This window comes from Coloeus monedula, assembly GCF_965178545.1.
Source record: "Coloeus monedula genome assembly, chromosome: 10".
Lineage (NCBI taxonomy): Eukaryota > Metazoa > Chordata > Aves > Passeriformes > Corvidae > Coloeus > Coloeus monedula.
Genome location: NC_138790.1, coordinates 10,070,471 through 10,312,507, shown reverse-complemented (window position 1 = coordinate 10,312,507; position 242,037 = coordinate 10,070,471). Strand labels below are relative to the sequence as shown.

Below are 242,037 nucleotides of genomic sequence, written 5' to 3'. Positions count from 1 at the left end.
ACAAAACACCTATGGTGTCAGTTTATGGTCAATATACAGAAGACTCAAAACAATACAAGATCTCCTTCAGCTACTTATCTGGAATTTGACAAGCATAAAATTAGTGAACACAGACTAAAGAGGTGTGCTTGTGCATAGTAAAAGTTGCATTTTATCCGCATTTAACTCCGTTATGAAAAATGGTATTCCACTACTTCTACGGCATATTCTAAACTACGTGCCTTGCATACCTCAATCAATTTCAGTATCTCAGAGGTAATATTTGGATTAGAACTATTTCTACAGATGCTGATCTCATTAGCCCTTGCCCAAAGCCTAATTTCCACCAATATAAGTGAAGAGGGCACAGAATTGTTGCTCTTGTGCACTGCTCATCTCATTGACAAGGTATCTCTTTGATTTGGTCCAGTTCTCTGCACTAAACATTTTTAAGTGTTCCAAAAGCCCTGCTGAACCCTTGCAGCTGCCCACTCTACTGCATTTACCTGTTACTATCTGGAACAGCCAAGGTTGGTAAACAGGGAAAAATTACCAATATTTACACTGGGCTAAAATACAGTGGTGAGAGTAATTGCGCCACTAATACCCTGCAAACCTCCAGTTGCTGGGGATTTGTTTAGTGAATTCCCCAGAGAATGTTGGGAACTAAACTGTACACCACACTCTGTCCAGCAGTCTCCATCAGACACAAAAGAGAGACTTCAAGTCTATTTTAAATATGCCAACAGGACAAAAACAGACATTTAAGTATGGAAAGCTGCTACAGGCAGCTTGTTTTATGAGCTGCCTGTATCCTGCTTGGGATCTCCAAAGTTAAAAAAACAAAAACAAACAAACAAACAGAAATTACAACCCCTGTAGGCAGTCAACAGAAGTCAAAAGTATTAGCATAAATGTTTTTACAAGCAGAGGTCAAGCCTTTTAGATGCCCTAGAAAAACCTATCTAACATTCATGCAGTCAATTACAAGTGAAATGTCTTACCTTGAAGAATTTTTGTGTTTATCTCAAATGGACTTGCACATCCTTTTTCAAAAAAAAAAAAAAAAAAAAAAAAAAAAAAAAAATCAATCTCACCTTATTTATCCCTGTTATCCTGAAAACTGTTAGAATTTTATTCTCCAGCTGGTCACAAACCTTTAAGCTTGCAGTTTATGTATTCACAATATACTTACATTATTTGCTTAATTCCAGTATTACACTTCAACTTTTCCCAAATTATCTCTATTTAAAACACCATAACCAATTACTTTGATCCAGTTATATTTTTCTTGAACCTTAGTACTGTTACAGAGAAGACAAGCCAGACATTTTTCCCTCTACAAATTTCACTCTAGTATGGCAGGAAATATTTCTGTAAATTAAAAAAAAAAAAAAAAAAAAAAAAAGACAAACCTAATATTCCACAAGAGCTCTTACTGATATGTATCAGTTTTTAATAAAGAGAGTGCTATTACATCTGTGATACCTTGGCCTGCTCTTACACATTCTGTTCAGACCATAACTAAGGCTTGTTCATTAGTCATTCAGCCTGTCATTAGTTACCCATAATAAGGTGTCTTTTGCTGCAAACCTTCTCTCCAGTAACTACCCTCCACAGTTCTTCCAGTGCCCTTCATGACAGATACTCTATCCAAATAATCCAAACCCTGCCTAACACACTGTGTGACAGGTCCCTTCACTTGAGCTAGAACAGCAAGCTTCATCACAATGACACAAAGAAACATATCCAAGTGAGGCATGTGAAAATTTTAAGCTTAACTCACCTTCAAACGCATTGCTTTGGACACCTCATCTGTGTACAAGACACAGTGTGTACGTTTTCATCCAATAAATGTTACTGCACAGAAATAATGCTACACAGTTGTTTTTTCTAATATTTATTTTTTCACCTGCAAACTGTAGCAAAACATGATCAGCTTTATTATGCAGACAGGTATCCCTCTAACATTAGAGATTTAGGCATGTATAAATAGAAGAGCTCTTAGGAAAGGAAAACATTTTGAGAAATGAACAAACCTTCAATTTAACTTCGTGACTTCCAATACCAATGGTTAAAATGATGCAGCTCATTCATTCCAAGAGATACAACAGCACCTTAAAGTGGCTGATCTATTCCCCAGTAACATTTTTCACATAACAATGTGTTAAAGTTACAAATACTGATATGCACAAATAGCTATTTTCTAAGAAAAATATGTACAGTACTGCAGCATAATGAGTGTGGTATCTGCAATAACTTATTAGCCAATTTTAATATACATGATACCGCTACTTTTTACCTGCCACTTCACAGGTTCAAGGATGTTACCACAGCCCTCTGTTTTGCACATTATTACCTGGTGGGGGGTTGGTTTTCTTGTTTTTTGTGTTGGGTGTTTTTTTTTTCTTTTTAAAACTTTTTAAAGGTACACAATGCAGGCTTTTATTTTTACTTCTTAAAGATTTCTTTTGTGTTTAAAGCTAATATCAGTGAAACAAGACAACAGTGCAAGAGGCGCAGAGATGTTATGTGACCACATAAGAGTTCTTTTGGGTAAAGTGTCTATAAGGCTATAAGAAAGGATTGGTTGATGAGCTTCCTGTTGGAAATTGTCCTGTTGGTGCACCAGCCTGGGGGAAAAGCAACAAAGAAAAATAAGGCAAGTATTTAAGATTTTTTTTCCCATATTGTAAATCATAAATGCAGAATATATAAAAAAGAAAACAACCTGCTGGGGAATACTTCTGTTTTATATTACAGTCTGTTTTTTGGTGCTTCTCTAGAATTACACTACTGTGAGAACATGTATAAAAGTCCCTCTGCTTTGATCTGAACATCCTTACAAATGGCATATCATCACAATAGTGAGCTGCAGTTAGGAGAGTTACATGCTGCCTTCCCTTATTAAAAGCAAGAAAACCCCCAAATCTTTGTGTATCTCTAAATTAAGTGTTACAGACTATCCTTTGGACATACAGAAGTCATTGACATACAACAACTCACCATAAAAGGGTTACTAGATACCCCAACAGCTGCAACTTGTCCAAAAGGAGTTACTACAGGCTTTGCTTGCCCAAATGCAGCAAAACCTGCTCCTTGGAAAGAAAAGTAAAAAATATTAATACCAGTAAACAATGTTCAAATAATTCTTTGCTGCAGCTCCCAGCCAAAATTAAGTGGAATTTTGAACTGCAGAATCAGCAGGACTGATCCTACTTAAACATTATCAAGAATGTAAGCGTAAAACACCATGGTTGAGCTTTTCAACTGTTCGTAACTCATCAATCTCCAATTTCTACATATGCACTTTCTTCAATGTTATGGTATCATATAAATTCAGGGAGAAAATACTTTCAATTTTCTCTTCCCTGCATTCTATGAAGTTCGAGAAAGTGTAATAATGAGTTGCACACATTCCAAAACAGCCCTTCTTGCCTAAAACCCCTTTAAGCCTGGGAACACGTACCATTTTAGTATGACATTTTGGTCAAATTTCAGTTTTGTCATTAGACAGTGGCACACAGCCAAGTCAAGAGGCTTAACTACAGAGCCAAAACAGTGTGGGAACCCTTCATCAACATTACTATCAAGGTCATGTAGAATTAAATATCCACCCATTATTGCCAACTTATAGACAGACCATTTTCTCCATGTTTCTGATTTAGACAAGATTATCTAAAACATGCAGACCTACCATTTGGCTGCTGAGCAAAAGCAGTCTGTTGAGGGAAAGCTGCCTGGGCTGGGAACGTGGGCTGCTGGAAGTTGCCACTATAACTAGTAGGAAGACTGTAGGAGGCAGGAGTTCCAAATCCTGCCGGCATGCTCATGGATGCAGTACCAAATGTTGCTGCTGACAGACAAAAAATAACATTCAATTATTTGTAAGAAATCACTTTTTCCACAGAACAAATTACTATAAGGCCATGTTAAAAGTCTTCTAATGCCCTCTGTGACCAGACAAAAGTTTCGTTCAACTTCTACAGCCACTGAACTGATTTGTTCACTCAGATCACCACCAACTGGGTGCGTAATTTACTTTTCCACTTTAAAAATGAATGGAGTTATTTAAAATTTAGTAGATCCAGCACAATCAGATATTCTTTCGGAAGAGGAAATTATTTTTTGTTCTCAATGTTATCATATATTTTCCCCAGTTTTTCTGGTAGAAGTCTGTACACATAAGAAGCAAGCAGGTTCAGGCAGCCCAAGCCCCCCTCTGTTTTTCTCCTTCTGAGAAAAGCATGAAAGGATTTTCCTACTTCAAGCTGCACTACAGGAGGTCATAAAAAAAAATTTCAAAGGGATACATGCATCCCCTTTTTTCATCCCATTTTTAATGTCTTTAAGGAAATTCTCACCATGCACATTATTGGCACACAAAGTTCCTGCAGCAAACCCTCTTACTGTTGAGGTAGAACTTAAAACAAAAAGAACCCAAAACTTTTCATCTGATTCTCTGCTGAACATTTCAAGTAAAGAACACACAGCTCATAGGCATTTCCCCATGCCTTCAGCAAATAAATAGAAGCACACTAGGTGCAAAAGTACAGTAACAAAACCATTATTCAGTCTTTTGGGAGTTATTCTCAAAAAGAGAAGTACATAGGAGGATTTTTGGTACAAATACAGACAGCAGGTATTCTATGCTAGTTAAACAGGACTTCTCTTTTGAAATATTACAAGCTACATTTTATGCAAGCTCAACTGTTTAAAAAAGCTAATAAAATTAATTTATTGAATATAGCTTAATTATCAGTTGAAAAATTTACCCCAAAGGTATTCAAGGGCAAGACATTATACAGACAAACTGTTGACAAGGTGCACACAAAACTGATCACTAACACTGTTCTCAAGCTACAGTGAGCAGAGAAGCTACTCGACAGCAAACTTGGCTAAAACAGCAAACAGAAACACAACAAAATCACCAGGGGACTTTGGATATCCCAAAAGGCATCAAACTATTGTTGGCAGAAACTTCAACAGTCACTCATTAGCACTATATGGTGACAATGGAGGATATCAATAATGGTTTTGTTTCGGTTGCTCGACAGGAAGTCTATGTATGCTCTTCTCTCCCTCAGCCCAGTTGCCAAATACCCACACCCACTCCATTTTTAAGAAGTCAAGTCTTCCACAATTCTTCGTGCAGAGAACCAGATAGCTGTCAATAAGCTTTTACAAGCAAGAACAATTAGCCACAAGAAACTTGATACCAAATGTGGCCACCTACCAAAATGAGCCTGAGGAAATATGTGAGAGTGCATTGCTCCCGAGAGGCCTTATGGAAGCCACAAAGAGACCAGATAATGTCAAATCATTTATACACTCTTGAACAGACATTTCTTAGTTATATATATATATATAAAGAGAGAGAGAGAGAGAAATAGATACACATATATGTACCAAACAGTTCATCAATAGCATGACCAGCAACAGCTTAGTATAAAAAAACCATCAGAAATAAGCGCTACAAAACAGATCTCCCATGTACTAAATAGCAAAGTTTATGCAGGAGGAAAACATAGAAGGACAAGCCATAAGTTTACACCTCACAATGAAAGGGGCTGAACCTTATTTTACTTATAGACATTATCTCTGTCACCTAGTATGGAATCAGGATGGCTGCCAAAGGCTTGGAACCTCAGCAAGCCAGGGACAGCTGTACAGAAGGTGGAAGGATAGAGTTGCCATATACAAAGAAATTTATCTAAAGATGCTACAAATTCTTAATGATGATCCAAATAGCCCACTCAGGAATGAGATTAAAATAATTCGGGCATTAAATATCTGAACAAGTTTAGCTGCATAGTATCTCAAAAGGGACTGCAAACAGAATGAATTTCAGCAGAAGACACAAATTTATCAATTCAGTTTTTAACTCAGCCTACCTAGATCATTGAGCAAACCACAGCTCAATGTCAAAACGCACATATCAGCAGATTTTTATCTGTTGAAGTCCAGCTAACAGATAGAAGTGTCAAAATTTAGCTCTGGAGAGGAAAATCAGCATAACCTATCAGCCATCTAAATCCAAGTTCATAGTTTTAAAGTGCAAGTTTGCCTTTTTGAAAAGTGATTAAGTTTTGCCCATGGAATTATGATTCTACAGAATCCTCCCACAGAAAATTAATATAAAAAATTAGTGTAAAGATTAAACATATGCTTTAAAAAAGAGACACCAATGTACTGAGTAAGTGTACTGGTGAGGAGCTAACATCCCAAGAGCCTTGTCTTTACTGGTTCTGGCTCCAGCTCTTTGGTTTTGAGAGCTTTCAGCACTTTGAAATAAAGAAAGAAATTAAAAAGAAGGGCTTTCAAGATCCCTGATTTCAGGGCTACCTGCTATAAAGCATGCTCTAAAGCCAAGGTTATAGTCTTGGAAGAAACTCAGCTGGTGATACACAGACTACAAACAGGTAGAGCACTAACAGATCATTTCAACATTTTTCATGGCCACCATTTGAAATCCTAGAATTGCACCTCAACACTGAGCAACCACGCAACATGTCAAATAGACGAGGGACAGATAATACAGAAAATCTTTAAGAAACAAATTATACAGATACAGGAAAAAAGAATCAATGCAATTCTTTAAAGCAAATTTCTCAAACACTCAATGGGTTTTTTCCTAACCTGTTGCTCCTCGGCTATTGGTCTGGAATGGATTTGTTGAAGGTGCCACTGGGGCAACAGGGGCAGCTACAAATGGATTTGTGGAAGGTGTTGCTGAAAGATTAAAGACATTTTATTACATAAGTGTTTCTCTAACAGCCAATCTGACTCACACGAAGTCTACACAGCTTTTATACAAAGATACATAAATACCTAAAATTACATGAAAGATCAGGAATTTGTAAGAAAATACATTAAAAACAGTTATTTGGATAGCAGTATTTTTTTGTTAATAGTACCTTTCTTAACTTCAGTATTAGTGGTATCAAAGTACAGCATTATCAACTAAAAATCAGTAGATTGCTTGCTTACAGTCCCCAAGGGGTGTTAGTAACACATACCTCCAAATGGAGCAGGCACGCTTGAAGATGCAGGCTGTGTCTGTGCAGTAGCAGCCACAGGTACTGTTCCAAAAGCATTGCTGGAAATAATTTATACAATTCATTCAGTGAAGTCAGAATTGCTTGTTTAATAACTAAATACAATTTACAGTTACTCCTGGCATGTAAAAGAAAGGGGATGAACACTTATGTGCAGTTTGCAGAATGCAATGTACCTCCCTGATGCCAGGGTCAGACACTCTCACTAGTGCTGAGCATCTCCACCAACAGCAGGAGAAGGAATACTGAGCTAATGCCAACAGTATAAAGGTTGCAAAGCATAAGCCTTAGGGGCACTTGCAATACCAAGCCACTAACAGGCATTTGGTATTTGTTACTTCAGTGATCTAGAAAATAAACGGGTGGCACCATTTGCACTAAAAGTATCTGAAATTTTTTCATGCACGATCCTATGATTTTGAGTATGTACGCAAGTACTCTGCATAGCAAAGTGCTACCATCTAACAGGTTTAGCATATCACAACTAGAAAGGTGCAGAGAACATTCTGCTGACAGTACTCTGAGAATATGCTATCCCTCAGTACTGCCATTATTTAAAACAAGAGATGCAGTTTCAGTAGTACCTCTAAACTCATTCAACGCTTTCTCATTTAGATAACAGATCTGAGAAATGACTTCAAGCTACTTCTGTGCTGTTGCTGCAGTCAGTGTGAGGACTCAGCAGCCCCTGGCAGCATACCTGCTGACGTTACTGGTGGCAGTGTACGCGTTACTGGAGGTGGCCGTGGAGCTGAACACGCTGTCCAGCTCTGCCAGAGCCGCGTACTTGTCTGAAGATGCACTTGACTGATTGGGGGCTGACAACACAGGGCCTGCTGATGACACTGCTGTGCTGAAGCCACTTCCCTGCTCACTCCCACCTAGAAAGAAAGAAAGCAGATTCAAAGTACTGAAGATTGTTTCAGTTTCTGCCCTGCCAACACAGAGAACTAAATGAAAGTTCACAGATGGTTGTAGACTTAAAAATTAAATATGAACTAGGGCATAGAAAAAAAAGTGTTTAATAAGCCATTAGCTATTAGCAAAATGTCCTGCTTCTGTAGGTACTCTGCAGCCCCAGAGAGCTTTTGTTTTCCTAGAAAAATAATCCATTCAACTTCAACTAGAAAAGTAACAAAACACCTAACATCAAATAATCCATTTCAGAACAAAGCCCTACAGTACAAACGAAAATAAGTTTTTACACACCATTTGAGAAGAAATACATTTGAGTAATAGAATAACTAGCTTTTTCTCCTTAATTAACTATCAACTAAATCCAAGTATCACTGCTACTATTTTATGAAAAACTAAAGCCAAATCTTTTTGTGGCAGAGAGGTAAGAAAGTTGCTCTGGCAGCTCTTTGCAACAACTGCAGCTCTCCATTCCAGAGCATCCACTATAGGTTTTAGTACAAATATAAAAGATATATTTGTATTTTTATACATTTTCATTACTGCAGTAATGATTATTTAGATATTTTAATTCAGAGTTCTTCATCTTCATGGGAAATAGGTTCCCAAAAAGCAGTCTTGTAATGACACCCTTTTGGAATGATGTCTTAAAACTTACATCTTGCACATTATTAAGGGTACATTGACACAAAACTCTACTGATCACTTAGAGAAGGGAAATTTTGAAATACAGTTACAGTACTTTGACAAGCACAGCCATCCTTGTGGTAACTATACACATAGAGAATAATCATGGCAAATAATAAAGTTTAATACCTTGCCCTGCACTGAAGATATTATCTAAATTAGCAAGAGCAGCATATTTGTCAGCTGACTGAAGATTCAGTTTATTCACTGCAGCTTTACTGGCTGCAGTTGCTGTGGCGTTGCTCTGAGAAGCATTGAAGGCTCCAAAATCAGCACTGGAGGATTTGGGGAAGTTATCAAAGTGGGCAAAATTAGCATTCACTGATCCAGCACTTCCACCTGTAACAAATTAAGTTAAACATGATCAATGCTCCAAAGTTAGAAAGTCCCTCCAACTGTAACTGAAGACACAATAACCCTCCCTTTGCGGTTACGTGAGGCAATGTGTTTGCCTGCCCCATCCTACACATTTAAGACTCCTTCCCATTTCCTTCAAAGTTCAGTGGGTCATCAGAAAAAAATTACAATATATTTTTTGGACTGCACATCAGGGATACACACCCCAAACTTCAACACTTTAAATCACAGTCATAATTTGATCTTGAAAACTATATGCTATTTCTAAGTAATTTCAATACTAAAATCTTACTAGAAAAAGATGTATTTGTCTTAATCTTTAATATTCAAAACACAGAAGCTTCATTTCCCTACCATATGTGGCTATTAAATAGCAACTATTTCCATTTACTTAGTGGTTCAATGTTTAGTCATTTCAGATGTCAGCCATCATCCTAAGTAAGAAACAGTGCCTGGAAGTCCAAAAGTTGTATGATTTCATGCCCAGATTTAGAGAGAGTTTTAGACTGCATCCAATCAGCAAAGAGGTGAGGGGGAAGACACAACACAGCTCTTTTATAACAAGTCTCCACTGACATGAGAGATACATAAATCAATTTTAGAAATCTGATATGGGTCCACACAACTGAACTTCAGATCAAGCATGATACCATGAGCTTCCATCTCTTCATTGTCCAGACAATTTAATCTAGGCAGGTCATGTACTTAAATTTAAATGAGTTGCTTCATTAAGTGTATCATATTTTGTAACGGTTGATGATTCCACTCACACTACAGTACTTTCTAAAACAGAAACACGACTTTCTAAAAGCATAATCAACAAGTTGAAACATATGCAACAGTAGGAATGGAAGTGCTATACTACAATGGCATAAAATGAAGCAAGCTGAGTTTTCCACTGCGTGGAACTTACTGTGTACAGCCTGGAGAGGAAAAGCTGAAGTAAATTCACCAAAACTGCAGCTAGATGAAAGCGTTCTGAACGCTGGACAGCCAGAAATTGTGTGTGGGTTAAAGTTAACATAAGAAGGGAAAAAGAAAATTTGAAAAAAAAGTTTAAAACAACACACACTCAAAAGAAAAAAAAAAGGAAAAGAAAGTCAGTCAGCCAAAGATCTAGACAAACAGCAAGTGTAAACTCAAGCAGAAGTTCTAAAGCATGATCAAATTAAAGGAAAGCAAAATAAATCTTAGCAATAGGCTCTACACATGAAGTCAAACATACTGAAGTGTGTGCATATGCTATACATATGCATAGGCACACACTTTTTTGGTACTGTGACATCCTTTTGGATCTACCACAGTGCTTCTCTTAGAAGACAGAAGCAATTCAATACTTATTAAAAGCAGTAGAGTTCATTCTTTTCATAATTATTTCAGGTGTAGAGCTAACAAACACAGTGCCATAAATCAGACTTCTGAGCAGCATTAGGGGAAAAAAAAATCAACACCAAACACAAACATTTTGAGTTTCCCCAGAGCTTCAGATGGCTTGATCTCATTAAAGCAGGCAGACGCAAGAAAAACTCAACTTCAATACCTTCCAACATAAAGGTAAGGATTATTTCAATTAAGTATTAATCAAAAGTGCTAGGAGTTCTACCTGTATTTTGGGGCTGAAAAGGAGACTGACTTGCTGTGGGGAAACCTCCAAAATTACTCGAGCCACTAGACTGTCCAAATGCATCAAAGTTTGCAAAACCTGCATTGGCAGAGTTCTGCGCTGTAAATCGCAAAGGAACAAAACATGTTAATGGATATGGGAAATAAACACAAAAACAGATGTATTAACTGAATTCATGGTCATGACAGCCTCCAAGAGTTATGTCCTACCACGTACTTCTTTTTACATGAAGAAAATTGTATGTTATTGTATGATTGGAAGTTGTCTTGAACAAGCTTTTACAAACCACCTTCACAGAGCTGTACCTGTTAATGCTACTTCTGTCCTTCTTACACAAGCTGCTACTCACAACTGCATGACCTGATGGAGTCCACTTCAGCTTAACCCTAAGTGATTGCAGTGCTGGCTGCTCAGGAAAAAACAGCCATAAAGAACAGAATACCAGATAGTTTCCAAATCCAGAACTTGTGGGCTAACTGAACATTTCTTTGGGAATAAAATTTAGAAGGTATTCTTGTAACATATTGGCAATTCAAATTCCTCATACACAAAGTGCTTCTTCCTCAGGTGAACTTTGGTTGGCACCACTTGAATAGTTTTGGCTAGGTTTATAAATTCATTTAACTGGAAAATTCAGTCTTTAAAAAAACTAAATCAGAGTACAGAAATATGGAAAATCAATACCAATGTCAAGAAGATAGCATTCATAGAGTGTATCCACAAAATAAAATCTAAGGAAATTTCAAACAGAATTTCAGTTTTCGCCTTCCTTTTGTGCCATACTATAGGAGAAAATAGAAGTTAACACTAATCTAATTTTGAACAGCTGGACATTCAAGCATCTATAGATTCAACAGGAATTGCATGCCTAGCTGATAAACTCCACAGAAGCCCTTAAACTCTATTATAAGCAAGAAAGGAAAAAATGTTTTTAATCAAATGCAAACCAAACCTTTTTATATAGATAACTTGAATTACTATCTAAAGAAAGCTCATGAAACAACCTTCTGGAATAACAGATGGCAATACATTATATTTTTAGGTTACAATTTGTTTATTCTGGAGAGATTTTGCAGATTAAGTATATACAAAGAGAATAAATTATGCTGATTGCTTAAGTACTGTAACTTAATAGTCTGATAGTGCTAGTTAAAAGTTGTATTATTTCACTTAATTTCTATTCAAAAGCATCTGTACTACAGATTTATAACCTAAAAGGACATTTTAATACAAACTACTGTATTCCACAATGCTGCTAATATAAATGGAAGTGCATGCATTTCCTTCCCAGGGTAGACTGGGAGAGAGGGTGAGGTCTGGCTGGACTCGATACCACATTTAATAAACTGTGTGCATGAGCATTAGGTTTACAGGGCACGGTTTTGGTAGCAGGGAGCAGTCAGGGTGGTCCCTGTGAGGAGAGAACAGAAGCTGCCCCCATTTCTGCACAGCTGCCACAGCTCCAAAACTGCCCCCACCACTGCACAAAGCTGAGCCCACCAGCAGTGCTGGTGGCACCTCTGAGGCACTGTGTTTAAAAAAGGTTAAAAACCAGTGTGCAGCAGCTGTGGCAGAGAGAGGAGAGAGGAAAATCAAGAGAAAACACTGCAGACACCAAGGTCAGCTAAGAGGGAGGAAAGGACATGCTCCAGGCCTATGGAGAAGACCATGGTGAGGAAGGCTGCCCCACTGCAGCCCATGAAGGACCATGGTATAACACATTCACACTGCAGTCTGTGGAGGAGCCACGGCAGAGCAGGTAGGGAGGGCATGAGGAGGCTGGAGCTCATGGAAAGCCCCGGCTGGAGCAGGGTCCTGGCAGGAGCTCTGGCTAATGAAGAGGAGCCCACACTGGAGCAAGTTTTCTGGCAGGAGCTGTGACCCTGCCTGAAGGACAGCACTCCATGGAAAAGACCCCTGCTGGAGCAGTTCTCGAAGAACTGACACCCACAGAGAGGGTTCATGCTCCAAGAAGTTTGAGAAGGACCATATCCCACTGCAGGGGAGGGACCCTACAATGGAGCAGGGGAACAGCGTAAGAAGTAGTGACAGAGATGAAATCTTGTGAACTAACTGCAATCCCCATTCCCCAGCCCCCTCATGAAGAGGAGCTAAAATATTCAGGAGTGAAATTACATTTCACAAGAAGGGATGAAGATAGGTTTGGTTTTATTTTTTACTATTCTACTCTATTATTAAGTGTCAATAAACTAAGTCAAGTCTGGTTTGCCCAGGACAGTAACTTTCTCTTGACTCATCACCTTTTTGTGTTTTCTCCCCCCACCCTGCTGAACGGAGAGTGAACACACAGCCCCCGTGGGCACCTAGAATCAGGCGAGGTCCACCCACCACAGCATGAAAGTCAACAAGGAGAAAAAAAATATTAACATGAAAGCAAGATCTTGGTGAAGTTATTTTCACCTCTGTGCCAACTTTTTCCCCTGGCACACTTCAAACAGACAAAAAATTACTTCTATTATATCCTCTGTATTGGTTCAAATAGCATTTTATGGACTCTAACTCCTAATTCTGAAGTTCGAGTTGTTTTGGTTTTTAAACCAGTAACTTTTTAATAGGAATAGATTAAGAATTCGTTTTAAAATGAAAGTGATACTTTCACCCTAATGCATCAATTGGATAGACAAGAGACTGATGTTTAGTTGACCAAACAGGATTAAGTACATAAATGTCACTCCTGGAGTAAGGGCAAGATTATTCATTTTAACCACTCACACAAACAGAAAACTATGTCAAGAATCTTAAATGAAATACCTTTTGGGTCCAAATTAAAAACTGGAGTGTGTTACATTACAAAACACTCAATTTTACTCCATCAGCTGACACACACAGTATGACTTTCAAGTGAGCCCATTTCAAACAGTATTGCTGTAAAGACTCTTCAGTAGAGTATTCTGATACTAATCTTGCTTTATTTTATGTACTAAAGTTTCAATGTTCATAAATGTGGCATAAAGGTTAAGACCAGGTAATATTTGTACTCTGCTGCACCTGGACAACATGTAGATTGCCAATTCCAAAATTCAGTTCTCCACACAAAAACCCAAAAACAACCCTAAGCAAGCTCAGGGACTGCCAGGGATTGCAGATTGCCATGGACTTACAGCTGCTCTTGACACTGCAAACCAAGGGGGCAGTGTCAGGGATGGGGCTAAAGCCAGGGATGACATCACCAGTCATGGCAATGCCAGCTGCCCCTACAGTCTTTGCACAGTTTGTTCTGTGAGGTTTGCACTACCTGGTGTGCAATAAAGGCATGAAACACTGCAAAACAGAAAAAACTAAAATAAAATCCACATATATCTAAAGTAAAAAGTAAAATAAGTATGTCAAACTATTTTGCTTTTTCTAGATAAAGCCTCTTCTCCCACTTTATCTGTGATAGAGCTGTGCTGTGTCACTACACCTTTCTAAAATCTTTTGTGCAGGTCTTCTATTCCATTAGTTTGTAAGAAATCTACATGCCAAAAATTTTGATCCTTGTTGCTATTACCAATCTATAAACTAAAGACATATCAGTCATGTACCATCTTCAAAATCTCAGTTCTGCACAAATTACAGAACTTTGTAAATTAAATACAGACAGTAAACATAAGGTTAGTTTGTTTCCCCTTCCATAAGCAACAGTACCCTCAACCAGCTTAACACAGTAAAGAACTTGGAAAGCAGAAACATCATAAATTGCAGTTCCTGAATAATTTTCAAGATTTACACCTACACTTCATAGATTACAGCAGAAGTTTGTTAATATTTTCCTATCAGCTGATGCACTCAGTAACTTATACTGAAGGATCTTAAGTTTGCTGGTCTCTTCAGTGATTTCTTTAGTTAGTATTGTGTACATGAAGGGGAAGAAGTCCATCCCCTATACACATAGCAAAAACCAAGCCCTAAATCAAGAACACCAGACCATAAACTTTGAGAAAGTAGTGCCAAACTAAGTGCAAATTCTCCCATCCTCCGCTGCAGTGTGTAATTGCTAACAAAAATTACATGTTTATACAGCTCCTTAATGAGCATTTCAAACTCATTTTTGCCAAAGCTGACAGACTGATCAACCCTCCTTGTGTTCTAAAGGAAGTCTGTGACATTTTATTCATTTCACTAACACTACCCTGTACTTACTGCACACAAGACAAGCCTTACAAGCATTTTACTATAGCAAGTCAGAAAACACCCTCAGGTAACAAGTCTGCAATCCAAGTTCAGCTATCACACGTTCACAATCAGGTTTGTCTTTCAGAAACCGATTTACAAGCCCTGAAACTGCTCAGGGCTCTTAAACTTACGGAAAGAAGTCATGGGAATGACCACAATGGTTAGTTTGTGACCAGAAATTAACAGACTCTTTCCTCAGATCGTATTTATTCTGGAGTGTTCCAATAGCTTTTTATCCTTTTAAAAATTACCCAACAGAGATGCAATGGAATTTTACCTAGACTTCGAACACAGTATTAAAATACTGCTTTAATGGAATTTTCATCTCCCTAAAAAAGCACAAGGAATAATAAAGTGTATATAAATAAAGAATTATACAGCAACAACTTTGGAAAGAAATTATTAGAAAAATTAACCATCTGCAGCCTTTTCAGTAACACAATACAGCACTAGCCAGTCAGCACAAGTTCTCCCAGTTAAACACACCTCCAAAAATTAATTTGGAGAAATCCTTGGTATTTTGCCCAGGTCCTCAGGTGTGAATCTAAAGTCCTGTCCATGACACTATCTTGGCTGCTAACAGTTTCAGGACTGATTTGCAATAAATCTCTCTTATTCTGGGCAGCATAGCAGCATTACAGCTTCCCTCAGAAAAACTACATAAAAAGCCCATTCAGACCAGACAGGCAAAGGTACTTTCCCACAACTACAATGCAAGTTAGCAACAACAAACTTCAGTGACCACAGAATCGACTTTTTCTTTAGGATAGACTTCTATTACTCTTGGTCTTTGGCTGGAAAAAAACCAAACCCCGAGGGTTCAATATATTTTACTGAAGTCATCCTCTAAGAATTCAAGGCCTATCCCCCTTCCTCAGTCAATACATATGCTCAAGGCTTGTTTATTCTTTCTGAACCTACAGAATACTACCCACATGGGCAGTACTCAGCTTTCAAATAGACACACACACAGAAGAGGTCACTCTTTAAACTGGGCAAGCCTTGGTTTTTCTTTTGACAAACTGGCAGTTATTATCAATGCATTCGAACTCCTTTAAAGTCTCTGTATCTGCTTGCTTTTCATGAACGCTTTTCCTAATAATTTTCAGAAAGAAAATTAAACGTCTAATATCAGCTTCTCCCAACATTTTGTTACTCATCCTCTCACTCTCTCCCCTGAAGAATTTAAAGTCTAGCAGTAGGCAGAACCAGTGTAATCATACATATTGTAGGAAATAGCTGTAGCAATTCCCACTTTCAAAAGCAGAATTATCAGTCTTTGTCTTCAGCTATAAAGACCTGAAAGAAATCTCAAGCAATACAACATTCCTAAGGCACAGAGATTACATACACCTCATGAAGTTTAGTCAAAAGTCATCAAAATTAAGGCTACATTTTATTCATTTAAAAGAGATACACTGGTCCAATACCTACCTGTATGACTGTTGAAGTGTGCAAAATTAGCAAAATTCGCTGTAGCAGTTGACTGAGGAGGAGCAGCAGCAAAGATATCTGAGCCAAGGTCACTGAGGAGGTCAAATTGTTTCTTTTCTTGTTGCTGCTGTCCTTGAGATCGAACTACAACAGGAGACTACAAACAACATTTCAATTAGCTAGTACGAAAAGGTGATATTTTACCGAACTGACATTTACAAAATATTAGAGGGCTAGACAAAGCTTATTTCTTTAACAAGACATTTATTCCTGAAGTTTAAGATGCTATATGTAGCACACACCCTCCTCCTATAGTATGAGGAAGACTATCTATGCTATTAGTCTGGCTTTTAAAGGAACTCTGCAGCAGATTTACATGGTCTAGTAACACCCAGAAGAAAAGAGTAGTGATGTATTATTAGCAACTTCAGATTTTGTAATTGAAACTGCGAATACTGTACAAATACAAGCAATAAAACTTAGTTTTACAAGACGGAAAACAGTTATTCGCTACATTCTGAAAAAATCTTTATAATTCAGTATAAGTAGAGAAAAATTGAAGAATTTCATAGCAAGGCTTGAAGTTGCAATTTTCTACTGTTTGAGTTCCAAGAGGTACATTCAAGAGGTGCATGTATCCTGATGGCATTTTTCAAAAAAACTGTCTTCCCTCCAAAAATCTAAGTACACAGTGTTGTTTGACTTTACATTACAGCATACAGACACCCCCTGAAAGCCACTTAAGACAGTTTCAGAATGCAAAGGAAGCAATAATAAACATGGCATGCTTTCATCCACATATTCACTACTAATCTCATGGTTAACAGCATAAGTCATTTTCTTGTTTTCAAATAGAACAAAGATGAAAATATAACACATTAGGTCCAAACTTTAGAGATACTCATGCAAAAGATAATCAATTAATCCTATCACACTGGAAAACTCTGCTTATTAAAAATAACCACCAAAATTTCAATTTGGTCAATAGAAACAAACTTCATTTAGTACCTGATCTGCAAATGTGTATATACTTCAATAAAATATATGAAATACAGAGATCGTATTAGTTCCTACAGATCAGAGCAGTTGTTATTGCAAGAATTTTTGTGCCACTGAAGAGAGTGCCAAGGACTGCAGAGCAGTTCTGTGCTCCTCAGCTGTCATTACTCACTTGGCTAGGTGTCCCCTTGTTTAAGTGCAGTGCGGGTGTAGCTTCTCCCAAGAGAGATTTGAGTGGCTTCACCTCAGGTGTGCTGCTTGTACTACTGGCAGAAGACCCCGATATGGATGCATGGACTGATGCCACCACCTTTGCTTGCTCTGGAGGAACATACCTACATTCAAGAAGAGCAATGGTTTTTACAAGTTTCATATGAGAAGTTCCACTCAATGCTCCTAAGTCTGAAGTGTGAGAACTGGCAGATCTCAGCTTTGCTACTGAACCCCTGATCCTGCAATAGATTCTGTCAGTAGTTTGCAAAATACCCATTCTTTAAATATAGCAGAGATTTTTTTAAAAATGGACTAGAATTTAAAGTCATCAATATTTTTAGCACTTATTCAATACAAAACATAAACAGGATGGGAAATAATAGTCCGCAAAACCGTTACTTTACATTGTTGTTGACATGCTCTTAAGCCATTTCTGTTCCATCAATATGAACATTGAGAAACTTCTTTAGTTTGTCTTCTCTGCTTCCTATAGGAGCTCTGAATAAAGTTCAGAAATCATTTCACTTTACAGAACTATGCAATCTAGTCTGAAGAGTACATAAGAAGGAAAGCACATTCCAAATGACAGCAAACAGTCCATCTTCATTTCTCATCATAGAGGCAATCTTTAAAATTGTAAAGGTATCTTACCATCTTTTCTTTTCATATTTTTCCTGTAGAAATTCCTTTACTTTCTGTGGATCCCTGAAGTCTGGAATTGCTGATGATCTATCATCAAATAGGCCTAGCCAAATCTGTTTGCACACCTTAATAAAAAAACCACAACAATACAGATTGATCAGACAAAATAACTTAATTCAAAGTTAAACTATTTAAGTTTGTCATTATTAATACACTAGACCATTAAAGTGTGTGGCTACATAATTTATATTCCAGACTGAGCTGCTGTAACAACTGACTGGTGCACCACGTACTGGTCTAAACCTAGAGTTGAGAGACCATCTGTCACAGCAGGGCAAGCAAATCCCAGCATCCAATTTCACCATCCAACACAAATGTTTTTACAAAACATTTGTAGAATGTACTCATGAAATGCAAAGCACCTGATTTCTACTTGTAATCTTTAAGACTCTTCTCCTTCACCTAATTCTGTACATTCCCTTACTGTATTTCAGGGCTTAAACTGTTTCAACAGATTCCATATGTTCTAAGCCCCAGATGGTAGATTTTAAAGGATCCAAGGTTTATTTATACTTTTAATTACTGTTTGAGAACAGGAGCTGTTTTTCCAACAGCCTTTGTTATCATGATGTAGTTTCTACAATACCATATACATTTGAGTGATGGTATGAGAGAAGGGGTAAAAGTACTCTTGCTCCAATATAATTTTCTAACTGGAGTTGTGAGTGAGCAAAAGCTATCCACTTGCAAAATTCTCAGTATGTTCAAGCTTCAATTCTTGAACAAAACAAGAGGAAAGGCAATCTCAAAACTAAACAAGACGTAGCAGTTTTAACTTGAAATATTTTAAGCCTTTCAGACGATTCTGCAAGTAACCTGAATATGCACCCAAACAATAACACCAAATATTATCTGCCCTCAAAAATCTGAGTGCCCTCTTAGAACAGGTTTCTTCCAGAGAAGCAGTCAAAAAAACTTTGTTTTTAAGATGCATACTCTTTCTTCCCACACCCTTTCTGAAATAGCCCTGACCATCCTTCTTACATGCCTACTACAAACATGCCCTCTATCCCTAAAAGTGTCAGGTTTTCAACATTGTCCCCAGTGACCTTCAGGAGAAGCACAGGCTCTGACAACCAAGAGCTGCAAAACAGATTGCTCTGAAAGCCGGTAAATCAAGGTAGAAGCTGTGATACTTCCACTTCAGCATCTTCCCCAAACAGGTTTTCCTCTTCACCTGGCCAGGGAGAGCTAGCTGACAAACATGATAAAACTTACGGGTCATTTCAGAGATTGCTCAGGATTAGAGAGATTAGGCAGACATCATAGCTACATATTTCATACTTGATGTTTCAGTTCTAAATAGCCTGATTGCATATTCAACACCTAACAGTCCTTATTACCAACATTATTATCATCTACTGGATTGAGACAAACAACAACAGGAAAGAGACCTAATGATCAAGATATATTTTTAAATTAGTATTTAAATAGCTAATTTAGAACTAAGATAAGTAGTTCCTACCTCAAACTCAGCTCTTCTACATTCATTCTGCAACTGTACTCCACAAAAGGGTCAAGTTCAATGCACTGATTTGAGTTCCAAAATTAAAGTCACTTGCAGTATAATAATAGATATAATGAAACTTAATATAATTGTTTAATACGTCATACAAACTTAGAAGATAAATGTAGTCAAAAAAGTCACAAGTCTGTTCTAAAGTAAAAGTTAATAGCATGAATCACTGTTTTAGTAGTACCAATCTTTCACTACTTTTTGCTGACAAAATATATAAAGTCAGAATATTTACGTGTGTAGCTTTAAACTTGCAGTGCATAGCCTGAGGTGGGCCAGGAGTAGTATTTCCATACTTAGATTTGTGAGTATAACTATACAAGCAGCAGTCATATGATTGCTAAGAGGAAGAGAAGTCCTGCTTGTGGCTATTTACAGAATCTCTAGCAGGAGGAGTTGGTGGTGTTCAACTCTACACAGTCCCCTCCCAACCCCAACTCAGTATTGGAAAGAACATCAGAAAACATGGAAGAAAAGAAAAATTGTGCTTAATTTCAGACAAGCAGAAAGACAAATGTTACAACAGCCCCTACTTGATTCTGCACCCAGCACTGTTAACACTTGGGGCTGTACCATGATAATCAGTTTGCATCCAGCCTGAGATGTGCGGGCAAATGAAAGAGGAGGTCCCCTTCCCCACCCATGTCAGGCCATCCAATTACTCCTCCTTCTCCTGCAACCCAAAACAAGTGAGATCACAGAAACTCATCACAATTACCATGTCACTGGTACCATTGAAACCTGGAGGAGATCAACTCACAGCAACAAACCACAGCCCAGTTTTTCACATTTCTCCCTCCCAGTTTTCTGCTTCATCTTCACCCTGAAGTGCCTAAGCATTTGGAGTGAGGGGAAAAGAAAACAAACAAGAAACCTCCAAAACAAACAAACAAAAAACCCCACCAACAAACAATCCAAACCAAAAAACCCCACCACAGCTCCATGTCAAAGTCTCAGGCCATCGTGACCAATGATTTCTGTAAGGACTCAGAAAACAATGTGCTGTGTGACTTTAGATCATTACCAGCTACAGAGCTATAGTAGATACAGTTCTATGAATATGCAAACAGGAACGGAGGAGGACTGTGCTGAACAAACACCTGTTATTTTAAAATGATGCAAGCTTCTTAAAGGCATCAGCCCTTGCCATTACATTGCAATTTTTACAAACATTCAGAAAGCAGGCTTCCAAAAGTGCTTCCTGGAGCAACTAATTCCTGCTAAATACCTAACCACAAAAAGAAGTAACAAGTGAAATATGTCTTAAGTCACTACTGCAATTAATTTAAACAAACTGCCAGGCACTCTGTGTTTTTCTGTTGCTGGTAACAGAGAGAACAGTTTTACTAATGGGCAACACACAACCACCAAGCCAAAGAACCTACTTAGTCATACACACTTCAGCAAGAAGTTCTCACTGTACCAGAGTCTGACTGCAGGAGATGTACAAACACAGTGTAAAACATTTACCACACCAGGTGGTAATAATAAATTTCACGTAAGTTTCTTTACCTAAAGAGCTATCAGAGAATGTACAATTTCTTAAAAGTTCATAAATATGGACAAGTCTTAAACCAAAACCAGACACCCACAATAGGTAAGAGTAGTTTGGATTTGGATAGTGGGAATGATGGAAAGGGACCGTAGGACTAAGTGGGTGTACAACATGACTGGAATACAAAGGGTAAATCACATCCTCATAAGGGCATTTCAGACCATGATTAAGCCAAAAAAAGGCTGTTTTGTCTTCCTACTACAGCTGGGCTTGATAATCTTGAAGGTTTTTTCCAACCTACACAATTTTGACTTAAGTTCTTTAGAAAGCCATATTTTAAAAAGCTTTAGAATCACACAAGAAACCATGAAAAGGCACATATTTCTGTCTGAAGTAGCACGCAATGCTTTGAACATCAGCAGCCATTCCAAGCAGGCATTCAGAACCCAATAAAAGGCCCATTGTCTTCCCTTGTTTGCTGGTGACCTGTGTGCTCTGTCTAGCTATACTTCTGCTACTATCATCTGACTTGACAGGGATCCACAACACTGCATTGATTATGCTTCAAGTGAGCCACAAAACACAATTTTCAGCCATCTAAAAAAACACAAATGGCAGAGAGCTGTGCAATACCACAGGATGAATAAAAAAATAAAATTTAAAAAATACTGTTGTCAGAGGCAGAATTCACATGTGTAATTGTGGTCTTTTGAAGTAATCTTTCCATAGTCATTTTAAAGTAAGTCACCAGCAGTCCTGAATCATGTGCAAAGAAATAAGTTTGATGTGAGAAATCTTTATTTTTGCTGTATTTTTATGGATTGAATGTTTTATTATTTCAAAACTATTCAAAAGTTACTCTTGTGATAAATATCAAGGAAATTTATGCCATGGAACTTGCTGTTTATGGTGGGGAATGATTACTCAGTTTGGTACTCTGATTACTCCCACTAATTCACTAGGAATTGGACAGATACTGAAAGATTAATTACAATGAAAAAAAAAAGCACAAGTATAGAAAAATCAGACTGGCATCTTTAGCTGGCAACACTTCATCATGAGCTTCAGTGCTATGTTCTGTCTGGCCCGACGGCTGCCCAGGCAGGACACCTGTACAGCACAGTTACTCCCACAGTTATTCACAGCATGTGCTGACTCTTGCAGGGCATTACTTGCAGGGAGGGGGAGCAGGGAGGAACTGCAAAAAGGCATTAAAGGAAACCTGCACAAACCCAACCCTTAAGCAAGCAGTTGCTCTACTAAACACAGTTTTCTTCTTATTTAATACAAACAAACCATTTGAAAAAAATCCAAGGAAGTAATTGTTCTCAATTTTTGGTTATTTTGAAAGCATATGCTTTGAGAAATTCAAATTTGATATCCCAAAGAGCATGTATTTCAAACCACCTCTTTAACTGCTCCATATATAAATCACACTTGCAGAGCTCATTCAGAAAATGCTACTGCTCAAGTTTCATGACACATCTTCAGTCCCATTTTAACAGAATTACTCATTCCTTTGCTTTTACAGATAATACATGAAGCATCATCCCAACTCACCACACAATTACACAACACTACACTATTAAGGTATCAGCCCTAAAAATTCTATGGCTTTCTGAAATCCTTCTACATTGCACCATCTCCTTGGGAATACTCTGGTTCAGCCATTTAACATTAATATTGTTCTTTCTGCAACAACAGCACGAATAAGCCTCTGCTCAAAAGCTCTGTTTATTCGCCCAAAGCTTTGCTATACTCCTCCTTTTGATAACCACAGCTCTACCAAACAAAATGCTCTGCCTTAGAGAAGAGCCTGACAATCTGGAGCCAAGAGTAAACATTCAAGTTATGTGGAAGCCCCTAGAAACAGTGGAACATATCCAACAATCCATAATCGTTGTCCACTGTCCCTGAAAAGTGTAATTAGTCCATGTCCCACTGGTTCACCAACGGAGCAGGGGAAAAAAAAGGAGAGCATTGAAGTCAGAATGACTAAGCGTATGCAGCACTTGAAAGTCTACTTTTGTTGAAGAGTTGACAGAAACAGCACTTTGAAGTTTTGCCCCTACTACACTTGTCAGGTAAAAATAAGTAGATAAGATTCAGCAGTTGTCTTCATGAAGTTTAAAATTTCATGAGAATCCCTCTACAACTGCTTTGGGAAGGATAGTACCTGTCCTCTGCCAACAAGCTTCAGTCCTGTGAGGGATGTCATTAGACACTTGGCAACCAGATACTGGGACGTTCAGAATTAGATCAGTAAGTACAGCATGAAGTAAAGAGGGAAAGAGAATCACTACCAGCACCAACCTACTCGCCCTGACCTAGATAAAAACCCCGGAGGTAGCAAGACAGAAACTGTGAGTTACCGTAACTTAAATATATCATTGAAAGGAGAAACTGGGCCAAGTGCATATTGTACGTTATAATAAAACCTTTACCTATATTTCTCTTCATACCATTGGTTTCCCTGAATTTGCACTCCACAGCTATTCCACCTGAGGGAGAACTGTTTTTCCCAGAGTAATTATATTTACCAGACATTAGGTTTTCCAAACACTATTTACATTTGTAGTCCTACACTTTCAGTCATTACCCTTGTTTTCAGCTTTGACAGAAAGCAACAAAGAACACCTCCCATTCGGTGCACATCTGGCACACCACAAAAAGTTAATCAGAAAGGCTTCTGGTTTAAAACTCAGCCACCAGTAACATTTAATGCTTTCAGGAGTTCCAAGCAGGGCTCAAAGACTAAGAGAAAAATACATGTACCTGTTTTCCACAAAAGTTTAGCTTTCGTTTTGTTTTGGGTTTTTTTTTCCATGTGTGTTTTTACAGAGCCGGGCAAGTAGGGAAGAACAGGCACACTAAAAAACTGTTAATCAAGGAAAGAGTCATCATTATCCATCAAATTTTACAGAAACACTGAGAATCTGAGATTCCACTTCTTTCTCTTCCAGTGCTATGTATTTCAACTACCAAATAATGCTTTGCTGTGTCATAACTATTTCACTGATAGAGATCTCCAGTGTGTGTGGGAAGGCGGATATAGGAGAGACAAAGGCCTTCTGCTTACACAACACATTGAGCCACCACACTTTAGAAACTCCTGCTAGCATAGTTGTGCTAGTTAGGAATAATAAAAATTCAGTCAGGCCAGCAAAGCTCAGTTCTCTCTCATGAAACCTCCTGCTCTTGTATGCAGTGAAGGGAACAAGGCAAGGAAAAACTCTAGCAGGACACATCCTTCTGGTGATAGAAACTGCACTTCAACTAGGAAAAGCACATTACTTGACCTACAACCCTTCTTGAGACCCAGATACACCACTGCATAGGAAGATTACACGTCAGTCTAGTTTAAAAAGCTCTAATGAGATATTACCTTTCAGGAGGCTTGTAAATGCCATATTAGATTTCTTCTTCTCCCCCTCCCTGCCAATAAAATATCCTCAGTTATGCACCAAATGTAATGCTGACAGTGCACAGAACTGCACAGTATCACACAACAAAACTATGTTCCAAAACATAACACCCTACAGGAAGGAAGATTTGGAAACAGTTTCTTTATGTAAGCAAGTTATAGCTTTGTTTAGTAATTCTGAACTTCTGATGTCAATATTATTACTCTCTGTAGGTTAAAATCATTTTATACTGCCAGCATACTGATTCCAAAGGCAGTTTGGGTCCAGAAGTTATAGTTGTTTCATAAGCAGAGTCAAGCCAGTAAATCCTGCTAACAAAGACATTGTTCTACACACAATCAGCTCATGTATCTCTATATCGTATTAGCAGAACCAGCAATGTACTACAAGGACACCTGACTGCACAGCTCGTGCTGTCAGGACTCATCAGCTCCAGCTTAGAGACTGCTCCTTCCACTCCAGGGTTTCTTGGCCACATTCCATAGTAATGCTTCTAGGGAAGCATTCTGGTCTGGCCTAACACCAGCTCTGAACCAGACTCACACTGTTGCCAGCCCTACAAGAGTACAGAGAAGAGGGACTTGCACAGGTGCTATTGGGAGTTGGGAAGATTGGCACCAAACCAAAATTCAACACTATTAAAATAACCCCAAACAGCTGAGCACATCTGCATGTATTCTACTCATTAGGTCAGGTAAACATGGTCTTTCCCCCAGAGTAACACAGATTTTCTAAATAGAAGACCATCAAGATCCTTTTCTTCAACCACATGCATTTCAGAATGGGCTATTTGGAAAGGCTATAAAATACCTGTCCTTTTTCAAAAGGGTAGGAGAAAAATTAACTCTGTAACCGGTTTGCCTCCTAATACTATTCTTCAGCTTAAGGGAAAAGTTTCTGAATAAATATTCACAGCTATAATGGCAACAGGAGATTAGCACCACCTCCACTTTCTGCAAACAGCGGGTTCACTTCCTACTACCACCGCACAACTGAATCAGAGGCCAAATCAGCGCTAGCATCATTTGAGGATGATTATTCAAGCAGAAACATCTCTGTATCAAACTCTTCTGGTTATTCCTAACACGAAAATACACTGTTCTTCATGTAGAGAGCAAGGAGACGACAAACCCTACCCAATGAGTCAGAATTACCTTTATCCTTGAAAAGGATTTCAGAAGGCACTTGAGGAATGTCAGCTGGAAGATGCCTCCAGTCTTGCTGCAGTGACCTAATCCCAACATTACCAAAGCTGGAGTCTGGACATCTGTTTATACCTACAGATGAGTAAGCAACACCAAAATATAGGTGTCTTCTAATACAGTAAAAGGATTTAAAACTGTTTGAAGCAGTAAAAACTCATTTAAAATAAAGTTCAAGCTGCCTGTGCCAGAATGACATTTCTTAGAACATGTACATACAGGGAAGAAGATGGTGTCTCACTTAAAGAAAAGCTGCTGTGAATTGGCTCTCCCCAAAGCAGTTGCTTTGCAGAAGCCTTTCAGTAACTGAATATTTCACCCATGTATGCCACAAAGAGGGTAATTTACAACAACTGGGGAGAAGTTAGTATTTTAAATATAAGGAAGTGTTTTGGGTTTTTTTCTTTGTTTGGTTGGAGTGGTTGGGTTTTTTTGTTTTGTTTGTTTTCTGGGTTTAGAGAACTTCAACCTCATACAATACACTGACCTTATAAATACCCTTTGAAGGAGAGTGGAAAACTACTTCCTCTAAGAACAACTCAGCACCCTAACTACTTTATCTCATGGAAGTTTTCTTGCTATTTTACTTTGTATTCAGAGCAAGATCCCTATTATACAATCATGATCTACTCATCTGGAAGCAAAAAAAGTTATCACAGAGGCCTTGGCCATGTTGGAGAAAGACTAGAGCAAAAAAGTGGGAATGAAAGTATTTTAGAAGTTACAGAAAAATGGATGTTAAACACGATAGATTGTAAAAAAGGTTAGCTTCTTTTTATATTAATCGCTGCAGAATTGTTTTAATTGTTGATATTACAACATTGGACAATTCCATGTTTGAAAAGTCTTATTTTAGGAAATTTAATTTCTTCCTATACACACAAGAGCCTCCTATGCTGAACAGCAAGCTAAGCAAAACAGTGGTTTTTTGTGAGGTCAGATGAATTTCATCTGTCCAATACATTAGCTTATCTGCAGATAAGTATTCCAAAGTCCAATACCAACAAGAGAAAGCAAAATGCCTGTTTAACTACTGCAATATAATAAAGTGAAAACATGTTTAACTAGGTTTTAAACTTCTAACAGTGTTTAAAACAATAATCATTTCTGTTCAATATTTAAGCACTCCTTAAATCTACCATCTGCACTTGCAAGTGTCTACTCAGTTCTACTTCAGAATTAAAGCAATAATCAACAACCTAAAACTAAACTCAGGAATACATCTTCATTTTTGAGGCAGCTCATTTAAATCATTGCAATTCTCTAATTAGAATACTGCAAGTGCAAAGACCCCTGCTTTTGAAACAGAATAGCACTGCAGAGATCTGTGAACTTTTTTTATGTCAATAATAAATTACGTATCAACTAAATCATTATGACTGGCCGACTAGTCATGGCTATAATGAAAAGGACAACCACACTAATCAGTTGAGAAAGGATCACTTAAGGTTCCAGATCAGTGAAGACAAACTCAAAGCACTCTCTAGACATCGCAGATTTAGTAAAAAAATGAAATTAAAACAAATGCAGGGAGGGAGCTACAAACACATGTTTTCCTTTACTTTGTGAAGCTTAAAGCTAGCTGAAGTTTACAATCCAATCTTATGGAAAGAGACTCCAACACACTCTATGTGAGTCCACAGAAGATTCTTTATTAAATTTCCCTATGCAAGAAGTCAGCAGTATGCTCCACATATATACACATATATATGCAATTCTCTACAGTTTTAAAAAAAAACAAGCAACCTAAGCCATCAAGAGTATTTTATAAAGTCTGGGAGAGTTCAGGCCTCGTTCCAGCTCTGTCTAGAGGAATCATCCACTAACGGTCATTTCAACAAATAACACATGTTTACCAGGACAGAAAAAGAAATTGCTACTTCTATTTTCATTCTTCAACCTGACAGTTATGAATGGGCCAACTTTAAGAGAGCTGAGTACCAGCATTTTAGTGAATGATGGGATTTATCCCCACAAAGCTTCACAAGAGGACACTAATAAAACACTCTCTAGCCTACAATCAATAGTTCTACTAAACAGGATACAGATGCAATCAATGTGAAGCAGAACTTTATCTAGTTCCAACAGAGGCAAAATCTGCCTCTAAAATCCTCAACGCTACAGTATGGTATTAAAACACAAACTTCACTCTCAAATTGAAGAGAGCAATAGCCACATCCAGGGCTTAAGTGCTCTGTGTGTTCCCATAGAGCCAATCCAACATTTACCTCAGATGTTTTCTTCTATTAAAAAGAACAAAAAGTCAGTATGCTAGAACTTGTCGTCTTCAAAGCTGCCACAAGGCACACACTAGATAACAATTTCTCCCTTTCCTTCCTCTCTCCAAGAACATTCAACACGGATATACTTTTATTAAGTAAAGAGGCTATTAAAACTACTAGAAGACTTTCTGACACCTACTGTGAAGAAATACAGCTACAAGCTGTATTTTTTGTATTTATTTTTGTCACAGTACACTCTTTCAGGAAACACTGCTGCAGTCAGTTTCAAGTTCTGAGCTTGCAAGAAAAAAAAAAAATGGCTGCATCTTGCCTTATGCAAAATCAAAAGAAAACCCAATTCAGAAATACTGATCATGTGAATCTGGACTGTCTGGGTTGGACTATAACATTATGATGATCAGCTACCCAATGAAACAAGCACTTCAGAAACCTCATTTCAAATGATGTTGGCTTCCAAAGACTTCTGTCTAGCTTTTGCTAAAAAAAAAAAAAACAAAACAACCAACTAAGCTTTTCTTAAATATTAAAGTCTAAAACATTACTTAAGTGCCAAACCCACTTTATTCTCCAAGTAATACTTACTTCATTTCCATGTTTCTGCAGAAATTCTATTTCCTGTTGTGTGAATGTAGTCATTGAAATCGACTTCACTCTGTGGGGTGGATTCAAGCCCCGCCTGAAAGAAGCAAGAAGTATTCAGCATTTGGGAAATTTGTCATCATACAATTACGTTTAACACTACAGCTAGAAGTCAGTCCGTTTTAAAATAGGAGCCATCTCTGTAAAACATACTCATTCTTGGTACGGCCATACAACTTAAGGCTGTGTAAGCTCTTCTCAAAGTAACGCTCAGTATACTAAGTTGAGTAACAGAACTTGGGGGGAAACCAATGTTCACAATCGCTCATGCAAACTCACTCCAGCACTTTCTATGCAAATTTAAGAAAACAAAATTAGACTTTTTTTTTTTAATCCTAATCTGCTACACCCTTGCCTCAACCTTTTGTCTCTCACTCTTGGGTCCCCCCTTGGCTGCATTTTCCTTTCCCTCCAACTCCTCCCTCACTTTGATCTCTTACTACAGCTTCTACCCAATAACTGGATTTCTTCAAGCTAAACTCTCCAGCTCAGTCTTTTTCTCCTGCTTTAACCTACATTTCCTGTTTCCTCACAGCATCTTTTTCTAGTTTACTTTTTGCCCGTGCACTCACAGGGGCTTCTTCCTCTTCCTGAACACTACAGAAGTAACCACAACAAAAGTAAAAAGACACTGGTTTTAGTGTGCTCTCACATGAGAGATACCATTGCTAATGCCACAGCTCCAAATGTGAGCAGCTCTGCATCAAGCCCAGATTGGCACCACTCTCACATCCACGCCAGGCTGCTGCAGAAACAGTGTGCCAGCAGAAACACTAGGCACTTCTGTTGCCACAGCCTGACATTGTTAAACCTGGTTAAGTCACAACCTGCAAGCACAGAGAGAAAACCTGCTGAGCAACAGCACCACGGTAAGAAGAAACTTGCTTTCTTTTCAAGCTCTTTCTTTAAATACATGCTAACTACTGCTTTTGCCTACCAACAAATTGCCCACAATCAAAACCAAGCTGTGCTTTGCTCAATGGTGGCCAGAACATTACATCCCACATGTTCCAAGCAGTGAGACACTCAGGCAACACCACGGGGCCAGTTTAACACTCACGTTAACCAGGCCTGGATTTCTGAAATACCATCTTAAAAACCAATTCATATACATTAACCATGAGATATCAAAGCACACAAAAAGCTTTCCAGGGATGCAATACAGGCCTAACAAATCACTAAGAAAATCAACTGATAGCTCTATTGCTTGTATTTGTTCCTATGCTTTTAATTCTAAATTTGGTTCAGACTGCTTTTAAGAATGAAAAAAAAAAATCACTGACATGTAATTTAGGACAACCAGTGGTTTTCTTTAAGTTCCATGATTATCCCAATAATATTAACTATAAATTAAATTGTTACCCATCAGAACAGCCTATGACAAAAATCTGATATTCCAAATATTAACATTATATTCAACTTTTACAGAAAAATTTTAGCACTTCAAGTTTTCCAAGTAAGTCTAATGGGAAAAATATTGCTGTGCATTTAGCTTGCAAATTCACCTTCACACCTAAATTCAAGTGTACCTGTAAGAATTCTGATCCTGTGTTAAAAGATTTTCACATTTTTAATCAAAAGTTGAATAGTGGTTAGAACACTCAGCAGTAACATTTTAGCCTAAGTTTCATGAGAAACTAAATTTGAGATAGTCACTGCTTGAAACACTTAGATAAACAATTTTATTTTGCTAAGAAATGCTGGGATTTTGAATACCTTAAAAGCAGAAGTCATATACAAACCTACAAGCATGTCAAAATTAGTTTTACAGAATACTATTTGCTTCAGCAAATTTTTGAAATCAGAGCAGCTGACATTAGACTCCACAGTTCAGCATCTTGACAAGAAGGTAGACATTTCATTGAAGTTGGTGAGAGAGGTTTTAAGATAGTTGATTAAACTATCTTCTCTCAAAACGTTCAAATTTCTTGGTAAATTAAAATTATCAATTTAACATCCTTCATCTAGCTGTATCATCTACATCACAAATGAATTACACTTATTAAAATACTATACGATTATCTAAGATTTTTTTAAAGTACATACTCATTTTAAGATTATGTAATTTAAAAGAAATCTGTAAGAGTTCTATGCAGTTGAAATTCATTGTTTCCAAGCTGGTGCTAGGATTAGGTTTGGTTGTTTAGGTTTGTTTATTTTTGGGTTTTAAAAAAACACCTTCTAGGTGTGTGTAAGCAATTACAATTCACTAAATGACACTGTAGCATCACATACTCAGTGACAGCATAGAAACAAAGTTGGCATCCACCCGGCATTTCACATAAATATGCTCCATCAAATGTTACATGAGAATTACCATCCCTTGCTTTTGCAGTAAGTATAAAAGCAGTTCTGTCTGCCTTAGTCTGTTCATTCACTCTCCTTCTAGTAATTACAATAGCAGCACAGTTAGATAGTTGTAAACTATTTAATGACTAAAAGCCAGAGCTATTCACTAACACTTTTACATGTTTCCCAGCACAGGCAGTATATCTCAACTTTCCAGCTCCTGCTGGAAATTCCTTTTTGCAGTAAGTATAGTTTAAGTGCTCTGCTGTACCTGTGTTTGCAATTTAAAGGCACTGAACAAGTTAACATGTACCTACTCTACAGTCATCTACCAGGGCTCTTCAGAGCACTTACATCAGCAAACACTGATATCTTCAGTATCTTCAGCTCTATTAAGCAGCAATACTGAATGTGGTTGAGGCCTAGATAAGATTTTGTTAAATCTCACCAGAAACTTCCTCCATGCCTCTCTCTCCAGTGACAAATTCAGATTATAAAGTTCCCTGATATACACATTATATCCACATGGGACAAGATGAATTCACATTTCTATTACACCATCCTGCTAAGAGATGGAAGACATTCCCCCCTAAAGGTCAGATCACCACACAGAGGTGTCAGATGTCTGGCATGATGAAAGAGAGCACGACACCACATCAGTGGTCCAGGAGGACTGGAAATTCTGAACAAAAAGAGCCTTAATGTAAACTATCAGGGTGCAATACTGTACATACAAGTATTTATGTCCATTGAATATGGCAAAGAGTGGAGGGAACCTATGTAAAGCTTCCTTTTATGCTAAAGCAGCCTAAAAAGCCAGCCCAGAACAAGGAATTCCAGACAAGAAGCTGCACATAAACACAGCCCAAACATATGCGTTACCTTTCTTAGATAAATTACTTTTGTTCTACCATTAGAACAGCAAACACTCTATTTTTTTATGATTTCTAATCCATAATCTACATCCATGAATTGCCTGGAATTTCCCTAAAACAGAGCCGTTGTGGGATTTTTGAAGCAGAATTCAAGGACCAACCCTTCCTTACCTACAGAGATTATTTAATGACCCAAATGATTCACGAACAGCTCATCTACATATGGGGGAAGCTTACTGGTAGACAGCCAAGTACAATTATCCCTTATGAGGAATTTAAAAAAACTCCATTTTCATAGGAAAAATGTTTTTTTCCTTGTATTTGACAAGTGTTTCACACAGTTCTAATGCTTTACAGTACTCCCTATTTAACAAGGGACAGAATGGATTACAGTCCCTTAGTGGAAATTATCCATACCTAAATTTAAATTGACCCTGAACAAATATTTGCAACCTGCCCCTGTGCAGTGGTACCAGTTACTCCCTTCCCTACAACAGAGCTTCTGGGGAAGGCAGCAACCAAATGCTACCTCAGCACTTAAACCAGACTGCAGCCCTCTCCCAAGAGGCCCTGGGGAAAGATGACAGAGTAAGACAATTCTGCCATCTGCGCTTATCCAGCACACCAGAGCTAGAACATCCCACACAGAGATCCCACTCATCACTGCCAACTTCTTCACACTCAGCAATGGTTATTTCTGTGGAAGAGCACTGTGACCAGAGCTTCCAGCCTGGAGACTCTCCTCCACTGACCCTCACTGAGTCACAGCCTAGCATAGGGGCAGCTTCAGAGAACATGAGACCTCTGTTCTCCAGAAGGCATTGTTAAACTGGTGCTCTCACAAACAAAGGAAGCTTTAAGGCCACTGACACAGGATTCTGCACTCTGGCAATTGAAACATTAAACATTCAAAACACAGTCAACAAGCAGTGGATATTTGTTACTAAAACAATTTAGCAGCAAATTATAGTTGAACTTGTGATTGTTGGCAGAGCAGCCATTCCTGCATTAATCTCAAATAAGAGTTGGCAAAGTTGTCTGCAAAGGCCAGGGCTGGGAGGCGAAAAAAATTTAAAGAGTAAGCTCTGGCAGAACAGAGGGTCCCTTTTGTGGGAGGAATGGTGGTCAGACGGCTGCTCAACACTGCTAACATCCCCTGGATCATATTTTAACACCGTCTTGAGTCTAAGCCAGCAAAATCTGATCCCCTAAAAAGCATGAAGTTAATGAGGCAAGTCAAATACCAAGCCATCACAGAGCACCCCACATCCCCAGGTGTCCAGAAAACAAGCGCCAGAAAATCCAATGTCACAGCATTTGTTATTATTTCTGTGGTACTGTAATTAGCAAAAGAGAATATAAGCAGCACTGGCCATTCCTGATACTTGCAGACCTCCCAGGAGACCCTCCGCCATCTCACAAGCTCATTTATTTTTAATAGCAGAAGACTCATACACACGTTTTGAAGCAGAGTCAAGGTTAATTTAAGTTTTTTCTTAAAAAAAACCCCAAACATTCTTTCTGAACTGCAGTGTTCACTGTGGTATACAGACATTTCCTTTGCTCTCCTGCCCTGAAACTGAAAACAAGAAATATAGTAATATAGAAAATACCGTTAAAAATCTATATATACACACACAGAGACACAGAACACACGGAGTAATTTTCCAAACATGCTCCAAAGGAAAAAAAGGATGGAAAAGTCATGCTAACACAATCACCTTCACTCTAGCACTGTTTGTTTAGACTATTTTAGTTTCTGCTAAACTTCTTCTAGGGAAAGGACAATAATTCACCACCACTGCATAGAGATGTTAATAGTCTGTTACTAATCTATCCGCCATCAAATACTTCCATCTGGCTGACACAGAACTCCCCTACCCATGAAAATTTTAAATTTAAAATTTCAACTAGAAGCATTACAAGCAGCCAGAAGGTGGCCAATAATTGTGAAAAATAGCATAAAAGGGCTTTAGCATTTCTCAAAGTACCTGTATGCTCTAAACATTCCTTGTTGCTCAACAAGAGACTTCCTTAGTAAGTCGGGAGGGAGGGAGGGAATTGAGAGGGCAGTGAGAGAAAGGAGTGCCTTAATTATCACATTAGCAGATATTTAAAAAGTATCAAGATTAAACAAAAAAATTATATATTAAAAAACATGTGCAAGTGGACTCTTAATCAAACAGGGATATTTTCCATTGGTGAACTGAAAAACATGTTCTTTTTATCAAAGTTGGGAGCGGGCTGACTGCAAGTGCTACAGAAGTGCTCGAAAGCAGATACGCACAGACAGCTGAGATACAAGGCCAAGAGGCATTTGATAAGACAGAGGGAAAGATGTCACTGTCAGCAGGCCACATGGGAGCATCCAGGAAAACAACAGTCATAGCTACCAACATAATCCTTTGAATCAAAGGACTTCTTTCAAACCAAAAGAATCTCCCTGCCAACATTTCCTGAGATGCGGGTTTGCTGTAATAAAGAGAAGTCTCCCCGTGGTGTGTGACTGTAATCCTTCACCTGAGCACACTGCTCCTCCACAGCATCTCCTCCCGCTCTCAGGGCAGAAATGACTGTGTGTGTAGTTCCAGATATCCTATATTCTTGTACAAAAAGCTGCATTAGCTTGTGTGATGCTAGCACACTTTTTTCCCACATGAAGAATTTAAACACAGGGGACAAGTGGAAGTATTTTAAGAGGAAGCAAATTCACATCACTGTGCATGAACTTTCTCCTGCATGCACCATTTTGCACAGCAAAACTTCTGCTCTGGTAAACCTGATCAGATAAGGTCATTTAAATCCCAGGTATTACGAGAAAAACCTCCTGTAATTTTTACTTGACATATTTTTACTTGACAAGACTCACTTTCAACATTTAAGTCAGAAGCAGATCTTTTCAGCAAAGCCACTAGTCCTGTCATTGTTTTTGGCAGCTTATGAACAGGCTAGACATACTATTTGGGAAACAGTAGAGGGAACAAAGCTTTTTAAAGCTTAATCTAGAGATACATAGCATCACTCTTTTGATACACATGAAACACTTAAAGGAAGTTCAGGATGAATCCAGAATTAAGGTTTTAGATCTGAATAGACAGTCCTTCCCAGGACAATGCATAAACACTTCAGAAAACTTGTAAAAAAAGGTTATACTACAGTTTTAAAAAGTTTAGAGTTAACAGTACCTAGAATAACGTGCCTATTTAAGATCATACTGATATTAGCAGTCACTTTTAATTAATTGAGAAACCTTTCTGAAGGAGACTTTTTAATCTACTAGTATTTTAATCTTGCATTGGGCACTTCATACTTGAAAAAACTAGTCTACTTGACTCCCAAGAATACTTCCTGTACCAGATTAGAAAAAATTAATTAAAACAAGAAGCAATGCAAGTTGTTCACACAGCACATAAACAAGATAAAGTACTAAGATTATTAAAGCCTTACAGTAAAGCAAGTATTACGAGGCAGAACGCAAACAACCATTAAGAACTATAGAAGCAGCTATACTTTTATACTTATTTGCCATTATGTGGTTTGTTCCCCCCTCATTTCTCTACACTGTGGAATTCTACAGTGAAAAGCATCTGGAAATAAACAACTTGTATGAAGGACCATTCTGACAGAAGTGTTAAAAATAAGTTTCTAGTTATGAAACAGACATGACCTACACCAAGTCTCATCACTAACAAAAATACCCTACTGGCTAGGTCCTAAGCTGTTAACCAATGCATATGATCCTGCACACACAATTTATGGAAGCTTTTCCAAGTTAACATGAAAGAATGAGTCGAAATTTATTTTAGAGGGAAGCTTTAAGTCCTCTTAACAGTCCTTTACTCCAGCTGTAAGTGTAGGTGTTACTAGCTGTAAGAACCAAACATGTTGTTTGTGGTTGCTTTTTTATAGCAAGACAAAAACACTGCATATTTAGAAAGAAAGAACTATTTGCATTTTATTGGAATACCAATACATTAACCACGTTTTTGCTAACAGTATTCCTCCTTTAAGCATGGTAACATCCAAATGATGGTCAACTTAACATCAAGTGGCAGCTGTCCCCTGCTTATGAGCTGTTTCACTGCCTGTACATCCTTTTGGTTGCTGTAAATTGGACTATGCACTTTAGTAGTCCATACCTCCCAGCCAACAGATAAAAGGAACAGACCCTTCTGAACCCACATTGAACATCTCAGCAGCATTCACAATGTATTTGTCTATTAAGGTTAAGAAGCCTGAAAAATAAAGACAAACATTCTGATGGTGCAGCTTTATTATGCTGTCAGTTTAACCCAGTAAGAACATGATCAACCATTAAATAAGCTCAGTGCAGTAGCTTAAAATAGTTTCACATGCCAGCACAAATAACAGTTTGCAAAGAGAGCAAACAATAGCCAGAGCTGGCTGATTGAGTGGCATGTATGTGTGAAAAAACACAGTCTCTTTTCAATTTCACAACTTAAATGTATTTTCTGTATTTGTGTCAAGTCTGTACAAAAGTCTACACAAAGTAGAAGAACCCCAAGTCTAATCAGCTATTAGTATAAAAGGCAGTTTATTCCATGTAAATTCAGCAAAGAACTAACATACTTGCTTTGTTTTGCATTTCAGTGTAATTACCAACTTTGTTCTAAAACACCGGACCTTACTTGGAAGGCCTGTTTGGGGTAGTAAGGGGACAGAAATTAGTTCAGGCTCCTAAATGCCTTTTATGAACTCAAACCCTTACAAACACCAATCTGTATCCTTTGATACTATTTATTACTTCTTTGGTTACTCTTCGAATCTGCTCCATTCCATTAGCACAATGCTACAGAATCATATAAAAGCAAACAGATATAGCTAAGGAGAAAGTAGCACTGAAGACAGCAGGGTCTTTCCCCCAAATTATGGATATGTGACTGAAATTCACAACTGACTGACCTCAGCTCTTAGTTTCATACACATTATCTTTGGGGAGGATGGGTGGAAAAGGGAGGAGTAGTGGGGAGGCCCATACAGGAATGAGGAACAGGAAAAAGTGCAACCACGTTATCAGAGCCAATCCCTTTGCAAGGTTTATATATATAGTTTATAGGAAATAATCGATGTAAGAGCAAAAAAACCGAACCACCTTCTACTAGATCAAGTCTCTCAAACCATTTGGGCTAGAGTTTATCGACTGAGAGCTTAAAGAGTTGTCTTACAAACTATCGCCGAGCATAACTTGATACACATAAAGCTATACTGGTGGTTTAACTTAACGTTAAAGTAGTATCTGTAAACATATTCACGACAGGATTAGTATCCCGGCATCTTCAAGGCTGTCATGACAGTGAACTGCTCAGCCACGTGCCCCTTCCCTTTCCACAAGTATTCTCGCACACTTGTTTATTAACCACCCCTCCGACACGTCCGTGGGGTGGTGGTGCTCCCACTCCCCGTGCGCGCTCCCCCTACGTGCCGAAGGAACCTCCTCAGGATCAGCTCCGGGCCGCGGGGCTGCCGTGCGCCCCAGCCCTGCACACCCCGCCAGTGGCCGCCACCTCCGCACCGGGGGCTCCGACGGGGACTTCCAGCGAACGCGCCCAGTAAAGCCTCCCGATGGCCTCCTTCCCTTTCCCGGGAGAGCCCCCCGCCCGCTGCCCCCCGACGTGGCCAAGCCGGCAGCAGGAAGGGCGAGCGCAGGGGGAGCGGCGGCGCAGCGAGACCCGCGGCGCAGCGAGACCCGCGGCGGGGCTGCACCGCCCAGCCGCCGCCGCCCTGCGGACGCGTCCCCCGGCGGCCGGGGGCGGAGGTCACCCGTGCCGGCGGAATGGAGCCGGCGGTCCCCGCCCGCACTCACTCACAGGATGCCGGAGCAGGAGGTGCACACGAAGCTGCCCACGGTCATGTCGGTGTAGGTGGGGCCCCGCTGGTCACAGTCGAAGCACTTGCGGTTGGGCGGGAGGCTGCTCATCTCCCGCAGCAGCTTCAGGTGCTTCTCCTCCTGCTTCCGCTTGGCGCTCGCGGCCATGGCCCCGCCGGCGAGGGACGGCCCGGCACGGCGCCGGGCCCCGCTCACACCCCGGCGGCGGTGGCGCTCCGGGGCCCGGCCGGCGGGAGAGGGGGCGGGCGGGAAGGGGGGTGAGGGGAAGAGAGGGGAGGAAGGGGCGGGGAGGGCACAACCAGCGCCCGCCGGCGGGCCGGTGCGGGAGCGCGGTGGCCGCTGACGCGGACCGGCGGCCCGCGAGGGAGAGAGCGGGCGGGGGCCGCGGCGCGGGGGAGGCGGCGGCGGCGGTACCGGGCCCGGGGCGGCGGAATGACGAGCCCGGGCGGAACCTGCGCGACACCTTTATGAGCTCAGCGAGGAGATGGCGGCCGCGGCGGAGCCCTGCGCGCCCGCCGGCTGCAGCGCCCCCTGTCGCCTAGGAGGACGCGCTACACCCCCCCACCCCCCCACCCCCCCCCCACGCCGCAACCCCGGCCCGGGGCGGCGCCTCCGGCGGGGCCGAGTCACCCCGCGTGACCCGGCGGGGCGGGGGGAGAGAGCCGGGGGGTCAGTTCTGTGGAGAGTCCCGATGGAAAAATACCAATGAAAAGTGCAGTTAGCCTTTTCTCGGAGAGGAGGGGATCGCCCGCCCGCTCCGCAGGGTGCTCGGGGCGGACTGTTTCCCTCACACCGCGGTGTGAGGTGGGCGAGCGGTGGGCTCAGGCCGGTTGGGGAGAGCGGGAGGTGCTCTGTGAAAGAGCGACCACCCGCCTCGCCCCCGCCCCAGCGCTGCCGGTGTCCCGCTGTGTTCCTAAAGTCGGGAAATTCAGTCACGGAGCGTGGCGAGAGCGGAGGCGCTCCCGGTCCCGTCGGGGCCTTTCCTCCCGCTCCCAGAGAGGGTGCCCGGGGGTCCTGGCGGCGGACATGACCCAGGGCACGGGCTGGTGGCAGCGAGGTGGCCCAGGTTCCGTGAGGATCGTCAGTGCCGATTGCAGCAAGCAGCGGGATTTGTGAGAACACCCTCACGGGTGGCTTTCTCGGGACGGAGGCGAGAAATGCACTGTTTCCCTTTGGGAATTTGGTGCCAGGCTGGCCGCTCCCCCATCAGGGGTGAAAGCAGAGCTAGGAGTCACGTCCATCTGGTACCCGAGAGGAAACCCCAATCAGCCCCTGATCCACAAAATACGTGGTTTTCCACACAAAGGTGCCTAAAGGAATACTTCTCAACAGTGTGCAAAATCAATGTGAAAAAAAAAAAAAAGTCAATGTGCTTTATATTTTAGTGATTTCATTTACAAAATGCCCCAGCAATACTATGTATGATTAAAATCTTTTAAGGTTTAATGATTCCCAATGCAATGTATTTAGGGTCAAGTTTTGTGCCCCTGACATCAGTACACATAGGAGCAAGATCTGATCCACTGTATTTTCCTCATAGTTTTAGTTTAAAAATCTAGGACTAGGTGTTCAGCATCAGTAATCTGTCCTTCCTCTTCTGATTTCCCTGGATGTGCTAATTCACATGAGCTGATCAACCAGTTCTGAGTTTTAAACACAGAAGGCAATACTCTAATTTTTTTCCTAGTATGGGTGGCAGGAGCTGTTAATAGTGAAACATAAACATCACTAAATAATCACCAATGCTTAAATAACATTCTTAAGAGTAAACAGGAAATATTTCCTGTCTTATAAGGACCAAATTCTCACTGCTTCCTCTAATTTTTCACTTCTCTATGAAATGCTGATATTCTTGTTATTCAGAAGGTTTCATTTATTTTGCCTTTATGGAACATGCTAACATTGTACCTTTGCCAATGACCTAAATGACCTAAAGCAGATGACCTAAATTTAGAAAAAAACCCTGAAGGTTAAAAAACAAGTTTGTTTTTTGTCCTGGAAAATCCTTTGCAGAGCAGTGATTGGCCACACACCTGCTGCAGCAGAGAGTTGCTACATGCAGTCAGGTTTTGTTTCAACCAGAGTCAAAGGTGGTTTGTAACTGAAACAGGAACATGCAGCTTCGACTGCTCGTGTCACGACTGTACTCACGTGAATGTCACACAGGAACAGCTGCTAATAAAAACGACATCACTGTCATTGACATTGTCATTGTCAGTAAAATGTAGAACTGAGCTCCCAGGGAAAATCCTAGCACTGTTTAAGTCAATCAAAAAGTTCAGTAGGAACCTTAAGGCTCCAATTTTTTTTGTGAAGAAACAGTTCTGCCATTATTCTGGCGTTTGATAAGCCTATAGGCTATCTTATAACCAAGACAGGCTTACACTAGTGGATAAATTACCTATGTTAACATTGATGTGGTTTAGAAACCCCTTTTTGTAAACACCAAGCCTCCCCATTCTGTATATCATAAAGCAAATTTACCCCAAGAAACTACAGAACGAGACTTCAGGAGTGTGTGGGGAAGCACCATGTTACAAATGAGATCTGTGGGATTTGGGTTCTTCCAGAGTCTGTGGGCACACCTGCTCCAAACCTTGGGTTCCTACAATCAAGTACCTAAATCTTACCCTCCTGTTTCCCATAGGAATCAGTGCATAAGGAATCCAAGGACCTATGTATACCTGTATGTGTAACACTGTTGACATATACAGATCTAAAAACCGGCTACAGTAACTTCCAGCCCTGTTTCACCTCCCCTCAAACAATAACATAACTTGTGCTCCTCTTCCGCTCCTGCTTTTTTAAATTTTTTGCTGCTCACAGCTAGCAGCTGGCCTGTGTTTTCTCTAAATCACTAAAGGAAAAATCCACAAATAATACACATGAACAAAAACTCTACTCTTCAATTTTACTCCTTGATTTTCTTTTTCATTATATAATTTTCTGTTTCTCTACCCTAGAACCCAAATTTCCTTTCCTGCAGCTTCTCTGTCCAAATTTGTTCTTCATTCTCTCCTTCTAATGACCAGACTTCTGCAGTTGGAAATATACTGGCCAGCTGTTTATTCCAAAAGTGCTTAATCCCTGCTGCACCTGCTACAGCTTTTAACATTAAAATTAATTTCTTAACAAGAGGTAAAACATTTTTTTATGCTTGCAACATTTCTCTTTACATAAGAAACAGAATTTAATATTCCAATCGTGGTTAATAATATCTGAGAGGTGTTGCTTCGGTATGTTCTTAAATATGGGCCAATAGGGTATAAATTATAATATACAAACACAAAATCTAAGGCATTTATTGTCAGGACCAAAAGAAACAAGAGTCTAAGAATGTACATTTGGGAGATGAATAAGATGTTCTCTGTTTTCTACTAAGATTGAGGTCAATAATATCCACTTTAAAGCAATTAACCCAGCAGGATAAGTGACGTGAAAATTATCATTCTGAAAGGCTAATGGGCTATTAAATCCATCTTGCTTCACCACTGATGGGCATACAGAATTAATCCTGGGATTAGGTATATCGGCTCAATGGTAAACTGCTACCTCAATGTTTGTATAGGAAGGGTTTTCTGAAAATACTAGGAAAGAACACAGCCAGAACGTTCACTGATATGTGCTATTCAATCCTCTGAGCATAAATTAGTGTGTCTGTGCCTGGCCTTATTCAAGCAGTAGCTTTTTATTAATGAATAGATACATTTTGGTAAGAGATCAGAACAGGAGAAAGTCATAGTAATGATTATATAAATCATACTGCCTGTTGACAGTTATTTAAATCTGGACAATTTAATGCAAGAAAATTGTCAGACAAATATGATTGACTTACAACATTATCTTTACTTGCAATGCCATTTCCCTTGGACATTTCCCACCCACTGCTATGACATTAACACAGTAAAAAAAGGTAAATGATGGAAAGCCCTGCTCTTACCCTTAATAGCTGTGAATAAGAAACTGGCCTCACAATAAAGAGAAAGGCACAGTCACATAATCTTGGGATTTTTGTAATGAACAAGTTAGTGGTCTGTATTTTTTTAATGTCATGTTTTATTTGTGTGACACACACCTAATTCATTTGGAGTAATATGGGGTAGGAAATGATTTTCAGTCACCGTATGATTCTCTTCCTGCTTTCTAGATTGGCCAGTGATGTTGAAAGATTATCAGTATTTCAACCTTGCCCCTTTATTTGACACAGTTCTTGAATTTCCATCATGCCTTAAGTGTACAAGATCATAGTCCAGTTTGTAATCACAGACTAGGTAGTAAAGAACATGCTTATATTTGCATGTTGCAGTGAAGGCAAAATATCTGGGAATAGAAATATCTTGGAATAGGAATATCTTGTATGCAAGGTGAAGGCATTTAATTTTTAAGTTCATCTTTGCAGTACATTTATTTTTAGAGTTTGTGCCGATGTTTCTATTACTGATTTTTTTGTATTGGTTTATCATTAATCGATAAGACCTTGTAGTTGAATGATGCTTTGTAAACTGTCACAGAAGTTTTGGTCAAATGATTGTTTCATGCATCCTTTCAGAGGAACATGCTAGAGGAGAGTGGAACCCTTTAAACCACAGAGTGAATATATTCATATTTGGTCCTATAACAGCAATGGAAATATAGTGGTAAGTCATATAATATTTTACTTTTGCTGGAACATCCCACAGGAATGTTAGCAATACACAAGGCAGCCTAGAGTCCATGGGTAGAAGAAAGAAGTTGTGGAACTGATATGAACAAACTGAGAAGGATGCAAAAACCCCCAACTTTAGGAGACAAACATGTGAAAGACATAACTCGATGGTGAAAAGATAGTTCAACTCTTAACTTTTGGTTCTAAATTAGAAGAGGGAGATAGAGAATCTAAACAGACATCTAAACCCCAACAGCTTCTGTAGTATTTGGCTACATAAAGTACTGAACCAGGAAATGCTCTCTGAGCAGGAACAACTTCATTTTCACATTAAAGTTTAAAAACTTAAGATATTTCTTGATGTATAAGTGAGATTTTTATTTAAAGCCCAGTGTATTTTGAAGTTCGATTCTTCAGTACCTTTTCCACTTGATGATGAGCATTTCCTGCCTGTTTTCTCTAAAGCTCCCATGGGAGTGAAGAGAAGCCTTTGTTCCTTTACACTAATGAATCTAAATTATTGATTAGTCAGTCTCATTTGTGGAAACTGCTATTGGTTAGTGCTGTCTTAGAAGTGCCTTAGATTGGGCAAAAAGAATTACAGGTAATTTCACAAGTATCTTCAGTGATGGAAAGAATATTAGATAGGAGAAATAGCATATTCAGCCAGTGTTCTTTTATTTTCCCACACTTTATAAAACTCACATATACTCCTTCATACTTCCCTAGAATTTTATTTATTTTTATAAACATCACTTGAGGGCTGATTTGGAGAACACTAGAGTAGAACTAACTGTTTTGAGCAGACATCTTTCAGTGCTTGTGGTAATCCTGAAGGAGTGTCTACAACTGGAATCGAGAAAACAGGTCCATAACTTTCTAATTCTCTAAGGCAACCTGATTATATAAAGAATGAAAAAGGACAAAAAGAAAGAAAAAAGGTGTAATGAGTCACAGTTGCCAAGACAAGTTATGAAATACCTGTAATGCACTGCATGATCTGAAACACTGACATTGTAAATCAGTGACTCCAATGTAGTAATGTTTGAATCTTGCCTGATGAACAAGGTTTTGTACACTCCACTGCACAAATCAATGAATATAACAAGTGTCAGAATAGCTAAACATCAAGGAAACATTCATTTGGACTCAAAATGGGATGAAGAAGAACAGTATCTTTGAGGAAAGCAATGGAGATGGACATAACAAAAGAGGGAAATTTAGGAAATAGAGCTTTTAGATGTTAGACATTCAAATGGAAGAATACAGAAGATATTCTATGTCATGTGAATATAGGAAAATTAAGTTTTTCAGTCACCCTGTTTCTGAAAGAAAATATTTCAGTGGACAACTACCAAAAGAAACCAGATTCTATGACCTTTAGTGTAATGTTTCTCACTATTGTAATTTTAAAATCTGAGATGTTGTCACCAAGATTTTTTCCATTAATCTTTGAGAATTTGTCTTGTTCAAACTGCAGTGAGAAGGGCTTTAGGATTGGGAGCATTAACAGATAAAAGTAAAAGCACTAACAAGATTCACAACAGACAGAAAGATCCCCCAGAGAATGTAGCACTGGCTCCTGCAGTTGCAGTGAGTGGATATGGATAATCCCTGGTAGCTACAAATACCCTCTTGGGGGAGGTTTTCTTCAGGAGAAGCCTAATCTCAATCCATACATGGGAAAAATAATGCTAAACCTAGAAATGGTTTAGCACATTCTCTCCATGTCATTTTCTTCCGAAGTACAAAAAGAAACCTTCAAATTGTTTAGAATAACTAGTTTAAGAAGAAAAATGAATCCCCTGACATTCAGGCCTCTTGTACCTTCTCCTGTACAGCAAGAGCATCTGCAGTGTCTTGCCTTGAACTGTTTTTAACACTGCAAGCCATACTTGTAGTTACAAACAGCTGGTACAAAATGAAGATTTCTTTCAAGAATGCATTCTCTGGTGAAGTGGCAATGACAGACATGTCTCTTGGATACAATGTGTGAGAATTTCACTGAGAAGGTTGATTTTGAAAGCATTTGTCAATTAGAAAAACTCTTTTTTAAATAGGAGATAAAAAAGAGAAATGTGTATCTTCATGTGACTTAACCAAAATGACTTGACATGAAAAAGAAGCATTTTTCATTATATGACCGGAGTATTTAATATTTACTAGTTACATGGTTAAAAATTTTTTTAAAAAGATCCAAAAAACAACACAACAAAAATCCAACAACAAAACAACCACCAGAAACAAATGAATAAATAAAGCATGTTGTGCACAGTAATATTCCGTGTACTGTGTTTTGGAAAGGGGAAAAGAGTAAGCGTTCAGAACACCATTGCAGCCTGAACAGAACAAAACCTTGTTTTGGTTTGTGGACGAGCAAGAGAATTAATAAATACTCTGAAACAGCACAGTGAATGAAAAATTTGGGATAACAGCAGCAGAAATAGCAGTGTCTTACTGACATAAACACAGGAATTTGAGAAATACACCCCTGATGTGCAAGAGATTTTATACAAATGGAAAAAAACCCCACTAACAAGGTCCTCTAGGCTACCATAGATAAGGAAAATTGATAGGGAGAAGGAACCTGACAGTTAATAAATCATCACAAATATGGATACAGAAGTATTACAGAAGCTGTTAGGGAAGCATATTATTTCTTACAAAGTAGGATTTTTAATCAAGTCTCTTGTAATTGTTAGAGTTTGTAACCCTGTTAGTATCATGCTTTTAGATCTCTCTTCTCAGTTCACCCCAGCTTTCCTAAATTATCAAGATCCACTTTATGAATACACAGAGGTTTCACATCCTGCTCCTCTTTGTATGTGGTTGTTTCAGACCCCCCAGTGATTTATTAATTAAGGTCCAGCTTTCCAATTGTTCTGGTTTGATGTATTCATAGCTTACAAATACTGCTCTGAAACCTTCAGGTTCTTGTCCCCTCCCTGCACATCCCTCTATGCCCACAGATATTTGCCCAGCTGCCATGGGGACACGTGCAGGAAGGAGATAGAGGAGATGGAGGAGCTTTGTGCATGGCTGCACACTACAACTTTGCTGATTAGGAGTGTAATCATTCAAAACCAAACCAATTTAAGCAAAGGAACAATTAACACAGAAAGGTTTCATAGTAATTACTGAAAAGTTTCCACTAATACTGACCTAAGCATTTGCCAGGGTAAACTCATTTTACACTCCTGGACAGAGATCACAGTTCAAACCCACCTGCCAAAAGGCTTAGTTCTTTCTGTATTTTCTCATTATAAACAGTCAGTGAATGTTCAGAGTACTCTCTGCAGTCTCAGCTTTGCTCTGAAGCACCACGTGTTTCGTTTCTTTGCTGCAGTCTCTCAGCATTGCCAGGCAACGCCCACAATTGCCCTCGGTCCTCTCGACAGCCAGTGTCATCCCCTTGTATAATGAAATCCAAATAAGCATTTGTCACAGCTCTTTGGAATGACATCTTCATGTTAAATGATGTATTGTTAGGCTTCAAAACTGGAAATTATCTTGAAGCATAAAATTATTCCTTGCAGGTTTCAAAAACTATCTAGTAAGAGTTGGATAACTCAGCGGTGTATACTGTCACTAGCAACAAATCATTTCTGCAACAAGGGGAGTTTTTCTCTAAAGGAAAATTTTGAAGCTTATTCCAAATTTTATCAAATTTTATTATTTTTGTTGTTATCATCTAATCCCTGATGTTTTTGGTTACTAGGAAATGATGAGTATAGTACTCCAATCAACAACAACAAAAAAGTTCAAACTTATTTTTAAATAGCCTGGTTTTATATATGAGATCAACCAAATTCAACCTGATCCATGATCCTAAACACCTGATCTTACAGCCAAGCTTGCAGTGGGCAGTTGAAATAAACAATTAGGAACTAATAAATTCAACAAGAAACTTTCAAAGAAATAAACCATGAAATAAATGGCCTAATTCTGAAACCTGGGAATAATCAACAGTTTGTTACTGGTCTAGATTTCCATAAACTTCAGCAGTCTGCCTGCTGATCTGGGGGGATCAGCTAAGTGTCAATATGAATGTCATCCTTTTTTTTTCTTCTCCAATTGTTTTCTCATTGCTTGGTGGCCACAGGTTGTTGAAAACTGCCATGAAAATATGCTGAAATAGCATCACATGATATTTGAGACAGAAATGAAATATTTAACATATATTTCTACTGCAAAAGAAACATGAAAGAAAACTGAACTGTACTCTGATATTATAAACAGAAAATGACAGGGGAATCATTCAAATCTAAACCCATCATCTCCCTAGTAATGAAAGCCTAATCAAATTATCAAAGTAGCTCTCCCAAGCTCACTGCCACCATCATTACTCAATCAGAAGGTCGGTGTAATGGAATAGGAAACCTTCAGACACACTTTTAGATTAGGCAACAGTATTTTTACTGATGGACTATAAAAAAAAAAAATTATAAACATTTCCAGTCCCCATCACTTGAAATTAAAGAGAATAATTTCCATTAACATTCAACAATCTCAACTAATGAAGCTATTTTCTCTCTGGATTCCTTTCCTTCTTAAACATTCTCTGATGTTGGAATTATTTTCACAAATTGTTTTGTTATGTTGTCATCCTAAGCACCGACACTTTTGCCAGTAACTTAGAGGATAAAGCTGTGCCTCCTAGTTCTACTGAAATAACCACTAAAGTAACTGAATTCTTTTTATAACCAAGCCAGAACTTTTAGACAAATCCTTGCCCTCTGGTGGTGGGAATGCTTCCCCTGGTTAATCCTCCTCTTACATGACTAACCCTATGACACTTCCTTAGTTTCAACAGTATTTTCTTAACTTTGCAGAACTGTCTCTGTGAAGGAGATACTCCACCAGAACAGGTTTCAGAATGCTATCTTTGAACTCCAATTACTCTGAATTTTCTCTCATAGCTTTAGGTCTAATGTAGGGCAGTGGTGTTCCACCCATATGTTTCCTTCAGCCTCGAGGAAAGCACACTGATTTTTTATTCCACTTGGCTTAATTGTTTGACCTGGCAATATCCCCTGCATTACTTCAGAGATCAACGTGGCAGTGGGTCTATCCTCCTTTACTACCTGCTATGCGGCATCATTCTCTAGAAATGGTCAAATAAGCGAGAGTCTAACATTTTAAAACTTCCAAACTTAATAATTTCAGAAAGTGATCTCCTGTACCAGTCAAAAGTATTTATTTTCTCCCTTCTCTAAGGCTGAAAAATTGCCAGGGGCACTTTTCCTCCCCACCCAAGTGCACAGTACAGCCTACAAAAAGCCACAAATACACTGGCATTGACAAACTGACGATTTGATTCAATATTTGGCAAAATATGTGGGAATCATGAAACTATGGAATCTCTTGCCAGGAGCAAAGGACTACAGCTCACCATTGTCTACTGAAACAACTTGCATTAAACAGTGTCAAGTTTGAAGGCAGATATCAAAACATTTTTTAGAACCTTTTTCTGCAAGTTGCATATTTTTAGTATTCAGAAATGCTATGTAAACATTGGCCAGGTTATTTAAATTACTATGGAAAATTACAGTTTTAATAGACCTGCCTACCTTCTGATGCATTAATTTTGGTTTCCTATATAAAGTAACAAAATTTGGTGCTTTAAACCAAAAGAGTGCTTTCAGGACTAAACTAAAAAGGTCAGGTAACACTTAATCTAAAAATGTTACTCAAGTTAGAGAAACAAATGTTGCTCTGATTTATGTAAGCATCCCAGACTAATTAAGGGAAAACACAGGACTGCAGAGCTATTGAGATGCCCCTTAAAGGGGAGCTCTCAAGCATGTTCAAAACTCAATGAAATTTTAATCTCATTGGAATTAAATGCAAAATTCCTCTACATCAATAAAATAAAAATTTCTTCTGATAAAGCACAAGTGAGCATGACTGGCAATGAAAACTTCCAGAGGTAAAGCATAAATTTTAATTTCCATATCAGAAAAGTGAGGTTCTGTAATTGTCCCCAGCTGGAGCAACAGGAGCAAAAGATTTAATGTGTCCAAAATTAACATGTTTTAATATAAACCTGTACGTTCAAGAGCACGGCCCCCAGCACAGCTGCCACAGACTGGCGAAACATCACACTTATTACACAAAAGCAGAAAAGGATGATGATGTTTACCTTCTCCCTAGAGTTACCCTTTTCCAAAGAAGAGCAGCCCAGTTTTTATGTGCACCACGAAGAGCTACATTGCAGTGTGCCTGTGATTTAGGAATCACCAAGGGCCTTCAATAATGCTCTGACTCTGTCACACAGAGCAGCTGTTCCCACTCTGCAGCCTCATACTACAACAGGGGCTATTTACTGACCAACTGGTGGGCACTGGATCTTTAATTTCTTAGGCAAGCTGAAACGGGAAACATGCAAAACTAGTGCTATTACATCTGGGGAATCGATTTGGAAAGATAAAACTGATCTGTCCTTGTTGAGAAGTGTTTGCTTCTCGACACTAAATGCATCTCTCAATATTAAACTTCAAAGCTCTGATGTAAGAGAACCCAAATAGTTCAGAGCCTCTTTCAAGTTACTACAGCACTCAGTGAAGTTAAGGACAAGGAAAAAGTAGGGCTCTTCTAATGTCTGTACTGCATCATCCCCTCCCTCTGCCCTGCAAAACACGACAACACATCTTTTGATGTTTTGAATTCTTCATGGCTTTGTATAGCAGCATAACACCAGAGCATCTCATTTGAGTTTTTGATTTATGATAAAACACAAGAGATTATTATAAGAAATAAAAAATAAATGTCATAAACCAGTAAAAGCTTTGACTTTTCACCAGCAATTTCAAACTCTGAATTACCACAGAGGTAACTATGAAATAATTGTGTTTTCATCTCCTGCCTTTAAGTCACAGTAAGAATTAAGAATTATTCCTGAACTTTTTTTTGTTAAGAGAAAATTGTAACAAAATATTTGGTTACTGAAACCAGAAGCTGCAGTTGGAAGCAAGGAGATAGGACTGGGTGCTCAGTCACATCACTGAACTGCTGAGACACAGGAGCAGAGGCACAAACTGAGAATAGAAGCAACTTAACAGCAGTGTATGAAACCATATTAAGAATTTTTTCACCAATTACTTAGCTGGGACCAATGGCATAGGACTTCTCTTATCTTTCTCAAAATAAAATTACTTCTACAGCACTTAAAAAAAAAAAAAAAAGACAAAGGATGTACACGACAGAGTAATCCAAGACCATTCACATATTGGATTTATCTAACATTTGGAGAAAAAGCAAGTTTAGGTTACTAGCCTTTCCTACTGTTTAGCGAGTTTACAAACGTAGTTTTTGTAACAATAATCACTGAGCTCTTCAATGGGTTGGAAGAATAAACTGTCCTGATTCCTTTCTGTCAGTCATTATTGACACTCTGCTCAATCTACTGTCTCTCTGAAAGATAAATAAAATGTGACTGTGAAAGGAACAACCGCTGAGAGACATAAATGCATTTGTACTCAGCACCAATGCAAGCAGCTCAAAAAGCACTTTTCAGACAAAACTGCCATGGAATTTCATGAACAATGTTTCTGAGCTGCCATTTTCACCACATGTTGTAGATACTGATTTCTGTAGATCTTACAAATCTTTTAACATCACTTAGATATGATTTATGGCTACTGATTCAAAAAACAAGGAAAAAAGTTAGTAATCTGAAGTATGTAAATGATCCCACTAGTACAGCTGTAAATCCTGAAATATATGTTGAGTGTCTGAAATTAAAGCACAGATACCATATGAAATACTTTTCTGACCTTTAGAAACTTGAATATAGGACACATTTTCTTATAAAAACTCCTTTTTCAGTCACACCTCTATAAAAACCCAGTCCTTTCTTTCCATGTCCCCAAACTCTTTCCATTTGATCTCAATACATTCCACACATGCCACACAGTAAATTGATTTATCTTGTATCACTCAGCTTTTACCAGCACAGCATTCAGTAATCTACTTCTCCTAGTACTTATGCCCACATTCCAAACTATAAAGACACAGTAAACAGATCTCAATTATTTTTAAAGGTAAACTGACTGAAATTTACTTCTCTATCTCAAAATACATAAATATGTATATAAAAATAGTAGGCAACTTTGGCTGTAAAAAACCCCACCTTCACTATTGTCCTTTTAAAATAGGTAAAGAGCAATAACCTCATCTGAAAACTAAAAATAGCATGAGTAATTTTACCATCTTTTCACATTTTGCTATTATTCCCCTGGAATCTAGTGACCTTATTGGCTTTGCTTATGTAAGTGGTAATAGATTGCCTAGCTGGAATTTTTCACTTAACACAAGGAATTTTATGCATATTTTATGCTGGGCTGATCTTTCTGCCCTCCTTTTTGTATTCCAGTTCTCACTTGTGTGACCTCCCATGCCACAGGCAGCAGGAAGGCCTCGCTGCTCTCCAGCCACATCAGCGTTTTACACTGGGTAAGATGCAGGGCACTGAGTGCTGGAGACTCCTTTTGCTTGAGAACACCAATAAATCTGTTTCCATTGGGTTGACAGAGCCAGCACTCACTGTCACAGCACAGACCTACCCAGCAGCCACAGCTGCAGTCAGGACCTTTAGCTGCCAAGTGTGCTTCCCTAAATCCATCTTGTGGGCCAAAGGCAAAGGATGTGTTGCAATGGACAGCAGTAATGAATGGCCACCTGCCTGATTTTCTCCCACCTATTAGTGAAGGCACATTTATTTACCTGGTGTCTTTTACAATCAGTGCTCACGATGGGATGAAGCAGGAGACACTTCCTGAACAACTGTCCTACGTCCAGCTTCTTCCTTGCAGGGCTCAATCCAGTTTGTAATAGACTCTCACTCACTTTTAAAGAAAATTGTTCCAAAAGAGCCACAGTTCTCATACATCTGTTTCCCTCTAGTAGACATGCTGAGTTTCTATGACATTTAACAGGAATATCATGCAGGTACCTGAGTTATTCATGTTTTTCCATTCATTTGGAATTACATTAAAACAGCTACAGATGCTGCAAACAAAACAAACACTGATTTCACTGAATCCAGTACTTCAGTCATGTGACTGCTTAACTGAAAGTATATGGACTGAACAGGATAAGTACCAAAAAGAGAAAAAGGAGGAAAAAAGAAAAGGCTTATCTTCCAGCCTATCATTAAATCATGTTCTCCATTTTTTTTACATTCAGGCCTTCATGATCCTTATTTTCACTTATTTCTCATTTTGCAATAGAGGCATTTTTAGAAATGTTAAAAATCTCTGAGTGTGCTCCAACAATAGAAACCAATGTGCATGGCAAATAAAATTTCTGGGAAAGCAGTGAGACCTCAGAAGTTTGGATCCCCAACAGTGTCAGGATCATCATCACACTTGATGTTTTCACAAGGTTAAGGACACACAAATCCAGATGCAATCCAAAGGCTGATGTTGCATATGTTAATTCAACTCAGCTTATTAACAGTCCTCTCCAAACAACCTCTAAGGAAGCACTCATGAAACCTCTTTCTGTACAGTGAGATTTTGTCACACATTATTAAACATCACTAAAAATGATCTCCTGTGATGTACAGAAAAACTTCTCAGCCAAAAGGCAAAAATTCAGAATAAGGGCACTTCCGTTACATTTAGAAAAATGCGCAAATGTTAAACATTGTGCAAAAGGAAAAGACTTTATTTAACACCATATTTGATTTGGAAGTTTCAAGCATTGAAGACCAGAAAAACAAACAGTATTTTGCTTTTCCAAATACACCTATATTCAGCATGGAAGCCATCAATTTTTAAGATAAATCAGAAATGTCTTTTAGCATCTAGTTACTGCTGATTGCCTTTTCAGCTGCCAATCCTTGTCTGGGTTTCGAGTAATCCCATGGTCTCCTGTTCTCTGTGTATCCATAGAGCTTCCGCAGTGCCACGCGCGCAGCCTCCTCCTCTGCAGCCAGCAGTGTTTCACCAGGGCCTTCAGCTAAGATCTTCTTATCACTTGGGGAAAGAAACCAAAATTACAACCACTTCCATCATGAAACCCTGAGGACTGCTGTGTACCGTGAATAAAACAGACTGGTTTATTCTCCAGCATCTGTGAAAACCGATTTCTATATACACACAATGGAAACATTTCTGTTGGTCTTTCCTGCAAAGGTGATTATATATTCAATAATGGAAACAGATCAGAAATGTGTCCATTTCCTGGAAGAACAACACTGTTCATTTAGGTTCCTAACACAGCACTGACTCTTTAAAGCATTCCATTTGTTAGCCCTGATAAAAATATGCCAACTCATTACTCTGGTTAGCTTAAGCAGGAACTGAAATGCTTTTGTCTTTTCTCCCCCCCGATAAGGAAGCATTTCCAACTGCTTCAAAAGGACTGACAGAGAAGCTCTCTCTGTTATGAATTACATGCTCAGCTCTGTTTAACAAACACCTATGGGCAATAAATAAGAGCAGAGAAGGGACATCACACATGGCAAAAGAGAAATAATCAAAGTTCCTTTCCTTTTTATAAAAAACATCTTAGAAGGTATAGAAACCAAAGCAGGGTAAAGGAGAGCAAGTTAAGGCAGCCTTCCCACGTGTTTACCTGCAGCTCCTTTAGGAAAGGAGCAGTGATGTGGGTTCTGTTCTGCCCCTCAGGAGTGATGTCACTCCTGGGAAAGAGACCAGGACAAGCACTGACCACACCTGACACAAGCCCACCAGGGACAACTGGCACTTCCTAAATCTTGCCTGGACACAGACACTCCTGTGGCCCAGTTTACAGTGCTGCTGATTTGAAAATGAAAAGGCTTCTCTGGAACTTAAATGATTCTCTCTGTCATCTCACCTCCCCTGATGTCTCTTTATGCTTGCCTAAGCCCTGGATACAGCTGTCATCCCTCCAAAGCCACCTGGTTAGGCTGTTCCCAAAATTCCTGTGTCAGGTCACCCAAAGCACATCCAGGCTCTTTAGTACACCCCATTTAGCCTTTGGAGCCCTTAATCAGAGACTGTTTATGTGTCACCACATACAGCGAGCTGTGGCCAATGCTTAAAAGGCTCATTTTATATGGCAGTTACTATCAGGTTTCTTTTCTGGAACAACTTGACTGAAAAGCACGAGTAGAAAAGACCATCTTCCCTCCTCCCCTCTCCTCCAATTAAACACATTTAACTTTAAATTAATATTGCACTAACCAGTACAACCCAACAAAGTAGACTGGCAGAACCGTGCTGACTCCCAGCTGCCTGGTAATTCTTGGTTCTGGAGCAGAGATATTCCTCTTGGTCAGTTCTTCCAGCAGTAAGCCCATAGGATTTACAACTTCCCAGATCTCGAACAGGTCTTTTCCAATCAGCTGGGGAATCAAAAAGTCCTAAACAAGAATACTTAGAAGTTACAATTAATGGCTTGAGTTTTTGGTGTCTCCTAATAAAAACACAGTATGAAGAGGCCATGAATTGCTGAAATGAATGATAAAGCTGCCTCAGTGCCCCATCCCAGTGCTTGAGTCTCTGATTGTGGTTTAGCCACTGACAGATGTGTGCCCAGGGCAAAGTCAGCCCCAGACCCAGGGAAGGGACAGCTCCAGCCTGAGAGAGGAGCTGTGACAACAGAAATTGTGACAATACAAGGGAACGTGCAAACCTATGAGTCTTTTACCTGCCTGGATCACTCTCTTGTCTGTAAACTGCTCCTTGCTCTTAGACACCTCTCAATGGTTTTGTATCAGAAAGAATATTTTAAAAAACACTTCTCCATTGCAAAACTAAAATAAGTGAAAAGGATGACTGAAACAACAATAGCTGCTAGAACTACTTTGTCACACTGAATTTTAATAGAAATATTTCTGTATGAAATATCTTCAGGGGTTTGCACTTCTACATGCAAAACTATGAACTCATCCCTGTTTATATACAACAGGGTTTTTTTAAATTGAAGACATACAAAATCTCACATGGAATAATTTCATTATCTGATAGTATAGTGCATGGAATATAATGCTTTCCCTTAGCAACTTTCAGCAAATATAAATATCACCATCATAAACCAAAAGTGCATGATTTTATGTACTTTATCAGCCTTCTTGATGAAAAAATCCCCCACTAAAATCCCCAACCCCCAAAACCCCAGCTGACCACCACCAAAAACCAACAGATCTCATTGTTAAATTGTCTTCTTACAGGTATTGTCAAACTCCTCCCAGCCTCCCTGGATCTCTCACCATCCGAGTACAAACCACCATTTAATGAACCTACCCTGACAAAGATCCCGGTTCTCTCGGGCCCACTGCTTTCCAGCAGGGCTCCTATCACGGCGAGGAACGTCCTCTGCAGCACGTCTGGTGGGGCAGGAAAATCCCTGCAAAGCGCCAGGTCCTGTACGGACAGGTTTTGAGCCACATAAGAGACAAGTTCCTGACTGGTAAGAAAATTAACAAGTGCTTCTATGCCCCTTGCAGGTAACTCTGGGTAGGCGCCTTCAAAGCACTGCGCCAGGTAAGCGCGGGCGAAGCGCAGCCCTCGCTCCGCAAGTCCGGTGTTGTCCTGGAGCTGAAGAGCGATCGCGTCCTTGTCCAGGCCCAGCTGCCGGCGCCTCGTCTCTTCGCTTTCGATGTAACAGGGATTAACAAACGCAGTCTTGAGAAGGTCCAGAGCGAAGTTTTCCTGTAGCCGGTGGCTGAAGGCCTGGATCTCCGCATGGTAATCCCAGTTGGGCTTCTCGGACCTGCGGGCGCGGAAAGGGAACCAGCTCAGGAACAGAACGCGTTACCCGCCCCGCGCCTTTCGAAGGGGAACGAGAAATGAAATTGAGCTTGAATATCAAACCCAGTATTTAAATCCCTGGGGTCAGACTCTGTCGGTTCCGCATCACCGTCTGCGTGCCCCGTTCTGCTACGCCAACCTGCGGAGCTCAACCTATTCTGCTCCACAGCGTAACCAGACGGGGCCAAACCATTTTGATTTACCCCCTTTCTGGGGCCGTCGCACCCCTTCCCCGAGCCCCGCCCGACCGTTCTCGCCGCTTACCGCCGCTGCGGAGGTGTCTGCAGCCGCTGCAGCTCCAGGTACGCCCGGAGCCACCGCTTCTTTTCGGGGGGTGGCGCGGTGCTGGGCGCGGTGCTGAGCCCGGTGCCGAGCCCGGTGCCGAGCCCGGCGCCCCGCCCGGCCCCGGCCAGGAGCGGCCCCACCGCCCGCAGGAGCAGCCGCGCGGCCATGGCGGGTGCGGGCAGAGGCGGCTCCGCCCCTCGGCTTCCGGGCGGAAACGCTCCCGGCCGGGGCAGCGGAACCGGGGCCGGGCTCTGCGGCCGCCGGACAGCCCCGGCGACATGAGCGAGGACAGGAGCGGGGCAGCTGCACTGCCGGGACTGCGGCTTGGGCCGCTGGGGTGTTTCGGGTGGGACCCTCAGGCTGGGCGCCCGTCAGCGCTCAGGCCGCGGCAGCGCCGTGGTGTGAGCGAGCAGCTGGCAGCGGGTCCCGGGGCAGCGGCACTCGCCGAACGTGCCCCACGGGCGGCTCCTCAGGTGGCGGCGTTCTAAAATCTTTGAGTTCCATTCCCACGTGCAAGACAAAAGTCCGGTTTTGTGCACTTAAAAGAAGCTTTATTTATGACTGTCGCCTATACAATTCTTTGTACAATCGCTCAGCCCTCATTTGCACCCTCAGAGTTCTTACAATACACCCTCAGTGCAAAGGTCATGATATAAAATGGAAAATGCAGAAAACGTGCAAAGCAGGCCTGGCCCTTTTTATCGTCTTTACTGAAAGACAAAGGCACACACTTGAACATTCACGGTAAGAAAACATGCACACCAAACAACCCTATGGAATCACAGAACACAGTAAACAAAGCTCAGAAAAAATATATGCCACAGTCCCATGGGAGAAGCCAAGGAAGCAGGTACAGCAGCCTGTACAGCAGTGCAACAGCCACACACTGAGCCCAGTCTGACTCCACATCACAGGAAGGGGTGAGAGCAGCATTCCTCTTGGCATCTGCAGCACTTGTATCTAAATCCTCAGGCCTTCTCACGCTGCTGCTCCCGGAATCCACTGTCCAGGGCACTGCGGCACTGCCCCCGAGCCCCGTGTGCAAGCCCCAGCAGCGCCCTGGGTCCCACCGTGCAGGGGCAGCCCGGGCACTGTGCTGCGGCCTCAGTGCTGCGGGGTGAGCGAGGACAGCGCTGAAACAGACTCCGGCTCCTTCTCCTCTGCAGCCGCTGTGCATCATCCATCCTTCACCCCGCTGTGCCCTGCTACAGCACAAAAAGGGTCCTGCACAGGGGGCTAGGTCCAGCTGTGCATGGAAGGTTCCCTCCGAGCAGCGTTGCGGCGTCACTGCCGGTCACCGGCACACTGGCACGAGTGGTTCCCTGCTCCGCGGGGAAGGGGCTGCGGCTGCTGCAGCCGTTCAGGGGCCTGAAGCCACCAGCCTGCAGGGAGCTCCCTCAGCACCCCTGTGCCCGTATCTACCAAATAAGGTGGATCACGAGGCTGAGCAGGGGATGTTTGAACTGACCCTGGTACCAGGGCACTCCAGGCTGGCTCCCCATTTCTGACACCTGACACCAGCACCACAACCCGCAGGGGATGGCAGCCTGCACTGGGCTGTCACACGCCCCCCTGCTGCTTTAGAGCTGTTCAGGCCACTGCCACTACTTACTTCAAAGACTAATAGCTTAGATAAAATCTCAGATAAATTCTCTTAAAATGATATTAAACAATGGTTTGGAGCTGGGCTTTTTTTGAGAGAGTTTTATTAAAGATACTACATCAAAATCTTGTACTCCATAATATGTTGATCACTCACAGACTGACTTGTTTAAAAATGTATTTTATAGAAAAACATCTGCAAAATTAAACCTAAAAAAAATACATATTACACACCTCTGGACAATCTGCATGTTAGCAAAGAATTCCTTTTATTATTCAACCTGAACATGTACTTAAACAAGGAACATACTCATGAAACAGGACACACTTCTTGATTATGGCCCACCTCAAACTACTTGGACTAAAGGAAAACTAGTGCAATTGTTTAATTGCATCTAACAACAGAACAATAAAAATGACTTTTTATTCCTTTTTGTTTTTTTTTTTTTTTCCCAAACCCATTTCATTTGTTCTCTTCGTTCCACAACAAAACCTCCAGTGGCTAGTCCTGGCGACTGCTGTCACACTGCATAAAGCAGACTCCCCATGGGCTGGTCCATGTTTACACAGAAGCATGCAAAGGAGGATACTGCAGCATTTGCAATGCAAATCTATTAAATACATTATATAACTGAACAAGGTGTCCCTTTAATACTGCAATTCTAGAGCCTTTATCTGTGGTAGAAGTTTCCAGTGTATTCATTATAAAACAGCATACAATTCCGAAACAAAAACAAGGAATTTTGCAAATTGTTTGTGTTTTCAACTAGTAAATCTTTCCGAGAGCTGTGTCTAGCGCCGAAACCAAAGCCAGCTATTGAGTAGCCAGAAAGCTACAGTAATGGAATACATGATCATTTCCCTCTTAGCACGCTCTTTGTTCTCTTCTTCCAGGAGCTGGAGACGGCGATTAAGTTTGATTATCTAAAAACAAATACAGGCTTTTGATATTTCATTGAAAGTTGCCACACCTTCTAGAAGCTTCCAAATAACCACGTAAAATTAGTATCTCAAACAGATGGATGTTAAACAGTTGATAATTTGACTTTCTGTCTTCAGTCAGTAGTGACTAAATCTTACAGTCCCTCATATTTAGGAACAGAAACGGAGTCAGATTCTCCAGATTTCCAGAACAATACATGATATGTGAGGGCAGTCCAGCAGGGGCACAGAGAGGAGCCCTTGCCCTGCCTGCTGTGGATACCTTTGTAGTCATAGAGAAAACCTCTTTCCCCATTTTACCACTACAGCTTTGTCCTAATACTGTCAACTACCGTGCTTTACATACCTGTCTTCGTAAGGAGGCAGCATCTACAACTGTCATGTCATCTGGTGTTCCCTCGAGCGTCGTATCAAAGTTGGAGAGACCATATCTATCAGAGAAAGGAGAAGGTTCAGCTGTCTCAGCCATCCAGATCATGCCATATTTTATCAACATTCTAGCAGGTGAATATTTTGGTGGTGATGGAAAGAAGAATTAAATTTTTTTTTGCAGCTGTTACAGAGCTGCATTTCAATAGGATCCTAACTGTGTAAAGCACATATGAAGTGGGTAAGTGCTTGACTAAATTCGGGTTGGTTGCTCTCCACACTTAAATATCTTTGAAGATTCTCTACACAGACAAACTTCCTGCTGACACACAGTTCCTCAAAAGACTGTTTCCAGTTATTTAACTGATTCATGAAACCTGAACATTGCCTGACCTACAGTGCCAAAGTTGCAAGAGACCTGGCAAGAGTAGAAATAACCAGGGACTTGCGAAGTGTCTTCTTTAAGTACCTACTTAAATGTCCCAAGGGGACACTTACTGAGATTAAGAACTTCAGTCACATTAATTTCTGTATTTTAGGCAGAGAATCTGGCAAACAGAACCCAGTGCAGAGTTACTCACTGCTTGCTGAACTGTGTGCATTAGAAAGTTTGTTCCTAGGGCACTCTGAGTTTTCTTAATGCAGCAATTCAGAAAGAGCATTATTGCAACTCCAGGACAAGTTAAATAAATACAGAACATTTATTATCAGTTAAAAAGTGGCAGAAAGTCTACATAGGTATGTATTTTCATCATCCAAGTGCTATCTCTTAACCAGATTAATTTCCAACAACTAACAGGTAAAAACAGTTCCTGATCCCCCACCTACCCCTGAGCTTCTCACTTTCTATCTTAAAACCTTTGTTTCCAATATTAGCTCCCGTTGACTTCCTTTCTCATTAGGACCCGTGAACAACTGCTGCAAACAGCTTAGGAAATGGAACAAAATGATGCCAAGGCTACCAAATTGACAATGAATACACCTAAAAGAATGTTTAGCATTTAATGACAGTTAATGGTCAACTTGAACTAACGAGAATATGAGCAGAATTCCTGGAGCTTGCAGAATGCACTTAAGTGCAGAAACTAATTTTGCACTGCAGATTCTTCCATCACGTTCAAGAAACTGCTCTTAAATGCCCTCAGCTCAAGCAGCCTCTCTTACCCCAACAGACAAATTGTCACGTTTCCATGTATCACTGCTCATCAATACTTTGTTTCTCAATAATAACTGCTATTGCTACATGAGAGTTGCACTAGTCTGGACTTCAATAACAGTGAAATCCTTCAGATCTGCAAAAATATAAATCAAGTTTTCCTTACTCTACAGGTCCTCTGAAAGCCAAAGAAATTTCTGATAAGGGTCTTTTTGTAGTTATTTTTTTATTAGTAGTAGATGCACCTACGGCTCTACAGCACAGTTGTCCCTCACCCTCCCCTGTGAGAGGCAGGAAGGGTCAGCATTTCAGTGAGATGCACATGCCTCCCTCCCAGCTCACATCACAGTGTATCATTGCTGCTCTACAATTTCCAAACCATTCCAAGGGTTAAATCAAGAGGGTTACCAGCAAGAAACCCCTTGAGATGTCTCTTGGGCCATTAAAAAAACTGAATTCCTGAGTTAGAGAAGAATCACCTGCTTGAATTCAATTTCTACTTAAGCACAAATCTAAACCTCCATTTTAATGAAAGCACTGAAGTCTAAATGGCAAATGGGAAAAATGGATGTGAAGGGACTATTTTTTTTCCATTATCCTGATGATGGGATTATGTGTCAATCTTTTACCCAGTTCCACTGACACGATGTCAATCTGCCAAGACAATGAATGGCAGGGAAAAGGCATCCAGCTACACCCAACAAACAATCACAGGCATGTTACTGAGAGCACCTCCAAATTAGGTGAGGTAAGGCCAAATTTTCTAGCAAGCTCCCTCTTAATAGCAAATACTGGAACTATATAGCTCATATAATGTAAGAGCCTCCTGTCACGCATTAACCTGAGTCAGAGATCTGCAGCACAGTGTATCTCAGACAACTGAGATCTGGGCAGGTGACTTGGATGGGGAAGGAATAAAGGCCTGAAATATCTCAAGAGTTGAGACGCAGCATAAAAATGAGCACTGTGTTTTAAAATAACATCACTGGAAAGAGGGGAACAGAAATCTGAATTTTAGAATTAGTGGATCATGACTTAACAAAAAAATGCTCTTTACCTGGTGTTGTCATGATGAGGGTTAGAGGAAGTGGTAGCAGCTGACCCACCACGTAACATTGGCCTACAGCAGGATTTTGTAGATTGAAAGCACAAGACAGAACCAGGAAATGACAAACAGAGATAAGAGGTAAAACACACAGAACAAAGGAACATCAAAATACTTCCAGATATACTCTATAATGTTTCAATATACCTTCTATAATTTATTTTCTGGTAAATTGCACTTTCATATTTCTCTCATTCAAATTTAATCAACACTGAATGTTTTTGCAGCTAAGATATGTAAGCAAATTTTTCATGAAGCAGCTTCATTTACAGAAGACAAACTATTGGAATAGAAATTTAGGTGACTATTATCAGCCTTATAAGCTAATCATGGGAAACTTCAGGTTAAAAAATAAAAATTTTACCCCCCAAATCTAAAACCTTACCCAACAATAACAGGAAAACAATAAATGTACTACACATACTTATAAAAACACTTTTAATCATCCTCTCCTCCCTGTAGGGAAAGGGGAGATTTGTCTTTCCTGTATTCATCTATGTTAGATGTAATTCAAAAAACTTGGGCTGGTATCCTAAGGGCCACAAATAGTCTGAAGAGAAGTAGATCTCTCCAGGGAGAAGTGACTACAGGCTTCAGGCAGATGTCTGAACATCCTTACAAATGTTGCTCTTTTCCTTTTTCTTTCTGGGCAGAGAGGAAGAAAAGGTAGAGCTTTTTAAACTGCTGCAACTTTCTAATATACATGAAGTTTGCAAAGAGAAGTTACTGTACTACAGTTCACAGCAGATGAGAGGACCAGCAGTACCCTCTGACAAGCTGGCACCTCGAGTTTCCACTGCCTCTGGTAACGAGGCATTAATGTTCCACATCACAGATGTGCAACAAACTCTGCAGGAGCCTGAAATCTTTTTTCAATCTCTTTCATTTTCCCAATGCCAACTGGAGATACTTGTACCATGCATTTAACCTACATATACTGCAGGCTATAAAACTGAAGACAAAGAGAATCTGGGTATGAAGATCTTTCCAGCAGGTCTGTGTAGGAGGCAGAGCTTTGGTACCAAGGTGGCCGGGAGAATGCTGTGGCCTGGCCTGAAAGCCAGTCAGAACCATGCAAAAATATCACAACCACCAGCCTCACTTCAAAAGATCAGGATCTAGGAGCCTTGGCAAACTCTGCTACCTGAGGCACTATTTACTGGGACTAGGTCCTACTCTAGTTAGCACCATAAGTACACACCACAATGTTCTCCTCTCTAGTACTTAAGCCAGCATGACGTGCTTGACAAAACAGCAAGCCCCAATTCTAATACATAAAGAATGTTCTTACCTAAACATACAAGATGTATCAAAAAAGTTATCAAAATAAAAGGTATTCCTAATCAGAGAAAGAATTCAGCTGGTCAAAGTCTTGTCTGACAGATGCTACAACTAAATACTTTGAGACAGAGTAAGAAATCAAGCACACAAGCTATGGAAAAGGTCACAGAATTTCTCTGAGAACTTAAGTCACCTGTAACTAACTGGCAGATATGTGAATGCCAGGGCCACTATCCAGCAGGCATTTCCCACACCATCTGACAAAGGACAACATTTGGATTCTGTGTAATGAGAATAATAGTCTCAAGTGCTCTCTAAATTCAGCCTCTGTGCCATCTTTTGGGAAACAAAGTTTCACAGCTGTTGTAGAATTAATCAATACTAATTTACAACTACCTTTCCCAAGGAAAGTCACAGGCTGGGAGACAGCTGAGGGCTACAGCAAGGCACAAACCCAGAGCACTCTGGGATCTGTGGGAGTCTGGACTTTAAATTAAAGACCAGTCTTTAATCCCACTTCCCAACACAGCCAGGCTGTTAAGAAGCTGCATGTTGTTCCTTCCTTTTCTTTACAGTTCACATTTTATTTCATTACAGGTGGGCCCAAAAGTAATACCACAATATTCCCCCACCTCTTCTACACTTCTACCTGCTTGGTTTTTTATATCAACAGAAAATTGATTACATAGATCACAGTGGCCTCGTAACTGAGATCCTTACCCCAAAATTAGCAGCAAGTTTTTTGGTAAATAGAGAATGCACAATATAGGCAAGCTATTAAATGCATGGCCTTCTTTAAAAAAGTAAGTGTACATTAAAAAAATAGGTGTACATTAGAACTTTGAAGTTTCTGGCTACTTCTGTCAATTCCATCCTAAACACTAGTGTCTGATCAGAAGAAGCCATAACTCCAAGGTCATGTGTACTCCCTGCAAATACAGCAACAACCTCAGACTTGAAGGGAATGCACAGGAATACAATTTAATACCAGTGGGCAAACAGGAAGTAAGGCAAGGAGCAACTGAATCTGGTCTGTCTTCTTCTGGTTCTACAGTGATGATGCAACCCTAAACACATGGTCTGGGAGGGAAACAACAAGGGGTGGACAATCCAAGAACCTGGTCCAGCTTCCACCATTTCTGTGCCTGTGGCGGGGACTGGGGCCAGCACACACTCTTTGCTCAGCAGAGGCAGCAGCTGTGTTCACCTCTGGCTGTCCTTTAAAATACCTCTGCAAGTCTCAGCAAGGCTGCAAGAATGGGCAGTAGGATAAAGGGATGTGTTCTGGACATGAACTGGGCGAGCTTCTGAAGTACAGACAGGGCAGTGGCTGGCTCAAACTGCTACCCCTGCTTGTCTCAGTGCTGCCAGCAGTTGCCCCATAAAGTACAGCAATAGCTGCTGCCTTTCCCAGCCTCCTTCACATCTGCACACCCATCTCATTTCCGTCTGAACTATTATTACCCCAGGCCAGAGTCAAGTGTAGCCCTCTTTGATGGTCCTAACTCGCTTCCCATTTTATTTCTACAATGAAAAATATCATTAACTTTCTCAAGATAAAAAATGATCTTATAAAACCTCAGGTTATGATTATGTGGGTGAAGTTTGGCATTTTAAAAGGACAGTGGCTTTTTAGAAAGGGCTATCCTAAAGAAAGGAAATAATAAATTGCCATGCTCTTTCCTCCTAAATAAAATGTACTGAGACCCAAGAGACAAAGAACAGTTTAGACAAAGTACAGATTTCAACACAGCTCTATACAGGTATGAAATTGTCTGTTTTTCCTGCATTTACACATCACTAAAGTCTCCTTAAATGCATGGAGCTTTTTTGGGCCTTGTCTGTTTGGCTGGTTTGTTTTCAGATTTTTTTCTGCTGTCTAGAGCATAAAAAATCAGTCTTTAAAGGACACTAGGGGTAGGCCCTACAGTCATTCCACAGAAACTGAAACAGAAAAATGGTTAGAACTAGAAACCAAAACTGACCTATTGTCCTTGTCCAAGCTGAAGGAAATGCAAGAGTAAACAGTGATCATTAAATTTGTGCTCATTTAAATAACCCTTTATGTGAGCAGTGCTGGCTGAGCTAGGCATAACTCATTATCTGCAGCAGTACCATCAGCACCTACCGTTAGCAGTTTTAGTAGATTAGAAAATGTTTGGAAAAAAGACAAGCTATAAAACAAGTTAAAAATATTTTCAGTGAGTAACATACAGTCAGATCTTGTTAATTTTAGAAGACCTCTTCAAGTATTAAGCATAAAATGTTAAAATAGGTAAGGCTTTGAGATAGAAAGCACATTACACAGAGCAAAAGAACAGAGTGCAGCTTTGGAGCAATTTAAGATGAACAATATTTTGCAACCATGCAAGTGGATCATCCAAATTTCACATTCCCACGCCAGCTGTAATGGTGGGTGTCTAAACACCCAGCCACAAAGAATACACTTTCACCTTATTGAAAAGTTCATTATTTTGGCACCTGTGGCTAGAAACAGGTTTCCCATTCCTTCTAGGAAGGTTAGCAAGAACACCTTAAAAATTAACTCCAACCAGCATGAGTAATGCAGCTTTTGAAGTATTCAGAATCCTAGAAATTTTCTGATAATTGAAGTAAGTTGAAAGTGTATGTATGTATATGCATCTGTTTTCCAGAATCCAAGAAAACGCAGGCAAGAACATGCATAAGAGAAGCCAGGAATAAAACCTGTTAGCTTCACTGCAGGCTGGAAAAAGGGCTACAGCTCCAAACTATATTTTAAGAAGGACTCTTGGCACAGGATCCATAAGTACTACTGCTCATAGTATAGTTTCTTCTTATCTGGGAGCTTTAATTTGGCAAAACAAATTTATCATTCCATACAATTTTAATATTGTTAAGGAAAAAACCCCAGTATTGATGCCCAACTGTTGACAGGCATCAAAATTAACAGCTACAGCCTGGCATTTCATAGGATTAAATAATTCATTAGTTAAGCACTCAACTCACAGTATTTCAAGGGACTCTATGCAGCTGATTTTGTTTGTTTTTCTGCATCCCAGTTTAAGAATACAATGGCCAGCAAGACTGGAGTTCTTTACAATTCAGGAATGTTAATATGGGCATTTATGTATTGTCAGGTCGGCAAACACAGTGAGCTACAGGAGGTGCCAGTTTGGAAAGTGACTGCAAACACACAGACATTCACAGTAAGATTGGCTTGATAGTCACATTTCGTTACCCAAACAACTAGAAAGCAAATAATTTAAACTTCACACTACAAATAATAAGTGTGCTGCTGGGATATTAGCAGAGGCAGATGGCAAATTTCAGAGAACTTGCTAGCACAGGCCACACTGAAGGGCTGCAGGAAAAAGAACAGTTCCTCCCAGTGTTCTTACCAATTATTTCCCCTAATTCAACCTCCTGGCAGAGGTCTGAGCTAGCCCTACACTAGAGACTGTGTGCAATTGTTACCTGAACTTCTGTGCTGGCATACAGCTAAACTGAAAATTGCTTTTGGTAAATGAACATTGCCATTGTTAATCCTTATGAATGTTTCTATAGTGTTAAACATGCCGTTCCTGGAACGCTTCCAAATCCCAAATCCAAACAGTGCAAGGATACACCAAGCGGGCAAAACCCACTGAAGAGAATGGAAATAACTATACAGGGATTGCCATGAGGCTTGTTCTGGCTCATTACTCTCCAAGTGTCAGCTTATCCATAAAATCAGAGACAGCAATAATCAGAGCAGCAACTAACTCCTCAGTGTCCCCTGCCTTTCTTGCTCTCAGCATCCAGCATGGCCACCAGAGAGAACCATTCCCAATATAAACCATAACAGTTTCAAGTCTTGACACATTATCAAAAGTAGTCTACAATGCCTTGTAATATTCTACCCTGTTTCTGCACATTTGTTTTAATGATTTATGACATCATCAACCCAATCTTATTGATTTGCACCACTGCTCACCAAAAGAAAAACAGAGACAAGGCCTTTAAATTTGCAGGTTTGGGGTCGAGTATTAATTGCAGAAAACACTGATAATCTCAAAACAGCAAAACCCCTTGCAGCCACAGGCTAACCCTTCCTATTTAGATTTTTATTTGGAAGGAAACCAAAACAATCCTATATTTGAAACAGAAGCATTTTGAAATGTGAATTTTGGACATTTAAATTGCTTATGAATAGTGAAAGCAAAGGAAAGCAAAAGCAAATAATTTCATCTCATCATTTTGTAAACAGAAACCAAACTCCACTAAAAAGGAGAAAAGAAAAACAAAGCAGCAGAAGCTGGCAGAATCAGTGACAACCAATCACCTGCGGTTTTCATCCAGCACATCCAAGACCTGCTGGTAAGCCCTACGAGTGGAAGACTGGATAAACGACAAAATGCCACGAGCAGAGTAAAGATTAATTCCATCTTCAGGTAACATATTGGGAGGACAGACACGAGCCTGTTGCAGTGATGGGGTCACACTGTTCATACAAGCACAGTAAACGAAGAGAGAAATACTAAAGTCAGATTTTAAATTAAAAAAAAGCTTTTCAGATAGACCCCATTCCAAAATGCTTATTGCTTGCTTTTGGTTTACCCTTCTCCCACCACTGTAAGGTAACACTCCCAAATTCTAGCAGTGTGGGGATTATGAGCTACATTTACATACGTTCATCAGAGGCAAACACAAGTAGTAATAAGGACACAGTTTTGATCTGTTATACAAGTTAGTTCTTACAGAGTGCATGTACAGCTAAATCTGTACCTGTTGAAGTCAGTGTTCAAGTCCCCACTGACATCAATGAGAGGAGTGTTTATACAAGCACTGGCATTTTAAGAAAATCCTACACATCATGTCTTTTCAAAAACAAGCCTTTTTCAATAAGGACATCTCACACAGAACACTTTCAATAAAATTTTTTGGAAGCTGTGATCAAGATAGTATTTTGATTTGCACATGAACAAGTTTAAAGGCAAACTGCAACAAATTCCAAAAATAATAAAAAATTCACATCCCAGTGACAACAAATTACATGATCTAACTTGTTGACTATGATGCAAAAAATATTATTTAAAATATGCAGGACTGGAATTCAAACATGGCCATTTGGATTATACAAAACTTTTCTATCAGAAAGAAAATAGTTTTGATAAACTGCCTATGATTTGCTTATGTTTCTTTACATTCAAAGTGACTTTATTCACATTTCCTGCACACATCAAGACTTAATCTTGATTTAATCTGGAAACTTTAATTAAAGATGAGATGCTTTTTTAATAGGAATTAATTTGTGTTAACTTAATTGTAAATATTAACACACATGCAAACCAAGTGAGAGCCACTGTACTCGTTAAATCTTGGGTTAGCTTTTATTCCTAGATTAGCACCTATATTTCAACATATTTCCTTGCCACTTGTGCTTTGCTACACAGCTTTGGATTTAGAATGTCAATCTTTTTGACCTTGGCATTTTAATAAAACACTAATGCTGAGTACTTGGAAGATGGTTTGGTATTTGGCTAATCTCTAGCTGGGTCAGAATTCTGTGGATACTCTTACTTTGAATAGAGCTGCTCTGCAAGTGGCTGGCAGCAAGATCAGAGAGCTGAGTAAGAAAGGAAGTTCCATTGAACAGACTGAATCAAAGAATGTTACATGAATGTCACCTCACCCACAGAGGAGTTCAGCCATCCTGGGCCTCAAAGAACATTCAAAGACTGCAGCAGCTGGTGCTTGGCTGATACTGGTCACTGTTTATTACCTAAAGGGTAGGTATCTTTTCATGCTCCCATAGGCTACATTTCAATAAATATCTGGTTGCTTCCTTACAGCTTTTATTGTTCTCCAACACTTGTAGAACCCACCTTTCTTCTATATTTATGATGACTTCTACTGTGTAATCAATGGTAGTTGTCACACCCACGTATTTTACTCTGGAATTACTCTAGAAATGCCAATATTCAGTAGAAAAATAGCAAGCAGCAGGGGCAAGTTCAAAATATTGCCACTAAAATGAATTTATCAGAATTTTTAATCCTTGAGGATTTGCTGGATTGAGGCAAATGAGGGAAGAGTTAAGGCTTGAACTCACAGTTATGTTTTACATTAAAAGTAATTTCTCCCGTTCATCACTTCAGAGATTTACAGAATAGGGCGAAAGACAACTTAAAAAAAAAACCAGGTAGCAAATAATATTTAGACATATTGCAAAACAGAAGACATTGTGGAATTCCTGCTGTCCAGAATGGTATTACTGTAAATACTATAGCAATGATATTTGCATACAAAGACTTCTGTATATACTAAAAAAAATTCTAAAAAATTAAAAAGCAAATGCAAAAAAACCCCAGTTTAACTAAGACTGTACGGTTCCAGAATTAAGTTACATGTGCTGATTAAATTCAAAGTGTATATAGTAAGGAAAAATCACAAAATGAGAATAATTCTGTGAAGGGCACAAAGGCCATGACTGAGGGGTGGAGAGAGAAGCAAAATTTTTCTTCTATTTCCCTTTTTCAGGATTTGAAATTACTGTCCTGTAAACATACGGTAGTCCTCTGGACTATGTCAGAGACCATGAAGACGAAATATAAAGCAATTACCTAACACACAAATCAGCCCAGATAACATAAGAAAAAAAAATCTCTGCCATAACGACAACTCTCTAATATGTAGTATGAGCACTTATCATTACACATGGTGGCTATCCTCATTTCCTCCTCCATTTCTAGTTAAATGGTCTTCTCGCAAGTATAAATTTGTTTCTCATTTCTGAAAAGAATTCTTAAATACAGCTCCAGCCACTTACTTTATTATTCCCTGATTACAGACACCAGTCAATTCCAGGGCTTGGAACCAAACCAAACAACATGAAATTACAGACATTACTATAAAGAGCACAGTAGCCTTTTGCCATATGCAGAGGTTTTAGTTTAGCAGTAATCTCCCCTAAACCTTCTCAAAGCATTTATGATGTACACAGGTTTTATTTCAGATATTTCTCTGACTTGCAGTTCTGGCAGTATCCAATGAGAAGTAAACAGATTCAACTTATTAAGGTTACTTTAAATTCAAGCACATAGACAGACATGCACACCATCACCTTCTCCTCCATGACTTGCATGAAGAACAGAATTTCTCAAACTGTGAAACTGAACTCTCTAGAAAGATGTGTTATTCTAAGGAAAAGGCTGGAGCAGAATGAAAATTTAGTGCTGCTCACTTTTCCATGCACTTTTGGTAGTTTGGTGACCTCCAATACAGAAGGGGAATCCTTGCCTTCAGCATTGGCTGGCAATGACCAATGAAAAGCTTTGTTTCTCCAGCTATTCAAAACCAGCCAAAGAACAATGAGTCAAACAAACTAAAGTTATTTTGAAATTTAACTGTCCCTTTCATTAGCTGTCAGGTGTTTTTCCCTATGCTCTTTACAGAGGGAAACAATTTGGCCAAGTTTGAGAAACCCTGAAGCAAAATTAGAAACCACACATTCAGTGTAGCTGTTTCAAATTTTATATTCTAAACTACAGCTACTTAGTCAGAATATTAGTACTGCAGAGAGCTACAGAATTAAACACACTCTTGATTTTCATCATTTCAGGTAACATTCAGGCTTACGTGCAATCCTTAGTCGTAAGAGGTGACTGGAACCGTGGCATTTTATTTCTTGGGACAGTATCTGATCTGTGCCACCTTGAATAATAATTGTAATCTCTTAAGTAAGCATCCTTAGAAATAGAGGGATTGTAATTTAGAGAGCTGTCATTATTGCTGCACAGACAGTTATTGTACCAGCAGGTACTTGTTAGTCCCAGGATTTCTAAGAGCATTAGAGAATTACTGACTTTAGTGAAGCCCAGCTGCCAAAAAATCCTCAGAACTGTCTCTGCATGCAACTGGATGAGAAGAAGAGAAAGACAATGGAAGAGAAACAACTACTTGTGCCATGTCAAGAACACTGTGATAGGGAGCCCAGCCAACTCTCAGCTGCACCTGACAATCTATTCCAGAATGTTTAATTTTGTCACTTTGTAAGTCAAGCACTGGAATTTCACACAGTACATCTGCATATTTTGTCCAAGGAGGACAACAGTGTGCTAGATTAAAACTTGAGAACTATAGCCATATTTTGACAACAAAGGTTTTAAAAGGCAGTGCTCCAAGTGCCTCTTCACTGGAGTCCTCATCACAGCATCTGAGCAGCCCATCACGTGGACTTCCTTTTTTATTTGAAGATGCGAACCAGATTTCACACAAGCAAAGAAAGAAGAGCTGATTTTTGCCAAGGTAGAGCACCACAGCATTTGTTAGTGCAGAAGTAAACCATTTTTTCAGCCAACAACACCACATATAAGAACTTTAGGAGCAGCTAGTTTATTGTATTTTTGTATCACTGGAAAAATTAGTATTTCCAGATGGTAAAGGAATTTCAAGGTGATATAAATGAGGCAACAGGTGCACAATCACATTTTCTGTTGTGCAAAGAATAGATTTACATGAAATTTGTATTTTCTTTTGCAGTTTACACTCTATGTCCGGTGGGCTTAAATTGTGAGGAAACAAGAGCCAAGAGGTTATTTTTTCACCAAGTACAGAATGCCTGGCTTTTCTGCATTTTTGGGAGCCACACAGGTTCCACTGTGAACGTGGGTGTTTTTACAGTCTGAATCCACAGAACATTCTCCTGAGAATTAGCCAGGTACAAAGTCACATCCTCCACTTGGAAACTGACAAAACCCAGATGAGGGAGGAATGTCAGACTCAGCATCACAGAGTGCCATAGCATGTTCGAAGTGATTTCTTTTTTTTTTTTGATCATATTGTACCAGAAGAAGCAATTATGACAAAGAAAAACGCCATTTCTAGGAACCACTGTGATTTCAAAGCAGATGATCTAACACTAGACTCAGTATAACTTCTGTCATAAGAAAACAAGTGCTTGGGAGGACAAGAGAAAAATGAAGTGCTATTAAAATACATTATCTGCAGGTCAGCAAGTGCAGAATACTGCAATGAAGAAGGATATCTTCCACATGGGCAGCAGAGAATACAGATCAGAAGGCTCAATATAATCTAGCTATTATTTTTCATACAAGCAAGAGAAGAGATCCTGGATCAATCAAAAAGATACAATGGAAAGTGCTTGGCATTGGAATTTTGATTCATTTGACAGACCTTATCAAGACTAGCGTGGGCATCAAGAGAAGAAAACTAATCTCCAGGTGTGTCATAATTTCCTGGCTTTTGTAAATGATAAACTGAGTCATGCCAGCTGCCAGTTATATGTTCCTTGATCACAGACTTTTTAAATTTACAGGGTTCCAGGTAGCTTATTGTATTGCTAAGCCTCTGAAGGATTGAAAGTAGATTTAAAAACTGTGACAGCAAATAACATGCAGACCATGTAAACCCAGTAATTCTATATATAACTATAGAGTGACAGCAATGCACATGGGTGAATTTTACAGATTTAGGATTTTCAGATTCAAGAAGCCCAGACAAGTGTGAGAAATCTGACAGCAACTATAGGCAGAGCTGATCTTACTATTTTCTCAGATGGCTGGCATGGCCCATGACTTCTGGAAGACTAAACTAACACGGGAAGCAAGTGAAAAGCAATTTCAAGAAATTGCAAGAATTTCTTTACCATCTGTTTTTCCTTTTAAGTGCAATACATCAAAGACTGGCAAAGCAGAGCTGGCAGCATCAAAGGGAGGAAAGTTTCCCAGGAAGCTCCCATCACATGAAGACCATCTACTCCAGCATGTACCATGTCCAAGCTACCAGATGGGCAAGAGAAAGCCATTCTGAAGTGACATTCCAGCGTGTCCAGTCCAATGGGACATAACTGGGTAAGTGACACCTGGACACCAAGGAGGCTGAAAGAACACCCAGAGACTGAGCTGATCAGGAGCTTAAAGATGGGAATCTAAGTTTTGCCAGCTCAGTAAATATGTGTGACTCTGCAGACCTGAGCACCTAGACATGTGCAATCTATAAACTTGTATGAACTGAAAGTCTGATTAAATAAGAAGGGCAAGATATGAAACAATATTTCCATAAATATCTGGAAGAGAAGGAGAACTGTATCATGTGTGGAACATGCATCAGGATACATTTCACCTGTTTTAGCCAAACTAACAGGTGGTCAGATTTGTAGCACACAAAGTATCTCCTAGTGCCCCTGCTGTAAATAGAAGAAAACAGGCATTTCTAGGACATAATTCACTTGTTCTACTTTAGACTAAAAATAGGTAGACCCTAACTAGGTTATGCACTTATTTCCCTCTAGTCACTGAAAATTAAGTTTTATGGTGATTTAGCGACAGTGTTATTCAGTCTACATCGGGACAGATGAATCCCATCTTTTAAATTTTAAATCTGAAGCCTTTTCTTAGGCAAGTATTCCTTATGGCAGCCATATTAAAATTCATATATAAAAGATTTCCAAGTGTTACATTGCAAAACCAGTTATTTCCATGTGGAAAGATGCTGCCACCCAGAATAAACCATGATTAATCCAAGACTATAATGTCTAATAAAAATTTACAGACATATGTCTTCAGAAAGTGCCCTAAGAACTGCTACCTTGGATGGTAACAATAGATGAAGTTTCCAATTCTAAATGTTCCTTGCCATTTTGGTCAGAGAAGATTAGTATATATATACTCACAGATTCCAATATATGAAGCACAGTGACACCAAAGAAAAATTACTTATTCTAATATTTATGAGGAAATAAAAATATTTCTTCTTCTATGAATGAAAATCATTGTAATATCAACAGTGAGAGAACCGGGAACATTTTGAAGCACAAAAACCTCAATTTCCTGAAAATCCAGGGGAAAAAAATATTACACCAACTCAGAAACTGAAAAATATCCTGAAATAACAATTCATGGTAACTGGTGAAACCAACTGCGAGCCCACAAACACTTCCACCCATTCACTGCAAGAAGCCACCTCATTAAACAAAACCCATCGAAATGAAGAAAAGTGCTGGCATTATAATAGTTAAAATTATGTACTTGCCACAACATACAAAACATTAGTTGGGAAAAGCAAAGAGAAGGTAAGGAAAAAAGGCAGTGTGTCCCAAAGCTGCAGCAGTGCCCGTGCAGGTGGGGCTGCACTCACATGGAATCATTGCGGGCCAGTTGCCCATTCTGCCGCGTGGCGTTTTCGCTCATGGAACGCTCTCTCTTCAGCCTTCCCACCGAGCGCACCTGCAGCAAAGGAGGAAAAGAGACATAAAAGCCAGAGAGTTCCAGCACACAACACTGTGCACTGGAGCTTTGTCAGTCAGATGTGCCCTCAGATACAAAGCCACATTTCCATGAGTTTCACAGTGGTTAGGAAGAAAACAACTGATGACAGGATCTGATGCTGGTACATGTAAAATCAGGCTCCAAACTTACTGCAACCCTGTTGTTACCTATCCATTTGATCTGATGTCAAAACTATGAACCAACAGAATTTTGAATATTCTCTGGAGATACTCAAAACCCTCTGGACACAACCGTGAGTAACATGGTCTAGGATGATCCTGCTTGAGGGAAGCTGGACAAGATGACCTCCAGTGGTCCCTTCCAGCCTTAACCATTCTGGAATTACCTCCTATCACCAGAGATAAACATATTTCTATTGTATTTTATAAGTCTATAAAATACGCAGTTTCATAAATAATTATCCATGTTTTGTCAATTGCCATTATTCACTTGGATGCCAATGTTATACCATTCTTTGAAGCTGGTTTTCAGGGTTTTGTTAAAACTCATTAATTCTGTGTGGTGTTATATCATCTAGCTATGAAGTCCAGAGTTCAACTATATACATTACAATGTCTAACTATATACAATTGCAAGAATCTTACCTTTTTTCTGATACTCTGTAAATAAACCTTGCAGCCTTCTCTTCAGCGCAAGGATTTTTTTGTTAGAAGTATTCTGGGTAGTTCTAATTATGATTTTATTTTTGTAAGTAGTGAGTAAGCTTGCTGAGCATGGCAATCCCAGGCCATCTGCCACTTCAAAGTCTAATCAGAACAACTATAGTGCTAATAACAATATTTTTCTATTTTCCCAACATATGTCAGCACCAAGTTGATCTGCACGACAGTAGAGAAATCATTGGTCATTTCACTTTCTTTAGTAGAATGCTTCTCATCTAAGGAAAAAGCAAAATAAATACTGGCCTCTTCACTTTGAGGTGTCTGCTGTGGAGGTTTTTCTAGGTCCAAAAAATCTAGCGGTTGATCACTAAGAGAAATAACACGGGGAGGAGTTTTCAATGCCAGTGGTTTGAATGGAGTAGACTGAAGAATGTCAAGGTCTGCTGGTCTGGAAAATGGAATGTCTTCACTATTACCTGCAAGAACATCAGTTGTCAATAGAAAGCAAACTGTTCTGAGGCCTGAGGGCCAGTGCTACAGTTCAAAAGAACATCACAGCAGTTACCTCCTCTGCCTATGCCAAATGATCAAGTATAATCTTGTTTAATAGGTCTTTTATGTTAAAAACTACTATTAAAGTGCTCATAAAGACCACATTATTTGACACTTATTTGAGCAGTTTCTCTGAGAACAATGATCCTGAGTAACCCTGAACCACATCAACTGTTACTGCAAGTGAGGGCACTCAAGACACAGTCCTGTCAGTGGTGTACTTGATTGGGAACATCAAAGCATAAAATATATGCATGTCACACATTTTGCAAACTGTAAGACCTTCAGCAGTTCTGGATCTGTCACTGTAAAGCCCATGACCACAAATACTAAAGTAATGTTGACAGAGTCTACTCAACAGACAGATTCTTAACAAAATTAGCATTCTGATTAAAATCAAACACATTACAGATGACAAATATAGAGCACATCCCCAAAACTTGTTCTAGTTACTTCAGCTTACAGTTATTTGCTAAAAATTAGGTGTAAATCAATAAACATTAATTTTTTTCATCCAAAAATAGCATAGTAAGATGAAACATCAGCAATTAAACCTTCTGTTCATAATTAATTCATCAGCTGTCTCCATTATAAGCTACTCCAAAACTATTCGCGAAAACATTTTCAGAGCTTAAGAAACTTCCCAAGTTAAAGAGCTTTAACTGTTTGAACATCAGAAAGCATTCTACAGGTTGTTCTTTTAAAAATGACATATCAATATATATTTTTTCCATCCAGAAATCTGGGGAACTAATTTAAGGTTTCACCTGCACTGCAATGCAGACATACCTGCCACTACAATCCGCTCTGGAACCTGCATAGTTACACTGGCATTTGGAAATCCTTCCTGGCTGCCCTTCTCCAGGTCAGCATTCTGAGGAGCCACTTTGAGCTTCTCCGGGACTCTCATGCGCTGGCTGATGCCCTCGGTGTATTCCATCTCGTACTGCAGCCGGTTCATCTCTGCCATCTCGGCAGCCGGGGAGGGGAATGCGGCCCCACTCATTCTGCCAAAGGGAAACCAAAACTCTCAGAGCAGTACAGGAACCCAGCAGGAAGTATGGAAAGGAAACACTTTCTTCTGATTACCAGGGAAGTAGGAGATCCTAACTGAAGAGTCTTATTTACAGGAAGAAATTATGCAATAAAATTCATAGGAAGTGTAGTAACAAAGTGCTCAGAGGTGCAGGCAATGAAAGAAGAACAAAGTGATGCTGTAGGCAACGCTCAAATTGAGGGTCCTCAAATTGAGCCATAACAAATAAAAAAAAGGCAAAACAAACCAACCTAGAAATTCTGCAGATAAGGTACTATTCCTGCACCGGCTGGCAGAAATAGAAACATAAACAAACACATCAAAGAATTGGCAGGGTTGATAGGAAATCTATTCAGGATTGGTGAGAGATCTAAATTATTGATTTGCATTTACACAAATCCAGTATACTGGTAGTTGAGAAAACGGCTGAAGTCTCAAAAAACTGCATCTTGAGGCAGGGGAATGACAAAAAAGACTCAGTCTGGGCAGCAGCCCCCTGCTCACTGTCAGTCACCCAGATCTTACCCCACCCTACAAGGACAAAGTTCCTTATCAACAGCCTGTCAAATCAGCTTAAAACTGAGAATATTAATAACCCTTCCCAAATGCAGCAATTCTTAAAATTCTCACATTTTTCTGTAAATTAAAATCTTACTTTTGCGGAACTGATACAAGATGGGGAGGAGAGAGAACAAGACTTTATTTAAACTTGAAAGAGTTTGCCAATACTTTATATATACATTTTCCGAGGAGTGGGATCTCATATGAAGCAGTGGAGGAGCTTCCTAGAAACTGGGCTGTGAGAAACTGACGAATGCAATTGCTGGGAGCTGTGTCAAAGACCAAGGTAACTGGGGGTTTGAAGTTAGATTTAAGGCCAAGAGAAAAAGAAATCCTAGAGCTGCACTGGGGGGGGTGGCTGGAAGGGAACCTCAGCTGGGAGAAGTTGATCACATGCAGTGGCCCTTGCTGATGACTTAGATCCAGATAATGGTTATGGGCTCAGTTAAAGAGACCCAGAAGCTGCATCTGGAGTAGGGCTGGAAAGGGGATCCCAGAGGAAACAGTGAGCTGCAAGAACTGGTTGTGGGAAACTTTTCATCCAGGCAATGGCTGGGGCCTTGTCAACAGCTCACACTGAGGTGATGGTTATTTTTAGGGTGAGGATAAGAAGACAAAGTTTCTAGACATATATATACATACACAATATGCAAATACAGCTTTCCTGGCAAACCTGCCTATGTGAAGCATGAAATCTTTTAGTGGTGTTGCTTAAGTAGGTCCCTAAATGAAGTAACCCATCCTGGCAAAAAGGCAGGGTTTGCCACTAAAATTGCAACTACATTCCTTTACTATTTTTGGCAGCAAGGCCACGTCTGCTGCTGTGTGTGCACTTTGCTGAGCTGAACGTGCAGAACTCTGAGAGCAAAAGGCCTCAGTGCAGAGCAGCCACAAGGCAGGTGAGACAGCCCACAAGCCCTCCCTCCCACCATCTCACACAAGCAGTACTTCCACATTTATCAATAAAACCTTGAATAATAACCTTCAGACAATGGAGAGAAGCACAGAGAAGGATCTGGATCGTGTAACACACAAATACACACAGAGTATATCCAAGATGTGATGCACCTGGCAGTCCATCCTGGGAGCCTCAGGGTTATTTGCAAGACTTACTATCACCACAGATCAAATAAAGTATCTCATTAATCTAAAGTGTCACTGTAGCACAGTAGGAGAAGGGGTGATCAGGGAGCAGGCAAAAAGACCACTGTACAACCTTAAAAAAAGGTCTATATAAACTTTAAAAAAATTAGTTTTAAAGGAGATACTTGAAGTGCTGCAGATTTACTCCACCTGTATTAATTCTCACTGTTTGTATCAAGTGAAAGAAAGTGAAACAAACCATTTCACTAGAATAAACACTTTATAGCAGTTCAAGAGGTGCTTAAGCATGTCACTTCAAAATTTTTAACCTTTTCATATGGAGTTTTTTCATCCATGGCCTTTGCTTTCACAAACTAGATTTGTCCCTCTTGCAACATGTGTGCTAGATCAGCCAGTGACATGAACAAAATATGCAGCCTTCTGAGATTTCCACATTCTAAAAGGTGCTTTTCATTTTAAACATTGTCTGTGATCAGTAAAGCATTTCCAGATCTAATAAAAATCACAATGTCAAGAGAGAGACCAAATTTTAAGAACTTACAGTACCCAGAGTACTGACTGGCAACAGCTTTAAGCACATTTATTGCTCACACAACTTCACAAAAGGTGTCTCCCTGCTTGCTCACTTTCTCATTTTGAAATACCTGGACGGTTTTAGGGAGCAAGCATCCCTGCCCTGCAGCAGTGTTTGCACCACAGCTTCCCTACAGCTTGGCGTGGCTTTTGGACACAAGTCTGCACAACAACTGCTTTCCAGCTGCAAGGTAAAACCTACACAAAATCAGACAGCAGCAGAAGAGTCACTTTATAAAGTATTTATAAACTAAATGACACTGTTTAGCAGTATTTGCCAAGGACCTACAGATACAATACCTCGATATCTTCCTACTCTTGTCTACTTCATGTCACTGAGAACTGGATTTGCTGTCAAAGCGATTTCAATTTTTACTCCTTTTCACAAGAGAACAGCAAAACAAGAACCAGTGAGATCTCAGCAACAAACACTTTAATGAAGCTTCTGAACAAAACAAAGTTATGTTTTCTACAATGTTCTTGTTACACAAAGCATTTTACAGAAAGTATTAATAATAAATCAGGGAGATTGAGGATTTTAAAATTGATATTTACAGGACTAAGTATCTCATAAAGAGGTATGATAATTGAGAATGATAAGACAATAAAAATCCAAACACAAGATAAATAGAGAGAGAACAGCTGAAGTGCAAATGAGCATCAGCAGCATTAACTGAAAGAGATAAAGGAAGGAAGAAATCCAGAGGAGAAGGCAAGAGAGAAAAAGAGGTTATAGAAAGTGAGTTATATGTTCAGAAAGACACAGGAGTATCTCCTTCTCCCTCTCCTGAACAAGAACATCAATGGAAGAGTTGAGGACAAAGCAATGCATACAAATGTGAGGGATGACTGTTTGGCAGCATTCTGGCCATAATCAGACATGGCCATATCTGTGCTGCAACGGGGAATGCTCTGCACAGTGTGGAGCCCCAGATACAAGATGAGCTCTGGTAACAGTACAGCTCTGCCAACACTGAGATCAGAAGAGGTTTTACAACCCACACCAAACTGTAGTTTCTCCAGCTCCATTACTGTTTGTTCCTGATGTGGCTACTTCAAGGTCTTCTGTTCCTGTGCACGTAAGCTACAAAGTGTTCCCTTGGCAAGAGTGCAGATATCCTTGGACAAATAAAAAGGGGAAGAGGAAGACCCAGAGCAAAGTTAAGGATATGAATTAAGGACCCAAAGGACTCTATTCTGGAGCCCTACAGCTGTAAGAATATAGATCAGAGAGGCTGTAAACTAACAAAGCACAAACAGAACAATCTGAAGGAAAGGAGCACCAGGTGTAGGCTAAACGTTGAAAGCTGTTCTGCAAAGTACAGTTACAGGTGCTGAACTTAACACAATACACTGGTCCCTTTCTCTAGCACTGGGATGACATCAACAAAATGTACCTATTACAGACGAGCAAGGCTACACAATCACAAAACACTAAAGGCTGCATTTTTTCAAGTTTGCTTTACTCCAGCAGAAGGTTTTAACACAAAACAGGCTTTTTTAAGTAAGAAAAAAAATTACTGGAGAACGTTAGCAGAAAAACGTCACTCTGACAACCATTTTTCTGAAACACCCAAATATTCACTGTGCTGTGGCGGCATTTAAGAGCATTCGGCAATAGAGGGGGGTGTAGGTGCTTCCTTCCCCTTTATAGAGGGGTCATCTCGGCGGGTCAGCCGGTAATGTCCGAGGGAATGGGGGACCCCGCGGGCTCGGCGCTTCGTCCCCTGAGCGTCCCCGGGCGGGTCGAGTCCCCGGGACAGGCCCTTGTCCCGCTGCTGAAACGCTCCCGCGACACCCGGCAGCGCCCCCGGCCGCGGGGCGAAGCCCGAGGGGCCCCAGATCGGGGCGAGGGGCAGTGCTGGCAGCGGGGAGACGGGGCGGGACAGGCCCTGAGGGGGCCGGGGCTGAGCGGACACACGGCTGCAGGCAGCGGGGGCACACGGGCTGAAGGGGCTCCGGCTGCGAGAGCGGGGAAGGGCCAGCTGCGGCCCCGCGGACAGGCCGAGCTCCCCAGGCGGAACTGGGGCCGCTGCCGCGAGGCCCCGGCGGTCCGTACTCACCCCGAAAGGCAGGAAAAGACAGGGGAGCGCTGCCAGCCCGGCCCGGCCGGGAGCGCGTCAGGCACCGCGGCACCGTGCCCGCACCGCGCTCCGCTGCTCAGCCGCCAAACGCGACCTGCGCGCCGCCATCGGGCTTCCGTAAGGGCCGCGCTCACGTGACTGGAGGCGGGCGGAAGCGGCTCCGCCGGTGCCTCACGTGCGAGGGAGCCGGGGGCAGCCATGTTTAGTGAGGGCAGGTCTGGCCGCGCAGGCGCGCTGGGCTCCCCGGCAAGGTGACCTGCGGCGGGCGCTGAGCGGAGCGGGCTGGCTGTGCTTTGTCCGGGGTTGTGCTGCGGCCGGTGAGCCGCGCTCCGTGCGGATACACGGAGGGGTAGCGTGTGCTGCGTGCGGGGAGAGCGTGTCTGGGTGTGTGCTGAGCCCTCGGCACGGGCAGGAGCCGGCGCACTGCAGGGCACGTCTGCCCTGTCACAGCCCGTTGTGCCCTGAGCCGCTGCTCCGGGGCAGCCGCGCTGAAACAACCCCGCTGCTCGCTCAGCCTCGCGTCTGGCCGGCTCTCGGCTCCCGAGGCCCTGCCTGGGCCACACCAATCGCCGCCGCGTTACCATTACAGAACGTTTGTCACCAAGCGTGGGTGACAGCCATCCACCGCTGACAGCCAGCGCACACGCCAGCTCGGACCCGCAGAGCACTGGCTCCCGACGCCGCTAAAACGCTTCCGAGGGCACCACTAGCTGACCTTCCTGAAACTGACTCTCAGAGAACCTAGGAGCAGCTGCTGCTTCGTGGTGTAACTCAACCTTCCAATTCCATACAGGAAAATACAATGAAAGATGCTAGTGTGTATATATATATATATACATATAGTGTATATATATATATACATATATATACATATATGTGTATATATATACACATATAGTGTGTATATATATACATATAGTGTGTATATATATATATATATATATATATATATCAGGTATTTTTTTTAAAGAGAAGAAAGTAGCCTCAGAGCTTTCCCTGTATTTGGATTTATGGTTACAGTGTTTTGGAGGTCAGAAGGTGTAGCAGTTCCAGAAGCACTGAAGCATATATTGATCCAAGGCTTGTAACTTGCTAATTCAGCTCTTCACAAATGTCAACAGTACTGTTTTAAAGAGGCTAGTGGTTAGAAATATGATCTCCTACTAAATAAAAGTTGTCTAACATTGAGAATGATACAGTAGTTGCCTTAAGATATATGATCTTACATCTGGCCTCCTTGAAACACAAGCTGTGCCCTGAGCACATCTTACCAGGCAATCCTCATCGTTCTGCATGTAGAGTCCTCAAATTTACCTCCTCTTTAACATTTTATAAACTATCAAGAGGATTTCATCTTTAAAATAAAAACAATCAAACAAGAAAATCCCAAAGCAATTACAGTCTAAAAACTGGTTCTTCAAGCATACTAGAAATACGGTCCATCTTCTGTAATTCCCCATATATAATTTTATGTTGAGATCAGCTATGCAGCTGTTTTCATTCCATTGAATAAATGACTGTTGTTAATAAATTCAGTGGTCACAGGCAGCTCACTTGAGTTGTTCTGAGTCACAGGAAATCCTCCAGAAGAACACCAGTGGGGAGTTCTAGTGAATTATCACATTATGAATTACCATTAGTGGGTCATGACTGCCCATGCCCCTTGTCTTCTGTCCCATCTCAAAAAGAATTGCATCAGGCTGTATCCCTTCCCCTCTGAGGATGTTCTTCCCATTTTTTGCTTTGTGTACAGGTCCTTGCACAAGTAACTTCCATTGACAGTTTGCAGATTTTTCTGCAGATATCCTTGATTTTCAGATCTGTGATTTAAAAGGCCATCCTTAACAATGTTGCATACAACACAGTTTTCGTGGTTTGTCTTCCTTATTTTCATGCTGAACCCTTGATAATAATTTTAGGTGTGCCTTTTTCTTTCTGCTGCTCACAGTCTGATTATACTAAGCACTCACTTTCCACATCCCACCTCACCATGGGATGGGGAGGAGAATCAAGAAAGTAAATAAAATAGAACTTGTGTTGAGGTCAGAATGGTTTGATAATTGAAACAAAGTATTATTATCTGTAATAAAAAGGAGAAGGAGAGGAGATAAAACCCAAGTAAGACAAGTGATGACAGCACAATTGCTCACCCCCTGCTGACCAATGCCAGGCTGGTCCCTGATCCACTATCAGCCTCCTCTTTCCAGGTAATTTCCCTAGTTCATATACTGGGCAGGATGTTCTGTGGTGTGGAATTGCCCTTTGGCCAGTTCAGGGCACGTGTCCCAGACATAATTCCTCCCAGCTTTCTGTGCATCTTCTCACTGGCAGACCATGAGACACTAAAAAGTCCTCGTCTTAGAGTAAACACTACTGAGCAACAACCTAAACATCAGCATGTTAGCAGTATAAACTATCAGTTAGCAATATAAATTCTCATACTGAATCCAGAACAGCCCTGAACCAGCTGGTAAGAAAAACCACCCCAGCTCATCACAGCATCCTGTGCAGGAATATATCTAGGAAGAAAGCTGGCATGCAGAGACCCAGCTTGGGTATTTACACTCAAGTACTAAACTTGGAGTGTAGTCCAGGTCAGAGCGAGTGTCTTTCTGAGGACAAACTCTACCCACTGTGTTTTAATCAGATAACTTTTTTTTTGGTATGCACGGGTAGTGAACAGGATCATTAGCACTGGAAAGGGGAAAAAAAAAAAGCCAGTACGGAAAAGGATCTTTTATTTAGTCAAAATATTTTTATTTGGCTATATTTAGCAGAATACAGCCCCCACTGTTTGCTCATTATTCCCAATTTCTCATGCGTCCATTCTTTCAGTACAATATATTAACAGCTTGCACCTCATCAGCACTTTCCAGTTAAGGCTCCCAAAGCATTCACAGACATCAGTTAACTAATCCTCACAACAGCTGTTAGCAGTAGGGAAGTAACATGATCTGCAGCTGCAGTGAGAAGTTAACATCAACTTTTTTCAAGCTTTTCTTTGATTCCCAGTGTCTAGCTTGTATTATGCCAGGCTTGACGAACATGTGTCCCTGCAGTTGTATTTCATGCTTTTGAAAGAAAGACTCAGTTTGAGCACTCAAAATCTAAAGCTATTTATCAACATCTTTCTTTCGTAACTTGTTGAAGGCCACACAAAAAGTGAGCATCGGAATCCAAAACTGGGGACAAGGCATAACTTCCAGTTATATGCTATACCATGAGACATAACTCTCTGTAACTTACCTTTGGACTTTAAAGCCACAATCCATTCCCTTCTCCTTACATATTATCCTCTACTGGACACATTTCCAGCAGACTTCAGCCTCAGGTACTCACATTTGCATTTTACTAGCAAGTTTTACATGAGACTCTCCACAGTCATCGATTCTGTATTGTATGCAATGCCTTTGGATTACTGCAATGAGCTTTAATGAAAAAAAAAACCACTAGCACCCCAACAACCTCCCAAGCAACAGGTGTGGTCTTCATCTTTGAGTATTTAAAGCAAACTTCAGAGTTTATGGAAAAATCTAGTATGTGATTGTTTTAAGGAAAACAACATCAACCCCAGGCTCGATTCAAACGAAACACTAAGTATTAACTTGACATTAATACCTTCTTATCAGTAGTGCATCTGCAAAGAGATTCTTCATAAAATCCTGTAAATTCACAATTATACCTTGCAAACAGAAGTACTATGACTGTTCAAGCAAACAATAATTTTAAAATAGCCATTCAGTTCATGTAAATGGTATCTTCACGTTAGCTTCATCGTAAGATACTGGCATGGAACACAGACAAAACCTTTTCTTAGTTAGGTTAACACTGAAAATTCAAACAGTCAGACAAACACAATGCAAGTATTTTAACAGAAACAATATAAAATTTCACTGGCTTAAAAAAACATCTAAATGAGAAATCCTGGCTATTTCACTGAATTGCTAGACCCTACATTTAAAATGGTGCATTTACAGAACTATTCAGATGAATTAGGCTTCTTTTGTAACACTAAATACTGGAATTCTGATAGATTGTGCAAGTATTAAAAAATATTAACATTTTAACTGTCAATATTACAATTTTAAATAGCCTTGCAAGTGCAATGTTATAAATATTAAAAAAAACCTCAGAGCTACAATTTTATATGATTTATATGAGCAAATGAAAGTGCTTTTCAAGTATTTATGTTCATTTACAGTTGGATTCTCTTGTATAAGTCAGTGCTTAGATGGTACAATTTAAATATCAGTCTTTTAAAAAATTCTGGATGCATACATTTATCTGGATGGAATAAATGGTTTCATTTGCAGATATGCATGCTAAATATTTAAATACAGAATAAAATTTGTGATAAATATTTAAATATGAAATATTGTAAAATGGAAATATAGATTTTGTTAGGAATCACATCCTGATGGGTGTGATAACCTGATAATGCCATGGGAGCCCTTCAGCCATACAGTAATTGTTAATTCTAACAAAATCCCAAATTATATGGTAAATAGTTTTCCTTCAGGAGAGACAAAAGCATGTGATCATAATAGAGGCCCAATACTGTCAACTTTGAAGAACTCAAAGATAGCATGATCTGTGTCAAAAGCAATGGAATCTATCGAAAACTTTCCGACACTTTCAATTAGTCAGCCCTTAGCCACAGTCACTCTGCAGCACACAGCTAGTGCCTGTCGCCAGTCCTGCCTGCCCAGTGCTTGGTGTCATTCCCTCTCTGGCCAGTCAAGCACCATTAGCACCGCAGTGATATAAGAAACATTGTATTCTTGTTTGCCAGCCAGAGGAACGGTGAGGTACATGGGGAGATACTTGTTTATTAGACAAGAAAACCAAACCAAAACAACTCTCAGTGAATCACTATATAGTTAAAAGTGCACTGAAAATATTGGCTATTGAACCCTATCTGTCATAAATATCAGATTGTCATCTTAAATGATACCCACTTGGAACACTGAACATATGTAAGCTGATACAGGAGCGTTTAGTTTGTCCTGCCGTTTGAAAAGCACATGACACAAGGCAGCATTAACATCTTTCACTAGAGATCTGGTGATGCTGTAGTTTTATGGTGAAGATGCAGCTCAGAAATGACAAGGTTCAGCAGAAGCTCCTGCAGATGCCATTACAAGCTTTCTCCAACAAAGTGCTTTGTCATTTGCGAAAGACAAAAGTCAAACTGTTGCCCTACCTCACCACAGTGCTGCATTGGCAATTTATAATTGTCTTTCCAGACGCAGCTGGACTTTAATAAATTATAGCTCTTTAGAGTTAGACAATTCTTTGTAATGAAAGCAGAGTTTCATGTTCTGTGAAGAGTGGCCACTGTTTAGATTGGTCTCTTCATGCAGACCTGACAACGACTGATGATATTTTCTAGTTGTCCTGCTTTCAAAGTCTGTGACACAGGTCTCCTAAAAGAAAAAACCCAAACATTCAATTTTTTTCTTTAAAAACCAGGGAGAGACAATGAGACTTTGGATATGGAATTACTGACAACAACCTTGAAATCCTTGGCTCATTGAAAACATCTGTGTGCTACAGAATAATCCTGAACCTAACAAAGAGGGGTGTCTAACCTCAGGGGAATTACAAAGGAATCCCCCACAGGTTTTGCAGTTTACCTGAACATTCTTCTTGGATTTAATGATGCCAACCAGAAGCTGTAGGAATTTGTGTAGTAGTTGCATGTCCCCCTGCCATGGCACTCTATGAATGGGACGGCCCGAAATTCTTCCAGACAAGATCCAGGAGATGCCAATGCTTGGCCAGAAGCTTCTGAGCCAGCACTTGTGTACTGTAACCACCAAAACAATTTTTATGAGAACTTGTCTGTCAGCTTTTAGCAAACTGCAGACAAAAAACCCATCTCTTTCTAAAACATACCATATGTTCTGTGGTATATCTTGCACAAAACAAAATGAATGCAGATTCATTTGATAAAATTTATAATGAAGCACAGAAGCCTTCTGAAAATTCAAGCTGTTATGGCATTTCTTAAGTCCCTGCAAAGGCCTTTTTCAGGTTCATGAAATGCATGAAACTAACTAGTACAAAGACTAGAAAGCTAGCTTCTGTCCAGCCAAGGACAACAGTAACTACATTCCAAATAAACCAAATTGGTGGGTGTGTGTTTTTATATTTTTTGTTGCATTGATTGCTTCTCCAAACACAAAAAGCAGAAAAGTAATTTTCCTTCTCTGACGTTGGTAAATGCTTGTAGAAGTAGCTCTTAAATAATTCACAACAGTATAAAATTGGCTAGAAAATACTATCTAACTTTGCTGATGTTGGAAACATGCAAGTTGTTTCAACCAAGTGCTAAATAAATTCTTTCATTCTTTTCCAAGTTTATTACTGTAACTTGGTGCCAAATTGCAGGAGAAACAAGAATTTCACACTAGACCTAAAAGGACTTTACATTATGCAAAAAAAGAGGGATTTAAAATTCTTTTACCTTCAGTCGCTGGCATCCCTATGACATCCCACAAACACGGGTAACAAAGATTAAATGCTACATCCCCTCTATTATAAATACACTGTTATTCCCATAAGCAGTTCTCAATTTGCAGTTACATTATGAATTTTATTCACTCATATCTAATTATGGCATCAAAATTGCTGAGGCAGTCTTTTGTAGACAGTGTTCTGCATTTATTTTGATTTTAACTCCCTGTGCAGTTCCACCCCAAGATCTGATTTTTAAAAGAACTTGCTGGCACGGAAGTTGGTCACTTATTTCTACGTTTTTGTGTTCAGGACCAGTTTAACCACTCCACTCCCCAGATCTGTTTCCTAGATCTTAGCATAACATGTGAAAGTGAATGCATGCAGTTATTTTTGTCAGACTAAAATCCTTTAGTACTTCTCTCATCTTTTCTGCTTTTCCTTCTGCTGCCTATTCTTGTGAACAGATCAAAATAGTTGTTTCTATGCTTTTGGAATTGAATAAGAAATAATAGAATTATTTTCTACTTCTTGGCAGAGGCAAAAAAAAAATTAACACTTCTTAAGAAACAAATGAGCTATGAACAGCTGAAAACACCAGTGAAAATGAGAGGACATAAAATTAATAATTCAAGTTGTTATATTCTTACCATAACAAAAGAAAAACCCTTCCAGAGAGACATCCAGCCATCTGGACATGCAGGAACTACAGTTGTTTGGCTGTGAACTGCTATTACCATTGCAGCTCCTTCACAGACGACACACCTGTGAAGGAAAGCACATACACTCAGTGCAGACATGAGGGAAAACATGAAAGCAGAACAAGCTTCTACCTTCTAGGATGGTAGCTACCTCATGGCAGGGCTTGCTATAAATGCTACTACTCACACAGGTTTCTGTGTTTAATGAGGAGATAAGTAAATTGAAGGTAACCCACATACCTTATTTTGCAATTCCTTTGCAATCTCTACTAGCAACACCAGACAAAAACTGTTTTAAGATGGGAAGTAATTCCAGAACATCTGAGGTTCTGAATTCTGCCTTTAATGAAGTAACAAGCAAAATTTTACCTTTTTCACGTGCTCACTACTTTATGTTGTTCTGGTTTAGATCAAAGTTCTGTACTTCTCTACCTTCATTTGCTAAGATTAGAAAAAGTAATCTTTATTTCCTAAAAGAGGAAACTGAAGCTGAGCTACTGGATTGCAACAACTGGGTAGGGCAGGACAGAAGATAAGAGTACAAAGCCTGCCTTCCCATCTTGGATTTTGCTGCTCTAGGTCTTTCATGCTTTTAGAATTTTTCTCTTAAGTTGATCTTCATACTTCTCAGCTGTTCTAAGCAACTAGAAAGGGCCACACTTGCACAAGGGTGTTTAATAGCTGAGAACCTTCAGCCCAGATTACAATGTTCTTTACCAACTACAGTAAACGTATCATCCGGAATTGAAACCAGAACTTGATTTGTGCTGTATTCTAAATAACAAAGCTGTCTTTATTTAATTTTAGTCTGTCTCTGATATACACAGTGATAGGGTCTTTTAAAAAAAAAATCCCTGCCATCAGCAGGACTGTTTGCCATTTTCTTATGTTGGCTCTGCAGCAATAGGTCCTGTGGTGGGACCCTACCTTTATTCTAACTTTTCTTGAGAGTATCACTGAATATTTGACATACTTAGGTGAGTAATCAAAAACCAGGCTGTTGAAGTCAGTGCTTGTACTGGCTGAGATGGGCAGGTCTTTGCCTCAGATTTGCCACTCAAAACAATTTATGATGCCTCTGTGGTTCCAGGGCAGAAGAGCTAAAATTCCAGTCTTCTTACCTGCTTATGTGGGGCTCTAGTGCCCTGCCAGAAATGGGTGCCATGTCTGGTGGCATTACCACTGCAGTGGACAGCCAGTATGAGTAGTCATTGCGAGAAGCAAAGCTACAAACATCATTGGTGCTACAGAACAAGAATGGCATGGTGCTGAATCTCTGCAAGCAGCTACCAGCTGTTCCTAGAGGACAAAAGAGGAGGGGTTTGTGACAGATAGATTATATTTAGTGCAGTGACCAGAAGAGACACACGATGGCACCCAACCTACTACAGTAAGAATTAAAACAGTTGGTAACTGTAAGAAGTGTCTGTACAGTAAAATTATCTGAAAGCAAAATGCTTCTGGTTTATACAAAAATATCTATATAATAAACAAGGGGTAAGAACAAAGTCTGTTAAAATAATACAATCTTCTTGAATGGTATCAGTCCTTGACACAGTGTCAGGGATTCAGCTGCTTAAACAAAAGCTTCCGGCGACATTGTTCACACCCTAAGGCATCCCATCTAGGCTCCAAAACCCACAAGATTCTCCTTAACATCCTGTGGTACTACTGTCAGCCCTGTGCAAATGTTGTGAAGGTTTATACTAGACATCTATCCATAAGTAACTGAATTCCTCCTCAAAAACTCTAAGGATATCACCAAGGGAGTATAGGAGTGCAAGAAAGAAAGGTGCCTTTTAAATCACGGCTCCTGATTTGACTCCAGGCCACTCTGGAGATGGATGGTTGAAACCCATGTTTATCTCAGACACTTACTGTAAATTTGGTTTCATGACAACTTAGCATTACTGGACTCTAGGAAAACAATCTGAAATTTTTTACCAATACAGTACCAAGATCTTGTCCATGTGCTCGTTCATTTCCTTGTACGAAAAGCAGAGAGTAGCCAACATAGATCTGGGATGTCCCATGTGGGCACGAAGGAATCTTTGTTGTCTGACTATGCCGGGTAAAGATAAACCCTCTTCTTGCTGGGCCAGCAGCGATAGTACCTGGTGATCCAGGTAACCCCTGCAAACCTGGAAAGCCAATCAGTCCAGGTTGTCCTGGGGAGGTGAAATAAATATGTGTGCAAATATTATAATTTTGTTTGAATTTTCATTTCTTTTAAATAAGTGAAACTGCTAGAAAACTAACAAAAAAATTACCACTAAGAAGATACAACTTAAAAATTGGTATTATTTGTTGCAGATATAGGAACTCCTTCAGACCTAGCTCAGGTAATTTTACACTGCATAGCTTCATGGAATAGTGAGGTATTTTAAAGAAACATGGCCATTTTTACCAACAAAAACTTAAAGTAAAAACATTTTGTGGTGCCTAAATAAAAATATTTAGTTCTATTTTGATGTAATGAAAAGGCACCCTGGTACCTAGAGATTTCAGGTGACTAAACAGAAGTGAGTAATAGCAGAAGAGCACAGTCAAGGCATATTTCTGTAAATTATTATTTCATTTGTGAATATGCATCTGTCAAAAGCTAAGAATGTGCTTACAGGGGTCCCTAAAGCTACTGTAAATGTTACAGAATCTTAGTATGTGAGAGAGGAAGGATTTACAGAAATCAGCAGTACAGTTTATCTGTAAATTGAGTAGTACCAGTCAAACAAAGATGTCCACTTTCCTGTACCTCTTTGTCCTGGAAATCCCCTGTCTCCTTTTGGACCAGGCAGTCCTGGATGACCTGGATGACCAAAACTTCCTGGTAGACCTTTTACTCCTTTAGGTCCTAAATTGCAATCAACAAAAAAAGCAGAAACTTACAGCAGTAGTTATTCTAGATTTTATTAACTGTTAAAAAATAAAGTTAAAATCCCCACATAAATCTAGCTGTGTTAGAACAAAAGCCTGAACTTACTTAGTTTTCAGACTAAGTTTTCAGACTTTCAAATGCCTTCTAGCAAGCCTTCCCTGCTGAGGAGCTCCCTTCCTGGGGTGCAAAGCTGTGGTACTGGAAAGGGTGGCCAGATACCCATTGCATATTCACGTCATCCTACCTGCTCCTTCTTTCCCCATTTCTCACAGCTGTGGCAAGCTTCACTTCTGGTGCCAATGGAGAAGAAGCCAGCCTCTCCTTTCCTTCCCACCCTCAGACTAGGACAGATACAATCCTACTGGAGCACATCTACAGTACTTCTATTACAAGTGGTAATTCCCTCCCCCCAACAAATGACAAACACCTTGAGCATGGTTCTGGTTATATGAAAATGGGGAATGTTTTCATCCCCTATGTTGCTTAGGCTTATTTGGAGGGATGTACTCACTCACTGCAAGGGTGGAGGGCAGGTGGAATGGGACAGGTTATAAATATTAGGGTGTTAACAAGGTACAAAGAGCTATTTTTAAATACTGTGAGGTTTTTTTAAAGACATGTCAATTTTCTACGCAGAAGTTTTCCCACCAAACCAAAATGTTCTACTAAGCAGCACACACAGACATGCATAGAGGTAAAAATAAAAATCACCTTGTAGTCCAGGAATCCCTTGAATTCCTTGATCACCTGGTGTTCCTGGGGTTCCTGGCAGTCCTGGAGGACCCTTGCTTCCTGGGATGGAGTATATTTTCCCAGAGACTCCAGGTGGGCCTAGCAGCAAAAATATAATGAACATCTATTGCTTTGCATTAAAAGAAAGAAAACAAGCTACAAAACAAAACAAACAAATCAGCCTAAGTCAGCTGGTATTGGAAGGAGAAAGGTTGCTTACCATGCTGACCCTTTGGTCCCCTTGGCCCTTCTGCACCTTGTGGTCCTGGAGGTCCTTGATTACCCTTTTCTCCTAAAAGAGAAGATTGAAGACATATCTGTCTGGTTTAAAATGTCAAAACAACTGTCAAAGTTTCAGAGGCTTATTGAAGAGTCCTGCACAATCCATGCAAAGTTCCCAACGGGTAACATAGCGTATAGACTCATTTCAAATGTGAAAGGGCGTTTCTGCACCTCTGCTGCAACTGTACAATTTATAGGTTGAATGCACTCAATTGATAAGATGATACTGTCATGCCTGTCTATATAAAGGTTGGTGCACAAACCTAGTTTAAATTCTCAGCTTTAGACTATGTCCTTTCTATCTTACATGTTTTTGTCACTGGATTTCGCACCTTTAAGTGCTGCCTTCAAGTGTAGTTCAGCTCCCTTTAACCCTACTGTCAGTTATGCCAAAGGCTTTAAGAGAGTTGTAGAGTTTTTGATGAGACATTTGATAAGCGATTCTTTTCACTGTGCAAAATATGAGGTTATGTTCAGACTATGCTCCACAGTTCTGCTTGAAACAAAAAACTTAATTAAAAAGTATTTTTAATATTACCTCAGGAGATTTGATGTACGTGAAATGAGAGTTTGTTGTTTAAGGAAGTAAGATTACTGTCTGTGTGGTGACTTTGCCAATAACAAATTTAAAATGCACAATAGTCAGCATGGATCACAAACAGGTAGGTTGAACAAGTAATGATATTCTGTGTCACTGTAAATTGTGCAATTGCAAAATGAGAATACAGGAGTAATGCAGGCCTATTTTATTTAAACCATATTTAAATCACTAGAAAATCATCTAAATTTAAAGGATTTGTAGCCAGCTACTGATTCAACTAACCCGCAGGAATATGAAATTACTGAAGCCAATATATTTAACAGTTCATCTGCTGATAAACTGTAAATTAGATTATAATTGGGACTATTCTTACAGTAAACAGAGGACCCAGTGCTGTAATTATGATTAAATGCTCTTGAGTTCTGTAGCTAAGAGGCTGTCGAAAAGCCACATTTTCTAGCAGTGGTGGGGTATTTCCAATTAGCAGACTCAGTGCCAAAGTCCTTACACACCTCGTCACTCACTAAAGACAAAACTGTTCTGAATTTGTCTGAAGTGGAGGTTGTTGATGTGTCAGCCCTTCCTCACTTAAATGTCAGTTTGGACACACCCAGAGCATGTACCTCAGTGAAAACTCTCTTAGTGAATGCTTTCATTTAGACCTGATCTTCATGGCAAAACCCTGTGTCTCTAGAACCCCTCATACACAAATACTATTATAACTCAACAAGTAAAAGATTGTATTTGGCACACAGGAGTGTACATGATAAATTTATGAATACCTTTTACACCTGGGAATCCAAGAAATCCAGGGTGCCCTCTAGCACCAGGATAGCCTGATCGACCTTCTATTCCCTGCAAATCAGAAAACATCAGTAATAAATGGAGCAGCATCTCCACACTATGAAACACATTTTATTTTTTTCAGAATATTCAAAGCTTTATGTTCACAGAATATGCTGCAACTAGAATTATCTGCTCTACTTTCAAGCATGTTAGAAATAGTCATATTATTGTTCATATTATCCTGTAATACAGAACAGCCAAGGAAATGACATACCAGGAATTAAAAAAACCAATTCTTATTGATCCACTTAAGTCCATAAAACCTGTTTCTCATATCCATTTTGGTATTTCCTCTATTACAAGGTGTTTTTGTGAAAATGGTGGGGAGGGGATGCTTGTCTGGGTTTGTTGTTTGTTTTGAGATTTTGGAGGGGTTTTTAATGTGTATTATTTTCATGGTAAGAGCAGATTATCAAAGCAGTAAGAAGCAATATTCCTTTCACTGACTTTGGGACCAGGAGGGCCAACGTCACCAGCTGGGCCCCTCGGCCCTGGTATGCCATCCGCCCCTCTGACACCTTTGCTTCCTTTCACACTGAGAGTGGAAAGACCAGGAAGGCCTGGAAAACCAGGAGCACCTATACAGAAACATCAGAGTTAGTAAAGACTGCTTTTCACATAGATTACACACAGCTCAGTGCAACGTTCAGTGGCTCCATAATGATACTCATGTTTACTACCGCAGTGATTCCCAAGGAAATACACACACTTTAAAAAAAAAAAATCAATGAATTTTTCTTAGCCCGCTAATTTAATCTGAGATCAGAATTTACAGTAGTCTTTAACACTATAGGTTTTTGAATATCCTCCAGTTGTAGCTAAGCCTGGAATCACAGCATCATTTATGTTGGAAAAGACCTTTAAGATCAAGTCCAACTGTAAACCTAACACTGCCACATCCTCCACTAAACCATGTCCCGAAGTGCCACTCAAGCTATCTCAGTTAAAGATGGATCTCAGCTGCCCCACAGACCACATGGGAAAAAAGCAAAATAATGCAGTCCAGTGGACTGGAAAGCGTAGACTTATTTTTATTTAAATGCCACTGCAGAGATCATGTTGTTTGCAATGGTAATATTGCATTAACTGCTAAAGGGCCTGTTTAAATATGAAACTCTCTTGGGGGAATACCCCTTTCAACCTTGAATTCTGGATATCAGTATGTCATTTCAAATAAGTAAGGAGTTCTAAAAACACACCTGGTCTTCCATGTGCACCAGGAATACCTCTGTTCCCTTTTTGGCCAGTGATTGCCATGCCTGTGGCACCTTGAAATCCAGGTAACCCCACTAAGCCAGGAGGTCCAACAGGTCCTTGATCTCCCTGATGACCTTTCACACCTGGAGGCCCAGGAAAACCAGGCAGTCCCATGTCCCCTTTGATTCCTGCGAAGTGTGAATATTACATGTAGGGAAGGCTGTCAAGACAGTAAGGTGATGTAACGACTCAGAATATGCGTTTCCTATACCACAAAGGTGGAATTCAGCCCTTGTTTTTAGTACAGAGAAGTCCTCAAAGCCACCTTGCTACCCTAAAGCAAAATAGTTGTGAGAAGACAGGACTCACTGCAAGGTACACAACACTTTTTTAAATTAAAAAACCCACACAAATAAAAAACCTCCACTCCACTTCAAAGATTGTTCATCCCAAGAAATAAACTTGTGAGAAGGATAAACAGACTATAGAAGGGAATATTTATTGATGCATAAGTAAAAGAAGTGCTTCTTTCTTCATCAGAACTAACAAATCCTTTTAAACTAAATCCCAGCTGGAAGCATCAATATGAATGAAACAAAATGAGAGACTATTCCAAAAGGATATTGTTCTGAAGTTGATCTTAGAGTGCTTTATTTTACTTTTTAAAAGTAAAGCAAATCAATGGATTTCTACCAGCACCAGAAATACAATGTAAAATCTCAAAAGTTGAAAGAGTCCCTTCTGTTTATCAATATAAAAAGGAAGATGAACAAAATTAAAATGCAACCACTGCAGCTTTTTAAAAGTATGCTTAGTATTCAGCAAGATCTTGTTTTCACAAGAGCTCTAAGCTCTAAGAGCATAAGACTAACATACTCTGTTAGTCAAATTATGTATTACCATAAAATTTCAAAAGCTCTAAAATGTGTATGTCACCTTCACAAGACCACAGAAGTCTGCTTCTTTATTTCCCTTTTACAATAGTCTAAACTCTACAAGCAACAACTGTTGACATTTAATATTTAGGACCAAACCATTGATCAAAAGCACGGAATCACTCCTGATTTCCTCTGACACTCTTAGTGCCATTTCAAGTATCTGAAAGCAGCAGGGCACTTGATGATGATTCTGGGATTTAAAAATTTAGCTTTTTGAAAAGACAACTCACCTCTACGTCCAGGAATGCCTCGAAGGCCAGGGATCCCTCTCCCTGGTGGTCCTATAAAACATTAGGTCACATTAACTCAAAGTCCTAAATAATTTCTAGGAAACATCACAGTTTTGTAATATTTCATATATTTCTTCAGAATTCACTGAATCAAAATGCAGAGTTTAGTTATATGTAAAATAAAATTTATTATTTCCATTTCTTCTATACAAAAACACAAATTAAATTTTAAAGTTTTGATTTATAGGAGGAACTCTTATTGGTCAATCGTATTTGAGGTACCTTCTACTAAAATAAGCTTTTTTAAGAGAAAAAAAACAGAAGAAAAAAATCTTCATTTAATTTCATTATTAGGAAAAACAGAAAAATAAATGTAAATACTTCCAAAAGAAAATATGTTCAGAGTGATTACTTCAAAGTTAATACGAAAAACTTTCTAAATACCACGGATGCTTTCTCAGTATCTTCTTGATACCAATATGCAAAGAAATATTTTCAGTGTAAAATTCTGTCTGAATACTGGTAACAATAGGAGTGACATTTAAATGAAAGGTTTCACAACCCAAGGTCTAGGTCATGGAAACTTTCACTATTCATGCAGGGAAACACTGTGATTCCTTTTATTTTATATTCACATAAAACAGAAGACTCCTTGGAAAGGATTTTGGTTCTTTTTATCTCTGAGATTAAAACCATAAGAACTGTTAACAGCAATACTTCAACTCTTGCAGACATTACGACAAATCACACGTAGAATAGAGCATTTATAATGCACTTGGGTTGCTGACAGCATGTACAAATATTGCAAAGAAAATCATGTATAATCTTCTACTTATAAACTTAGCTTTGGCTCTACAGAAGCTCCTTAGTAATCCTTTCTAAATAGTCCTTGTCAGTATATTACAGAAAAAAACAATTGTAAAGTAGAATGAAAATATTTCACTTGTGTTACCTGGTTCTCCCTTTACTCCTGGGGGACCAGGCATACCATCCTGACCTTGAGTACCCCTTTCACCAACAAGTCCATGTTTTCCAGGGACTCCAACAGCACCTGTGAATTACCACAATATAATTTTTACTTCCATAATTTTGCAGTGAGAAGATTTGACTCTCCTTTATTAAAATTTAATTAACTCAGCTACTTCAAAGATAGGTGTAGCTTTGTTGGTATAGAGCAGCATATAGCTTGTATTGAACTCACTGGACTTCACACTTTAACACACCCACTATTTTTACAGACATAATAAAGCCTGCAATGCATGCCTCTCTGTTGCTGCATATTTACACACTGCCCCTGAGATATATTTTTAGTTCTTTTGTTTTAGCAAAAGACAACTACAACTCTGTCTCCTCTTTCAATTCCAGTTAATTTTCTTCTCTTCATCTACATATGTCTTAGTGTATCATTCTCTTTTAGGAGGTAGAATCTAAAGAACCTAAGCCTTTCTTATAATTGCGTGGATATCACATCTTGAGACCCTTGGATATGTACTTATAAAAAAAAAAGCGCAAAAAGCTTTCCAGTAGTGAAACAAAATTAGAACTTTTTGCCTCAGCTGAACCGATAACATTAAAAAGTGGCTGTTAAAAGGAGGTAGACAAAGCCTCAATGAAATGAAATCCCAAACCCAGGCCAGTGATACAGGAGAGATGCTATATACCATACCAGGAGGGCCTGGGACTCCCTGCTGTCCTGGGTGGCCCCGACATCCTTTAACACCAATATCTCCAGGGGGTCCACACTCTCCTGTAAGAAGAAAGAGTGTGGCAGAGGGTAAAAGGCATCATCCCTAGGTCCAGACTCAGTTTAAGAGCTTTGCTATTGTTTCTGCTTTGGCCACCTGCAAAAGTTCTCCAGGTGATGCAAGCTGGCCTGGCTGCCCTGACCACAAAGGAGCTGTTGAGGCTTACAGCAGTCAATATAAATTGATGTGCCCCACACAGGCACCCTGCACAGTTGGAGAAATTATCTTCTTCTAGAATCACCAGCTCACCATCCCTCCAAAAGTACCCCATACCTGGGATTCCTGCACCTCCAGTTTCCCCTCTGATCCCATGTGGTCCTGGTTCTCCTATAAGTCCTGGATGACCCTGGGAGCCTTTTTCTCCTTTGCTGCCAAAAACTCCTGGGGGACCTGGATCTCCCTGAGAAATAGCAGTTGCACACAAACAGGTAAAGAATCACATTGAAGAATAAAAAAATCACATGCAATTTTAAAGGTTAAGTAATGCAATCATGTTTCCTTAGGATTTTCAGACAAAAACCAAAGCAGACTTATATGAGGTCTTCTCATAATACCACTGATCAGTCAGACATAGCTAAGATCTACTTTTAACCTTTACAAACCAGCTTGTTTATAGATATTTTCCCTGGCACAGCTTTCCCTTCAATTTTATTTTTTTTGATCCAAACATCAAAATGCATAGGTAATATGCAGCTATACAAAATATTGAAATGTGTATTTTTTAACTTGAATTCCTATTGACTTTTTTGACAATAATCTCATTGGGGCTACCCAGCTAATACAGAAAATAAACAAATAATTTAGACAGATTACAGGAATTATAGAGGAATTTACAGCCTCAGCCACGCATTTCAGATAATCTCATAGGAAAAAAGACTTCCAGTTATTCAACAACTAGAATATGTGGAGTTAAGCTTTCCAATTGATCTAACTTAAAAATACTGGTTTGTTCTTTACAATACATACATATGACAAAACATAACATATACTGAATGTAATATATATTGCTAAGAAAAAAATAATTAATCTTTTGCAAGGATATTACCAGACTATCAACACCAAACAGTAAAAGCTTAGATTACAAAACTTTTGCACTTGCTAAGATGATGTTTTGCTCCACTTTTTAACATCCTTGATCTTAATGAACTTTTACAGAAAGCAAGTTACTTCAAGATGTTCCATCTTTATAGATAAGAAATTCTTGCACAAAAGAAGCAAAATATAATGAAATAAAAATTTTCTCCTGAGTAATGGACACAATAGAATTTTCCTATTTCTTACCACTAACAAATCATCTATTTCTGCAAACTCTGCAGCTCTTGCTTACATGTTGTTGTTCTGTTTCTATATTCAAAGGCTCTGCCTAATAGGAAAAATTTTCCACTGCCTTTATACCTTTGGACCAGGTTCTCCTGGAGGCCCAGCTGATGGGTACCCAGGATCTCCTCTGTCACCTGGAAAGCCACCATAGCCTGGAGGACCAGGGTCTCCTGATGGCCCTGGAAAGCCTGGAGATCCTTTCTGGCCTTTTGGACCTGGAAAAATACCAATACTGATAACATTTCTTAAAGGATCATAATTGCATATCACACCTCATGTTTTGTGAGCTGTTGCTTACATATACAGATACTAATTCCTCATTAGAGTAATTTTATCAGTGATTTTATTTCTAAAAAGAGGTTCTTACATGTAACAATATATAAATTAAAGAATTTAGATAGAGAGGGAGAATTGCATTCTGTGAGCCAGGCAAATGCTGGGATAAAAGTAAGTCTATGCATACTAAAGAATAAATCCCAGTCTAAGTATTGCGTGGTGTGCTCACAGTAACGGCTCAGACCTGTGCAAATGCTTCTAGAGAGCTCTATGAATTTGTAATATGGCTTGAGAGAAAATGACCTGGAATTCCCATGTCCCCTTTTTCTCCGGGTGCACCTGAGAATCCTTGTCCTCCAGGAATCCCTGGAAGACCCATAAATCCTTTGGCTCCTGCAAGATGAAGAAATAAATGTCATCTTCACGTTTGCTTTAGACACTAGCTGGATGTTAGAGCTGTCATGAATACAAAATCCTCCACCACACACCTTCTTTTGGTATATTACTATTTTATAGATAATCAACATGGGGCCTTTTGCCCCAGACACAGATAAAATTATCATTGATGTTTTCAGAAAGTCAAGAAATAACAAACACCTTATGTATCAACGCTAAAATTAAGGTTTGTGACCACAGCACTTAGGGGCAGCCACTGAAATGATAATAAAAAATCCTAAAATATTTCTGTGCACAATTGTAATATTCATATTTTATAATTAATTTTAAAATAATATTGAGAATTCAAATTTCTCTTTACTTTTTATGAATATTAATTTCTATTAATTGGTTTCATCAGCTTTTAGACTTTATTCTTATTCAGGTTGAAATATTATTTTCTATTTGTCATCCCAAACAATGGTTTATATTTGAAAGAAAACAAAATCATTTGGTGATAGCTGCTATGATTTTCAAATAGCAGCTTTTGAAACTGCTCAGTTTCAGAATTCTCAGGAAAGCTTGAGAGTTAATAGAGAAAATGTAGTACTGCTTCTGGAGCCAAGCTGGTGTGCATTGGGGCAATAGTATCTCCCTGTCCACATGGCACAGTAATTTTCAATATACACATTCCATACCTGGTAGACCAGGCATTCCTTCAGACCCATCAACACCCGGGGGACCTTGCACACCAACATCTCCTTTTTCTCCCCTTAGACCCATTCGGCCTTGAACTCCTAAAACAAAGTTTCATTTAAAAAATATTAAAAACCAACATTTTAGAATACAAGTTTTGTACAAAGTTTAAAATTTTGTAACTCTTTAAGATAATGAAACAGAAGCAGAGCATAGGATTTTCACTCTGTGAACACACATAAGCAAAACACAAGCTTATAAGTATATAAGCCTCCTGGTACTATTGACATTAATACTGGTTTAGCATTAAAATAAGAGCTTTTTGAAGGAATAAGGACTTGTTAAAATTGAACTGAATATTCAACGTAATATCCAACTATCCCATAAATAAGAAGGCAGTTCTAGTGTTTAGCAATAATTATTTCAAAACCATGTGAGTACTCTCAGTAGAAGAGTCAGTTTATTACATATTTTATAGTCCACTGTAACTGCAAAACAGATGACAACCCTGACTAGTTTTTAGTAACAGAACAACAAATGTGTACCTTTTAAACCTCGTTCTCCTTTGTCCCCAATACCAACCAAAGTCTCAGATGGTCCAGGAAAACCTTTATCACCCGGTTCGCCTTTTTCTCCAAGAAACCCTTTCCTTCCTTTTATTCCTGGGAAACCGGGAGAACCTGAAAGAAAACAGAGTGAAATTTTCTGAAGAGACCTGACTAGATGATATAATAAAGGAAACCAAATAATGCCAGTCTTCGAGAGCAATTGTAATTTACATACGTAAATATATATTCCAAATTAACAACCTAAACTAGCTTCTTAACTGCTCCAATCATCAATAAAATACCTATGAGTACAGATTATGGCAAGAGATGGAAATAATTTCTTATCGTGAATAAACATATGATCTTGAGTCTGTTGAATAAATATAATAATGGTATCCACACAGGATGGGAAAAAAACCAGCAAAAAACAGCAAAAAGGTTGTCTGTTCTTTATTGAGCAAATCACCAGCCACTTAAAAAAAAAACCAGAAAAGAAAAGGTGGTGAGTCAAAACGGCTAAAAAAATCCCATGATGTCGTTCAGTCTGCAGACTGCACATATACAGAAGAGAGATTTACCAAGACTCAGAGAAATTCCAGTACAACATCTGTTCTCAGGAGTGGTAATACACACAAAAATGGATCACAAGACTAACTTGAGCATTGAAATTCCTGTATTCTAAGTAATAATGAAGGCAGATACAGAGATCACTTGCCTCTCACTCCCGGGTTGCCTGGTATTCCAACCATGCCAGGGGATCCAGGAATTCCTAACAGTCCCATTACACCTGGATCTCCCCTTGCACCTGTGGAATTGAAGCAATATTTGTTAGTATTTGATCAGTTAAACAGAACATTACTTCAGAAAACTACACATATGCCTGTCATTTCAGAGTTTAATTGCTTATTTTATTTCTTCTCCATTTCTGTAACAGTCCAAGCCACTTTTCCCATCTTTAACCACAGGATGATGACTTAAAACCCCCAAATTACCGAAATTAGTAGCTGCAACAGCTCCTATCAATGAATGAAATAACTGACAGTAAGGATAATGTATCTGAGATGTCCACACAGGGCTGAGAGATCAGTCGTGAGATGTATGGGAATGACACTCCTTTCTGGATCATGAGTCAAAGACCAGCTGGGAAATAACAACTCCCTCAAATGCCATCAGAAGTCCGTGTTTGCATGACCAAGTCAAGTGCTACATGTTTATCAAAAGCTTTACAGATTCTTAATATAAAAAGGTATTTACCATCTCCTTCTCTCAGTGTAATGATTGGATATTAAGGAAAAACCTTTGTTAGAAATAAGAACCACTACATGACTGATTTATTTTACTCTTCAAAAAAAATTTCAACCTATTTCTGAAAGAAAAAAACCAAACAAATCAACTCTACAGGGATCACTTAACATACTTGAAGTTAGTTCTTGTTAGTGACAGAGCTTGATCGGACTCAACTCTGTCAGCTCAAGATCAGAACTTTTAAGAAAAAGAAGATGGCATTACAAACTACTTGCTTGAAAAGGGATGCTGAGTAAGAACTAAACACTTTCCACTTCCATTGTGCTGGGGGAGTTGCTTTGAATATTAACTATTTCATGTCCTACTGCAAGGACATTACCGTACAAAAAACTACGTAAAACACTGTTCTCAGCGATACAGAAAATTCCACACTGAGTCAACAGAGCTTCAAGATATGCTCATCATTTAAGGAAGAATAATTTATTAGTTTTCCATAAAAATCTCAAAGATAAATGAAAGCTCTTGATGGAAAAACATTTCAGCATCTTCAGTCTGGAAAAGTATGACATTTTTGTGCCCTTTTTGCAAAACTCCTTTCTGCAAAGACTCACTTAATTGTTACATCAAAACAAATACTTGGGGAATCCTTACCTGGTAAACCAGAGATTCCTGGCCTTCCAGACTGTCCCTTGGGACCAGGTAATCCCATATTTCCCTGAAGACCTATTAATCCAGGTTCCCCAGGCTTTCCATAGATTCCCGGGATACTCAAACCAGGAGGACCTAGGTTTCCTTTTGAACCTTGTAAACCTCTTCCTCCTAAGAAAAGTACAAAACAGTGCAGTCTGTCCGAAAAACAAACCTCATCTCTATCTTTAAATCATAAGCACGAAACTCTTCTTGAACTCTGCCTGTTTGAAGCTAAACATGAGATCTCTAAGGCAACAGACACATTCAGAAAATCTTACGAGGGCTGTGGGTTGGGTTTTTTGAAAAGAGGAAAAAAAATGTGAGAGTAGCATTTTCTTTCTCAGAAGAAGAAGAAACACCCAAACATGAAAACGCCACCAATTCTGTATTTATTCTTTAAAAAAAAATTCAAAAAAAATCCTTTTGAGATCATATATAGGAGAAGGAATGTGCTGCATACCTGAGTATGTTTTTTTTAAAAAAAGAAAATAATATGCAGTACAGGCAGGTACTTTTGGGACCCTAAATTGTTTTCCTACCTAGCTGAACTCTTCCTTTCTTTTATCTCTTTATCAATCCCATTGCACCACAGAATCTAAGTTCAGTCCTACAGGAGAGATATGACTGAAATATCCTTTTTCCTGTGGAATTTGGGTCAGTTTGTGATTACTCTTTACACTGTCCAATGGAATTTGAATCTTAATCCATCTTACCAGTGCATGTGCTTCCTCCCATCTACAGAAAGAGCATTTTTGAAATGAGCTCATATTTTCTTGCATACTATTCTATTAGCAATATCCAGAAACAACTTCAGCTCCCTCAGGCCATTGGAAGGCAGAAACAAACTCACCCAGCCAAATGGCACTTTTTGGGCCAGAAAGTCCTACCTGGTGGGCCTGTAGCTCCCTGGCCACCTGGTAAACCTGGCAGGCCAATAAGACATTCAGCAGGTTTCCCTGGAAAACCTGGGTCTCCAGGAAGTCCAGGTGAGCCACGATTTCCTAAAAGAAATGAGACTGGATTCACAACCAAATTAAGTTTCAGGCTGAGCGACCATTGTTTGACTTAGCTTTTCTTAAAATAACTTTCTGTGCTGCCTGAGCATCTCTGAAAGCATTACCTCTTAGGCCATCATCACCATCATGTCCAGGATGCCCTGGTAGGCCTGGAAGTCCTGGAAGTCCACCTTCACCTTTTGAGCCAGGACTGCCATGGCCTCCTGGTGAACCCAGTCTTCCTGGCTCTCCAGGAATAACCATGCCTGGGTCACCCTGCAACACAGAAAGAAATGTAAACAATCTTCTATGCTTCGCAAATCTGCCAAAATATTTTCTCTGTGGGAATAATGACCTTATTTTGTTAGGGTAATTCTCTTTATTTCCTTTGGATCTTTCACATTGTAATTTCTAATGGCTTCAATTCAGCAGATCACTGGATGTTCCTTATTGACCCCCTGAGGAATTCATCTAGATAGCTTTTAAACGTTGTCTTCTAACCCTAAGAAGCTGCTACTAAGCAATGCAAGACACTTCCCTCCATTTGGTCTTTTCTGGACTGGAATGCGTTCTGTAGCTGTGAAAAGCTTCAGACTTCTGTCTGAAAGTGGGGGTGAACTTTGTGCAAATGTAACTTTTCCTTTATTTTTTATACCATAGTCATATTTTTTTATCAAAATATTTATTTAGATGATCAAAATCAGCACTCAGATACATCTCAGAATACTCGGTCAGTTGTTGGGGCTTTTTAAAATCATTCTTCTGAACATTGTTTTCCATGAAGACTGGTTTTATCACAAATGTCCCAAGTGTATTCCCTGACTGCAAAGTTTGAATTAGTAGGTTTTTTTAGCTGACTGAACTGCTGGTTGTTTTGAGTACAGCAAATCAATACCTTCATAAAGCAGGTCAGTAGACCTGAACTTATACCAGTCACTAATGCTATACTTGGACCACAGAGGCCACTTCACATCCAGATGTTCTGTGGCATCAAATCCAGATTAAATAGAAATAAACAGAATAAAAATAATAATTAAATAAACAGAAATAAAAATCCCAACCTCAACCCACTTCCTTTGTCATGTCAAAAACCACACAAAAGAATGGCATATGGGCACACACAAAAAAAACCACACAAAAAAAGAAATGCCATGTTTTCAAATCATTTAGGTGTTAATATTGTGTTCAAAATTGAATCCTAATTACAGAGTAGTCAAGAATCAGTAGATTAGCTTCTGCTAATCAGCAAGAGTAGCTGCAGTATTCCCTTCAACCTACTTTCTTCATGCTTCAATTCAACAGAGCACTTGCTTAAATGAAATACATACTCACTTGTCAATGACCTCCATTAAATATATGCTTAATTAGATTTCTGAATAGGCATCTTTTCAGCCGTTGTGGCCTTAATTTTTTTGCTGTAAGCAATGCAATATCCTCCTTGTGGTCTGAAAGCTGAAGTAGGGAAACATGCCAAACACTTGGAGTTCTGAAATCTTGTATTTGGATCTAAAATTTTGGCTTGAGCCCCTTTTTATAGAAAGAATTTAATTTCATAGTTTGTGCATCACTAGTCAAGAAATAAAGGAATTCCTATAATCCTTACAATTTTTAATTTATGTGCTCAGTATCAAATTTAATGAACGGGATCTATGGAAAAGCCTGTGCTGTATTTCTAACCAAACCTTTTGTCCTGGTTGTCCTAGGTTTCCAGCTCGGCCTGGATCTCCAGTCTTTCCTTCACGACCTGGTGGCCCTCTGCCTCCTGCAAGTCCTTTATCTCCTGCAAAAGGAATTAAATGGGAGTACAGATGCTTTATTTTACAAAAAGGTATTTGTATGTGTGCAGTTACGAGCCTCTGACACTAATGCAGCTTGCATGAACTGAAGGGAGCATCTTGATTTCGGAGCTGATGTGACACACAGCCATCTTGTTCCTTACATACTCACTCAAAAGTGACTGTAACACTACTTGTTAATTAACTGATTTGAAGCAAATCACCGTTTTTTTTCAAGTGAAGCCATACTAATGTCAGTTCCCTACTGTTCTCTTTAACAAGCAGCTTGGTACAAGTTTTAGTACTGTAAAAAAGCTTTTTTGTTACCTCCTGTCCTTACAGGATTATGAGAATTTCCTAGTATTTCTAGTGTTCAAAGGGAGTTATAACTTTGCATGAGGAATGGCCAAATTTACAGTATTGAAAATGGTTTCTATTACCTGCACACTAGAGCAGGTATTGCACTGTACATAACCAAAATTGATTAAAAATAAAGTACTGACACTTATACAGCTCTGTCTCTGTAACACATATCCAGGTAAAGAGAATCCATCTGAATTAAGCACTCAGATGAGATAACTGCACCTGTTTGGGCAGTATTCCAGAAAGCATCAATGTCTTTTAAAATATTTCCCTACTGTCAGCTTTGATACTTGATACTCTGAAATACTTCAAAATATTTCAAACTTGGAATTTCTAAGATTTAAGGCAGTAAATTACAAGACTGCTAAAAATATTTATCTGTCTGTTCATTGATTTATTTTTTTAACTTGCTAATTATTTTAAGGTGTACTTAAAAAAAAAAAGAGATTGTTTGTTTGTTTGTTTTGCTTTATTTTAAAAGAAGATCAAAACCAGTATTTTACCTTTTGGACCTGGGTTTCCAGGAAACCCAAGTCCTGGAAAGCCTGTGTCACCTGTTGGTCCTGAATGTCCTGGATCACCTGGCTGACCTCTTGCTCCAACCCTACCTGTACAAACAAAATAAGTAAACTGTGAATTTTCTTACCACAGAACATCAGCTTTTAAGATTAGGTGTGTTAGAGTTTATCATTATTAATAAGGACACAAGTGTAGATTACATTACAATTTAGACATTATTTCTCCTTCGCTGCAGGTTTTCGCAGTTAAAATGCTAATTGCATTCACAGTACCAAAGCATGGATGAGTCTGTGAGTTAAGTTTTTATGTAACCTGGCCAAATTCCAGACTCCTAGAAACAGCTACATGCAGACACAAATTTTCCATTTCTTGAGAGGTTAAAAACACACATTATAGGCATGAGGATTGAAACAGAAGCAACTATAAGAACAGAGCTACCATAAAGCTGTCAAAAAACTTCCTGTGCTGTTCAGGACAGTTTTAAGGACTATTGTTCTGTAAAGATGCCTTGCAGTTAACCTGACTGTTAACCAATCTCTGATTTTAACTGTTTTACTGATTTAGTGCAGTACTCACCAGGCACTCCTGGGGGCCCAGGTAAACCATGTGGTCCTTGAGGTCCTGGCAATGCAGGTAATGGAGTTGCCCTACTGGTCTCTCCTTTCAGACCTTTCAGCAAATATATAATAAAATATTACAAGGGCATATAATTGGGCAATGTGTAATCTCAAGCATTCAAAAATATTAGTGATCAATCTCCTTGGCTAAAAATGTAGTCTTCTACAGTTTCCATGTTTCTGAAACTCCAACAGACTTTGAAAAGCCTTCACATCCTGGCTTCATTAAGTAAAATCATTTTATCAACACCTGCAGTCTTCCTCTCAGCTCTCCTGCAGTCTAGTAAAGACCCAGAAAAGGAAGGAAAAAGTCACCAGGAAAATGATGCAACTGAGAAATGCTTAAATCTGCAACTCCATATCGTAAAGACTCAATGGGCATTATTTTTAAGCAACCTTGACTGTATCTGCCATTCAGGTGAGTTCTTCCAGATTATGCTTGCTTGTAAAGACCTACACTGTTACGTTTCCAGCACTCAAAAATTATGATGCCCTTCATATTTAACCCTGCTGACTTAGTTTACACTAACGATGATGACTGGATGCATATTTGAATACCTTCTGTTTCCACAGTGAGGACAGTCAAGCACTGCAAACGTTGCCCAGAGACAGTGTGCTGTCTTTGTCCTTGGTGGTTTTCAAGGACCAACTGGATAATGCCTTGAGTAACTTGGTCTGATTTCATAGATGTCTCTGTGCTGAGCTTTACTTCATCCCCCTCTTCATGCACAAAGTCCCTTCCAACCTCAATTATCTAATGACCCTAAGACTTTTGCTATTGTCTTCGGAGGGACCAAAGCTGGGACAACGCTGTGGAAATTCCATGGCAAGGAGAGGTTTGCCATGTTTCATAAATTATGTCTTTGACTTCAATCTATCTCTGCAATTTTAATCAAGTACTCTTTAACATAGGTAAAACACAGTAAAATAGCTAAGTTACAAACCAGCTTCTCCAGGTAATCCAGGTGGTCCAGGTATTCCTTTAGAGCCTTTAAAACCTCTTACTCCTTGTGGTCCATACCCTGGCAGTCCAGGAAGCCCCATTTCTCCAGGAAGCCCAAGTCTACCAGGCAATCCAGGTAGTCCTCGATCTCCTTTTGATCCAGCCAATCCCTAGTGATTACACGTGTATACCAAGCATTACTTGATTTCCACACCAGCTTTCTTAACAAAATACCCATTTCTCTGACTATAATTTTGTATTATTTCAATAACAGAGTAGCTCTGATAATTTAAGAGAAAAGTTTTCCTCTGGTTTACATGTAATTAAATGAATATAAATTTGAATATCAATGGTTACGAAGACAGAGGAAACAGTACAAATAAATACAATTGCCTGATTTTTTCCAATCACTATGTTGTTGCACTGTACACTTGTCTTCTGTTTTAAAACACATTTGGCAAAAAACCAAACCCACCTCAGCTCTGATTCTCCTTGAATACTGTGGAGTCAGGCTTAGAGACAGTTGTATCTGAATCATGTTAACAGTTTCTCAGCCAACATAACACAACAATAATTGTTAGTTTTTGTTTCTGCTGAGCTCTGCTCTAATGATTCTATTTTTATGGTCAGTCCTCACTGAAGATTAACCCTTAAAGACTGAATTATTAAGCATTATAAGTAGTCAGGAAAATATTTTTAAAAAAGATCTTATCCATCATAGAAATCCAACATAATGCTCCAGTCAGTATAAATATCCAAACTAACACCTCACTATCCTGCTGAGGTTTTTCAGCAATGTGTACCTACTCTGGCCTCATCTCTCTCTGGTATTACATCAGAGTATTTCCTCTCATTCTTTCATGCATATTGGTGGTTATAGTTGAGGACAGTACTCTCAGTCAGGTAGGGGATATCCAATTGAAATAACTGCATAGATTAAACAGATTGTTGTAAAAGATAAAATACTGACTTAGGTTTCCATGACTTCCATATTAATTGCAAACAGTGCATACCCACCTCTTCACCTTTAGAACCCTTGGATCCTTTAGAGCCAGGTCTTCCCAGAAATCCACTTGAACCTTTTCTTCCTTTGTCTCCCCTGACTCCTGGATCTCCTTGCTCACCTTTTGGCCCTTCTGGATGTACATATCCTGGCTCACCTTTTGATCCTTTACTTCCTTGATCTCCTCTAAAACCTGGAGGTCCCTAGAATAGAATTATCAAAAGAATTTCAGTGCTAGATATATGTCATCTGTTTTCAAGTTTTCTTTTTTTTTTTTTTAATTAAATACCTCAGAGGGGTTCTTCTTATTCTCACCTTTATTCTCTGCAATGGCACACTTCAATGAAACAGGGTTTTGATTTTTTTTTCTTTTTCTCCTGCCTTTACATCTTTTGACATGACTATGCTACTACAAGCAGGAGTAATGTAGCATAATTTAATGGGTAAGACCATGGCACAAAAAGAAGGACTTTAAGACCTAGTTAGAGATTTCTCCTCCACATGGGAATATCTCCCCAGGGACACTCTAAGTGCCATAGCTGGCTCTGTTCATACTTAACTTCGCTATCCCTTTTCTCCCCCACAGGTTATAAAGTGGGTATACTATCCCAAAACTAGTACAAGCTGAAAGCACACTGAGCTCTAGTTATCTTGGGCTCATGAACTCTTAGGCATCTCCTGGCAAAGCCTGTTAGCAGACTCATTCTGCATCTGTACAGCAACCACCACAACAAATACTTGTGCACGATTTTTTTAATTGGATAGCACTGGCTGTACTTTCCCATAAAGAATTACTACTACAGGCACAAGTTAGAACAACCAAATGGCATGTGTGTGGCAGCAGGTGGCAGCCTTCCCTCTTCATAACATTTCCCAGGAAGGACTGTCCTTCGCACCCCTGAAGAGTGTATTATGAGAAGCAAGTTTCTCTGCACAGCTGGGGCTTTAGCAATTCCTGAGTATGCTGGAAACAAGAGAAGTCAGAAGTCTGAAAAAGATCACAGCACACAAAAATTCATATATGCTTTACAGCCACTGCCATGATTATTGAATTACATAAAGGAACAAAAGGTTAACTACAGACTACCCATACCAGACAGAACAAGCAGTCTCAGCACCATGAAATGAAATGCAGCATGGGTTAACCACACCTGCCTCACTGCCTGGGCCAACTTGCTGCACTGAGCAACCAGGCTCATGTAGAGCTGTGTGAACCATACATCACATTCTCTGCCTTGCCTCCCATGCAGACACACCCATTACTACAGGAAAAAACCTGTTGAGATCACCCAGTATAACACTGCATGTAACACTAGCCATGAGGTTTCTCTGAAATAATTCTTGTGGGATCTGAATGTTAATCTGAAAAACCAGTCTTACTTGAGCCCCTGGAAACCCTGGTGCTCCTGGAGAACCTGGAGAACCTTTTGGACCTGTTGTTCCTTCTCTACCTGCAAAAGAAACAGTATATTTTTTAAAGAAAAATGAAAACAAGGACATGGATTTTAACAAGCTCCAATAACTGCACCCAGCATTCATTTGACTACATCATCATAGACTGAGCTGGCTTTAGGCTGCACCTAAGCCTATCAGCACTCTGAGCTCAGGTCCTTTAGGGCTTGTGCTCCTATCAGCAGAGGGAACTGCACCAGGCTCTCACACTCATCATCACCTCAGGGCTAGTTCAAGGACTGCAGGCTGCACAAATGCCCACACATGATTGTCATGCTAGAAGCAAAATCATTTACACTCCTACTATCCTATTACGAACAAGACAATTTACCAGGCATGCCATCCTGACCACGAGGCCCAGGAGAACCAGGAAGACCAGGTATTCCCGAAATATAGCTGCAATCAGTACACACAAGAGCATCATCACCTAGAATGAAAATAAATCGTGAGTTGCTCCACAGCAAGTAATTTTCAAGCTTAACTAATGTGCTACCTAGTTTGTTATAGCTAACACCTTTTGGCCAGGAGTGGTAGAATCATGGCCTTAATTTTGTTGGAAGATCACTTCCAACACAGTAATAAACTACCCGTGGTCAGTCAGTCAATCAGAACTGACTACAGTTAATTGAAAGGACAGAAACATTTGGTTTAGATCTCTTGATTTTTTTCAAGTCAAATTTTAGCAAACAATTTGGATACAGGCACTCTACTGATAAGCCAAATTCTCTCAAAAGAAGAAAGGGACATACACTTCAAACTAACAGAGCTCCATAACACTCAGGGTCATTGTAATGACAAGCAAAGGGCAAAGAGATTCAGCAGCTCCTGTGGGTGGAAGTTGCTGCTTCTTTCAGAGACCAACTGTCAGCATGAACATAACAACAGGAGCGTACAGGCCCTACCAATCTGTAGGAACTGTTTGTTCCAGCGAAGGTCTACACCCTGCCACAGCTCTGTACCATTGGTGTACTGCACTGACACGCGCAGCACTCTTTCAGTTGATGTAAGGGGAGGATGACATCTTGCTATTCCTAATGAATGTTCTTAAAACTCTGAACTCAGCAAATGACTTGAGGTAAATTAAATTAAAAAAAATATATAATGATGATCCATGAAGATTACTGGATTGCACCATCTACTTCTGAGAGACAGTTACTTGAAACCGACCTTTCATGCCAGTATCTCCTGGAGGTCCCGGAGGTCCTGTACACCCTGGCTCTCCAGGAAGTCCTGGTAGGCCAGTTCCAAATATTACTCTACCTGTTAATGAAATGATCATGAAACCATTACATCAGCAGATTATTCACACAATTCTCCACTTGCTAAGAGAGAAAAAAGTTGCAGGGATGAGCTGGAGACAGTATTCTGATCCTTATAGGTCCCTTCCAACTTGAGATATTCAACAATTCACTTAAAAGAGAGAGCTACTTGGAAAAATCCGTAACACCTGCAACTAGAAGTACCTGGTTCTCCTGGAGGGCCTGGTAATCCAATAGAACCAGGCCTGCCAGTAATACCAGGCAGTCCTGGAGGGCCTACAATACACAAGCCAGCTTGTCCTTTCTCTCCTTTAGCTCCTTTTGGCCCAGGAAATCCTGGGGGACCTCTCAGACCAGGTCTTGACACACCTAACCAAAGGGGAAAAAATACAAAAACAGAGTTAAAGAAGAAATGGAATTCCAAAGCAAAGTAAGTACTCAATAGGATGAGTGACCGACAATCACACCAAGTTAATCCCACAAATCTTTTTTATCTTGAAATTTATTAATCACAGTGAGAATCTAGACATTTAAAAATGATCTTTAACCTAAGTATTAGACCCATCAAAGCTCTTGGGTGACAATTTTTTACCACTTAAAGAGATTTTTAAAGTCATCTGAAATTAACATTTCACAAAGCTCATTCAGTGTAACAGACAGGAAGAACAATGTACTTTATTATTGGAACTGGATTACTGCACATACCTGGTCTACCGGCAGCTCCGGGAGGACCCTGTGGTCCTGCAAAATCAAGATATTAAAAGCTTGAGGTAAACCACTCTATACTCTGCGAAGTCACTATTCAATACCATTGAATACAAACTTTGATCTTTCGCATTTTAAGCTTAAAAGTTAAAATATGAACTTGGTTTTGCCTGAGTGGGCACCTACCACTCATGCAACTGTTGCATATTGACAATTATTTTAAAGGGGAAATACTGCTATAAATCAAAGTCTCAGGCTACCTTTCAAGTTAGCAACTATATGTGAGTTCAGGAAATATTCTGGTAAAGGCAGAAGAAGTTTGCTTAAAATGTAGTCTGCAATAAGCCCTTTGAGTGGACTGTTCTTGCAACAAAATTGTAGTTTTGATGTCCCACTCACCAGGCATGCCATGTTGACCTTTTGGTCCTGGAGGTCCGGGGGGTCCTTCATCCCCTTTTTCACCAACCACATAATCATAATACTCCATCTCAAGAGAAAGATGGTGAAAAAATAAAGAGTTGCAAGAATGAAGAGAGAAGCACAGTACCTCACGCTGAACATTTGATTAAAGAAGTGTTTTGATCTCATTCATAATTCTGATGTTCTGAGCCCACAAGACCTTACTAATTACAAGCAACCAGAAATGACAAAATAATTGTTATTAGAAGCAGTGTCTTTTTAGTACTCTGTCAATATCACAAACACTTCAGCTTTTTACAAAGCTATTTCTTTTGAACAATTTAGGCCAAAGGTTTCCATTAGATGCACATGGGGCCTTTAGGAAAGCCACTAGGGAAACAGCATGACTAGACAGGGAAATTGTACTCATAGCAACTCTTGCTTTCTTTAAAAAGTCTTCTTAGGATTTTAAAATGAATGCCACCTGTTCTGGAAGTGATCAGAAATTGGTTTAAATACTAACTCCTATGAATTTTTGTAACTGTTCTTTGACAGTCGAATCTCCTGCCAAAATTGCTTCATCTGAGTGAGGTCTAACCAGGCACAGATCCTGTATCCAATTCCATATGAAGGAAGATATCACCTGTGTGAGAATCCCAGCAGTATCAGTACTTTGTGAAAGCCATGCTTGATTACAGCATCACAGGACATCCATTACTGGCTCATGCAGACAGTTTGGATTATTCTAATGGTTTAGAAAAATGATGTATGAAATAATTTACACTTACTCGACCACGAGCTCCAGGTGGACCAGTGTTTCCTTTCATGCCCTTCATCAGAGGACAGAGATAGGTTTGTTCATTAAAAACAATATGTGTAATGACATTTACCCACTGTTACTTTGGTACATTGCTCAAAACATTGAAGAAAAACTTCTGCTCCTGACCAGTTCTTCCTGTCTCTGTTCCTTACACAACCATTCAGCTGCATACACCAAAAACTACAGGAAGTCATCAGCAGACATAGACAGACACCAGTTCAAACACATGGTTTGTTTTAGCTGATCCTTTCCCTATTCCATGATATCCTTATTTGTCATCTCTCAGGCCAAGTGAAACACAGTGATACATAAAATTATATAATAACCCCCAAACATACCTTATCCTCATCCTCAAAAGCGATAAAAAAACCATTGCACAATACCTTAGCTCCTCGCCTTCCAGCCAGTCCTGGCCTGCCCTGTTCACCCTTTTGGCCCTGCAGGTGACAGTACACAATTTTATGAGGATTAAACTTCTAGCACTGACATTAGCAAGACCTAAAATGTAAAAGCTTTAGTCTTTCATGGTGATGGCAAAGTGAATGCAACTTGCTCAGGGGAAGAAACTGCCGTGAAAGACCCAGTTTGAGGTACAGCTCCATGCCTGTACGAAAAGCTGCAGGTGTCCCATCCAAACCTGCCTCTCTTATGGCACACTCCAACAGTCCCAGAGGGGAGCTGCTCTGAATGGCACAAATGTAGAAGTCGCTGATTTGTTTCTCCCTCTGCAAACTATTTGTGAAGGGGAGAAACTGAACACGGTATGAGACTCTCACATTCAACACCCTCCCCCAGAACTCAAGTCAGTCTGCGGGATGGTGCTGCTCTCAAGAGGTGTCAGCAGCACCAGGATGGAAAACAGTGCAGACTAAGGCTTTCTGCAAGTGAATACAGGCAAGGGAGAGGGACTTCTTGGAGACTCATGCAGTTGAATGCACTGCTAGTGAGTAAAACTGAAATGGGAACAGAGCAATGACATGCCTTTGTCATGACAGAAAGTTTTCTTTCTGTTAGCTGAGGCAGTAGAGCTTTGTGGTCTGTCATTCAGTGCTCTTTGTCAGACTGGAATGTGTTTAGACTGCCTGTGAAGGTCATTTTAGCATGAAAAAGATGATGTTATAGTAAGATACATGTGCAATGGGCTATTCTGGCAGTAAGAATTTTGGTAAGATGTTTATAAGGTCACTGCTACTCTAATGATGTTGTTAAAGTAGAGGTGAAGTAAATAAAAGAACTGATATTTAACCCATTGAAAATACATTTGAACAACATCAGCTTTTATATTAGTACACAAATGAGACAATTTTACTTCTAAAATGGCATATTTTAAGAACTATATGTTGACAAAATGACAGTTTAATAGCTATCAGTCATCTTGTTTCACGCCAAGACAGCCATGACCCTGGCAATAACTTTCCTTCGTAAAACAGTGTCTCTGATTCTAGTGACTAAAAACCATTAATTTCTCTTCTCAATTTACGTTAAAGGGAAGGTATAACTCTTTTGCAAAAATTTCATGTGACTAACCAGAAAAAAACTCAGTAGAATTAATTTTGCTTAACTTGGAGTGTGTCTCAAACTCATTAGACAGTCAGCAGCAAGCAACAGGTCTTTATTTGACATAGAAGCAATAGCATCTATGACCTGAGCATCTGTCTCCGGCACATAAATCTACAAGAACATGGTATGTTCCAAGGCCAGCTGTGTGAAGGAAATGTTTCAGTGTATGCAAATCAACTTTTCAAACACTTTCCACAATGAGAGAAAGCAGTGACAGGAAGATAGAATTGTCATAAACAGATGACTACTACTTAGAAAACATTTAGAAGGCTTCCTTCATTACCGGTAAGCCAGGTGGACCTGGGGCACCTTCTTTTCCAGGTTTGCCCTACAAAGGAAAAATGTAAAATAAAATAAAAAAACCCTAAAATTTGGGATATTGCATTCAAAGAGCATAGCAATTCGATGCTGTAAACTGTGTAACTGTAAACTGTGTAAACTGTAAAAAGCCATTAAGGTTATTTTAAAGTATTCATTAATCACAACTAGAGTTCATAAAACTCTACAAAACAGGTGGTAAGATATTCCATTGACATTCCTCCTCCTGTGGAGGATTACTTCTGCCAGACTTCACCAGTACAAAGTGCCAGGCAAGTACAGAAAGCTTGGTGAAAAATCAGGCTCTTGCAGAAACAAGACAAATGACAAAACATGCTTCTTCCTTCTGTTTTCACTTTTCCATCTACTGCCCTGCTTCAGATACCTTTGAAGTGCACTCCCTACTCCTTTTCATTAAGTAATTTCTCTTCAAGTTGAAGGGCATTTGAATAAAAGTAATAGCTTTCCATTAATTATCTTCCAAAAAAAGATATAATCAGGTAAATTGCATTTTAATATGTATACTTTTTAAAATAAACGTATTATTTTTTCATATACTATGCTATTAATGGAATAACTCTTAGGCAACTTTTCTTCATGTCTCCACACAGCTGCTGGTTGAACATACTAATTTAAATCTGCTGCCTCAAGTAAACCCAGTGTTTTCTCTTCTACTTATACCCTTGCATTATAAAGCTAGTACATGTATAGCAGAGCACTTTTTTACTAAGTTCAACAGCAGAGCCTTTATAGCAAAAAAAATGGAAGCATACACACAAGCAACTGACCTTCACTCAAAGTACTCATTTAAGTCACTTGACTTCCAGCTCTTGTCTAGTTTACTGCAGAAAGAGTTTTTGAATCTAAGCAAATTTGCTCCAAGTAGCAGTGAGGCAAAAACTGGACAGCAACACTAGTTCAAAACTGCTTTCCAGAAAGGACTAACACATGTGTATTCAACTGTTTGCACATACCTGTGCTCCTGGTTCTCCTCGGTCACCCTTTTCACTCTGAGAATCACCAACTGGCCCCTGTAACAAAAGCACATTGAGGATACTCATATTTTGAAACTCACATTTTCTAAGTTAAATATATATTTTATAATTTTTTATCTTTTAAAAAAATACAGTTGGAATGCTATTAATAGGTATTTTATTCTATTCATTAGTTACATTCTTGTCATTAAAGGTTGAAATAATTAGTGTAAATACTGGGCTGTAAAGAGTAACAGGTACTAGGTGATATTGCCTGAACATCTGGATTTAAGGAATTTACTTCTGGCCACTTACTGTAAACCCCATTGGCCCTGGGGGTCCTCTTGATCCTTTTTCTCCTTTTTCTCCTTTCAAGTCCTATTACACAGAAAAGAAGAGCTTACTGTGGTACCTTGGATTTTTCTATGCTTACCATGACAGTCTGGTTCTACAAAGAGGAAATCCATATGTCACCAGCAAGATTCTTTGAGCAGAGACAGTTCTACTCAAATGATTAAGAAACAGAAACCTTGTATCAATGCTCCTGCCTAAGTCTATGATGTTTGAAAAGGAAACTGTTTCTGCACATTTCAGAATAGAGCTAGGTCAAAACAACCTACCTGTGACTGCATGCAAAGGGACCTCAGTAAATAGCGCCACAAATGGCAACAAGAAACAAGCAAAAAGCCCAAATAAACCTTAATTGTTTCACTGGAGCTAGAGTTACTTCCAAAACGTAAATGCTGTGGCTACCTACAGCATCCTTGTCTCCGTGGGTGCAAGATTACACTACTGTGCACACCATCGGGCCACATCCTAAGGTCACTGTAAAGCCGAATTTTATGGACTGTCTAATTATTACCTGGTTAGAGTCATGCTCCAAACTATTTATGTAAGGAGTGTTGAGAGGTTTCTAAACCTTAATGCTCAATGTCTCTGAAAAATTGCCATTCTGTCATGATAAGCCACCACAGCTGTGGCTGGGAAGTACTCCATGTGGCCTTATTTGATTTAAACAGGGAGAGGTGGTGTGCCTAAAAGCTGAACCTTGCTTCTGCGATCTTTCTCTTCCCTCCTCAATACAGTCTTGATGCAAAACTCACTTTTATTTTAGCACATAATGGAGAGAGACTTTGGATGACTCCATAGATTAGATGCAAATTACATAAGTAAAACAGAAACAAGAACAGGTTAAAGACTTGTCCTGTTATTAAGTGAATACTTAAAATTATATCAACTCCTGCTACTTAATTTCTATATAAGGATACATTGCAAGAATTTTAATTCACAACGTAATACTTAAAAAGAAAGCTGAATCACACTATTTTCTTCCATATTCATTGTCTTTCCAACACTTTCTGTCATTACTCATGTTTCAGTAAAAACAATGAGAAAACAAAATACAAAATGTACATGAACATGTTGTAAGCTTTTGTGAAACTCTGGATGCTCAGAGTCTGACATTCTCAGTGACAAGGCCCAGAGGTCAACTCAGTTGTGGCTTTGATCAGAACATCCATGTGGATTTGGTGAAGCAGCAGTAATTTACACTTCATGTACTCAGAGATTCACGGCAGGTGGGGTACTGGTAGGCAAGAAGAATTGCATTGGCATTGTGCAGATGTGCAGATGTGCACGTGGGCACACAGGCCTCAGCCACGCTGGCTCTACACAGACACTCTAAGAGAGTTTAGAATCTAATTAAACAAGTCTGAAAAATGTTAGAATGACTAAAAAGAAATGTTATCAGAGCAGTGAAGATGAAAACGTCCTCTCATAGTAAAGCCTAGTCAGTTGGCGTATCTGAATATGATGTTTAACAATTTTACTACCGTCATGTTGTCTGGTCCAGTTAACGTCACAATAACAGTTCCTGGGGGCCCAGGGGGTCCAGTTAACCCAGTGTCACCCTTGAAAGAAAAAAGAAAAATAGAGAAAATCACAAACAGTGTGTTTTTGTTATTTCAAATTACTACTGCTATACTTTTGATATAGTGAATATTCTTCTGTCATTACTCTCAGCCATTAATCCAGTTGACATTTCCCTTTGCCTGCTATTTATAGTCCAGTAAAAAAGACATATATTAAAGATTTAACCTTCCCCTAGCTGATCAATATAAAAATGCATATGCTGATTACTGTTAAAGTTTCTAGAAACAATTAAAATTTTTAATCCTATTTGTTTGTTACACAACTATTTAAACTATAAATCAAGTAAAAATATCTCCTTGATTACAATTTTTCTCTCTATTTAATTATGTCAATCAGTAAATTACATGAACTGTCTTTGGTGACATCCTCCAAACTGCAGTCTGGGTATTCCAAGGAGATCATAGAATCGTGGTGCTAATGGACAAAACAAGCTTTCCCGTGTCCTTCACTGACAACATTAGTGGTGAAGTGCACTTTTTCACTAAGGATCTTTCAGAACAGGGAAAGTTCCCAATGTGAATCTTTCCTGTGGAACTCAGCGAAACAATATCCACAATTTCCAGCGATTTTAAGCCAGTGGAATGCTTTTGCATGAATTTGCAGCATTACAGCAAAGAATGTGCCACTCTTTTGTAAGGAAGCAAGATGTTCCATGGTCACCTGACCTACTGCAAATGAATAACCAGGTCCATACACAAATTTTTTTCCAGGAAATTCCTAGCAATTCCTGGCAGTGATTACAACACTAAAACCAATCACAGCTGAATCTGTGCAGGTCAATTAGCGTAATTATGAGATGTCCTAATTTCTTGCAAGGATATTCAGATTGACTACACTGGTCCTGCAGCTGCAGGCTGGGGTGCTGAGAGACAATGTGGGCATTTGTAGTAATTCCTGTCAATTATATGGAATACAAAGTAAGAACATGAAAGACAAGTTATTCAATTTTTATTCAAAATCTGGGAGTTTTTCTAGCATCACATGGGTTGACACTGCAAATACATTGGACAGAAGTTGTGAGACTACAGATGCTATATATTTACCAGTGTTTATCTGCTTAGATAAGCATTCAGGAGCACCACACAAATTATACATATTAATTTAATGCTATGTGTTAGTAAATACTAACTACTGGCTTCTCTTTGGTGTCCAATCTTCTGCCTAGAAGTTTATATCATTGACTCTTACGTGAAAACATTTTGACCTTCGAGATCGCTGTGTTTCCATTTTTCAACAAAAGACTGCCACATATATACTGAGAACATGCATTTCACAGTACTTCCCCAAAATTTCACCACAGCATATCAGAAAATGCATAAAACAGAAACAAAACTTATAAAATGTTTAAAGCTTCTTAAGAAATTACCTTTCTTCCTTTGGCTCCTATTACTTTCAGTCCCATAAGACCCTGAAAAAAAAATTCCCAAATGTTATTTTTTCTATTTTACAAACACCTACAACATGAGTTAATTTATGTTACACGTAACAGAAGTTTTCATTTTTATTACCAATCTGAGACTACCTTAGGTCCAGGAGGTCCTGGTCTCCCTGGCATGCCCTACAAAAAAAGAAAAAAAAAAAATCCTCAGGTAAAAAAATTACAATCTTCTGCTCTGATATAGGTGTTTTGAAGCACCCAATTTTCACAGAACTTATATCACATTTTTACTTTTTCTTCCACCTTTACAGCCACAAGTCATTACCAGTGGGTGACAGACTGTTTACACAGTCTAGTTGCAAACATATGCATCTCTCAATGTTATACATTTTAGTATTTAAAGTGAATTAATGGGTAGTCATTTGAAAATTGAAATTTATGCCTACATGGACAAGGGATGCTTCTGAAAATATAGAAATTATCATGCATAAAAATAATCAAAAGCAACTGAAAAAATATCAGATGTGTGCAGATAAGCATAGTTTTTACATACACATGTGTCTAGACCTCAAATAAGTCTGGGAGAGTCAAGTACTTGTATCTGGGCAATTCCATAGGGTTCGGGGAAAATCAAAGGTCAAAGTAACAAGTGAGACATAAATTCATACTAAAGGTCCTGGAGGGCCCTGTGGTCCAAGTTCCCCAGGATATCCTTGAGCACCCTGGGCACCCTGCATATTGAAAAAGAAACAGGAATAAATCTCCTGGGAAGATTATGAGTGAAACACAACACTAAATTCAATGAACTGAATAAGAAACAGAGGAGCAGCTTTGCTTCTGAATTTCCTTTTCCTTTGTCAGGAGAACACAGAAGTATAATTCTTCCTCATTGCTTCATCATTTGGCATATGTTTTGAAACATGAGAAAACATCTGTTCTAAAACTAAACTACTCAAGTGAGGATGTAAGTCCCCTGAGAAATGTGAACTTATAATCCATATGGTCCTATTAATACCTCTAATAAGCCCTCAATCCTTCAAATATTCTGTGCAATAAATCCTATACTTTAAAGCTTAATTTTCAAAGAAATGGAAAATCAAGCACTTTTATTTTCTTTTAAATTTAATGCTCTCTGTTTATTCCAATAGTCAGAAGAAATTTCAGCCTTGCCTTCCCCTGTTAATGTTCATTCTTGAAATATGGACAATCCTGTGCTTTGTTATTACTCTAGAAGTTGAGCTGGTCTAACCTGTTCAGTCTTAACTTTGATGGGAATTTTAGGAGTTGGATTAGATGGCCTGCAACCTGACTGGCCTGAAAACTGACTGGTTTTGGTTTAGAAATCAGTGACATAATTGTAAAAAATACTATATCTAATTAAATAAAATTATTTAAATAAATTTATTAAATAAATTATACACTTAAATTATGTAAAATGCAAAATAATTTTAATAAATACTCGTGTTATATAGAATGTGTTTATACATATTACTGTATATTTTTATACATATCTACCTCACCGTCTTAATTTTGAGTTACCTGGAGACCAGGCATTCCTGGTAATCCAGGATCACCTTTTCCACCATACTCTTGGCTATATCCTTCTGCAGGGCACCCCTGGACAATTAAATAAAAAGAAACATAAAAAGTTATGCTGTAAACTCTGTAGTGCAACAAGTCCTCTAATACAGTTTGTAGGGAAATTAACATCAGAATTGCATAATGATAGAAATGGTCCACTATGGATAGTTCTAACTATAAAAAAGATTTTATTAAACCAAATATACCTTGTGCGGGCCTTCCAGTTCTCTGTTAGGAGCAGTCTTCTTTTCAGATATACCTACATTACTCATGCACAGTCCTTGTCTTCAACTTATTTTTGTTACTTTTTATCCCTATAAAATACTCTCTAGAGCATCTGCAGATTTCCATATGAATTCATGAACTGTTTGGGAGAGGAGCTTAGTTCTTTGTGTGCTTGAAAGTGTTAAATTCATTATATGCAGTAACAGTAGTTTGAGGGAAAAGAAATAATAGACCATTTTGCAACCTGAGGTGAATGCTGCTAGGACAATGGAAGCACCAAACTTTGTGGTTGCTTCCTCTGGAAGGCAAACCTTCTGTTTCCCATGAATGGAGAGGTTAGGAGCAACAAACACACACACAAATTGTTGATAACCAGTAAATACTTTGTGTAATATGATGCAAATAACTGACCTTCTCTCCTTTGATACCAGCAATACCCTAGGAAGAAGAACAATCATATTGAAACAGAAGAATAAAATAGTGCTGAAATAACACATTCTAAATATTGTCTAAGCTTGGTGCTCTTCAGGTGATTTATTTTCTTGAAAAAGGTGCATAGCCAGGTTCATGTTTACTGGGCCAGATTTCAATTTAAGAAGAAAGGGCATATTGTTAAAAAATAGTCATTCTCAGGGGTACAACTCTACAAGTGAAAGCAGAACAACTTTGAAGCCTGATCTTACTAAATGAAGAAATAAATAAAATCAGCAGAGCTGGTAAAGATCATATTTAGAAGTTATTAGATTTGAAGCCACTGGAAGTTGACAGACAGCATTCCTTTTCCATTTGTTCAAAAGTATCTCTTTCAAACACATCTCTACAGTGAAAAAAACCCCAAATCCTAGGATTAAAGCAATGCACCCAGAGTGAGAAGTTCTGGGTTTAATTCCTGGTTCTTATTGACTTAATTAACCCATTATTTTCTCACAGATACTTAGGTACAAACGGAAACTGCAATCTATTAAATATACCTGGAACACCTTTAGGGATGTAAGTGGCAAATTTTCATGAGTATCCAATGAAAGCTAACTCCAGTCAATGAATTTCATGCAGTCATTAACTAAGAAGTTGAGGGCCTATATGCAGACAATGTCTCTTTATCACAGAGTTTTCATACTAATAAAATGGGCATATCTATATACCCCAAGTGGTGTCAGCATGAGCTAACATGAGGCTTTACACTCCTTCAGGGACTGCAGGGACTGTGATGGGAATGCACACAATCGTGAATTTCGCAGACACTTACTGGAAGGCCTGGAGCACCTCGTCGACCTGGAGGACCTGGAAATCCTTGGTCACCCTGAAAGTAGTAACAGTGATTGTTAATGCAGATTACGGTTTATTATTTGGCCTGATTTTGGCAAATGTGATTACAGAAGAAGTTTTTTATGCTATCACACTAAATGCACTGTGAGTGCATGACCACTGTATTTTGCTAGAAGAGGATCATCCCATTTTATGCAGCTTGACTTCTATCCTAGACTGTTCAGATTAGTTTACAGATTCACTAGAAATCTATGATTTTCTGTAGTAGGCATTATTCTGACTCCCTCTTTCAGAATGCTCACAGAGCAAAGAAAACCTGGTAAATCTGTAACTTAACATTAAGACTTTTCTTTTAATTACTTTTAGGATTTATGAATTGCCAACTGCAAGTGAAATAAAATTAATTAACTATCTCCTTTATAACCCATTGCAGCAAAAGGACATGTTGGATGAAACTTATTAGGTCTTCTGGATTTACTGAAAAAAGTATTATCTGTCAAAATACCAAACGTTATTATCTTTTAGCAAAGGCCATTGGCATGTATTATTTAAGTATTTATTTTGCACAAAAAGGTAGCACTTTTCCTTCCTCTGGTTCCATGATACAAGTTTTTCTAGCTGATAAAATCACAAAGCAAAACAAGTCAAAGTTGTATATTGGGCAAAATTTAGAACACTTTTTGGCCATTGCCAAGCACAGCCAAACGCACTCTCCAGAACACTCAGCTTGGTTTGTACCTTTGTGCCATTGCATCCTGGAACACCCGGGAGCCCAGGAGGACCAACAGTTCCTGGTTCACCCTAAAAGAAGCACGAAATTGACACAAGCTTTGTTTTTGCACATTCATATTGCCCTACAGAAACACTGAAAGAGTTTACGTTGGAGCAGTGTTTCACAAGACATATTACAATGTGTTCTTAAATCATTACAATGAGTAAGAATTGCTGATGCCAAGATTTTTATCACTAGGCCAATTGACAGAGACAATGTTGATGTTGAAACTAGAGTGAGCACATTGAGCTGAGGATAATTGTGCACTAAAGACTGTAGTAAGAGAGAAATGGTTAAATCAGTTTCATTTTTACTTACTGGAAGGCCTGGAGGACCTGAAAATCCGGGTATTCCTGGGACTCCCTAACGAAATTAAACCAGAGAATAATATTATGAATATTAAACAAAAGCTCATCAGCAATTTTTCTTTGATTACATTCATAATAAGAATTAATGCAAGTACAATTCTATTAAAAAGATCGTTACTTCCTTAACTATTATGATTGTAAACCAAGCATAATGGTTACAAACAGGTAACACACACCAGTTTTGTCCACAGAAAAACCCCAGATAATTCTTCACAGTATTCTAGTCTGACTTTTTCACTGCACACCCAAATATTAAATACATACAGCAATAACCTTGTACATAAGGTGTAGCAAAAAGGGCAAAAGGTCTAAAAATAATGCTTGTGCATACACCATGTAATAAATTTTAACCATATGTTGAAATTATACATAATGCTTTGCTTTTATTTTCACAAATTATTGAACCAAGGTGGAAATTAGCAAGACATTTAATATATATGTTTGTTTAAAACACACTTACTCGTATACCTTTGGGTCCAACTAAGCCTGTAAGCCCTGGAGAACCCTAGATCACAAATGGAAAGCAACATCTTTCAACTCATTTCAATTGATAAAAAGCTCATAAATGTCAACAGGACACTCAGTATTTCCAATATCAATATCAATATGCGCACACAAAACCAGCTATACAAATAAATAAATAAATGATTGGGCTATTACAGTCAATAAAGGAAACAAACATTTCATACAACTTGCCTAAATTGTGGTGTCTTGCCCTCCCTTTCAGTGTTTACAGGGGATTATCACAGAATCAAAGAATGGTTCAAGTTGGAAAGGACCTCAAAGATCCTCTAGTTCCAACCTCCCTGACATAGGCAGGGACCCCTTCCACTAGAACAGGCTCCTCAAAGCCTCATCCAACTTGGCCTTGAACTTCCAGGGATGGGGAACCTGTTCAGTGTCTCACCACCCTCTTACCCTTGTAGTGAAAAAAAATATATATCTCATCATTGGTCAAAAAAATAATGTTGAGAATGCGGTTGCTATCGATTTGGTCAAACTGTGAGACCTGGAAGTGCTTCCCTGTGAGGAAAAAGCTGGAAGATGCCCAGATATGGGCGATGTCTGTGTAATGATCAAGATGCATGAGATGTATGTACTCTCACCCACACTGTTGAGCATGGAAAGGAAGACCAGAGCAAGCTGAAAGGGGGCTAAGCAGGATGGGAGAGCAAGGCTGAAAGAAGATAGCAAAGAATGCCCCAGTGACACTGCAACATCTGGACAGAACCTGCTGGAATTCTTTCAAGACGCATAGAGCTTAAGTGCTAGCATGAAGATTTTACCATTCCCAGACAGGAAATGGAAAATGTGAAGAGCAGCATAGCTTCTAAAATCTTGGGCCACATTCCATTTCAGATGCTGTAGAAGTGTTGGATAGGAGACGCTAACTGGCACACACTACAACAGATGCCATTCAGGCTAAGAGAGGTCTTGCTAGATAAACTATCTTACTTTTTGCCATTCTTGCAGAAGTTATTATCACTTACTGAAAGGGAAATGCTGTACTACACACCTCAATGAGCTCAGATAAAGGGCTCATCAACATGTATGAAATCTACCATGAGTATCACTTCCAGAAAGCATTGTAAAAATATGATAGGACAGAATAATGCAACAATGCTTAAACAAATGAAAACTATAAAGCCCATTTTTTTAAAGGTTAAAGTGTTAAGTGCTGTAGCCACATTAGTGCAGGTCTTAGACAGAATCTGATTGTGGTAGTACCTTCCTGATTTACATTGTGGCTGAGTTCACACCGTATTTACACAGAAATAATTTATTCACCAGAGCCAGTTTATTGATAACAGCAATACTGTTCCTCAAAACAAATACACATAAAACACTTTTACTGCATGACTTTTTGTTGAGTTTTTTTTCTACTCATGCAGGAGTTATTGAAAATTCATATTTAGCCTCAGTTTAGGCATACAGGAAAGAAAGCAAGCTCAAGTCACTGAAGCCACCCTCTGCACCATGTAGGCAACCAGGTATTTCCTAAACAGACCAAGATTTATCTTAAAAACCATCTTTCCCTTCAAATTTTCTTAAATCTATTTTTCATATTTGTCTCACTAGTAGCCTGTTTACTTTCTTTTCAGATGTTAATAGATATTAAGACAAAAACTGAGGCTATGCTGCAAAAGTCTGCCTAGATCCATGTTCATTGCCTCTGGCAGCTCAGTCCAGCTGCTTTAGCACTGGCCAATGGACAATTGACAACAAAAGCCCATGGTCTTATCAGCTCTACTCTGATGCAGTCAAAATGACTATTGCAGCTGGTGACCAAACAACATCCCTCACCAAACGGGAAGCTCTGAGACAGGTTTTGGTTTGGTTTTATAAAACAGAATTGTCTACACAGTCATAGCTAACTTTGACTGTCAAGCACAGTAGTTTCTCTGGGTGTATCTCTCTGTCTCACATACATACCTACCTTTGGTCCCTGTGGTCCTGGAGGCCCTTCTGGACCAGGAAAGCCTCTTTGACCAGGTGGACCTGGCACACCAGGAAAGCCTTTTTCACCCTGTAAACATAAAGATAATTAATCTCAAAATATCCATGAATTCTCCTTTTGATATCTTATTTCTAAGGCACTCATTACTTTCAGCACCTCTTAGCTTTCTGCTGCTGTGGCAGACACACTGCCGCTTGCCTACACTGACCTGTTTTTGTGGTCCATCTCTGTGCTGCCTAGGCCCCATGGCACCACATACTCATAATTATTATGAATTATCAGAACACAAGATAGCACTCAAGATTTTGCAGAGTATAGAAATTAGCTGACAGCATGAAAATTTAAGAAAGCAGCTGATACATATTCCTTGTTAATATTTCTATATTTTAGACAAACGGAAAAGATGTTTCAGCTCTTCAGGCAGTGGCAATTTAGCATGCTCAGTTTTACATCAGTAAAGATCTGCCTATTCAAGACCTTTTGCATCACAGCATGACATGGGAGAGAGAGAAGGGGTTTATCAGCTCTCTCAGAGTCAATCTTCCTACTGCTTTATAGAAAGTTATACAAAGAAAGCATGTGAAATTTTGCTGTGCAGAAGTTTGAGTGTCTTATTTGATGTACAAGATAGGATCCAAGAGATGTCTCTGGGAAACCAAAATACTTTGGCTTGTCCCTGCACCAATTCTCACTCCTCAAAATCCCACAAACTCACCAGATTTTAAATAGCTTCTGAATGAAATAAAAATTATATATTAGTAGTTACATATATTTATATCTCTCAAGATAGAATGTAATCCCATAATATTTTGACACACATGAAAATAAGAATTGCATTATAAAGTGTCTGTGAGATCTATATAATAAATCGGCATAGCTTTTTGTAAAAACTGGTTTATTTCATACACCAGCGTCCCAAGGCAGAAGGATGAATGCTATCCCAGAATGTGCCGCTGGAGGGGGTGTGCTACCAGCTCACAGGAAAATCAAAGTCCTCGGCCTGCCTGCCCATGGCAAGAGCCACGCGGTGCTGTCTGAATCCAGAGCAGCACGGCGCTCTCCTGAGAGCTTCTGCCCTCTCTACAGAAAAGGCAATTTTAGCCACACTTTCTTCTTAGCAGATCAACGAGATCAGAGGATTTTCAGGTTGGAGAATTCTAAACACTGAATAATTACCAACACATGCCGATTAATGTCATTGTCCTGATTTTCCATAGTTGCATGAAAAACTTCATCAGTGTAAACAATTATTTACTCTTACCTACAAATTGCTCAGTTATTTAACATGGAACTGCTAAAGAAAAGTTGTGGGTGTCCATTCTTATTAATATTTCTCTTTTAGTGGGCAATTTATTTTTTTCTAGTTTTTCAGCTGGTCTCAATTTCACTGTTTAGGATGAAGTCAGGTTAGACCAGCTAGTAACATGAAAAACAAACAGGGAGATTTAACTGAAAATACTAGTATTCTCATTTCTTACTTATTAACATATATTTTAATAATGACCCTATTTACTTTCAGATAAATTTTCTCCAACTTTGTAAAAGCAGATGGGACCAGTGGGACTAAACATAACCCTAAATCTTTATAGATGTCTGGAATTTGTTCATAAGGTTTAGTATGAGAACTTCTGTGTTCATGGCTCGCCTGAATTGCAACCATGACTTCTTCAATAATGCCCCTTTCATTTGTGAATCAGTTGTTTTTCCAACTGCAAGCAGGAGTCTCAAAGAATTTTTGGCATTTGTGTAATTCAGGTTTGTCTAAAAGCCACTCAGAGCCTCTGCCAAGCTGCTATTGGCAACAGGCAGAGCTGTGGATCTTTTACTGCTGATAGATTTGCTGTTCCTTCAGTGCTGGCAAGGTGTTTGTGATTAGGACCCAGAAACTCATCCCCTGCTTGATCTACAAGAGGTTTATCTCTTTGATGCCAGTGTGTGTAGCTTTCCTTCAGGAACTGGCAAAGAGGGGTGGGCAGGGTCCAGAGATGGAAAGAGGGAAGCACTGAACATGACACTCTTGATGGCATTATGAAATTTGTAACAGGAGAGCTGCTGCCAAGGTAATAACATTTGTTAGGAGTTAGTGAAAGAGACCTGGTGCTTTGGACAGTTGTTTTGCTGGTGTTCAAACATCATACAGTGCTGTAAACATATTAATGCAGTAAAAAAATTCAGTTGAAAAGTCTTAGTTAAACAGTGTCCCCAAAGTTAACAGAATTTTGTAAGGTAATCATTCTCTGTAGGCTGTTGGCAAAATACCATCACACACTAAATTCACTCACTGTATCAACTGAAGTAATCTATTAACAATTTCCAAGCATATAAGCTAATATTAAAAAAGGAAAATGTATCTGTTCTTACCTTACTACCTTTCGTGCTATCACAAAAGCAGGGACTTTTACCTTTGCATACACAGTTCTGTAAAACAAAAATACAAACTTTGTAATACAATTATTTTTCTCATTGAGTTGTTTGGAGAGAGGCAAGTGAGATCTCTGGTTTTACTAAGCAAATATTTCACAGACAATATAACTTAAAAAAAATGTTTGTGAAGAGGCAATTCTCAACATCGGCAAAGAGCTCATTATTCCTCTGTATTGTCTTTTAAGACAGATAAGAGCATCAGTTAGATCTTGCAGACATAATTACTTAACCTGTACAGTTTCTCATACTACAACAGTCACAGTGTTTCAAATTTGTAACTTTTATGTTTTTTTTATGATGGAGGAAAGATGCTGCAAGTAGCTGCTGTTCCCTATGGACGTGACAATTCCTGACCATTGCCGCTTGTCTTTTAGGTGGCTGAACTTAGGTGAGATGATGCCATCTATCAATTTTTAAAAAAGCTGCAGGGAGCATTTCTCCAATGAGCAGATACTTAAGCATTTATTTACAAAATAAAGCAGAAATTAAAGTAAGTTGGCCATGAAAGGCAAATCCCCCAAGATATTATTGTGTCTGCCTCTGATTTATAGACAGATCAATAGGCAGCTACTTGATGTTTCAAGCCAGATTTTTAAAGAGATGCAAACATTAAATAGTTAATTCTTACCCTGATCTGACAGCTAGAATTCAAGTGGTACTGCATCAGAAATTTGGAAAACAAAGGTATCATGTAAAACAGAAACCATCTAACTATGCTACCTTCACTACTATGTTAATCAATATGATTATATCACTAGAGACACAAGAATAAGCACTAGTGCAGAATTAACAACAAACAGTATCCTGATTTCTTCTTGGTGACATCAATCAGTCTGGCACTGGATAATCTAAATTCATCAAGTCAGTTATATGACAGATATTTTAAGTCTTTAAATATCAATACAAGAGGATAAAGTGATGTATATCTCCAAATAAATTTGGAATAGTTCGTAAGACTGTCTTTCAGTCTTTCAATAGTTCATAAGACTGATTTTCTTGTGCCCTATTCAATGACATTGGAATAGTTCATAAGACTGTCTTTCAGTCTTTCAATAGTTCATAAGACTGATTTTCTTGTACCCTATTCAATGACAGTACTTCTATCCCAAAGCATTATCTTCAAAATATAGATTATTGGTAGAGTTCTGCTAAGCAATATAAAAAGGGTCATTGCTCAAGGCAAGATGTATACACAGATATATATCATTATAATTCTATAGACCTTCATGGAGTTGTACCTTATGTCTGCCTGTGAAAGTACACTAGAAGTATACTAGATTCTTTACAATACCTGTATGCAAAGCACAGTTTTCAGGACATGTAGAGAAATCAACACATGAAATTACTCTTCTGTAACAGGTATAATCTGCAGCAGATTTGATGTGTACAGATACAGAAGAAACACTTCTATCTTATAATCAAAGACAATCCAATGTGAAGGTAAATGCATGAAGATGTAAAAACTTGTGATGCCATACAATTAATCTACGTTAATAAACTATTGAAAGAAAGAGAGCCTTTACGCTTCAAGAAGTCGGAATGCTTAGAACGTGTTTAATTTACCATTAGTAAGCTTTCATATCTATTTAGGTCTTTTTGTGTACACATATCACTTTAACCTAAACTGAAAAGACCAAAGATGATTTAACATTACACAGTCAGTTAGCTGGATAATACTAAATGTTTTGGCATATAATTTTTTACGTAAAATTAGATTAGGCCTTCTGTACAGGAGCTTTGAACCAAAAACCATTGCTCACTTATATTGCTGGATGCTTTCACATCCTTGCAAGATGCCTGTAGCTCCTTTATCAAAGGATCATAAAAAAAAAGTGATGTTGCCAGGTTATATGATAAGGAAACTGAGTATTAATTATTAACAGTTTATTCAAAATTCTCACAGTAACATCTACATAAGTGTATTAACCAAAGCCACAGGTATACTGCATGTTTTTTCGTTTTGTGATTTTCATAATAATAATCTACATTTCTTTCGTCTATTTAGATGAAGTAGATTTTTTATCTAAAATCTAGGTCAAAGGATACAGCCAGGTAACTATATGAATACCAAATCAATTCACCAATGAACCAAAACTAAAACCCCACAGCAGTTGGAGTAATTTATAGAGGACCTCTTCTCCAAAGTGTTTTTAGTGATAGGTACAGCATTATTATAAACAGATACATAAGTCCACTTATACATGTTGAAGCACATTTACTGCAGTGGTTAATATTTTGTTTAGTGGGTGCAACCTTATCTAGAACACTGAATTGCCCTTCCTACACCATGGGATGGGATTCTGTGGGGCTCTGACCTCTTCCTGCTCCTGATTCAGAGAGTAACTTAACCATCTGCTTAGAAAGTATTCCAGTCCTCTCCTTCACATAATTCCTCAAAGAAATGACCCAGAAAGAAGGAAGAAATAACATACTACAGACTGTCGTGTCACCTATACAAAGGTTAATGTACATTGAGCATGGCACTGCTACTCCAGCCACTGCAGTGGTGGCAACTTAATTTGGAAAGAACCTTACACAGTTCTCAGCACTTTGCCAGTAGTACTGGTTATATGAAGAATGTCAGAGAATGTATTTAGGGATGTTATCAAACCTGAATAAGCCAAAAGATGTGACAAAGTCTTAATGTAAGGAGAACAGCAGGCAATGCCAGACTTCCTATTCTGTCACTAGCCCAGGTTCTGAGTGCTGTCACTCACACTGGGGCAACACAGTCCTACCGGGAATGGTTTAAAGGCAGGAAGGTGGAGAACAGACAAAAAGAACCAAAGTGAGGATAATACAGTATTTCTCCACTGATCTGGGTTTTTTTAGAATTACATATATGATGACAGGACAGTCAGAGTATTTCTTTATTTTTCCAGATCCAGAGACAATCAGAGTAACTCAGCTATGATTTCAAAATACATACTTGTATTAAAAATACTGCACCCAGAACAGACAGGCAGCAAAATGTATTGCTCCAGGAAACAAGCATCATATTCCTTACGTATATTTCAGTCCAAGACCACACAGGATGAGTAATAAAGACATTCAGATGAAAGCTGAGATGAAATTAAATGTATTGTGTAGGACTATGGTAATGTCGCTGAAGTGGGGCTTAAGTTTGCAGTTTTGGTCTGATTGGTCTTTAATTTCATGGGTGAACTCCACTGATGCCCAAAGTAAATCCTGGTTAACATAAATTAAAGATGACTGTGCAATATGAGGTATTTTTAAATTAATTAAAAGCAGTGCAAGAGATATCCATTAATTACTGTGGACAGTAAAAATAGCCCAGGTGTCTTCTCTCAAGTGGGTGATGAAGCTGTCACTTTCCTTCACTGGTTGCTCCAACAGCTGATCAGATTTATTTTTAAAAATGCATAACTGATTTTTCATTTAAACTTGATACTTATTAGCATCTCACCTATCCTGCCACTAGGTCTTTATCTCCTAACTTACAGAATCGCTAAATTAGAACTCTATCAATAGGTGGAACAAGACTTACTGGATAATATCTATTTTTCTGTGATGCCATTTTTTTATTCTTTTCCATCTTTCTGCTCATTAATGATATCCTGAGCAGTAATTTTTAATAAGTATTGGCATTTAAGAGAAATTACAGAAAACTGGAAATTATGTAAGAGTGAGCCAGCTCCTTTAAGTCTTGATTACGAATTTTCAAGGGCTGCTGACACATGGAGATTTCTGAATTCTTCCTGGGCTGTCTCAGTGCAGAGCAATCACTTTACACATCCCAGCTGTGTCTATAAATCACAACTGAGCACATAGAATAACCCTGCTCCAACAGTTGATGTTAATATAGTGCTTAAAACTTTAAAAGGCCCATTTCACTCGTTCCCTACTAATGCTTTCTATTGCATCTAATAAAGGCGGAAGTAATACAGGAAGTGGGAAGTTTTGCTCTACCATTTATTTACACTACAGACTTGTGTTGGGATAGGTATGCTGCACATATGTTAAGTGCTGCACTTTCTGAAGAACACTATGGTGGTAGCTAAAGTTTCTAGTATGGATACGGTTACAGTTTTGAAAATTTATCCTAACCTGCACAAGAGGATCTGAGAGCACAGCTTTATAGAGAAAAGTTCCTGCTGTGAGAAAAGCTATATAAAGAAAGTTTTTTTTTTTTCTGATGCACCTGTATTAAAATACTTAGCTAGATTAGCACAGTCAGGAATTCTAGCTAGACAAGGTAAGTAGATACGTGACCCTAGCAGCATATTCCTCATGTTGCACAACTGCAAATCACCATGGAGCATGCAAGGTCCTGGAGAATGAGGTTCCCCTCACTCCAAAACACTGCTATCAAAACAAAATACCAGTCTCACAATTAGAATCTGTATACTAAAAGTTTTTCATGCATTCTAAGCATCAAACATGAATTCATTAAAATTATCAAAGACCACGAAGAACTTTGTGTTTTTTTAGTGATTGCTGGACCAGTACAACAAAACCAAATTATTAAGCCTCCAATAAGTATAGACAACATAGAGCAGAAATAGGAGATGATGAGATGAACGAAAATATGTCAATTCCCAAGCCCTGAAACATTGTGTAGTCACTTGTGAACTGGAAGACAGCCAGACATTCCTACCTTAGAAGACTCCTGTTAACAGCCATCTATGCTATCACAATTCACAGCATTTTGCTTACCAGTTGAATACCTAGGATGAAAATGATTTCATTTGGACTTTCCATTATAAAGAAATACACCTGTAACTTAATTAATAAACAGCTTGGTCAAGAGCAACTAACACAGAGAGACTGGGTCTCCAAGGACACAGCAGGAGACAACTGTTCCGCTACAGGCAGTGCAGTTGTTGAATAAGCTCCATTAAAGTCTTGTAATGGGAACCTTGCTCAGGGAATAACTATTGAATCAAAATGCCCTGTTGGTGACACAGGCCTTGTATTACTGGTTATGTACTGCTTTCAGTGTGAGGTGCAGGAGAGAAGTCCTAAACATTTGTGATCATAGTAAAACATAACATTTCACAGAAGCAGGACTTTGTGTTTAACTTACAGATACACAATTCGTGGTCACACAATGTTAACACATTTTATCTGAACTTGGTAAGAACTTCCTTACTTTACATCCTTAATTTTAAGGATTTGGTTGTTCATGTAATATAAAGATGTATTTATAATGGTATTTCAAACCAACTAAGTTAAATTACATGTAGAGAGAAATAGAAGAAGCTTCTGTATGTGAACATTTAAACAACTTTATATTATGCCAAGGGGAACGTGTGTGTGAACCCCTTTTTCACTTCAGAGATTTAAACCATTTTGAAAAAATTCTCATCGTTTTTACACCAAAAATCTGTTGGTTAACAACTTTGTATAACAGCAATTTTTCAGCATTAGCCAAATCTCTCATAAGTATCCAGACCTGGAACAATAAAAAAGCATTAACATAAACCTTAGGTTAAAAACTATAAGCCAGATGGAAATAAAATTTTCAGAGAACTTCTGGTATCTCTTGCCTCCTTTTTGTTGATATACTTACTGAACAGCCTATCTTTTTTTTCCTGTGAATGGGCCTGTTTGAACAGAAGTTGCAAAAAACCATTGTAACATAGTTGTTCATACTATTCTCAGGAAAATTCACCATGCTGTCATTGGGAGTATGCTCCACATGCAACTCCCATGGTGCAGACCATACTCTTCCTTCAAGCAGATACAGCACAATTAATTATACTGAACTTCTCCCTTCTCTCCAACTCACTATCAGTGAACAGTTAGGAAGTGTGAGAACAGTAGGGCTCAGCAATCTTCACTTTGCCCACAACATCATCATTGCGCTAGGATAAAACAGATAAAATGTTTTAATTCAGAAAAAAACAAACACACTGAGTTTTCACAAACTCAGATGATTTGTGAGCTCTGTAGTGATGGCCACTAAGGCCTATTTTGTAGATGTCGCCTAAAACTACTCAGTATCTATATAAGCAGAGTTGGCATATTGTGTGCAGTTTTGGAAAACTGTATGTTTAGGCTCTTAAATCTCCTGGTTTTGGGGGGTGGGGGTGGGGTGGTATGTGTGTAAATTCCTTTTGGTCTATAAAGAGAAGATACAGAAATGCTCTCTCTTTAGAAAAAGAGAATGATGCTTTTTCTTCTTCTTCTAAACCACAGAATATTTTGATGCTTATGTTTATAATGACCAACACCTTACTGTTCAAATCATCTCACTAGAGTGGAAGTCACTGTGATAAGGACTATCAGAAATGGAACCAAACTGTTTCTGATATATTCACATGTGTAAAATCTCCAAAGACAGAGCCATAGACTCCATCTCTGGGGTTGATTTCTTCTCCTGACCTTGAAGTGGACATGGGGACAACAGAAATAAATATTTTTCTTTTCACCAAGGAAAAAAGACTAGGCAGTTCAGGCCGCAGAATTTTGTTTTGTGTAGAGAATTCTTAAGGGTGTTTAATCAGCTTATTCATCCATGCTCTTCCTTCCTAAGAGTCACCTTAAAAGAGCAATCTAGTAACAAAGAATACACACCATTTAACTAGTGAATTTTTGCTTACCTACCATAATATGGTTAGCATTACTTTGCACGTTTTGTATTTCTTCCCAGATGTTGAGTGTGGGAATGATATTCACTATAATTTTTGTCTCCTTGGGCCTGTATATTTGTATATTCATAAAATTCCTGGTGTGCATCTTCTGTTAAGTGGTGCAAATAGCAATAAAAGCAACAGTAGCTAGTTCAGAGAAAGCTTATTGCACAGGCTTTGGTTTCCCCTGATTTGAAAGGCTCTGGGATTTCACAGATTTAAAAAAATTAAAGGTCACTTCTTCCTGCAGCTTCCTCCAAAATAATCTGTGGAAAAATGCAGCACAAAGCCCTAGCTAAAAGGTCTTCACTAAACCAGGCAAAATGGAAAACCTGTAAAGCTGTGAGACTTGTACCCTATCACGAAATTGCTATGACAAATAATGAAAATGGAACTAAAAATATATTAGGTGTGACAAAATGCAACTTTTTCAGTGTGACTATGAGGGACTGGGGCTGCAAACAGTTAAGGAAAAAGCCTTTTTGTATTTCACCTTCCTCCTAGGCTCCTGCAATCCATGCCAACATACTTCTAGTATTACTTTGTTGGGCAGTAGGGTGAGAATGTGACAGTAAAACAGATGACCGGACATCCCATACTAGTTGCACTTAATAGCAAAGTATTTTGTTTCAAAGATCTGTTACAACAAATCTAGGTATCGCAGAAGATATGCTAGCACAGATCACAAATAAAATGGTTCTATCTCTATGAAATGCAAAGCAGTGAAGAAAGAACCAGTGTTTGCCTGCCTACTCTAACAATTTTAATGGTATTATCCAGGCAGCAAAATAACTTGAATTATAAGCTTTTGCTTAAATATGTATTTATCATGTAGGTTTTCTAGAAAAGGCATCAAGTGTCAACAGTTCAATTTTCACAGGTGTTTACTAAGGTCACCTAAGAAGGTTCATCTTTCAGTTGTATGATGCAGCACACACATAGGCATACTTCACATTTCTTGGCCATCAGAGCAATGTGCTGTAAACCAGCGGAACTCCATCAATTTTGATGCACAAACATTAGGGTAACTCTGCTAATCTATGCTAACTCTCTTGGCCCAGTAGGAAAAGCCTTGCTCTGCAGTGCTGTGACAATGTCCTGTTTCTCTGTGGAGGTGATGGCTGAATTACAATAAATGTAGAGGCAATCAGGAGCAGAACAGTCTAGCAGTTGGACCCAGTTATCAGAGTAACAGCCTCCTTGACTTTGGAGCTGGGAGCACATTAACCAAATCAAAGAGGGCACTGCACAAAGGACTTGTTTTTCTAACACACTCAGTAAACTCCCTTGTATATTCAGGTGCACATCTTCCCTTCTCAGCTGCTTGTGCAGAAAAGAACCTGGGTGCTTTTGAAGGCTGCCAGAGAAGGAACATTCTCACCATGATGCTTGGTGCCTCTAACACTTTGATTCCTGGTTAAACTAAGCCTGCATCACATTCTTAGCAGCCTTGGAGATGGCCATGGGCTGAGCTAGAACACTTTCTCCTTCCAGAGCGATGTATTAAGATCTTCTTGTGACAGCAATATAGGTCACATATAATCAAGAAAAAAGAATTGCTATTAGGAAGCAAAGAAGACTTGTTTTAAGTACTTGTATGCAAATTCTAACATTTTTAAGAAATGAAATTAATCGTGAAATATGAACCCTTGCACCTAGTAAGAGACAACATGTGTGAGAAACAGGATGCAAGATCTTCCCAAGTCCTACAGTCACCCAGTTTGTTATGTCCCCTCCTTTGCCACCAGTGCACGATGAAAAATATGAAGTGCCATAATGGAGGCAAAAATATAATAAGGTGCTGTTAATTTTATCCTGTGAGCTAACAAACATTGCAACAGTATTTACAATACAAATTAAAAAGTGGTAGTAAGATGAGGTGCAAGCAAGTGATCTTGCTCAAGCAGAAACTCTCTTACTCTGTTCTGAACAAATACTAACATGATGCCAACATAAAAATGATCAATGCCACAAAGCAGCAGTATGGATTCAGTACTAATGAACTTGAGCAAGATACTTTTCCAATTAGGAAAAATTGAAACAGCATGTCATTTGAAACAACAAATTTCAGGGAACATTTTTAGATTAGTGTTTAATTTGAAAATATACAAGAAGTGCATATAAATGGTATCAAAAGACAGTACACACTTAAGGGAATTAATTGAATTGTACATTTGCATCAAGGCACTATCAGTTCCAGGTGCTGTTAGACAAAACTAAGCAATGAAAAAGCAAATCCTTTTTTTTTCGGAGAGAAAAAAAATATGAAGAACAGGAAGAATCTTGTACCCTGTGGAAATGTATTGATGATGATGATGATCACTATTATTTTAAAATATTTAAATGAACAGTGGAAAAATCTGAATAATTATAACACTAGTATTTGAAGCCAAGGAATACATCAAAGTGGCTGAAAAGCCTTTGACATGGGAAGATGCTACTTCTGCTGAGTTTTCAGAAGATGTGATTAGAGCATGCTAGTGGCCAAGAATGCAGACAATAATACTCCCCAGCAGGTGCCACAAAGTTGTGAAGAGCTACAAGGACTAAAATTTGCTGTATAAACAGCAGCAGGCACAGGTTAATAATTTGCTTTCCTGTCTTCAGGAATAAGCTACACCTAAAATTTTCTATGTTGAAATGTTTTTTAATTGATGCAAACAGCAGAAGTATTGCTTGCTGGTCAAACATAAATTTATTTTCATATGAAAGTTTAGCATAATTTTACAACATTAACTATACCTATTTCTTTGCAATGAACAGTTTACCCAAGATGCAATGATTTATCAATTATTTCACGTCAGTTACAGTAGCCACTGATATTTAATTAGGAGTTTAGACAAAACTGCCAGAAGAGAGGCTTAGAAAAAGTGTGTGTGGGGGGGGGCATTCTCGGAACACAGCCTGTGCTTGCTAAAAGCCATCCAGAAGCCCATATGATGATATCCACCTCTTCAGAGCAACAAGGGCATGGGGTGGCAGGTATCAGCAGAGGAAGAGGAGAATGGAAAAAAAACCAGCAAACTGGACAGAAGAGAGAGACAGGTCTTCAGTTGTTAATCTTCCACGTCTTGCTTTACAGTAAGCATCAGATCTAGATAGAGCCTGAAACAACTGCAGAAAACACATACTTTGCAAATAGATCTGGTACCTCTGCTCTACATAAGAACTAAGAGGTATTTTAATTCCGTGACAAATAAAACAATTAGATCTTTGTTAAATGACTGAACTTGACTGCCAGTCAACTTAGAGTGCCATGAAAAAACCTAGCTTATTGGGTGAGGTGCTTATGCTGTTTCCAGACACTACCCAGAATGGGTGAGTGAAACAGCTTCATGAGTTTAGAAGAAACATAATTACTAATTAGACTGCTTCAGATAATTATAGCAGAACATGGCTCTGCTTTAGCAACAACAAAGTACAAGATCACTATTTTTCCTTATGAAGGTGAACTTCAAAATGTTTTGATAGGCAGTAAAGATTTTCATGTATAGCATTAGAGCTTTACTCATACATGCAAGGAAAAATTAACACTGTTGACTATTACAGGAGAAAGAACTTGGAATTTACTAAAACTGGCATTTTCTTGTGTTTTAGATCTATCAGATATTTTAAAATTGTCAGTTTCATGTGTTTGATGGCTACCAGAAATTTACTGAAACCGGCAGTTTTCTGTTTGGTAACTGCTAGAAATGTTGAGAGCTACACTGACCCGTGTACCCTCACAGCTGACTGCACTTATCCCAACTGAGAACGTACAGTCCAATCGTTTTAACCAGACACTGGAGAAAGGCTCAGAAAGACTACGGTATGATCTAGGAGAATTTATTAACCAAACGGTGATGGACACTCATCATTAAGCCTGAAAGATGACCTGTAAAATGATTTTGTCGTGAAGGTGGCACAGGTGGTCCAGACGGCAAGTGCCGCTCCGGAGGTGTTTTCCTCGAGGACCATCCACTCCCACACCGCTGCGTCCTGGCCGTCCACATCCCCTGCGCCCGCAGGCCGGGCCTCCGCAGCCGCTTCCCGGGCGGGTGGCGGGACGGAGCCCCCATCTCACCCCGTGCCGTCCCCTCAGCTGGAAGGGCGGGAAGCTCCTGAGGCCAGCGGGGACGCAGTGCCCCACGCAGCGCCTTCTTTGCCATTCTCATCCCCGCCCGGCAGCGGTGTCCGGGTAGCGGTGCCCCGCAGCTGGGTAAGATGTACCTCACCTCACCTCGCCTCGCCTCGCCTCGCCCGGGCGCGCGTACCTGGCACGAAGGAGGCGCATTATTTGAAACACACGCATTCACCTTTCCTTCCTCACCAGTGGCCAACGCAGCGCGGTGGCAGCGGGGAGCGGGGGCCGAACCCTGCTCTGCCCCAGGTCCTGCCGCAGCCTCCGCGGCACCCCGCGCCACCGCCCCGTCCCGGAGCTCACTCACCTCCGCCGCGGTGCGGCCCGGCCAGAGCAGGGCGAGCAGCAGCACCGGCGCCAGGCGGCCGGGGCAGCCCCCGCCGGCCATCCCCCCCTCCTCGGCGCTGCCTGCGCGGCGTCCCGGGGCACTTCGATTCTGCCCCCCGCCCACCCTTCCGTGGGTTTTGGCCTGAGGGTTGCTGCTCTGCACCCTCCTGAGCGCTCCCTCGTCGCGGCCCCGCCTCTCCTCCACCCCCTCACCCCTCCCGCGCGTCCTGCCTTGGGCACCGCTGGCAGCCGCCACCTGCCCGTCCGTCCGTCCTCAGCGGGCATGGAGTGAGCGAGGTGTCGGGGGCTTTCCCGCCTGGGAGCTGAGGTGAGCGCCGCGGACGGGCAGCCCCGGGCGGAGGCACCTGGCGCTCCTCGGGACGGGGCTGGGCAGCGCGCTGAGGGGCAGCGCGCTGAAGGGCAACCCCGTCCCGGGACAGCGGGAGGTGTCCCGGGCGGCCGGCTGGCTCCGTCCCCCTCCCGCGCCGCCGTGAGGGCGCAGGTGGCGGGCGCCGCCCGAACGGCCGGGGCTGCGCGGCGGGAGCGCGGCCGGGGCTGGCCCCGGGCACCGCCCGAACAAGGCACGGGCTGCGCTCGCACAGAGCGAGGTCGGCCCTGGGTTCCGGCGGGGAGAAGGGCATGGTGAAACCGGCCTAGAGCGAGGCGGTACCGGGAAAGGCGGCGGCAGCACCCGGGGCCCCCAGGGCCATCCCGCCGCTGCCGGAGCGCTCCCGGGCACGGACCGGAGTTCCGTCAGCAACGCTTTCCGCTCCCTCGAGCGTTTTCTTAATAAGACAGAGGAGACTCCCAGAGGGATTTATGCCCCACCGCATAAATGGAAAGCAGCGAGAAATGTTTCTCCCCAGGGTTTCCACGTAATACGATACGAAGTTTTTGCGAATGGAATTGTGATTTGTAGTGTTGACGATGTGTAAAGTTTACCACATTTATGTTATTGACAGAAGTGCTGCATGCTCAAGGTAACCTTTCACCAAATAAAGTGCTGTTTTGAAAAGGTGCAAACTTAGAAAGCATGTTGGCAGTCCCAGCCACAGCAACTTTACCTTGTCTGTAGTGTTCATGGATGCTGTACAGGAAATCCCACATTACAGGGTTTTTTAGCACTAGAAGTGATAAAGCAAAAGCAAGTATATGATATGTGTATATAAATGTGTATATAAATCTAAATGAAATACAAATCTAAAGGCTTTCATGAGCGGAAAGCTAGCCACAGAACGCTGTAAAACAGCTTCTCTGACAGGCAGAAGAGTAGAGCTGGATCTCCATTCAGTAGACCATACTGTCAACCTATGAAATCTGTTGTGAAAGCTGGTTAGTAGAAGCTACTTTTCAAAAAAGTTCGGTACTAGTAAGAACATGCCTCGGGAATAGGTGAGCATTATCTTCACTACCAAATATCTTGTACATAGAATCATGTTAAAACAACTTGACTCTAAAATATCCAACATCTGTGAGAGCAAGCTGGTATAGACAGCAAGGTATGGAGAGAAAGGAAAAGAATTCCCCCGTTTTCTGGCCAGCTTGATGGTGACCATGTGGAAGAAATAGTATCCACTAGTGGGATTTAACATGAGAAGTACTGGTGTTAGAGAGAAGGTAGTAGACACTCACTTATACAAAAGTCGAAACAAAAGGTGCAGAACCTGTCTACGAGACAATGAGGTCAGAGCAATAGAGACTACAGTGGAAGACGGTGTGATCAGTCCTCTGAAATTATTACAATTTCTGTGCAGAGTGCCCCAGCACATGACTGGTTCCTTTGGATGTAATGAGAATACAGTTAGGACTGCTCCAATTTTTTATATCTCAATAACTGTAGCTGTGTGTCTGCCTCAAACTATAGCTCATGTTCCACGGTCTTTAGCAGAGTTACTGAGAATGAAATTTTCTTGCTTTTCAATTCTTGTCTAGAAAGTAATCATCTAGATTATGTTATAGTGCCAGCTTTTCCCCTTCTTTTTTCTGAGGCTGAGGTGAGGTTTGGTGATCTCATATGAAACCTATTCCTTTGGTGGCAGTGAGTGTGCTATCCTGGGTATATTTTTTTGAGGTAACTGTTGTGATTGCTTCAAAAACATAAAGCGTGACAATTTGACACATCAATCTAGACAACACCTTGTATTCTTTCTGTTACTGTATTAGCTACTGAACACTTCAACTTGTTCGGAAAACGATGGGGTTTAAATAGCCATGACAAAATAACAAGCAGAGGGTTGCAAGTCTTCCACTCATGCATTAAGTATTATTTTAAACTGTGTCAATGAGTTGGATGAAAATGGATTTCAATCTGAAAATAAAACTTTCACTGCTAATACAAAGCAAATGTACCAAATATAATTTTCTTTTTTATTTTCTTCTTAATTTTCAGAAGCTGTTTGGATAATTAAATAATGAGATGGCTAGTGGGCAACAGGAACACATTTCTGCAAAGTCTAACACTTTATGACTGGCTTGGACTTTCCATTCGAGGCAGTCAGTCCCTGCAATATTGTATTGCCTCACAATTTTGCTTATATTGTTTATATTACTAATGTAAAAAATCAGTGAGGTAGGAATGCTGTTGGAATATTATTTTTTTATTAGGGATGTTGTTATTTTTTTCTTTTTTTACAGATGGGGAGCTAGGGCACAGCAAGAGTGTAAGAATTTGACAGATGAATGGAGTACTGTACAATACATGTAGAGAGTGATCTTGCAGCATGGATTGGCTGCCTTTAGGCTATTTATTCATCAGTCAGTGCACAGCAGCTTACAAAGTCTCTTCTTCATACTGTGGGATTTGGATGTACTGTGCATACACACAGGAGTCAATATTATTTATAGATTAGTTCTGGTTAAAAAGATGCCACACTATCTAAAGAATAGAAAGCAATATAGTAATGTTTCAAGAACTGTACCCTCACATGTTTAACAAACACATGGCTGCTGCCTGAACAGCTATCAGAGAGCAGCCAGTTTGCTGCACTTCACATCCTTACTCCTTGCTCAGGAGCGGTCTGTCTTTGCCTACTCAGGAGACTTCTCCAATGGAGGCAAACCCCTGTCCATTCACTCTAGTCAGTGTTCAGTCTCCTCAAAATTATTTCCCCACATTTGGAATACTGGAGCACTAAAAAGCAGAAGCCTGTGATAATCTGTGCTAACCTAGGAGAAGCCCAGCCTCTTAAACCCTCAGTTTGAAATAACCAGTGTGACTCATTTGCCAGACATGCCATATTACAAAGGATTGCAGCTTCTTTTTTCATTTGGGAGATATAAAAATTTGTACATGACCTGGCCATGTCTCTGGATTTGTGAAGCTTGGGTTTACAAAAAGGTTGGAGCAGCACATAAAACTGCTGTTGGACATAAGTCATAGGTTAGGGATGCACTATGTATGCAAATTATGTATTATGTATGCAATTTATGTATGCAAAATTTGACTGTGGGATTGTGGAGGCCGCTGGTCAGTCCTGGACACAGAGCTTCCAGCTTCCTAAATCCTGGTAAAATCTGTAAAAAAAATGTTCTAAAAATAAAGCTAAAAATCTCTAGGTAATGATTGTCATCTGTCCATGCATATGGGTAGAGCTCTTAGATGAAAATGCATATGGCTTATTCTGCGTTCAGAGTGGTCCTCCTTTGCTCAGATTCTGGCACAGATTGGTCCAGCCCAGTTTGCAAAAGCTGCTGCTGCTAAATCTGGTCTTAAAACTATAGCAAATACTTTCTTGAGGATTTGTGTTCTAAGGTTCATTAGGTTTTTTACTATAGATAGGTGTTGCATCTTTTGTCTTAATGCCTTTAACTAAAATGGTGGCTATGAAAGCTTTTTATGAAATAATAATGCAAGATGCTCTTTGTTCATTATTTTAAACACAGAATGGAGACTGTCTTTTCTAGGCTGAAATCTTGTACCCCTTTTTATGTTGATCTGCAGTTTCATTATAGTCCCCTTGAAATAATTGGATTGCTGATAAAATAAAATGTGGCCTGAATAGGAAGAACATAATGTAATGCCAACACAAAGCTGTGCCGTGTAACACAGATAAATGGTTAAGACTTATTTTTGGTTATCCAGTAATTATTCATGTATATTTTAATATAAACAGGTTCAGAGGGGAAAACAACACCATTATGGAACAGTGTTTATAGACCATCCATGAACAGAAGGAAAGAGAAGACCTGCCATTTAAAGAAAAAAAAAGTGCTGCATATACAAATCCTCAATCAGCAGGAATGGCATTAACAAAGGATTCATTTGAACGGATTAAATGGCTTATCACAGCTGCCTGGTGAGTTTTACAGATCACTACATTTTTTAACCAGATGCACTGAGATATATTCTTAGCTATCAATTTAACAGTAATAAGAAATCAGAAGTTAAATAATTTGTGGCCTGTCATAAATTTGATAAGCCTGTGTGATAATTTATTTTATTTGAGTTCAATTACTGGTCTATAAGTTTATACCACTTGAATTTCAGGTTCTATGCTATTTAAGTAGTAGGAAACAGGAACTATAACTCTGAGTCTCTCCAAGGCAGCTCTTCTTGCCTTTTTTCTGCATTATTTGTGAGTGACTTACCGCTAACAGTCTCTGCTGAGTCAATTACATAGGGAACATCTCCCTGGCGTCAGGAGGCAGAGATTTGGAAATGGCAGAGAATCTGGTAAACACATGCCTGCTGTATATGGCTGGAAAAAGGGGGGACTGCAGCACCATGTATCAAGAAAAACATAATCAGATTTCTATTTCACTTGTGCAAAAGCTTCATGAGAACTTGGTGTTTTCCTAAATAAAAAATAACTCACAGCTGGTCAACTTTGGTATGGGAATAAATATTTACAGGGACTGTCTATTGAAGCAAAAGTGGCGTTAAATTATTAACAATCACAGAACAACAGTATTATCTGCTACCTGGTTGAAGTGTTCCTGTGAAGTTAAATCCTTCCAGCATGAACTTACTTGATGCATTAAACAATGAACCACTGGTTTGCAGAAGACTTCTCCACCATTTACTGCTGTAGCTGATCATCTGGCAGTTTCACATTGTTTAATCAGTCCTTCATTTCATATTTAGCAAGGGACAGCATCTTCTGTCTTCAGTTGCTACTAATTATTTTCATAAATATTTTGTTTCAGTAAAATCTGTATTTGAAAATGAGTAGCAGGCAACACAGGTGTAAAAAGTATATGGAGTAAATGTACATAAATGGCTAAAACATGTTAATGCTTTATTGAATTTATCAGTAAATATCAGATCATATACAGGTTATATTATTTCCAGTTTAAACTATGAACAATTAATAATCAGGGAGAGTAATTGGGGGTTTGCTGGCACAGTTCTTAGTGCTTCTAAGAGTTGACCATATGACTAACAAAGCAAGAACAGAAGTTGATCTCAATAGGGAATTTTACTAAATGCCCATTTAGTAAAATTTAGTATATTTGCAAAGTTGGAGTAATTTAGATATAGGCTTCACTGTAGCCTGTAGAATAGTACACAGCAGTCTGTATGCTATGGCTGTGTCTAATTTATCTTTTCATATAATGAGTAAGCACCTTAGCTCTTAGTAAAAATAATATTAGCATTAATAATAATTAAAAGGAATGTTTATTTCCTGTATTGCTGCAGAATTTTTGAGCTAACTTTTAATTTTAGTTTATTCTTTTTTTTTTTTTTCAACTTTACAGTCCATCACTAGCAATGGTTAGCATGGAGCTGGGCTTCCCCAGAAGCTGCTCTGGAATCATGTGGCTGTTCTGAATGTGGCTTTGCGCTCTGCTTTCTCTTTCCCTCTCTGAGCAAAAGAAAACAGCACCAGCTAACTCATTTCAGGGTAGATGCAGATCATCCCCATCTCTACTCAGTCTTCACTTCATGGTGTCCATGGAGAAATCTGTCTGGAATGGTTCCTCTCTAGCCCTTCGTAATTGTGGGATTGGAAATAGGTTACAAGAGGGAGTTGTAAGGACTTTTACGTACTCTCTTTCATGCCTGTGTGTCTGTCTTCAGTCTCACAAATCCAAAAAGACAAATATTTACAGCACAGGCTGGCCATTTCTTGATGGTGTGTACCCCTTATAAAAATGCTATATAGGCACCCCAAACAGGACTTCATCGTGTGTTCACTTGATCACTTCTCACTTTCTACAGGCTAAATTTTTGGGAAGATTTGATGTTATAAGTTTAGTTTTAATTTAATTTTTTCTTTTAAATCAGGTGGATACTGATTATTTTTTCAACTCAAGAAATTGATGGGGTAAGTGACATTAATATTTGCTTTAGAGAGGTGAGTGATAGGATGGTACAGTTCAAACAAGTAACACCAAATGCACCAAAATGACCTCTAGTTCTGTGGGGAAACTGTGATGTTCCTTTCTGTATTTCTGCAATTCTGACTTTCCTTTCTGCTACTCAACTTATCTATTTTGCAGTTTTATGCTCTGGAGTTTCTTAGATTCTAATTCTGGCATCTTTAGGTGCTTTTGGAAAGCTGCATGTAGAAAACCCTCCTTGTTCACTGAGTCTGTCTCCCTCCTCATAAAGTCTCTTTGATGGTTCTGCATTAGGGCATATGTCAATTCTAGCTTTCAAGCTCTGCTCTCTGTGTTAGCTTAGATCTTAAACTGGTTTCCATGGACATTCCCATCGCTCTGAAGCCAAAATTTCACATATAATATAGTTTCAATATCTACTTTATTATCCTCTCTGTACTGGCCTTCATATAACCCTAATGTTTGCAATGCCCTCACTGAAACTTCTTTCAAGTCCATCCTCTTTGTATTCTTTCAAATATTTAGAAGCTCTCTTTTGTAGAGGCTTTTTTTTAAATTCTCAAACTCATGCCTTTTTATTTTATGTTGAAAATGGACATATTTTTAAAAAATAAATGTGTTCAATCAGAAGAAAGGGTAACAGTTCTGTTTTTGGAAACTTGTACTCTATTGACATTCCAGGAGAGGTAAGATTCTAACAACTCGGTGAGAGACTAGTGTGGAGTGGATTAGTAATTTCATGGGAAGTGCAGTGTGTGAAGAACAAATAGTCTGTGAAAGAGACCATCATACCCTCTTGTTCTGAGGTTTGGGAATTCCAGATATTTTAAAAATGTTATAGATAGAACAGAATTTTTCCTCCTTATCTAAAATTTGTCAGTGTTTACTCCTTGAAACATTGAAGTATGAGCCTTTAGTGTTCTGTTGGGTATTAAAACCAGTAACAAAACAATCTTGACCTTGATAATAATGAAAACCCAAACTAAGGAAATACTTTTTTTATCACCATTTACTTGTTTACCTACATTATTCTTAAATCTTTTACTTCCTTGTTAAAATATTTTTTAAAATATCTTTTATAATTTACAGTTTTACTGAAAAAATAATGTTATTTAGTGGACATTCCAACTAAGTTTGTAAGTGCATATGATGTGTGTTTATTACTACATTTGGGGAAATAGAAATGAATAATGAAATCATGTTCACTTACCACACAGAAAATCTAGTGAATTTACATTTTGTTGTGTTTTCATTTCCCCTTGAATTTTTTCTCATTGTAATTTGATGAAACAAAGCAGTCACTTCTTTGCTATTAAGAGGACAATAACGGAAATTTTTAATACAAGAAATAAGTAAATTCATAGTAGGCAATGCATAATTACACCATGTGTATACTTTGTTTCGCTTAATAGACAAGAATTAAATTCAAGATTTTATGTCTGAATGAACTTCTTGCTCCTTCATCTTGTTTTGCCTTTTATCGTTTCATTGTAGTTAAACAATCTCATAAAATAATGTGATGGGTTACAAATTTCACATTATTGCAAATAAGATTCTGACTCTGTTAAAATGTATTTCTGGGTGCAGCTGGTTTCCTAAGTTACATTGGCTGTAATACTTAGTGTTATGTAACATAACTTGTAGTTAAGATCTTCCACCTTCTACAGCAACAGTAATAAGCTTTTCCTTACTGCTTCTACCTTGCCAGCATGTTTATGTTGATGAGAGATCTTTAGCCTTGAAAATCCTCTAATTAGCTAATATGTCCAGCTGACAATATTTGATGGAGTAATTGTTGTCTGTTGTGCATTGATAAATCCATAAACTTTTAATTTTTAGGGAGGATATGCATATATTGATCCATGTGGGGGACAGGATTGTTCAGTTTGTCGGTGCTTTCCAGAAAAAGGATCAAGGGTAAGTGATGATTAGAATGAATGACAATTACTGTTGTAAATACTGTTCATTTTGTGCACATTGTTGTTCCTGAAAATCAACATGGTTGATAAATCACTAAACCAAAATTCAGACACAAACACATCTGACAAACTAGCATAATTCTTTCACTGGTATCAATACAGCTGTCACTGAAGAAAGTTGTTTGTAAAGAACTTTGTTTGTAAACTGGATTGGTACTAATTATGGTGCCTTTTTTGTATTAAGGATTCTATGAGATCACTCTAGGAGTTAGACAGATGTAATTCCTAATACATGTAAAGTATAGAAATCTATGCTTGTTTTCTAATAAGAGGCTGGTTAAGAGAGAATGTCCATGCCATTCTCTAGGTTTTTGAGAACTTAGTTATTTCTTGTTTGGGTTAGATGACTCTGAAAATGTTTGCAGACTTTTTATTTTACTCACTTAAGATACTAACTTTAAAAAAATCTGAATTGTCTTTGTCATATGAATAATTATAAAACAACTCTAAGGCATTTTCACATTACATGCTAAAATTAGTAACTGTGCATGTTGCTAATTGTTAATTAAAATATGTCCTGCGAAGACTTTTATCTTGGCTGTTCTTTCTCAGAATACATCTCTATACAGAGATAGCAAATAATTTAAATGTTGTGTGAGGAAAAAACTTATATATATATATAAAAGTTGTATACATATGTATATGTATGTATGTCCTGATTGGTGATCAACTGAAAAATTGTCAGTGATGAAAATTGTTTTCTACCAAAGTACTAATGGTTAAGTTTAGGTTTAGAAAACTTGAACGTGGTGGATCAGTTTTGGAAGAGCCATGTGCCTGATTTCTTTGTGTACAACCTGAGTTGCCAGAAAAGCAAGACACACCTTTTCCTTCCTGTGCTTCTGCAGTTAGCTGCATGCTTTGCTGTGTCATGATCACTGCCCTGGTGTCCTTGGATCCTATCCTAATCCTCCAGGATTATGTCTATGTGAAAGTCCCCCATGCTGTAGGATTTTCATAATAGAGGCCTAGGATGCGTATATCTCTGTAACACTGTGCTAACAAAGGGCATCCCAGGAACAGTATTTTGACTGGTACCACTGCAGTGTCTCTCAGTGCTACTGAATAGACTGTTTTGGATACCAAAAACCTGATCTGAAGTGCCATTTAAAAACAACTGACTTTCAAACTAGGGGGAATTCCCCTGATTTGGGTTCTCATTCAGTAGCCTGGAAGTTCTGAATTACATGCCCATAATCAGTCAGTAATAAACACCTCCTGCAGTTGTTCTGGCTCTTTCCTAAGGTGTCCTCATCACAGGTAAACTGTACTATGATTCATGCATTTGCAGTTAGATTTCTAAATAATTCCAATGAACTGGACCTAAGTGCCAAATAGAAGCATAATAAATATTTCAAAATAAATTTAATGTTGTTTTGCAAATGTAAATTTGCAAAAAAAAAAAATAAAATCTGAGAATTGTACCATTTTCTGAAAAAGCTCTGAAATAAGGATGTACATGTACCCTGATGAATAATGGGCAAAGTATCTCCAATGTAATATGAATATATATTTAGTGTAGTCAATTATATTAATCCATATGCTAGAAACAGAAGTATTCTTCAGACCCTACATGAAATATGGCTTAACTAAACACTGCTTCACATAGATTACTGCACATATTTTCTATACTAATATATGGTGATGAATAATTTTCTATAGGATTAGTTAATCTTGTCTTTCATCCTACAGTTCTTTTGGTTTTTAAAGTTTGCTGTGTTCTGCTTTTACACTCTGACACACTAACTTTGCTCTCTGAGCAAAGCTCTCTGAGCTTTTGTGGAGACTACTCATTACAAAATAAAAGATTTGTTTATCTTATTGCTAGCTTCCTAGAATGTAAAACATCTGCTTTATCTGCTTTTCTGTCTGAATCCTGCTCTGAGTCTGGTTCCTCAGAGTTTTACATCTTCCTCAATCCTGTCTCAAAAGTGTAAGAAATAAATGATCATTAAAAGCCTCTGGCACTGTACAGTACACAAACCTAAATATTCAGAACTTTTGGTATACAACTTTGCCTTCTATTTGCCCATTTGAAAATATTTTTAAATTTCAACATCAAAAGCCTTCTTCATTATAAGTAGACATGATAATGATAACTGAGGTTTTAGCTATGGAAAAGCTGACCATGGGAATAAGAAAATGAAACTGCAGTGACCAGACTTGAATGTATTGATACTGGGCAAGTTTAAAGAAAAGTAGAAGCAAATAGCTGAACTTTCATTAAATATTTAAATAAAACTGTTATATCTATACATCAGTCACTCTATTGGGTTTTAGAAGAGCTTGTGTACCTGTCCTTTTAAATTCTCTCAACCATATGTAAGTCTGTGCAATAAATAGATTTGCACTCCTATTCGTTAGCAAGAAATCACTGTCTGAAAAAACATTTTAGTCACTACTGCTGGTAGTATATCATTACAATTGTCCACATCACAATGAAATTTTCTGTTCAATTGGGATTACAATCTTTTTGGAGTTGGTCTTACATTATATTGTTTATCTTTTGATCTTATGTCACAACTCAAAAGGACTCTTTCTTCCATAGAACACCATTAAAATGTGCTGCTAAATCTCTTTGCCCATACTGTGTGGTACCATACCTAGAGATTTCAGAACTGTAGAACAGATAAATGAAGCAAAACATCATTGGTGAAAGTATATATGCCAGTACAGGACGTTTTAGATTCTTTTTCCCCTCCCCTCTTCCTTTTTGGTAGGCCATAAAGTCTGTGATTTCAATTTTCATTAGAGACCTAATAAAACCTTTTCCACCATTTCATCCTCTTTTTCTGCATTGGAAAGTGTTTCCTAGAAAACTCCTGCAGTGTTGTATCACAGGCTTCCAAAAATGCTGGCTGCTCTAATAGAATTTAGATAGTTAAAAAAAAAAGTTTGCAGTTAGCACTGACCAATTGTAAACCTGTCCTGTGCTGACCCCAGAGTTTGATCCTATTCAATTCCGTTGGCTTTGCTTTTAGTTAAGTAGATTTGGGAAGCAAGCATCTATTCATGACCCAACCTGCTCTGGCTTCTATGGGATCATGTGAAATGCCTGGATCAAAGTGAATAATAAATATAACTCAGCAGGACCAATGTTTGTTCTTTTGCAGATGAAGCAAGAGGCTTATTTTTGTCCTAGTGTAGGGGAGAATGCAGCATCTAAGAGGAGGGTTTTACACTGTCTGACATTTCAGATATAAGGAGTAAGCATTCACAAGAGATGCTGAGTCACTTGGGCGTCACAGGTAAGTTAGGAAGTCAGCTGATATCAGTCAGTCACTGCAGGGCAAGAATGCACCGTCCAAGAATGAGGAAAGTTACCTGTGAGTAAGTCAGTCCTCTGGCACTGCTTCTCTTGTAACATCTTCCCAGTAGATCTTGTGAGTTGCCAAATTGCCTTAGTAGGTTCCATGGGTTATGTGAGTTCAATTTACAGCACAGTGTAAACATATTTTAAATGTTCTAACTGTGAAAATTGTGCAAATTCTGCCTGTTTTGGGGAGTAAGAGGCATTTATCAAACCACACTTTTTTTGCATGTCAGTATGCAGTGTCAGTCTGTCATTCACATGGAATACCCAGTACTTGTATTTGAATCTTCAAGTTACACACTCAGGAAATAAATATGTAAAATCCTTCTACTTGGTCTCAAATCCACTATCAGAGATATATGTACACTAGCATCTGAGGAAATGCAGATTTCTCCCATTATTTGCCTTTTACCTGTTGATAATTTTTTTCCCAGTACATTAGTTGTAAGTTTTAAAGCAGAAGATTCCTGAGACCAGTTATACATTTCTGTAACATCTCTTTTGCATTTCACTTACATTCACTGAGAACCATATTATGTTTTTCTGTAAGACAGACTCAGAAGAAATGAGACCCCTAAATCTATATCTGAAGCAGACCACACTTTTTTTTTTTTTTTTTTTTTTAACTGGGCAGAGGAATAGGCAGTTCTCTGACTCCAGAAGTTAGGATTTGAAGTGGTAGGGAATGGATCCTGCTTACCAGAATATGGAATAGGAACAGAACCACTCCAGTCTGTAAGGAGAATAACACCAACCACTGTAACGTCTCTTTGAGGTTGTTCTTCGTATAGGATGCCCAGCTACAGCCTCTGTAAATTAGCATTTTTCATATTAGACATTTTAAAAAATTTTCAAGTTTTGATCTCTTTAAATTATCTCTCCTTTTGTTCTCGAGCATTTTTCTTTTCTTAATACTTTTGGTTCCCCTGTCCTACTGTACTGAAAATTGTGTTTTTTCTCAGTTGCTGCAGATTGCCAAGCTTTTCCACATCAACTAAGATAAAACTCTGCAAAACCATTCTTTTTTATCGGTGGCTTGTTTTAATAAAATGGTTCAGAGCAAAACTCAATTTTATTTTATTAGCTAATCTGATGTTAATTATTTGTGGTCTGCGATGCTCTATTTGTAGCTCTCTGCTTTCAGCCATTAGCAGTTAAGAGTTTCAGTGCTATGTTTTGTTAAGTTTGTTTAACACAACAGTGACACCCACTGGCTTATTGGATAGTTTTTCTTTTCATAGTACCACAGGGTTAAAACGCAAACCCAAGTATACATTGTGAATAATGTTTTCAGCACTTCATTATGATTTGTCTTGCTTCTGTCAAGTATCACCGTGAATACTAAGCTGCCTCATCAGGTATTTTGTTCCTGTAGCATATTATATCATTGAAAAATAGGATGAGAAGTTGCCAAATTTTCCAATAGTTTACAGCATGGTTCAGATGTTCTTTACAAGAAAGATGGAGAGAGACTGTTTACAAGTACCTGTAGTGACAGGACAAGGGATAGTGGCTTCAGGCTGAAAGAGATTAGGTTTAGGTTGGATATGAGGAAGAAATTCTATACTGTGAGGGTGGTGAGGCCCTTGCCCAGGTTGCCCACAGAAGCTGTGGCTGCCCCATCCGTGGAAGTGTTCAAGCCAGGTTCAATGGGGTTTTGAGTGACCTGCTTTACTGGGCAGGGGGTTTGAAACTACTTGATCTTTAAGATCCCTTCCACCCCAAACCATTCTATGAAAACTCAAGCTCTAAGTATTATTACTGCATTTACTTGGCTAAAAAGCTATGAAAAAGAAATTATTTAATTTGGTCTATTAAGGACAAGAGACTGGATTTAATGCCAAATTGTATGATTTCCAGATTTATCTCATCTTAATCTAAGTTTATATTTAGAAGAGGGTTTGTTTTGGGGTTTTTTGAGCCTTGACTTACAGTGAAAATGAGCTTGGTCCCAGTCTTACACAGTGAGGAGTAAATCTTCCCAGAATGGACACCCCTCCAAGCCCTGGAAGCTGTGGTTTTGCTTTGTAATTGACCAGCTCTTCCAAAAGGGGAGAGGACATGGGTGGAGCTTAGAGTAGCAGTGGATGCCCCCACCTCACTAAGCAAATTACAAAATAAAATATCTCTCCAAATGCCTTTGTGAGCACTCCTCTCTTGCCCAGAGACTGCTTTACTTTCCTTCCTTGCTCTGTCCTGCTCCTGGTGAAATGAGAAAGACTGGTTACAGTCACAAGCCAGAGACCAGTCCACAGTGGAAAGGGTTGCTGTATTATTTGCCTACAATCTGTGTGGAGTTGCTGGGCATTTTCACTTTTGTTCTTATAAACAGAAGGTAAGTGCATTTCACATATCACTGGTATATCTCCATAGCCTGTAACATAGGGTACTGCCCTAATTGAAGGCAATAACTGGGCTTCTTTTGACTTTATTGGTAGTAAGAAGCAAGACAGAATTCACTCAAGTAGCACAAAGTTTTTTTATTTCTAATTAAGACTCCTTTAAAACATTGTATTGAGAGAGTTAAGTGCTTAAGGCACTCTCAAAATCAGGTACTCTTCAGTCTCAGGCATCAAAAAAAAAGTAATTCCAAATAAGCTTGTCCATTGCCTTTTCCAAACAGTATTAAATGTTTTGTTGCATGATTCTGAAGTATTTGCAGTCTTAGTCTTGGGAAGCATAGTTAATTAAAAAAAAATACAGCCTTGTTTTGCCTAAAGTCAATTTCTTACTGCAGGTCAAGCCCAGGATATGCTAAAATAACAGATTGTAGTCTTGGCATGGGTAGTTCCTGACCTAGACAATTAACAAGGCACTGAAAACCTAGAGGAATTTATTGGCATCAGATGGCAGAGCGGGCATAATATTCTGTTCATTTTATCTGAGCTAATTTGTCATTTCCACATGAGCATGACTACCTTCATCCTCTTTATTTTTACAGCTGTCCTGAGACTGTAATGCTGTGGTAGTCACATTGGATGGGCACAAATAATAGATGTGATAATAGATGTTATGACATGGTATCAGTTTGGTCTTAACAAAGCTCCCAGTCATTATCAGTCTTTGAGCTGAAAGAAAGAGAGAGAATCCATCAGCTTCACATGGCATGCTAAAGTTGTATCAGCTGCCAAACCCATTGTGAATTCTGAATTCAGTGACTCTGTTCTATGACTTCACTACCTTCCACTGAAGACCATGGAGTCAATTAAATTCACAGGGTAGCAGCAAATGAAGACATTTCATCAACCTAAAGGACTACATGTCCTGGAAGTGTTTATTTGTTAATTATGATAACTACCGTAGAATGCCTACAGTGTCTCAGCTTTTTTTCTGAGTGCAATAAAAATCATGTTTCTTAACTGTCCAAAGGATATAACATGTTTTGAAAATTTTCAACTCTTGAATGCAGAGCATATACACTATTAATTAAAAATCTTGAAGTTGGTGCAGAAACCTGTTGTCAACAAAATGCATTAAAAGACAAAGACATGAAAAAAATAGTGCAAAATATCTTATGCTTTTCTTTTCTTGTTGACGAATGAGGCATTTGCAAGGTGATAGCTAGTTTAGAGTACTAAAAAGCCATACCACTTCCAGTAAAGTTAATGGTTCAAACAGTTGTATTTTATTATTGGTTTCATTCATTTCACTTGTACTCAAAATTATGCTTTAATTAAAATGGTTGTCCAGTTCTTTTTTTCAGCCAAGTATTTAAAGGGCATAATAGCTGCCTTAAAAGTACTTTAATTAATAAATTCATTCTAACAGAGAATGTGCAAGGCACTGCTGGTAGACAGGCTGCAACTGTTCATGCAAGCAATCACCCAACACCCAGAATCCTGACTGTCCATTCACTGTTAACAAGGATGCAGAATCATCAGCTTTTAATACCAGGAGCCCTTAATTTGCATAATATTTTACACTGCTCAAATTCTGGTATCAAGAATATTGTAACTGTTAGAGAAGACAACATGCTGATTCTGCCCTGGAATTTTTGCCAATGACTTCTCTGGAAGCAGGATCAAGACTGAAGTGAGAGGAGCGAGTAAAGATAAATGGAGCACGAGTCATGTGAGAATTCTTTTTTCAGGTAGTCCTTATTTCTAAGTGTAGGACTTCTCTTCCTAGCCTCTGGACTAAGTTCCTGTTCATAGCTTAAGGGCCAGTGGTCATCCAGTCCTACTTCCACTGTGGCATAAACCTACAGTATGTTCCTGTCCAAACATGTAGTAAATTATCTTCTCTGTTGCTTTGCTGATTTGATTGAATGATGCATACCATACATTTTTTCACTTCTTGTCCGACTGTCAAATCACACTGATTTTAAAAAGACAGGTAGAAAATAAATAAAAAGAGGCTTAGGTTCCTGCATGTAATTCACAAAGGAAGATTTTGTCCAGACAGATTCAGCCTGCTGAAAAGTTTACACTGAGAAGCAAGCATTCAGTTCTTTTGTTTCCTGAAGCTACATATCTTCTTACAATCTTTCATTTCCATCTTTTTTTTTTCCTTCAATCCATTCATAGAAATAAAGATACAGTGTTTTATTTCTGTGAATACTGAAGTATCTTTTACTGCCCTCAAGTGGTCCTAAAGCTATATGGTTTTCTCAGGAATGCATGGGGCTCCATTTTGCTCTCTTTTAAAATACTGTATTATAATTAATTATAATAATTAATTATATACTATAATAAGTTATTAACTATGTATTGATTATATATAATATATAATATAATTAATTATAGTTATAATACTTTATTATAATTAATGAATGAAATCTGGAAAGAAAGCAAAACAGTTTTCAGGTTGGAAACAGAACAAGTTACAGGTAAACAAGGATGATGATATAAAATGAAAAAGATGAGTAAGAGAAATAAAGTCCTATAAATATTTAGATTTTTGTAGGGTGGAAGTGTAGACAGCTCACATGGGAAGCCTGATTAGAAAGGTTGCTTTATTCAGCACTTTGAATCTATGATTGAATAGTTGTTTAGCATCACAGAACAAAAACTGCAACAAATCTGAAACAACTCCACACCAGTGCTATAAACTGAAAAATGCAGTTGGCAGGGGAAGTAATTTTGCTTCAGGAGAATATATATTACCTTGGAAAAGTTAATAAAATCTGTGAAGATCATCTGTATGGTAATGAAGGTACAAATACTCAATTTAGAGCCTTTTTTAGATAAGTTACATTCTTCAACCTCCCAACCCATTTTAACACAGTCTATTAAAATTGATACTTTTTGTAAATATGTTGGCTAATGACTATTATTTTTTTTCTCCAGGAAACTTCACGTTTTAAATGAGGCACTAGGATATGAGAGTGATTATGAAAAATGTGAGCTAGAAAAACTTAAGATAATTGGCATATTGAGACTTGAAAGAGGGAACTCTCTTGGTTTGTTCTAATTGTGTACAAAGTCTTTTTGTCTAAAATGAGTCCTCATTTTTCTGGTGGGAAAACACAACGCTCATCGGAGTCCTAGGCTTGCAAAAGGTGATACTTATATTGGTGGAGCCAGGAAGATTTGCAGTTTATCCCAGGCATCTCAGAGAGGTGGTCTTGGAGATCTGATGAAGGTGAAAAGAAATTATCACCTTGAGCAAGTTGTTAAACTTGAAGGTCGTGTTCTTACAGCACCTAACACATGGGACAGTTCTGCAGGCTGTCCAGCAGCTGTTTTGAGTCATGAATATTTATACATTGTAAGCCTTGTTTTATCCACAGAGTCATCTCTGAATTGCTGTGGAGTTTACAGCAGTAGTCATTCACTTTGGACTCTTTTCAGGGTCAGCCTGGTGAGCTGGGAGCTCAAGGTCCAATTGGGCCCTTGGGATCTACAGGACCAGCTGGTCTGCCAGGGGAGAAAGGACAGAGAGGTGAGAATGGGCAGCCTGGGCCAGCTGGAGAAAATGGTGATAAGGTAGGAAACACCACAGACAGCTCTTTTAGGTGTATACAGTATGTAATGTTAAATGTTGATAAGTGAAACAGAACCTGAATGACCAAAAAAACATTTGCCAAACTATACTCTTGCTCACACAAAATTCTCACAGAAGTTAATTACAGAAAATTAATTCTTGAAAAAATATTTTAGGAGATTTTTTTGCTGTGGATTGCAAAATTAGAATTGTCAGAAGACATAAAATACGATGAATAGACAGGCTCTGATTGTCACATACTGTGTCATCCCCTTAACCTCAAAGAAGGTGTAGAAATGTAGAGTTGGAGGGAGCAGTATGGTGCTTTTAAAAGCACTGCACTAAACAGAATTTTATTACCACTTAAGAGAGTATAAATTGCAGTTCAGATTCCTGTTTTTCATATCTGTAAAATCCCTTGGTCTTGGTACTTCATAATAGTTTTAATGGTCTAATTTGACTGATCTCAGAGGGTGAGTGAAATCACTAATGTCAGTATCTAGCACAACTGAAATGTAAATGCTGTAAGCAAAAATTGCGCTGCTGGTAGTATCAAAACAGGAGCAGGATTGTGAAATTACAGACAGAAATATTTTATAAGTTACAGGCAAGTTCCCCTTCTCTGTAATTTTATAATCTTTGGAGAATGAATGGCTATTGAGTAATAGACATTTGTCCTGTACCATCTGTTACATGGGTAACTATTGGCACTAGGCTTCTGCTAAGCCCATAGAAGTTTTTTTCAGATACTTAATTTCTGAAAATTATGGCTTTTGATTCATATGTCAAACAAGACTGGTTTTTTGTTTCTTGCTATATAGTACCACATATTCTTGTTTTTCATTATTTTTAAGAGTTAATGACTTCATCAACTTTGTTTTTTCATATCACCTGTTTTTAGGGGCCAACTGGAGTCCCAGGATTTCCTGGTTTAGATGGTGTTCCTGTACGTATTAAACAAATATTTCTTTATAAAAATTACAGTTCCTATAAATTCATAGCAAATCCTATAACAGAATATTACATTCACTAAATTGTCTGGCTTTATACTTACTGATATAATTTCTCTCACAGAGTTACATGTTCTGCAAAAATGTAAAATAACTAGGTTAACTTAAACTGTGTTTACTATTAATAACAAATGCCACCAAATCCCAATGAGATAGGTACAGAATGTTCATGCAGGAGTGGGGCAGTGAAGGCAGAGACTACCCGTGGCCACATAGCATGTGTCAGAGCTAGGCTTGAAAGCAGTGTATTTCTTTTCTCAGGCTCTCTAACAGACTGTGGTCTCCTTGTTGCATTCTTAACATCTCTGAAAATATCTCAAATGATGCACTGGTTTTTGTTGATTCTCATTTTTGCTGGTAGTCCTTTTGCAGGAAAACTCCAACCACTGAGTCCAGTAATTTTAACCTAAATAAGGACTGAATAAGCACAGTGGGTCCTAAATATATCTTTATAAGGATGTGATTATATATTTTTACGAATGTCTTCTTCATTGTGAAAATTGGTGAAATAATATCTTGATACGGAATTTTTCAAAATACTCTACTAGAACTGAATTCCTGTGATGTTACTAGTTTCATATGGATCAAACAAAGTTAAAACGTTTAATTTTAAAAGTGAAAACAGAACCAAGAGCTGAGTGGGTGTTGTAGCATCTGCTTGTCAGCTGTCCACATTTGATAGTGGGACTGTTGCCAAAATGTCTGATAATGTAGAGGTCACAAGGCCGAAATTTGGCACAAAAAAAAGGAAGTGTTCCCAAAAAATGTATATTTTTTTTGCAAAAAATGTTAATTTAAAAACAGTGTCCACAAATTAGAATGAAGAATTTACAGACAGGAAGAAGGCAGAATTGACAAAAGCATTTCAGGCAAATGACCAGGATACTTTCTTGATGATTTTTCAGATTGCCTCCCAAAAAATAATTTTGAGTCAAAATTAATATTTTTTCCCAACAAAAATCTTTAATTCTGTGAAAAACTGTTTTTGTCTCCAACAGGAAGATCATTCCAAGAAAAATCTCACTGTTTTCATTGTCCAGTTCCTAATTTTTAGTAGAACTAAGCCTTATATGGACACTGGTTAGCTCTTGCTAGGTTAGAAAAATCACTATCTCTGTGATTACTGTGTGCCTGAGTCAAGCTGTGTCCCATTTTTCCTTGTTTTATCCTAATGATTTAAAAACATGATGCTGCTTGAGATGGCTTTTGTGGTTTTTTTCCAGCTTTACAGCCACAAGAATGACTCTTTGCTCTGGAGCAAAGAGTCTGTATTCTCTGAGAAGACAGAACATTACTTTTTCACTCAAGTGAAAAACACAGTCTAGTCCTCTTAACCAGTGTTGTCGCTGTTATATTTGCTATGCATCAAAAAACCCAAATAAACAAAAGACTTACATAATTTGTTCTACACCACAAAAATTTCTACTCAGAAGAGAAAACATTTCTAATGCAAAAGAGTATGAAACCAGGATCACTGTGAGATGTCATCTGATTCAGATCTGAGATACATTTGTTTCTGAACTGTTCTGTTAATTTAAAAAGTAATTCCCCATTAATCATGGTGTATCTCTAATCAATATAAACTGTCTTTCAGGGACTCCCAGGAAGGGAAGGACCCAGAGGCAAGCATGGTTTGGATGGCTGCAATGGCTCAAGGGGAGACCCAGGATTTCCAGGCGAAAACGGTTATATAGGACCAAGAGGTCCTTATGTATGTGAAAGGCATTCCCACTGTACACGTCCATTTCCTCTCCAAGCTAACAACTCTTAAAATTACTCTTAGACTATGGCATCAGCTTTACAGTGCTGCACAGGGAATTCCCCAGCATTCTTACTCAGGTTAATGGGAGTGAAACACACTGCCTTAACAGATTAAGCTTGAATGTGAAATAAGCTCCTATATTCTTGAAGTACATACAGCTGCCTTGACAGTTAAATTCTGACTTATTTCCCCAGAATGTAACCACAGCAGCAGAGAAGGAGTAGCTTGAAACCACCATGCCATTCATCAATACTTGAAATTTCTTAAAAGTATTACTAGTAGGGACATACATGAGGTAACTTAAAAATAAGTGGAAGGTTCAACAAGCCTAAGTCCTGTTATACTCTAAGATTTTGTACCACTTTTTTACACATATGTGCTCTGTGCACTCCTGGTCTTGCCTGGGTATATATTTGCATATGCAGAGATTATTTCACAGTTAAAATGTTTGAAATTAGCACTTTAATATGTGTTTATTTTTGCTGTTAAAATGGAAGGCACTTTAAATATGTTTAAGTAGCTGTGTTAGCAGTACTTGACTACTGCAGATAAAGAGATTCATGTCAGTAAGGGATATAAATTACTGTAGCTCCAAAGAAATTTTGCTGAACAGATCTAGTCACCAGTCTTTGACTTTTTGTGGAAACAAGTTTTAGTTCTGAATGAATAAGAGCTGATGAGTTAGTCTAACAGCTTCCCAGAAATTTTCTAAGTAAAACAATAAAAACAACTGCACTTTACATGAAAAATCAAATGTGTTTAGTGAGAGCTAAATAAAATGCTGAATTCAGCCACTAGAAAAATGTGGAGAGGGTGCCAGAGTGTAATGATGTTATTAAAGATAATAGCAATTAGAGTAATGTACAGTTTCAATTTGGACTTGTAATAAATGCTATGAAACACACAACATGATAAAAAACTTACTAATAACCTCATTTGTTATACTTCTGAAAGTAACTCATTACTTCTGCTGAAACTCTAATTTCACCTGTATTTTCTTACTTACTATGACCTTCAAAATAATTTTACTTTATGTTAATTAGCTAAATGACATAAAGGAAAAATGAGACATGGGACAAAATACAGCACAAATCTTACCAATTTCAGGAGCATGCTCTTTTTCAGGCCTAGAAAAGTATTTGCAACCTACAAAAACAGGGAGACATAATAGGCATGTAGCCTTGGTTATGCATACTAAAATTCCAGTGCAAATTAATTTAGCTACCCAGAAAAACAACACATAGTAACCATATTTTCTTGTGTGCAAGAATGGTCTTCCAACCTCTCTATGCAGATTGCCTATTTTAAAATCTATTTGTTGCACCAGGTACTACTTGACTGTACTTTACAGCCAACATTTTTATCTTATTTATAACATTGTCCTATATAATTTTGTTTAATGCTGTGTGCATATTCATCGGCTTTACTTCATTTGCCTTGTTGGAAAATAAAGAAAGTAATTTCTATTTGTAAGGCCTTACCTAAGTCACACAGAAGATAACAAACTGAATCTAATGAAAATATTTTATTATACAAGAGACTACATGTAAAATTACTGAAGATAAATACAACTTTTGATTTGTTTATTGTGTTCCCTAGCAGCTGTTGTTTACCTGTAATCTGTATCCAGTCTACTGTAGTTATATCAGCTGCAGGCAGCTGTAATTCTTCCTTTTATTGTACCATTCCAGGGAGAAATACCTTTCCTGTTTCATTCTGACTGCAGGATTTGGACAGCCAGTTTAGGATATCATGAACACTGTACCAGTACAAAGTGGTTGACAGTGTCCCATTTTATTGAACTCACTAGTCAAGTGGTTAACTTGGGTAAATTATATCCACTGTATTTGGATTTCAAATGGAAAAACTTCAGAAATAATGTCTTTATATATCTGTTCTTCAGATATGTACATATCATGCTCTCAATAGTAAATTGAGCATTACAATTAAATTTCGCAAAATAAATCATCTGTTCCTGCTAAGTCAGATTGAGTTTTTGAGGGTGCTACCATTAGCAGAGTTTTATAAAGGACCCCACAGCAAGTACCATGGGAACTTAGTTTTTAAAATCCAAGGCTCTTAGGTATCAGATTTTTTAATAGACTGAAACAGATTTCCTAATAGATGGAAATACTGAATATTTTGCATTTAATACAGTCCATACTTTCATTTTTTTAACTGTATGCAGTATCACTCTCAATTCTTCTGAATCACAAAATGAACTTCTGTAGAAGGCTAGTACTTAAAGACACTGCCTCCCTGAAAGAAAAAGAAGGCATATTGATACTAAAGGCAAGATTTGTGAAGATTGTAGAAAATTGAAGGACCCAGATGCTAAGGAGCACCTTAACAAAGCAGGAGTCCCAAAGATGTGGGAGGCTGGTTTGCTCAACTGTACAGAAGGTTTTGTTAGATAAAATGATCATTCGTGATCCTAGTGGATTACCTTGTGATGTAGGGGCACCAGAAAGTCACAGCCTGAGAAGTTATCATACAGTCTCCATGGAAATGTAGGATATAAGTAAGTGGATCACGTTTTAAAAGACTCTTTTTCTTTAAAGGGAATTCCGGGGCAAAAAGGAGAAAAAGGAAATTCAGTGTATATTTCACGTTTTGGAAAAGGACCTCCAGTAAGTATCTGATTGTGAAAAAATCATCTGTTGTAGGAGAACATGTATGGTAAATGTAATTGTTCCATTACTCCACACTAGTTAATAAAACTTGGTGCAAAAAAAAAAGAAATTAAAAACATATATACAACTATAACAGATCGTTTGGGATCTTAATATCTGTAAAGTTAGAAAATACCCACAAGAAATCTTGAGCTGGTTCATTTGCTAAATGATTGTCATTACAGGGAGAGAGAGGTGATCCTGGACCCCCTGGCATGCCCGTAAGTACAGTCAGCAGATTCTGTACCTGCTTTTTGTCTTGAAGATCTTTCAATTTTTTCTCCTTAGTGTGGTAAGAAATATTGGAGTTTCTCCCTGCCTGCCTTAAATAGCAAAATTCCAGAATAAAGTCTGAGAAACATTAAGTCTGTATAGTCTATTCCTATGGCCAGTTCACGCTGGCCGAAAAGGAGCAGAAACAGATCTGTCCCCACCAGCATTAGCTGTGTGGAGCGGCTGATGCCCTGATACTCACAGAATATTTTCTCTATGAAATCCAAGATGTGACACCTTCTTCTACAGTATATGAAGGATCTCCCAAGAAGATGTAGCACTCTGCCATATTCTCACCATAAGAACATGCAAGAAGAAGAGAGAGTTTAATTTTGTTGCTGAATTACACTCTATGGCTTTGGGTTCCTCTTGTTATGCCCTTCAAAAAGATGTTCACTGATGAACTGTATCAAGTCCCCACACCTGCAGCACAATTGCTGACAAAGTGTACTCTCAATGCATTAATAATGTATAACTGTGCCTCGTCCGGTATTACCCAGAAACTGGAGCTGGGCTGCTCTAGTCACAGGGAGGTTTCAGGCATGATGCAAGCTGGTGTAAGATTCTGGGTGGAATCCAGTGGCCAGTAGGCTGAGTCCAAGTGATGGAGGCATTTTGGAGGGGCTCATTTTGTGTAGAAAAGGGCAAGTTCTTGCTGTGTTCACAAAAAGATCTTTTGCCATCTTTTCCAGGGACCTAGAGGGTCAAGAGGTGCAATGGGCCCATCAGGATACCCAGGCCATCCAGGCTTGCCTGTAAGATCACCGCAGTTATACAGCCTTAAGATATGCATTCATTCTTGTCTACCCATTTTAGAACTTTTCTTAATGTGAATCAAGTCTAAAAGTAACTTTTGAGGCAGTTGATAAGATAAATGTTTGCTTTACCTTATGAGTTTGGAAGTTGAGGAATGTGTTGTTCCTTCCCATGTCTGCATGAACATGTTTCATCCCGGCACTCTGTGGTCATGGAGAAATGCTCCTAGTGCTTTCTCCTTAATCCCTTTTCCCAAGACCACCTGTGGGAGACAGGACAGGGGGAAAACAGAGTTCAGCCATCCTGAAAGTAGTGACCAAGTGAAGTAAATTGCATTTTGGAATAGGTACACCCCAAGAGAAAATTTTGCCTCTAAGTCCTACAGGCAAGAGGAAATAATTTTCAAAACAAGCTGTCTCTAAATCAGACATATTAACTTGTCTTCATTCTCTTTTTAAGGGTATTCCAGGTTACCCTGGTTTGCCAGGTGAACAGGTAGGTAATGACTTCTGAAGTTGTGAAATAATAATTTATACAAGTATTTGAAATGTTCATAATGTTTGTTATCAAGTTTTTTGGAAACATTTTGTGATTAACTCTAATGTTAGTATTTTCTGATCATGCTGAAACTGTATACATTCTTTATCAATTAGGGAAATCCAGGGATTGGAGTGGATGGACAAAAGGGGGAGCCGGTAAGAAAACAAATAATATTAAATATATTATTGCTGCAGAATTAGAAGAATAATATAGTCTTGTTAGGTTCCCTGGAACCCATTCATTTTTGGCTTTCTCTCCTGCTAATTGTGCTAGAACAGAAGTAGTAATACAAGTTACTGAATCAATTAATTCAGAGCAGAAATTATTCCTTTAGTGAGCTGCATGCAGGAATCAAGCATATTCTGAAGATTTTGAAAAGCAACAATCAATGTTAGTTAGCATTTACATGCATTCTGGACAGATAATGCCTAGGTAATCACAACAACATTTGTGATTTCTTAGTGACAGGGGCTGGACTAGATCAGTCCCTGAATCTCATCTCTTGCTAAGTTCAGAACAGATGTCAAGGAAAGGGTGTAAGAAAAGGACAAGCACATAATAAATAGTTCCTCTACCAGTCTCCACCTATATTAGCATACTCAGGATATATAGAACCAATGTGGAATATTTGATTTTTCTTCTACGAATTTGTCCAGTCAGTTCTTAGAATTTTTGCAAGCGTCTAATATACACAACTTTCCATAGCAAATCAATAGTTTCATTTCACATTCCCAAAGTCTTGTGCTCAAAGGCTTTGGTCTAGAATATGAGAGACTGTATGTACACATAAGACATTTGACAGTCCTGTAACTACTATCTCCACAGCAGATTTGGAGCAGGAGCCAGGAGTTCTCATTTATTTCCTTAGCCGTAACATTATTTTTAATGACTCAGGAGAATAGATTAGATTGTCAACCTTGCTTATCTGGGCAGATGGTAAAGAAGTTTACAGATGTGAGTGCAAACCTTTATTTGCAGGTAGTTAGTACATTTTCAGTGCGTACAGAAGTACACAGTGCTGTAGTAAACAGGAAAACAAGCTGAGTGTCACTGAAACACTGCTTGGAACAGAATGTCTCTGCTGTTCCTTTGGCTTCTACAGGGCGACATCGGACTGCCTGGGCTGCCTGGGTCACCACTGTTAGTTGGACCTCCTGGAGCTCAGCTGTTCAAAGGACAAAAGGTATTAATTTTTCATGGTATTTTACAGTGCTCAACTTGGCAAGTACAATTCTGTGATGTAATTTATGCAAGGATGGCATAAGACAAACCTATCTTTCTGTAAGAAAACACCAGCTGCAGCAGAATCCTGTGTTCAGCACCCATCCTACAAGCTTTCAGGAGAGGACACCCCATGTCTACTTCCCTGAAGGGAAGAGTAACTTGATGCAGAAAAGAAATACTGCCCTTGCTTTGGTTTTCTTCGCTTTTTGTCATTAGCAAATTGTATTTCAGTCATCTTGGCAAATTTGATTACTGTGCTATTGAATCTCTTTTGTGGCTCCTCGCTAATACTTTACATTTTGCACATTACTTGCAACTGTGTGTACTCCAATGTACAGTTTTGAACTAACCCTAACCCTTCTAGGGTGCTCTTTTTAATATAAAAATTAAGTGTGATTTTGTTGTCAATTTTTATTGCAAGTTTTATAATCACAGAATCATAGATAGAATGGTTTGTGTTGAAAGAATCCTTAAATATCAGCTAGTCCCAATCCCTCTGCCATGGGCAGGGACACCTTCCACTAGGACCAGGTTGCTCAAAGCCTCATCCAGCCTGGCCTTGAGCACTTCCAAGAATGGGGCATCCACAACTTTCCTGGACAACCTGTACTTCTTCAACATCACACCTAATATAGCCACAGCTGAGTGGCTTAGAACATTAGAATGTTTGTACCCCTCGTTATTTTTTAACAAAAAACTGTGTTACAGAGCCCATATTGGAGCCTCTGTGTCCTCAAGTCTGATTTCCTCAAATACAAAAATGAAAATATGAAGTTGGCATTTCCAGCTCCTGCAGCCTCAACTCAGGGAACCAGTAGATTTCACATGTTGGATCTTGGGCTTTGATCATGCAAATGGTTGCTATACAGGTGTATGAAGAAGAGAGAAAGGACCAAAAGAACTGCCTTAAACTCCCCAGGTTACTGGGAAGTGGGACATTTGCTGCTGTACAACACATGACACAATCATGGCCATGTAAGCAGCATGCACCCCATTCAGACTGAGGCTGTGCTCAAAAATTTAGATTTATGCTCGTGAATAGTTATATCAAACCAAGAAGAGCAGCAAAGTAAAAAAAGGACTACTGTCATGCATGTTTGTATTAACAAAGCCTGACCAGCAGGTCCTTGCAAGTGAAAAGATACGTCTTTTTCCCTCCACAGTCATTATGCTGGTTTGACAGCATTAACAGAAATAAAGATAAGTATATAAATGTTTGTCTTGCTTTTCTTGTGTCTAGGACACCTAGAGAAACACACCCAGTGTTTAAAAAATGCTGTTAAACAATTCTAATTCAGACCAGGACTTTAAAAAAGTTAACCAGCACATAGGCATATCCTGCATATTAATATACACAAAAACTTTTCTTTTATATGTAGGGCCAAAAAGGATTACCTGGGGTAACAGGATACAGAGGGCCACGTGGACCCAAAGTAAGTAATGGGACTTTTTTCTTTTCCACGGTGCTGGCAAAGTCCTTCTGTGGTTATTATGTTAAACTTCTAAAGCATTTTTTGCTGTGAAATTTAATCACCACCTAAATCAGTGTGAAAGCAAAACTATTTCAAAACCCTTTGGAAAATCCTTCTGAGTCTGTTTTATACATACCTATTGAGTGTTGCCTGGCAGCAAAAGGTCAGTGTTGTTTCCAATTGGGCTGTTGACATAATGGATTGGAACAGTGAAGAAAATACAAGTACAGATTATTTTTCCTCAAGAAGAGAAACAGAGATGATCTGAATGTGTTCTTAATGTATATTTGTATATAATGTATATAATGCATGATGTATATTTACCACAGTAGATTAGGGAAAGATTTTAACTTCACATTGTGGATATCCCCAAGGGTAGAGAAGGCAGAGCCACCTACTTGGAGAAAGAGTTGCTCTTTACTGTCTATTCTACATTTTCTTTTCTTGCTGTCAACATGATCAATTTAAACATTGATGTGCCAGAGGAGGAAGCTACCTGCCACAGGCAGGAAGCTACCATATCACAAAATATCAGAGGATAATTGGAGAAAAAAGAATTACTTTAGTTTATGTTAAAAACTTATTTAGCTTTGTAGCAGAAGAGAAGAAAAGAGAAGAACGAACATCACATTTCTGAGTCATAAGTCTAACACTTTTTCAGAAGTTCCTTTTCCATCATAGAAAGTCCACTGTTACTTGGCACTTGAAAAGAGAACTAACCTAATCTTTTTCTATCAGATTTAAATTGAAAAAGATGGGCTTTAGATGCATGCGCCAGTACTAGTTGTCTATGTAAATGATAATACATGCACTTGTTAGTCATAAGCAGGAACAGAGAAATCGGCTGAAGCAGCTCAAATGGTGCCCAGAACTTTCAAAAAAATACAAATTCAACTGCTGAAAGAATATGAAGCTTAGAGAAGAGACCAGAACAGGTTCCTCAAATAACTGGAGCTACTTAGGCACTGCTGGTGATGCTGTGTCAAGTCAGCCCCAGTGACTGAGCCTCGCAAATGAAACAAGATCCATTGATATAATGTATACATCATTTAATAAATGTGAACAAAAAATTTATGGCACACTTCACTGAGCATCTTGGTTAAAAAAACTATTTTGACTGTTCTAGGGTATACTTGGGAGAGGAGAAAAGGGTGAAAAAGGTCTTCCTGGATTCCCTGGATTGCGGGTAAGAAAATTCACTATAATTAGGCAGTTTAAGTTTGCAATTTCAAGAAAGACTTTAAGGATTTTTTTAAACTAATCTGTCATGCTTCCTGCATAGAGTATTTAGGAGACTTGCCCTGAGACTTAGCCTGTCTCAGGCTTAAACATAAGCTCATACAGACTTTCCTTGGAAAGAAAGTAAATCTGTAGGGTTATCCTCTAAATACTTAGAGCTTCTCAAAGCTGTTCTGGAATAGCACAGTAATTCATGTTCTCCATACGTGTTGATGGCAGTTTTTTACAGCAACTTTACTTGTGCTTGATTTGCCTAACAGTGCTGAAGTGGAGCAGCACTTTAGCATACTATTGATGCAATATGGTAAAAAAATTGAGTGAAAACCTGATTGGCTTGCTTTGGTCTATAGTTCTAATTAATGTTCATTTCTCATAGAAACTATTCGCAATGCTTTGCAAAGTTTTTGGAAGATATCCCAAGTAATATTTATCTGTGTAACATTAACTGTCACCAGTTCTGAATAGGTTTAATTCTGAGTAAGTTTTTACTGTTTTAGCTTACAGTCTACTTGTTTTTATTAGGGTCATCCTGGTTCTTATGGACCTGCAGGTTTTCCTGGAATGAAGGTATGAAGGCATAAAGTATAAGCAGCTCCTTGAACAGTGGGATCAGTGAGATTTTGTTTTCTGTGGATTTGAGCAGATTTGAAATTTCCACATACTTCACAGCTCAGATTGCATTCCTTCCTTTCTCTTTGCTACCTGTTGCCACAAAAGCTGTATGAACTTTGAATTTCTGCCACTCTTTTAAATTTGGCTGAAATTTGCTAACGAAATCTGAAGTTGCAAGGAGGAGGAAAAGTCAGTGGGACACACATACAGCATACTAGAAAAGTTATGCAGCATGTTAACTTTGTTTTTTATGGTGACACTGTGCAATTTTGTGGTGCATGCATGTTTTGTTCATATTTCTGGCTAGAGAAATTCCAGTGATGCTAAGTCTGCTAAATTTTGCTTACAAACTTACAACATCCTACTGGAATAAAGAACAATAGCTGTATGTATATCTTGCCCAAATCTAGTTAAGGTAGTGATCATGCTATTCATAAATCACATTAATGTATAAATATTTGCCTCTAGAGTTATGTTCCAGGTGACTGTTTTATCTGCAAAAATACTTTTCATTTTGTTTTTCACTCCTGCCTACCTAGAAAGTTTCAGTACTGGCTGGATGAGTATATTGAAAAATCATAAAAAGAGAAGAGAGCTGATGCGCAGCTCCTTTCCGTGCAGTAGTTTAAGAGAGTCATTCAGCAGGCAGCAAACCAAGCTGCTTAAGCAGACAGTCTGTCAGAGTCTGCTGATATGTATTCCAGCTAATTCTGTGCCCCAGCTTCGCTGAATCTGCTGACCACTGTCTGAATAACCTGGCAGTACATGCTGTGAATTTTCTAACACAGGAGAGTCTATGAAACACCACCTCTTGTGTGAACCCAGTGAATTCTCTGAAACAAACTGTGGACACAATTATAACAATACTGTATGACTGCCTTACTGGGTTTTGCTCAATTAATTATGTCTTTACAGATTAATCAAATTGTATTTATGTGATCCTTTCCAGGGTGAAACAGGATTTGCTGGTTTTCCTGGACAACCTGGCTATCCAGGCATACAGGTGAAAAAATGACCACACATTCACACCCCACTTCCCTCTGTGCCAATGTTTCCTCCCAAATGTACCCACTTATCAGGCCATTTCCCTTTATACAGTCATAATTTCTTTAAAGATTTACTGTTTTCATGATGGTTATAGTTACTCATCACTGTGGTAGTAAATAACAATGTAAGAAAATTCCTAGCTGGGGCACATGAGAGTGGGAATTCTATTTTACATACCATATGAATTGTTAATCCCAATGGCCAATAGTTACCTGTAAATATACCAGGATAGCTACCTAATCCATGAATTGTAGTATTCTGCAAGGTATTCATGGTTGAGCTGCATTCTGCAGGGAGGTATGTGAGGCAAAGGAAGCTGCTATTTAGTTAATAGTATGATCCTATAAACCAGGATGAAAACTAGCTCCAAATGAGTGGCAAAATTCCATTCAGATGGGCTTGTTTGCATGATTTACCAAAATCTCTTGGCATGTGTTCAACCCATTCACATAAGTAATTGTTCCAAGATGTTTACTGGAATGGTAAGGAAGTTGGACTCCTTTACACCAGCTGTGTTTAAACATTTCCTATTTGGCTCACTGTATTTTATTTTACAATACATGCTGCTTTCTGTTAGGGATTAGAAGTGTAGGTGTCACATCCCAGGGCTAAACAGTAAAAGAGGAAAATATTTAAAGTGTGGAAGAGATGCTTAAAATAATTTCAGAAGACCCAGGTGTCAGTCTAGTGACATTTCAGGACATAAGTTTATGGAATTTTCTTCTGCAGGCTTCAGAATCAATGAAATTCTGACTACTGGATCATACTGTAATTCTAAATAACAACAAAGACTTGAATGAAGGGAACTATTATATTTCCTGTGGAATCTACAATGCTAAAGCACACTCAGAAGAAAAAAGCAGTTCTGGATGCTACCCTAGAGGGAGTAAAGCAGCAGTGAGTCTAGCTAGGGGGGAAGGCCTAAGGAGTCCTGGGATAGGGTCCAAGTGGTCAGCAGTGAATGAGCAAGAGGAGAAGTGAAATGCTGCAATGCAGAAGGTGGGTGACAGAATCATCCATAGAGACATCAAGGTTGAAAAAGCTCATCAAAGTTATTACCACAGTACAGAGGACAAAAACAGTATTGCAGAAATTGTGACATTAATGAACTTGGCTTAAATATTCTGGAATACAAAAGTCAAGGAGTATTTATTTCCCTCTAAAATAATTTTTTTGAAAGCTGCATATAAACCAGTAAATTTTCTTCAAGAGATCTGCATAAAAATCACCTCTGTTATAAATGAAAGGTTAAGATTAGAACACACTCTACATAATCTGTGGCGACACAAAGAAGTAAACTGTGGCTGGTACAAACTTGTCATAAGTGGTATACATCTAAGGACACAGTTGAAAGCACGCAAATATAAAGCAACAAACAGGTTTTCAAGAAGCATGCTTACAAATGAGAAATGACAAACACATGAAGTAAATAAGTAAAGTACAATAAAAACATCTGGCTTAGTCACAGACTGACTTTCAAAGTTAGGATTGCCAGGAGAATGCTAGACCAGCTTCTTCAGCCAGGATTTCAATTATGTGGTTGTACCTGGAGGGAAAAATTGCCCACAGATGTTACTTTTCCTCCCCTTTGGCTATTATCAGCTTCACAACACAGTGATATCATTTACATACTAATTAAACTGAAACATTGCATGTCAGATTTAAAGAGAAAATTCGTTGTGGTCCAATACTCCCAAAACAGAGAATCAAATCTTAAGTGTTTTGTTGTTAAAAAGTTCTCACCCTGATGTACAAATTGTTTTAGTTCGGGGCATCGTTAACAAACTAGAGACAAGTAATTTCATAAAGAGAATAGTGCATTCCTCAGACTCCATTGATTAGCCCACAGCCTGAATAGCCATCAGTTAACACTACAAACAGTAAACAAAAAAAATAATTAATTGTTTGTAGCTTATGCTAGGGAAAAGCTTGAAGTCCTGCAGTAATGAATCAGAATGATGAAATCACAGTTGCTAATGCACAGAGCAAAAGAAATCAAATCAAGTATAGACACAACTTAATAAAAAAAGGTTAACTAATATAGATATGCAAAATCCTGAGTGATTGCACAGATGCTTTAGGTTTGCTTGGGAAACAGTTGGAGAAATCTGATTATTCCTGAAAGGGGCAGATCTATCCAGACTGCATCAACTGTTCAGCTGGTCTCACCAGCTGTTGCTTATGATCCAGTAAAAATCACATGCACTGAAGGAACAAGAATATGATTAAAACTTCTCCTGGGAATAGCCTGTCCTTGTGTAGATTTTTCTGAAACAAACATGTTCAAAGAAAATCTAAGATGCATTTGCATAAAGACTCAGAAAAAAACCCCAGTTGCATCGAAAGTAGATTTCATCTGTAAAAAATGTTAACTGTTGCTAAAAACAAAAAATGGACTTCAAGGAATTGTTGCCATACCTTTTGACCCCTATGCCTGGATGCTGGCAACACTACTGTTTTTTTAATAAACTGTTGACAAGTTGAGTCTCCTGAAATTTCTATGGGAAAACAGTATCAGTCAACAAAATAATCCAAACAGATATATGCCATTGTGTAGGAGTGTACCAACGGTGAAAACACAGCAAATAGGCAGGTGCCATCCAGAGAGGGTCATTAGACCTAACAGCCTAAACCAGATTTTCAGAGACCACAACTGAAATTTTTCACTTGAGATACCAAGAACAGAAATGTTTGACCGTGGCTCATTACTCTTCAGTTCTTTCTTGTGTTCTGGTTGTGTCATTTAAAAATCAGCACAAAAATTATATAAGACTTGGGCCAAATACATCTATCGTACAAATCTTTGAGTATTTATCATCATTAAATTAATTTTAAATCTCAAATTCTTTCTAAATTTATTGAAGAAGGAAAAATGCTAGATTCACATTTTCTTTCCTGCCACACAGAAGGCTCTTCTGTGTCATTAGGGAAGACAAATTCGTGTTCCTTTTTAAAAGAACCAAAGATGACACAAGGATATTTTTTCATTCTGCAAGATACAGTCAAAGGAAACAGGCCAGAGATCAAGAGGGCAGCAGACAGTAGCAGACAGTGACAGAACTGTCTAATTACTGTAGAGAACAATTTTTTTTTTTTTTTAAAGCCAAGAAAGAGGCATGGGTATCCAGTTTTGCAGTCCCAGTTCTCCTTGTCTGTGTCCTAAAAGGCCCTGGAGTCCAGTCCTGGGAATGCAGCCTCGTTACGCAGTTCCCACATTGACATGATTGTTTTCTCAGTTCCCATTTGCTGAAAAAAGAGGGCTGATTCCTACTCTACAAAGCAAAAGGTCTAATACATTTTGCCACATAAAAGACTTCCATAAAGTCCTCTTCACTTGCAATTCTAAGTATCAAAATCCAAGTTAATTTAGAAATCCTCCAAGCAGAAGTGATTTTCCTCACCATTAGTAAGCACTTTTATGTTTCCCTAATGCAGATGTTATAAGAGCTTTGAGTATCTCTTACCATTGATAATAGCTGTTAGACTGTGAAACTGTTTTTCTTTATACTTATCTGACATAGAAGTAATTTCCTAATTCTAATATAGAATTTCTGTAATTTTTAATTACAGATTGGTTGTTAAAATACCTCAATTAAATCAATACTCTTTTACTGTGGTTGAGTCATCTTTACAATAAATGAATGAAATCAAATACAGCAGTCACATGTTCTGAAGAATCAAATAGATATGTGTGATAGGTATATTACTTTTTAGTCACTGGTATACTGAAAGATAATGATTATTTTAAATCTTTTTGCTTGGTTTTAAATGCTGTAAAGTGTCAAAATCAAGTTTCCTTGGTGGTATGTGTCATATCCTTACATACCTCCCCATTGTTGAAATATTCAGTTACATCTAGTACACTATATTTACAGGGGGATCCAGGAGAAGAAGGGCCTCCAGGTCCTCCTGGAGCTGTTGGAACTCCACTGCTTCCTATAAAAGGTTATACCTATTTTTGACTTGTCTTTGTGCTGTATAAGGTGCAGGATGTGTTTTGCTAATGTGTGTGAAAGTGGTCAATAGGGGTGCAGGGGACAGAATCCTAAAATGTTCTGAGTGGCCACATACTGTGTTTATGTGTTTGGCCATGTTTTTGTGTGTTTGTCTCGCTGATGTCCCTGGAACTCTGTGAAACATACAAGTGTCAGATTAAATGTTTGTGTGAAAGATCCTGTGTATACAGTCACAACTAGACCTGAGGGACTCTAGTTATTGGACCTAAGCACATTTACAAGAAAGCTATGAAAAATAAGCCTGTGCTGGATAATGGACAGCGAATAAGAACACCTGCCTTCCCATCACAACTTAGGATTCCTATTTTCAGTATTGCCACAACACACAGATTTTAGACTACAATCAAGCTTCCTATTGCATAGCAGGGGCAAAATCCTGGGACTAGTATGCCCAGCAGAATACCTGTCAGTGTTATTACCTTCCTCACTAAACCTCAGGCTGGGTTTTTATGTCCCAGCTCCCTTTATCCCCATCTTTATTACCTAATCGGTGAAAAGATGTGTGGAAATTATTTCCTAGCAGGAAGCAGTGGAAAACAGCTAGGTCTGCTGCCTGGAAGGTTTTGCTTTTGCATCTAATACTGGGGGAGTTTGTCTTGTCAGAACATTTCAACAGAGAACTCATCATAAATTGTATTTCTAGTGCAGCACTAGAAATTTCTTGTGATCCCAGAAGTAAGTTACAACAAAACCCCAGTTCAGCAGAACCTCCCCATTAGATAGGGGTCTCACCCTAAAATAAATTTTTTCCACAAACTTCCATGGTTTCCAGTCCATACAACAAACAGCTTAACCCCATGCTTAACACCCAAGTAACATTCAATCGTGTGCGTGGTCTGTGAGTGGATACTATCTTCAGAGAAAGAGCCTTTAGCACAATAGGGAGCAGAACTACTGCCAATATTTTCTTTTTCCAATTTAATGGAGCTGTTTACATCTGATTCAGGTTTTCTTTATTAGTATGTGATTGCAATTTTAAATTTTATTATTTGTAGCATTTTTGAAAATACACTTTTAAAAATCTGGATAATTTCAACTAAGGTGATCCTGAAATGACCTCCCTGTGTGCACTGCCAAAGTACATAACACGAAATCCATATTTATTTTAAATGCTACATGTGTTTGTTTTGGGCAAACATTTCTCTCAGCATTTTGTAATACATAGCACAAAGATACTTCTACAAAGTGATAAAGAGTTAAAAATGTGCTTCTGAAGTGGGCTGGAATCCATAGAAAAGTAACCAAATCCTCCCACCTTAAAATTAAATTGTTACACATTTTAAAATGTTTCATAAACTATTTTACCCTTGTATAGTTTTCAAATTATAATTTTGGTTGCAGTTTAATTTACATATACGCTGTCAATTCCATAAGGGGTTCAACTCACATGTTTTTGTAATTCTCTGTAGGTCCTCGAGGAGATCCTGGATTTCCGGGTCCTGTCGGTGAAATGGGCTCAGTTGGACCAATTGGTCCTTCGGGCCTTCTAGGAAGACCAGGATACGACGGAAGAAGTAAGAGAAGTAGAGGACAAATGTGAATTATACACCAGAAGGAAAGAAAGCAGCTGAAAGAAAACTGTTCTTTGTTCTTGCTTGATGCAATTCACTAACAGTAAAGACTCTTCAGTAAAAATATTAACTCAGCACTTAATAGCCAAAAAAAGAAATAAAATGATCCAAGCAGAACATTAGAAATGACTAGAAAAGGAACAGAAAACAAAGGAGAAAACTACCATGGTAAACCCATGTAAATCCACAGACAAAACTGTGTCTGGAGTGCTGTGCTTAAAATTTCTGTTCTCCATCTCAAAAAGATATAAAGGGAAGTGCTGAGGATGGCTTTGCTCCGTATGAGGAGCCAGAGTAACCGGGATGTCTGGAAAAGAGATAATGGAGGGAAGGAGGAAAAGAAGCATTTGAAGGTCTACAGCAGGAGCCTCTTTTCTTGTGGATCCTGGAAAACCTGAAGATTTGGATTTAAGCCTTTGTTATATAGAAGGTGTTTTTCAGGACAGTCCTGAGTGGTCTGGAGTTTCCTCCTTGGTATCTCTCATTACTGTGAAGCTGTATGGGCTGTTTACCTTTCTTTTTTTACAGGTCTGCCTGGCATGCCAGGAGTAAGTGGGGCACCAGGACCTCAAGGTTTTCAAGGGGACCCTGGTTTGCCTGGAACAGGTGAATTAATCCCAGGAAGACCAGGATTTCCTGGACCACCAGGCCTACCGGGACAGCCAGGAAGACAAGGGTTACCTGGACTACCCAGTAGGTTCAATAGCAATTCATATAACAAGAAGAGAATTCTGTTATATGAACCATTCTGTTCTGTTATATAGAACCATTGCTTTTGTTTGTCCTACAAATAACAGAGAAGTGAAAAGTGCATTTTGACAGATATTTCAAACTTTACATGGGATGTTGAAAATATTTTTCTTATTAGCTTTTGATCAGTGAGATTTCAAGATTTTCATAATTTTCTGGGTGATTCAAACCCACAAAAGTAACACATACATTAAAATTCTCTAAGAATATACTACCTGAAGTTAAAAATACTGAGGGGGAAACCCAAACCTGCATCCTTTAGAAAAGAAACAAGTAAAGTTCTAAGTAGAAAAAATTAGTAGTGGCAATGAGAAGCAATGTATCAACATCAACTCCAGCCATACTGTCTATTGCAGTATGATCTATAAACAACAACTTGTAAAGCATTTAACGAGATCTCTAACTCTTCACGTGAGAGTAACAAGATAAGGGAGAGGAGAACACATGACCTAAGCTGTGGAAACAGTCAACCTGATTTATACTGGCTGTAAAATTTGCCTTTTCAAAGGTGTAATCTGTACTGACAGAGGGATCCCTGGAGAACCTGGAGCAAAAGGTCAGATAGGCCTTCCAGGAAGAAAAGGTGCAAAAGGAGAGAAGGGTAAGTTGGCCTGGATAACAACAATTTGAATATGAAACCTTTGCCAGATATGTCAGATCTAAATGTGCAAGAAGTCTATGGCATCTTGGAGGATGAGGCCCATCAAAGTGCAGAGTTAGACACCCTGTTGGCACTGGGGCTTCTGAGTCAGCAGAGTCCTGTTAGTGCAGAGTTACTCAGCACTGTAAAGGGAGACTTATAATCCTTTCAAGGTGAGATAAAATGAGATAAAATGGTCTGTGCACTACTCACACAGAAGAGAAAAAGGACAGCATTATTTTTTGTGTATTAACTTTGCAACTGTTTCAATGTAATTTTGACACATTCATGTAGGAAGTCAAGGCCTCTGCTCATGTAGTGCTGGTCCTCCTGGTCCCCGTGGCATGCAAGGACCTCCAGGTACTCAAGGAAAGAAAGGACAAATGGGATACCCTGGAAGACGTGGAGAAAAGGGCGACCCAGGCATATCTGGTGCAGTGGGATCACCAGGGCTCCCTGTGAGTAGTTTTCACGAGCTTCAGTAAATAACACCAAGTTACCTCTCAACTCAGGAGGCATTTAAGCAGAATGGTGGAGACAGTGCCCAGGAAAATTATCTGAAACTTTTATCTACTTTAGCTTATTACAGTCTAGTGAAACAAGCTTTTATTTTTGGAAACAGACTTACTTTCTTTAATGTGCTTCATATAGTTTATCTTATTCCCCAGAGTGAGCAATAATTCAAAACACCACTTAATCTAACTACTTTAGGAATACATTATAAGATAATTTATTGTTCTTGCTGTGATTTTGATCTACTACTTCTGGTCTGACATATGGAACGTATATCCAGGATGCTGCAAGCTAAATGATGCCAAATAGAAGGTTTCTTTTTTTTTTTTAGAATATACTTTCTTGTGTGCCAGAGGATTTTTTTTTGAAAATAGAGATAAATATGCCCTGCTTTGTAACTGTTGCATTATGGTTGGGTTTTTGGGTTGTTTTGGGGGGCATGTGTTTAGAGGCAGTTTTGTGCCTTTTTTTGTTGTTCTTGGTTGGTTTTATTTTTTTGAGATTTGGTTTTAATAGCAGAACTGTTTTTTTCACATAAGGAATTCTTAAAAGTTTCCAGAATATTTTCTTTCAAAAGAAAAAAAAGCAAACAAATCCACAGTGAGTCTGAGAAAAGGAGGTGGAAGGGCTCTCATTCAAGTTACAAGTTTCATTACAAGGTTTACATTTCCTCTTTTTTTTTTTTTTTTCCTTAAAACACTATTACTTGAGTGGTATATGTGAGATTTTGATCTTTTTGTTACTTCTGAGAGTATGCTGTAGCACTTGTTCTGAAGTAAGGCTTGAAGCCTTGTCCTGAACTTTGCTGTTCTTAGGTTACTTAATTGAGAAGCAAGGCCAAAGTAATCACTTTGGAAGGAAATAATTCACTTCAATACAGAAGTGCTTTGGTCTAATGGAGCATTTTTCTCCATTTTTCTGCTCTCTTTTCTCCCCAGATATCTCATTTTGCTTTTCAGACACTGCTAACTCATCACTGCCTACTTGAAGATCTAGACATTGTTACAAATAGTCACTTCTAGTTTCAGATACACATTTTTCTCCTGCCTGACTTAAAATTGTCAGTCACATTATAAACAGTATTTGTTCCACCTATTTTTAAGGGAAAGATTTTGAATAACAGAGGAAGCTGCCTAAATAATACCCCAGTTTTTGTACCTTAGTGGCCTTTTAATTCTGTGTAGATTTCATATGGTTAAATATATTCATCCACATGTACTGTTGCAAGATTGGACCCTGGCCAACCATGATATGAACATTGCACTCTGCTTGGAGAGCTGAAAGCAAAAATCAGCATAAAAATATAGAAGAGTATTTCTTTTCCCCTCTAAAGCTGTCAAGCCACATATTCATCTAAGAATACCATGTACCTAACAAAAGGCAGATGAAATGTTGTATTGATGGCTTTGTGGATTTTCATTCAGAAAAACAAGCATCACTTCCTGCTGTGCTCCTTTCTGGGAGGACAGCCTCATCCAGCAGTCACCACCCTCCAGAGATTCCCTTCCTTGGTGGATTGTGGGTTGAAGTCTGCAGTGGGAAGAGTTAATGAATCATTTGTCTCTTCATATTCTTATGTTTGCAGTCCCACATCTGTACAGCCATGGGCCCAGTACTTCTGGCATTCCAGTCTCTTTCAGTTGTGTATCTGTGCATGTGGCAGACAGAGTCAGGCTGGAAAGGCCACGTGCCATTCACACTCCTCTTTTTGATCATCAAAAGAGATTCCTTGCTGGAGATAACTGACAACTCATTCTCATTTTTCTTTGTCAATGATAAGGGGACTCCTGGTTCTGCTGGACAGCATGGGGAAAAAGGAGAGAAGGGTGATCCAGGAAGAGTTAGAATAAAAGGTAAACACACATTTTACCATTAACCTTTTTGTTTTCCTATACAATGTTAATTTACTCTTTACTAAATCCATTAGTTCAGTAAGTTACTGAAACCTAGAGGGCATATATATCCAAAGTGCTCTCTTGGTAACCATCTCTTCGTGCTAAACACAAGATCAACACAGTGTTTTGTGGTTTTTTCTCTATATTGAGCCATAAAACAGTTTTAACAGCATGTTATTAATGCCAACAAATGACTTTTCACGTCATGCAGTTGATAATTGGAGTCTTCCAGAGGTCTGTACAGCAAAGACTAAGCAGAGTACAAATACTGTGAAATCATGAAGAAATATTATTGTACAGAAGCCACCTCCTGAAGTGTCATATACCAATATCATAGCTGTTATCTCAAATTAAGCCACCAACATCCTTCTTAGGAAAACCTCAATCTCAATGACTATTCAGATTCCTCTCCTATTTCTAAAAATTACTCCTGACCAGGCATTGAAGAGAAACAATAGGCCACCAGTTGCACAACTGGAATTCTTGTAATTAAATAGATCAAAACCTCTCCACAGTTGTGGTTATGATTTGCAAAAGCAAAAGAAACAGAGAACAATAAATTACAGCAATCTGATGGCACAACTTAGTTAGAAAGGCTAAAATAGTTATTCAAACAAAAGATTGTCCTTCTTATTGTTTATAAAAAGTTAGCTTAGCTTTGGATGCCTGTGGGTTTTTTACAGATGTTGGAGCAGGGGAAAACATTTGCTTTTATTTGCAAAGGTTTTTTTGACACAGCAGAATGAATCTTTGTGTTAGAATAGTTTTACTGTCCTTTATGCAGAAGTTACTTTTTCATAAATAGTGGTGCAAGAGAAATCAAAGCAGGGAAGAAAATAAAAACCTTTGGGGAATATTGATGCAAATATTCTGCATCATAGAGCACTGCTATATCCTGACTTCACTGAAATCAAGAATAAATCTCTGACTGGTTTCAATGGTAAAATATTTTAACTCTATGTATAGCATGGACAAAAGCCACATTAATGTGGTGCTTGTGAACATGTGTTTTACAGAGAGACCAAGTTGTTCCATCAGGTATCCAACTACAAACTGCCTTCCTAAGCCTAAAATGCCACATTAAGGAATGTGAATTTAAGGACTGTGAATTATCATGAAGATATGATCAGTGCTTACCCAGCATTTCCTTGAGCAAAAATACCTCCAAAATTACTGCAAATATTTTTTTTCTTTCCCAAAAAATATTTTAAGGATTAAAAGGTGAAAGAGGACCTACTGGGGTTCCAGGATTTCCAGGCCAAAGAGGTCTTGATGGCAGAGATGGGGAACTAGGATTGCCAGGGGAAAAAGGAGCTGAGGTATGTTTGACTTCCCCAGACTTTTTTCCATTTTAATTAACACATTATCTTATGAGAGGTAATGAAACTTTTTATCCATTAAAAATTAGTTTCTTGTATATATTATTGCTTATTTTGGCATTCCTGATTATAATCTCTGCATATACTGTGTGCCAATATTACGGGATCAGGAAACAAAAAATACACAAACAAAAAATACTAATGTCATCCATGTAGTCTTTTCATTGGGAAAGAGTGTTTCTCCAGATAATTCTCAAAAATGCTTTTTCATAATCAAAGAGAGGAGAGAAATTATGTCTTGCTACTTCTTACCGAGAATTTTTATTTCAGGGCGATTCTGGAGTAGCGATTCTGGGTGACAAAGGATTCCCTGGGCTCCCGGGACCTCCTGGGGTAAAAGGCCAGATGGGATTGCCTGGCCTGGGGCTTCCTGGCCCTCCTGGAGCCAGAGGTAGCCCCGGAGACTTTGGTGATATGGGTAATGTTGGGCCACCTGGTCCAAAAGGCCAGAAAGGTAATTTTGAGTGTTTACGTTAAGAAGGAAACAACAAAATACATGTTTAGATGTTTGGTGGCATCCATCATCCATTGTGGTTTAATATGTATTATATATTATAATAATATGTATGATTCTATATGTTTATGTATACATACAGTGCTATTCATTTATGGTGAAAATACTAATTTATAGGAAAACACAATTTATACTTAAAGCTTGGCCTGGTTTTTGGTTATAAAAAAAATCGACACTGGTAGCTGTAGATAGACTTGAAATGAAAATACTGTTTCTTTCTTGCAATAGCGAGTACTGTAAAACAAATTGCCGTGACAATTAAAAAAAAAATCTTTGTCTTTAAGAAATACAGCTGTATTACAATTTGAAATACTACCAATATTCTATAGAAAGTATCGATATTTTTAGATCCTCCATCAGTATTTCACTAATATGGAAATAACAGTGTGCATAAACATTCACTTCATGTTTGCACATCTGGTTGGGTAGTTCCCCAGAAATATTACAGTAAGTGTTCAGACTCCATTTAATCTAAAATCAAATATGCCAATTTCTTCTCCCTCTTGCTTCAGGTGAAACTGTCTGTATTACATCGCCATATCCTGGAAATCCAGGTCCCCCAGGCTTTAAAGGTGTTCAAGGTATGTTGATACATAGGACAATTTTTGATTTTAACTGAAATGGAGTTTTTAAGTTGCTAATTACAGAAAAGAGGCTATCCTAAAAAGCTATACTCTTCTAGTTTTTCAACAAAATATGTGTTTCAAAATGCAAAATGGCAAATACACAGGAGTGTACTCTAATAGAATCAAGGGCCAGACAGCTGCAGTTTGCACCATCAGAAGGTAGGCAGGCTGCCTCCATGAAAATAATTAAATCAAGGTAGCTTCAAACTCTGTCCTGCCTCAATTAAAATGCTTGAGAGAGTCTGTAAAATATGGCTGGAGTTGGATAAGGCCTAGAGTATGTACATCTGGATACCAGGGAAAAGAGATTGCAAGGCAAAGATATGCTGCAAATCTGTAATTTCTAAAACTGCATTGCTCATGGCAACTTGCAATTGAGCCCTAAAATCTCAATATTTATCACCATTACTTCAACTTGTTAATCTTAAATTCAAAGAACTCACCCGGGAGCTGGCAAAATGTTGCTTGTGATCACCTCCAAGACATTTGAAATATCCCAGAAAATTCAGAAGAAATGGACATAGTGAATTTTCAAGCTGCTTAATATGGTATTACACAGCTCCCTGACATCCGTGTTACGAGTGGGAGCAAAAATTTATCCGGACATGAAAGAACAGGGATGAGTGTACTGAGCTCATCTGCACCATTCCTGAAGTAGGACATAACACAGAAGAGTATAAGAACTTGAGCTGACACCTGTCATTCACTAGGTTAATGCTGTTGATGGCCTGTAACATTAAAATGCTGTAGGAAATATTTTTTTTCTAATTGACTCTAGTCATTTGCAGACTACTGTTAATGGAATGGGGAACACGTTCATTTAGAAAAACAGCACACATGCATTTGTTTGTGACTCTTACCCAAAAAGTCAGAAGCAGCTTGTTTACAAAGTATATGAATTTGCATGGGATAAAAATACAATCCTTAGATCACACATTTTAGCACTCTGTCAGCTTTTTTATGTATTTCTTTTTTATTTCCAGGACAAAAGGGTTTAAAAGGACTCCCTGGGCATCCTGGACCAAATGGCTTTGATGGGCAAAAAGGCCATCGAGGGAGGCCAGGAGCAGGAATCCCAGGGCCAGAAGGTGAATTGTGCTTTTCCTAATTCGGGAGAGCGGCTGGTCAAGTTGTAATGCATACATGCAGGGAAAGGTAGGATAGGGTAGGGTAAAGTAGAATTGAATTGAATAGTTCAGTGTCCAGAGAGGAAATATTTTCAGAAAACTGAGAACAATTAGTATCATTTTAGCAAAGGCACTGAACTGGACAAGAGTGACAGTACTCAAGACAGATGCTGCCCACAAAAAAAACCCTTGTCACTTCCCACAACAGTTACCTCCTTCAACCCTCATGTATCCTTAGCTATAAATAAGAAACATGAAATTTAATTTATGATGTTATTTTTCTTTGCAAGGTGATAATTTAAATCTGGGTAAATTTGGACTACAATATTCCACAGTTTCAGGGGGAAAAAACTAAACAAGAAACCTGAACACATGAATTATGTTCTATTTGAATTTAAAAATTGTATCAACAGGCTTTCGAGGCACAGCTGGTGATCCTGGTGATGAAGGTGAAAGAGGATCTACAATTGATGGCAAAAACGGCCTTCCAGGTCCACCTGGCATAGATGGCCCAAAAGGTCTTCCAGGTGACACCACATACGGCCCTCCAGGAATCCCAGGCAACAGGGGACTGCCTGGACCCCCTGGTGCACAAGGAGCAAGGGGTAATCCAGGCATTCCTGGACTTCAAGGTATGGGCCAGTTCCTATGAAACACTTCTACATGTTCAAAGGACAAAATGTGAGCAAAGGTGCTCCTGGTTCAGATAAAACTTCCTCTCATTTGGATCCATAATGGTGACTGTGACCAGTACTCCCTGTTTTTACATTTTGCTGTTTGCTGCAGAGATGTCTCCACAGCACCACTTACTTCCCACCCCATAGAGGATACTGCTGTCTCCTTTTAAAGGTCTTCATTTTGCCTGGCCATAAGCAAATACACCCATCCTTCAGTGCAGGGAACACCTACAGAACTGAACCAGTCCTGTGCAGGCCAGTGAGCTACTCCCAGTTCTGCTCCTACACATCAGAAACTATCTTCTGTACCTATAGATGAGGGTTGAATTTCTGTTCCTTAAAGAAAGAAGCTCGCCACAACAGCCAATTCCAAATTGCAGAAAAGCATCACTTTTCACAAACTATGCAAAAACTAGAGGATAAGTAAGATAAGTAACTGAACATGTACATTTCAAAATTAAAATTGGGAATTTTGAGGGACAGTGAGTAATGGAACTAACAATGTGGGTTTTTTTCCAGGACAGCCTGGCACCCCAGGATTTCCAGGTGCCAAAGGTTTTAGAGGCCCAGAAGGTGATGTAGGAGCACCAGGCTGTCCGGGCTTCCCTGGCTCACCATGTGTCACAGGCTTACCAGGGCCACCAGGACTCAGAGGTGTCATGGGCCTGCCAGGACCTCAAGGTACGCAACACCCAGCAGGTTGCCTCACAGCTCTAAGCTTTGCACACATTTTCTGCCAGATTTCATCTCATAATTTTTGTGGCTGGCATGACAAATATTTCCATGGGGGCTGCTCATTACTGGGGGTATACATAATGTTTTGCACATATCTTTAAACTCAAGGAATGTAGACTCTGCATCTCAGGTGTTTCCCAGTTTCCCATCCCATGCTGTTCCTTAACTGGCCAAATCACAGTGGGTTCACTATAAGTAATAAACAAAGAGTTGTCTCTTATCTGTTGTCCTGAGTAACTTTAACTGAGCTCCTGTCCTTACTGTGATACTTTTATCTTCCTTTTTCTTGAATGGAAGTGTTATTTAGGAAGAGCGAGGAGACATATATCAAAAATATTTACAATTAGTAAGGATTTTTCACAGTGCTCTTCCATTGTCTGTCACTAAAGAAATACAAGAAAACAAACATTCCAATTGAAAAATCTAGGCAGGGCCATGACTCCAACATGGTAAAAAAGTTTTCAAGTTATTTTGCCATGTTTGATAATCTTCAAACTTATACCAAATCTATCACTTTCTACTTTTTAGATACAATTGCTGAACTTTTGCCTGCATTTACATACATAGATTAAAGCTCTCTTTCTCAGGCTTACCAGGCTTTAAAGGTCAGAGGGGAGACAGGGGCCTGGCTGGGCCACCTGGAATCAAAGGTCTTAAAGGCTCTCCGGGCTCACGAGGTCTCCCAGGTCCTCCAGGCTCACGAGGTCCCCCAGGACTTCCAGGCAATAAAGGACTCATTGGCTTCCCAGGAGAAACAGGTATGTTAAATATCCTGCAGACCACCTCACCTGTAAGTTCCCTTGTAGAGGGAGCTCTTTTTACTGCTAAGGTTAGAAGTACTTTGGAGCCATCTCCTTTTCCAGCTTCAAGAGTAAGACTGTGCAGCAGGTTAGAGTCAATAACCATAGAACCATCCCTTGTTTTTCCTCTTACGATAAAAAAAAAAAAGGGATGGAAATAGTTTGATGCATCTTGGTGCATCCTGGTGCTTTAGTTGTTTTACAACATTGACATATTTCTATGTATTATTTCCTGACTAGTTGTAATGGTTGTAATATGCTATAATAAGAGGAATATGTTTAGGGTTAACAATTCCTTGGCCAGCAGTCCTGAAGGGCAAATGAGTCCAGGAAGGCTGAACATTATTCAAGAAGGAAATTTTTAAGGCCATCCCCATGTGCCAAAGATGAGTCAGCAGGGAAGATGACCAGCTGGGCTGAACAGTTTTACCTGGAACTGTATGAACTTTAGAAGAAGGGACAGGCACCTCAGGAGGACAAGGGTGTCTTAAGGTTATGGAGGGAGAAAATCAGAAGGGCCAAAGCCCAGCTAGAACTCAATCTGGCTACTGCTGTAAATGACAATAAAAATGTTTCTAAATGTTGCTAAATACATTAGCAGCAAAAGGAGGGGTAAGGAGAGTCTCCATCCTTTATTGGATGGGAGGGGGAGAAACATATTGACAAAGGATGAGGAGAAGGCTGAGGTACTTAATGCCTTCTTTGCCTCAGTCTTTAATGGTAAGACCAGCTGTTCTCTGGGTACCAGCTTCCTGAGCTGGTACAGGAGTGCAGGGACAGGGAGCAGAATGAAGTCCCCCTAATCCAGTAGCCACATGCAAGATCTGATGATGTTTTGGGCATAACTGCTTTAGGAGTAAGGGTAGCATAAATCTCCAGGGGCTGACAGCAGGTAGGGGGAGGATCCTTGCTTCAGTGGAATCTGGGTTTCAAGAGAAGTTTGGAGCCATGCTCCAACTCTTGGTTCTCTAGTTCTGCTGATTTCTTAAGAAGTCCTTCTAAACATCCTGCTTTTGCTTTACACTATTCCTTAGAATATGACAGCAACAGTATAAGCAGACTTCAACATGTAAATAAAGCATTTCATATTACCAGGAAGCAAAGGGATTCAAGGACCCCAAGGATTCCCAGGACTCCCAGGAATGCAAGGCCCAACGGGAATCTTTGGTGTAAAAGGTGAAGAAGGAAAAAGGGGTCTACCTGGTCCTAGTGGAGAATGTGGAGATATAGGAATAAAAGGTTCGTAAAAATCCACTTCACTCTGTAGTTATATTGCTGCTATGTTTAGTTTTGTTACTACTGTGTTAAAAACCTGTTTACTTTTTATAGGAAAGAGAATAATCATCTGCAAGGTGCAATCCCAGGCAGTTCAAAATTACTGTCTTTCATAATTTCACAATCTTTCCTAATTCTTCTGATTTAACATCACCTGGGTTACGACTGAAGTAACAAAAAAGCAAGGGAAAGATTGAAAATTCTGTTAGCAGTGAGCCTGCTGAAACAACAGAGAACCACATTAGTATTTAAAGGCTTTCTCTATTAGGAAAGTCATCATTCAAATTGATTTTCAGGACACGTCACTCCTGAGGATATATTTACATTCCATATATTTGCTTCCAAGGTGAAAGGGGGCCTCCAGGAGACAGCGGCTGTGTTAACCTACGTCTTGAGAAAGGACAAATGGGGGACCCAGGGTTTCCTGGGGAGCATGGACTTAGAGGGGAAAGAGGTAAGTTCATAAAAGAAAGCCCTGCATACACTCCTCTGATACAAATCACTGGTGATTTTCACAGTGTGGACTCAGGGTTGCAGTAACATCCAGCCACCTCACCATGTTTACAGATTCCTAAACTGGCTGCACAGTTTCTTAGGATAATTACTAAGGCAGTACACCAAGAGTGAAAACATTGCCATATTGAAAATATCAAACACTGGCTTGACTTGATTGGTCATTATCTTGTTCTGCAATTAACTTCAGGTGAAAAAGGCAATGCTGGTTTCAGAGGCACACGAGGATTTCCAGGGAAGAATGGTGTTCCAGGACTGCCAGGTGACCAAGGTGACACTGGAGTGATGGGGTTTCCAGGATCACGGGGTTTGCCTGGACCAAAGGGCTTTCAAGGAATGACAGGTTTTCAAGGAGGACCAGGTGACCAGGTAAACAGAGTGGTAGTGAAGTGTCCTGGACTTTGCAGTTATCACCTGCCTCTAAGAAATATGATGGTATTATACTCACCCATTAGATGTTCCCTCTGAGAAGAGACAGCCAGCGTAGTAGGAAATGTAAATTCCCTAAGGAAACACCTCTGTGCTTTGGTTACATTTTAGCAGGAACTGTGGTGGGAGTTAGGAAGGGGCCTCTCTTAGCTACCTGCTCTGATGTAGTTCTTTGCCACATGGGTGAAGTCCAGGCTCCACTACACTAAGTAGGGGGGCAAAAATCAGATGCACAATCAAGTCTTCAACATTATTCCTAAGAATAGATTGACAAACCACTTACCACAGAGATCATAACATAGCAGCAGCACAGTTATCAAGTTAATATGTAGTTGCTTCTTCATATCCTGCTGTGTGAAGTGACCAAAGCAACAGGCAAGACAAACCAAGCCATCTTTGCCCCAAGCAAAACCTAGCCAAGCAGTGTTGCTCAAGAACAAACACACAAAACCACCCAAACATCACATGCAAGGTACAATTCTTCACTGCTTGTATTCTGGGTAGGTAGACAGTGAGATTACATGAAGCATAAAGCACAGTTGTTTTCTTAGCAAAGGGACATACTTTTGCTGGTTTGTTTTATTAAATTTATTTGCCGATTAAAGGTCATTATTCAAAAGGAAAAATAAGGAAATCCACATTTTTTTGTTACATCACAACATTTCTGGGTAATGTTTATAGTAAATTTTTGGTAACATACAATATTGGATATATATTTTATGGTACCTTTAAATCAAATTATTCAAGCCATCTGTGGTGAAATTAAAGCTGTTTGAGCCAAGAATGAGAATAAGCTATAAAAGCACAAATTCAAAATTATTAGCAAGTCTAACCTACAGTTTCTTGTTGGTGGCTAGTGTTAGGTAACAAAGACAAGATGCTTTTCTGTTGAGCTTAAGATACAGTTCTGCTAAGAGAACCAAATGCTCCTGCACATCATTCCTACTACACATATCCTATGTCAAACATTTTTATTTTTTTTAAAAAAAATCAGGGTGATGTTGGCTTACCAGGAAACCCTGGCTATCCAGGACTGATTGGCCCCAAAGGATGTAAAGGTAATGAGTTTATATAGATATGCTTTGAAAAGAGAAATATTGTTAGGATATATGTGGGATAGATGGTGAAGAAACTAAGAAATTATTTTCACTTCTGTCCTGTTTTCCCATAAAACATGAATGTAATTAGAAACAAGTCTCTCTTACCTGAAGGCAAAAGTTGCATTTCAGTATATTCTTTAACAGCTTGTTCCTTTAAAAGTAGGTATTACTAATTTAGAAGATAGATTCTTGTCAAATCTCATAGAATTTAAAAATTCCATCAAAACCATGTATAAATCCATTTTTATTGATATGGAAAATTTGTCAAATCAAAGAAGAGAAAATGCAATCAAAGTGAACTGTCATAATTTGCATGTGCCAAAGCAATTTTCAATTTGTGTTCTCTTAGCCCCTTCTATAGCTCTTTATATCTATTAGTGACTTTTCTGGTCTTAAAAAAGTGTATAGCTTTGGTTTTGTGGATGGAAAGGATGCTTGTATAAAATGGAAGTCATTGTACCTCAACAGGCAAGAGAGGTGACCCAACTCCTCTGCTTGGTACACACGGTCGGAAAGGACCTCCAGGAGATCCAGGATTACCAGGTACCTCTTTTTGATTGAAGAAAAATTGAACTTAAAAAATTATTTTCTCTCAGTTTTGTTAGCAGAGGGAGCTCAGCTCCCTGTGCATTTTGAGCCATTCTGTAGCAACTGCTGCCTTTTTTTTTTTTGTTTTCTTTAAGGACTTCGTGGATTCCCAGGGGAGAAGGGTTTACCAGGTATCCAAGGACAACCTGGAAGACCAGGATCCAAGGGTGACCCTGGATATCCAGGGCTACCTGGATTACCAGGTAATGCCAAAGTTTAAAAAATAGTGCCATGGAATAGCTCAAAAGAGATACGGAACAAGGAAAGGCAGTTGAGGAGGCATCTCTGTGGAGGAGGCTGGGGAAATCAGAGATCATATGAAGGGGGGCATTGAAAGTTTTTTCTGTACCTATAGACAGCAGCAATTGTCTGCTCAGTCTCAGAGAGCAAGATACATCAATTCTTCCTACATCCCCAAACACTTTCAGGTACTGCTGTTAACACAGTGGGCTGCATAGCATGAGGAAAAAAATCAACAATTTAATAGAATTGCATATTCACAGGTTTGGGGTTTTTTTCACTCTCAGGAGCTACAGGTCCTCAGGGATTGCCAGGAGAACCTGGAGAAAAAGGAAAACATGGAATTTTGGGACCCCCAGGATTGCAAGGCTTACCTGGCTCCCAAGGCAGAAAAGGTAAACACTATATACAGTGCCATTCTAGTGGTAATGTGGCAGTGCCAGACATAAATACCCTTTTAGTAGTGAAAATGGAAAAGGCCCAACTGTGACTGTGATTTGGACTCTGTGGTCTCAAGCTGCTAGAAGACTTAAGCCAGTTCCCATCACCTTTGAGAAGTAACATAAATGCTACTTTGGAAAATTGGGCTACAATCTAAAATGAGTAAGGAGGAGGGTAGAAACAGAGTCTGGCTTAGCTGGCGTAACTCATAGCCGAACTTTAGGAAAGGAAATGGAATTTGTAGTAATTCAGTTGTTTCACTTCAGTTACGCTGTGTTCTACATTTTCACCATGGAGTGCCACTGTTACTCTATAAACCCAGCAGGCTGCTATGACAGCTTTGTCTTTCAAATTTGTTTTAACAAATTGTGATAACTTGAGTTTGGTTTTATTATTGGTTTTCTTGTTGCATTGTTTTCTCCCAAAACTGATTTTTGTGGATTTAACAGAGAAGTGTTTCCTCCAAATCCTAATTTACACTTCTCGCAATGATTGTTGTGTTTAGACTGAACATCAGCTCATCTATACAGTTGTTTTTGCTGGAGAACATTATTAACTTTTACTATGTGTAGAATTGAAATTTTAAGCTATTAATACTTCATAAAGAAAGTTATCAACTCTGTATCCTGTGTCTGTTATAGTGTGCTTCATAACCAGTTCCCAAACAGGAAGATTAGTGACCCCTATACAGAAACCACAGTAAAGTAACACTTGGGGCTACAAAAAATGGTTAGAGAGGACAATAGATCCATTTTTCCAAATTCAGCTTAAGGAAAAATTGAGAAGGTTTCTTATAAACTACTGAAAATTCAAATGAAAAATGGAAACAATTTATGATTGCTTGCAGTAAATAAGCAGTGCTCTCTTAAACTGTCATGACAGATTCCCTGCTGGTGCATAATGTGGAAGAGAACATTTCAGTGTTGCAAACAATATTTTCTGTAACAAAGGCAGAGATCTGAAGTGGCAGGGATGTCTGAAAGGCGTCAAAAAAGTAAAACAGCATTATTCTGCTGAAAACTTCTTCATTGCTGATGGGCTCTTTCCTTCTTGTCATAAGACACTTCTTTAGTATATTGTGCAGAAGTTATCCCAAGTCCTGCACAGGAACATAACAAATCAACACGCATCCTGCACAGGGAAAAGTTCAGTCCCAAATGGCAATTCATTAGAGACCGAGTTGCCTGCTGAGGATTCTGTGTATTGCCAGCATAGCTGAAAAAAGGTTAACACCTTTGAAACTATAGCTAGTAATGAAGACTGACTGGTATTTGTATTCCAATTCAATTGGATATATAGATCTTGGTGCTGTTTTCAACAAGTGCTGGTGAAAGAATTAGAAATTAAATGGATAATTCATAGCTAAGTACACGGCCTCGTTAGTCTCATTGGTTCTCAGTTACATTAAAGGTTTTGTGCCTGAACTTTCAGATTTTAAAGAACTTTTAGATTTAAAAAATGTAAGTTAAACATTATCTATCAAAGCATAATCCCATTTTCTTTATTACAGTAGTTTTACTAGTTAAGGGCTTAGCCTGGCAAGCCTTACTTGTGTGAGTAATCCTTGATGAGGCAAGTAATACTCAGACCATCAGCAGCATGACCTGTATGAGCAGAAGCTGAATTGGGCTGTACAATACAGAAACAGTGGTTCATGCTCAGGTCAGCCAATTCAGCTGTACCTAGAAACATGGAGCTATAGCAATCCAAAAATCTAGAATTACAAGTGCTGATATTATAATGGATTGTTGGCAAATGTGTCAGAAATTCCCTGGAAAGCAAGTAAACCAACCCATCAATCTTGCCTGAATGAGCCAAAGATCAAAAAAAGTTTTAAATGGTAACCTGGGGGCCAAAATAAGTTAGGAGTTTATAATAATTTTAAAATACCACTGTTAAATTCCCCAAATGCAACTCTTACATGAGTTTTAAAATGGGAACATGTCCAAATTACAAGAAGGCTACAGAAAGCAGGAATGAAACTTAGAATGTCATGAAAAATTAAAGAACAGTTAATTAAGGTCACAGAAGATATTACAGGTTGCATTACTAGTATCCCATATTATAAAGTGGATTACAAAGAGAGTATATTATCAGTGTTTTGCAGGTTTACAAACAATCTTCTGGATTTAAAATTTTTCCAGACTGGTGTTTGTTACACATTGTTTTGTTTTTTGGGGTTTTTTTTCCAATTTATCCTTTGTTAAATTTTAACTAAAATAGTTCAACAGTTTCTGAGAACAAAGCTATATAAGTTTTAGTGAGCCCACTAGAGAACTCTATTTTTTTAATATTTATAAAATATAAATTTAAAAAATATTATGTATATTTATTTTTTATTTTTCTTTCTCAGATGACCCATCTTTGAACTAGGGACATTTAAATTTGGCAGGTGAATAAGTTGATGAAAGGCATACATGTTGCTGTTCCTACAGCAATTTGTCCTTGCCCAGTTTGACCAGTTTATAAGCTTTAAAAAAATATATCCATTCAGATGTGCTTAAATAGAGCAATACATTCTCCCAAGATCCCTGCTCTGGATGTATGGCAGATTGATGAGCTGCAGGACATGCTGGGATCAAGCACTGGCACCCAACAGAGAACCTACATCTTCTGTGCCAGGAAGGAGCCAGAGGAAAGGAGACAGACACACAGATAATTCAGACCTGTGGGAAAAAACCACTGCAACCAGACTGGGAAACTGCAGGGCAGGGAGAGCAACTGATGTGGAAAGAAAGGAGGCAGAGATGAGCAGCAGAACAGAGACAGGAGTAGGTACTGACAGTATCATTCAGCTCCTTGATGATCAGTGTCCCTCTCTGGAGCAAGAGGTATCCCAAATCTGTTCCTTTCTCTGAAACCTCTTTGAAACCTGTCCCCAAATGACCCATCAGTTTTGCTGGACCTGTGGCTATCACCAGGTGACAGACTGCTGTCTGCACTAAGGAAGTGTTTGTTCTCACATTTGAGTTTACCTATGCAACTTAGGAACTATAAACCGCTGATGACATGGAGATATTTTTACCCTCCACTGCAAACAACAAACACAACCTCAGATTAGTTCAACTTTAAAAAAAATTGATAAAAAGGTGCCATCTACAGCTTTACCTATTGTGTTTTAGCAATTTTCAAAGAAACACAGTTTATAAAGCAAAAGTTATGTCTGACTACCACAAACAGCCAGTGCTAGGGAACATCACTAGTGACAGAGCTGCTCTATATACTACCATGTGTCACCATAGGTCTCAATTACAGATTTGTTGTCTTCAAGGACTTTGTGCTGTTCAGTTCAAAGAACTTTTGTAATAGAGTGATGCAAAAAAAGCATAGTATTCTGTGTGAAATCTGCAGGACCAGAGAAGGGAAGCCAGGTGAAAATTTAGCCTCTTTTTGGTGCAGCTGGGTAAAATTGCATTTCTATTTTGAACAGAAGCTGCAAAGAAGTTCCAGCTTCACAGATATCTTAAGCAGTGTCTGCATCCCCATCAGTGGCCATGAAGTGGTAGCACAGCAAACTTTGGAGTAGCAAGCACATGTAGCAGTAGCAGTCCAGCCATAGACACAAGGTTCTCTATAGATTAGCCCATAATCTGCTAGCTGCAGTATGGAAATACCTAAAGGATTAAAAGTTGTGCTTTCTGATTGCTTTGATGTGAAACTGTATTATGACTATTTTTAAATTTTTCCAATTTGCCTTTCAAAAAGACTGCAATGCCATGTGGTCTCATCTTCAGTTACCAGTATGCAAATTCAGCAAATACCCCATCCTGATCCAGTATGAGTTGTCAGATAAAAAAAAAAGGTTTGATTTTTAATTGTGACTGTAAAAGATTATTGTGGCACCCAATCATACCTCTGTAACACCTCTCAGGTCTTCCTGGACTGCCTGGACTGGATGGCTTGGATGGGCTTAAAGGTCAAAAGGGTTCTGCAGGAGCTCCAGGTAAAGATGAGAAATAACTGGAACAGAAAATCTTCTCCTAAATGACTGAAAGTGCAAGGAGTAGTGCATGTTATTTTGACGTTTGCCTTGCCCAGAAGATATCATTAAGGCTCAGACTGAACTTTCAAACAGAATCTAAAATATGCCTAATGGCACACCTGCAGTTATTTGTGGGGAAAACTTTGAAACTTCCATTACTCACATAATGTTGTTGGAACATTTCAGGGCTGTTTATAAAATTAAAAAGTTAAGTGCAGATGATTCAAAGGAGAGCCAAGTCTCAGATAAAACTAACAAATTAAAAGGAAGCTTGTGAAATCCCAGCTCCATTTAAAGTCCTGGGGAGTTGTGCCACAAACTCATGAGGAACATGGATTTCACTCATGCTAATGCATTTGCAATTTTCAAAAGGTGCTTTTGAAGCACTGTTAAAAAAACAATGCTTATACTCTATCTAAAGATTACAGATATATGCTGGTAGAAAATTAAATTTAGAACCATGCAATCACATTACATTTCAGGTACAGACAATAATGACACCATATAAAATAACCCCTGAAGAAGAGCGTTAAAGCAAAAAGATTACTTTCTTTGAAAGTGATGAATTAGGGCCAGATTCAACAAAACTCTATCCAGCTTCCAAGAGAGAACCAAAAAAACAGCACTAGGCAACCCTTGCAAGGAGGAACATCTGCAACTGGTATTTCTGTTCTGCACATCTGTATTTGTACTTGCTGTAAACTTTATGTACATAATTGTTTTCTTATAAAGGTCAGAGTGAGACAGGGCCCCCAGGATACCCAGGAGAAATTGGACCAAAAGGAGACAGAGGTGAACCTGGATGGCCTGGTATTTCTATTCCAGGCCCCCCTGGAGAAAGGGGATTCCCAGGATTTCCAGGTAAGAATAGGTCTTCTCCAAAGTGCTGCTCTGCAGAGTTGAAATTAAGCTCAATTACTCTGGTTAATACGAACATTACTCAGAAGATTCTCTCCCTAAAAACATTTCTGTTTTAACCTGCTGATGTTTCCTGAGTAGAGATACATAGACTCCGGAATTTCTAGTTTATGTTATAGGAGAGGAAAGAATGAAAATAGAAAATTATGGACTTGAATAGGCTCAGGGAATTGCTAGGTAGGGTTGCCACTTGGGAAGAAATTCCTGAAGAAAAAGAGTGCAGAAGATCTGGCAGTCCCAGAACTACAGTAAATCTATCAACTGTTCTGATCTAAGTGCAAGATAGAACTGCTTCCCAAGATTCCAGTGGTTATTTTAGAGCTTGGTAATATAAGAATTGCATACAAATGGGAAAAAGCAAGTGCCTGAGGAAGAGCCACTGAGAAAGTGAAGAGACTGGAGCATCTGTCTTACGAGGAGAGGCTGAGGGAGGGGGAATTGCTTTAGCTCCAGAAGAGAAAGCTCAGGGGGAGTTTATTGATATGTGTAAGTACCTGATGGGAAGGACATGGTGACAGCTCCTTCCTAGTGATATCCAGAGACAGGACAAGAGGTAATGGGCACAAACTGACATACAGGAAATTCTACTTAAATATAAGGAAAAGTTTTATTTTCCCTGTGAAGGGAATTGAACATGGGAACAGGTTGCCTGGAGAAGTTACAAAGTGTCTTGTCATTGGAGATACTCAAATTGCAGCTGGACTGTTTGAGGCAACCTGCTCTAGCTGATCCTGCTTTGAGGGGAGGGTTAGACTAGAAAGTCTCCAGAGGCCCACTCAAGCCTCAGCAATTCTGTGATTAGAAGTAACATCAGCTTTACACTGACAGACCTTGCTACAGTCACATAACACATGGAAGAAAAATAGCAGGAGGTGAAATCTGGTGAGGCGAATTATTCTAAGATGAAGACACAATCATTTTTCTTAGTTTGGTTCCTAGTTTGGGAACTGGGGGAGTCAACAGAATGGTGCTGTTGAGGAAAAAAGAGGAAGTTTAATTCTGAGATGTATTAACACTGCTTGACATAGGACAGGTGAGGCCTCCCATGGTTGTGACCAGCTTTGACAAATAAGGAAAAGCTGACCAGAAAGTAAATGGAAGGATGGGGTCAAAAGCAAGACAGAAGAAACTAGATTTGTTTTTTGGTAGAAAAGAGAAGGCAACAGAATGCAACCCACATGTTAACAAGCTGCAACTGTTCAAAAGTGTTATGCAGAGGATGGTAACCTGCAACTCTGCCTGTCACAAGTAAGGGCATAAATGTTTTACTGTGTAAAAATCCAGATTAAAGATTAGGAAAAAAATTCATTTAAGGCTAGTAAATTCATCTTGTCCACTGAGGTTTTTAGGAATTGGTGTAACTCTCTTTTGCCAGGAACAATCTGTGAATACTTACCCTGCCTCAGGCAGAATCATTTCACAGTCCCCACTCCTTACATTGTTACCATTTCTCCCTTTGCTGGAATTCAGGAATATGTGGCTATCCATGGCAATGTGCCAACATGTGATGATGTATTCGTAAGGTTACATAGAGTTTATGGGGAGAATTAAAAATTTAAAAAGACAACAGATATTTTCACGTTGACAAGATGGCCTCATTAGCCTGGGGACTGGTATGTTTGGTATAGAAGTGGGAGCATACATTACCTCCATGACTTCTCATGTCAGCATTCTTTTAGTTATTACCTTCTGTCTGTAATCTAAAGAAAACCCAGATTTTTTTAAAATTTTTTGTTTTAAATGTGATCCCTTAGGTAGAAGAGGACCTGTTGGACCCACTGGACCTATGGGAAGATCTCCTGATAGCGCTTCCCCTGGTCCTCCAGGTGATCAAGGATTACCTGGTTTAGATGGCATCAGAGGTATTAAAACTAAAAATACCAATTTTTATCATGTAAAAAATCCATGAGGCTACTAGGAGTAACAGGGTTACTCTCTGTGGAACAATGTATAGAAGTGCATATGGAATAAAGAAACCCATCAATGCCTCAGTGAATACAAAGAGAAGTGAACACTATGTATGTATGTATATGTCCAGAGCAAGGACAAAATGCAGATCTCCAGACTAAGCAACACAGTAATTAACGTATAAGATATAAATATAGAGAAACAGTGTTTCAATGAATGTACCAGTACCTTGCCACCTTCTGCTTGCACAGAGGTTAAATAACTTTAGGAACTATTCCTGACATTGTCTTCCTTACAAAGCCTTGGACAAAGGCTAACACTAGTATTTCCAAAAACGTGCAAGGGCTGTCCTACATCCTAGAGAAAAAACCAAAAACCTAGAGTAAAATAAAAAAAAACCCATCAGCAGAACATGGCTATTTTTAGACGTTTATATTTTGTGCATTCATTAAGAATAAAGTTCTTTTACCATAGGTGATCCTGGGAATCCTGGTCCTCCTGGAGAGACTATCTTTGTGCGAGGAGATCCAGGTGATACTGGCATTCGAGGGGCACCAGGTAATCCTGGGCCACGAGGACAACAGGGAGCCACAGGCCCTCCAGGGAGCCCAGGAAGAGAAGGCCCAAAGGGTATGGTCAGAGATGTTTTTAAGTTGTGTGCATTTATGCCCAGCCCCTGAGACTGAGCCTTGTGCCCAGGGGGTTGCCATTGGAGATGCAGCCAGGCAGAAGGGGTGGAGGCTGGACATTCCACAGCTCTGCCTGGTTACCTACAGATACGATGGGATTGGGGTAGAAGGTGAGAGTAGAGACAGATTCACATGTGCTGCTTCCAACAACTTGTTGGAAGACACCCCTGCCAACCTAAGGCAGTAAAACATTTGATTTTGCCAGATAAGCAAACCATGACCTCTCTTAAAGGGTCTTGAGAAACTATGGAAAATGCAGATGTGTTTGAACTAACAGAGTCTCACATCTTGAAAGCTTGAGGCTTTCAAGAGATTCTTTAGTTTGAAAACAGAAATCTACATACTCTGCTTCTTTCACGCACTGTAGAAAAATCCCATCTACACCAATCACTTCCAATCTCTACAAAAAGAAAAGTCCTAATTTATAAGTCAGATCCAGACCAGGGAAAGAAGAAATATGCATTTCTTTCTGTGACACAACAGAGTTGAGACCTCCCAAGCATTTTTTGTTACTCAAGCATCCAGACTTCATTTTAGCTATGTTTGGTGTTATTTCCAGGCCCTATGGGGATCCATGGCCCACAGGGTCCACCTGGTGCTACAGGACAACCAGGAGACCAAGGTTTTCCAGGAAGACCTGGTCCCAGAGGTCCCACAGGTACTTATGAACCTGTCGCTTATTGTCATTCAACTATAACTGTGATCTTTCTATTCATAATAATCATACTAATGTTTACTTGCATGCAGATAATTTAAACAATCTCAGAAAAAAGACCCCTGCAGTTGTCAACTTAACTGATTTCTCATTTGAGTGAAAATTTCTGAACTATTTGTTTCTAATGTCACCTCATGTAAGTGATTTCAGTTCTCATTCCATTCTTCACTCTAATTTACATGCCTGAAACTTGCTTCCACCTGCACCACAATGGCCACAATCTGCTTTCCATTTTTCAAATCCTTCAGGTTTCATAGGTAAGTTCATGACTCTTGATTATTATTCTTTGCATGGGAGCTCCCTTATGTATAGAAACATTCAGCTCTTATTAGAAGGTATCCTTGGCGTGGTTCTAGGAGTAGTAGGTACTGCTACCAGGACACAGTTCTAATATATACTTTGCATAAACAGCATTGATGTCATGAGAATGCTCTGCTGAGAAGTCTCATGCTAGCACATTAATTAGACTTGTGAAACATTTGTTTCTAGTTCTTATTTGGTTTTTTTTTTTTCTTTCTAACCAATATCATAGCAAAAGCTTGAATCCTAACACTGGATTACTAAAACACTGAACTCTCCATCTGACTAAATGTTGATCCAAAATGCAAACAAGCAGGAGGTCCCAGTAACTTACAATATATAAAATGTATCTATTCTGGTTTGGGTTTTTTTTAATATTAGAATTACTTCAAATGGCCATTATGGGCTAGGTTTTTTTGCCTGCCTATTGATGGTTTTGCAGCAACACAATAGGCAAAATACTGCAAAGTTTTCCACGTGCTAAGGTGTTTGCACTGAAGTTGGGTAGGTATAGACTTTAGGCTTTAACTCAAATCTGTTTGGGGCACATTAAGACTAAAGCTATACACCAAATATGGAATATAGAATCACTGAATAGTTTAAGTTGGAAAAGACCTTCAAGATATCAAATCCCACCATTAAGCCAGCACTGCCACGGGCACCACTAAACCATGTGCCACATCTACATGTCTTTTCAATAACACCAGGGACGGTGACTCCACCACTTCCCTGAACAGTTCCAGGGCTTGACAACCCTTCTCATGAAGACATATTTCCTTATATCCAATATAAGTCTCCCTTGATGAAACTGAAGGCCATTTCCTATTGTTACTTGGGAGAAGAGAGTCTCTACAAGCTCCTTGCAAGTAACTGTAATGGAGCAATAAGGTCTCTCCTGACCCTCCTCCAGACTAAAAACCCCCAGTTCCCCCAGCTGCTCCTCACCAGGCTTGTGCTCCAGACACTTCGCAGCTCCACTGCCTCTCTCTGGACACACTCCAGCACCTCAATGTCTTTCTTGCAGTGAGAGGCCCAAAACTGAACACAGGATTCAAGGTGCAGCCTCACCAATGCTGAGCATAGGGGAATGGTAGCTGCCCTGGTCCTGCTGGCCACACTATTGCTGGTACAGGCCAGGATGCCACTGGCCTTCTTGCTCACCTGGGCAAAGATCACAGACCAGCTAACACACACTTGCTAACACTGGCTTGCCATGCCGTTAATACTGCTCTAAAAGACTAAAATTAAAATCAGTGGGACTCAATAATTCAAGGCTTTAAAATACTTAAAGTATACTCTTGAATACCAAAATCAGCTAACATTTATGGTGACTTTTTGCATGGGAGCTATTAGCCAGTCTTCCAATTCACTTTCCCACTACACATTCCAGGTGACCCTGGTGAATCAGGAAAAGTAGATGATTCATGCCCTACAACCCCTGGGCCTCCTGGGGACACAGGGCAAAGAGGAGAGGATGGCTCTGCAGGATTACCAGGGCCAATAGGCCACCCTGGACCCCAAGGTAAGCTCATGTTTTGAAAGCTTGGATGTTTTTCAGCCATTTAGAGAACAAGTAGAAAAGGGTCAGAGTGTCAAGAGTTTCTTCTGTTTTACCCTCTCTCTTCTCCGTAAACACTTACTAACAGTCTCCAGAAACCCATAGTGGGCTGGTTAATGCTAAGGGTGATGGATAAATGTAGCTGAACCAGGCTGTTTGAGCCTGCCTGTGCTACATTCCCTTTTCCTAGGCCAACCAGGCTGTTTGAGCCTGCCTGTGCTACATTCCCTTTTCCTAGGCCAGGGAGGGCAAAAGCATCAGGCACTGTTGAGAAAAAAGTTCTTCAAATGGTATTTTTCCTTTTTCCCCAACAAATTGTAAAGCAATGCCTCAAACCACCCCTTGGGTTAGACCTATTTGGAGCATGTTTAAAATATGCATGCTTTAAAATTTAGCAATAATGAATCCCAAAGCTCTGCTAACCAAAGTCCTAAAAGGACAATGAAGTCAGAGAAGAGGCTACAATAGAGCTCTTTATCTGTTAGAACATGAAAAAGTTACCACCAAAGAAAATTGACCAAAGAGATCTTAAAAGGAAGTGATAAAAGACTGAAACATTCTTCTGGCAGAAGAAAGCAAGAGTGATGCTGGTACTGGTGATCCCAAAAGAGATGCCACCTTCATAGAAATACAGCATAGCCCGTCTACAGAGTCTTCAGTTTAGATGGTGGAATCCCTCTTGTGGTGTAAGGTATTTCCTACTTGGGAAAGGAAAGTTTTTTGTGTTGGCTGCTCTAGACATCCAGTGTCTCCAGAGAAAAAAATCCATTATTGTCTCCCAGGAGATCCCCTGCAGCAGTCATTCCTATCATGAAAGGAAACAATGCAATTTTCAGTCAGCTCTCTAGTTTTACATATCTTAGTTGATTTGCCTGCTAAAAGAAATTTCTGGGGTTACACAGCTGTGTTTCCATTATATACATCATTAAGTGTTTCTGTAAAACACTTGCAATACTTGCACTGGTTTTATGAAAGAAATAAAGAAATATTAATGCTTTTTCCTTTATTAAGATAGGAGAATCCAATTTTCTCCTGGCTTGGAAGGCAAACTGGAAGCTATACTGGCAAAAGCAATGGATTTTATTAAAACCCTTCAGTATGCTTAAGCTTTGGCAGAATAACTATGCAACCAACATAGAAAAGCTGTTAATTGTTTTGACTGGTTCAGGTTTTCTTAGTAAAAAGTAACGTGGGAAAATTTGAATGTTGTGAGACAATCTTGAATTACTCATTCTGCAGGTTAAATAGCAAAATCTGCAAGGAATGAAACACCATTACTGAGAAACAACTGTGGTAGGTGCTAGAGAAACACCCTCATCTGAAAACTGGTGTTTATCAAAGGAGGAAAACCACTTCTAAATGCAACAATACCTGACAAGTGTAATTTTGTTCAATTCAGGTTATGTTTTAAGTAGCCAGTGAACAGGCCCATCATTATCTGCACACTACATGAGATGTATCTTTTACTGTCATGGCCACACCTTCCCTGCTAATGTATAAAATGCAAGGACATGTGAGAAATACAAAAAGGTGAGGCCATCAGGAGCCTAAAAATGTCTTTACCCTTCCCCACTGGATGTAGTCCAGTTCTGCAGTCTCTCCCTGTTCTCTGAGTACTCCAGTACATCTGTTAGTTCAAGGAGAGCTCACTGTATGTTCTTAGACTTTGCTGAAGTTGGGGTTCTCAAAGCTGACAGCTTGGCTTGCCTCAGGAGGAGTTACTGCTCATTCCATGGTACAGATCCTGATGGCAATTCTGCACGAGGCTTGCATGATAATGTTTGTTGGGGAGTGCTTTGATTTCAACTGTAAATCACACAAGATCTCTGGAGAGGATGGAAAACCTTATCAGGAGCTGCTATTGCCAAAGTCATGTGTCTGAGCTACTGCTGTGGTCACAGGGTGAATAAGTGGTGAAGAGAATTCCCAGCAGAAGTAGTTCTGCACCTCCCTGCCCTGGTGTCCATTTTGCTGACTGGCCCTTTGCGTCTGGACAATGTAGAACCTTAAATGCAGCCCTGTGAAGGAAAAACACATACTTTTTATTTATCTAGGCATAAAAGGTGAAGAAGGATCATATGGCCTGCCAGGTCAAGATGGGTTACCTGGGGCACCTGGACCACCAGGTGACCAAGGGAGCCGAGGAGAGCAAGGGTACACTGGGCCACAAGGTAAGGATGGAGCATGACTCTGGGGGGGAGATATGTGAGCTGATGCACAGACACAGTTTTCTCTCTGCTTCCCCAGTTCTCACATGGATATATCCACCTCTAGCCTGAGGTTCCATGACACCTCTTGCCCCCTCTCAGTTAAAGCATTGACAGTGATATTTGTGAATGATTTCACAACAAGACCTGTTGGAAGAAAATTTATCTCAGCAGCCATTAGTAAGCAGAAAGGCAATTAACCACCCATGCTCAGACATCTTATATCAAAAGGCATGCATGTCTGAGCCAGGGCTAACGGGCAACTGTCTGGCAGTAATTAAAATTGTATTTTAACTGTGGCTGCTCTCTAATAAATTACGGGTTTAATATATATGTGAGGAAGGGGCATCGACTGTTACTGCAAGGATTCAAATTCAGTCCAGACATTCTGTTCATCCTACTGAGTAAGTCTGGGAAATCCCTGCCCACTTCAGTTTATTTCTTAATCCATACAGCACAAGACAGAGGCACAATAGAAAAGCCAAGTGCCAAGCATTCAGTGGCAATCTAGTTCATTTCTCTCCCAGAAGAAGGGTAACAGAAGTCTACTTGTGTCTTTATTGCCCATGACAGCCTTGAAGTTGTATTATATCCACCTGGGAACTCCTTACTGAGCATTTAACACACAGCTGGTGTGAATTTTTACTATATGTTATACAAGTAAATTCCTTTTACCTTTCTCCAAGGTCCACCTGGCCAGACTGGTGTCCCAGGACAACCAGGCCCCCATATTAGATCTGCAAGTGGATTCTTGCTCGTCCTTCACAGTCAGTCAGACAGAGAACCACTCTGCCCACAGGGGATGCCAAAGTTATGGACTGGCTATAGTCTGCTGTACCTGGAAGGACAAGAGAAAGCCCATAATCAAGATCTTGGTATGTATTGTACATAATTGCTCTCCAGCTAAGGGGTAATATGGTGTTATCAATACAATGAAAGACAAGTCACATGGAGCAAACTACAGAACCATCAGTTACCAGTTACTTATTTTCTACAGACTCAAAACTAATTTACACTGATGATAATGAACTTGGTTATGCTGCCCTATTTGTCACCATTTAAAATGGCTTTCTGCTGCTATGCAATCGAATGAAAAAATATTTCAATCTCTGACTAATTTTGACTTGAAGTTGGAGAGATGAGTGGTTTCTTTCATTTATCTCAGCTCATTTTAGGCTGTCTTTGAAGTCACTGGAGAGATTTTCCTAGGTCAGAAATCTCATTTGGCCACTCTGAAATAACTTCCTGGAGGATCTGCTTCTTTTTTACTATAGACACAGCTTGGGAAAAAGAGCTGGTTAAGTTGGGTAGGTACATTTGGGCAGTATAAGTAAGCCTTACAAGTAAATTACGCCATCATGTGTACATGTGCTTTTAAGAGTCAGAAGCTAATGTTTTTTGGAAAAGCCAAAGCTAAATTTATCCCAGAGAGAGCTCCTTTTGGTGCCTTGGGTCATTTCTTATCTGTCTTCTACAATTCTGACTAAAATTAGATGTCTGAATAAGCTGCCTGCCTTGCAGCTTGAGGAACTGATTGGTGGTAATTTGCACAGAAAAAGTTTCCTAAATTCTTGTTGACTTGTTATACAAGAGGCAGAGAAGTCTCCGAGGAGGAAAGATCAAGGACCTAATAAGCTGAACAAAAAAGAAGTGTTTAAAAGAGCAATAAAAAGAGCTATTTTTAGAATAGCACTGATGTTTTAGAATGTTTTCACTACTGTGTGTTTGGCATTCCCCAGGAGAGCCAGCTGCTAACAGAATGCCTCATAACAGCAGTAAAAGTAAGATTCAAAGAGAACAGAGTCCTTGTATCCTGTGTGATTTTGCAGGCATTTTCCCTACTCAGGCTGCACCACATCCTTCATTAGTACTGGAATGGAATATTATCAGTGATAAACAAAAGTGGCTTCTACATAGAAATGTCGCATCTTTAATGAAGGTGTTTGGGTTTGGGGGCATCACAGAAATAACACTTTGCACACCAAGTTCAAGGCAGAACTTTGTGCAGTGATTATTGCTTACTAAATAGGCCATCATGGAACTGTTCTAAATTCAGTTCTGGAAGAAGTTCACCTCAGAAATATGCACTGGTCACTTCTTGGTTCCCACTGATGTCTGCCTGATGAGAATTTTGCAGGATTGGCTCTGCAAAATCCCTCAATCCTTTTATTTCACTGTGGGAGTCTGTGAAACCTTTCTGGAAGGTAGTAGGACAGCTGCTGAGATTTCAGCTTAATGCACTGCTAGCAACGGCTTGTCATACTTCACAAAAATTTTTCTATTTATCAGCATTGTCATTTGGTTTCTCACTGCTCCTAGTGAGTTTGTAAATAGCTGATCTCCTTTTAAACCAGCCGCCACCTCTTGCCTAATTTATTTTTCAGTGTTGGCACAGCTAAGAAATTTGTTATCATAACTGTTTCCCATGGTGACAAACTACATCATGTTTAGGAAGGAAGATACTTACTGGTAAAAGGTCTCTGTTTTTCATGGAGCCATTTTGGTAAAGGGCTTGGGAGGTTTAACATCTGTGAATTATCTAAATCCTGCTAAGATACGTAGTTTTACAGCAACACTGGCCAGAATACTATTTTCAACTTACCTAGAAAGTGGAGTAATTTGCATCGCTTGTTGTTATTTCCAGGTCTGGCTGGATCCTGCCTCCCTGTGTTCAGTACCATGCCATTTGCTTACTGCAACATCAACCAAGTGTGTTACTACGCCAGCCGCAATGACAAGTCCTACTGGCTGTCCAGTGCTGCTCCCCTGCCCATGGCACCACTGTCTGAGGAGGAGATCCAGCCATACATCAGCAGATGTGCTGTCTGCGAGGCCCCAGCACAGGCAGTGGCACTTCACAGCCAGGACCAGTCAATTCCTCCCTGCCCACTGAACTGGAGGAGCCTTTGGATAGGATACTCTTTTTTGATGGTAAGAAAGTGGGTGCGTGATTATATAGATACATTTCTTTCATCCAGCTTTGGTATTCTAAAGGTTCAAGGATTTTTAGCTCTGAAAAGTAAATTATCCAATGTCTAGCAAACATTAAAGAGGAAAATTCACAAGAAACAAGACAAGGGTTAGTTCCAAATTGCAGAATCTGGCTGTAGCTACATATACTGTACTCAGAGCCTTAAGATACACGTTTCCTAAAATTACGAAGGTTTTGCCGGATTTTCATGTACAAAGACATAATTTTCAGAATTAGAACTCCAGGTCTTTTCAATGCCATCCTCAAGTTACATTTGCAGCAGTTTGGATAATGGCATCGTTCAGAATCAACCCAGACTACTCCTTTCTTCAGTTTGATAAATACTGAAAAAATAAATGAGCTGGCTCTAGACTTTGAGATTAATTTATTACAGAACAAATTAAGATTTTCTCCAGCAAAAGAATCTTACTCCAATTTAAGATTGCAAAAACCAGCACAGTTAAAAGCAAGTAGACAAAAAGACAGATGAACATAATTTACCTATTTTTGCTGCACAGTTACCGAGTTCTCTCTTTGTTCCTTCCAGCACACTGGCTCTGGTGACCAGGGTGGTGGACAGTCCCTTATGTCACCTGGAAGCTGCCTGGAAGACTTCAGATCAGCACCATTCATCGAGTGCCAGGGCCAGCGGGGAACGTGTCAGTTCTTTGCTAATGAATACAGTTTCTGGTTGACCACTGTGATGCCTGAGCTGCAGTTTGCACCAGCGCCCCTATCAGGGACTCTTAAAGAGGGACAAGAGCAGAGGAAAAAAATCAGTAGATGCCAGGTATGCCTGAAGCATGGCTAAGAAGCAAACCAAAACCAGGCAGCTAGAGAGAGAGGCTTGAGTGAGGATGAACAACATGCTAAAGGTTTAAAAAGCAGCTCATGTTTGAATACATGTGGAAGTGTGCAGCACTGTTCTTTGCTGGAATGGATATATGAGACTGAAAGATGATGGATCTGTTGAGCCTCATCCACCCATGTATACACATCTGCAGGCAGTAAAATCTCTGTCACATTGGAGTCCACTGCTGTAATGTACAGGGAACAAGGCGAGCTTGGAGGATTGAGTCAGGCTGGGAATACCAAGGACACCATACCTGTTGTGCAAGAGAATGGACTTCCTGTTAAAAATAGCATTTACAGCAGGAAGAATATGTGCATTTATATGGCATATTAAAAATATTTATCCATATCAATAAAAATGTGCAAACATACAAATATCAAAGCCCTGTAGCTGAATTTCCCAAGCTAAAGAAACTTTGCACTTGCTGTTTCTGAGGGAAGGGAAAAATGTAATTGTTAAAAAATAATCTAATAATAAAAACAGTGAAGATCAAAGTCTTTTACCACTGCAGTACTGAACCAGACTGTGAAAGAACTGTTAAGTGGGCTTTCATAAGCAACAAAAAGCTGCAAATCCATTTAATAGCAGATTATGTAAGAAAATAAAATAAGCTGAGATTAAAAAATCCTTAAAAACCTGTATTTATATTGACAATTAATTTCTAAGAGCAGTTACATTAAATTATTAAACTCTAGTCCAAGTTGCTGAAGAAAAAAGCAATTTCTAACATTAATTGAAAAGAAACAGTGATATGGTGATAAAGCGGGTGAACTTATCTGAGTGATGAATATAAGAAGTGTTAGGACAATAAATTGTGTTCATATTTTGCTTCTTTGTTTGTAAATACATTGCCAAAAAAAGAACCATCACCATTAAGATCCTTATGGAATGATAGCTCTGAAGATGCTTTTTATTTTTTAAAGCACTGATTGTAAAAATGTTCATATCCTAAAGCACTAATCACCTTTTGAAAAAGTGAAAACCCATTTGTACCTCCTTCATTCAGCTGTAAAACCAGAACTATTTAATGGTTTTATATCATGGGGAAACATCTGAAAACACAAACTGCAAATGGAGAGTCCATCATGTGCAGAAGGGCCACAAATGCTCCTTTTACCAGTTAAATAAGCTACATTTTACTAGAATGGAAATGAATGCTGGTTCCAGCACTTTTCATTTCAATTTGTGTTCACTGAGGTGCCCCCAGCAAAAGGATTTTCAAGGAAACTGCCATCCTCATCCAAGGGTCCTAATTCAAAGCAAACTCCCTCTGAAGCCATCACGAGTACAACAGGCTGATCAGCCAATTTAAAAGCTGGATACACAAACTCAAAGAGCAGGAAAGACAGACATTCCAGTCTCAGCCAGAGGAAAATAAAACAGACAGAGGATAAGTCCAGTCGAGTGTAAATACATCTGACTGTGCAACTTCCTCCTGACACAACCAGCCAGACCTCTGATGTGCTGTGCTGACATGGTGGTCAACTGACTCTGCCCTTTCACCTGAGCAAGGGTCAGGAGCCCTCCTGGGGCATGTGCCATTCTCACCTGTGTCAGGGAACATTTCCCTCTGGACCTAGTGCCTGCTGGGATGGGGCACACCTCTGGTCACTCCTGGGTGATCCTGGCTGCACATGTCAGATCTGACACCACACTGCTGAGGAGGGGCGAATCCCTTCCATTGACCTGTATGCAGGAATTCCATCCCCCCCTGATTCAGGCAGCATCCCAAGAGCAGGGGAGAGCAGCTCTCCAGTCTGACATAAACCCCAAAGTCTCAACTCTGCGAGGTGCTGAACAGCTCAGGAGCTTCCTGTGGGAAGAAAGCAGCAGGTGGAGAGGAGCACCAGTGCTTAGGTCACCTGTTCTCCAAGGTGTGCAAACTGGGTTTCCAAAAAGGTCTCAGCTAAAGCCCCACGGGGCTGGGAGCTGAAGCTGCTGTTCACAGTCACAGGAACAAACACCAATGGCTCAGGTGATGGCCCTATTTCCTGAGTGGATTTAGGTGATTCCACACTGAGGTCTCATTTGTGAGCCTTACCTGACAGTGCTCACCAGCTCTCCCATCACTCATTTGCAGTCTCTTTTCAGGTGAGAAACACTGGAGAGGGGCTGTGGCTTTGCTGAAAAGCAAAGTGGGGCTTTTGGTATGAATTGCACTGAGGTAAACAATAAAACCTTATATACTGTGTTACTGCAAATTTGGTCATAAAGACAAGATGAAGAAAAGGGAATGAAACGGGTTCACTTAACTTGAACAAATATACAGAAAATCTTAAAAACATCAACAAAACACCTCACCAATAATTTAAATAGGCCATTTCACAGCATTCTACCATGTTGCTCTTTTGTTTAAAAACACCACACAAATCAGTCATATTTCTGTATTATTTTGATGCAGACTTTTTGCACCTGTGCCAGTTCCCTTTTCCTATGGTCTGTAAGAACATATAAAGGACATGTATTTTCAAGCTACTACAGACAGGTCAGATTTCCTAAATGTGTAAATTCCTGTTCCATGCTCAGCTAACTCCATAAGGCATTTGTCAGAAATATTGTACTAATTTAAAATGAAATTGCAGATAAATTGCTTAATATTACACAGCAAGTAAAACAGATCAAAGCATAAAGCAGCAGATGCTTTAACTCTGCAATTATTTGTCCAGTGACTATAAGTAAAAAAATAATTGCTAAATTATTCATAGGGAATCTATTTATGAAATTGTGTGAAAAGGCATAGCTGAAACTGTTAAGAGTAAAAATACTCCTAAAAGCAATGGCCTTGTGCTAGTCCTTGAAGTCCAAATTCCCCTTACTATGGCATTCTAGAGTTTGAATCTTGTGTAGGCCTGGTGAAGAAGTGAATTTTATCCTCAACAGCATGCAGGATATCAACAGCAACACAGAAAATGATGCTGGCTACACTTGGATGTCACAGGAATTGGAACGATTTGAGGTGAACTGCCTGGGAATTAAATTCAGAACCAGTGATTTCCAATGAAGGGATTTGCTTGCCCATCCCCCTGGCAAACCATGGCCAGGACACAGGGACGGTCCTGGCTCTAACTCGGGGCAAATCCTCAAGGCAGGTGGCAAATTCTTGTCCCTCACATCTGTGTGCATCAGGATTTCTAGAGGATAACAAGTGGAAGAAAAACACTGCATGGCCTGAACTCTAATCTGCTCACAGGGAATGTGGCCATTTTTGCTTCATTTGGTATTTTTCATTTCAAGGAAGGAGATGCACAAGCCGTATACTGAAAACATCTCTTGAATGTCATCTTTTGGTTTATACAGAGCATGCCAAAAGAGAGAGACAAGCAATACTTACAACAGGTATCACTCATTTTATCATAATGATGCTGTACTGTAAAAATGGTATTTTAAGAGTACTTCAAATTCATCTGTGTACAGCAGAGCTTCTGGATTTGGAGTCCACAATCCACATGCAAAGAACAGGTACCAGAATGAGAAGACACCAAAGATGCTTCAGCTCCAGACAGAGGTGGTGCTTGGCTGGGGCCTGTGAGCTGACACAGCCTCCTACAGAAGCAGGGCAGGGGCCATGGCCAGGTTTTGCTGCCCCAGGCCCCTGCTTGTCATGTGCTGCCACCTCAGCAACATCCCCTGCCTGGGAGCTGTCGAGCTCCTGTGGAGAGCTGGCCCTGGCTGGCAGCCACACATCTGTCCAGCTGCTTCACCCCACAGCAGGACAGGAGAGAAAACATGAGGAAAAGAGCAAGAAACTCACTGGTCAGAATATAGATGGGGGGAAATCACTTACCAAGTACTGCTGGGGGCTAAACAGACTCAGCTCAGGGAATTTAATTTATTATTTTGGGGAAAAAGTTGACAAACCTTAACATACCTTGCCTCCAAGTTTCCAAGGGTCAAGTCACTCCAGGCCCTGCTCTGCTCCCTTGTTACCACAGCAAGTGCCAGTCAGTCCCTTCAGGGAGGCAGGAGGTGGCCAGAAGCTGCCGGGGGCTCGTGTTCCAGGTACAAAGTAGCTTCTTGGTGCTGCACCTTCCTTTTCACTCTTTCCCTGTGCTCTGACATTGTTCCTCTGTGGGCTGCAGCCTGTTTGTGGGAATACCTGCATGGGCATGGGTCATTCCCAAATCACATTATTATGTGCAACAAGTTTAAGCAAAGCTGGTCCAGGGATACTTCCTGAGTAAACTCTTAACCAAAAACCTCTTTCCTGCTTTGGCTGGTTCATAAGCACCAGAGGAAAACAAAAGTAGTATCAAAACAGTCAAAACCCAGAATTCTTATAGTCCATAATTTTTTTTCTGTATTTAAGGCAAATTAAGCAAACCTTTTATCCATTAACCCAGGCAGCTCACTTTTTTGAAAAGGATCCCCCTAAAGCTTTAAAGTACACTCTTGAGCAGACAATGTGCTCTGCATCACACCTGCTCCGGGCACACAGAGCCAGCACACAGGGAGTGTTGCCAGCACAGTGTGTGGGGCCACACCAGCAGCCCTCAGCAATGCTCTGACTTGTACCACATCCAAATTCAGAACATAAACCACAGCCATCTGCGAATTTGTTTCTGTTATTCCACATGGCCACTTCAGACTGATGTCCCAGACTGACTCCCGGCCTTTCCAGGGCTTACAAGCAATCCTTAAGTAACTTGTAACTCCACTCAGTGGCCATATACAGACAAATGCTGCACAGATGAGATTTCTGTTCTAAGGCTTGACTTGCATTAGAACTGTCTGAGCAAGATAGAAAACATCCATTCGAGACCACAGGAAGGATCTGTAACGGGGAACAGTTACTTGCAAGAAAAAGGATCTCTCCAAAGCCAGCTGTGAGAAGCACCAGACAGGCAAGAACAGAGCCCATTAGTCTTCAAAACAATAAAAAAAATTCTGACAGCTCTGCTAAGAACTTTCCAGCAGGTGAAGCAATTGCTTCATCAAATTGGGGATCTATTTCATGACTAGATCTGATTTCAGAAATCAGCATTTTAAACTGACCAAACAACAGAAACAGTTGCTGAAATTCTGTCCACCTGAACCATCTGGAAAACTAGCCAGGTGGAGGAAAAATCCCCACCAGCACTCCAACAGATGCTGCTCCATATTCATATTTAACAGCTTTCCCCTTTCCTAGTCACTTCATCCAGATGTTCCAGAAGGTAGTGGAAGTTCAATTAGAGGTGATATTTTATAAGTACAAAGTAAAAACAACTCCATATTTATCACTGAACGTGTTCAACAAACACAGTTCCTCCATGTAAGGCAGCTCACGCACCTCACAGCACAGCTCACCTTGTCCTTGACCACACACTGCCCCACGGCTTCACAAAAGAAGACAGGCTTGAGCTTCATGAGGTTTGAAATTCCACATATTTAAATGTTTTCCTCAGATTCACTGAAGCAGAAATGCTGAACATGAGAGACAAGTCCTAAAGGAGGACCCTCAGTAAGGTACCACCCCTACAGACTCTCTGTAGTGTCCCTGTGTGGTACTCCTGGTTGGTTTACAGCAAGACTTGGAATGAAGCACTCAAGTCCCAAACTGACATCAGGTTCAGCTTGGCAAAACAAAGTTTCAGTACAAGGAAAACAAGATCTTTTCCTGAATTTAGTCTTCCATGCACTGATGACAAACACCACTCCTAAGGGGTGCTTTCACTAAAGTGGAGTTCAATCTTCCTCATAGGCAGAAATCAATTAAATTGTGATGTGAAGTGAAAAAGTTAAAAATGGTTACTCTGAGGCAGTTATATCTGCAGTCTGTTGGACTCTGCGCGCTGGATTTTAAAAACTACAAAGCAAATTAGTATTTTAGAAGGTTTTAATTCTATTGTGCCTAAACATCTAAGATCCATGTGAAAAAGTGAACTAGATGCAATAAATAGTACCAGATGTTACAGAACTTTTGGCCACAGACAGGTTGTATCCCTGCATAAATGATGTCACAACAGCCTTCTCAGCTGCAGAACTTAATACATAAATAGTTTATAATTTTTAAAAGTCAGCAAAAAGTTCATTCCATACTCACTAATATTGTATGGATTTAGGGCCATTCTTTCACTTGTTACATGGGTAAGGAAGGAAAACACCGACTCACAGAAGTGGTTGTACACCAATCTCTCTTAAATGATCCCTGCAAAGAATCGTTTGGTGAAGGACCAAAGACCTAATCTAACATTCTGCACCAAGGCAAGCACATTTACTGCTGACCTGCCCAACAGCCCTGAAGGGGTGCTTGTTTAACCTGCTCCAAAGAGACAGAATAAGGAAATTCTGGAATATCTCTAGCTTATTAGGGAAGTTCACTATCCACATGTTTAGAAATCTTTTGCTTGCACTCCTTTTGCTGCAAGTTAGGCCAATTTCTGCTTGTAAATAGACAAGAGAGCTGGGCTTACCACTGTTCTCGTGCAGCAGAAGAATGCTGCATATGTATCCTCAATCTGCTCTTTTACTAACCCAGTTACATTGCCAATCTCAGCACATCATATAAACAAAAATGCCCAAACCATATTAGATGTGTATGAAAAACTGCCTTTCTCCAGTTTTCCCAGCTCCTGAAAGAGAAATGGATATCAGTATTTATTGTAAGGCTTTTTAGAAAGCTTGACACTCCTTTAGAAACAGCTCCTATGACTGAAAGCTCAGAAGTGTTAATATTTTCTTGCCTTCTGAACTCTGGTAACAAATAAGAAATAACCAATTTTTTTTATACAGGGAACAATGAGAAGCTTATAATAAACCCATACAATGCTTCTGTCCTTCATGTCTGCACACTCCAGAAGCCACAGCACAAACACGAGGATCTGCTCACCAGCTGTTGTGTGGAAGCATGATCCACACTCACGTCACTCAGTGCTGAACCAAAATGGGTACAATTCCCCAGCCATGGACTCAGAGGGGAAAATGAACTGCAACGCCCATTCCCATCCCCTCTCAACAGAAGGAAGGGCAGCTGGACCCAGACTCTCCCAAACCATCCATTCCTGGTGTCACGCTGCCGTGCTGTGCCATCTCCACACTCACACCTCTGGAGTGCAGCCCTGGAGACAGGCAGAAGCTTCAAAGGTTCAGCATTTCTCTATTATTGTATCAACAGCATACATACACTTGGCACCCAGGAGTATCATAATTAAACAGAGCAAGGGATGGCCAGAGAAAGTTACTTTAGTCCTGCAGGATAAAAAAAATGGCCAAACTACCCTGAAGTGGCCAGTCCCTTCACTGTCTCCTACTACACCCTCTATATCTGTACAAATACTGTTTTTGTGGTATTTTAAGGGGCATTTTTTCCCCTTAGGAGAAGTGGTGCCACCAGGGAAAACAACATGCAGACACAAACCCACAGAATTTGCCTGTGCTTAAAGATGGAAGAGGGAAAAGAATTTTAAAAGCTAAACACAGTTCTTTCATCACGTCTTAATTCTGGGCCATGAAAAACCCTTATTTATTAACAGTAATATGTTAGGTCATTCAACCATTAAATTTCAAGAATGTGTCCATTAACAAGTCTGCTGATTAGGATTAATTAGGGAGTGGAATTTCTTACATGGTACCTGATCACAGAGTTTAGAGGACATACAAAAAACTCTCAAGAAATCACAGCTCCTACAACAAAGGAACCGAAGTGCAGATGCTGAAATATTTTATACAAAGCTAGGTTTTCTTAAAGAGCCCCTACTTAAGGGAGGCAGGCAGCGACCAGGGCCAGAGAATAAGCAAGGTCCCACACCCACCTGGGTAACTGCCCTTAATTTTTCTCCTTGAAGAGACCAAGCACAACAGAGCACACTGGGGATTCATCCAGCACATCTGCCTGCAGCAGTGCTCTGACACCTACACTGATGGGGGCTTTAATGGCAAAGATCCTGCTAAGGATTCACAGAACAGTTTGGGTTTGAAGGGACCTTTAAAAGCCCTCCAGTCCAAACCACTTGCAACAAAGCAGGTGTTAATAAACCTTCCAAATACTCTAAGCACCAGAATTTTCAACACTCAACTCCAAAACCTCCTCTAAATTAAAAAGAAACAAAGTTAGTCCCAATACAATCAATCTGCCCCCTTGGTATTACAAGTCTTCATTTCTAACAACATGGCAGAAGCTCTGTCATTTAAAATACACACCTTAGTAATTACTACAATTAAAACCAAACAGCTTTAAATGTTAAAAAAATATTTATTTCAATTCTGTATACAAAAAAAAGGGCAAAACAACTGAAATTTTATTAGTACTGACAATTTTTGTGAATATTTAATGGCATGTATTTCTAAGCTCACTTTACAAGACCAAGTGCTTATAGAATTGTAATCAGGTTTTTGATTTTCATTAAGTGTCTTTTTTTCACCTGACTAGCAGCTCACCCTGTGCTTTTAAATAAGTAAAATATCAGAGCTTAACGCACACAGTATGTTACACTGCAACTTTTGACCAGAGCATTAAAGGATTTCTGAGAAACCAATGCTACATCCTTCTCATTTACATCCAATTATTACCTGCTGAGAAAAATATGCAGGTTCTTGAGACTTATTTTCAGTGAACATAAAAAAGTTTGCCTTCTACAGAAGTGTCTGCTGTTTTATTCTAAGGCTATTGCATATATACAAAACCAACCAAGCCCAAGAACACACCAGAAATCAGCATTCTGTCTGTACCTGAAGTCCACTGCAGTTTTGTCAGCTGGGTCCCAAAACCCTGAGCCCAAAATATGCATCCAGATATTGTGCTTTTCCCAGCAAACAAGAGCTTCCCCTGCATACATTAGCTACAAACAGAAAAGGGAGATACTATTTATTTAAAGAACACAGTAAAAAATTTCCTTTCAGGATATTTTTCTATATGAAAAATACAGCACTGTTTCTTATATTCAAAAGATAACCTCATAGAAAAGTAGACTTCATAAATCACAGGTTGGTGGAGATTCCAACAGGTCTCTGTCGAAAGACAGTAACCAAATAATTCTTCTGCAATCATGCTTCTCCAAGACTACAAGTTTTAGAGGAACATCGCCAAATTCTTTCATTCTGAGGATAAAATGCCTGGACAAGCAGTGATATTTTTCAGGGCAATACTGGAACCAAACCCCTTGAGGTTCATTAGTTAACATTAACAGGCAGCAGTGCCGCAGGCAGGACAGCCTTGTGTGGAGGGTGTGCCCAGAGGGACAACTGAGCTCTCAGGTCTCCTCTCAACTCTTCTGGTTGGGTAAGGAAATTCTAGAAAATGAAGAATTCAAGGTAGCCTGTATTTAGGCATGATCTCCACAAGTCTATACACTGTCAGATCTGATACTGGTCTTCAAACAAGATAAATCTTAAGAAATAGTGGAATATTTAAAGCGGCATGAACAGCATATACAAAATAAAATTTCCAAGCCTTCTTAGAAAGGGAAATAGATGCCTTAAAAAAGTATATTATTAAATAAATATATACTTGGTATGGCACAGCCAGCTACCTTTACACAAAACTCCCCACAAATTATTTCAGCTCTTTAAAGGGCAGCAGTTTTTGATTTAAAACATAAATATTAAGAAGGCTTTAGGAAATGATAAGTAGTTACAACCCAGTTTTATCACATCCGAGCTCTGGATAATATGGTGTGCGGATGACTGCAACACTGATGTTTGTATTAAATAATTCTTTGGTAGGGACAGCAAGGGAAGGATAGCTGCAACTATTTGTCACACAGTTTGGAAGACTGCTCAAAAGCTTAAGCCTAGACTCACATGACCCAGCCATTGTCATCAAAGCAAACTTTTCAAGTGTATTTCACATGGCAATCCCAAAAAACGAGCTGGTCATCATAGACAACTGAGAAAGGTTTGTAAAGAACAATTGCATAGTTTTAAAGTTACATAGAAAATGCAACATTTCTGCTGCAATGGATGAAGAAAACCTGTTGTCTGAGAACATCAGCAGTCAAGAAGCCAAGGAATTCTTAAAGGTATACAAAATAATTTAAGGAAAAAAAGACAGTTTGGTAAAACCATCAGTCTTCTTCCATTTAAGGTGCATTAAGATGGAGACAGCCAAAGATCATATTTTGATTCTTATCTCACATTTCGTATTCAAGTTCCAACTTTGAGACTGAACTCACAAAATCTTCTGCAGTTCTGCAAAAAGTAGTAAAAATAATGGAAGAATGATTATAAATCATTCTGTAAATTACAGAATACAAATAAATCTGTAAATTTTTGGTAAGTCTGAATTGCACTTCACAATTTACATGGCCACCTGCCAACTTCATCGTCTGTCAAACCTACGAAGCCTTTGCCTTCTTATGTCCTCTTCTGAGTGCTCAGGTGGGAACCAAAACCCATAAGGTCGCTGCTCATTATTGTGTGTTCCTCCACCAAAATCTACAAGACACAATGAAAAACAACTGTTATTTTGTTCTGTAATAGGAGAAAAATGCACATATATCCTGTAAGCCAAAGCATCACAACAGAAAGAAGACAGGGAATTGAATGGTTTCAATTATGATGGTTTCAGGGCAATTACAACTTCCAGAAACTGCTCTTAGTCAAATAAAAAGAAAAACCAAAACCAGAAAACCCCTCCAAACAATAAAGCTACCACCACCCAAAAAAAACCAACCCAACAACAAAACTAAAACGAACAACAAACCACAACCAAAAGAATATCTAACAAGTATTAACCTATTAATAATAACAAGTATTAACAAGCATTCACATTTTTCACAATCCCTACTTTACACAGTAAACTCCAGAATGTTAAAACTATTTCAGTGTCCTCAGCAGTTGCTTCTGGCAAAAGCAGCTTTTGTGTTTGCTTTTAGCACTGAGTCCAACATGTGCAGACCCACAGCAGATGCACACACAACTCCCACCCCCATCTGGCAGCATTTTCATAAGGGAAGGACACATGGCAGCCCAACCATACAAACTGTAAGCAAAATAATCTGAGCAGCAAGAGCACACCAAGCCTCACAGTTCTGTGCCCTGGCACCCCAAGAGGAGCCAGGACAGGCTACTCCAGGGGCTCTCCAGAATTCACATCAAGTCATCCAGCAAAGAAACAATGCAAGGCTTGGTTACACACACCAGCTCATCTGAGGGGCAAAAATCACAGTCTGCCTTCTGAGGAGAATTACAGTGTTAAGGATAAGCAAATTAGCTTTAAAGATATAAAACAATTGGTAATAAAGACTTTGTAACATTCAGCATTTCTTAAACTTTCACCTGCCCCACACAGGGTCAAAACTGCATTGTAATGCTGTAGTTTAATAATTTATTTTTAAATCATCATAATTAAACTACTTGCATTTTTTAAAAAAATTCTATTCAGTAGTGAAGTTGTCAATTAAATACCAAGGTTTCTCATGAAAACATTTATTTTTCTTTATAGAATCCCAGATTAATTTTTATTTAAGAAAATGGATACTGTTTACACAGTTAAGACAAGTCCTTGCGGAGTCCCCATAAAATATGCTCACCACTTCAAATATACATGTGCTTTAATAATCACTAGGAACAGAATGAGGTGTCATAAAAAAAATGAAAAATGCTCCTTTATATGTTGACTCAAAAATAAAAGGCTAGACAATGTATTTTGAAAAGCTTTATGTTCAAGAAGAGATCTTATTTTACATCAAACAATATGAACAGCAAAGTCTGGATGTTTTAAATGCATGTATTTGGATCTGCATGTAGATATTTAAATTATCCCCTTACCTAAAATAGTTCCCTGACACCTTTTTTCTCTTAATTACAGCAGAAATATTAATGAAATAACACCTTTATCTTATCAAAATATTTATAAGCCACAGTGTTCAGAAATGGTAATTAGGCCACTGCTACTACTGAAACACCACCTGACGTCTGTGCAAGAAATAAACACAGGCTTTTCAACACATCAGCAAAAAAAAAATTAGAGACTAAGGGAGTCTAAGATTGTATTTTAAGGATATGGAAAACTGCAACAACACCAGATGATAGACAAACCCAAAGGATATTACAACAAAACATTAGGATATTAGAACAAAACATTAGCTCTTCCATTGCATATTTTACAATTAATTTTATGTGAACTAGAACCATGTTCTGTGAATACAGAAGACTGAGACCCCATCCTGTCACTCTGTGGAGGAGTTTCTTTTGTTACTAAAGTTCACAATTAAAGCACTTTGGACCAAACCAAGAAAATCACTGTAATTGCAACAGATGTAACTAAACCTGTATTAATGCAATGCCACAGAAGTGTTACACCAAACACTCTCACTTCATTTTTCCACTTCTCTGAAGTTATGACCTTATTTTTAGGTTAGATAATAGGATGTGCAAGACAGTTTCTGTAAAGAATATATCAAGCTACCAAACTGCGAAAATCTCACTAGTAGAAATATACAGTTAGGTCTGATGCTGCCAGATAAGAGCAGTGTAGCAAATAAATAGCAGAGCTATTACGAAGCAGTATGTCTGTATTTCTTTTTCATGCCAGCATTAGTTGTGTTACAGAAGAATCTAGAACATTTCAGTTGAATAGCTTACCATTTTCAGTATCACCATCTGTCCTGGCACTAGTGAATGCGGTATCCATACAAAAACCAAACTATACAAACACTTAAATACCCATACAAAGAACACACACTTCTCATTTCCAAAAAAACTCTTACTTTTGTAGAGGCTTTATTGTAGAAGATAATCAAAGACAGCAGTAATCTCTTTTGAACCCAGCAAGTACCATACAGGTAACCGTAACAGAGAGTTCTGATCTGGATATTTGATCAAATGTCGTAACAACTTCCAGTACTTGCTTGGTTTTAATTTATACCAGTTTTATACAAATTCTCCCTTCCATAAATAGCATAGCCCTGCCAACTATGTTATAACAACAGAATATAATTAAAGTTCACTAACCCACACTTGGGTGTGCTACAGATCTCATACAGTGTGCTACACTGCACACCAAACTTGCCTCGCTTTTTAATGCAAAAATACCAAGGTTTCAAGTGTTCTGTTTGAGAAAATGGGAGTTCTCTTAGTTTGTAAACACCCAAATATTTTTTTCCCCCACATAATCAACGAGGTTGGAAAAGACCTTTGAGATCATCAAGTCCAACCTATGACCCAACACCACCTTGTCAAGCAGACCCTGGCACTGAGTGCCACGTCCAGTCTTTTCTTGAACACCTCCACGGATGGTGGCTGCACAGCCTCCCTGGACAGCTCATTCCAACCAGGTATTTTTAGATGCATTTGGAATTAGAAGCAGCAAACTGGAGGGCAGCAAGAAACCAGAGTCAAAAGCCCAGTGCTGGTCTACTCATCTCATCTCTTCCAGCCAATCAGCAGTCAAGTCTAGGTTTAATCAAACTCTCCTATGATTTACTGAGTTGTACAGAAAATCCTAAGGAAAGGCAGTGAAGATATTTTTCCTCCTTTCATACTTTAGAAAAACTAGGAGGCTTCCAGAAAGAGCTGAGACACACAAGACACAGCAACCTTCTCATTGTTTTGAGTTTCACTTGAAGTCAGACAGAAACTACAATTGAATAGAAAATATAAAATGGCAAAACTGCTTTTATTCTTTCCTGTCCTTCCCTCCGAAAAATGCAGACATGCTATACAGTCTGAGAGATTTGGCTTTTAGTACTTATCACTGCCCCATTTTTTCCTACTCAGCTCCAAGTATACCACATTCATTAGCCTTTGCTATTGTTTCTAACACAGCCCTTTGAGTTTCTGTCAATGTATGAAAAGAATGTTGTTATGCTATGAAGCCAACTATTCTTCCTGCTGCTCATGCCAATATGCCTCATCTACAGACTTGAACATAACAAACTGGTGAAGAAGAGAAATGGAAGTAACTACCGTTTCTGTGCTGTGCTTTGGAACAGCTGACAAATGAAAAATCAAATTAGCAGGAAAGTAGCTGAGGGTACTGAATTAAGAAGGAAAGTAACATACAATGAATCCAGATACAGCTGGACTGTTACAAGAGCAAGCAAGAACAATCTTGAACAGTTTCCCTCTCTCTCTTGTTTTTAAAAGAAGATGGTAAAATTGAGAAATACACAAAACCATTCCCTCCCAAAAGTCTGGTAATTTGTTTTGGTTAGGAGAGGAGATGGCTAAAGACTTATCTTTAATCCCTTCATACTTGAGGATTTTTATATTTATTTTAATCATGCCTCAAAGTCTCATCTTTGCTGTATCAGTAACACCAAAATAAACTCTTTTTGAAGTAAAATAAATCGTTAAAAGCACATTGGTAACATTTTTAGAAACTGTCAATCACTGCCTCATAAACCAAAACCTTACTGCACACTCAGATCATCTATTTGCTACAAATAATCAGTGCTACAAAGCAGAAGTAAGAGGATAGAGACCACTGCTGGACTCGATACAAAGAATTAAGGGAATTAGTTTTACAGCTACCTCCAGCTACCATTTAGCTGGATACTGAAATACCTAGAGGAGAGATGGCATAAAATAATCTCACTGCACTTCCCAAACATTTAATAATTCTCCAGATGTTAATTCACCTAAAACAAGGCTAAACTCATTATTAACTGAAAATGGCTGATATATTAAATTAATTATGTCTTTCTTTCTCAAGTATTGAAAGGAATTTACTATCCAACTCAAAACATCCTATATAAACATCCTACTTAACCAGCCCCTAGGCTAAGACTGACAGCTATTCCTCTCCTGAGTAGTAAGAAAGCCATTAATAACTTCAGTTAAAAGAAGAATTTCAGGTGGGCTGTACGTTTATCATAATGTAGTAGAAATATTTTGTTGAGCTGCAAATGGTAAGGTATCCTTTTCCTTAGAAAAGGACTGATTCATTCAGTCAGACATAAAAAAAAAGTTCAGAACATCATTTTTAAAATGGTCCCAATGAAAAAAATGTAAACTATATATATAATCTGTATAATTAATCCAGTGATAAACCAAAGTTAAAATAGTAAATTATTAAAATCTAAAATTAGGAATATTCACTGACCTTCATTTATCAGTAAAAACATTTCCAGACTAAGTTTGTCAACATTTGCAAGAATCTTAGTATATAAAAAACCACTTTGTTTTCCCGTTACTGCATTTCTGCTTGCCTAACAAAGACCCACAGCAACAAAGGAATTCTGAACAATATCCCTTTCCCAATGCCAAGCCTGAGAAACCCAGATGGACAGATGAAGATACAAAGGCACACTGGAGCCACTCCCCAGCAGCTCCCACTTTCTCCAAGGGTAAGGGATGCTTTTGTGCAGCCCACACATAGCTCCTTCTAATGATGCCCACAGCTGGGAAGCAGAAGTGCTGCTCTCCAGCAAGGTGACCCTGCCAAACCAACAACTTTCGCTCCTTTATGAACAAGTTCAAGTTACTGAGGGGAAAAAAAATATTTCCAGAGACCACTGAGGTCAGAGAAAAGACTCCCATTTGTATCACTGAGTCTTGGATCAAAACACCAAGAGGTCTCTACATCCATAGGCAAACCATGCCTTTAAAATAGGTGTAATGTGTGTATGTACACAAACCATCTCTGGCTACATCCAAGATTTAACTATTTTTATCGTTTTCCTCCTGTTTTGTCTTCAGCAGTTGAAACATTTGCAAGAAGGAAACCATCCAAAAGAACTGGCAGTACCTGCAAGTGTATTTGCATAGTTAGGAACTCCCAGAAAAAAATACTCAGCATTCTGTATACATTTCATCATGAAAATCTGAATAAATTCGTATCTCTAAATCTGTTGTAGCAATAGCAAGAACCTATGTCACTGTCAACTTGTGGCCTAAAGAGCAAAGGAAGCCAACTTAGGCAGTATTTCCAAAAATACCTGCTTTACAGAACTGGTCTTTACCCCACAGTATTTCAGAGGTGCTAACTGGCTGTGGTACTGGTTTGAAAGAGAAACCCATGGTGAAAGGCTCAGTGGTGCATCTTACCTTTTTGGTGAACTTTGATCACCATTGTAAAGAGTATTGGGAGGTTTTTGGTTCTAATTTTCAGCAAACCTCTTATCCCACATCAACCACTGTATTTATGAAGAGACAGATGGAAGAAAATCCATTAAATATTTGTAAAATAATTCTGACTATGCTTCTTGCTGCAAGTGGTCTGCTTCTTACATTGGTACCAAAACTTTCCATGTGGAAATAAAAATTCATTGATTTATTTTCCCAGAAATTTGCTTAAGAAAGTGTTGGTGATCAGGATCATAGAGCAGTTGCCATTTTAGAAAGGTATTTAGAACATGAGGTCTACTCAGTGGGTTTTCCAAGAGGTGTGTTGGGTACCATAGGTCTGAATTTCAAAAAAAAACAAACAAAAGGAAACCCATCACAAAAGTTGCATCTAATTCTCAAAGCCTAAGTCCTAGGATATGACTTTATGAAATGTATTTTAATCTGATAAAATGCACTGCATATTTGAGCACACAATCTGTTCTAAGGTATTTCTGCAGAAAACCACCACATTCAAGTGCAATGACTGGCATTTCTATAATTGCAGAAAGAACAGATAAACACCGATCAGAAAAAAATATTCAGCATTTCTCCAGTTTCATCACATAAGTTCCATTCTTATATTACAATCTTCCATGGACTGGGCACATTTCAAAGACTACAATAAAAAGTCCTGTCTCAGTAGCAGCAAACAGAAATGGGAACCCTTCCAGAGAACAGGTAAGCCAGATGCTCAGGTATTTCCTAACTGCTCCAAATGACTCTAACTGGCCCGTACCTGGCCATCTAGAAGCTTTTGAGTGGAAAGGTATTTATTTGTTTAGTTTTAAATGAAAAGCAAAGAAATGCATAGACAGTTCATGATAAAATTTAAGAGGAACATCTATATCTGGTACTTGTAGGTATTTCGCTATAATCACAAATGATAAAGATTATCAGCTTCATGTGTACAAAGCTTAGTCTTTTGTGCAAAAACACGAGCTTGCAAAGGATTCTTAACATTAGTAACATTGAAAGTCAGACACTGAGAAGCTCAAATCACCAAAAACCCCAACACCCACCACAACAAAAATCCAAACCCACATCCCACACTAATCAAGATATTTCTTCTGAGCAGAACAGCAAGCAAACAATAGATCAGAGACTTGGTTATACTGGGGTTACATTAAGGGTGGCTGGTAATGCCAGTATTAAACAAAAATGTCAGCCATATATTTGAACTTCATAGTAAAAGGAGTTTAAATATCAAAGGCCATGACTTTTTAAAATCAAAATTATTTTCTTAAAGGAAGAATTATTGCAATTTGAAACCAATATAAAATTACGAGAATAACAATAAAAATTAAAAAAAAAAACCCTAATCAAACTAAACCAACAAACTCTGGAGAGAAAACCAATTAATGTTGTTTAAATGGTTTCTTGTTTGAGGCAACAACATAACTACAACTGGGAATGGAAAAACTACAAGTAGCAGTTAGTTCCTTTCAGCGAATAGACCTAAATCACTAAAATAGTTGATAGTCTTAAGATTGATGCCTCCATAGATCTTAAACAAGCCTAGCAATTTCTTTTCTTGCACTAGACTCTAATTATTATTATAATAGAAATTTCCAGGATACTGCATAAAAACAGATCTGCAGTTCAGGAATGCCTGAATGTGGAATAAATAGAAATGCTGTATCTTTACGGTGGGTTTAGATAACCCATGTATGAGTTTAGAGAACAGTATCTACTGAGCTTAAATTCAATGCATGTCTTAATACAAATTAGTTTTCAGTTGTGGACAACAGCTGATACCAGGAAATTCTGTATTATGTCATTGGTTCTTTTACTACCTTAGCAGGATACGATCACAGCCATTTATAAGAATGGATCAACATTTAAATCCATAATGGCACATTTTGTGGTCTAAAAGCCATAATAAATGTACTTGTCCAACTAAGGATGAAAAAATATTCATGATCAATTGAAATTATAGGAATACTCTGTTGTCCAAGTTACAGAACAACTGAGATGGTTTAAATGTCATAGTTGGGGGGAAAAAAAAATTAATATGAGACCCCTAAATTGATTGTGGTACCTGCTATTACAATCTATTTCAAATTACTTTATGTATTTTTTTGTCATGTTAAGTACCTGTTTCATCATCCATGTAATTGCAAGAACCTCTGAATGCTCAGGCTTTAGGGAAATTGTATTGTGTTCAAAGGATAGTGCTCATTCAAGCTAATTATTTTTCAAACCAACTGACAGTGAAGAATATCCTAATTGCCCATTAGCACACTAAATTTCATCTCATCCTTTGTGTCCCTAAAACAGGTGTGATCAATGACATGCTCCATATCACGTTCTTTGTTAAGTAGGACATCTGCCTACAGGCAAACAGAACCTTTACACAGCTTGTTTAAGGAAGTATTTTGAGAGCTCAAATCTTAAATCTTGCTTGTCCAAACCAAAGTGCTCCAGCAGGTAGGAGAAAGAGGTGCAAAATAAAGATCTTTATATAATTGATCACACCAAATAATACTGAAAACAATATACAATGATACCTCTTCCTGCTTCACTTGCCTGTGAGGCTTAAAAACTGTAACAAGCACTGACACCAGGCACTACCAGAGTGTTAAGAAATGCTGCTGTTGGCAGGGAAGTTAAAAGTGAAACATGGTTTGCCACAGTAATCTCTAGTGTCGTACTATTGCAATTCATTCTTGCGTTTCATGTAAGGACATTCTCCAAAAAAACACATACTCTCTTACAGCACAAAACTTACCTTTGTTCAAAAACAAGCAGACAAAAAATACATACTTGCCTGGAGTGTTGGAGATTATTTAAGGCTACAAATGAAAGTTGCAGGTGATTCACATTGATACATAAAGGCTTTTAAAGTGCATACTGTCTACTTATATTATCATAATCTTATCATTGTTATTTGTATTCTGTTCTCTTGGTAGTTTCAAAAAAAACTCCACACATGGCTCATTCTTGCAAGTAACATCTCAAACTGCTTAATATTAAAAGCTTTGAAGGATTTCTTTCTCAAACGCAATGTTAAAAATTATGCAAAATATCATCTTAAAGCGAGAGTAAAATAGTCAGTATCCCTTACAGTAAAGCTCCTTTTATACCCATTCCTTCCCAAAATTACAAGATATGTCCAAAAATAAGTCATGAGGAATACACTTTGTTTTCCCTCCTGAGTCCCTTTCAGTATAAATCACAACTTAAGAGATAAAAATGCAGCAAAATTCCTACCTCTTTCATTAAGACTGTTTAGCACTGCTCTTTCAAGCTGTTCTTCTTCAGTAAGCCCACCTGTATAATCAAAGTAGCTCCTTGGAGCTCTGTATTGATAATCTGGATAATAGCCATAATACTCTGTAAAATGAATCAAAAAATAAAATAAATTACTGCTACTCAGGAAGTGTGAAATCAGATATTATCTTCTTCTTATCTTTCTTCCACAAATTAATTTGGGAAAGAAAAAATTTATTAGGGTTCAATTATTTATACAATATATGCCATGAATTAACTTCTAATTTACAAAGCTACAGCATGGCAACAGGAGAGAAAAGAACAGCAGAAAAAAGATAGATCAAGCATCTCAATTTCTTACAATTGTTATACTAAGTGTCACAGAATTGCTATTATTAAGAAGTTTCACACAGAAATTGAAGGACAGTTTTCATAATCTCCTTTTAACATTTAGTTGTCGATACTTGGACACTTTACTGGTATCACTAGAAAACAGGTATGGTTCAGGCTTTTTCTTCCCACGTCTCTTTCCCTTTCCCCCAGTGCCCATAAACCAATGTCATCATAAATTTCAGTCACCTTTGGATCTAGAGAAGTCATGGGGAAAGATTCCTGCAAATTCTTGCAGTGCTGTATACAACTCATGTTGTGCAATCGCACAGCTAAATCTGCCCTGCAAAAAGCCACCACAGCACAGATCTCGCCAGTGCCACACTCACTGCTGCTGCACTGCTGGCAACCAACCACTTCTGGCCATTTGCAACGTTGGCCAAAAATAAGCACAAGCCATTATCCACCCAAACACACGGGATTCAAAAGGGAAAAAATTACTTGGCTAGGTAATTGAGCAAGACTCTCTTCTTGCTAACAATCTGATCTTGCCTGAGCACAGAAAACTTAAGCTGAGAAAAATTATGGAAAAAAGTCCCCCTTTCAAGTGAGGGGAACTATGGAGAAAAGCCTCATTTTTCTATTCCATTTTTGTATTTTCAAAATACAAAGCTTTTGTGATATTTTAATTTCCACACAGCTGAAGAAGGGATTTTGAAGAACCAAAGTACAGCAAGGTTGCCAGTTTCTTCCAACGGACAGAAAATTACACAAAGGTTCTTCAAAATTAGGAAAGCTTTTAGGAAAGAAAAATATTTTTGCATGAAACAAGTACAGCAGGCCACTTCCTTTTTCTTCAGATTATTAACTTCAATGATAGTCTTGTTTTCTCTCATTGTTTCTATCAATTCCAGGTGAAACTTGTGGAGTTTCTGTGGTTAATAACAAATACAGAAGACAAAGGGAGGACAAATAAATAATTTCTTTTTAAAAAAGATTGTGCTGAATAAAAATATTCTGAACTCTAGAACCTTTAGACAAGTAAAACCAGCAATACTCTGACTTGAAAGTTATAAATGAAAAGCAGGAAAAACTGAACAGAGTAACTGCACAAAATTCCACACAGAATTATATATATTCCTCTGTATTTGCAAATATCCCCACATTAATTTTACATACACATGTATGTGCACACAGATGTATGTATACATGTATACATTATACACACACATTCTGTCTGTTTCCAATTTTTTTTTGTCTTGGAACATACAACTGAGATTAGGAGATTTTGCATACACCTGCAGTGAAATCTGACTGAGGGACAGCATGCAGCTGTTTCGTCTATACACTTCTGATGCAATCTTCACATACTCCTGTCACTCTCCTCTGCTTTATGTTAATCTGAATGAAAATTTTCTCAGCTATAAATTTATTTTCTGGAGGCTTCAAAACTGCATGCATGAAGAGTGTAAAATCCTGGTACTGAAGTCATGAAATTATCTGATGAAAGCAAAAGGATGCTGTATTTTAGGTTTGTTCTATTGTTGTAGTTTTTTCTATGTTTTATGTTTCACACTGCCAGCAAGTTGTAAGTGCTGTAATCTTTTAAAACAAGACAGTTTGGTAACATTGACATGTTCAAGGTGTTCCTATTAATCAAAATAAATGTCTTAATACTTTATTCATGAACTGTACTTAGAGAAAACCTAATTCAGCTACTAAATACTAAATATGTTAAAATTACACTTAAAACCTTTTTTCTTCTAAAGCTATTTCCTTGTACTGTTTCAGGAAATCTGTTCTGAAATAAACATTTATTTTTCTATTTAAATTGGTATTTAGAGGCACATAGTAATAACACAGCAATGCCAGAGAGTGAAAAACTAATCAAGATATGCATCATTAGCCTATGACACTAGATCGAGTTTTCTTAATTCACAGATGGCCAAATTTATTCCATACATCACACGTCAAGCAAAAGGTTAAATCTTCCATTAAGACTTCTGCAAATACAATGAAAGACAAAGTATATGCACAGGGAATGAACATAACAAATATATATTTTCTTAACTGCAGTTGTAAGTCATTTTAGACAAATGAATTTAGTACAAAGTAAAAATTAAATGGTTATATCTAAAGGCAAACTTGGAAGACAGGATAATTCAGGTTAACTCTCTCCATCTCTCTTTTGTCCAAAAGAACTCAAAGTAACAGCTTTTGGGGACTGCTGAAAACATGCAAAAAAACCCCAGACTTACTTGTCAGCACACTAAAGCTTTTTTTTCCCCCCTCCCCATCATGGCAGATCTACTACATGAAATCTCTTCCATTTTCCCTACTCAAAAAAAGCTGGAAAAGCAAACAGAACGGTTATTCAGAATCTATCTGCTCCTCCTTCACAAGGGTGGTCTTGTACACCCACCCAAGCTCTCAGCAGCTGGTGTTTGTACAGTGGCTGTAACAGATTACAGAGTTTAAATGTCAAGTACAAATTCTTATCTTCATTTGCTATTGAAGTACTTTTTCCAATATAAATCTTTTGAGTTCCCATCCACCCTGCTACTCTGGGATACTGAAGGAAGGTTCACTATCTGTGAGCAGCTGGGCTGGGCAGCACCTGTAGCTGGGTGAACACCTTTAACTGGGCTGAGATTGCCAGCCATGGGAACAGGTAACTTGTGCTTGCTGCCCATGCTGTGTTCACCTCTCATTTCACTTCGCAGAAGTAATTCTGTTTTATTTCTTTACTGGCCCTTAAATCAAATGTTTTTTGACTTGAGAGTAAATTAAAGTAATGAAAATCCTGGGTAAATATACTTTTAAAGTTGGAACAATCCCCGTTGCTGTTGTTGAGGAAAGCAGGCTAAGATCTTTTGTTTTGGAATTACAAAACAGATGTTTCAAAAATATTCAAGGGCCTGCTTGTGGGAATTATTAAATGTAATAATATAATTGGAGATAGATCATGGAAGACAAAATCCATCAGGGAGAATAAAAGCAGCTATAAACTTGGCTCAAGGTAAGCATATCTCAATTACAAAAGACTACACAAAATAAAAAATCCTGCATGACTAAACATCAGAGAACAGTAAGAATGATCAAATGTGTGAAAAAAATTTTTATAAGCAACCGGACAGACTCCAACTTTCCAAACTGAGGGAAAAGATGACCATTCTGAGTATAGGACTGAAGCCTAAAAAACCACTAAGAAAGGAAGTACCCAAAGAATGAAGGTTTAGCCTCCCTCTCCAAAGAAGAATTAATGTGTATCAAATGAAATTAGCAGTTAGCAGGTTCAAACCAAACCAAAAAATGGCAGATTCTAAACCAGGAAACAAACTGAGTCTTTTGCGACAATGTAGGTGTTAAAAATGTTCCTGTCGAGTCAAAGAGTTTTTGACAAATTGATGGAAGAAGGACCTACCACAGGCTATTAAAGACAAAATTCCCCCATAAAACTTTCTGCTGAACATCTTTAAGCCACAAGCCACTTCACACTGGCAGATATTTGAGAGAGTTATCACTATGTATTTATCCTGTTCTTCCAGCAGATGCCTAGGAAAGAGCATAAATCACTGCAGGAGGTAAGAGATGCCAGGATATGCATCCCTTAGCACAGATACAACACACAGAGCCCTTCTCCCAGCCTCTCCTGGCCCTCACGGACAAGGACTCCACCTATTATTTCTGTACACTCCACATGCAATGACTCAGTGTTCTGCAGGAGAAGTGAATCAAATATGCTCTGCTCAGTGTGCCAGTACTCCAACTATCCATCTATAAACTGAAGATGGCCTAAATTCAGTCTGGTGAGGAGGGGCTTTTTGCACGTAAATTACTTCATTTACAAAGAGTGTTCAAAGGAAGAAGATCTTTGTCAGAAGGGAAAATCCACCCTAGAACAGAACAGATAAATCTGCCAGATGAGGGCAGATTTACGCATGTCCAAAACAGTAGACACAGTTTTCCCACTGCTACACCTTGTGCAAAAGGGATGGTATTTCCCTGAGGTAGCATTTTAGGAAGTCATGACCTTAATTCGAGGCTTAAGCTTCTTGTACAAAATCCATCCACACACTTGCCTGAAGAGAAGAGACATGCCCAGAGAAGTAATATAAGCTAAGCAAGTATACATGTACAGAATATTTTGCATACGATATATATTTCCATTTATATAGCTCTCCTATAGGTTTTCTAATCATTAGCAAAAACTGTTTTTAAAGCTGGAATAAGTTTTTGGTTAAGTGGGTGAGAGCACTTACCTGAGTAATAGTCCCTTGGCCTGTCAGGCTCAGTGAAGAAAGAAATGCCAGCTAAATAAACGAATAATGCATATTCTGTTAGAATAACCATATTTTCTTTAAGGAACACAAAATTCAAATTTAAAGTACCCTTTCTTTAAGAGCCTGTTTCATAAGATACAAGCAGGAAATCAGTCACAGGTACCTGTGGATTGTTTTGGCATCAGTGTGAGAATATACTATTGCAAGCTTGTATGTTGTTCCAGATTTTATAGTAGTGTCCCATGTTCAAGCAACATATCTATGTAGACTAGAAAAAAAACCAACCTGTAACATTCTCCCCAGGACATATAATGAAAAATTTCTGCACTGAGAGTGTCCATTAGTAGTAATGTTTAATGCACAGAAAACTGAGGACTGGAGCAACACTGCATTATTCTTGCTATGCTACATAGGAGAAAAAGAATGACCCGTGTACTGAACACAGCTTCCTGCAGCTCTCCATCACACAGCAACCTGCACAGCAGCAGGGCAGGTTCCCCTAACAGTACTGTGGGGTTCAACACTGACTCCCAGAGAAAGCCAGTTTGGAAGGGACCTCAGAAGGTCCCCAGTCCAACTCCGAATCAGAGCAGGGCTAGTGAGAAGATCAGAGCAGGTTACCCAGTCAGGGCTGTATCTTTCCAAGTCCAAGGCTGGAGGATGCTGAAGCTGCCCGGGCAGCTGAGCTGATGCTCGCCTGTTCTATAGTCATCAGGTAGTTCCCCCATGGCACAGAATCAGGCAAGGTTAACCTTTAACTAATGGGACACCTGACATCTGTTCCCTCCAGCAAGGCAGGAAATCTGATGCTTTGGTGTCCTTTTATCCCTTCCAACTGCTGAACATACATGACTTATAGCCTATACCCAAACTGTGATCAAACCTCCAGAGAGAGCACACACATTTGAACAAATAATTCCCCACTATACAAACACCGTATCTGTGCTCAATTTGATGGAACAATCATGAATAAAGTACTCAATCTATCAAGTAGCCAGTCATAAAAAGCCAAATATTCTGCCAACCAACCCCAGCACAGCTCTTGTGCCAGGGCTTAGACTTCCAATTAAAACACTGGTATTTATGGGAGTGCTCATTTAAAAGTTGGCAGGGCTGTATTTAAAACAATTTTTAAGACTAAAGATGTCTAAAGATACAATCTTTTAAAAAAAATAAGTATTTCTACAATATGAAAAGCTGTAATCATGCATTGTTGGAAAGCTTGAAAAATTACAGTAACAATTTCTTAAGCATCCCACCACCTTTTTCAAACTGTAGAGACTTCCATTAGAATGGACACAAGCAGCAGAAATCAAGATGGAAACATTCGGTTCTGGCATGTATTTGGCCTCACCACACTTGATTTGAGGTGACACTTTCGCTGAAAGATTATGCTCTAAATAAATACTTAAAAAGAAGGGTAAAAGGTACTCCTCTACGTAAAAATATCTGAAAGTCACATTTATTCTTAATTGTTCTTATCCCTATTTAAGAAAAAGAATTGAGGTTTTTCTTCTGCATTAATAAAATGAGCATATCTTTAATTGTCTAAAAACTTGCTGGAATGGTCTGAATTTCTATATGCAAGACTTACTGAATTTTTTTAAAAAAAGTGTTTCTTATGCAGATTTTGTAAATTCAACAAAATTATATACCGGCACAGGCTTGCATGATCTTTTTCAGAGGCCCCATAGTGTACATCAATCCAACAAGAATCCCAGCCAGATGCCCAGCAAAAGAAGTCCTAGAAGATAAAATAATCTTGTGAGTAATGGGAGCCTTTTTTTCATAGGGATACAAAAGGGAAAGTGCAGAATTTGTCATAAAGAGAAAGTCCCTGAGACTTCTCCGAGAAAAGTCCTTGAGTGAGACCAAGCACAGAGAAATTACCTGCCTGCAAGGATATAATGCCAAGTATTTTTGTAACTACCTTTAAATTGGGAGGAATACAGTTCCAGAAAAGTATTTAACAAATATCCTGAAAAAACTAATTGACGAGACCATTTTAATTACTCGTTTAAAGGACAGGATATGCTTTCCCTAACAGCATTTAAACACTTACCAAATGAGTAAACTGGTTTTAAGCTTTAAAAAGTAACTTACATTGTAATGTCTGGGTAGATCTTACCAAAACCATTTACAATTCTGAGTGAAAGCACACAGTACTTTCTACTGCATTTTTATCAATGCAATCCTGCAATTAGTCTGAGATAAGCATGAATGCAGATCCACTGCAATCCTTGTCACACACTGCCTTCAAAATTGAAAGAACAATTGAAGTGCTGAGATCCAAATTCTTTTCCATGCATGCTAACAATTTCTTTTAGAAATATCATTACCATTTGTATACAGAATGAAAAGGCTCTGGAGTCTCTTGAGAAATCAACCCAGAAACATACGTTTATAGTAAATAAGGAGATTTGCTCCACTTATTGCCATGACTATGGGGTACTCTATGAATTCAAAAAACAATTTTCAGCATTCAAGTTAAAGAGTTAAACTCTTTTGTGTTTAAACAGGTTTAAACATAAATTAAGAGAAGATCTTCTGAATTTAAGCAGATGTAAACACTACTTGCAAATTTTTCATCTCTATTATGAAGTTGCAGAAGCCAATACACTAAACATTGAAATTTCCTACAATGTGCAATTAGAAATAACTCTTTTATATTGACTGTCAAAAAAAAAAAAAAAGAGCTAAAACGAGCCTTTTTTCCTTCATAAAGTAGAAACGAAACCTCTGTTTAATGTACAAAGTATAATATTTGCATCAATTTTTACATTCAGGTCAATCATCCGCAGGAGTTACACAGATGATGGCACCAGCGCTCAAGCCAAGACAACTCCTGTGCATCAGTGGTAAAAGGAGACAGGAAAATGCACATGTCAGTAGAGGAAGGTAAAGACCAAATCCAAATTCACTCTTTTGCCACCTACTTAACCACAAACTTGTATCCTGCCATGTAGAGTTGCAGTTCTCTCTCATCAGTAACCAACAACTCTCATAAGAGTAACACATAAAGGCTGATGTGAACATTTATAGGTTAAAGGTGGTTACCAAAATAAAGTATCTATAAGGAACTAATTTTCCAAATAGATTTTTCTGGAACAGATTTATGAAAAATGCATGCCTCACCTGGAAAATAGCTGACCTCAGAAAATTAAAAATACTTAAAAATCACCTACTCTAGAAATCTCCAACATGATATTGATTCACCTCAGATATCTGCCCAGTTCTGGAAGAGGCACAGATTAAACAGAAAGTAACTTTTCACATATATGTTCTTCCATTAAGCAAATAATCCCAAGGACTGCTAAGCAAAGCCTACATCTCAATACCCTTACTTTATGGAAGGTGAAGATTAGAAGGATACTGAATGCACATTAAAATTTTTCCAAAACAAAAACATTAATGAGAAAGAAAATAATTAGAAATAATTATTAGATTATTAGAAATAAATATTAGAAAATAATTAAATTTAGTAAACTAAATCCTCTCCTAGAACACAAATCAAAGTTTCCAATAGGCTCAATATTACTTTTGGATCTTCCATTGCTTATGGATTCTCAAGTGAACCTGCTACATCAGTCCATTCAATAAGGCAGGTCCAAATTTACTGCATGGCTTTCTGACTGGACAGAATTCTGCCCCAATTACTGACCTCTTAGCTATCCAAAACTAAATTATGCAACTTAGTCTACAAAAGGAACCAGTTAAACATACACTTCAAATATTACAGCTTGCCCTGAGCATACAGATGAGCTTGTAAGAGCAATACTGTAAGAGCTACAATTGCTATGGTTCATTGCAAGGCAGTTGGCAGTTACTAATTAAACATGTTGTGTTCTAGGACATGAATTTCTGGAGCTCACTACTTGTTTCCTGTAGCCCCCATTATCATTTAAGTGCTGTGAAATTGCCCTCTGTAGAGGTCACTGTAGAGGTTTAGATGAGGCAGCAACCTAAACTTCCATGAAATTATGAAACATTTTTTGATATTATTTCTGGACTTCCTATCCACTCTCTACCCAAAGACATTTCTACAGTAATGTAACTGAAAAAGAACAGCACCAATCTCTGAAATGATGTTTTTCCTCTACCATAAACAGTGTGATACGGTTTTACTTCATACATAACACTCTTTCACTATTCTTTACTAATAAACAGTATTGTTAAACATACCACCAAATAAAAACTATGTTCAGCTAGAACAACAGTTTGTATTTTTCAGAAAAATGTTTTTAATGCACTGAAAGCTTTAGTTTTATATTTCTAACAATGCCATGCAGCTCACAAATAAAAATGCATTTGGGCAGAGCATTCTTCTGTCTTTAATCCTTGCTGCAGTCAATCAAGCAGCCAGGCATAAAGCAATAAAACCAGTGTTTAACCTAAGCAATATTTGAATTCTCCTTCTGCTCTTGGAAATCTTCTATCTGTATATCATAGTATCTGACAAGGAACATCTCAGTATTGCTGAGCTCTTTTTTTTTTAATCTTTCTCAAAACTGGGAAATTGCATATAAACTGTGATTTGCTAGTTCATAGGTTTTGTGTCTTACTTTGCACATATTCTCCAGTGTGATGCACAGTTACAAAATATTACACAGGAAAATAACTGATTTGCAAATAGGATTACAAAAATCAACTGCCAAAGAAGAGCAAGGCCCTGTTCTCACAGAGGTGGGGCAAATGAACTGTTCTGGCACAGAACACACAAGGAAACCGAGGGAGATGACCAGCAGCACACCAGGACAGTGACACTGCACAAAATTTGCAGAATTCTGGATGATAATTCTATCGTAAATTATAAGTGACTAAGCCAGAGTGGGCTAGGACAGAAATGGCAAGCAAACAGCGGAATGCTGCTCAGCTAATGAAGCCCTTGGCACTATGGTGTAGTAGTTTAGTTACCTCATTGAAAAAGCACATCCCTTTTCCTTGTCCACCAGCTTTTGTTATCTTCCCTCTAATACTCAGTTACACCTTCTGGGAATAGTATTTCAGATTTTTATTTTGAGATGTACTCAAAGTAGAGGTTTTTAAGGAAAAAGCAGACTGCAGCCCTAACATTGCATTGGGATACCAGCTAACACTACTCACACTTTGTGATACATTTCCAACTACTCCAGACAGCCCAAATCTCTTCTCCTTTCTTTGAAATATTAAATGCACTTACCCTGGGGAGATTAAGTGAATAGCCACCAGCTCCACCCAACAAGCATATTTACTGGATATCGGCAATCCAAAGACACTGCTAACTCTTCCTGGATTATAATGATTGTTTAGAACTTTCAAAGCAAATAAGACTCCTGCAAACAAGAAGAAATCACATGAAGAGAAAAGTACTTGTGCACAAATAATAAAGAAACGCAAACAATTTGAAGTACCCTGAAGTTTCAAAGCACCACGAAGCATACTGCTGCATGCCAGAACAACAGTTCTGTTTTTTCAGTGATACTTTTCAGTGACTTAAAAAAAAAAGGATATAAAAATTACGTATTTGTGTAACAGCGAAATCTAAGCTGCTTTTTAGTGTGCCTGCTCACTGTTGCTATTCAGGTATTCAAAACTATACAAACAATTCAAAAGGGGAGTTCTAGTGGAAATAATTGACTAAATTAGTGAACTCAAAAAATGTTCTGAGTTGAGGAAAGCCACTACTGAAAACCAAAGATTTGTAAAGCTCAACAGTAGGTTCAAATTCTGAATTAATGGAAAATCATCTTACACACACTTCAGAATCACTTGGTTCTGAAAAAAAAGTAAATAAATCACCTTTAACCACAGTAAACAATCATTGATATCTAACTGACTGCAACTGTTTTATCATGCAACCACCAGCTGATATGATGGAATGAATTCAGAGAACTTACTGGAAGTGCTATGAAAAAGTTCCTCTAAAGAGAACGCTCACAGTGGTCTGAAAAAAACTTGGAAAAATGAACAAGTAGAAGTCTTGGCATGGACACTTCGAGGCTGGCACAGGCAGCCAAACCCTTCAAGGAAAGATTCTGCACTCAGGGACTCTACAGCCCCCAGAAAGGCTGATACTAGAACTGGGCACATCTTGTTACCAAAGGGGGGTGACCAGAAAATATCTGGAGGTCCAGAAGAGCAACTCCCAGGATGTTCCAACTCATACCAACCAAAATATCACAAGGAATCCTCAGAGGTGCTGAAGCAGCTTTTTTAGAAGCTGAAAAAGAGGGCTTGCCTTCTAAGGCTAGGTCCCACTGACAGCAAGGAAATCCCCTACTTGTCCAGGAAAGCAGTATCCACTTTTCCACTTGACTGCAGACTTTTGTAAAGAGAAGGAGTTTACTGACTTGAAACTGATCTCCTAAAGAAGACAATCAGGTTTTTGAATGTCGCTATCAGAAGCAAAACTAAGGGAGTCTCTCCAAAGACAGGCACGAGTAATTTTAAACTAACAGGCTTTTCTAGAAGCCACCTGATGAGCATTACTGACATCAGAAAATTCAGAGTTCAGACTTCAATTAACCAGTGATATTACACAGAAAACACAATTATACCAGGATGATGATATTTTCATGTTCTCAGGTAAAGTCCCTGTCAGTCACAAGAACATGAAATGAGTATATGCCTTAAATTGAAAAATAGGATAACCTTACTGACATGACAATCATACATACAGATGTACACATATCCACTTTCTACAATTAACAATTATTGTTATATAGCAACTATACATACTAATTTTACATATGTAAATTGGACCAACCCTCTGTCTTACCTGAAAAACCTACTCCACAATTCATTTCATAGGAAGGATCATCCAGAATTACCACAAGCAGGAGTTCCAGCACCATATAAACTACTCCAATCAGTACTGAAAATACTGCAATTATGTAGGCAAACCATATGCTCTTAAGCTTTCTTTCCAGCATTATGCCCTTCCAAAGCATGGAAATCATGTTATAATACAAATGCCAATCATCTGCATGGTGGAAAGGAGCAAGCAGCAAACGCTGCCAGTTCTTTCTGTGGACAGCTTCATTTACACTGAGACACACTTCAGACAGTGGCCTCACAGGATTCAGAAAGAGAAAAATATTCAGTACAAGTACCCCAAGAGTAACACAAGGAATGTTCTGGAGTCCAACTTGAGAAATTTGATAAAGCAGCAAAAGCAGTCCAGCACTGACTCCTCTCTGCCTTCGTTCCATTATTACTTCTTATTCAAATAAAAGTGAAGATTATTCCGATTTCCAGTCTTCTGTTCAATTCAAAACCATGCAAGTTTTGGAAATTCTGAAAGAAAGAAGGTAACTTGTTATATACATATAGGGGTGTTTTAAAGCTCACCACTGTTTTTGGGTTTTTTTAAACACAAAAAAATTCATCAAGGTAACCAGCTGAGACCTGTTATATATCAGAACAAAAATTCAAGTGAGGAAAAAAAAATCAGAATTTGTAAACTTACATAAAACACAAAAAAGGAGATTTATACAGATAATGCAGGCAAACATTGTGAGAAAAAGCAGTCTGCAACCTCTCTTTCGCATCCCTGGACAGGCTTTACTTAATCCATAAAGTACCTGGGTGTTCTAAACATGTTCTCATTAATCCTGATTCATTCAATAATTAAAATGCCATGAAGGAAAACAGTTTCAAATTCTACTCTAGAGTCTCAGGTTCCAGGATTCCTATCTTTGCTACATATTTCAATTTTTTTTAATGATTATTTTTCCAACTTTTACAAATATTCAAAACAAGTTAAGCTTGAAAACTAAGTTACAATTTCAAAAAAGTAACAGAGACGCAGCTAAGTACTCCTACATGCAGTTTGAAAATTGTTACTGCTTTCCTAGGGATTAGGATAAAGACTTCAGTTTAGAAGCATGTGATGGAGAAAAGAAAACTATAGAAGGAAATAATATACAAAATCAGCATATAAAATTTAAAGAGTTATGACAAAATTTTCATCTCTGCTTTATTTATGCCAGTAAAAAATGGGATTAAAGAGAGCTACAGAAATAGATCAGGCTAGAAACGGAGTTACTCTGACAGGAACTGACAAGGGAGGAAGCTGCACAGGACAACACAGCACAGGGGAACGTGGAGTTTCCAGAGCATGGAACCACCTGTGGAAGACGGGAAGAGACGCAAGATTTCAAGCAGGTTCTGAGGGCTACCCCAACTTGGCCAGTCCTACTTTTACTTCTGGAAACTCTGCAAGGTGGCCCAACAACAGCACAGCCTCTCCTCCCCTCCAGTGTGCCCTTCTTTGCAGAACTACTGAAGATACACAACACATTATTCCACGTTAAGTATCAGTTACGTAGAACCAGCAAAACACAATTACTCTTCAAAACTTTGCCAGCAGGTTTCAAATGAAACCACCTGAAATATTGAGATATATACAAAATTCTCAACACCCCATTAACCTTCTTTATCACTATACACAAAATAGTTAAAATTGGTAATATATTCATTTTTTATTTAAATGCCTTTCCAATTCATCATATGAAATGATTCCTCTTCAGCTTTTTTATTAGATAAACAAGCAACAATCTAATTCTTCTAGAGGACAGGAGGAAAAACCAGACATTTATAAAGGACAGCTCAAGATGCAAAATTTAACCTTCCCCTATGTCTGTCAGGATTTACTAAGTTTCACATTTCTATAGACTATTGCTATGCCTGCAAACACTTTACTGAACATTTTTACTTAGGTATTCAGAGTATTCTTAATAATTTGATTCAGTTGCATTTCATGAAGTCAGTGAGCACGTGGAAAAGAAGGAAAGCACCTCTGGATGATGTTACCCTGTAACAGCAAAAGGACCTGCGAGACCAGGATAGGGTGGAACATCGAAGACAACAAGGTAGTGGCCAGCCTACCTTCTCTGCTTATCCTGAAGTGAGAGGAGCATGTAGCTCCATGGTAGTTCACACACAGAATTAATTAATGTCACTTCCTATAGTTAAGTATTCTAGTCTCTGCATTTCTCCTTAAATCACACTCATGCTTATTATAGCAATTTAAGAGAAGAAAAAAACAACCTGGTTGGGTTTTTTTATCCTCAAAACAACTGCAGTAAACCAGAATGCATGTAAAATGTATTTGCTACATTACAATGAAAGTCACTGCATTTTTCCCACGTTATTATCATGGAGATGCTGCATAATGTCTGAGCCTTGTCCAAAACAGAGTGAAAACACCAGAAATGTACTTTATACCAGGCCTCTTGAACATATAACTGCCTTCCAAACCCAGTTTCAAATTATCACAATTTAACTCCAGAGACCACAGCTGTAGCCCCCACAAAGCTTAAATGAACCAACCTGTTAAAGTGTTAATTGGTCATTGCGGATAATTAACATTGTCAGTCTTTGACTTTAAAGTCAACATTAAAAAAAACCCAAACCCTTAGTTAATCACAAGTTTAATCAATGTCATTCCTTTTTTTCCACACTACTTGCTCTGGTATCAGGCAGACCAACACCCCCAAATATTCTTATAGTCTTCTGCCCAGACCTCTGGCTTTTCTTGTACCACTAACACAGTTACACCTTTTTCATCACAAAACAGTCGACACAAAAACTGCTAGAATTTAAAAGTGAACATCCTTTAAATGCAAGTTATGTGGAAACCTCAAAATCTTGCCACACCGTTTTGTTCAAATTGCCATATAGTCTTGTGTTTTAAAGCTTCCATCTCTGCCTCTGATACTCTTAAATTTCCAATTTAAGTACTTATAACACCCATGCACCCAAAAAAAGAAACCGTCATCCAGCACATATCCAGACAATAATCATGGAACAGGGCTGGGAATGCTTTCCACCATGATTACAACAGTACTAGTTATCATAAACCATTCCCATTACTGGGAGCAATCAAAAATGTCAGCCAAAACACATTATGTGTTTGAGTTGAAAGGAAAAAGATATAAAAAGATATATATATATAGCTATTTGAGAGCCTTTAGGAATGCAACTCCCTTAAAACACACAGAGCTTTTAACTGTTTGAACATTCCTCCTCAGCCTCTACTCTGTTTATTAGAGTTGAATGAGGCTTGAAACAATGAAGCACTTTTTCCTTTCTCTTTTTTTTGAAAACATGCCACCCACTTAAAAATGTACAAATTTCCAGAATAGACTTGAAATGGACATTTGTCCTGCATCCAAGATGCCACGTGTCTGCATTTTTGTCACCTACTCAAAATAAATATCTGAACTAAATATTCTTGGAATTTGTTTGTTTTGTACTAACCAAGTAAAAAGTATTTAAACTTTTTACTGTGACAACCCCCCTCACTCACTTGGCAACCATAAAATATTATGACTTTGCATTACTAAAAAACTCACGTAATAAAGTAAATATTTTAGTAAATACCAGTTAAAATGAAATGTTCTACTCTCTTTTCCTATAGCTGTAATTTCAGTTTAGAGGAAACGAATCTCCCTGTACCCTTGCTCCCCCCAAAACAGACATAACAACCCTGAAATTTTGATTTATTTTTATGCAAAATCAAGTACACTCTGGAAATAAAATTGTGCATTCAGCCTACACATCCAGATTAGAGCTAAACTAATATCAAAACCACTTGAAACATAAAGGGTGAGTATCAGATCCTAAGGACAAACCATTCCACAATACAGATAAGCCTCAACAGGCCCACACTACTTGTCTGTGAAGATACCAGTCTCAGGACACAAAGGCTTCTCCCCGTAAAGACAGAAACTGTTTTTAGGGCAAAAGAGGAGGGCAAAGGAAGCAGGAGCAAACCGTAAACACTTTTACTGTGGCCCTCAAACTTTGGAAGGGGGTGAGGAAAAGGCCCAAGAGAAAAAAAAAAAACAATGCAAGGAAAAAAACCCTAAAAATCTGAAACATAATGAATCATCCTATTTATATTTAATAAGTATGCAAGGAGAAGGTCAGCTGCAAGCTGTCAGCTACAACAAGCTCTGAAATGTACAGTAAATTACATAGTTCATAACAAAGAGAAGGTTCTGACTTAAATTATAAAATTAATTACTTCATAAAGAACAACTTCTGGATTCATCTAAAGGGCTTTCCTTCACAAAGGAATACTGAATGGTGAACTGAAAAGACACAGCATTTCAGAATTTGGTGAGAGAAGTCACCCATCTATAATAAAAATGTTTTAAAACTATTTAAGTCAATAACTCCCTTGCTGAGACAATACAAAGTTAAATATCAATGTTAAATGACCTCATAAGTGGCTAGATCACAGTCTTTTTTTATTATGCAACATTTTAAATTTCATTCAAAGTTTTCTGTTAGAATAGAGAAGTTCTTCTGTGTCTTATATCTGCTTCAGCATGAAAACTGAAAATCTTTTACAAATTTTTAATCCTCTTAACCACCACTAAAAGAGGAAGTCCTTAACAAAATAAGCTTTTAAACTAAGAACTTCAATTTAAAACTAAAAATGTGTTCTGAAGGGCATAACAATTACTACCCACAATAAAATATACACATGTTAAACAATACATGCCAAGAATCATTTTGGCCACTTTATCCCAAAATAAATGAGACAGCTTTCACAGGAAAGAACCCAAGGGACTAGGTCAAATCTCTCTCATAACAGACAATAATTAGTAACCGCCTCTCAAAACACCAGGATACATCTACACTAATTGAAGAAGTAAAGTAGTCATAAATATTTAATGTATCACTGTACTTGTAAAGGTAAGGGGATGTCACAGCTTAAAATAAAAATACATCAAAACAACAGTGAACTTCATATTAGGCCACAGACGAGTTTTAACTTCACAGACGTTTAATTCTAATTAAGGTCATGGATTTGGGTTTTGGTTGGGGTTTGTTTTTTGGTTTTTTTCCACTTGATTTCAATTGTTACACTCGTATAATTGTAGAAGAGCATCCTCCTTTATCTTAAGAATTTTGTAATATTATTAAAAATGAAACCATCAAAGATTGCCTGACTCCACTTCAGAAGTGCGAACCACAACAACTTTACAATTTTAGCATTCCTTGGTAGATTTGAGGGAAAATTTGTCTGCAGTGTGTAGGAGAAAAGAAGAACAGGAAACTTACTTTTTGAAGAAATCCATTTTAAATAATATTGATAAAATCTACAAACAATTCAGAAACATATGCTTTCTAGTATTAGTGTTATACTACTGTTGTTAACACCTCCAATCTATGCCAGTAAAAAAACCCCAAACAAACAGTTCCAGGAAGAACATCACTGTGCTATTTCAGGAAGTCAAACCAGCTCAGGTATTGTTAATTACATTTTATAGATACCCGAATTACTTAAACTTGGTGTTTTAACAGCTGTAAGAAAGCTTACCAAATACAGCCAAGATACACTTGCCATTGCTTCTTCTTTGATATAGGTAGAAGTTATTTGCAGTTTTTGGGGGTAGGTTTTTTTGTTTCATAGTTTTAACAAAGGAAGGGATATAGTTCTGACCAGCTACTGATTTTTTTTTTTTTTTTAGTAAGTTATTTACAGAATTTGCAAAAAATACCGCTTTAGAAAATGGGGTAAATGAAAGCAATAAACCCAAACTGCGGAGGCTGTGAGGAGCACAGCACAGCACATGTGCGGGTGTGGCTGCGGATAAGCCCCGCGGGTTCCCGACACCCGGCTGCTCCTGCGCACCGAGAGCGCTTCCAAGAACTGAGTCCCACAGGCACGAGGGTGGGTATGCGTAAAAAGATAACGGCTGTGAAACCGGGAAATATTGGGGATTCGACTTCTGAGGCCGCTTCACTTCCGTAATTCCCACCACCACTCCTTGCAGCGGCGGGGAACGAGCTAAACTCTGCGGAGGAAAACTTCCCACAGAGCGCACCTTGCGGGCAGCTGACCCTGCCCAGACCCCACCCGCTGGGGCTTGCACTGGGCACCCCCGGCTCAGCAGGGCGGCCCTCCCCGGGCGTGGGCCGCGCCCCTCACGGCCGGGGGGCCGCTCTCCGCCGGGAGGAGGCGGCAAAGGCAAGAGAGGAGGAGAACAGAATAGGAGAGCACGGCAGGAGGAGGAGCCGCCGCGCAGGGACAGGGAGGTGGCGGCGGCGGCGGCTCCAACGTGCCCCCCTCCCGGCACTCACGTTCTCCGGCGGCGGCAGCACCCGGGCCCTCCCGCTGCCCCACGTGACCCGCGGCCGCCACTCCGCGGCGAGGGGAGCGCCCCGGCCCCGCCCCGGGAAGCGCATCGCGCCTGCGCCGGGGCCGCCGCGCCGCCGGGGGCGCTGTGCGCGGGCGGGCTGAGGGCTGGGGCGGTGGCTCGGGGCGGCCGTCGGTCAGTGGCGCTGCCCACTGTTAAAATACATCATCAGATTTCCTTTGAAAGCGTTTTACTGCACATGCAAAACAGTAACTAGTTCTGTAGGTTTTATAGTTCGAGGACTTTTTTGCAAGCGTTAAAAGCAGTTAGATAAAGATACTGCAGAATCACAGAATCAACAAGGTTGGAAAAGACCTCAGAGATCATCAAATCCAATCTACGACTAAACACTACTGTGTTAAACAGACCGTGGCACTCAGTGCCACATTCAGTCTTTTGTTAAACACCTCCAGGGTCGGTGACTCCATCTCCCTGGGCAGCCCATTCCACTGTCTAATCACCCTTTCTGTGAAGAATTTCATCCTACTGTCTAACCTAAACCTCCCCTGGAGCAGCTAAGAACTATTAGTTTCACTTGTGTAGAGTACTAGTCACTGGTGTCACTGTATTATTCCCCAAATTTGACACAGATATCCAGACTGTGAGCTTTGTTACTAATATTCAGTGGGGAATACAGTGAGCAAA

At 39.0% G+C, this 242,037-nt stretch overlaps 6 protein-coding genes across 16 annotated transcripts; 1 reads left to right on the top strand and 5 right to left on the bottom strand.

Moving 5' to 3' along the window:
- Positions 1-1,863: 1,863 nt before the first annotated feature.
- Positions 1,864-38,102, bottom strand: AGFG1 (ArfGAP with FG repeats 1). 4 transcript variants are annotated; one of them, XM_082288301.1, is made up of 14 exons: positions 37,657-38,102; positions 28,608-28,701; positions 18,094-18,209; positions 17,402-17,564; positions 16,231-16,387; positions 10,600-10,719; positions 9,910-9,981; positions 8,769-8,978; positions 7,738-7,918; positions 6,999-7,078; positions 6,619-6,711; positions 3,677-3,835; positions 2,986-3,071; positions 1,864-2,612 (listed from the first exon to the last, which is right to left on the bottom strand). In XM_082288301.1, the coding sequence occupies exons 1-14, from the start codon at positions 37,821-37,823 to the stop codon at positions 2,553-2,555; spliced, it is 1,758 nt and encodes a 585-aa protein (XP_082144427.1). In that variant the 5' UTR covers positions 37,824-38,102; the 3' UTR covers positions 1,864-2,552. The 4 variants fall into 4 exon arrangements, with proteins under 4 accessions (XP_082144427.1, XP_082144426.1, XP_082144425.1 ...); XM_082288300.1 differs by having other exon boundaries at positions 2,986-3,077; positions 3,677-3,832; XM_082288299.1 differs by having other exon boundaries at positions 2,986-3,077; positions 37,657-38,101.
- A 13,860-nt stretch (positions 38,103-51,962) lies between these two features.
- Positions 51,963-55,538, bottom strand: MRPL44 (mitochondrial ribosomal protein L44). Its single transcript, XM_082288053.1, has 4 exons — positions 55,329-55,538; positions 54,558-55,026; positions 53,496-53,674; positions 51,963-52,301 (listed from the first exon to the last, which is right to left on the bottom strand). The coding sequence occupies exons 1-4, from the start codon at positions 55,514-55,516 to the stop codon at positions 52,130-52,132; spliced, it is 1,008 nt and encodes a 335-aa protein (XP_082144179.1). The 5' UTR covers positions 55,517-55,538; the 3' UTR covers positions 51,963-52,129.
- Positions 55,539-55,860: 322 nt separating this feature from the next.
- On the bottom strand, positions 55,861-79,697 carry MFF (mitochondrial fission factor). Of its 7 annotated transcripts, XM_082288147.1 has the most exons (10): positions 79,566-79,697; positions 75,018-75,235; positions 73,980-74,152; positions 72,923-73,011; positions 69,404-69,478; positions 66,108-66,266; positions 63,790-63,807; positions 60,476-60,538; positions 58,240-58,324; positions 55,861-57,875 (listed from the first exon to the last, which is right to left on the bottom strand). In XM_082288147.1, the coding sequence occupies exons 2-10, from the start codon at positions 75,232-75,234 to the stop codon at positions 57,744-57,746; spliced, it is 1,011 nt and encodes a 336-aa protein (XP_082144273.1). In that variant the 5' UTR covers position 75,235; positions 79,566-79,697; the 3' UTR covers positions 55,861-57,743. The 7 variants fall into 7 exon arrangements, with proteins under 7 accessions (XP_082144273.1, XP_082144274.1, XP_082144275.1 ...); XM_082288148.1 differs by lacking the exon at positions 63,790-63,807; XM_082288149.1 differs by lacking the exons at positions 60,476-60,538; positions 63,790-63,807.
- A 5,230-nt stretch (positions 79,698-84,927) lies between these two features.
- COL4A3 (collagen type IV alpha 3 chain) lies at positions 84,928-138,524 on the bottom strand (the record flags this gene model as incomplete). Its single annotated transcript, XM_082287937.1, has 52 exons — positions 138,412-138,524; positions 127,326-127,382; positions 124,944-125,033; positions 122,967-123,011; positions 122,457-122,501; positions 122,105-122,167; positions 121,347-121,400; positions 120,512-120,538; positions 119,834-119,911; positions 118,963-119,025; positions 118,439-118,474; positions 118,283-118,324; positions 116,817-116,894; positions 115,300-115,362; positions 114,985-115,041; positions 113,976-114,020; positions 112,516-112,569; positions 112,101-112,142; positions 111,313-111,400; positions 110,914-110,949; positions 110,413-110,577; positions 110,117-110,209; positions 109,281-109,376; positions 108,878-108,948; positions 107,512-107,700; positions 106,496-106,664; positions 105,507-105,603; positions 104,919-105,019; positions 103,960-104,057; positions 102,403-102,553; positions 102,170-102,283; positions 101,244-101,411; positions 100,070-100,152; positions 99,345-99,486; positions 98,802-98,900; positions 98,032-98,121; positions 97,528-97,667; positions 96,406-96,532; positions 96,054-96,134; positions 95,340-95,438; positions 94,388-94,438; positions 93,222-93,407; positions 92,470-92,600; positions 91,959-92,031; positions 90,574-90,645; positions 90,333-90,452; positions 89,499-89,597; positions 88,702-88,914; positions 87,868-88,045; positions 86,696-86,810; positions 85,223-85,395; positions 84,928-85,012 (listed from the first exon to the last, which is right to left on the bottom strand). Exons 1-52 carry the CDS (start codon positions 138,490-138,492, stop codon positions 84,928-84,930), a joined length of 5,013 nt encoding a protein of 1,670 aa, XP_082144063.1. The 5' UTR covers positions 138,493-138,524.
- A 4,146-nt stretch (positions 138,525-142,670) lies between these two features.
- COL4A4 (collagen type IV alpha 4 chain) lies at positions 142,671-204,425 on the top strand (the record flags this gene model as incomplete). Its single annotated transcript, XM_082287730.1, has 46 exons — positions 142,671-142,726; positions 144,658-144,697; positions 146,553-146,630; positions 155,798-155,932; positions 156,832-156,876; positions 158,535-158,651; positions 161,264-161,332; positions 161,560-161,595; positions 162,340-162,402; positions 162,863-162,898; positions 163,057-163,098; positions 164,046-164,126; positions 165,547-165,600; positions 166,766-166,825; positions 167,401-167,445; positions 168,440-168,493; positions 172,413-172,482; positions 173,963-174,067; positions 174,653-174,817; positions 175,383-175,475; positions 175,809-175,972; positions 177,808-177,880; positions 179,135-179,241; positions 179,572-179,755; positions 180,328-180,396; positions 181,425-181,529; positions 181,982-182,200; positions 182,765-182,926; positions 183,568-183,738; positions 184,876-185,019; positions 185,402-185,509; positions 185,759-185,937; positions 186,992-187,055; positions 187,566-187,640; positions 187,781-187,888; positions 188,213-188,320; positions 192,238-192,309; positions 193,081-193,209; positions 195,021-195,128; positions 195,649-195,804; positions 196,423-196,521; positions 198,269-198,400; positions 200,491-200,607; positions 201,330-201,518; positions 203,288-203,574; positions 204,162-204,425. 46 exons carry the CDS (start codon positions 142,671-142,673, stop codon positions 204,423-204,425), a joined length of 5,037 nt encoding a protein of 1,678 aa, XP_082143856.1.
- A 10,240-nt stretch (positions 204,426-214,665) lies between these two features.
- Positions 214,666-241,358, bottom strand: RHBDD1 (rhomboid domain containing 1). 2 transcript variants are annotated; one of them, XM_082287820.1, is made up of 7 exons: positions 241,337-241,358; positions 235,014-235,531; positions 233,436-233,568; positions 229,912-230,000; positions 228,236-228,286; positions 223,644-223,766; positions 214,666-214,817 (listed from the first exon to the last, which is right to left on the bottom strand). In XM_082287820.1, the coding sequence occupies exons 2-7, from the start codon at positions 235,444-235,446 to the stop codon at positions 214,702-214,704; spliced, it is 945 nt and encodes a 314-aa protein (XP_082143946.1). In that variant the 5' UTR covers positions 235,447-235,531; positions 241,337-241,358; the 3' UTR covers positions 214,666-214,701. The 2 variants fall into 2 exon arrangements, with proteins under 2 accessions (XP_082143946.1, XP_082143945.1); XM_082287819.1 differs by lacking the exon at positions 241,337-241,358 and adding an exon at positions 240,573-240,656.
- Between the last annotated feature and the right edge of the window lie 679 nt (positions 241,359-242,037).

Excerpts from the sequence above, each read along its gene's own strand:
- AGFG1 (XM_082288299.1), bottom strand. The coding sequence starts at position 37,823 with ATGGCCGCGAGCGCCAAGCGGAAGCAGGAGGAGAAGCACCTGAAGCTG. Across the intron at positions 16,388-17,401 it reads ACAAGGGGACACCTAGCCAA|TCTCCTGTTGTAGTTCGATC; the intron begins GTGAGTAATGAC and ends TGTTGTTTGTAG. Across the intron at positions 3,078-3,676 it reads TTTTGCTCAGCAGCCAAATG|GAGCAGGTTTTGCTGCATTT; the intron begins GTAGGTCTGCAT and ends TTTCTTTCCAAG.
- MRPL44 (XM_082288053.1), bottom strand. The coding sequence starts at position 55,516 with ATGGCCGCGCGGCTGCTCCTGCGGGCGGTGGGGCCGCTCCTGGCCGGG. Across the intron at positions 55,027-55,328 it reads CAGACACCTCCGCAGCGGCG|GTCCGAGAAGCCCAACTGGG; the intron begins GTAAGCGGCGAG and ends CCGCGCCCGCAG. Across the intron at positions 52,302-53,495 it reads TACTTTGTTGGGTTGTACTG|TGATAAGAAGATCTTAGCTG; the intron begins GTTAGTGCAATA and ends TCTTTCCCCAAG.
- MFF (XM_082288147.1), bottom strand. The coding sequence starts at position 75,234 with ATGAGTGGGGCCGCATTCCCCTCCCCGGCTGCCGAGATGGCAGAGATG. Across the intron at positions 73,012-73,979 it reads AGACACCTCAAAGTGAAGAG|GTGCGCTCGGTGGGAAGGCT; the intron begins GCCAGTATTTAT and ends CCTTTGCTGCAG. Across the intron at positions 58,325-60,475 it reads CCTCATCATGACAACACCAG|ATATGGTCTCTCCAACTTTG; the intron begins GTAAAGAGCATT and ends TTTCTCTGATAG.
- RHBDD1 (XM_082287820.1), bottom strand. The coding sequence starts at position 235,446 with ATGGAACGAAGGCAGAGAGGAGTCAGTGCTGGACTGCTTTTGCTGCTT. Across the intron at positions 228,287-229,911 it reads GATCATGCAAGCCTGTGCCG|CTGGCATTTCTTTCTTCACT; the intron begins GTATATAATTTT and ends TCGTTTATTTAG. Across the intron at positions 214,818-223,643 it reads AAACAGTCTTAATGAAAGAG|ATTTTGGTGGAGGAACACAC; the intron begins GTAGGAATTTTG and ends TGTGTCTTGTAG.